At 40.8% G+C, this 288,358-nt stretch overlaps 1 protein-coding gene and 1 long non-coding RNA gene across 7 annotated transcripts; one reads left to right on the forward strand and one right to left on the reverse strand.

Moving 5' to 3' along the window:
• Window positions 1-22,714: 22,714 nt before the first annotated feature.
• On the reverse strand, window positions 22,715-25,565 carry HAND2 (heart and neural crest derivatives expressed 2). The gene is made up of 2 exons (XM_036854869.1): window positions 24,932-25,565; window positions 22,715-23,603 (listed from the first exon to the last, which is right to left on the reverse strand). Exons 1-2 carry the CDS (start codon window positions 25,484-25,486, stop codon window positions 23,505-23,507), a joined length of 654 nt encoding a protein of 217 aa, XP_036710764.1. The 5' UTR covers window positions 25,487-25,565; the 3' UTR covers window positions 22,715-23,504.
• A 965-nt stretch (window positions 25,566-26,530) lies between these two features.
• On the forward strand, window positions 26,531-176,064 carry LOC118896692. 6 transcript variants are annotated; one of them, XR_005020250.1, is made up of 7 exons: window positions 26,531-26,706; window positions 27,132-27,247; window positions 97,550-97,641; window positions 106,750-106,872; window positions 110,347-110,460; window positions 174,034-174,207; window positions 174,623-176,064. It is a non-coding gene; the product is annotated as an uncharacterized LOC118896692 (long non-coding RNA). The 6 variants fall into 6 exon arrangements; XR_005020252.1 differs by lacking the exons at window positions 174,034-174,207; window positions 174,623-176,064 and adding exons at window positions 97,064-97,162; window positions 111,122-111,457 and having other exon boundaries at window positions 97,554-97,641; XR_005020251.1 differs by lacking the exons at window positions 174,034-174,207; window positions 174,623-176,064 and adding an exon at window positions 122,227-122,587.
• The last annotated feature ends 112,294 nt before the right edge of the window (window positions 176,065-288,358 follow it).

Below are 288,358 nucleotides of genomic sequence, written 5' to 3' on the forward strand. Positions count from 1 at the left end.
CCCCATCAGCAGGAGGAACGCGGTTTTCCATAATTAGGGCCTGACCAGTATGGAAATACATGCAAGGTGTTTAATTTTCCTTAGTGAAAAAATTTTAAAAGGATCCTGGCGCGCAATGCAGGATTCCCTGGGAAGCAGCGCTCAGTTAGCGGGGCGCAGCACCCGCCAATCCTGAACACTTCTCTGCGTGGGCGAAGGTGGAGGAGGGGCTGAGGAGCCCAGGCCCACGCGGCTCCCTACGGCCCAAATCCCTGGGTTCTTCCAGGGCCAGTGCAGTTGTCGCCTCTTGGTCCCTGCGGCCGGCTGGCCCTCGCATCGTTCCCACTCCCAGGCCCCGTAGTCACGCACGTGGGGCCTGGCCCGCCCGGCAGGTGGATAGGAGCTCTTGCTCCACTGGCATCGTGAGTCCGGGTTTTTGCGCAGGTTCCGGCCGGCTTGGAGGGATCATCGTCCGGGGCGGTCTAATGTGGGCTTTCCAGACGTGCAGCGAGAGGGTTATAGAACAGGCTGGAGAGCAGTCGCAAGAAAGCAAGGATCAGACCTCGCCCGCCGGTCGGAGAATGTAAATTACGGGGCAAGGCGCTTGTGAGACCCAAGGGAAGGACTTGGAGACCCCAGAGTCGCGGGTCGGGGGAGGGAGGCCGTTGCTTAGGAAGCCACACCTCGCGGTGGGAAGAGGGGATGGCAGTTCCGTCACGTTTCCCGCGTTTCTAGGAAGAAAGTGCGGTGATTTCTCCGAAGATGAATAAATACACAGCCATGAGGATCACCAGGGCTAGGAGCCAGGAACTTTCAAACCCTTATTGGGCACATGTCCCCATTTTTCAAACGCAAAAGCAAACTCGGCGAGGCCAAGATGCTGGCTCGAGATCATAAAGCCAGTAAGTCCAGAAGCCAGGACCCAGCCCAGGTGCACCTGGCCCCGAAATGCATTAAGGCACTTGCCACTCAGCCTCTGGCAAGGGGCTCAAGCTGGATCGTCGCTACATTCCTAATTCTACAAGAGTCGCAGATCTGTCCGAACTCTTGAATGCTTTTGGGGGCGGGGGGGCGGTGTCATCCTTAGCAAAGGAGAGATTTACTTTAAACCTGCCTCTCGGAGGGAGTTGGGGGGGTAGTAAGTCTTCTTAAGTATGCCAGGGATGTCTTCTGTTTCCGCCGACCATAAGCACGGTGTGGTCGAACCGTTTCACGTAAGTGCCTTCCAGCCCCGCGCCACTGCACACTCAGCAGCTCACAGCCCGCCGCCGTCGTGCGCCGCTCCGCCGGCACGGAGCGATGCCGAAGCAGCAGCTGGGGACGTTGTCGCCGGCGCCAGCCCCACTCACAGCCACGGCGCAGAGCGCAGCTGCACTGGCGTGCTCGCTTGGAGCCATTTCTTTCTGGTCTTGGCTTAAGAAATCATCCTGATCATGAATAACTGTAATAAGATCACTCTGGCCCCAGTTGTCCGGAATGGTGAGCAGCCCAGAGGCTCCCCTGCGACGGCCGGCGCGGGACCCCTCCGGTACCTGGTCGGGGAGGGCCTCGCCTGGACCTGCCCGCACCCCCCGGGGCTTCCCCCACCACCAGGCCGGGCCCCCAGCTTTCCTACCACCGCCTGTGGGCAGAGCCCTCCAGGAGGCCAGCCCCGCTGGAAAGCGCCCTTCCCACGCAAAGAAGCCCAGAGATACTGAGCAAGGGAACTGCGCGCTAGAAACCGCGTGGAGAAACCCAGCGAAGTGGAGACAAACAAGCTTTAACTCGGGTTGTTGGAAACTCAGGCAGAATTCCGAAAGCCCTTCGATTTTTGTGCACAATTGTTTTCCTTTTTCTTTCCCTCTGTTACTACAGTTTCTGGTTCTTCTCATTTCCTTCTTGAATTTCTTGATTTTTAGAGTTTCCAGACGGCCAGAGTCCCTGACAGGCGAGGAGATTTCACTTCCGGGTCGCGGCATCCTGCTTGGAGACGGGAAGACCAAGTTCAACTCAAATTGGCAACCTAGTCCCGGTCTCTGCTCAGCCTCTTGGACTTGGGGTTCCTAAAGTTGAGTGTGGCCCACCAGCCACAAGTAGGGGCAGAAACTATAGCAGAGGATGATAGAGGAGAAATACACCAGCGCACTGCGGCTTTCTAACTTGTTTTGTACTTGTCTATCAGCCTTGTCACCAGAGTCAGATCATCAATCACTGTTTATTAAACAAAATGGTGGGCTAGAGGGGCTAGTTACTACTTGGCGTTTAGGAAATCATCATAGTCACTCCCTCTCCCCCACTCCCCCCATGACTGTAAAATGAATTAATACACCCTGCAGGGTTAAAAAATAAGGACCACTCATTTAGCTGCCTCCAAGCTTGGAACAGTGCTCCAGGGGAAATGATGGTCCAGAGCTCTTAGATTAACCAGAACTTCAGGAACTGCCCCAGAACTTCCCCTCCATGCCCAAAGGGAAGAGAGGGCTCAACAGGGATGCGTATGGCTGCAGGGACCCTTTAAAACAATTTGTCCTCAGTGCCACCTGGAGTCGCTACTCTGTGCAGCAGACTGCCCTAAAGAGAACGATGTGGGCTCCTGCTCCATCATTCTTCTTGCCCAGGCTCAGCACCAGGAGAGTAAAGAAAGAGGGAAAGGAGAAAGTAAATAGAGGATGGAGAGGATCTGGGCTGGGACTGTCTTTGTAGGAGAAGAGGAAACAGAAAAAAACGCTTGCCTAAGCAACTCCCAATCCACAGTTGCCTCCTGCCACAGGCCGCACACTCTCCTTCCTTGCCTTCTGGCTTTGCCTGTTCTCTCTCACTCTCTCATCCTACCTTCCACACAAATGCCTCAAATCCAAAATCTAGGCATTTTCTCAAGCAGTCACCAGACCGCCTCTCTGCAGACGAAAGGGGAGTCCAGGACACCACGAGGCAACTACTGAACGAGTGCTGGGAGGTGGAGGGACGCAAATAACAATGTTTGGGAGGTGGAGCTCCTGGGGTTTCGCTGCCAAAAGTTGACACGTGGGTTTCCAGAGCCCCACACTCAGTCCTTCCCCCAACCTAGGGGTGGGTGGTCCCTTTTGCTCACTGGACAGACTCTAACCTCTGGCCCTGACAAGTGGAGAAAGGGCAGAGGTGGCCCTTGGAAGTTAGGAACCGTGTTAATCCCTTCCCAGGCCTCCCCAGGCTGAAGGGGAGAGCTCTGGATTCAGTTGAGATATTAGCGGTAGAGCAGAAACAAGTCCAGTGAATTTGAGTTTAAATCTTCTCAATGCCAGTGTGGTGGGGCAAGAAAAGTGACACTGAGGGACACGTGTGGTGGACTCTGGGCTCCCCTGGCTGAGTAAGAGAGTCTGGTAACTTTGGCTTTCATGGATATTTTGGAGGAATAGGTATAAAGGCACTACAGCTTGTACAGTGCCCAAAGCTTCGAGTCCCTGCTCCCGAAGTTCCCATGGCCTCAATCACCCTCTAGGAGTGCATGTTAGAGGCTCATGGAAGGCAACTCAACTCCCTCTCAAGGTCACCAGGAGACCTGGCCCAGGCTGCAGGACCCCTCAGTGTGTCATCAGCTCCCAGGACATTGCTAGAAGCACAGAATGGTAGTGAGGGGGCCTGGAGTTTGTCTGCAGGCACAGATCTGTGGCTCTGGCCAGGGCCCTCCTCTCTGCACCTCAGCTTCCTTGCAGTCACACAGGGTTTGGAAATATTCCTCTTACAGTTTGTGAAGATTAAACAACATGCAGCCTGCAAAACGCTCCACACATAACAGGCTCTCCTTAGAAGTTAGTTCCTCCCCTCACCCCACCCACCCCATCTCCCCAGGTAGAGGGCAGGCGGATTTCATTACCCCCCTTGATGGAAGAACTGAGGTGGGGTCCTGGAGGAGCAGCAGAGAATCACTCTTACCTTCCCCTAACTTTTCAGATTGAAGCCCCAGGGCCACCGGCCTCAGTCCTGCTCAGGTGGCAAACCCGGGCCTCTCCCGGCTCCGCAGCGCCCTCTAGGAACCCAGGCTCAGGAGAGGCCCGGGACCACGGTCTCCACCGCACCAATGAGGGTCCAGTGCACTGAAACCGGACTCTGAGACCCCTTCAGCCCTTTGTCGGGGAGCGCGTGCCACTCCAGAGTCCACTCAACAGCCAAAGAGCTGGCGACTCCTGTTGCGGGGGAGCTGTGGCTCCCACGCCAGCCTGACTTGCTTTCTCCTCTGCTCTGAAGCTCTCCTGCCTGGGCGCTTGGCTCTAACTCCTCTACCCCGGGCCCCTCAGTGCCCAGATGCTACGCCTTGGGCCGGGTGCTCCTGCAGGGAAGGCGGGACTTACGATGCAGGCCAGGTCCTTCTTCTTGACTTGCTGGAGGCCCGGAGCAAGGCCTTGTTCACTGAAAAATCGCCCGTCTAGTCGCACATAATTTACCAAAAGTCGGGACAGTCCCCGCAGCCTTTTTGTTCCCACAACCGCTCCCTCCACCCCGCTGGAAGGCCAGGGTTAAGACCTCCTCCACACCTGTGCGCCCCTACTCAGGGGCCACCACCGGCACCGCCTTCCCGGGGTCTGGAGATAGATCCCAGAAGAGGAGAGAAGAAGGAAGCCAACGAGGCCTCACGCTGAGAGAGCCGGCATCGTTCCCATCACCAGGAGAAGCCCGATGAAGGCCGTGGTCCTGGGAGGCCTGGCTTGGTGCGTGGAAGTATTTAGCCGGCTCAGTGCTATCACTGCCTAACAGGGTGTGAAAAGTAATATGAATGTGAAATACTGTGGGAAAACGGAGAGTTTCCAAAGCAGGCAGCGAGGCCCTTCTGCGGCCTGGCCTGCAAGGCCCAGAGTCTCGGCTGCCACACACGTGGCGCCAGGAGGCACTGCTGCGGGCAGGGACCGCAAAGGGGACTTGGGGGGAGGGAGTAGGGACCGGAGCGGGGGTGGGGCGCGCATCGAGACGTCGGGAGGGGCCGGGGGAGGGCAAGCTGACAGCACCCCCGCGAAACCTGGGTAAAGCTCCCGGCTCCTGACTGCCCAGGTTGACACAGGACGGCTTCACTACCTCCGCCCTAAATGCACGGAGAAAGACTTGGAGTTTTCAAATAGATAACCATAGGTTAGGTTAGTAAACAAGATTTTACTGGTTTTATGAGACAACCTATCCATCCACTGGGTAGAGATGCCAGGAGGTATGCGGGTGCTTTCTGCAGGAGGTGAAAAGGCGAGGTCCTACTTGATGCAAATTTCTCCAATCGATTCCAGATCAAGAGCACATAAACCCGACCAGCGTTCCCACACGGTGCCCTGCAGACAAGGACCCGTCCTCGCGGTCTGACCATAAGCCCCACGCCCGACCCACAGAGGCCTTCGGACTCTCCCAGCTCACAGGCCTCCCCAATCCCTAACCGTCTGACGCCCGAACCACGGGCCGGCCTCACCCGGAGCCAGGCCACGGGCCGAGCCCCCGCGCGGCGTCGGCGCCCAGGCACCTTTTCCTCGGGCGAGGGCAGGGCCCTCCAGCAAGGCCTGGAGAAAGCCCGGGCCGGGATCTGCCTGCAGGGCCTAGAGCTACACCCCCTCCCCCCGCCCCGAGCCGGGCTCCGGACCGACGCAACGCGACCGGTCTGGCTGGAGCAGCATCGCGGCCCGGGAGGCCGAGGTGCGAAGGCTCCCTTTGGGCAGGTGCCCCTGCGTCGTCAGGCGCCTCGTCAGTTTGGAAACGCTCGTACCGCTCGCTCCTGTTTTCTGCTCTCGGGGCCGCGTGCCGGGCGAGACAGCCAGCCTCGCTCTGTCAACCTTTCCCGGACAGGACTGCAGCGGAGGCGCGGGGTGACGGCGCGGGCGGTGGCAGACGGTACAGGTTTGGAGACAGACCCGCAGCTCACTATTCTGAAGCACGAGGACTGAGCGTATTCACGAGGGGGTGGCCGCGGTCGCCCTGGTTAGCTCCTGCAAACAGCTCCACGCTCGGAGGGTAAACCCGAGCTCCAGGACCCGGCGCTGGCAGGGGCGCGGACGCAGGCGGAGGGGAGGTGGACGCGGGCGCGGGCGGACGGGTGCGCGCTGGAGGGCCAGGGGCGCGCTCACGCGGCGGGAGGGTGGGGCAGCTGGGCCGGGGCCGCGCCCCCGGGAACCCGGAGCTCGCTGGGTCCCAGCCTCCGGGTTCTGTCCTGTAAGCCCGAGCCTCGCGAGTCCCGCTCCGCGCGCTCCCTCCCGCGGCCGCGAAGCAGCGAGTGCGCGGCCGAGAGCGAGTCGAGTCCCGCGGCCCCGGCCTCCTCCCCGGTCTCCCCAAGCCTCCCGGCGCCGCGCCGCGGGCCTGCCTCCCCCGTGAGCTCACTTCCTCCCCGGCGGCCCCCGGAACCGCTCCTGGCCGGCGCGCGGGCCTGGGGCGCTGGGCCTGCTCCGAGCTCCTGGGCTCTGCTCGGGCCGAAGTCCGCGAGCTGCGAGCAGCTCGGCCGGGAGGAGAGGAGAAGTCGAAACTTCTGGAAAGAGAGGAAACGGCTTCATTCGTGGCCCAACTCAGAGCGCGGGCCGAGGCCGCCCGCTGCCCCTGACTCGGCCCGGAGGCCTGCGTCTCTCTACGTCCTTCTTTCTTTCTGTTTATTCTTTTCTTCTTTCTTCTCCGCCCCTGGTCACCTAGTTTCTCCTTTAGTTTTCACCTGTGTTTTAAAAATTCATATGCAGGCACGTTTAACAAGTAATTTCGCATGCTAAAGTCGGCAGCAGCGGAGGGAGAATTACAAATAGGCTTGGATTTACTTAGCTGGTAATTCTCCTCTCCTGCCTACTTAATTAAACGGAGATTCTAGTGGTGCTTCAGGGCCCGCAAGTGACTATGACAAGCATATTTTACCTTTACATTAAAATGCTGTCCCCGGGGCGTAATCCAAGACCGGGCTCCATTTATTCGGATTTCGGACCTGAGCTCTGAGCCCTGAACACTGCTCCCCAGCCCTGGAAGGATGGCTTGTGGGCACTGTTTAGTTTCCCTGCTGATTTTTCATTTTGTCCGGTTCTGTTTCTGAGGCTTTAGGAAGGACCGCGCATGGCTCCCAAGGACCCTCAGTATCCGACCGGACTGCCTCCAGCCTCAGACCCCACCGAGACCCACGTCCAGAGAATGAAAGAATATTTTTAAAAGCGTGAATGTGGGCAAAACCAAGAGCCACCTCTTGGTTCCACCACGCAGAGAGGAGCCCGAACAGAATCTTCAGCCGGGACAGCGGACCGCATCTGGCGGCGGTGCGGGTGGACTGTTTCCCTGTAGAATCCAGCAGCCCGGTTTCGTGTTTCGTGACCGCGCCATGTCTCTCCTCCCGCGCTCTCCTCTCCCCCACCTCGCCTTTCTCTGTCGCAGTGATCGACCAGCCTCCCTTCCTCTGCGATTCCCTACGAATCGTTACTAGTCCCCTGGCCCGACCACAGCCCTTCTCCGGCCCAGGCATGCAGCCGCCAGGAGCCCAGCACCCGCCTGACAACTTCCAGGCTCTAAGGGAATCGCATGTCCGTGTTGTCACCAGATCCACCAGCGCTTTTGATGAGAGCTGCTTCGCTTTTGGAAACATCACTCCCTCTTTTTTCCCAAGAGAGAAGAATTTCTTCTCCTGGACTGGCTTAAACACAGACACACACACACACAGACACAACACACAGACACACACACGACAAAGTATCTGTGTTGTGAAAACATCAGCCTCTAACAGCTGTCTTGGAGTCCAGTAAAGACTTTCAGGAAATACGAAGATAGGCCTCCAGTAACCCACCCCCAGATTATCATTTCTCTGGCAACCTTTCTTCCCGCCTGGTCCTCTACATCATTTTTCTTTTTTCTTCAAAACTTTTCCTACCGCCATCTCCTCCTTATTTATACCTTCATCTTTCTTAAAGGAGAGATCCCTGGAAATAACTATCTAAGGAGAGCAGAGGAATCCACCACCCCCAGTTTCACTCATTAGTGGCACATGCTGGCCAGGAACCAGGAGCATGTTTGAGTCTGAGTCTTCTCATCTGTAAAGAAGGGGTTAGAACTCCCAAGACCCATTTCCACTCTTAAATGCTATACTGTTAAGACAAAACTTTTCTTCTGTATTTCTGAACGATTGAAGATACATATATATATATATATATATATATATATATAATACACACACACACATATTCCAACAATGTCCTGTGTCAAGAAGACCAGGACATTTTAAACTTCTGCCAGTGCCCTCTTTGGCCTTCCCAGACCAGCCTTCCCTGCAGGCATGAAAAGAGCCTCAGGGTGGAGAACACCAGGGGTAGGTCTCCTGATCACAGCCGCCATCCAAGACCACTTATGGTCACATGACTCATTAGGACGCTTAATCCTCATCTGACCTGCTGATTCAAGCACCGCCAGTGAAACCTCATAAAACTGGTCAAGAGGCTGGCCAACATATGCACACATTAAATAGAGTTATGTGAGCCTTAGGATTCCAGTCTGATGAACAGCTCCAGAGCTGTAGAGGGCAGGGGTTTGGGGTCCTTTTCGCCTACCAATGCCCTTTGGTCCTACCAGGACATCATTTGAACTCAGTGGGTGATCTGAAAGCTACCCCCCTGCAGAAGGTGGCTTAACCACAGTAACTAAGGCTAAAACCTGCCAGTGGGTCCCTAAGAGGGACAGGCAGGAATCTGTTCAGAGGAGGAAAAGAGAATCAGCAGTGAGCTTTTATTGTTATTATTGCATCTAGTATTACTATGAGAGAGGGGCAGGGAGAATCCCAAAGTGAAAGAAGAGAGATTTTTGGCATTAATGGAAGGCGTGGATACTTAGCAAGCCTGTCCCTGAACACACACACACACACACACACACACTCACAGTAATAGCTATAAATGCTTTCAACCCCACTGACAAGGATAAGGGAAGGCATGGTGAGGAGGAGTGTGGGCTTGAGCCAATTTAGCAACTGCAATTCTGGCCAGGTACCAAGAAGTCACAGAACACCCCAGATAGCAGAACTGGCCCCATCTCTGGCAGGGGCCCCTATGCATGGCACTTTTCCTACAAGGCATGTCTTCTTCTCCATCTGCATCTGACTCCTAGATAGACGATGGTCAGGGTCAGTCACTGTTGGGCAGCAAGACCACTTGGCCTCTCTGAGAACTGCCCTGATAAAACTGATGTGACTGGAGGTGCCATCTGCTGTGTATAGGGAGCAATTAACCCTGGCTTTATTTCTGTCTCGTTGAATTGTAAAGGACAAAACGCCTGAGGTCTATCAAGTCTACATATACTAACTTATTACACTGCAGGATTTAGCTCAGCTGTTTTAAAACACAGGTGCATTTCCCAATCACTCCCCCGCCACCCTCCCCTGCATTTATAACCCATACAAAATATCTACAGGCTAGAACATGGCAAAACCTCTCTGAAAGTAGGAAGAAATTTATTTGTGATTTCCTTGGTGCGTAACAATTTAGTCCTTTTAAATTTGACTGGGGGTGTGTGTGTCACATTTGGGGACCCACCAAAAAAGGAGAAGCCACATTCCTACAGTTCTAAATTTGATAACCTCACTCTTTCTGCTTGCTTTTCTTCCTTTCCTTCTTCCCCTTTGCCTTACTCTTTGGATTCAGCAACAGAGAAAAGACAATCCAGTTTGGAGCCTTAGGGATCATTTGTTCTGCATGTGCCCCGTCTTCCCTTTCCCATCTATTTTAAAATTGCAATCGGGAGGCATCTCACACCCTAACCAGATTTGAGCCTCTTCAAGTTCTTCAAAGCTTCCAGGGATCTGCCCCCATCCCCCAATCCCTCCCGATCAGCAGAACAGATACAAATGGAGTAACTTGCAGCCTTCCAGATCCATAGCAATTCTATTCCTATTTGCTTTCTATGCATTAGGAAGCTCTGCAGGAATATGCAAGAAATTAATAACAATGAGAAAGAAACTGGACAGATAGAGAAAGGCTATTCACACAGACATTTTGTATATTTTCGAACCAGGAGAATGTACTGCGAATTCATGAGAAATCAACTGATCAGGATATATATGAGAGACATTAGGTGTTGAGTACACTTAGACATGATATCACACCTTGAGAAGGAGGATCTAGAGGCCATCTATGGAGAATATGGGATTGAAAAACATGTAATAAAACTTTCTCTTTTGCTCAATGGGTCACAGGTTGGAAATCTGACTAGAAAATAATATTTTAATGCAGAAATATAAAACTTTAGGCGAGGCAGAATGTACACTACTCCTCTCCTGTTCTCAGATGGGAATATTTGCCAATTGAAAGCCATTTGACCCTCCAGTTAAGCCAGGTTACTAGCAACACTGACTTGCAGGACTGGCCAAACCCTCAATCCTAGGTGGAAAGGCTGAGCTAGAACACAACTGAAGAAGAAAGATTGACGCTTCCTAATAGATGCTTGAAAATGGACAATTTCTTGTAAAGGAGGACAAGACCCTTCCCTAGAAATGGCTGCCTGTCAGCCTACTTCCGCCTTACCCCTCTCAGGGTGGGCTGAACGCTTCACCCTAGGACATCTGCCCATTTCCCTAGGCTTTAACCAGCTGCAAAAGTTCTTGTTAGGCAAATTCTACTCAGGAAGCCTAAATCAAAAAGAAAGTAAAAATTCCCTTAGTGATGTTAACTCAGAAACTAATGGATCAACTAAGCAGTGAGTTGAACAATCAACCCACTCCACCCCCAGATCATTAAATGGTCCCTGGATGCCAAAAAAAACCTTTAAGTTAGACTGCCTTGCTCTTTAAAAAATATGCAAATATGGATAAACAGCAAGATCCTACTGTATAGCACAGGGAACGCTATTCAATATCCTGTGATAAACCATAATGGAAAAGAATATGAAAAAGAATATATATGTATAACTGACTCACCTTGCTGTACAGCAGAAATTAACACAACATTGTAAATCAACTATACTTCAATAAAAAATTTTAAATATGCAAATAACTCCACGCCCACTGGGGACCCATCCCATCAGCTCACACTAGAGTTTACACCACCTGCAGTTTTTCTGGTGGCATTAACTCCCGCTAGTAAACAACTTAAACCATTCCTGTGGCAAAGGTCAATTGCAAAATGAAAGGGACTTTTAAAAACTTTTATGTAAAGGTATGGTATATGGAAAATCACAAGGGGGATTATCTTCGTTCTACCCACTCGTGTTAATAAACAATCCTCCCCCAAACACAAAATCGGACCCTCTTTTCCCCACGAAAACAGGTGGTTAACTATGTGATTTCTAAGGAGGAAGTCGGTTATATCGAAAAATGGGAGAGATTTCTGAAGAGGTACTAGGAAAAAGAGCAGGGCGATGTTTTTGAGACGCCCCAAAGGTGGTATTTGGGGGAAAAGGTAGGGCAGGAAGGAAGCGGAGGGAGTTGAAAGAGTCCTTGGTTTCCCCAGCTGTTTGCGGCCGTTGGAACATATGGAGCCAGGGTTTTCCAAAGATGACAAGGGATAGAAAGTACAATTCTCCCCCCTCCCCCTCCCCCCTCCCAGGCAGGCCTTCCCCCAAATGAAGATATAGCTTCAGGCTGGAGACTTTTCCTCCTTCCACAGGGAATGAGCCGAGGTCACTTGGAACAAAGTCTCAACATTTAGTTTAAAATAGCAGAGTGATTATGGAAGCAACAAAAGGAGTCAAGGTATTTGTGCTAAAAAAAAACCCTTCAATCTCAGGTCTGGCTGGCAGTGGGAATATCCAAACGGGTTCTTCATATTTCACGTTTTATAGACAGTCTTTTCCCTAAAGGATATACTTTCATTAGGTCATAAATGCACCAGCAGATGAGAGAGAGGCAGAAGGTGTGTGTGTGTGCGCGCGCGCGCGCGCGCGGATCAGCGGGGTCTTGGTAGGAGGCGGGGTCCCGGCGTGGGGCTCCGTGCCACGCGCTCCTGCGGGCGGAGGTCAGGGACCGCGAGTGGAAGCAGCCGTTGGAGACGCTTCCTCTCTGCTGCTTCGCTTTCTTAGTTCTTAGTTTCCGGTGGGTCCACCGAATCTTCTGACTGCCCAAGGTCCAAGCATTTACTCACCACAGGCCACAGAGGGGTGGGGGAAATGACGTGCCTTTTCAAGACAGTTTGTTAAAATTTTAACTCGGTGAAGTTTACTTGTTGGGGCCTCAGGGCCAGAGCCTAGGAGGGAGGTAAAGGGGTTTTCTGGCGACTTTCACTTCCCGCTGGACCGGGTTGGAGAGGCTTACCTCCCCCAGCACCCAAGGACTGAGACAAGGTGCCCTGCTCCAGACAGGAGAGGGCTCTGCAGACGGGAATCGCCCGTCGCCGACGGCCACTTCGGCTTCTTTCAGTCTATTTCTCCAAGTGAGTCGGAGCTACGCAACCAGCATCAGTTCACCGCCTATATCGAGTCCCGGAGAATTAAATCCGCAGCACTGATTTCACACTTAGAAGTTGGTACCAGTTTTGAAATTATTGTAAAATGCCACCTGGATGATATATCGTCTGTCTAGGCCAGATTAGCAAGCCACGAGCGCATACTCTGTTTAAATCACAGCCCGAAACGCGGAGAAAATGTTTCAATAGGGATCTACACGCAACAGAGGGAAACTGGAGCAATAATTATTTCCCTCTTTTTTTGATTTCCTGTTTCTAAAGAAAGCATTGGTATCAAGGACGAGTTAGGTAATGTGAACTAAAAGGCTAGCAGGTCGCTGTCGTTTAAGCCCAATCACAGTTCGTAGTTCAAGGAAAACTGCCTTTAATTGACACCGTGTATATATTCCTCTGCTACTCTCGGGCTCCCCAGGCAGGAACGCCCCCAAGAGTATTTATTTCTAGGGCTGGAAACAAAACAACTAACCCGGTCTGCTGCGTAAGAGAGCGTTCCAAGATGGACTGCCGGAGAAAGGCTTTTTGACCCCTGTGGAAATTAGTCATATTGACAGACGCCCGGGGAAGGTAAATTACCCCGCGCGCTGACGTTACGCAGAAGCGCGCCCGGTTGCGCCTCCGCCGCGGCGCCCGCCGGGCCAGAGGCTCTCAGTTGGTTTCTCCGGATTCCGACAAAGCCCCGCTCTGCTTCTCTGGGCCTGGGATTTCAACGTGAAGGCGATGGAGAGAGCGGTAAAAAGATGCTAGAGAGGGCAAGAGAAAACCAAAAAAAGTGGAGGGGAAGAGACAATGCTGTGCGCCCGCGGCACGGGCAAGCTGGATGGAGACCCGGAGAAAAGGAGCAGAGTCCGCAGGGGAGGGAGGGAGGGAGGAGGCGGGAGGGAGAGGGTCGCGCGGCTCCCGGCTCCCAGGTCCGCCACTTGGGAGGTCCCGGCCCCAGCGCAGGCCCGGCCAAACGTCCCCCCGGGAGGCTCGCGGATCGGGCGGGGTCGCAATTACACCTCGGCTCCAGGCGAGGACTTAAAAACCAAGTGGCTGGGGCTGCAGTCTGGAAACAAGGCCCTGCGGTCATCAGAGCGGCGGCGGGGGGGGGGGGGGCCGGGCCCCGTGCACTGAAAACTTTTACAGGGCATGTGGGTACAAGAAAAAACAAACCCCAAATAAACCACTTTTATCCAGCGTGGGCCGTGAAAATAAAAGCTGCCTTCTGAAGGGGGCGAGCGGGAGTTTTGAAATTCAGTGTGTGTTTTGCTCTTGTATAAAGAGTGTTGTGATTTTACCTGATAACCAGGGAGAATGGTAGGGGAAATAACTGAGAGATTTTTTTTTTTTTTCCGGGAGAGGGCTGTAATAGGGGTTCACAGGTTTCTCCCAAATCATATTGCGTCCCCGGACTGCAAACAACTGCATACATCCATATGGATGATTACACACAGTGTGGCGGGACCCTGCGAGACCGGGTTATTGTTGACATAAAATAGGATCTAGTGGTCCTACCTCTCTGCTTTCTCAGATTGAGTCTGCAGAGAGGGCAGAATGGAGAGCGTGAAAAGCGTGGCATCTGATTTTACCAGAGATTGGACCCGAAGGCTTGGCTACAGAAGGCCCGGGTCAGGGCTCAAAGACAAGGAGAAAGTCGCCCAGAGGTTGCCGGGCGGGCGCCCAGCTAAGCCCGAGCCGGGCCCTCGAGGTGCAGAGGGCGGTCCCTTCGGGGCAGGCCGGGGCTGGGGGTGGCCGCCAGCTCTCCCCGACCCCCAGCACCTTGGGCCTCGTGTCTGCGGTATTTTTAGCTCCTCTCTCGGTTCCATAGAGACTCTTTTGAAAGCCAAACTGAGGCTCTCCAAGCTGGGAGGGGTGGTGTGGGAGTTGGTGGAGGCGGCTGCATGGGTATTTTGATGGAGAGACCAGTGTCTTATCTTTAAATTAAAGCAAAACTCGTTCTCTCCAGGTCTCTGTTCTTCCTTCCTTTTTTCTCTTTCGCCGCCGGCCCAGTCCCGTGGGAACACGCCGAGTGCCCCAGTTCAGAGGATCGTGGGGTAGGGATGGGTGGGGTCTAGAAATCCGAGCAGAATCGGTTGCCGCGCGCGCCCCGCTCCGCCGTTCACCCCCCTCTCCAGGCCTAGGCACCCTCGGGAGGGGCCGGCACCGGGCTAGGAATCTCCATCGCCTCCGAGGAGGTAGCGACGGGGCTGTTTAATTTTTAAATAAAGGTTTAACGTAAGTCCAAATGTTTCTGCAATGGAGCTTCCAACCCGAAGCGTGTCCCGGAATGCGAAACTTGGGGCGCGGACCTGCAGCCGGCCGCTCTCAAGTGGGCGGATGTAGATTGCGTGGAAAGCTGGGACTCGCTGCGCCCCCTCTCACCTGCGAGATGCCCCAGTCCAGCTTCCGCCGCCGCATCTCCCCACGCCGCATCACGCGGAGCCCCGGAGGCTCGCGAGGCGGCCTGCACGCCCTTCCCGGTCCCGGAGGCAGCCCCCGCCCCCTTCCCGGGCTTGGCGCGGCCCCTGAAATTGCCGGGGCTGGCGGGACGGCGCTCCGCCGGGGAAAACGGGCAAGGCAAGCAGGGGGCCAGGCCGGGTGCTCTCCGCTTCCTCCTAAGGTTCAATCCTCGCGCCCCCCGCCCCCCAGCTTTCCCCGTGCCGTCCACCCCGGCTGCCTGGGGCGCTCCGAGTTGCCCCCAAGTTTCAGACGCCGCGCCCCTACCCACCGGATTGCCTTCGGGGCCCCTTGGTGCTGAGTCGACGGCGCGGCGCTGGGCCGGGCGAACAGGAACCACCAGGCTCGCCAGGTCTGCGCTCTTAGCAGCCGGGTAGCCCTTCGGGTCGAAGGTGCTCAGTGGAGAAGGAAGTGCAGAGAAAAAAGAAGCGTGGGGGGCGGGGAGCCTAAGCTACAGGCACGCACGCGAAACCAACTGTGGGGTTGGACTTTTTCAGTTTCACACGAAGCGACCTGGAGTATCTGGAGAAGGTTTTTGAAGACGTTTAGGAGGGAGGGTGAGTTTTCTGCTGAGAAACTCAATCTGCCATACAGTAGCGGCCCCATCTGGGATCTGTCACTGCTGACAGCACCACAGGGCACAGCCGTGATCTTCTGCACAGCCTGCACTCCCCGAAATACCCTCCTTAATCAAAGGATGTCTGCGCGCCGGGGCTCAGCTGACCGCGCCGGGAGCAGAGCGGCCGGCGAATTCCACCCGCCCCACCCCCGCCCGTCCCCTACCCACGGACAGAGCCCCGGCCCCTCTGTCTTCCCAGCACATTAATTAAAAGCGGAAAATAGACAGAGGCTGATGTCATTGCTCTCAGAAGATCATAAACGTAAAAGAGTCATCCTGTGAGAATCCCTGAAAATGACTTTAATGAATAATTTCAGAGACAGTTATGGCTTTGGGTGATTACTGAGGGAGAATATGAAAACCAGATTTGCAAAGGGAGGGCGATGGTCAGGCGGCTTGGCGGACACTTTCTCCCAGTAAAACCGCACCAGTTTTCCTTCGTCGCCAAGTTCTACTTACAGACTTAGCCTGCGTTTTCTTCTTCAAAAATAAAAGCAACAAACACACGGTTTTTGTTTCCTGCGTTTCTGCCTTATCCTAAAGACAAAATGTCAGCTCAAGGCAACAACAACTCACTTTAAATAGAAGGCAGTCATGCACTGGCCTAGTGGTCACTGGCTTCCATCTTTCCAGAAGGAGGTATTTACTGCCATCTTAATTTAGAATGATACCTTTTTTGGCCTCTTCTCTAGGCAATGTACTTAAGGAAGGTTGAAAACTCTCTCTGCCCGAGTAAGTGCACTGTTTGTTCTAAGTCCTTTCAGTGGGGGGGGGGGGGGGGCCAGCAAACAAGCAAGCAGCAAATGACCCCACGTCCTACAGAAAAATCTGCAGGTCTCCCTGACTCTTTAGTCCTTGCTCACCATTGAATTGAAAGATGATTTGGTGCTACATGGAATGACATTTTGAAACCCTCCATCTGGTCACAGGGAAATATCAGGTTGAGTCTGGTTGTTCAGGATTAGTTGTGCATTAAATATACTATTTGAGAAAATGGGGTTGTAAGTTGGGGTGGGGGGGGTCTGGTGAGTACCCTATGATCCTTTATATAAACGATTTAGCTGCCTGCAAGCCTGCCCTCTTTGCTTAGAAATATACACAGGGATTCTCTGGGCCTGTGGACCACATTGATTCATTCCATTTAATTCCAGTAAAAGTTCATTTATGCTAAGTGCAAGTGCATAGGAAGAACCAATGTGGTTTTGTTGTTGTTGTTGTTCGTTCTGTTTGTTTGTGAGTGGTCTGAATGACTCAGAAAACTGCCTATTTGCCTGAATGAACTCCACCATTAAGGCAGAACCTGGAGAAACCACTTACCAGCGCTATGGGAAACTACTTCTTGCAGCGATTACCTGCCCCTCCCCCCCTCTAGGAGCTCAGATAGGCCCCTCCTCCTCCAGTTATTATGGATTCAGTCTCTAAAAGCCTCATTCTCTATCCCCACCCCGCCCCCATATTTCCTCTCCCCTCCGCTGGGGATAGGGGTGTGTGGGAGGGGATGGGGGGCGCTAAGTTCTCTCAGTGTGATGCTTTCACCGACTTAGGAGGAGATGGTTCTCTTCCCTTCTAGATTACAAGAAGACACTTTGGAGGTTGCCGTATTGAGTGGCCTCAAACAATCGAGGAGGGGTGAACATTTGGGACATTTTCTCGACTGGATCCCCTGTTTATTTTAGATACTCTTGGCTGCCCAAATAGATCTTCTCATCACTACACTCAAATCATGGGCTATGACTTCTTTTCCCTCTAGCTAAATTATCTGTAGCTTCTGAGTAAACAATCAGCTCGGCCTTTGCAGCCTGTGCTGAAATAAATAGCAGCTTCTGGCTTTGCTTTGAATCCTTGCCGTTGCCCAGTTAAATCAAGGTGTGGGACTGATCCATGATATGGCCAATTCTCTCCCAGTAGAGACTATAAATAATGCAGGCCTCACCCTCCCCGGAGAGAGCCATCTCCATGCGGACCCGTCCATTGTTTCACATGGGCCTTTGCGAGAGTGCCAAGGTCGAGGGGCTGGCTGCAGTGGGTGTGTGTGGCCTCAGGAAGTGGTTCCGGAATCCCCTAGGGGAGTTTTGAAAACTGCAGACTTCAGGTCTCACCCCTGACTGGCTGAATCAGAATTTCGGGTGGAGGTGAGGGCTGAATTTATATCTTTCCCAGGTTCTTCGGGGGTTTTGGATCACTAGGTAAGTGTGGGAAGCTCCAACCTAAACGGTTCTGGAGTTGGATTCATCCCAAAGACCAGGCCAGCGCCCCAGGGCACCAGGGGGAGGTCAGGGGTGTCGTCCTCCCGCCCAGGAACTGCACAGATATACCCAGCCTCTGCTCTGGGCACTGAGATATAGTAGGGGACAAAGCTGCCGCCCGGCAACCTTGCCCTTGCAAGATGTCAGGGTTTGTGTCAAGCACAACTCCTGAGGGGGAGGGGGAGGCAGGAGAGGGTCCAGAGCCGCTGCTTCTCAGATCCTTTGGGCTGTAATAGCAGGTGCAAAGACGGAGGCGTGGGGAGACATCCTGTTCCATAACCAGCGTCTGCCCGCCCGCCCCGCTAGGCAGAAACTCCCACTATTTTGGCTCGAGGGCTGTAGGGGCCAAGCGGGTGCCAGTACCGGGAGAGCAGCCCTAAGAGACCCCTGGACCCCTAAGAGCCACCTCCTCCTGGCAGCCCGGCCTGCATGGGCATGGCTGCAGGGGCCGCAGCTGTTGGTGTAGGAGAGCAGCACCCTGGCCCAGGGATAGCAGAGGACCGCCGTCGGTCAGGGCCAGTCGCGGGAGCCTTTTCCAGGCCGGATGCACCAGATGCAGTGAGTTGGAAAACTTAAAGTGGGGAGGGGGCCCGTAGAGACGTTCCCCGGCCACACCTCACCTCCAACAAGGAAAACAAAACGTCTTCTGGACTAAAAATACATATTGAGAAAGTCCCCGCGCGCAGGCGGGCGGCGCGCTCCAGCTGCCGGCCTGGCCCGGGAGGACTTGGCCGCGCGGTCGCCGATTACACCCAGCTCGGCTGGGGTGGCTCCGAGCCGTCTGCCCTGACGTCAGCCAGGCTCCGGCCCCGCCGCGGCGAGATAGGCAGCGCGGCCGGGCGCGGGCGCGGCGCTAATCACTCCCAGATGGCCCTAATAGCGGAGATAAAGACGGACGGAGCGGCCGGGAATAAATTTGTAATCAGGGCCCTACCATCTGATCATCAAAGCGGCCCAACTGCCGGGAGAATTGGAAGGGAATGCGTGTGTAGGGGGGTCGGTTCTGGGGAGAGGCGGGGGGCGCGCTCCAGCAGGGAGCTGGCTTGGGCAGGATGGCGGGGACAGGAGAGGAGGCTCGTCGGTGCGCCTGTGACTCAGTGCCCCGCGCCCCTGGACCGCCCCCAGCCGACCGGCCGCCGCCGGGGAGCTGAGTCTGGCCGGGCGGCACCCGCGGACCCGCTGCGGGCAGTGCCTGCTCCCAGCCGTCCGCCCCCGAACGTGGGATGGGTTCCTCTCCTGGAGTTGCCCCTCTCCCCTCCTCTCTTGCCAAACAGTTAAACAACACTTGGTCCCCCATCCCCCTGGGGATGTAAACCCGACAGCACAACTGGGCTTCTGGGGAAGAGGGCTGCCGGGGCCTCGGGGCCGCTCCAGGGTCTCTGACTCCGAGGGATGCGCGGGCTCCCACAGGCCCGGGGACTCAGGCCCGGTCGAACGAAAGGGTCCCCTCAGGTCAACAGATCCGGAAGAGACAGGCGGCGCCTAGGGTCCAGATGCAGCCCTCCCGGGGGCACACGCCCCAAGCCTCCTCTCCTCATCGTCTCCGCTTGGCACCTACCACCATTCTGGTCTCCAATTCCAGGCGCGTGGGTGGGACTCGCGGGAAGGGAGCACGCAGGGCAGCCGTGGGGGAGAAAACCGCCGGCCACACGCGCAGCCGGAGACGCGCAGTTTCCTTAAAGCTACAGGAAGAGCGGAGCCGTTTCCTGCGCTCTGTAGAGCCGCTGTGCAAATGCAGTGCCGGCTGTTGTGGCATCCTGTGCCCAGGGTACGGGCCCCCGCACACACACCTGAGGCCCTCGCAGCCGGCTCGGGCTCTCGCTGCAAAACTAGTCTCGGAAGCAGCTCGCCAGGCCTCCTCCAGCTGCCTGTGGCTTTGCCTCGAGATCACTCTCACCCGCGGCCCCCCTTCCTGCGAAATCCGTGTGCATGCAATTCACTCCTTTTGCCACCTTAACAACGGGGTGTGGGCTACCAGCCCCGGACGGCGGCCAGCAGCGGCCCAGGTGAGGGGGCAGGGATGCAGCCGCCCTCCTGTCCCGACTCTTGCACACTTGGTTTCCAAGGGGCCCGAAGGTTGTCGTCCCTGGCGCCACTGCTGCACTCGCCTCACCGCGGAGACGACCAGGACGCCTGGTCCTGCCGCCCCTGAGGAGGGCAGCCTAGGTGAGAGGCCCACCTTTCCTAGATGCCCGGACCTACTGGCTAACCGACTGGGAGGATGGAGCTTCCCACCGTGCCCCCAGAGTGTGGCCCCGGGATTTAGAAGGCAAGAAGAACTCCAAGTGATCTTGCTGTCATCTCCTTGGCATGTCGACCTGAAAAAAAAAAGAAAAAGAAAAAAAGGAAAAAGAACAAAACAACTCTGAAAGCCACAGTAAGTGTCCTGCCTGGGGGGCGAAAAGTCCTGGAAAATTGGGGTTGGGACCAGGGAGTGCTCGGGTCTCCCTCTGTCGAGTTTCCCAAATTACTTCCCAAGAAGGTGAGAATGGGTCTGTTGGCGCGCGCGCGCGCGCGCACACACACACACACACACACACACACACACACACACAGACACACACGGCGGCGAGCCCTCGCCCCGCCGGTGCTCCAGGGTTATCAGGCTCTCGGCCCGCGCGGCGGTCTGGGGCCGGCCCCTGACAACCAGATCCACCATCAATTTACCTTCCGCCGCCCCAGCTTCCCATTTAGCTTTTAACGTCAAATCCTGCATTTTTGTCGGCTCCGGCCTGTCTAGAGAGCTTGTGATTTCGCTGCAGGAGTGATTGCTTTTAACAAAATGGCAGCAACCACATTATCCGAGCAATTAAAACAGAGGCCTTTTAGCCAGTCCCACAAGGCAGGAGCTTGGAAACTTTTTTTTTTTTTTTTAAGCAAAGAAGAAAGGGAGTTAAAAGAGAAAGAAACGTGTAGAAGAGAAAAGCATGGAAGCGTGGAAGAAACGCCTGCTTCGCCCACCACTCAGTGCCCTGGGACTTGACGACGTGGGGCGGGAGGTGGGGTGGCACTGCGCATTGGGAGGGTGGGGGCGTGCGGCGGCGGGAGTGACCGACAATCTGGGGTGTCTTGCTGTTGAAGCGTTCGGCCGGGTGGTGCGCTCGCCCGGTTAGGGGGTTCGGCCCCCTGGGGTGTCGGGTCTGCCGGATGTCTGGCCCGTTGAGGTGGCGGCTGGGTTGGAACGTCCAGGTGGTGGAGGTGTCGGGGCCTGGTGCTGCGGAGCCCGAGGAAGCGGCGCGGCGGGCGGGCAGGAGAGCGGGCGGGCAGCGCCGGGCCCAGGCCAGACAAAGAGGCCGGACCCGCGTTGCTGGAGCGCGGGTTTAAAAGCATGTGCAGCAGCCGGCGGCCTCGTAGCGACGGTGCTGCCAGGGTCTTCTGGCTCCCTTCTGCTGGTGTTTAACAAACCACAAAAAGTGTTAAAGCGGCAGCAATGCGTTAAGGCCCAGGTGGCGAGGAAGACCACAGCCAAGCCAGGCCCACACCAGCCAACACAGGCACGTGAAGACAACAGCTCTGGGGTTCCTGTTTTGAAAACCTCACCGCCTCCACCACCGTGCACTCCACTACCTCGGTAAACTCTATCCCTCCGCCCCTAGGATCTGGCATCTTTCTCTCGAACGGATTAAAGTAAAAGGCGGCTGGAGGCGGGAGAGGGAGGGAGCCCCTCGGTCAAACGGACAGGGATCCCGAGAGTCACAGAAAATCAAGGCGCGCCTCCCTCCGCCCCCCAGCGTTATAAACAAAGGCAAGTGTCTGTAAACACAGCCCCGCGCCCACCATGTCGGCCCAGCGCCGGCTGACCCGAGGGGAGAAAGTTCAGATCGCTTTGGCCGAGTTGTTCTAACCCCGCGCCCTCGAGTCGGCGGCCGCCCGCAGCAGAATCCCGCAGCGCCGCTCGCCCGCCTCCCGCCCGGCGCTTGCGAATTCGCCGGCTGCCGGCGGTGGGCTCAGAGGCGGCACCCGCCAGAGTGGGACCCCTGGGATGGCGGGGGAGGGTCCGTGCCCGAGGCCGAGGTGCGAATATCACCCCGAGGATGGGTTCCAAGGTGGAAACCCTCTGGCCAGCCTCCCTAGCCCCAGATCTGTACACGCGGCGTTTCCTGAAGCAAACCGCTTTTTAATAAGTTTCGCCCTTCTCCCTCCCCCCTCCGCACCCCCCATCCCTCCCTCAGCTCCCCCTCCCCGGCCTGCCGAGCCCTTTCCGGCACTCCAGCTTCTCCGACTCCTAGAGCAGAGATTCCGCTCTGGCCAAGCCCACGGGCAAAGGAAGCCTCGGAGACTTCCTTCCGGGATGTGCCTGGGCTCCCGGAGCCCGAACCTCCGACGGGGGTGGGGGGGAGTCCCGGCGGCTGAGAGCTGGGGACGGAGCCCCGGGCTGGCCTGGCCTGCGGCCGGGAGGACTTCAGACACCGCACAGTTAATATTGAGTTCCCTATAGCTCCTTGTAAATCTAGCGCCCGCTCCACGCCCCCCCCCCCCTTTAAATCCTCGGTCGCGTTCTTGACCTCTTACTTGACGTAGAATTCCTGGTTACCTAATCACGGACTTTTTTCCCCCGAAGGGCCTCCTCCTCCTCTCCCTCCCCGCTCAAACCAGTCCCCCCCTCCCCACCTAACCCCCCATCGAGACGACCAGCCAAAACCTCTTTTCCTTTCTCCTGGTCTTTTCTCCCGTTTCTTGGATGAAAGCCCTATATTTTGAATTAAAAACTCTAGACTAGTTCCTGCGGCTGCAATAACGTGTGGGTTTCTCCCCAAAACGCCCTCAACCGAAAATGGCTCCTCAAACAAAACCCGAAGCCCCCCCCCCACCCCCCCACCAATGGCATCTGGTTGATTTCAGGAAAAGGACACCTTTCCACCTTCTGAGCAAACCGCCCAGGCCTCTCTCCGGCCAGACCCTCCTTCCGCAGCCCACTCAGCGCTCTCCTGGGGGCCAGGGGCAGAGGGAAGGGAGGCAGCGCTCGATGGCGCCCAGGCCCTTTGGCAGGATTTTCACCAAGGACACTTCTCTTTAAAGGGCCTCCTCGCCAGCCCTGCGAGGCCAGGAGCTCAAGTTGATGACTGGTCCGAACCACTGACTCTATCAAACAAAGTTAGAGGCAATCATGATAATTTAGTTTACTTCTGAATATTTTAAATATAATGAAAACAAGTATAACAGTTTTGTTTTCAAAACTCTTTTGAGGTATCCACCATTAAAAGATTGGGGTTTTGTAAAAAAAAAAAACACACAGTGGTTTATTGAATACTTACAACGTTTACACCTTCAATATTAATTAAATTCCACTTAGTTTTAGAGGACGGAAGTGCACAAAACAAGTAGCTGTTGGAAACATCTTCACATAGGGAACCACCACAGATGAAACGGCAGCACTAGATACCGACCCCAACGGAAATGTTAGCGGCCCCGTTTTCTGCTTTGAAATAAAACTTTATAATCCCCAGGAATATTTATATCCAAAGGCCAAGTATTAAAGATACACTTCACATACACACTATTGTCCGCTGTCTTTATCTGGAAGGGGTTGGGGAGAGGGCACCGCTGGTGTCTACACAGCCAGGAGGAAACATTCACAAACAGAGAATCTACGAGACGCCGGGATCCCTTACCACGCGGGAGTGTCCTCTTCATATTAAAATATGGAATGCTTTTCTTCAAATATCCACTTTGTTTTTGGAGGGGAAGGTGGGGAGCGGATGCCTCGAAGGGGGGCAAAGAGAGGGAGGCACATTGCACATAAATAAACCGGATGATCCAAATGCAGGAAGTCCTCAGAGCGGAGCGCGCGGAGCTTGCCCGGAGTCCTGGGTCTGCATCCGGCTCCTGGGCCCGGCTCGCGCTCTCCTCCTCCTCCTCTTCTTCTTCTTCTCCTTCTCCTCCTCCTCTTCCTCCTTCTCCTCCTCACTGCTTGAGCTCCAGGGCCCAGACGTGCTGCGGCCAGCCCGTCCGGCCTTTGGTTTTCTTGTCGTTGCTACTTACTGTGCTTTTCAAGATTTCGTTCTGGGCAGAGGGGAGGCGAGGGGGAGAAAAGGAGAAAGAATCAGAGAGGAGACCCGGTTCCACGCCACCCCCGCGCTTTTCCCGGCCAGAGGAGAGAGAGAGCCAGCCAGGGATGGTGGGTAGGATGCTTTCAAGTCCCAGCCCCTGCAGAAGAGCTACGGAGGCCGGCCGCTGCCCTAGTTCCCGCCCGGGCCTCCAGACGCCGGCAGCGCTCAACTCCCGACCGGCAGGTTTATAAACAACCACCCGTTTTCAAGTCGTTTATGGAGGAACCGGGGGCCTTCTCTCTAACTCCAGATGTAGGGGCGCGAGCGGGGGTCATCGCAGCCCCAGCTCCGCGCTCTAAGGAAGATGGGGTGAGGTGCCCCTGCCTTGGCCTGGGCCTGTCCGCATGCAGCTCGGCCTCCGGCTCGTTTCGGCAGTGCCTCTCCTTCCAAGGCCTCTGAAATCCCCGGTTACCCGGGATCACTCGACTATGTAGCGACTAAAGCGCCATAGGCCCCAAAGAAGAAAACCTCGACAAATGGGATAATTTTCCAGGCCCTTCGTGGCAATAGCCCTGCTCTGAACACCACTACCCTCTGGGCAGCTGGTAGGAACTTGAAAAAACTAATTTTCAGTTATAATTTCGTGTTACTGTTAACAACAATTACAATGACCAAGATAATATTTACTATTTGTCTTAAAATGTACAGGCTCATGCAAACAAAACAAGAACTACCGTGAAGTATACTCATCTGGGAAGTCACATTTTAGCCTCAGTGCCAAAGAGAAACTGCATTTTGAAGTTAAAAGTACTAATTTTATGTTTACCTTGACGTCTTCCCGGCACAGAAATCAGAACAAGCATAAAATTCTTAGGATTAGTGGCTGCCTCATTCTCAAGAGGGAGAAATGCAATCACTAGTGAAATAATTGGGATCAAGCGCTTCTGAGTAACTTATTTTAGAAATATCTGAAAGCAAGATCGGATTGGAAGCCAAATGAAGGCTCTACTGGACAGGGAATGAGGGGTCCGGGCCAGTGCGATCGGGAGATCAAGCCGGACCCTGAGTCCGCGAGGCCCGCCCTGAGTGCCGGGGGGAGCGGCGATAACCCGCGGGTAAGATCACCAGCGCGAAGCATCCCTCTTAACCTCCTCCGCGTGCTGACACCCTCCCCCACCCCCTCCGCTTCTGCGGGAAACCATCCCGACCAGAACCTGGTGCAAGCAACCCTGGCTCAAGACGCAGCCAAAGAACGCGGAGTGCCATTGCTCAGCCCAGCTGTAAAGAGACCGGAATTCCCGGTCCCCCGTACCCCACTGCCCGCTGCCCCCTGGTACTGACCAGTTCCTTCTTCCTCTTCTCTTCTTTCACGTCTGTCTTCTTGATCTCCGCCTTGAAGGCCTCCGCCTCGCCGTTCTGGTCGTCCTTGGCCAGCAGGTCCATGAGGTAGGCGATGTAGCTGGTGGCCAGGCGCAGCGTCTTGATCTTGGAGAGTTTGGTGTCGGCGGGCACGTTGGGGATGCACTCGCGCAGCTCAGCGAAGGCGCTGTTGATGCTCTGAGTCCTGCGCCGCTCCTTGCGGTTGGCGGTGCCCCGGCGCTTCACCGGGCGCGGCCCCCCCAGGCCCGGGGGCCCGGCGCCCGGCGGCACCCCCCCGTAATGGGAGTGGTCCAGGCCGGCGGCGCCGCTGGCGTACTCGGGGCTGTAGGACAGGGCCATGCTGTAGTCGGGGGGCGACATCTCGGGGTGGCCGATGAGCCAGCCATGGAAGTAGGGGTTCTCCTCGTGGCTGCAGCGGCTGGCGGCGGCGGCGGCAGCGGCGGCGGCGGCGGCGGCGAACGGATAGCCCTCATGGTGCACCACCGGGTGGTGGGGGAAGCCCCCCACCAGACTCATCTCGCCCTCCGCGCCCCTCCACGCGCCCCAGCGTGCGCACAGTGCCGCCGCGCCCTCGGCCCGGGCCCCCGCTCCGGCGCTCGGCGGCCTCCCCCACCCCCCAGCCCCCAGCCCCCGGGCGCCCCGGCCGGCCCGGCAGCCGCAGAGGGGGCTGCTGCAGCCCGGGCCCCGGCCCCCCGCCTGGCCCGCGGGGCCCGCCTCAGCAGCGCCGCGGCCGCCGGCTCCCCATAGGGCGCGGCGAGGTGGTCCCGGCACCGTGCGCCCCTGGCCGCCGCCGCCGCCGCCGGCTCCCGCCTCGCTCCACGGCCCGCTCGCAGGCTTCTGCTTCCCGGGCGTCTGCGGGCAGGCACAGTCCTCTCGTGCTCATGCAAAGGTGCCCGGGCTCCGGCGGGGCTGCTCGGCGGAGTCGCCGGGCTCCGCGCCCCGGCCGCGCGCCCGGCGCCGCTGCTACTCGGAGTCCCGGGGCGAGTCCAAGCCGCGGCTGGAGGAGCCGGCGGGGTCGACTGCTCACTGTGAAGCTACCTCCATGCGACCCTCCCCTTCCCGCCCTTTCCCCTCCCCCCACCAGCCTGATCTGGGTTCTTGGGCGCTTATTGTTTTAATGAAATTTTTGGTTGTTGTTGTTTTGGTCCTTGAATGTGATTTTAGCTGCGAGTAACGTGTCCCGCGCTCCTCTCGGGCTCCCTCGGAGGGTTTTCAGAGAGGTCTCAGTGCATCCATTTTCTCAGATCCTCTCCTTCTTTCGGGGGGAAGGATCTAGGCCCTGCAGGCGCCCTGGAGCGCGAAGGCGGCGGCTGGGGCTCGGAGGGGTCTGCGCGGCGGCCTTGGGAGCTCCCGGGCGGCGGCGGCGGCGGTTCTCCGGGACTGGACACCGTGAGGGAAGCAAGAGGATTTTCCTAGCAGGATCTCCATGTACAGCTACATCTTTAGGGCCGCTCGGGTTAATATATGTCGTCAGAGGCTCCTCACGCCAATCCCGGGGCGGCGGGGGCGGCGCCTCGCGCTCTCTGCAATAAAACTTTTTGATGTTCTCCTTGCTAATTGCCGAGGTCCTCATCCAGGATTGGCTGCCCCTTCATAACCAGAAGATAATTAAAACGAGGGGGGGAGGGTTAAAAAAACTTTTTTATCAGCCGGAGGTTAATGCAAGTGTTTAACAGATGCTTCACTATTAAAATATTTTCCCCCCAAGTCGCAAATATTGAAGAATCTTAAACCAGGTACGGTATCACTCCGCTTTCTTTTCTGATTAAAAAAAAAAAAAAAACAAGGAAGCAGATATTTCTTTTCGAAGTGTTTTGTAGGTAACCGAGGCAAGAAAACCAGAAGGCAGCGGGCGCAGTTCCGTGCGGGGCCGGGAGCAGAGGCGGCGGGCGGTCCCCACGGAGGCGCGTCTCCAGCCCAGGCGGGCGCGGGGCGCGGGGCCCAGGGTGCGGGGCGCGGCGGGGCACGGCTGCGGCTTTGACCTGGGCACGGGCTGGAAACGCCCGCCTCGGCGTCGCTGGACTTACCCACCATCCCGTTACCCAGGCCAGGGACGTCTTGGGTAGCTCATGTTATTGTGGCTGCTTTTGGAGATCATGGTGGAGACCCCGGGACCGACGGCCAAGCCGATTGTAAATACTCTTACTTCCATGTTCTTCAGGGACACCAGCCCCAGCGAAGGAAGACCTTAAGCGATTTCAAAGCGCAGGCACATCGATTCCCCGAATTTGTTGTGTGGCCGGTATCGGTGTTCCCCTGGTTTAACTAGCCTGTCTGGTAAGTAACTGAATATTTTTTACAGCGTGTTCTGAGCTTATTTTCCAGTTTTTATGAACAAACATATAAATACATTTCTGCATTCCTGCCTCTGCCATAAAAGCGGGCATCTGTGGAAAGCAGGTTTAGTTATCGGAGGGGTACCATTAAACACCAGTTTAAGAGGCAGGCCGGGAGGACGGCTCGTGGATGTTTAGACTGCTGGCCTTGGTGATCTTGAACGCATTATAACGGAAAACGGATCTCCACTTGTAAGTCACCCGGCCGCAGGGCACCGGGGCCGCGGCGCCCCGAGCGGCGTGAGCCTCTCCAGAAAGCTCGCAAGAGGTTGAGGGGGGGCGGCGGTGGTGGACGGTGGCAGGAGCTGAAATGATCCCCGGGGCTTGGTCCTGAGCCGCCAGGGGAGGCTGATGGGTAGCTGAGGATTCCGCCCAAAGGGTCGGTGTGGAAAAGGGTGTCTACAGGAGCCTGCGGGCCGTAAATTAGAGGGAGCCCACGCGGAGTGTGCAGGGGCCCGCGCTGAGCCTGGGACTTGCCGCTGGGCCTGGCGAGGGTCGCCCAGGGGAGGCCAACTACGCTACCTTGGGCGTCGTCTCTGGCAGGCAGGCAGAGTCAGGCCCCAGGCCGCAAAGGGAGTCCCACCCAAAGGACTCAGCGAGCACAGTCCTTTCCTTGCCTGCTGCGTGCGTTTTGCGGGGCACACGGTTGGGGATGGAAGGCCAGGTCAGCACGAATAGAGGGCGGGGTTGGGGGGTACCCAACTCCTGAGCTGCCAGGGATTGGGGCGGCCGCCAGCCACTAACCCCAGAGCCCTGGGCAACAGCTTTGGGAAACATGTTTTAGGTTTTAGGTGGCCGGGCTGCAGGAGAGGGAAAGGAACCCAGAGAGGGTCGTAGAAATCCAGTCTGGGAGTCCTCATGACGGCCCATTCAGTCCCTTCAGCAAGGGGTCAGTTTCCCTGGATGCCCCCAGCAGAGGTGTTAAGGCAGAGGACAGGAGGTGGGGAGTAGCTGAAACCAGACTGGTTGGTAAGTGCCCTTTGGGCTCAGAACAAAATAGCCACCTAGAGCTTTGAACCCTCACCTTGGGTAGGTCTGCAGTTTTGAGCACAAGGAGAGTCTTTTAAAGACCTTGTTGTTCAAGGAAAGAATATAGGTAGTGTGGTCAGGGTTCTGTTTACATTTTCACCGGGGGAGGCCAACCCTGAATGTGTAAATACTGGTAGTTCGATCCTCTGACATTTGATACATTTTTAAAAAGTCTGTTTATAAAAACACATCTAGGCCTCAGGAGCAGGTAGACAAAGTACGATGATTGCACCCTGGCTGGGAACAGATAAAAATGCAGGGAAAGTAGATGCAAGCTGCTTTCAGGCCAGGGGGAGTTTGGGGAATTGAAAGGAGGAGGAAGAGGCCAGGGAGAGGGCTGCACCAGGGCACTGGGATGCAGTGTCCACCAGAGGCGAGGGGCCTCCGTGGTAAAGGCGTCAGAACTCGCCACTTGCAGCCTTTCTCCCACGCTCTTCTCATTGAAACAAAAAGAGGACGAACCCCTTCATGGTCCCAGAGAGCCCGGCAAGTGATAGAAGAGATGGACAGCACGGGACAGAAAAAAGTCGTAAAAGATGCTAATCTGAACATCCGTCCTCATTGACAGTGAGTGTCATTATCAGTTAATTAATGTGATCCGAGGGTCTAGGGGTTCATGAATCTCCGAAAGCCAAAATGCAGAGGCTACAGCCCTAGAAAGGGGGCTTGGAGGCAGGGGACAAATGGGAGAACTCTAGGGTCCCTAACTGGCTGAGTTCCACTCTGGATGCACAACCAGAGTCCACTTTTTTCTGTTAGCGCTCTCTTTGGGACATTTTGCTCCGGGTCCAGTGGGATGCTGGATTCGTCTGCTGCTTTGGAAAGCTGTGAGGCAAAGATGCCGTCTCAGGTTTGCCCCCCGTTTCGGTGGCCAGTGCCTTCTGGGGGGCTACTGATGGAGCCGGTGGTAGTGGTGGTGATGGAGGGGAAAGTGGGAAAGGAAAAGGAGGAGGGGGAAGTTCCTGGCTTAGTTATCAGCCCAGGGACCCCATCCTGGTCTGTTACTAGTGTGGCCTCTGGTGTGCTGCTCCCCAAAGGGCACACGTTCCGAGTACTCCAGGGCAGGTGAGACGATGCGGGCTGGGGGCCGCCTGGGGTGCCTGCAGGAGGAATCCTGCAAGGACGAGGGTGTGCTAACATCTTCCCCTTTTCTGAGGCCCTGAGCTGAGCTGCAACCAGTCTTACCTAGGCGGGGAGACTGCTTCACAGGAGGGGGGGCTGGGGATGAGGTCTGCGATCCTTGTAGCTGACGGTGTACCCACTGTGCTGCACGTTACATCTGACGTTGCAGCTAAGCAGACGGAACTGGGGTCCAACGTTTATTCTGGGCCCGTGTCTCCTGTCTCTTTTCCCTCACTCCTACCCCTTCCCCTGGAAGGGAGTCAAAGGGCACGCGAATGGCGGCACACTCCCTTGCAAACGTTCTGGTCTTGTGAGATATTACTTTTAAAATAAATCTGGTTTAAAGTAAATATTTTCTTAAAAACTTCAGTCTGTTTTTAGGGAAAATACAGATCTTTTCGAGGTATTTATTATTTCAAAGGCGAGGGCAGTTTGTATCTTGTGTTTTACTCATGAGAACTCAAAATAAACTGGACCTGAAAATAACCAGGCCAGAGGGCCATAAACACACATTTTATGTTTATGGGAATTATGGCTCAATTCCCTTCAGCGTCTTTCAAATTTCGTTTTCCCTTATTTTCTTAACCAACGTAGTAGAAGTGACTCTGGGCATTCCTTTAAATATCTATAATGCTCTTCTGGGAGGTGAACCCCAGAACGTGCTAAGAAGCCCAGAAAGAACATCAAACCCAGAAAGTGGCCGCAGAAGCAGTGTGTTCTTGAAGATGTCACCCCAGCCTCACCTGCTCCAAGGATGTGCTTCCTGTGACACCCTAATTGCTCCACGTTTCTGTCTGTCCAAGGGTGGGGTTGGTTCATTGTACCTGCTGGCCACTTAGCCCCAGAACCTCTAGGACAATCTAGAACCACGCATATTGTCTGAGTGGCAGCAAGAGTCTCCCTCTAACTGGGGTTTTGTAGTCCCTCCCTTTCTTGTGTACCTTTTGGCGAGTGACAGTGGCCCCAGAAACGTGGTGGTGCTCGAAGTACACATCTACAAAGCAGAATCAAGTTTGATCGGACTCACGTCTGTTTCAGAAACGAAGGGCAGGAAGAGCTGCCCTTGGCTCTTGGGAGGTTTCATTTCTCGTGAGCATTTTCTTGTTGGATTTTGGGGTGGGCCTGGGGTATTTGGTGAGTGAGCCCTTGTCCCTCCTCTTTCCCATCCGAACAGATCTGTGGCGACAGGGTGGGGAGGGGCTGATCCACATGCAGTGATGACTCTGGAGGGGCTGATTGCTCCGCGTTGATCAGGAAACAGTTAAGTCAGTGGAGAAAATTGGAACTTGCTGGGTGCTTGTAACCCCCCTGCATTTAGCCCTTCTCTCTCTCTTTCTCTCTTCTCTCCTCCCTTTCTACCTTCTTTTCCCTCTCTACCTCCTTCCCCCTTCTCTCCTTCCCTTGCTTCTAATTTGCCTTCCAGCAATACTTGGATTTACAGGGTTTTTGGTATCATAGAACCTGAAAGTGGTGAAGAATAAGACACTGGCTCATCCTTAAATAAAGTCCTTTAAGAAAAATATTTTTAAAAATGGAAATATGACTGACATATAACATTGTGTACAATAATTAAGGTGTACACTGTACAAGAAACATCTTAATGTCCACTATGATGGGTGGTGGGAATTTGCATTTTCTCCAAATAATCAATGACTAGATCTTCATATTAACTGGCAAATGTGCTGCTGCTCTGGAGGGTCTTTATTGATGAGGGGGAACCTTTGCCAGGTATCCACATTTGTCTGTAAAGCTAAAATCCGTACTCAGACTGAAGGGAACAAAAGATAATGCACATGAAGGGGCCTCACTCCGGGCGGCATGATGTATATATATATACATGGGAAGTGTTACTAATGTAATTATGTGGTCCTAAGAGGTATGATAAATCTGATCTTTGCTACTTTGTAGTAAAATATAGATGGAGTTTAGAGCAGAAGTGGCGGAAGAAAATACACCTCACAGGATTTATGTCAACTACTCATTCACATTCTTGTTTCAATCAAATCACCTACACACACAAGCAATATTTTCTTCCAAGCCGGGAGGAAAGCATTCAACATGCAGAAGAGGAAGTAATTGTAATTTTGCATACACGCTCTAAGGAAATGGTAAGGAATAGACTTCAACTAGTCTGCAATACAGTCTGCGGTTCAGAATAAAATATGAAAGCAAATGGCAGCTTAAAATGCGGGGCTTTGGACAAACCACTCAAGTGACTGAAGGGTCTGTTTGTGTCTGGAAGCCCCAGTGCCTTCCCAGTTCTAACTGCAGTGTGGCTCGCATTCCTGTTCTGAAGCCTCCTTTGCAAATTCACAGAGATAGATTTCTCTAGCCCTGGCAGTTGCTTCCAAACCCTTGCTAGTTTCTTCCGGGGCCTTTGCTTCTAGACGAGGGCTCGCCAGGATGGCTAGGTTTCAGGTTAACAAAAAGAAACCGTTTTATTGTCGATATTAATGGCAAACCTCGATGTTTACAAGGCTTGGGTTCAGCAGATCAAAAGCAGCTTGGCTTGACTTCTCAATATTCTCTGGAGCTTAGACAATTAACTGCAATTTTGCTCCTAACGAAACAACACAGAGAAGTTCGTTCCAGAAACGCTGAAGGTAGTCTTTCAGCAGAGATTTTTTTTTTAACCTGTGTACAACCTGTCAGAATCTAAAACATTTGTCCACTGAGGCTGAGCTGAGTTTTGAAGGAAACCTCCTTAAGAAAATGTGTTGGCAAAGTGTCTTCGTTTGCAACGCCACGAGCCTGTTCAGCCCTGCATTCCATGCTTGCCTCTCTGGATCCGGCAGACTGAGGTCTCCCTGGTAATTTGGGTACACCGAGTCTCCAGTTAATGACAGATAATCAGCCTTTGGGTCATTCGGTCATTCTCTTATTACAAACCCCTCCTGCTCTCTCTGATCTCCTTTCAAACTATATTTCACACAAACAAATAAAGCAAGACAGGGACAAGTTCTTAAAAGAGAGAGAGAAATATTAGAAACTCCCGATACAGAACGCTACACAAGGAAAGGCAAGCTAAAGGAGGATAGGAAAGGACATCTTATCCAAATGAACATGTTGTGTACAAAACATTAAAGGAAAAGGCTCTGGATTCTGTTAAAGTGACAGAAAATTAAAATAAAAATAATTGCAGGCAGAAAAGTTATAACATAAACAGAGAAGGCAGGATGCTTGCTGGAAATGCGCAGCACCAGGAGGCGAATTTGTTGTTACAGATTATATATCTGCAGTGTGATTGGAGAGGCGCGACTTTGTTTCATTTTCCAGGAGAGAATGGATTTCTTTTTAATACTTGTGTGAGTGCCCACTTAAGTTAACACAGGCCAAAACCTCGAGGAACAAAAAATGGAATTGCATTCTGCTTCTTGCAAAGCATCCAACTTCAAACGAAGGAATTGGTTGCATACAGAAAAAGCAGAATTCCATTCAGAACACATTGAGAGACTCCACTAGAAGCGGATGACTGATGCTTTTTTTGTTTTGCTGACAGAAGGCACAGATCATTCTTGGGGAAGTACCACCGAAGCCAGTTCTCCCTGCCCCCACAGCACCCGACCCAACCCCCCCCGGGGGTCTCCATTTGTCCAGTCTACCTTTGGCTGTGACTCCAGAAAGACAAACTTCTGATTGGCCAAGGTATATCTCTGACCACATCCCTCTGGGAAAAGCCTGGGAACGTGTAGCTCTAATAAGAGCCCTGGGGAGAGTGCCCCAGTGCCATTTTCCTGCCCCTGCCTGCCCTTAACCGTACCTTTTGGCCCAAGTCCAGGGCTCCTGAAAGGTCAAAGTCTAGCCGCTGGTGTCGTCTGCAAGCCCTAGGTTTTCAATCCTAAGAGAGACTGGAACTTATTGCTCAGGACTTGATCCATTCAAGTTCTCCAAGTCAGAGGGGCAGCTGGGGGATCAGCAGGTGACGATAAGTGTGACCCCTACATTGTCCTCAGCTGTGTGTCTGGCACCCCTCGACTTGACAGCGGAGCTGGCAAACAACCCATGTCTCTCCCATGTTAAAGAATCCACACTTCTTGGTTTCTTCTAGGCCCAGCGTAAATGCCACCTCCTCCAGGAAGCCTTTCCAGGTACGGCTTTCCTTCTCTCTGCTCCCGCAAATCAGGTCTCCCTTCTTCTGAACTCCGTTCTGATGCCCCCACCCCCACCCCCATCTTCTCTCCGGTAGATCTCTGGGCACACATCTTTCCCCTCCTGTGACTGTGGGTTCCCTGAGAGCCCACTCGAGGCACTGTACCCAGTAGGTGCTTAAACAACTTGCGTAAAGGATGACAGAGAAATCTGGTGAATTCCGCGTATCCCAGTTGCAATCGGATTGCAATTTTCTTTGTTTTGAAAGCGACCAAAGCTAGCGGCGGAGGCGGACGTCGTGCCGAAAGGCACAGACCTTCATCGCCAAGCCCTCGGGAGAAGCAGGGAAGGCTCCTCGGCTGGACCGCGCGTCCGAGGGCTCCGCATCGCCGGCGTGGGATGGAGAGTGGGGACCCATCCCGGCCTGGTCTCCCCTGGCCCCTCCGCCTCCTGAGCTGTGGAGCCAGAGCTGGCCGGGTGGACTCCGCGGACCGGTCTCTCTAAGCCTTGGTTTCCGCATCTGAGCAATGGGGTAGCCACGCCGGCCGCGAGGATGCGCACGAAAGATGAATGAGATCAAGGCGCGCGCGGGGCTGGACGCCGGACACACAGGCTGCGCGCAATAAATGTGTGTGTGCTTTCTCTTCCTTCCTCTTGCGTATCTCGCCTTCCCTTCCAGCCGCCGGGACCCCCAGCCCGACAACCAGGGCCGGGTCGCGCCGGAGGGCGCCACCGGGCCTCGGGGCCCCAGCCGCGCGGGCCGCGGGCGCCGGGGGGAGATGCGAGCGCGGGCGGAGTTTAGGCCGTGGCCGGCGGGAGGTCACTGCGCGGGGCGGGACGGGACGGACGCCTGCTCCCCCTTCTACCCCCGCTCGGCTCCGGGGCTTTTCGCCCGAGGCGGGCAGGAAGGGGTTAACGGCGCCCCTCCCCCCCCCCCCCGAGCTTCCCTCCCGAGGTCTCATTAGGGAACCCTCCCCGCTATTTTCAACATTTCCTCAATCAAGGGCCTTTAAATAGAGCTGCACAAACAAATTGGCGGCAAAAGCGTAGATCTTGTCACGATTGAGACCAATCCAATATTTCAGCCTTGTTTGCTTTGCAATTACGGGCAGGCTTGTGGCTTCGGTGCCACCGGGGCAAATCTGCCGCCGCCCGCTTTCTCTCCGCACCGGGCGGCGGAGGAAGGACCCGCGGAGCCGGCGCGGGGAGGGGCGGGGGCGGGCGGAGAGGAGGCGGGTAGGGGGCCGGGCCGGGGGCCTTTCCTGCACCCGGTGCGGAGGCGCGCGGAGCCGAGTTGAAGGGCTTCTCCTACCCGGCCGAGCGGCTGGGGCGCACCTAGTGGTAACGCACCGTGCAGCGCGCACGGGGAGTCCAGGGTGTGCCCTTGCCCAGCTTCCTTTCTCCCCTCTTCCGTTCCCCTCTCTTCTATCCCATCCCATTTTCCTCCAGTACTTCCAGGCGGTTCCTGGATTTCCCGCTGCCTCTCGCTGTTAAACCTACTGGCCGGCTCCGTACCGTTTTCCATGGCTGCTTATTCTTGTTTGACTTTTTGTACAAAGTCACTTTAACTCGGCTGCAGGAGGAGAAAGCTCCAAGGCCTCTGGCCCGGCTCCCGCGGCCGCCCAGTCCTCCTTGAACCTGCTCGTTCGGCCACTGCGGGCCAGCCTAGTTGGTCTCAGCAGAACAGTAGTTAACTCGAACCAGGTCTTAAGCCTTATATTTCACAGACAATTATATCTTGGCTGCTGTTTCACAAAATTGTAATATTTGCTTTATACCGAGGAGGATTTTTAAAGTCAAAAACAAATACTACATTTCAAAAAGAAAGTATGATAATAAATCTCTTTTTATGGATTCTCTCTGTATACGTGGAAACCACATGATTTAACTCCTCGACCCCCGCCCCTTCAGGCGCAGCTGAAGTTATACAGATACCGGCTTTTAATACACAGTCTCTGTGTCTGGGGGGAGGCACCTGCATTTGTCACGTTCAGTATAGTTTCCAAGATTTCCCACCCCACCCTGACCCGTGTAGCTGAGTGCAACAAGGATTATAATATAATTAGGTCTGAGATGTGAGGTCCATTTTCACACGAATTCAAGAAAGATGGGCAACACGGGTAATTAATCCACAGTTTCATATTATTTTCTAAATGACTACCCATTTTCCTCTCCTGTCCAGATGGGAAAGTTGAGGCAAAGAAATATTTTTATGAGACTCTGGGGGTGCATATTAAAATATGCTTCTAATGCATTAAGGACCTACATTTCTTTGCTGGTGGTTATAAAAGAAATCCATAGCTGTTCTTGCCAATTAGCAATCTCTTTTAGGCTTTTTTTTTTTTTTTTTTTTAATAATCCCACCGTCATTCTTCTAGATTGTCATGTTTTGGTTCTCAGTTTTATTTAAAGCAAACTTCAGAAATGATGGTTTCATGAAATTGTGCGATGACAAAGACACAGAATAATATTTCAAGTCCATGAGTCATGCACACCTATGTGTACCTCTCTTGCAGTTTTCTAGCTGATTGCTTTAGTATGTCTATAAGAAATACAAAGCAGTAGCTAGAAAGAATTCTCTCTTCACCAAAAGAATTGGTTTGACATATTATTCAGTGCACAAATTATATTACTTTCATGTGTGTTAATCTGTTTGGTATTAAAACTGCTAGAGTGTTTTAAGCATTAACATGTTTTACCACGCCACTTTCAAATTCGTGATCTCAAATAATTATAAAGGTTTTGATGTTAATCCCACGTTAAGTGAACAACTATGAAAATACCCTGAAAGCATTATTATGCTTATATAAATGCCAACAAACACAACTGTACGGGGAACACGATTACTTTTTATCTGACATTATCCTATAGGGATATACATTCATTTCTTTTTAAATCAGAGCAGTTTTCAATTACTTTTTAACAGATTTTTTTTCAACACAGCATTTTGCAATGCCTACAAACCACAGCAACTTTGTCCTGACAGATAGATATTTTTCCTTCATTGTTATTCATTAGCTTCTTTGCAAACTCACTATAATAGAATAATATAAAAAATATCAAAATATAGAAAACAATTATTAGACTCTACATATTTATTTCAGTAAGCTAATGTTATTAAAATTGAAAACATGTGCCTGGCATATAAATGTTTCTCTAAGAATTCTTTTTTGGATGCATAGTTATTATTTTTTAAACCAACTCAGATTTTCAAGTACTGATTCTTTCCCTCTAAACAGGCATTGCATTGTTTTAAACAGTAGCTCCTGGAACAGTACCACCCTTAGTATTTTAGACTTTCAAACGACAATTGGAATTGGATAAATACTTTCAGCTGGGAGCACTTTCCTAATACCTTTGTAGGTAATAGGAGTCACTACTTGTGCTGGGTGACAAACAGACAGTGAACTGGACATTCAGATTCTACCCTTTGTAGAACCTACCAGAAAATGGAGTTTTCCTATAAGATTGCTGTGGTCCATCTAAAAAAAATGCTGTGAAGATGTAAAATCAGAGAAAATGAGTGAGTGCTTTTTCTCATGACAGTTATGAAATGATGGCTTAAAGAGGGATGCAAAATTTGACACAGGAGGAATGCAGAAACATAAAATCTGAAAAAGAAAGTTTCCGCAGGCAGCATCTGGGTCTTTGTGTATAACAGGAGAGGCATGAGTTGGATCTGCAAAACCAAATAGATTGAGTTTGTTTGTTTCAATTCAGTGATTTTTAAAATAGATTTTTCACTGAGTGAAGAAGACCCATCAAGGAAATGTATACAAATTCTTGTATATAGAAAATACTAACTACCTTGATTTTTCATATTGGGTTAAAATATAAGGACCTTTAAGCTACTATACCACTGTTCTTTCTAAGTGAATGCATGTTGTCATAACTGGTGTCAAAAAGCATTGATTTTTTTTCAAATTGGTGTTAAACTGGAGTAATAAAGTATATCCATGAGAGGATTTCCATAAACTCCAACTTGTGGAGAAAACGGTGAAAAAACTTTTTCAGGAAGAAACCAGGCAACTTTAACTGTTATTAATCTGGGATAAATAAAGTGAGAAACTGCCTCCTTACATTCCTAGTCATTCTTTCTGCTTTTCCAAACATTGTTAAGTTCTCTGAATCTTGTGCTAGTCAAGTCAAGATGATGTTAGCAATAAAATTACAGAATCTAATCAAGTGGCTATTTTTGCTTTATTACAAATATAAATTATATGTGGGCTGTTGAAGTGCTTTTTCTTTGAAAGCTGAATTTTCCCTTTTTCAGATACAGTGATGTTTAATGAAGTGTTCATAAGAATAAATATGATGGTTCATCAAGGATAAAATAGCTATGTCAAAAAAGTGGCATTTGAGTCCACTTGGTGTGGGCTGTGCTTTGTAAATTATAGTGCTTTTAAAATCACAACCTAGGTATTTGTAATGAGAACATCTGAGAAGAGAACTCAAGTGACCTCAGTGTACACAGGCAAGAACATCTGAATATGAGGAAATAACTAGATCACACACTGAATTTTTCTCATTGCCTTGGATGCTAGGAGTTTTAAATTATAACCTCAGATACATCTGAACAAATAGTAAGCCAGACACATTTTATTGTATTATTGTTTATACCCTGCTTCATGTTAGAAATAATTTACAGCAGTTTTTTTTCAAGGATTGGTAAGATAAATTTTTCAAAATCTCTTTGTAAGAATAATTCCTGTAAGTATAATTGTAATTTATTTTGTTTATTACAAGATCAGTGATGTGCTCTGGTAAATATCTGATCCCAAGATGAAGCAACATCACATTTGGAATGAGACAAATTTGAGAAATTAATTTTGAGTACATTGTAAAGAAATCTTAGTACATACAAATAAAGCTATTATTATGCATGGAGAGTAGCATAACACAGTGATTAAGAGCAAGTCTCTGGAGTCGGAGGCACAATTTTGAATCTTGACTAGAGCAGCTATCAGCATGTGATCTTGGGAAAATTACTTAACCATCCTTAGCTTCAGTTACACTTCTGTACAAGGTGGATAATAATCGTCTTATCACAATGTCATGATGAACATGTGGTGAGATGATTCACATGAGGCTCTTAATTGAGGGTCTGGCATACAGTAAGTGCTTAATAAACACTAGCTCTTCTCTTTGGCATAGCTGTACAATGTTAAAGACTAGCATGCCAGGTACATTCCTGAAAGCTGCAGAATGTGGGGATGTTGACAGCCCATGGACTTCATAGAGATTTGTATCAGGAGATTGACTTCCAGACCTCAAGGTTGACAGGGTGAAGGAAAAGTCTTCTGTCTGTCTTTAGAGGCTCTAGAAAGGTATGGGGAGGTGGTCTTAGTGAGAGCAACCTGCTAAACTGGCAGAGGAAATCTACCTGCATGCCATCTTGGCCATGTGTGGTGGTCTGTTGGTGTCTAACACAAAGGTCTAAACTAAGAGAAATGACATCTGAAAGAAATAGGATACCCTAGGTCAATGGTCTCCTCATTGATTTAATTATGCACCCCAAGAGTAAAACATTTAAAGTATATTTATTGGCAAATTATATATCTGCACTACTTTACTGATATATTATGTACATTATATACCTTTGCAAAAGCGAAACTACAAAAGGGCAAGATAAAGAAAAATTAAACAATAGGTTTAAATATTTAAAGGTGAGATTCAGCCTTATCAGTTGTGGATGCAAATTCACACTTTAAGTAGCCTCTGGTCACTTAAAAATACTTTAGTTGACTTACTGTTGGATTCATGTTGTCTGTGTTTCTGCCTTGTTTCATGGCTTTAGGACTAAAGTGCTTAACTTGGAGCCAGCACAGTATCAATTCTGTCATTTTCATTTTGATGGTTTCTGCCTGTATTCTTTCAATTATCTTCAATACAAGGTTCTTTGCAGGAAACTTTTAAAGCCCTTTGTCCATTTGGTGAAGGTTAGTTTAGTTGCAACTGGATTATATAATCTGCTTCCACCTAACTGAACCAGATAAACCATAACACATCTCAGTCAAGCTCATCTCTGTGAGCTTGTGGTGGTGTTACTGAGTCCAAGATGGTATTGCTCACCGCACAACAGGCCAATAAATCAAGAGATGAGGCGTTGGGGCAAAGAATAGCGACTTTATTTGGAAAGCCAGCAGCCCAAGAAGATGCTGGACTAGTGTCCCAAAGAACCATCTTACCCAAGTTAGATTTCAGGCTTCTTTTACTAAAAGGGAAGGGGGGTGTGGCTGGTTGTTGCAGACTTCTTGGTGCCAGAATCCTTTGTTCTTGCAGCTTTCCTGTTAGGTGTGGTTACAATGTTTCAATAAACCTCCAACAAGACAAATGTTATTCTCTGTTCTGCAACTTTTTATCTCTATATGATTAGGAAAATGTTATACCTTTAAAGGTCAGAGCCTTGAGAATGGGCTATCCTGTATATTTCAGGCAACAGGTAACATTCTTTTGTGATTAACTTGTAGCAAAAGCAACAGAATACAAAGGTTAAAGTAAAAGAAACAGATCCAGTATGGAGTCAGATTTGTTCTTCCCTATTACAGTTGGGGGCACTGTTAGCCCCTCTGCCCTTCAGATCTCCCCGACTCCTGGGTGCCTGGGACAACTGTTGATGAAGACCAAGTGAGGGTGTTGGTGAACTCATTTCTAATTGTTTATCTAAAAACAAAAGAGAATTTGTACTCTGGTCTTCTTGCACCCCATTCTCTGGGGCGTCACCATCCTAGACTCAGAAGTCATTGTGGTTCCTGCCATTTTTCTACCTTGACATTCTATGGCAGAATGAATGAGACCCTTTGGCTCCCTGGACTTTGTTTTCTATAACTTGCCTTATTCTGCTAGCCATGTAGTTGTGTAGCTCTTCACTGTTTACAAGTTGCTTTCACATAGTTCTTTCATTTGAACTCAGCACCTCTGGAGGGCAGGTAAGGCAGGTCTGATTCTGTCCATTCTAAAGGTGAAGAGATGAACCATCAGTGGCGTTGACTGGAGATGTAAAATAATGGCCCAAGTTCACACAGTCAGTAGGCGGTAGATCTGGGTTTGAACTTGTTTCCTGAAAGCAGTATCATGCCGTTTCTGTTCCATCATCTTAACTGAGTTTTAAACTATATTCATATTCGCCTGAATTGAGGTGAGACAGAGCTATAAAACTGAACAGAAGCAGTGGTTCTAAGTGGTTCTGGGAACGGATTGAGAGGAAGCATGTTGGTTAGAATATATGAGAATCAAACGGAGTGATGTAGAGGAAAGGAATTAGCATTCATTGAACACTTATTTTATCCTATGCTCTATATACACATTATTACTTTAATATAGTTATTTACCTGGAAGGAGTAGTTTTTACATATCAGGAAATTGAGGTTCAGAGATGTTAAGTAATTTGTCTAAAGTACAGAGATTTTAAGTTGTAGAGTTTAAACCAAAGCAAGCTAATGTTTATATATATATAAATTATATACATATTTAATCGCTGTGTAGTGTTAAAAATAACAAAATATGTTAAATTTGGAAGCCTTGCTAGCAGTTTTTTGTCCTAAACTGGATTTCTGGCTTTGGCTAAAAATAAACCATGACAACACCACATGCTAATGAGGATGCAGAAAAAATGGGTCACTCATACACTGCTGGTGGGGAGAAAAATTGGACAGCCAGTCTGGAAGACAGTTTGGCAGTTTCTTAAAAAGTAAACGTGTAACTACCGTATGACTCAGCAGCTGCACTCCAGAGAATTTATCCTAGCTCAGTGAAGACTTAAGTTCACACAGAAACCTGTGCGTGAATGTTTATAGCAGCCTTATTCACAATAGCTCCAAACTGGACACAACTCAGATGTCCTTCAAAGGATACACAAACTGTTCACCATTTTGTTAAGTTAAGCATGTACTGTTAATTGTAGTACATCCATACCCTGGAATACTACTCAGCAATGAAAAGGAATAAATTATTGATAAGCTCCACAACCCAAATGAATCTCTGGGTGGAAAAGCCAACCCCAAATTGTTGTATGCCGTCTGGTTCCATTTATGTAACATTTTTAAATGGCAAAATTATAGAAATAGAAAAAAGATTAGTGGTGACTACGGGTTAAGGAGCCAAGAGGGTGGAGGGAAAGTGGGCGTGGCTATAAAAGGGCAACAGGAGGGATCCTGGTGATGGAAAAGTCCTGTGTCCTGACTGTATTGATGTCAGCATCATGATTGGGACATTGCACTATAATTTTGCAAGGTTAGGAAAAACTGGGTAAAGCGTGCATAGTATCTCTATCATTTCTCACAACTGCGTGAGAATCTACAAGTACCTCAACATAGAAAGCTTAATAAAAAAGTGGGCTGCCCTTCAGTGAATTCAATCCCATGCCTTCCAGATCACCTGCAGATTGAGGAAGGTTGAGATTATGAGTCGGAGGCGTGAACTTTAAGGATGATGATGTGATACCACACAAACTCTTCCAAATCTATTCCCTCCGATGATTTTTATTACTGATTGTAGTGCATTCTTACTGCTATTTTAGGGAAGCATAAAAATGCCACCTCTCTTTTCATAGGACTTCTGCTTTATAAACCGTGGTGTGTTTTTTTAATCCATCAGGATTTACACATTAGAAGAAGAAACGAGACCACATCGGATCTGATTGTCTCAATCTATTTTTAAGTGAATCAGAGAAGAGTTTTTATTACCCTTTTTTCCCTTTCCTACTTATTTTTCTTCTTTTTCCCTTCTTCTATTCAAATCCATATTTCCCAATATCGTACTATGTAATCTGAAACACAATGTGTGCATATTACAGATGGAATTAGTAATGTCCTTCCTAAAATGGGAAATATAAAGATATACTGAATCTCCGAGGGTAACTTACCATTTGCACTATGCCTGGATGTTGTTTCTTTTGGAGAGGAGTAGTGGAGATTATAAGTGTAATTAAAAAAAAAAAAATCTATTGATGATTTGTTGAGACAATAAAGTAACAGCAGTATTGCAGGGGGCTGGTCTCGCTTTCCCAGGCCACCAGAGCAGCCCCAGGGCCTCTGCTAACACCTGACAATGCCGGAGAGTGATTTAGTCACTGCAGAGGAGCTGCCTTCAATGACAAATAGGGGTTAAATTGTGAGAATTTCAGGACACATTTTGGGGAAGGATTAAATAAATCAGGGGACTTGCTGACAGCAAATAGTATCTTTGAGAGGCTGATTTGAAACACAGAATCAGAGAATTGAGATGAATCCCAGGTGGTCGTTGGGAGCTGGATAAAGTCCCAATGAGTTGGCTGACTTAAGTCTTGTCTTTGTCTCAGTGTCATTAAATAGTCTTTAAGTGATGCCTTATTAATTATCACCTTAAGAAGAGATGATGCACATACAGAGGTGGAGTTAAGGTATGTTAATCGAGGGAACGATATTTGTAGTTCATTTAAATGATTTCCCTCACGGTAGAGTTAAAAGGCCCTAGAACTGCCTCTTTATAATCTTTCCAATTCTATCACTGTTTGTGTTACTATAACACATCTTTTCCGAGGAACTTAAACGTACGTTCAATTTTTAACTGTCAGAATGAGAAAGAGTTTTTCATTCTGACAATGCATTTAAACATTTATTCTCTTCAATGGTGAATAATAAACTTTACTCAAGGATGCCACTGTTGGATGTTGAAATGAAGCCTTTTACCTCAACTAGCTCGCCGTGGAACGAGAGATGCCAAGGAAGGCGATTGGTAGCACACAGTCTGAAAAAAAAAGGGCATTTCCAGCTGCTTACTAGGAGGAAATGGCACGGTGGAAGGGGAAGAGGCTGTGAGACAGGTGAATACCAGGGAACAAAAATTCCTAGTTCCACATCTATTCAAGACACTTTAGAACGGCTGGGCTGCCTCACTTCATAGTTTTCCCAGACCAAATAGACAAAGGAAAAACAAACAAAAAAACCGAAAGCAAGCAAAATCCTGAAAACAACAACAGCACAACGAAAACTTTAATTCGAGCCAAAACAAAAATTGGGCTTTTATGAGGTTGACTTGAGGTCAGGAAAAGAATGATAAACTTTGGAGAGGAAGAAAGAAATCATCAAAGCCAAGAGAAGCTCAAAGTGGAGTTTAATAGCAGCTATCGTATTGCGCCCAAGCCTGGACCACTCCTGCTGCAGCTGTTTCATTTTAAGATGCTCCGGTTCCCGATCCCACTCACACAGCCCTCCACAGTGACCTGGGCGCACACACCCAGGCACCCGGGCCGTCCTAGATGACTGAAACCCCCCGGAGGATGACTGTAGAGGCAGTGTGAGTGGAAACAAGGAAACCCAATATAGCAGTTTACTGAATCACATCTGAGGCCTAAGCCCAGTGAACAATTAACAATATTGGGGATCTCCTGGTACCTGTCAAAATTGTAGTGATGGTATTTTGTGCAACTTATGCCCGTGTGAGGAAGTTATTTTTTCTGTTTAATATCAATGGACCTTGGGTAGTAACTTGGATACAACTTTAAAAAACTTACTTAAGGACAGAAGTGGTTATAAGCTTCTCACTCTGGAGGATCTCTTTATTTTTAAATTTTATTTATTTATTTATTTTTTTAACTTTTTATTTTATATTGGAGTATAGTTGATTAACAATGTGGCGTTAGTTTCAGGTGTACAGCAAAGTGATTCAGTTATACATATACATGCATCTTTCTTTTTCAAATTCTTTTCCCAATTAGGTTGTTACGGAATATTGAGCAGAGGATCTTTTTAAACACTGCAAGACATTAGGCCTTTTGCAGAGTTCATATTATTGAGGGGCAAGCTTTGTCTTCCTCTTCACAAAAGGAGGATGATTTGCTGTAGGTGTGACTGTTCCCACCGGGCAGTGAGCGCCTCCAGGACAGCATGAAGTCCTAGAAGTTGGGCAGGGCCACCCTACACCAGGAATTAGAGGTTCGGAATAATTAATAATAATAATGATAGAAAATATAGTAATACTATGTGCCAGGTCCTGTTCTAAGTGCGTTTCCCACATTAACTCATTTATTTTTCATAGTTACCCACTAAGGTACAGTCGTGACCCCTATTGTACAGCTGAGAAGCTGCAGCACCAAAGTGTTACAAGTCACACAGCTAGTGAGCTACAGGCAGGAGGGAAACCCACGCTTACCCACTGCCGTTCACTCAGGCGCTCAATAAAGAGCAGCTGATGTATGACAGGTACTGGGTTCTCTGCAGGCAAACTAGTGAATCCAGATGGATGTCTCTGCCTTCTTTGAGCTTATCACCTATTGGGCATAAAGGCTAATGACTTACTGTGTTGTGGGAAGTTATTAGGCCATGTTTGTATGGCATGGTGATTTTGATCTAAGCTCCTTAATACACACAGGGAGCCCAAGTCCTTCCTGCACAGCCACGGCTGTCTTCTTCCTTCCGCTCCCCACCGGAGTGGTTCCTTTCCCAGGAGTACGATGTGTGTCTCAGGCTAGGCGGTCAGGCTCCCCGCCGGGATATGACTGCACCGGTAACAGTGGCAGTAGGGGTAGGAGGTGGCAGCAGGGTGATCTTTGAATGCGTTGCTTTTCTTGTTTTTTTTTTTTTTTTTTGGCCATGCATGCCACACAGCTTGTGGGATCTTAGTTCCCCGACCAGGGATCGAACCCGGGCCACGGCAGTGAGAGCACCGAGCCCTAACCACTGGACAGCCAGGGAATTCCCTGAATGCATTGCTCTTAACTCAAAACTTTGTTTTGATGTATAGCCATACAGCTCTGGAATGTGACTCTGGGATCACCCACTCAGAGATGGCCCCTTGAGGGGGTTTTGAGAAACTCCAAGGGCTCTCTTTTATACAAAGGAAGGTCCAAGCTACTTTTTCTGAAGTATAGTCACATTTATTTTCTTGGACCTCTGCCTAAACAATTCTGTCTGGATCTTTTGGAAACCTTAAGATGATTCAAACTCCGAATTAAGCAGAATCAATTACAGGAGGTAGATCTGAGCCTAGTTTTTGAGACTTTTATCTTGAATTCCATCTGGAATCTGCTCCAGGATATAGGCCTTTGTGATTAGGGGTTGGGTTCCCAAGTTCAGGTGGATGGAATTTATTCATTCATTCTTCAGTCGATGTTTGAGTGCCTATTTTTTTTTAATTAATAGCTACTTTATTTACTTATTTATTTTTATTTTTGGCTGTGTTGGGTCTTCGTTTTGTGTGAGGGCTTTCTCTAGTTGCGCCAAGCGGGGGCCACTGTTCATCGCGGTGCGCGGGCCTCTCACTATCGCGGCCTCTCTTGTTGCGGGGCACAGGCTCCAGACGCGCAGGCTCAGTAGTTGTGGCTCACGGGCTTAGTTGCTCCGTGGCAGGTGGGATCTTCCCAGACCAGGGCTCGAACCCGTGTCCCCTGCATTGGCAGGTGGATTCTCAACCACTGTGCCACCAGGGAAGCCCTTGAGTGCCTATTTTAACAAGACCTAAAATAAATCAAACTTGAAGTCCGAGACTTCATTGGTTTTCTTAAAGATTCTAAAAACATAAATGCTATCTTTAGATTCACATGAGTATTTAGGATGAAAAGGAAATAAGTTGCAGATTGTTCCGAAAACAATGGTTGATCTGCTCTGGAGGAGAATCTTCAATTATAAAACATACTCATACATAGAAACACATTTGGTAGTGAGACAATATAATTTTATAATATAATCACTGCCACTGAGACCCAGCCTCTTCCAAATGTGTAAAATAAGAGTTTTAGTCACACTAATGAAAATGGGAGTGACATATGTGCATGGAGTAAGTCTTTGGTTGAAGGCCCAACTGATTAGGAGCTGTGTTCTGTGGTTTTTGCCACTTGTGTGTGATTAAACCCTACAGAATAGAGTCTGTCCCCATGCATGGCTTATGAAGAAAACTAGTAATGTGATATTGAATTAATGATCCAGCTTCTCAAAAGGAGAGACTATTGGCCTAACACCTTCCTAAGTTGGAGCTGTCAACATGTTTAGTTTGCTTCTAATGGGAGCGAGGCTGGAGAAAGGAAAAGCTTTGTAGGAAAGGTTATGTGATATTAATAAGAACCACATTCTGTTTGATGTTCTCTCAAATTGTATGTGCTTTATCTCACTAAAAATTGAACCGTTCAAAAATAATAAATCCTCCTTTTCTATGGCCCACAAATGATCAACATTTTGGATGATCCAAAAACTTTTGTCCCAAAGATATCTCCACTTCTAGCCCATCTTTATTTGCTGGTGCTGATTTACAGCTGAAAGCACCACTTCCTGTTTTTTCTAAGCATAAAAGTCATAATGTGTTTTACAAATACTCAAAAGAGCTTAAAATCCATGAAGCTCTGTATTTCTATTTTTTTTATTCTTCTATAAGAATGTATTCAAATTTGTTAAACAGATGGCTTTCTGTTTTTGAAAAAAAAAAAAACCTGCTAAAAGTATTCACCTCAAGATGGAGAGCTCGTAGGTTAAATTTCATTCTGGAGTGCACTTTTACAACCAAGTAATTAACCTTTCAATATGAGGGTATTTGAAGGAAACAAGAAAAATCTTAACAAGAGGATCTCACAAACATTGGTATGGAAGCCATCCCAGAGATGCTCCAGAAAGTTAATAATTAAAGACTTTAAAATAGTTTACAAACATTGTTTCATTTTCCAAGTTTTCCTGTTTTCTCTCTTTATTACAATAACCTTAAGAGATAAATATCAATACTCCAAGGAGTGCATAACAATAGAAATTGGCACAAAATTCTTAGTGGGAGGATGGAGGTGCTGACATTCATTGGTTTTAGTCAGTTACATTTTTTGGGTACTTACCATGTGTGGAAGTGTCTTCCATGCTTGTGAAGGGATACAGCACATTATAGCATGTAGAAGATGCTCTTTGAACCTACAATTTAGTGAGTCTGAGAAGAAATGGATTAAAGAAAAGTTAAAAGGACAAATAGAAAGGAATAATAAGTGGAGAGCTGAGGTAGTCCATGATTGTTGTCTGAGACATTTTGTTAATAACACTAAATTAAAAGAATGAGAGACCATTATGGGATGGAGTGGGCTGGAAAGAGCTCCTCTGCTTACAGCTTGCTCTCCACCTTGAGAGTCAGACCTATTTTGGAAAAGCAGAATTTGGGTACATGGGGGTGGGGTTGAGAGAATACTCTAGAAGGGAGAAGAGTTTCATTTTGGAGACAGAGAGATCTGAGTACAAATCTTGGTTCCAGGGGCTCCCCTGGGTGTCCAGTGGTTAAGACTCCCCGCTCCCAACGCAGCGGGCCCAGATGTGATCCCTGGTCAGGGAACTAGATCCCGCATGCTGCAACTAAGAGCCCACACAGGGCAACGAGGATCCTGTGTGCCACAATCAAGACCCAGCGCAGCCAAAATAAGTAAACAAACCAAACCAAAACAAAACAAATGTTCGTTCCATTGCTCTCCGGCTGTAGAGTCTCGGGAATTTACTCTACTTTTCTGAGTGCCTTGTGGAAAATGGGTATAGTAGTGACTGCTTAATTTTGTTTTAGAATTAAAGGAGATAACATATACAGAGTGATACATAGTAAGCACTCAACACACGCTAATATCCTTAGTTGGAGGGAACATCCTGAATAAGTATGGAGTGAGGAGAGAGCTGGCCATGTCCACGGGGCAATGAGAAAAAATGAGTAGGATTCTCACTGCCCCATGGAAAATGAGAATGGAGGGGAGGATTAAGTAAGAGCAGCAAAGTGAGACAAAGTGGAAAGATAAAATAGGATCAGAGATGTTCACTTGTCTCCTCAGTCAACATGGATTGAACTCCTTTTCTGTGGGAAGCCTTCTGCTAAGCATGGGGATGCAAAGAGGAAAAGACTGAGCCTGCATTTCTATGGGGCGTCAAACTAAGCAACTGGAACTTTATCTCGAGGGGAACTTTCAAGAGGGGAGGAGCTTGAACGTGGTAGTTTTGGATGGTAACTGGAATATATTTCTCGAGCCCCGAGATAATAAGTTCAATTGTTGTCTCCTAGTGGTTGGGGGTTAATGAGCCTGCAATCCCGTTGACCAGGGTCCTGTGATGGAGAGTCCATGCAGATGGATGAGGAGGAAGGGCCAAAGGGTGGAACTTCATCTCATCCCTTGAAATATAATCTTGGCACTGAAACTACTCATATTGCACTTGTGGTGAAGTTTCTCACCTAATCTGGGATTTTCCACACTCGGTGATTATTGCGTTGGGCCTGCAGTCATGAAGACCTTAGAGGTTGGCACCAGAGTCACTGTCTATTCAGGGCGAAGGACAACGTGAGAATGCAGACGTCGGTGACTTTCTCCATGATTCTGTGCTCTGTGAGCAGAACTCCCCTCCCTGTTGGTAGATCTCTGTAACCAGAGGCCCCGTGACGCACCAAACACACGATACTCAACCAAAAGTTGTAGATTGAGCACAGACATTTCTTCATGAAGCTTTGCCTGGATAAACAGCTTCTATGTCTTCTACTCACGAATTCTTGGCTCTTGTTCTTACCTCTGCTTCTGTCAACTACCATTTTTATCTCTCCTTCCCTTTTTAAAGCCCAAGGCTCAGGAGAACGCAGATCAAATGAGATGTAGAATCTATTACTTTCTGGGATCTCCTAATCCATCCTAGTTCACTACTATTTCAATGGCCATTGTCTTTATTTCAGGGTTGGTACCATATTGAGTTGTGGTATAGAACTGAAATATAATTCTTTTTAAGATGATCATGTTTTTGTTCTCAGCTTGGAAAATGCCACTGGGGTGTGGGTTACAAGACACACAGTTTATAGGAGGACAAGACACCCTCTTTTAATACCTAAACACCAGCATTATGTCCAGTATTGTGTATTATTTTATACCTGGCTTTGACACCCCTCTGCACAGACATCTATCAACCCAGCATTCAATCTACACGTTTTTTTGTGGCTGTTTAACTCAGGTGGTTAGGGCATTGAGCTAATGAGAACAAGGTCACAGGTTCAACCTTTGTGTGGGCCAGCAAGGTTTGCTTTGTTCAGTGGCCACAGACCTGGTCCAGCCAGCTGTCTAGCATGTGTCTGCCCCAGGTCATAAGAGGACATGGCAGGAGTGTGTGGATGGACAAGAGAAAATCCATCACCACCATTAGAGAAAGCCACGGCGAGCACGTGTCCTACTAATGGGGGTCAATAATGTCTCATTCAAATGAGGCTGACATTTTAATACCTCTGGCTGAGAGGGACTTTTGAACACCACGTTTAAACATTGTTGCTTTTTTGTGGGAATTCATCTCTCTAATATATGGAAGCCTAGCTGTATAAGACCTCAGATGATTACAGATTTCCAAATATAGTTGAATGACTTGAATATTTGAAAAGTTGGTTTAGTATGAAAAAAGAAATTTCAGTATGGCTGTTCAGTTATCTTCCTTTTTTCTTAAAATCTGTTCAAGCTGGTGAAATAAAAAATTAATTAGTTCTTCAGAGAGTTGTTGATAATCATTACCCTCATTTACGAATGAAGACATTTTAATTAAATCTTATAATTAGACCATTAAAATGTTAGCAAGAAGGAAGCACAATTAATTCTGTGTTATTCAACTCTTTGGCCATCACCCGGACCCCACAGTCCAGCTTTCATTTCTATGCAAATATGTTCCCCAAATTACTTCATTATTTAGCATCATGTCTTGTTAGATTTCAAACTGGATCCAAATCAACTCCATTCCAAAGTGTTCTGCCTTAGCTCTTTCCCTCAGTTGGGTCTTTGTGAGCATTGAAAAGACATTTGATGTAAAAGAGAGGAGAGCACAGTTTACAAAAGGGAAATCTGGCAATAGAGGATGGAGAGTGACATATTGGGAATTCTTTTAAAATCCATTTATTAAACAAACATTAGACCAATGATAATGGAGATACATATTAAATTTTTTTGAATAGATAATACATGCACAAGATTAAGAGTGAAAAATATAAAATGATAGATTGTGAAAAATTTTGCTCCCTTCTCCTGCCCTGCATGGACCCAAGGCTACCTCCCTCATAGAGCCATGTTTATTAGTTTCTTGTGTCTTGCCTGGAATTTCTTTATGCAGGTTTATCTGAAACGCTCCGCTCCTTGAATGCAAAAGTTAACACACTATAAACATTGTTCTTAATCTTGTTTTTGTCACTTAATAATGTATTTCAGATATCTTTCTATATGTGCAGAGTAGCCTCATTTTTTTTACGGGTGTGTACTATTCCACTGAATGATGTACTCTAATTTACTTATCCAGTCACCTATTGATGGATCTTGATAGAATTTCTAATATTTTCTATTACAAACAGCAATATAATAAATTACTTGGGGATGCATTACCTAGAAAGCATTCTCATTCCTTTTTTAAATATTTGCATATCATTCCATTGAAAGGATATATCATAATTTATTTATCTAGTCCTCTTTTGGTGGACATTGAGTTTCCAGTCTTTTATTTTTATAGACCATGTTGTAATAAATAACCTTGTATGTGCATTATCTTATATATGGGCAAGTAAATGTGTAGAATTAATGCCTAGAAGTCAGATTTTTAGTAAAAATGGAAATTTTAATAGAGTAAAAGTCATGAAAAATGTATCATCACATTATACAATTAAATATTTTCACTTATTGTCCTTTAGGCAGTGTTAGAGCCATACAACGTCTGAAATTAGAGAAGTCTGTGTAGCCTACTTAAGGGTATAGAAAATGACTTAACAGGAGAAGTGCGAGCCCATGATAACTGCATGAGTGAAATATTTGGTTGTGAATAATATTTTTCTGTTATGGATACTTTTCAGATACTATTAGCTGAGGAAGGTGCGGAAAAACCCTTCTGTCACTGAGTCCGAAATTTTATGAGAAAAAAAGTTAGTGCTAGTAATGATTAATGTTGGCAGGTACAATTTTAAAAATTTACTACATTTAGGTAATTTTATTTGATGCCTAATTAAGTGTGATATGATGAATTCTAACAATTATTTTTTTTTAATTTTTATTTATTATTTATTAATTATTTATTTTTTGCTGTGTTGGGTCTTCGTTTCTGTGCGAGGGCTTTCTCTAGTTGCGGCAAGCGGGGGCCACTCTTCATCGCGATGCGCAGGCCTCTCACTATCGCGGCCTCTCTTGTTGCGGAGCACAGGCTCCAGACGTGCAGGCTCAGTAGCTGTGGCCCACGGGCCCAGCCGCTCCGCGGCATGTGGGATCTTCCCAGACCAGGGCTCGAACCTGTGTCCCCTGCATTGGCAGGCAGATTCTCAACCACTGCGCCACCAGGGAAGCCCAACAATTATTTAAGATTAAGAAACAAGAAGCAGAAAAGAAGGTAGAATTTAGAGAATATGGCTAAAGAATGCTTTCCTCAGTAGTTGTCAACCTACATATCCTTGTAGTTAACATTGTTGTTAGACATTTCTTGCTCTCTGTCATCAATATGACTCTTCCCTTTAAAGAAAAGGGAATTTAAGTAAGTCATGGATGGAAGACTGGTTTAAGGTGGGACACATTAAGACCTGGGTTATTTTGGGACCATAGCAATGGGATTCACTATAGAGTATTCATTCATTCATAAATCCATTCATTCAGTTCATTGATTGATTCATTCCTTGTCAGATTCCATATTTACTTCGCTCCTGGTGTGCTAATCATTGTGCTAAAACTCTGGAATATATAAGAAGTACAAAGTATAGGTCATACCTTACAGTCCTGTAAGGGAATTAAGGAATGCACACGATACAATAAAAGGGTTCACGGTAAATACCTCAAGAATGATATAGGGACTTCCCTGGCAATCCAGTGGTTGGGACTCCGTGCTTCCAGTGCAGGGGCGCAGGTTCAATCCCTGGTCGGGGAACTAAGATGCCGTGTGCCGAGTGGTGGTGGCGTGGTAAAGAAAAAAACAAAAGAAAACAAAACAATGATATAAAGTGCTATGGTGGGGCTTTTCTGGTGGCACAGTGGTTAAGAACCTGCCTGCCAATGCAGGGGACACGGGTTCAAGCCCTGGCCCAGGAAGATCCCGCATGCCGCAGAACAGCTAAGCCTGTGAGCCACAACTACTGAAGCCCACGTTCCTAGAGCCCGCGATCCACAACTACTGAGCCCACGTGCCGCGACTACTGAAGCCCGCGCACAGCAACGAAGACCCAACACAACCAAAAACAAACAAACAAACAAACAAATAAATAATAAAAAATAAAGTGCTATGGTGGTTCCAAAGAGGAAGACATTACTTTCAATGGGCAAGAGATGGTGGCATTTGCCCTGGAGTACATGACAATTGGAGTAACAAAAACACAATGTAGTAGGTTTTACTGACAATGCAGTGACTTATTCAAAGTCTGCATTGACTGGAGAAATTGTCGGAAGCTGATGAACGGATTACTTCCCAGCTGCCCCCCTGGTTCCATGGGGTCCACTGGGTCTGGGTGGGCTGTTGGGCAGAGGATCTTGGCACTTCTCCAGACCCACATGAGGGGCAGACTGTGTCATCTGTTGCTCAAAGACCCAAAGGCTCTTTCTTTTATGGTTGATTGTATCCCGTCATTTTTAGCGTGTATTTTGGTGTGAGCTTAGCTACCATCTTCTCAGGATGTCCCAGCCTTAGCAAATTCACCATGTATCTGTGGCGTATTTGATAGATACAAGTAGAGGTAAGCAGCGTGGCTTCCTAGGCATTACCCTTGTGCAAGTTCTTTATCCATCCTTACCCCAGTTGCTAAGCCACACTGGCTGCATCTGGAGCAGTTTTTCCCAGCTTTGCCACAGAATAACTATGGAAAGGATCTTGAGGAATTTGGACCTAGGATGGGACATGGGAGGAAAGGGAAATCATTTTGAGTGGAAGAAACAGGACAAATGGTGGCAATAAATTGTTCCCTATCTGTGCTAATGCAGTAGCCCCTAGTCAACATGTAGCCTACTGAGCACTTGAATGGGGCTACTGCAAATGAGGAACTGAAATTTTTTATTGTGTTTCATTTCCGCTAATTTAAATTTGAATTTAAATGGCCACATAGTAACTAGTGCCTACTGTATTGGACAGCCCAGCTCTAAGCAATTCTTGGGACTTCTGAACATGTAGAACCATAGCATTTAAGAGCTAGGATAGACCTTAACGTTTACCTAGTCTGGCATTTTGATTTTACAAATGAGGGGGTTTGTTTTACAAATGGGGAAACTGAAGCCCAGAAGGTGGAATGCCTCATCCAAGGGTTTTGAACATGAGTATTGATGAGTGGAGTTGGAAGCTGGCCTTCTGATGCCCTGACTCCCAGTTTGGTGGACTTTTGACCCTACCATGTGGCGTCCCCAGGGCTGTAGCCACAGCCAGCTGAAGATGGTTGATTGGAAGATTAAAAAAGTGAAGTCAAGCTTAGTCCTTCAAATCAACCAGCCAAGAGATGCGTGCTGGACTTGGTGCCAGGTACTGAGATCAGGAGGGCATTTGTTGGAGGAGAGAGGTGCAAAATGGCATAAAGAACCCACAATCAAGTTGGGGAAACAGGACATTTTCTGAAATAGATATATTAGAATATATTCTAGTATAATATATATTTCCATGGACTTGACCTGTATTAAAGTCTCTAACACAGGAGGTAAAAGATGACATTAATGTCATTCAAACATAACAGTGGTTGATATGAAGCAAACTTCTGCTCCATGGTTGACTTTGCATTCTTGCATCCTGTATTAATTACACATGCTCATTTATCACCACAACCAGCTGTACTATTTCTGAAGTTTTAACATGTGAAAGGAAAGTGGTGTGCTTCAGGATTGTTTTCCTGTAGAATGGTGATGATATAGAATTAATTAGTATTAAAGCTATGTTGTTAGATCACAGAGGGGTAAATAGTCATGGAAGGCTGTCTATTAAAATCAGGAGAAAATTATTGGCTATTTTCTTTTAGGCATAGCTTGGAAATCAAATCCTCACTTGGCTTACTAAAGTCTGAACCTAGTATTGCATGACACCATTTCCAGAGATTTTTTTTTTTTCCATTGGTAGGCAAAACAAATGAGACCCAAGTGCTCACAGAACATTCCAAAGAGTCAACAGAGAGAAATGGAAAGTATTAGAAACATGATTGTCTTTGGAAAAGGAGACACAAATGTAAGTAAAATGGGGAATGAAAAATCATCTATTATCTAAAGTAGAAATCCACATTGTGGATGTTTCTTAACACTTTTTGTTTCTCTGATTTCATAAAGGTAATGTGTGCTTAATGTATTCAGCTAGGGAAATAAACAAAAGACAAAAAAAAAAAAGCAACTAAAACTCACTCAATCTCACTCAGAGAGAGCCCATGTTAATTTCTTTTTTCCCTTCTTTGCAAAACCTAGCTTGAAATATTTAGTTACTTAATATTGCAGAGAGTTTTGTATCATAATTTTTCACTTAACCTTAATTAAGTTTTGACTGGGGAAGTTTTTTGAGCGAAGAACTTCTGTTAGGGGAGCCCAGGCCGGTTGGGAAAGCCACGCAGTGTTTTCCACTTCTGCAGGTCTTTAAGGATGTTAATAAATTATGTCTTGTAATCAGTAGTTAATGACTTCCAAAAGTTTTCTTTGTTGCCGTGCCTTGGTAAGGGGGTAAAATAATCTGGCTTGGTACCTTATTCATTGACTAGCTGCTGATATGAACCATCCATCAATCTGTACCAAGTACTTGCTGTGCTTGGGTCCCCAGAGCTGCCAATTTAGGAAACACCGTCATCAGTTGGTGGGGGCCAGAAAGTCCCAATTGTCTCCTTGGCATATAGAGATCCGATTTGGTCTAGGGGCTTCCAAAGTGGACTTTTGAGAGCCCTCTTCTTTTTCCAATGAAACACATTTATGTAATCATGTTACATTTATAATGCGGACTTTTTCTATGCCATGTAAATGACTTCACATGCTGTTTTCTTCAGTCCTTGGAAGGGATCCCTGATTTGGCAATTTGTTAATTTTTTAGTGTCTGTTCTTGCTGCAAATGATCTATTAGAAATATTGCTAAAAATGTTTTTGGTCCAACTTGGGGAACCTAAAATGATACTTGGTACTTTACTAACCTTGAACTTTATAAATCAGTTTCTCATCCTCAGAGGAATTTTTTAAAAAAGATGTTGTTTCCTGCACAATTATTGCCTCCTTTGATCTCGCACTACATTTGGTCTTTCAGATAAGGGAGCCCAATAATTCCTCAGCTATAACTTTAGCAACACAGATAACTATCAAGCATCGTGTGACATGCAGTTCATTACTCAGTTGTGAATAACCAACCGTGGTCCTGTATTAAATGTTTTACAGCGCATCTCTTCATGGCTCACTGAGTTAGTATAACACTTAGGAATATCTTTGTGTCCAGGAGGGATAAAACAACTTATAAAATGGCATATGAGATTTAAATGGAAACATTTTAAGACATCTTAGAAGAAGATAATGCTATAGTGAGGTAAATCTCCATATGTAGCTTAGTTATTTTATTTTATTCTATCCAATAAAGGGGCCTCCTTTCTTTGATGTGTCTGGTAATTCTCATTATTGCCTTCCGGATAAAGTAGATGAATATGCAGAAGCAAGATGCAGTCTTCAGAACTCTCATGATCAGCATTTACTGATGTTCCATCATCCTTCTTTATCCATTTTATAATGTACCGTGGAGTTATTTGCAGGGCATAAAGACCTCTTTGGAATGTAATAGAAAACAAAAGATTGGTTCAAGATCTGATCACATACTTAAGGACAATCTTCCTACAGTTTTCAGTTCACCAAATAAAGAGTTGGCAGTCTGGAGAGGCCTGGAAGAGCAGTTTCCTAATTTTGAGTCTTTGGCGAGCTGGAATTCCACCTGCTAAAATGTAACAGTGTGGAGATTGTTATCCACTGGGTACATTTGCAACTTTCTGTTTGGTGCTCAATAAAGCAGACTGTATTACTGTGCTGGAAAAATTTAACTTGCTGCTCATTTGAGTACTAATCTATCAAAATATTTCCTGGACTTATTTTACAAACTAACAAAAGAGCTATTATACGTTTACCATCAGAAAGTTCTTAGTTCATATTGATATTTTTGATTCCTTAATTGAATGGTTTTCCTTCCTAGCTTAATGTAGACATTATTTTCAGATTATTAGTGAACTAAGAGAAGGTTAATTTGTAAGTTGAATTGGATTTTTGTTACAATCTGAAAAGCCTTTTTGTAACCCAAGAACATTTTTTTCCTGGGCTCTGATTCTCCCTACCACCACTCCCTCGGCACCCTTCTGCCCTCAAATGAGGCTCCCCCATTTCTTAATTTCTACTTCTCCTCAGTAAAGTGACTCCTCTGTCAGATAGTATGTACTCACTTTTCAGGACCAGTTGGTTCCTAAACATTCTAGGGGGGATGCAGATGTTTAATATGACAGCAAAGGAGGAAAAATGATGAGAGCATAAACTTTTCTGGCATAGATACCAGGGTAAAAGTCTGATTGCTTTACAATGTAAATTTGAACTCTAGCTCAAAAAGACTTTTATATTATTTTTTCTGAAAAATCACTTGAGATGATAAAATATGTAGTAAGTTTTTTTCTAATTTAGCACAAAAGCTTACGAAAAAATTTTTTCCCTATCATGTCTGGGGTTGTATTTTTTTCTTCTCCTGTGTAGAATTCTTTAGCAGAGTAGGTTCAAAGTTTGTTTAAACTTGGAGATGAATTTTTCAAAAAGGTGGACTTAAAACAAAAGTAGTATGGACTAATTCCTACCTTAAAAACACAAAAGAGTTGTTTTCAATTCTGCTGTCCTTTGTTCTTACTCAAATCCAATTTGTCGGTGTGTGTGTGTGCACGTAGGGTTTGTGTATATGCATGAACAATTAAAAACAAGACTTTAATTAAAGGAAGAAATTACCATAGTGAATAAGACTGTCTATACAAGCAAAATAGAGGGTTATTTAATAATTATCAGGTGAATTTGGACTATAAAAAATGACATGATGGTGGATCTTAGTACCAAATTCCAATTCCTTCAATAATAATTTTTGCAGTATGAAGGTAAGTCTTCACTTCATCAATGTAGATCCAACTTAAGGTGTTTGGGCACGGGGCACTGTAGTATTAGCAACCTGAACCTGCCTCGGCAAGGTTTTGTCAGAGTAAAAATCTGTATTTAATAATGACCTTTTCATAAGTTCCGCCTTTGCAACTGGCCATGTGGGACTGTTTGCTTCGCTGAGCTGTCAGTATGGCGAATGGAAAATAGCACCAGTTTTAGGATCAAAAGACCCCACTTCCGAATCTGATAGCTGCAGGACTTTGCAAAAATCATGAAGCTTCCCTGAGACACAATTTGTTTCCTCTATAAAAGGGGTCCACAATAGCACCTACCTTACAGGGCTGTTGTGAGGAAAAGAATTAGATATGTGAAAGTACCTGATAATGTCCCTTATCCATAGTCCCTGCTCAGTACATATTATGTTCCCACAATATGAAGGATTACTTACTACTGATTAAACGTTTAGCAATTTTTTTGCAAGGTGGCGTCAGTCAAAGTGTTTGGGGGTTACCTCATTAACAGTCATTGTATCCCAACGACAGGCATCCATGCTATTGTATATTTGTGACCTCTGATCATCCTCAAATGAGGAAAGGAGTGAGAGACAAGGGCACCTCTTTGCAAACTTGATGGAGAGACGCCTGGCTGCCCTGAGCGGTTTTCTTTCTGGAGAGCTTCATGCGCGTCGAATTCCTTGCCTTGCAGCGGTTATGTGCTCAGATAGTTTTCCTGTGTACCCTCTGGGGCCTCATGCAGACTTCCTCCCCCACTACACAGCCACACGCCTCAGCACAATCAGAAAGAAGCTCATTTCTTTGCTAAAATCACAGTAACCCTGCAAGAGCCGGGAGATGGGAAGTGCTGGGGGGAGAGACATGGCTCCTCCCTTGGTTCAGCTGGCCTGCATTTTCTCCCAGTCCCCGCAGAGAGCTTGGAGAGGCCCGTAGCATGGGCTCCATGACCTCCTCTGACATCCCGTGTCCTCTCTGTCGCAGGAAAGGCTCCAGCTTTTATTTGAAAATCGGCCCTGCAGTACGTCCAAGCTCTGAAGAGGAGAGAGCTGTCAGGGGTGGGCACTGTTCTCTCTTGGGGATTGCTCAGTCTTGAATGGCCTGCTCCCCCGCCCCCCAATCTGGGTGTCCTAGTGGAGACTGAGGCCTCACAGGCTACAGCCCCTGCAGCTGGATCACCCCTCTGTCCATGGTGGACGATACTTTAAGGGATGAAGCTTTGTGGCCCGGAGATCTTTTTGCCTTTGCCCTGTTTGCAAGCCACGCCACTTCCATGATTGCTAAGAGGGACTTATTTACAAAACAGAAATAGAGTCACAGATGTAGAAAATAAACCTATGGTTACCAGAGGGAAAACAGGGGTGGGGGGAGGGATAAATTGGGAGATTGGGATTGAAACATACACACTACTATGTACAAAATAGGTAACTAATAAGGACCTACTGTATAGCACAGGGAACTCTACTCAATACTCTGTAATGGTCTGTATGGGAAAAGAATCTAAAAAGAGTGGATAGATGTACATGTATAACAGATTCACTTTTGCTGTACACCTGAAACTAACACAATATTGTAAATCAACTAGACTCCGATAAAAATTTTTTAAAAAAAGAGGGAGGTGCCTGGACTCAGGTAACCATCGCCAAGTTTTGTGACCTTTAGTCTTATCTTTGTTATTTAAAGTAGGCATAACAATAGTACCTAACTGTTAAGTGAACTAAGATGCTGTGTCTATTGCCTTTGGCACATCGTAGGCGCTCCAATACATGTGTTTTACTTCAGATAGTCACAAAAATAAGTCCTGATTCAGATGTGAAGAGCTTCACAATCATGTACCTTCTCCTGGCCGCACACAGGTGCCTTGGTGCTGGTGGAGATGCAGGTTGAGCCCCTCCATCCTGGTTCCAGCGGCTCTGCTTTGGGCTCCCTGGGTCCTACCCTTGCTCCGTGGGTTTAAACCGCTGCTGGTTTGAACAAGTGCGGGGAGCCTGGCGGGGGGGGGAGTGGTGGAGAGTGGCAGGACTTTCTCCGTTGGTTTCTCAAGGAGCCATAACTCTTTCAGATTCACTGCTCACATATGGCTTCCAAGTAGCCCTGGCAGTTTCCATCCATGGTGCAGGCTGAGAAAGGTAGGGTCTGGAAATCTCATAAAAGCTGACTGAGTGGTAAAGGAAAATCAATCTTCTCCTGCTTTGGACCAAGTTGATGAGAATCATTCTCCCTGATTCTCCATAAATTGGAACAAGGCTTAGGACACTAATCCTACTGTAATACCATTTGAAGACGAACACTGACATTTGTGACATTTAAATAACAGTTCAGGTCTGCTATTAAACCAGGGCCTCCAACTGTTTAACCTTTGCCCTTGTGTACTATTACCCTTGGTCCAGTGCATGCAAATGTATTTATTAATGCATTTCAGCTTTCTGATGACACGTGCTTATTTCATTTTGCTGGCTACATTTTCAAACTTTTAAATGTGATACATTCCAAGGCTCTCTCTTAGATCATTTTTATAGAGTTAAAGCTAAATAAAAGTTGAGGCAATTATCCAGAAATCTTCCTGTGGGTGGAAGAAAGTGTATTTATGGAACTAAAAGTAGAGAAACCCCACGGCATCCTTTCATTCAACAAAATTTCACAAGTGCTTTTTTTTTTTTTAAAGATTTATTGATTGATTGATTGCTGTGTTGGGTCTTCGTTTCTGTGCGAGGGCTTTCTCTAGTTGCGGCGAGCGGGGGCCACTCTTCATCGCGGTGCGCGGGCCTGTCACTATCGCGGCCTCTCTTGTTGCGGAGCACAGGCTCCAGACGCGCAGGCTCAGTAGCTGTGGCTCACGGGCCTAGTTGCTCCGCGGCATGTGGGATCTTCTCAGACCAGGGCTCGAACCCGTGTCTCCTGCATTGGCAGGCAGATTCTCAACCACTGCGCCACCAGGGAAGCCTCTCACAGGTGCTTTTTATGTATCACGTACAGTGTTAGATCTAGTAGGAAGAAGATGTGCCTCTTGCCTTTAAAGAACTGTAGCTACGTGATTTGTGACCCTGCTCAAGGAGTTCTTCACCTTAACTTGTATGCATCTTACCTTAGTCTTTGCTTAATTGCACTGACAAAATCTCGACTGGTATCCAAAAAGCAGATTCTCATTTAGTTAAAATCACGTTAACTAATGAATTAGAGACTGGGGGACATGGATCTTTTTCACTTAGCTATGATATTTTTAAAAAGATAGTGTTGGTCTTAAAAATCAGGAATAACCTTCTCTTCATTCTTGGATATTTTTCTAAACAAGAGAAAACGCTTTCTGGTTTGTTCTTTCTCATCACACACCGTTTCCTGAGAGGTGACAAATCTGCTCCACGTCTCATGGAAAATCAGGGTCACTTTGCTACTAGGGTCACTTGGAAGCCTGAGATTCTAGTTTGGCTTTGTGTAAAGCTAGTCCCAGCCTGGTTGGCACCTGAGAGACCCAACCTGGATGACTGGTCCTGCCAGTTTCTAGCTGTGCGAAATTCAGCAAGATGCTTCACTTTACGGGCCTCGGTTTCCTCATCCATAAAATGGGCTAATTGTACTTCCCTTGCTGAGTTGTTGGGAGGATCAGAGAAAATAATTCTGGGAAGATAGACAACATAGAACCTGGCACACAGCGGCCCCTGTTCAGGTCCCCATGCTTTACACTGCCCCTACCCCACTTTATCCCTGCTCTAGCTCTGCCTCTGGTCACAGCTCAGCCTTTCCCTTCCAGGCCAGTGGTTCTAAACCAGGAGCAGTTCTGTCCAGAAGACACACTTAACGTCAGGAGACTGTTTTTGTTGTTACGATTTTAGGGGGAAATGCTACTTGCATCTAGTTGGGAGAGGCCCAGACATGCTGCTAGACATCGTATAATGCACAGGAGATCCTCTCCCTTCCCCCCAGCAAAGACCCATCCAGAGCAGTGGTCCTGAGGTTGAGAAACCCTGCTCTGGGTCCCTGGGACCCTGACATTCTCTCCCAAACAGCCCATTGCCAGGGTCTGTTCTTCTCATCACCTGGTCACATGTGAGTGGCTATTTGAGAGAGATGTGGGAAAACCTTGGGTGTGCGGAATGGGGTGTCCACATGCTTCTGTGAGGCCCCCCCCAGATGCCTGGGGTGGATGATAAGGCAGCGGCTCTCGGGCCAGCTCTCTTGCGTTCCAACGTGGATCTCACAGGAGGCTGAGGACCCTCCATTACAACTTGGCCTTCCAAGTCATTATGAAGGGACATCTGTCAAGGTCAAGTGATAAAATATATTTTATTGGACAGTTTGTAAGCTTGATGAATAACTTTAAATATTTAGACATACGACATGGGGACCTCTGTTTGCTTTCTTGCTCTGGGTCCCACAAAAGTTAGGGATGGGCGAGCCAGTTGGATTTCTAAGACTTCGTGCCCTTCCCTCTGCATGGCCGCGCTTCCTTGGTTCCCCCTTCAGAATTGGTTCTAAGAGCTTCCCTGTACTTGAGGCAGATGGTGAGCAGTGGCTCGGTTGCCGTGGGCTCAACACAAGTCTGTTTCGGTTGCTAGTTTGTTCCAGAATGGGTGATCTTTTCTGTAGTTGAAATATTTACGGTGACCATCCTCACGGTGACCTCTTTGCCTAAGGGCTTCACTTCAGCTCAGGCCTGGGCCGCTAGCAGTCATGTTTTTAGTACATCTGATGCAAGCAAGGCCTTCAGAATCTCTTCCAGGGAATCACTTTCTGTACAGTGTCAGTGCTGTAAACGTGAGAGCTGCCATGGGACAGCCATCTTTGACCACGAAGAAAGGTGGTAGGAGAGAAAGCAAGAGAGAGACAGAGACCTGCCTGGGTTCTCTATGGCTTTCCAGCCCTGCAAACGTCTCTGGGATCCATTAGATACCTCAGTTCCTTCCAAGAAATTCTTTTGATTGCTTAAGCTGGATTGAGTTAGTCTCTGTTATACACATAACCCATAACCACAATAAGACCCCATCTTTCAAGTCCCTCTTTCGGTACCTTGCCTCCAATCTCGGAGCTCTTCTTTTTATAATTTTTTATTTAAAAATTTTTTTAAAAATTGAAGTATAGCTGATTTACAATGTTGTGTTAATTACTGCTGTACAGAAAAGTGATTCAGTTTTACATATACATACATTCTTTTTTTTACATATTCTTTCCCATTGTGGTTTATCATGGGATATTGAATATAGTTGTGCTATACGGTAGGGCCTTGCTGTTTATCCATCCTATATAAAAGCTTACGTCTAATAACCCCAGCCTTCCTGTCTACCCCTTCCCCAACCCCCTCCCCCTTGGCAACCACAAGTCTGTTCTCTATGTCTGTGAGTCTGTTCTGCTTCGTAGATAATTTCATTTGAGTCATATTTTAGATTCCACACATAAGTGATATCATATGGTGTTTGTCTTTCTCTTTCTGACTTACTTAGTATGATAATCTCTAGGTCCATCCATGTTGCTGCAACTGGCATCATTTCATTCTTTTTTTGCAGCTGAGTAATATTCCATTGTATATATGTACCACACCTTCTTTTTTTTTTTTTTTTTTTTTTCTAGACATTGATTCTCTTTAATTTAGCTATACTCCAATTTAATACTTTAAGAGAAACCTTTACAGGTACTGAGAAAAGGCCATGTACCAGGATGTTCATTGCAACGTTGGAATAGCAGAAATTTAGAAGCGACATAAAGATTCATCAGTGGGGGAGGGTCAATACAACAGAACACTGTATGGTAGTTAAAATACATAAGTGAATCATGAGTGAACTGATGAGGATGAGTATAATTTTTGTGACTTTCTGTCTGAATTAAAAAAAAAAAAATCCCACAAGGACTCAGAGGCAAGGAATATACAAATCAATTTTCACTGCAAAGTAAAGGAGCTGTTACAGTGGAGGATTACTGGACTGAATGTCAATATTATGACATAGTATGAGTATGTTTCATGTTTGGTAATTGCAATAATTGTTGCTTTTGTTGTGGTCATCCATGTACAGTGCTTGGTGTCAGTCTATTTATCTCTTGTAAAAATAAAATGCAGTGTGTGTGTGTGAAAAAAAAAAAAAAAAAGAAATGCAAGAAAGCACTAAAAAAATTAACTTTCAAGGAAAACAAATATCAAATTTAAATGTATTAGCTTTAGTCAATGAAAGCCTCTGTGCTAAATACATACACCTGCTAAAAAGAATATTAATATTTGTATTCTTATGTGAGAATGACTACTTAGATATTAACTATGTTCTCTCTTGAGATTGAGGATAATTTTAGAAAATAAGATTCAACTACTATACTCAATCAAGCTAAATATTATAGATCACATATAAATACAAAAATAAAGAAAAGCATTTATGAAAAAAAAAAAATCAGTCTCTTTGCTTCCTCTGGAAATACAATAATCAATTTAATAGCATGGAAGGCTGAGCTGCTCTTTGGAAAAGATAACATGTTACAAATACAGTTGATACCCCTTCCCCAGTAGCTCACGCTTCTGCCCATGTTTCTATTCTTTTACTACATATTTATGTAACTATAAACAGGTGTACTATTTTTTTTTGTACCACACCTTCTTTATCCATGTTGACGGACACTTAGGTTGCTTCCGTGTCTTGGCTATTGTAAATAGTGCTGCAATGAACACTGGGGTGCATGTGTCTTTTTGAATTCTAGTTTTGTCCGAGCTGTCCTTGTTCTCAGCAGTGCAGTCGCTGGCTGTGCCGTGGACGGAGCCTGCAGCTAGCTGTCACACTTTGCCCATCAGCAGGACCCTTCCTGATCACTTGCAGGTGGGATCGACTCCTAGGAGCTGTCCCGCATCAGTGGGTAGGTTTGGTGTTGGGACCCGTCTCCTTTGAGTTGCAAGAAGCAGGACCGTTCAGGCCCTGTCCTTCAGTGTCATGTGCTTTTTCTCTAGAAATCTGCAGTTTACAACTGTGTCTACCTGCTTCTAGAGATACAGACAAAACTCCCCCAAATAGATAATTGCATTTGGGAAATTTTTGTAGAGCAGAGGAGGAATCAAATTTTCACCTGGACATGTACAGTTTATTAGATGTAATCCTGAATACATATCACTGCAGAAAAACTGACAGGAGAATATATAGCCGAGTATTCAGATGCTGCTGGTACAGCGCAGCCTAACTCAGAGGACACGGGTGGGGTTGTGAATCAGAGTATGTGTACATGTGAGTGAGTGTGGGTGGGTGTAAGTGTGTGAACCTGCTACTTTCCAAGATCTTCATGTGTGTTTTCTCATTGGATCCTCATTACAACCACATGTAGTAGGTCTTGTTATTTCCATTTTTACAAATTAAAAAACAGGAGCCCCTGTTCATGGTGAAGGTAGTTTGAATTCAGGTATGAGGGTAGTAGTAAGGAACTCTAGTTGGGAGATATGGAAACCAGTGGTTTTCTTGTATTCATTTATTTATTTTTTTGGCCTCTCCGCATGGCATGTGGGATCCTAGTTCCCCAACCAGGGATCAAACCTGTGCCCCCTCCATGGGAAGCACGGAGTCTTAACCACTGGACCGTCAGGGAAGCCCCCAGTGGTTTTCTTATAGAAGAGAATTGCTGGGAATGTCTGTTTTTATCTGTTTGCGTCATGCAAAAAATTAGGTTCTAAGAAGCCACTTAGAAATTTTTACGTTGCTTAGCTATTGTGGCCTGCAGACTCACCTGAGATGTTTCAGTTTCTTTTTCCTCTCTGTTTGTTCACCTGAGGATTTAACCCTACTTCCAAGAGATTCAGTTGATTCATTAATACAGCCAAACTTTTGGGCAAAGAAGTCCAAGTGGCTTTGAGACGTAGTGTAGTTAAGACAATTGATTGACTGGATTGCTTCCTCTCCCTCCTGTCTTTGCTGATATTTTCTTAGTTTCCCCTCTGTTGTTTGTCCTTCTTTTCCTTCTCATTTTTATCCAGGCTGCTCAATCAATGTCTATCGGTTTATATGGTTTTGTCTAAAGTTTTCTTTCTTTTTTATTGAAGTATAGTTGATTTACAATGTTGTGTTAATAAAGTTTTCTTATGTATAGACTCAGGATGGCTGTCTGGCTAATCTGATCATCTATACTAATATAATTAAGATGACTTAAAAAAAAAAAAAAAAGGCAAACTAATTCCAAAAGTCAATTCCTTAACCCCTTATACATTCTGTTTATGTTTTCAGTCTTAGCCTGGCCATAATTTTAAATTCAAGAATTGAACCTAATTATAGATCTATGTATAAAAAAGATGTTTAGAATAAGTTTGTCATAGTACAGAGGATTCTACGTCCACCGTTTTATGACTTAATTTTGTTTATTCCTAAAATATCCAGTCTAATGGACATATCCAAGATCATCTAAATAGGGAAGTTTTACCATGGTTGTTGACAAATTAGATTTCTTTTTCCAAAATTACCATGTGTTTTAATCAATAACTAGTAAGGTTTAAAGTCTTACACATTCTACTAGTTATGGAAGAAAAGTAAAGGACTAAAGACCCATGTCTTTTCTACTCACAGTAGAAAAAAATGATGAATCTTTTCATCACTCAGCATCATGGGATGCTCCAAATATATTGTGCTTTTTCCCCCTTGGAGTTATTTATTGGCCAGAGGGGAGGGTGGACAGAACTTCTTTTGAAGTTAAACATCTTGCCTGGATGAGCAGATATGTTGCATCAAATCACAGTAATAAAAAGACAAAATGCTTTATTAAATCTTCTTTATCACTATATTGTGCTCCAATAGAATGATCTAATTAAAGACACAGTGGAGCCTCTTTTCATGTGAAGAGGAGTTCAGAGGCTTTTGTTATTAAAAGGTTTGCACAGAAACAAATACATTGCTGTCTTGCTTCCAAGTTTCTCAGGGGTGCCTCCTTCCTGTTTTGCTCTAATAATTATGGATGTCTTGTCTGCCACTCTGAGGCTTGATACTAACTTGTCCTTTTCATCTTCAAAGTACCTGCAAGGCATTTACATGATTAATATTCATAATACCACTCTGAGGTAGGCACTGGAAGTGCTCTTCTTTTCTCAGATATGGAAACAAAAGAAAAGAATTGAGGGTGGTATTTATTTGATGCCGCTGATAAGCACTTTGCTTTCTGGTGCTGAGCTCCCAAATGTCCAAGCTGGTGCCTTTCCCTGACATCTCTGGCAGTTGCTGCCAATTCAGTCCACATAACGTGAGACTTCCTCGAGCCATCACACTAATGGCCATCATCGTCATGGGAAAAATGTACACAAATCAGGGAGAGCACGATTTGGGACTGCCCCTTGATTGGAGTCTCTCTAGGTCCTCTTGATTTAACGAGCATTCACGAGGTACTGAATGGCGTTTTAATTTAATTCCTGAATGATATCCTTCTTGCCTAAGAACTTCATTCAGGTTGGGCTACATTACAGATCAAAAACTAGCAGCTGCCTATAGCTAATCTTAATTGGCCGGCCACGTTGTTTCCTAATTTTCTTTTTGGATTTGCAATTCTTGTGATGAGCTTGGTGCTTCTTCGATCATCAGAGGCACCCTCCACTGCTTGACACAGTTGATTTTGTGTAATTTGTGTTACCTGCCTAACTGCTGAAGGCTTTTGAGTTTGCTGACGAAATAGAGAGGGAAGGATTATTTCTCCAAACCAAGGCAACTTTGGTAAATTGGCAAAATTGGTAAATTGTTGAATTTCTTTGACGTCATGTCACCCCTGCCCAAAAATGATCTCTCCCCTTTCCCTGTCAAATTCTTATGCATTTATTTCATTTAGCATTCTCAGAGGAAAGTAATCTAATAAAGGAATCCACACGGAATTGGGAATGGCTGGCCCCAGTATGATGGTTTCTTCCTCTACAGCTGCTGGGAGTTTAAAAGAAAACGCTAACCCCTCCCTCGTCTCTGGTATCTGCTAAGCCAATGGAATTTTTTTTCTTGGTGGGGGGGTTGGCTAATGGCATGATTGGAATCTCTCAAGTCACGTTATATAGTTGTGATGATTAGCTTTTACACTGCGTGCATAGCATATAAGGCAAGTCCCACCCCGAAGCCTATATTTCTATATTCAGATTTCTATGTCAGAATCTAGAAAACTGGAAGAAATCAACCAGTAAATGTTAAAAAGCAAGTCTGAAACATTGCCTGTTTCCTTAGGCTTCTCTCTGCATTAAAGAGAGGACAGGAAGAGAAAGTTCTGGGGTAGCAGCGCAAAGAGAGCTAGGCAGACCCTCTTACATTTCTGTTCCCATTCTGAATTTCATGCTGACCTGCCTGGCGCTCGGAGTTTCAGACGCAGATAGAGTGGAGATTTCCAGCCATGATGAATGATCTTGGACAGAGGCGCTGGTCGGGTAACAGCAAGTGTTAGTGAGAAACGTGAAGCATTCCGGTGGTGACTTATTCCAGGATGGACCTGCAGGCAGAAGCCGACTTCACCGCATCACTGCCCTGAGCCCTCTGAACCTTCCCTCTCCACTGGAACGTGCCCTTAGTTGAAGTAAGTCGACCTAAGTCCTCAAAGGCCCAGGCAGTGCAAAAACAAGTTGCTTTCTGAGCCATGTGCATCTCAGTTAATTCCTTTGGCCTTCCATTTATAATTTTTACAGGTTTTCAGCTTTAGTTTAACAGTAATTTGTGATCAAGGTTAAATTAGAGTTTGTTTTACTTTTGGTGACATTTTCACAACTAATTTGAACTTAGGTCCCCCGTTGGAGAAATATTTACAAAGAAATAACATCAAATTGCATGGAATAAATGCCATGCCATTTAACTATGTAAATAGCAGCTGAGATGTTTAATTGAAAATAAAACACTGGTAAAATGTAAACATCATTTTGCTCCAGTTGCTCTGAGCAGAGGCTTCAGTGGAAGCAGTGAACGCAGGAACTGAGGGCGGAAGTTAGAGTTGGTGACAGGGTCCACTAGGTCTAGTATGTCTGCAGATCTTTTCAGTAGTCACTGTGTCCTTCAAGGCTGTTCAGTCCACCTTTCAAAACACACTCATTCATTTTCTTTTTTCAAAAAAAACCCCAAAACACTAATTCAAAAAGATACATGCACCCCATTGTTTCTAGCAGCACTATTTACAATTGCCAAGACCTGGAAGCAAGCTAAGTGTCCATCAACAGACACTACCTTTGCACCCCAAGCAAAACCTTCCCAGGTCATATCTTGACAAGAGTAGTATTGGAGGAAGCATACATACTTGGTTACGGGATAGGGAATGCACAATTACCTTGGGGAGAGTTGTCTAAATATATCTACTTTTTGGACGAGGGGTCCTCTATTCGAGGTTTATAGGCTTTAATATGTGAGGATGAAATTGTAACACCTTGATCTAAAATTTAGTAGAGGTGGAGGATTATTTCAATGATCCCAACCGATTGCATATTTATCTTTAAATTACATTAATTGGAGAACTTCCATTACCTTTGTTGAAAAACTGATCCAAAGAGGTGTTATAACAATTATTAAGAGCACAGACTCTAGAGCCAGGCTTATTGGATTAGCTAGGAACCCCCAGCAAGTTACTTAACTGTTCTGTGTTCTCATCTGTAAAACAGGTATAAAAATAATACTTAGTTCATTGGGCCATTGTAAGGATTAAACGAGGTAACATATGACAAGTAAATAGAATAGTGCCTGGCACAGTTAGTGCTATATAAATGTAGTTATTCAGTTCATTAGTAAATATGCATTAAGAGCTTTTAATATTTAGCATTTACTCATCTGCATTAACTTTCTATGTTATTATTATCTTTTATGGGAAACTTTTTTTTTTTAAATTTTCCCACACTGTGGGGCATGCAGGATCTTAGTTCCCTGACCAGGGATCGAACCTGTGCCCCTGCATTAGTAGTGTGGAGTCTTTTTTTTTTTTTTTTAACATCTTTATTGGAGTATAATTGCTTTACAATGGTGTGTTAAGTAGCATGGAGTCTTAACCACTGGACCACTGGGGAAGTCCTGGGAAACTTTTTTTACTGATTTATTTTATTATTTTTTTTCCCAGCTTGATTGTGGTATGATTGAAAAAAATTATATATATTTAGGTTGTACAATGTGATTTCTAAAAAGATGTACAATGTGATGATTTAATATGCATATACATTGTAAAATGATGAGTACAATCAAGTTAATTAGCATATCTAGGATCTCACACACTTTTGTGTGTGTGTGGTAAGAAAATTTAAGATCTACTAATCTCTTAGCAACTTTTAAGTACACAATACAGTACTGTTAACTGTAATCACCACACTGTACATTAGGTCCCTAGAACTTAGTCCTCTTACAACTGAAAGTTTGTACCCTTGGACCAACACCTCCCTATTTCCCTGGCCTCTCAGGGAAACAATTCTTTAAGGGAATAAACCTGATTTCAAATTCTCACTGCTTCATTCCCTGAAGAGAGGGTCAGGTTTTGAAGAGTTAAAATCTGATGAAAATGTGCTCATATCTGGCAAAATTCTTAGTATGAACACTTTTTAAAAAAAATTTTAAAGGGCAGCATCTGGACTTCAGTAAGCAAATATGCAATAAAATATTATTTTGACCTTTTAAAAAGTTGATCTTTATTTTATTCAAATGGTAAAAATATCCTGAAGAGTAAAGTTCCATGTTGAATTGCATTTTGGCCATCATTTAGTGAAATATGTATGTGCAGACAATGCTTTTACATTTCATATTTTGTACCAAGAAAATTAGACTGAGAGAATCATATAAGCTGAGAGAATCATCTAAAGTAAAAAACCGAGAAAGATCAGACTTCGACTCACCAAACATGGGAACCCAATTTGAAAATACCCTTTTTAGTTGAGAAATGACTGAATCTTGTGTTCTAGCGTAAGGGTCAGAGAACTTAGGACAGGTTATTTTGCTCCCTGTTACAGCCATGTTTTTGTGATCGGAGTCAGGCAGAACCCGGGAACCATCTGATACCCGTACTGGCTGCAGCACAGACATCGGTGTGAGGACACATCTATTTTGTTTCCCGTTCGAGGCATTTAAGTTCCAAAGCTCAAAGTGGACTTTGCCAGAAATAGAAAATTATTCCCCCAGTTCAAAGGCTTTAAAAAAAAAACAAATGAAACTAGCACATTTATAGTAAAGCTTTGTCGTGTGTGTGTGTGTGTGTGTGTGTGTGTGTGTGTGTGTGTGTATGTGTGAGTCTGTCATCCAACTTCCCTTTTATTAGTCCCCTGTCCACTTTCCATGAAGCCTCTCTGTGTGGAGTCCCAGGTAGCCGCACAGCTGGTTAAGGGGGCCAGACTCTCTCTTCTCCCGTATGTAGCCATGTGATTTATTTTATTTGAAATTTTTTTCTAATCCATAGACTTTATTCAGATTCTTCCAATTGTCCTAGTAATAATTTTTTTTGCTAGTCATAAAATGAAGCCTGTATTCTTTGTATTGAAGCATAGCTGATTTACAATATTGTGTTAGTTTCAGGTGTACAGCAAACTGATTCAGTTATATATATATTTTTCAGATTATTTTCCATTATAGGTTACTACAAGATATTGAATATAGTTTCCTGTGCTATACTGTAAATTCTTGTTGCTTATCTATTTTATGTATAGGAGTTTGTTAATCCTGTACTCCTAATTTATCCCTCCCCCACCTTTGGTAACCATAAGCTTGTTTTCTATGTCTGTGAGTCTGTTTCTGTTTTGTATATTCATTTGTAATATTTTTTAGATTACACATATAAGTGATATATATTTGTCTTTCTCTGTCTTACTTCACTTAGTATGATATTCTCTAGGTCCATCCATGTTGCTGCAAATGGCAATATTTCATTCCTTTTTATGGCTGAGTAATATTACATTGTGTATTATACACGCACACACACACACACACACACACATCTTCTTTATCCATTCCTCTGTTGATGGACTCTTAGGTTGCTTCCATGTTTTGGCTATTGTAAATAGTGTGATGAACACTGGAGTAGCCAGGCAATATAGAATCGGGAATCACACGTTGTCTTCTGGGACTTTGGTTCTTGAGCAAGCAGTGTGCAGGCAGGGGGCAGATGTAGAGCATTCTGGAAGTGGAATTGGAACAGCCGGCTCGGCCAGACCCCTGCTCTGGTTCTGGATGCCCAGCTCTATCGGGCTTCTGGGTTCCTGACCATTTTCCCAGCCTGGCCCTCCAGCTTTCCACCAATTCTGCAAGCCTCTGTGTACTTCCGTTCAATCCCCTTCCTCACCTTTTTTTTGTCTTCCCTTAAGATAATCAGAGTAGGTTTCTATTTCTTGCAAACAAGAACTTTCATTGGTGCAACAATATTCAAAGCCTGCGTAGAAATAAATGTCAACGTTTTACACTGAATTATCAATGCAGCTGATGGTAACTTACCTTTCAGTAATGTTTCCTTCGAAGCAATTAGCTGTTGTGAAACTGTAGCAGTTATATGCTTTTGTAGGATTGCACAATGCGATTTTGCCCAAATGTATTATCTCTAACCAGCCAGTGAGAGTATACCTTTTAACTTGGTTCTGTAGTTCAGCCTCTTTGCTGCTATTTTGGAGATAAAATTTTGACATTATTGGAATGAGCTACACTAATGTCTTTGGGGAGGCAGGGGAGGGTCAATCAACAGACACATAATTGGTTTCAATACTGTGCTTTCCAGAAGCGCAGGGTCGGCTGCGGTGTTATTAGGTGAGATACTGTAGATAGTTTTACATGTCGGGAACGATTGACATGCATCCTGCAGGTCTGATTACCAGCATTAAGGAAGTTCTGCTCTACATAACCCCCAAAGCAAAGCCTCCCCCCAAAGCAAAGGAAAGTTAAAGGTCCCTGTTCTACCATTAAAAAGGGAGAGTAATGTGCCTTTTTTTGATTGACTATAAACTTTGACTCATGGGACTTTGTTCTTAAAGGTGAAAACAAACATGAATAGGAGACAAGTTGTTTTCCTTAAAAATCCTTAAACCCTTGGTTGAAACCATTTATCAGAACGTTTCTTAAAATAAAATCAGTACTGCCTTATGGTTATCACAGGAAAAAAAAAAACCAAGTGAAAAAGCCAAAGTGGACATTTTCCTTAAAAATCCAGCACAAATGAAATTTTATACTTCTAGGCCATTGCCCAGAAGAGTGATAAATGTGATATACGATATGTGAGACCGTTGTAGGAATGGCATAAGGAGTTGTATTTATAAAAGATTTTGAGTAATTAAATGATTGAGAGTGAATTTTTGAGACGTATCATAGATCCTTGAAATACAAAAGTAATTAGGTGATGCACACAGTGAATTAAAGGCATTACTAGTAATGTCCAGTAACACGCATATTCCCAGTGACACGTGAGCAGAGATGTGGTTGTCAAGTCGTAAACCTGGCCCTTTGCTCCCAGCTAACCAGCTAACGAACCTGAGGCCAAGTTACCTCGCATGTGAGGTAAAGGGCATGGACGCTGAGACCACAAGCTTCCTATCAGCTCTGAAATACCACTGTCCTAAAAGCATACGTTTAATCTTGTTATTATTATTTCTTTCGTTGTTTGATTACGTTTCTCTTCTCTCAGAACGAGGGCGAAAAGAAATAGAAATGCAGTGTCAAAGCAGACCGTTCTGATCCTAAACGCTGAGCCTCTGAGTGGATTCGGGGTGCAGGCCCCCCTAGTTCATGTCCTCCCAGCCAAGAAAGAGAGGTGGGCCCGGCACTGTTCCACTAGCGCCCAGCGCCCAGGGCAAAGGCCACGTCTCTGTACACCACAGGGAGATGCTGGTGTCACCACAGACAGTGCTGGATTGCAGGGGCGGTTTCTGCCTCTGTCACAAAGGGCCCCGTGGCTTTGGACAAATTATGTAGCCTCTGTGGGCCTCTTATCTTCAAAAGAGGACCTAGGACAGGCCTTCAGCATTCTTTCCAGCTCTTATATCCTTTGATTCAAAGAAAGCATTGTCTTGGGTATCAAGTAATGATCCGATCTGTCTACTAATTTGAGGTCAAGTTTTCTTTATTTTGCCTAAAATAGTATCATTCCAAGCTGCAAGGTAGAGATAGCTCCCAAATCGAGACTAACTTGGCCATTTAATTACAACAGGAAGATTTTGGACTTTTCCTGGAGCCAAGGAAATAAAAGAGCAGGGCACACCGTCAGGAGAGCCGTAAAGTTGTGGGAAGATGGAGAGATTAGACATTTTTCTATCGAAGGCAAGAAAGTTGTAAGAAGAAAGTGAAAGAGAGAGAGAGAGAGGGAGAGAGAGAGGGAGCGAGCCCCGGCAAAGGAGTGGGGGAGGAAAAAGGAAATACATAGAATAAGTGCAGCCCCTCTCGGGCTGCGGGTCTTTGAAGTGAGGCCAGAAGCACAGGACAGGACTGTGAGACCAGAGGTCGAGAGAGAAGGAGACGGAGACCCTTCGTTCAAAGGTTGATAGTTCTGTGTCAGGAGTACTTTATCAGAGTGAAATGCCCTGTGCGTTTTTAGATACTTTTTAGAGAAGTAAACCAGTTCTGGGGAAGTTTCCCAAGGTCTTTGTGAAAGAAGAGCTCTACGTTTAAAACCTAAAAGAAAGATATTCTGCAACTAGAGGCTCTGTTTTCACTGGAAATAACAATGCACTAGGAAAGGCCTGGTGTTTCCTATTTAAAAGGATCCAAAACAAACTGGTTTGATTTTTATTTTGGGTGAAAAGGGTGGGTGAGTGAAGCCACTGACAGTGATTTCCAGAGCCTTTCAATTGCTCCCCAGGATCTTCACGGTTTCTGCAAGTTCAGTGCCACGTAACGGGTAAATTATGAATGAGAAGAGGAATCTTTGCTCTCCGTAGGCATTCTGGTTCCTAAACGATGCCAGCCAAAGGTCAAAACCAAGGTGAATTCAAGTTTGCTTTGGCAAAACCTACTTTCTCCTTCAGATAGCTGAATTAGGTGATTGTGTAAAATTAGCAAAGGTTACTATGGAATCCTCTGGAAAGTTTCCTACAAGTGTAGGAGACCAGGGCCAGTGGTGTTTCCTTGAATGAGTTATCCAAAGTGCTTCAGATCACTCAGTTCCAGGGAGATATAGATTTTTTTTTTTTTTTTTTAAACAAGAAAGCCAAACATTTTCCTCTACATTTGGCGGGTTTCTTCACATGGAAGTGACGTGGTCCAGCTTTTTATGTGTCCCCCTCTCCTCTGATGTGCCGTCAGGCAGCTTCTCAGGTGATTAAGAGGGGCTCACAGGGAACTTCCACCTCTGACTGTTTAACTTACCAGCACATCTAAAAGCAAGGCTGATAAAATTCATAAATTTGTCGCATCTCTTGAGGTGGATGACACTCGTCAGGTCCGTTTCTAAAACGCTTTGGTTCTGTGCTTTCGTGAAGCCGGGTCACCGATGATATATGTAATGCAGAGCGATCAAGTCATAACTAACCTTTAAGTGTTTTCCTGAAGGTTAAGACCAGAGGATCTGAATAAAAAGTAGCAGGATCCTTGCTCTGGTCTTTTTCTGACATTTCCCAAATCCCCAAGGCTGAGGACACGATACAGGTTGGAGCACATAAACTGTTCCATACTCATGGCCCTCGCTGCACGCTCACAGGCAAGTTGGTTTCTGTGGGCAGGGAAAGGAATAAGCACATACTATGCGACTAATATTTGATGTGACTGTGGGTTTAATTTTAATAAGCTTATCAAAAACACTTAACTGCCAAGAAGACACAGATGTAATAAATTACATAATCACAAAATGCTGAGATGTAAATTTCTTTTGTTTGACGTATTTTAAAAAAACTCATTTTTCTAAGCTCTTGAGGTACAGTTGTTGTAAAACAACTCATTTAACACCAGCTCAGGATTATGAAAATTATTTAACCTGTGGAAAAGGATTACATTTCCTCCTCTTTTAATTGTTCATCAAAATTTCAGAGAGAATGCAATCTTTTCTTATACATGATGACAAGCAAACTCCGTGTTTCTTCTAGGGTGGATGGTTAGCTGTCCTTGTATAACTAAATATCATTTTCTGAAAAAGCAGGTCAAGTAATGTTAGACTTAGTAATAGCTGTGGGTACCTTGAGTACGTCTCAAATCAATAATGACAGAGGTAGCCTGATAGCAATTTATGAACCACAGTCCCCTTGGGAAACATATTTCAAACCATAACTTCATCTAAACTGTTTATCGGCTAAGCTTGCTCAAATGTATGAAGTGTCAAAAAGTTTCTTTGACATTAGGCTTGTTATCGGCCTTTGATTTATGTACCAAAGCAAAACGTAGTAAATAAAAAGATTGTTTGGTGGTTTGGTATTTTAAGGAAATGATTAGAAACATTTGCCAATGCTATTCATTTTATATGTTTTTATTTTTCCCTTTCCAAATTAAAAAAAAAGTGTTTCCGTCCAGTGAATGACTTCACAGTAATGGTACCTTAAACGATCATTATCGTAAGCAGAAAGGCCAGTGAACTTGCTATGAAATATTCAGAAAACTCTGAACTAAATGTGTAATATTCGTAGAAAGCATTTATCCCTCCCCTTGAATTTTGCGTACCCAGCAGTTCACAAAATGTCCCGTTTATAATTTGAGGCACATTTATGGTGGTAAATCTGACTTATTAAAAAAAAGGTCATCATATCTTAGTTGGTTTTTGTGGAAACTTCCACATGGAAAATACAAAGGACTATTCTCTTGAAAAGCATCCTTCAGGAAAATTCTTGGGTGTACACAAAGCATTTTTATTTGCTTAGGAGTGGAAATACCGACTTTTTAGCTTTTTTTGATGATGGAATATTATAGAGGTATAAAATGCATCAAAAGGCAAGCTGTAAGACAAATCCTTCGAACAATATTTCATTTAAATATTTTAGTCCAGTATTTTACACTTTCTTTCAATTTGAGGTTTTCCATTCTTATAATTACTTAGGCAGATTTTCATATTAGGCAACTCTATGGGCAGAATGTATATAAAAACTTAAATATAAAATTATAAAAGTTGACCAAGCATTCCAAAGGATTGCATTGTGAATTTTAAAAGATTAATTAAAAAAAAACTGGTATAAATGGAATTCACTCACACATTGAAGGGAAACAAGAGACCCAGTTCAGATGGACACATTTTAATGCAAGGATTGCTTAAATGAGGACTATTTCTGTTTCCAATATATCTTTTTCTGATTGGTTAAGTGATAAGTTGATGGGCACCGTAAAAAAAGTCACAAACGTGGGAGGACAAACGAGTACCCAGATACCTATGCCAGCATTGTTAACTTGTTAGTGAATCTGTTTCCTTGAAAACAGGATACAGTGAATCTGTGTATATTTAGTGGAAAGTGGCCACATTTACTGGAGAATTAGGAGAAAACACTCCCCGATGGAGTCAGAAGTTCTGATCTGCTATCCTTCAAAGAAAGGCTGTTTCCTAGGCTGGCCAATATTCCTATGGAGCAACCTATGCCTATTGATAAGTTATCGGATTCCTCTCCGGAATCAGTTTGTCAGGAAGGATACGGGGGACAGCAGGGGTGGGGGGCGGTGAGGGAATTTTGATAGTGGCTTTGTCTGATCGCCAAGGTAGGAAGGGGGTGGAGTATTGAGAAAGGAAGAATAAGAGAGGTAAAGATAGGAAGGAAAGCAGGGAGAGAAGGGGAAGGAATCCAGCAGAAACAAAGCAAAGCAAGCAGGGAGAGGATATCTAGAGAGAAAAAAAAATCTTTGTAAATGGATTCTCCTTCCAGACCTCCAGGCACTTTAGAACTGGGATTCCTAGCCTGGATTTCACAGACTTCCCTAAGTCTCTGAACCCACTGAAATTGTAGGCATATTTTGTGAGTATGTGTATGTGCATTTTTTTTCCTGGGGAAAGTGTCCTTTTCTTTGATCTGATCCTCCAAGGAGTTCCAAGACTCAATAAAACTTAAGAACTACTAGTTTAGTGGGATCACACACACACTGTAAAGACATGTGTCTTTTAAGGAGTCTTTGAATGCCTGGGATTGACTATAGATAGCCCAAGAATGTTTGTTTCTAGTATTAAAAGTTGTGTAGCCTGGGAAGATTATTCATTCTTCCAGAACTCTAGAATGCTAGCTATTCAGTCAAATGCCATTGATTGACTGTTTGCATTAAATGAAGTCAACATTTTCCCAGGGGTCCTGGGAGAGTGGAGAAAGAGTTTGGCTCAGAGAAAAGGGTGTTAATTTGGAGCCAGATGCTTCTGGGGACACAGGTACTCTCTGGAACGCTAACTGACAGTGTGAAACGGGACAGGTAACATCTCCTCCTTAACTCTGTATCCTTCCTGATAAATGAAGATGATGCTGATGACCTCAATAGGGCCGTTGTAGAGAGGAAACAAAATGCAACACTGGCTTACGTTGATTGGGTGCTTACTATCCTCCACGCACTACGAGAAACATTTTATATGCTTTATGCAATTTAATCTTCCCAACAATTTTATGAAGTTGCTATTATGTTCATTTTCTCTTTATAGATGGGGAAACTGAGGCATAGAAGTCAAGAAATTTGCTCAGGGTCATGAAAGAGAAATGATAGAGCCAGTATGTGAACACAGGCTCTGTGACTATAGCCTGTGCTCTTGAACCATCAGTCAGATTGAGGCAATGCACCAGGGGGTCTTAGCCTAGTGGTTGCTTAGTTGCTGCTGCTGATGGGAGAGGATCCTGGTCCTTCCTTGGATTGGTTACCGTGGCACAACTTGCACTGAAGCTGCTCCTATTCCTGAAACATGTATTGTTATCTTATTTCCCTCCGTGTTAAATGTTATTCTGTAATGTTCCTACTTGTTCTTCTCTACTCCCCTTCCAGATAACTTCCTGGGTTCTTGTGATTCTGTAATTCTAGGGGAGAAAGGATGACAAGAATCTTGATGTGAGTTTCAGAAGAAAACTAATTTTGCATCACCTACATAAAGTTGCTTCCTAGGAGCTCTGGGAGAAATTGCGTCTCCCCAGACACCTGGTTTTCTATCAGAATTAGATCCAATGCCTTGGAAGTATTATCTAGCAAGGTAGACCCCGTTTATTCAACACACCACAAAAACGCTGGAGATGTAATAGCTTTCTTTTTTAGTTAGCGCACTTCCCGTGGACAATTATACAATCTAAGTAGGCATTATATTATTTGCTACTTTACATTCAAAGGAAGTTCAGAATTTTTCCTCTTTTGGAATGTTTTCCTTTTCTCCTGAGAGATCTGGGTATTCATGAATGTGTTTAGTGTACTTAAATCCAAGAAAACCACATATAAAAATGTAAATTTCTTTTTCTTATCATCAAACTTCCTCTCTTTTTTGTTCTTTCTTAGTGCTGTTAATCAGCAAAATGGCCAATGTTGGTTTTTTTTTAAATAAATTTATTAATTTAATTTATTTATTTTTGGCTGCGTTGGGTCTTCGTGGCTGCATGAAGGTTTTCTCTAGTTGCAAGCGAGCAGGAGCTACTCTTCCTTGCGGTGCGCGGGCTTCTCGTTGTGGTGGCTTCTCTTTGTTGCGGAGCATGGGCTCTAGGCATGCGGGCTCAGTAGTTGCAGCGCGTGGGCTCAGTAGTTGTGGCTCGCAGGCTCTAGGGTGCAGGCTCAGTAGTTGTGGCGCACGGGCTTAGTTGCTCCGCGGCATGCGGGATCTTCCCAGACCAGGGATTGAACCCGTGTCCCCTGCATTGGCAGGCGGATTCCTAACCACTGCGCCACCAGGGAAGCCCCCTCAATGTTGGTTTTAAAAGCATCTTCTTATCCAGATTTTGGGAGGTTTGGAAAGATATGTGCCTGTTGAATTAGAGCTTTTTTTCCCTTCTGGGAGGAAGGACACGTGCAAAGCCTTAGCTTTTCTGTAGTGGCTCGTACGCCCGGTCTGGACTCCACGGGGAGGCCAGGGAACGGGATTCGGCCCTAGAGATAGCTTGTCAGTCATCATGAGGGGTGAGTCAGGGCATCACCTAAGTTGTCCCTTTGGGTCACATGGAAGAAACAATTTACTGGCATTGATGAGTGTGATTAACAATGAGATAGGATATAGTGCCCCCTCCACCCCCTGCCGGCTATGGATGTGTTTAAAAATATAACAGTTATCTTTTTTCTTGAATGATTAAAATGAAGCTCTGGGGAGGAAAAGGTGGTTTGGAAAATGTCTTAGTGGACTTTTCTATTTCTATGCTCTATTCTAAGGCTTAATTCCTCAGTTCCCTGTCTTATCCTCACTGTTCACTCAAGTAGTGATCTGAGTAATTTTATGTTCACTAAAGCTCAGATTTCCAGCCACATTGATTTAAAAAATCAAATAAATCTTTGTTTTCAACCGAGTAACTAAATGGATGAATTTTCAGCTCCATACTCTCAGAGCCTAAGTATCTGATAGGCATCCTCGGGGCTTTGAAATTAAGCCCCCTTTGCCTATTTCTTTTTCCAAATGTACTTTTCTTTCGTTTCCAAACATCACCTTTTAAACCCAAGGCAATCATGGTGCCTCGCTACCTTCCAAAGCTTTTTGGTCTTCAAGTTGGAAAGTAGATTAATTTTAGAAGAGGGGTCCCAACACCACTTTGCTCATAGATGAGCTCTTTATTTGTCAGGAGCAATGTTTTCGCAGTAGGTAGAGTAGGTCTTCCCCGTTGGAAACACGGCACGAAGAATCCTTTGCCGAGGTTCTGGAAAGGCTGGGGTGGGGTTTCCTGACCTACCCCTCCCTCAGCATCTTTGCCCACTCTCCCTTCTCCTCCTCAGAAGCAGGGTGCAGCGAAGGGCTGCACAACTGGTTTCCCTGGAGCCTGGTGGAACCCTAATTCCTTCCTGTCAGCACATCTCTAGGCCACTCTCAGAGTTAGGATAAGCACTGGATAAGCAGTTGAACTTCTGGGTAGTTTTCCAAATGAAATTCAACCTCTAGACCTTTTGGGGTTTACTGAGTCTTCCTTACTACCCTAAGATGAGTTTGGAATGAATTTTCACTTAATGGATTCTATTTGTGGGTAGGAGAGGCAATGATTGCGTTGCTCAGAGTCTCGAGTGTAACTTCAAATAAGGGAAAAGAACCCAGCAGGAATGTGAGAAGAGCTGAGATCCCAGGGAAGGTGTGCTTGAGGAGGTGCGGGGAGATTCTGATCACCTGTTGAATGGAGATACTGTATCTCACGTGACAGAGGTCACCTCCTGACAGGAGAGTTGTGTTTGAGTGGGGATTTAAAAAATAATATAGCTGATGAAGAAATATGAAAGACATTGCTTTGCAATATGGTGAAGTGACTATGGAATGTTCAGGATGAATGACTGAGTACTGATGAGCTGGGAGAAAGGCAAAAAAAAATTACAAGTAAAATTTGTAGGAATAGCGCCCTGAGTGAGTGGGACTATGCCTCCTGCAGGCTTGTTGCAAAGAATTTTCTTTGGGGAAAAAATCCCATTGAATCACGTGACTTGTGAATCTGGTTCTAGGTCTGTAAATGTAATAAGAATCGAAAGGGAACTATTTTAAAATACCAAGATATCTTTAAAAATTATCATTTTTTAGCGCACTATTGACAACTCATTAACATAGGTCATTACACTGCAGTTTGTCCAGGTTACTGCTTTTGTACAGGGGGCTAGAATGAGGGTGAAACCACTGTGTGCCCATGGCACGGCCCCATTTCACACCGTATGCTTCATTTGGCAAATGATCAGGCCCCAGATATGTGTGCAAACAGCCCCTCTCTCCATTGATTTATTTTGGTAATGTAAATAATGGAGAGAAAAACATTAAAATTTGGCAATAATAGTCCTTTGGACTAAGTCTGTTCTTTGAAGATGTCACTTGTTTCCCATAACAGAAAAATGTTATCACCAATACCTCCTTCAACAACAAACCATCATACAGGAATGGACCTTATACAATCAGTGGAGTTACCAAGAAGTGTAAGATTGAATCTTATCCTCAGGAAGGTTATGGTCTAGTCAGGAGTACAAGACAGGTAGATCATATGATGACATTAGATATGGTAGCAGAAGCTAAGGGCCAGATGTGTGATACTGATCAGTAGTGCTCCAGGAAGACCAGGTGGGATTGAGGGTAAGACAGGTGGATTAAACAATGGGACTTGAACCAAGGCTGGAATGGATGGTGGACCTGTCAGAGAGGTGGGGTGGAGGATTTAGGGAGTGGGGTAGATTTTATTTCTGTTTGCAATTATTAACTTCATTTCTTCCCTGAAATAGAATTTTACAGTTCTGCTAGTTGCAGTGTGATTTGTAATGTCTACTTGCAGGGGAAGTATAATTTCTTGGCCCCCTTAGGCTGGGCTTGCCTTAGTGACTTGCTTTGGCCAATGAAATAGGAGTGAATCCTGACATATGCCCCATCAGAGCCGCAGCTTTAGATGGGACTGTATATTTCCCTCTGTCCTCTTCTGGGAGCACAGTGTGTCCCAGAGAGTGGTAGCTTCTTGGGTGTGGATTCCAGAATGAAGTGACACATAGTTGGATCCTGGAGCAGGGGCTGAAGCTCACTAAAACCTACATGTCATGTGAATGAGAAATAAATATTTGTTGTTGTAATCCATTGGGAGTTTGGGGACTGTTTGTTACTGCAGCACAGCTGACCAGTATAGGGAAGGAATTCAACTGGAGCAACCATGTGGGGAAAGAAAGCTCCATGTGTGAGGGGCCGTGAAAAAATCTCATTTGGTCTAGTCCAGGGATTTGTGTAGGAGCAAAATTTCAAAAAAGAGGTGGGCCATACTATGGAAGCCTTGAATAGCAGATTAAGAACATTGACCTTCTTCTACAGGCTGTGGAAAAGCCCTGAAGATTTGGAGTTCAAGGGCACAGGAAGAAAGGGAGAATTTTAGGAATATTTGTCCAACAGCAGTGTCAGGATGAAATGGAAAGTGGGAAAGAAACCAGTTAGAAGCAGCATGTTCTCAAGCATGTGCTTTAAAAATGTTTCAAAGAAAAAACAATCATTTCTTTGGAAGAGGGTGGAGTTGATATCTCCACGTACGAGAGTGCAAAGAGAAAAATTGAACGGGCGAAACAACTTTAAGGTAAAAGCAATTGATGTGACAAGGATAGCACAAATGTTTTCCTTGGCCAGGGAAACAGAGCCACCTGCCATGACTTGTGGATGTCCTTTTTTGTCCCTTCTCTTTGTACATATATTCTGACTTACATGCAGCCTATTCCTTTGTCTGCAGATCCATAACTGTCGTTCAGCTCACTGCGGTGTGTATCCTGCGAAGTCAGGGAGTAGAGGAGAAGTAGCTAAGACACAGAAAACTCATAGACTTCTTGTAATCTGCCATCGTTATGTGTAAATCTATACAACTTCAGCATGAGGGACCTTGACCACACACAGGAACTGGGATGCAGGTTGACAGTAAGGGTGGCTATCTGTTACTCAACAGAAATATGATGTTTACCTGCTCCTGAGTTTGCTCTGTAATTCACCTGCTTTGGGTCCACCCATGAGTATCTTTCATTTCTAAGCAGGACAATTTAAAAAAAATTGAAGTATAGTTAATTTACAATGTTGTGTTAGTTTCAAGTGTACAGCAAAGTGCTTCATTTATACATATACATGCATTCTTTTTCAAATTCTTTTCCATTATAGGTTATTACAAGATATTGAATATAGTTCCCTGTGCTATACAGTAGGTTCTTGTTGTTTACTTGTATTATATATAGTAGTGTGTATCTGTTAATCCCAAACTCCTAATTTGTTCCCCCCTACTTTCCCCTTTGGTAACCATAAGTTTGTTTTCTATGTCTGTGAGTTTGTTTCTGTTTTGTAAATAAGTTCATTTGTACTATTTTTTAGATTCCACATATAAGTGATATCATATGATATTTGTCTTTCTCTGTCTGACTTACTTCACTTAGTATGATAATCTCTAGGTGCATCCATGTTGCTGAAAATGGCATTATTTCATTCTTTTTTATGGCTGAGTAATATTCCATTGTGTATATATATCTGTATCTATATCTATATCTATCTGTCTTACATCTTCTTTATCCATTCATCTGTCGATGGGTGTTTAGGTTGTTTCCATATCTTGGCTACTGTAAATAGTGTTGCTATGAACATAGGGGTGCATGTATCTTTTCGAATTATAGTTTTGTCTGGATATATGCCCAGGAGTGGGATTGCTGGATCATATGGTAGCTCCACTTTTAGTTTTTTAAGGAACCTCCATGCTGTTCTCCATAGTGGCTGCACCAATTTACATTCCCACCAACAGTGTAGGAGGGTTCCCTTTTCTCCACACCCTCTTCATCATTTGTTATTTTTAGACTTTTTAATCATGGCCATTCTGACTGGTGTGAGGTGATACCTCATTGTAGTTTTGATTTACACTTTTCTAATAATTAGTGATGTTGAGCATCTTTTCATGTGCCTGTAGGCCATCTGTAGGTATGACAATTTTAAAAAATGGATTCAATGAGCTGTCTTGTATTGTCCCAGGTGATGTGTCCTTGGATTGATGGGTTTATTGAGGGCAGACGCAGAGACTCTTGGTGAACAGCACAGAGCCGAGAAGGCCTTCTAAACTTTACAGTCCTCACCTGAATCCAGAAGTGAATCTGTTCCATTTCTAATGCCTCAACCGGGTTTTCTTAATTGCACGGAGGTGTTTTTCTTACCCTGATCACAGTGTTTGCCTCAAATCTCATAAAGCCCAGCGTGTTCTTGCTGCTCTGAAAGTCTCCTGCTTTGTGAACTATGAGGTTTAGTGCATTGGGACTATCTGTGCACATTGCATTCACTTAAAAAGGGAAAATCTTCTCAAACAGCTCCAGCTATAGAAATTCAATTTAGTTTATTTAGGAGGAAATGAGAAAACTTGCTTTGTAGGTGTGGAGTCTTACAATTGTTCTGACTGGTAAAAGTGTGCTTTGGGGGATGGTTGGAAGAGCATGGAATTGCTGCAGCCAAAATTATTTTTGTGAGCACATTTCCAAACACACGATCATGTTTTGATAAGAAAAATCTCTTTCTCCGAAAGTTCTCAGGGCCCACTTGTCAGCCCCTCACTCCCAATTCTGGAACCTGTGTCAGGCTGCTCTGTGGCTCGGTTCTTGGTGATATGTTTTCTATTTGAGTCAACTTGATGAGAGAAAAATTACTAAAAAGTGGGAATGAGCTGTGAGGTGAATAGGGTTTTTCTATCAAAGTGGAGGTATTTTTAAAAGCATTTATTATTTCAAACTAAAACATTTATAGAAAGCCATGAGTGTGAAGTGTATGGTTACCACTTGTGGATTGCCGTATTGAAAAATTCAAGCTCCTAGGAAATATTTACTGAGGCTCTGGCCAGCAAAAAGTTCGATCATGGGAATAATTTGGTCCAGAAGCCATGTCAGTTTAAAACAATCGTTTACTAACATGCTAGTAGCAGGCAATTAACTTTCATAAATGTTGCCATGATTGAGACATAATTTGGGGTCTTAGATGGAAACAGTTCTGTCATTAACGGAACAGAATTGAAATGCCGAATGTCTGTGCCTTACACATGATGTGTTTGTCAGAAGTGAGAAACTCACTCCTCCATTTTCCATATTTTATGGGCTCTGATGTAATACGGTTATTTTTTTCTGTGTTGAAAATGATGAATATCATTTTTGGCACGTTTGTTCCATAGTAAAAGACTATTTAGTTTAGAAGCTAAAAAAGTCTGGCTTTGACTGTGGATTAAAGAGATGTTGTAGAGCTAAATTCACTGTCTTAGGGAAGATCGGTTTTGTGTGGCATCTCTGGAAATTTGTTTGGAACTTAGAAAATTCTCTTGTCATGGGAATGCTGGAGATCTGAGGGAAATGTATTTAATCACGTTGGGTGAGAACGTCCCTTTTTGTGTGAGTTCTTAGTAAGCTCACAGTGTTTCTTCTCACTCAATTATGCATCATGGAGTTCATTCTGCAACAATGTATATGGGTGTTGTGGGATAAAAAGCCAGCTGCAAACTGTATTTATGGTATATGATTTTACATACACATAAAATTTTATGCATGTGCACGTGGGTGCTTGTGTATAAAAAGAAAGATGACTTGAAGGTTGTTAATACTGAACCCTGGGCGGTGGGTGTTGGGTGATTATTGTTTTCTTTGTACAGTTTTTAGAGTGCTCCATTTTCTTTTGTTATTATGAAACGTGCCATACATTTGAGGGAGGACATATGTCCAGTTTAAAGCAGTGTAATGAATAGCCACTGCCTGGGTGAGAAAACAGAATATTGCTTCATCTTAGAAGCCAAGACTTCCTTCTGTCCCCGCCTCTTTCATGGAGGTCATTGCTTGCCTGAATCTTGTGCTAATCATTTCTTTGTTTTTCTGTATGGTTTAGCCACCTATGAATGCCTCCTGAAGCCAGAAATTGGTTTTATTTTTGATTGTTTTGAACTTCAAATAAATGAAATCATACTGGGTATATTCTTCTGGGACTTTCCTTTTTTTTAGCTCTACGTTTTTGAGATTCATTCATGTTGATGTGTGCAGTTAATTATTCCTTTGTGAGTGGAAAATATCATTTCCTCACCAAAACATCACGGAAGTTATAGTTATTTTGAATAGCAAAACCTCATATTTATTTTTAAGAAATACATGTGCTGGAGGAACGCGGAAATAACTGTGTTTTTTTGGTTTTTTTTTTTGCCTGGGAGATTTGATCCCAGGATATCATCAGATACATACTTTTTTTTTTTTGGCTACTCCGTGCAGCATGTGGGATCGTAGTTTCCTGACCAGGGATCGAACCTGTGCCCCCTGCAGTGGAAGCTCGGAGTCCTAACCACTGGACCACCAGGGAAGTCCTGAAATAACCATGAGTTTGTGAAATGAAAACATTTTTTTTTCCAGTTCTCATATGTCCACATGTTGACGCTGTTGATAGCTGCCTACAGAATGTGATTTGGGGGATCCCTGGCTGTACACCAGAGCAGAGAAATACCTGCCTTTCTTGCCCTTGCTGGACAGCCACTGTGTCTGAGATTCAGCCATTAGTTATTCTTTCCTTGGGATTTTAGGCACTAGCTCCCCAAAGGAAAACTGTGTCATTTACAATCCAACATGAATTAGTTTAGCCAGTGATCAGCTTTAGTACTGATACTTGGAAAGCAATGAGCAGGTCTTGGGAGGCGGAGGAAAGGGACAGTTCTAGACCTTGAGATGTTTGGGGACGGGCTTCAGTGGGACATTTAAATGAAGAGCTCTGGGGCTCCCGAAGACAGAGGACAGGGTGAGGAGGCAACACCAGGTGTGGAGACACAGAGAGAGGAGGTAGGTAAAATTTTGCCCCCTTTATACATTTGCCGACTGTCGTGACAAGCACTTTCTGACGACTAGTTTCTGAGCGAGGCATCCTCAATTCCAAACGTAACTAAGACTCAGCCCCTGCTTTTAGAGGACCCTCAGTCTAACAGAGGAATCGGATACTCTAACAATCTTTGTACCGTGTTCTAGAAGGCTACTGAGAGAGCAAAGGGACAAGGACTGACCGCCGAGGGGCTTCCGTGAAGGGGCCGTGCCTATGCGGAGACTTGAAAGAGGATGGGTCTGCGGGACAAGGAAGGGAGGCGGTTCCATCCGCGGGAAGGACGTTTACCGAGGCACCGGGACATGAGAGCGCGGACTCCAGGGAACAGCTGATACTCATGGCCTGCCTGTGGGATCCGTCCTACATCACCTAGCGATGGCTCTAAAATCCGACCATGTCACCCTCCTATTTGACGTCGGCCCACGCCTCTCCAGACTGGCACGTGGCATCTTTGCGCTTGGCCTCAGCCCACGCCCCCCTACCATGCTTTTCACTTTATTTTCCTTAAATGACCCTCTGCCTCATACTTTTCTCACGTATAAAAATAGAGAGCTGCATCAGGCCCCCTTAACTCAATTTTCTGCCTTTTTCTACAGAGAGCCTGACAACGACCACCAGCACCTGCTAACTGGGGAATGAGTATTTCATCTCCGAAACAGATTTCTCTTTACTATTGCAGTTAAATTATACAGTTCCAGAAACATCCAGGTTCCTATGAATGTGGATGGACTGACTATCCCTGAAAGTCCAAATGCAGAAGTCTATGAGAACAGAACACCAATCAATCACTTGTCAAATCTTTGAATAGTTATTGTGATCAGGATACCGTATGACCATTATGCCATGTTATTAATCTACTGGAAAACAATTTGATCTTGCTTGTATAGTGAACCTATAATATACATGTTTGTTTATATTTATCTTAAATTTTATAATTCTTTCACAAGTGTTTAGAAACCAACTATTCAAGGACCATATACAAGGTATGGTTTTATTGTCCTTTGCTGCTTTTTCTTCTGTTTGGATAAAGTATAAATATGGTACAAGAATCATATCTTACCAAAGCAAACATATGTATCATAGTTTAAAAAAATGTTAAATTTGGGAACCATCAACCATAAATAAGAAAGCATCGAAACTGTAAGAAGCAAATAGATCTGTTATCTAGAAATGAATAGAACATGCTGTGCAACTCAAATTTGATTTAGCCAATAATTACTGGCCCCTCTTCTAGGCATTGTGGAGGACACTGTCACAATGGTGGTGATCATGATCGTTCCACGAAGCAATGCCTCTGCCCGTGGCAGCTCTAGGGTAGCACGACTCTATCAAGTCTACTGAAGAGTCAGAGAATGGAGAACTTCCCACCCCTTTCCTTACCGCCAACCTCCAAAAGCAAGCTTTCTATCATTTGACTCTGCTGAAGAGGAAATCCACGTAAAGCTCATCAGCCCTGTAATTAATCCAGAGCAGGTGGTGAAGAAGTGAAGCGGTGATGGACCCAGGCAGATTGAATTACAAATGCTGGAGTCTGCACTTCACTCCAGAAACTGATAGTGAATGTAAGGGGCCTTTTCCTCACGTGCTCAGGCTGAATGTTATCAGCACAGAATTTCTGATAGTGCAGAGAAAAACCCTACGAGATACTGCATGTGGCTCTCAGACCCGCTCCCTTCGCCATCCCTAAAGCCCCTCTCGGATCCCTCACTAAACGAAGGATGCTGAATTGCACCAAGATCGTGTTTTAGACCATCTCCCTGTTTCTTTCCAGGTCCCCTCTAGGATGTATTTATTCTGGGAGATATACAGGAATATCTCTACTGCTAGCATCTCCGTCCAAGCCACCACATAGTTCACCTGGTTGCTGCAATATTCTCCTAACTGGTTTTCCCACTTCTGTCCTTGACTCTCTTTCAGTCTGTTCTCAACACAGTGGCCAGAATGATCTATGAAAAGGTCACTCCTCTGCTAAAACCCTGTAAGGCAGTCTGCCTACGCTCCTCCCCCGCCCCGCCCCATCATCTCTCTCACTGAGTCTCCCTCCGCCCTCCTTTCTCACCATACATTCCCTGCATTGGCCTCCTTGCTGTTTCTCCAACAGATCGGGGACCCTGTCACCTCAGGGCGTTTGTACTTGCTGTTCCCTCTGCCTGGACCACTCTTCTTCCTGTATCTGACTTATTCCCTCACTGTCTTCAGGTCTGGACTCCAGTATTACATTCTCTATGAGGATTTCCCTGGCTGTTTTCTGTGAAATTGTAGCTCCCAGACGCTGTATTTCCTACTCTCCTTCCCTACTTCGTTTTTTTCTAGGTACTTATCATCATCTCATACATCATACATTTCACATTTTCACTTTGTCTTTCTTCTGTCTCCTCCAACTGGAATGTAAGGTCTGTTTTCACGTGACTGTGTTCCCAGTGCCCGAATGGTGCTGGCACAGAGTAAGCACTTGATGTACATATTTGTGGAGAAAATGAATGAACGGGTGTGTGAAAACACGGGCATACTCCTACCTTATATTGCTTTTATGAGAACACTCGAGTTCCAATCCAAATTTTAGTTAGAGCGACACTTAGTTCTCATTAAGTAAAAACATTTGCCCGTGGTGTTTCCTTTCTAGGTGCCAGTGTTTGAATTTTGTCTTTTCCAAGCTTAAAAGGATAACAGATTGAGTGCAAGTTTAATGATTTCTGACTGTCACTTGTAGAAAGGAGCCCCTTGAGTTAGAAAGTGAAAAACCTTTATGCTTTCCAGAAATATTCTCTTTGAGGAAAGGCCTCAGAAATAGCTTTCAAATATATCTTTGTGGGATCTACACATCCAAAGAGCAAAGAAATCTTTCAGCAGCAAGACTTATCATGAGATTAGGGCTACTTTTACATTTGAGGTGGGTGGTCACCTCAATGAGACCTCAATTGGTCTAAGCCTGTTCTTCATCTTTCTTTTTTAAAAAATTAATTAATTAATTATTTTATTTATTTTTGGCTGTGTTGGGTCTTCGTTTCCGTGCGAGGGCTTTCTCTAGTTGCGGCAAGCGGGGGCCACTCTTCATCGTGGTGCGCGGGCCTCTCACTATTGCAGCCTCTCTTGTTGCGGAGCACAGGCTCCAGACGCACAGGCTCAGTAATTGTGGCTCATGGGCCCAGTTGCTCCGCGGCACGTGGGATCTTCCCAGACCAGGGCTTGAACCTGTGTCCCCTGCATTGGCAGGGAGATTCTCAACTCCTGTTCTTCATCTTGATCTTCAGATATCTGAGAGAACATCTGGGTCAGGTCTATGTTGCTTATGCATTTCCTTTTTCTTCCTTGACTTAATCAGAGAGTAAGAACATCATCTTCTCTGCAGAAGGAAGATGGAGAGTCAACTGATCTGTCAGATACCTGTTTTTATAACATTTTATTGGAACACAGCCACATCCTTTTGGTTACGTGTTGTCTATGAATATTGTCTACACCTGCATTCATGCTACGATAGCAGAACTGAGTACTTTTAACAGTGGCTGTATGGCTTGTGAAGCTTAACTTATGTACTTCTGGCCCTGGATAGAAAATGTGTGGATCCCTGACATCAGGCTACAACCAATTCACATTGGGGAGGCCAGCCAAAGGCAGTTAGCCACGTGGAAGAGGAGAAAACAAAGGTTTGATAATCCACAGAGTGGCCACAGTCTTTAATTAATTAATAGGCAATTACATATTTTCTCAGTTTGTACAATTGCTTGATCCTGTTACATTATTTGTAAATATAAATTTTCTAAGCAGAACCATTTATTCTCATTGACATATTGAAATTCAGAACTATTTCGTTTTAATTATGGATTGGTTTTCAAGTCACGGTGACTTCTGCCACTAATTTGCAGTTCCTTTGCAGCTTTTCAGATCAAGTGCTATTGTATTATTAATTTAATTTAATTTATTTATTTGGCTGCGTTGAGTCTTCGTTGTTGCACGTGGGCTTTCTCTAGTTGCGGCGAGCAGGGGCTACGCTTCGTTGCGGTGCATGGGCTTCTCACTGTGGTGGCTTCTCTTGTTGTGGAGCACAGGCTCCAGGCGTGCGGGCTTCAGTAGTTGCAGCACGTGGACTCAGTAGTTGTGGCTCACGGGCTCTAGAGCGCAGGCTCAGTAGTTGTGGCACAGGGGCTTAGTTGCTCTGCAGCATGTGGGATCTTCCCAGACCAGGGCCCGAACCTGCGTCCCCTGCATTGGCAGGCGGATTCTTAACCACTGCGCCACCAGGGAAGCCCCAAGTGCTATTGTAGAATAAGCACCACTGCATTTTTATAACACACATTACACTATAATTTACCTGTTTTTTATATGTATCTTTTAATATATGATTGAAATTTGTTGCAGTGATTAGTTTTGACGAAATCATATCTCTTTAAACATAACTACTTCACAGTGGAAAAATAGGTAGCATCAATGTTGTAGTTAATTTGGTCATCCAGTCAGGTTTTATGAAAACAACTTGCTTCTTGGATTTTCTTAAAACACAGCACCTATACCTTTAATGTGTCTTATTTGTAGAATATCAAGATAGACTATATTGAAATGTCTATTGAGATGTGTGATAAATAATCAAAATTAAGTACTGTGTTGAATGTTCGAGAAACTTTCAGAATGTGTTACCTGCATTTGGGAATCTCCAGGAAGGCTCTACTTAGAAGATTTGTCATCTGTTTAAATTAGTGAAGTTGGTATAATAGAGACAAAGTGACAAACCCAGGCTTCCAATATTTATTGGGAAATACAAGGCCACGTCACATTTTTAGTATTCAATGCAACTTTAGTGGTCTGAAAAAGTTAGGTCTCTGTAAGCGTAACACAGTCAGATTTATGTAGGCACCTTGGAAAACAGAGGAGACTTCTGCCTATAACATAGGCTTAACTGTATAGCCATTAAATCACAAATAGAGACTGTATCTAGCACTGCATTGTTGCAGTACATTTTATCCTTAAATCATCAAGTATTAATAACAAAATTTACCACTTGTGGAGTCTCACGTGGCCAGGCCGGTTCTGTGTGCTTTCTGGGTATCCTGTCATGTGTGCTTTACAAGATCCTCCCAGCTCTATTTTGCTGATGAGGAAACTGAGGCTTAGAGAGTTTAAGTAACATGTCAGGAACACAGAGAGGAAGTAATGGCACCCAGTTTTGGCTGATCCAGTCTATGGGATTGGATCCTCTGCAGTGTACTACTACCCTCAGTAGGTGTAATCTTAGCTTATTGATTATGGGAAAAATCTTAAATGGATTCTCTCTTCACATCTGTTTTTATGTCTTGTACAAAATGGTTAAAAACAGAGTACTTTCCTACCTTCTATCACATCCCGCACCCTCAACCCTGCATCCCTTATATTTGCATACTCCATTACATTTTAGAGATCATTCTAAGTAAAATTAAAAAATGATTTTTTCAAAGTATTACAGTTATCCTTCTCTTCTTTATCCTTTTCCTAGGTTCTTAAATATGATGTAAATCTCACCTATCATTCCTGCCTCCAAAGGTACTTTCTCATTTAAAAAAAAAAAAAAAGAGAAACACAGAAATTCCAGTGTTATGGCAGACAGCTGGACTTTGTTGAGATGACTTAGGTCTGGAAGGTGTTCGTCCTACTGGACATTTCTGGAAACAAAGATTTTAGCTTGATTTATGGTGCTGAAATAATTATTGTTATTTTACGGACTCCACATACTTCCATTGGAAGAACAACATTTGGAAAGCATCTTCCAATCGTCCAGGCACCGTTCCTTGCCCTGAATTACTTCCATTTAATTAAACCAGGTGGTACTTTGTGTCAACAAATTTTAGATAATGCCTGTAAAGGGACTTGAAGGTGAAAAGTACAATTTAGCGGGACACGTTACTGATGTGATGCCATCAGCCCGGATAATGACAAGTAATTGAGAAGCCCCTTCTCTGTACACTTTTATGTACAAACAATCGTTGATGTCTAGATGTCTACGGCATCTAGACATGGTCTGGAGGGCATGCTGTCCCTCCACAATCATGGGAAACTTTGGGGAAGAAGCGAGGTTGTTTCACGCTGACCTCCTTTTTCCCTCCCCTGGCTCCTGGACTGTTTGCGGAATGAGTAGAAAATTATTTTGCAGCATCTAGAAGTCAAAGTGTGCAGTCACGTTGCCCTCTCAGGGCACATCTGACTGAATTTCCACTTCTTCCTTTGGAAGAATATGGAGAAAAGGAGGTGAAATTTTTCACAAGCAGTTAATATATTCAGCAAAGCTTGCATAATGATTTCAATCATTAATAAACGATTATTGACTAGTTCATAGTCTACCCCGTTCCAGAAAAGATTTGAGGTGATGCACATGAATGTGTAAAGTAAGGTTAAAAGTATGCATGGATACGAAGTCCAGACAGAGGAAATATAACATGGAGATCAAGGCTGGGGAGAATTAGAGCAGAACAACTCAGGCCAAAGTGAATAATGCCGAGTTGTGCTTGGCTCTGAACTTCCTGTGACTGACTTGGAAAGGGAATCATGACTAGTAAGGTCTAAATTTAATTCACCGAGAAGAAACTAGACAAACATTTCGGTGCCCTTTTCCCCATTATTTTGAGCAGTAAAAGTCACAGAGGGTCAAAGCTTTTGTAAGTCCCATCTTGTCCTGGTAGTCCTTTTTAGGGAAGTGAATTGATTCTTTCCTGCCACAGATAACGTAACTAAATGGATTATTCCATTCCATTAAATGGAACCTGGAAAAAAATTCCTCTCACAATGTAGTCAGTTTAGATCTGGGCTGGAATGAATGCACTTCTAGGATCTGGCTGGCTCGCTCTTAGTTCAGTTATAAGGGCCAACTCCAGTGATAGTGTTTAGAGCTCCAGGGAGCCAGACTCACATCTTTTTCTCTTTCCTCCTGAGTATGCCTGTTCCGAGGACTGTGGCCGCTGTCTCAGACCCCCCTGTTAGGAATTGTGAAGGGTCTGATGTTTTACCCTACTGGCAAGCAGACAAGTGAGCCTGACTTAGTTCATGACTCACGACAACAGCAGCAGCCGAAGTATCCCGAGCTCCAGTTCCCACCCGGCCACATAAAGAGGGCTACGGATGCCCGCGCAGTTCACGGGCTGCATTACAGGGAGGAACCCTGAGCTTAAGGAGCCCGGCTATTTCAATATTTTATCGTGGGCAGTAAGCATGCTGCTCCTTCGCCCCAGAGAAAGACATTTATCTCCGTCTTCCAAGGTTGTTAGTTATGCAAACACCCTCAGTTTGGAACAGTGGCAATTAGCGCCTCTGCTTCTAAGAAACGCAGAAATGTGACAGACCTGCTGTCTCGCAACAGTGGTGTCACGCCTTTATATCTACTCAAGTACTATCCGTCCCTGAAAATGAAAATTTTCACAACTACTTTTTTTTTTTTCCAGCCTTCTTGGTGCCTATATTTTATTTTTTAGAATTTTTATTGGAGTAGAGTTGATTTACAATATTGTGTTACTTTCTGCTGTACAGCAGAGTGAATCAGTTATACATACACATCTATCCACTCTTTTTTAGATTCTTTTCCCATATAGGCCAGTACAGAGTATTGACTAGAGTTCCCTGTGCTATGCAGTAGGTCCTTATATTAGTGATCTATTTTATACATAGCAGTGTGTGTATGTCAATCCCAATCTCCCAACTTATCCCTCCCCCCCCTTATCCCCTGGTAATCGTAAGTTTGTTTTCTACATCTGTGACTCTATTTCTGTTTTGTAGATAAGTTCATTTGTACCCTTGCATTTTAGAGAAATCTTCTCTCTCTCTGGATTTTCATTGTAACCTCTATCAAGATTTTGTTATTAGTCTTCTAATATATACTTCCCTGTTACTAATGGTTTCATATGAGTCAACATTTTTTTCTCAAGGAGGGTCTAGGGTATTTGAGGGCAGAAACCACTTTTGGAACTTATTTTGTACTACTATAGCACTCAGTATTGCAGATGGTATATATATATATATATATGAAATATGTGGCCCTTTCATATATATGAAAGGGCCACAGTTGGAAAGATTGTCCATGGTAACAAAATGAAAAATAATTGCCCATTCTTTCCAATTTGTCATGCTACAATGAGCAAAGAAACAGAATTCCTAACTAAGAATCTGAAAGTTTTTATGATTTCATAGCTGTAGCATGCCAAGATTCTACAGCCAAATCTTGGCTTGGCTTTACTGGAGTTTAATCGTGGTGTGTTGGTGACTCGTGTTGATTTATCTCTGATTAAACATAAGGGGTGGAAGGGACTCTCATGAGACAAGGGTGGCTCTACTTTTATCCAGAAGCTTTTTTGCCTAAATAGGGCCAGCAGTGTGAAGAAGACATGTGGCAGCACGGTGGAAGGCAAAATTGTGGGTGAGCACAATCGATGTCGATATGAATTAATCAAGCAACAAGTCCATGTTTGCTGAAAATTAGCTAGGTATCTGCACTGGGCGAGTCTTGTCAACCTGGCTTCTGGTACAGAAGCAGAGAATGAGACCAGCATGTGTACTTGAAGTAAGTCAGGAACCTAAGTAAATATTTTTCCTTTTTTTCTGCATATCTATAAAAAAGCAAAATATGTTTTAAAATGGAATTAGAAGGCCCATCTATAGAACATGATTTTATAGATGCGTGAGAGGCACTTTAGCCTAGTGGGCATCATAGGCTTTGGGGCTTGGTTAAAATCCGGACTGCACCACTTAAGCACTGAGTCAGGTTAAATTACATGAGTTTGCAGAGTTATCAGTAAATGTGGAAAATAAAGCCCACTTCTTGGAACATTTGAGAATTAAATGACATAATGGGTGTCAAGCACCCAGTGGATGTACATCTGGTACATACAGTTGGGCCCCAAAAGGGTACTTTTCATTATTATTAAACAATTGAGTCATAAGGAAGATTCGAGGCTGGAAAAGTGGGGAGGTGATTGAAGAAGAATTAAAAAGAGCAGAGTTGGCCGAGGGATGAATCGGCAGAGAACAGCAGATGTTTAGGGCAATGAAACAATTCTGTATGTACTATAATGGTGGATACATGTCATTGTACGTTTATCCAAACCCGTAGAATGTATAATACAAGGCCAAGAGTGGACCCTAATGTAAACGATGGACTCTGGGTGGTTATGATGTGTGTTGTAGGTTCATCAGTGGTAACAAATGTAGCCCTCGGGTGGGGGATGATGATGGGGGAGGCTGTGTGTGGCAGGGGGAGGGGGTTAGATGGAAAATCTCTGTACCTTCCACTCAATTTTGCTGTGAACCTAAAAGTGCTCTAAAAAATAAAATCTGTTAAAAAAAATCAGCCCTTAGAAGTGTCCCCCAAGTAGGGAGTGACCCAAGGGATATGGGACGATTTTAACTATGAGCCAGGTTACCCACCAGGACTCAGAAATGGAGGAAAAAAGATGACTACCCTTCAGTGGATTGTCCCGATTACTGATGGATTAAATGAAGAATCTCAATGTTCAGGGCCACGAAGAAAAAGCATTAAATTTTGTAACCCTATCAATCTTTGTAAATTTTCCACGCTAAAAGTGGACAACTTACATATAGAGGCTTTGCCTGAGTTTCAAGTTGACTTTTTGTATTTTTTACTTGCATTTTTAGATAGTCCCATTTTAAACCATAAAATCAAAATTATGATGTAGAGAGTAATAGTTTCTTTGTCAAAGTGAAATAAGGTAATTGGTAGTTTTCCAAGACGGTCTGAAGGGGGTGAGTTGTATTTATGTGATCGAAATCCATTGGTTAAATGCACAGGGATTAACATCTGTTAAAAGAATTGTGCTTGGCATGCAGGTGTTTCAATATTTGCATTTAGTATGTGTTTCAGAAACGGCCTCTGAGAAAAACATTTATATAACAATCTGGTGGTTTTATTGTCTAAATCTGTCAGGACAGTCATTTTGTTACCCAGACTTTGTGACCCTCTTGCAAGCTGTAAACTATTTAACGAAGTGAGTACATTGAGAAAGATGACAGACTTTCAAACTCGGGGGAAAGAGTCTTATATGAGAAGAATCAGCTTTTCCCCTGGAGACTGCGCCTAATATGTGAACAGCAAAAACAATTACATTGGTGATTTCAGGAAGTCCAATAAAGTTCATGGCACAGTCCTACTTTTGAAATATTACATCATTCAGCAAAAGCTTAGGCTCGTATATTAGCTGAAATGAACTAATCATGAATTAATTACCATCAGTTCGCTTTTGTGAATGGAGTGCAGAGGTAGGGCTCTGGTTTCAGTGCCTTCGGTGCCTTGCAGCTTAACTGTGCTGCTGTTTAAGTGTCCCTGTACCCACAGGTGAGGGCGCTCAGGGTGGATTCCATCCAGCAAACCTGAGGATCCCCTCTCATTGTGGGGACTGACATAACCATTCCCTAATCCACGTTGTTCAAATAAGTTGTGCTCTGGTCATTTGTTTTGTAGGTAAAGTGGGGGGGGGGGGGAGTAAATGCAGCGTTTCTCCAGGGATTTGTGGCCTAAAATTAGAAAGAAAACTAGGGAATCAGTTGATTTTGCACATTGCCAGATTATCCCTCGAGCTCATGAAAACTGGGTAAAAGCAGAATTATGAATGATTTCTACTTTATAAAAACCACACATGGCTATGATAGCACATGATGGCGCACTTTGGCTTCATTACTTTTCAAGTGCTTTAAATGTCTTTAGGGTATGTGGATAGCCAGTCAGAAATTAATGTTTTGTGTATAAATAGCAATTAGTTTTTGACGTTAGTATGTGCCGTGTGGCTTGTTCACCACAATGACTCTGCTTTTTGACTTCTAGATAGTTCCTGAATTAAGGCTATTTCAGGCCACTTTGGAAATTCACCCAGGAAGTTTCAGTTGAAGCAGATTTCAGATACCTCATGGCTTCAGGTAATTGACTCCATCAGCTGAGGGTGGGGATGTGTGTGGGATTGTAATTCGAGTTTTGTCTGATGGCTTCTGGAACAGTCTGCACTTTTCTGGGGTTGGAACAGCCATCTACTGTGTTTTCTTCACTGAACACACACTAGCACTTCTCCCGATTGCTGTAGCCAGTCCCGTAAGCTCTACCTTATCCATTTCTCCTCCTTTGGTGGTTTGCATGGACCAGAAAAATCTCCAGAATTTTTTGGGGGGAGACCTATGTTGATAGTCAACTTTTGATTTTGCCCATTATGGGTGTGAAAAATACTCTTATCATCTAAAAAAATGAGAGTACATTTTAACACCCCAAATTGAGAAAGATATAATGCATGAATGAAGAACAGCACTGTAAATTGAGTAAATTTAACTTCCGCAGATGTCGTTTCTTATTTTTCTCATTTGGGTGACCCTCTGGGAAGAGGGGATGGGAACCCTGGCCTGGCCTTTCTCTCAAGGTTATTGTGAAACTCACATGGAATAATGTATGCAAAAGTGTTTTTTGGGCCATAAAGCACAATGAAAGTGAGGTTGTTTTATTGCAAATTTATAGAAGATGATAATGAGGTGCTGGAACTCTCTGGATAGGCACAGCATCAGGAATCAAATGAGGAATCACCTCCTTGTTTTTCCGCTGAGCATGCAATGCCTTCTCTAGTCTCCAACGGGTAAAGGATGTAGCGGTTTTAATCGAGCTGGTTTAGACCTTTTCCTGAAGCGCCCTCCTACTGCTACTGGCTCCTTGAAGAAAGAAATTTTTTTTTTTTTTTTGGCCGCGCCTTGCGCTTGGGGGGATCTTAATTCCCCAACCAGGGATGGAACCCGTGTCCCCTGCAGTGGAAGCACAGAGCCTTAACCACTGCACTGCCAGGGAAGTCCCGTAGAAATGCTTCTTTTCTTCTCTGTGATGGCCCTTGAGAAAGGCCAAGAAATTTAATTGCTGAGACCCAGAGATGCTTTGGGGAGCACATGGAGAGGTGTGGTACCCAACTCCTTGCTTGGCATGTTGTACTGCTAGTAAAGCTCTACAGACCTTGGGATGTCCTTCCTGGATGTTGTCTGCCCTGCTTCTCTTGGACTCTGCATACACCTCCCTTTGCTCCTACTACATTCTATTTAATTATGTATTAATATGCCTCTTTCTTCTGGTATGTACCTCCTTCAGAACAGGTCTTTATCTTTCATTTTTATGTTCCCGTCACACAGTAGATTCTTATTAAATGTTGAACTCACCCAAACATGGGTCTTTTTTGTGACAGCCACATGACTCTGTTTACAAAATTAAACTGATGGCCCAAATCTTCCTGTCTTTTTTTATGAGGGTTGCTGATAAATCATATATTTCCTATTTCTTAGTTGCTTACTTTTTCCGGTGTCAAAAGCAAAACGTTATACAACTTTGTTTCATCTTGTTAGTCTGACTCTGTACTCAGGGTTTAATTTGAGGGCAAGTCTGATTTTTAATTTCTTACATGATTTTAAATCCGGGTAATACGTGTATAAGGAGTGCAGTTTAAAGGACACAGAAGTGTGTGCAGCATAAATGAAGTCTCCTTTTTCTCTGTGTCTCAGAGCCTGCCACCTCTCCTCTCTGGATGAAATTGTTACCTGTTTCTTGTATATTCTTCAGAAATAATTTACACGCACATTTTTAATATGTATACATTGTTCTACATGGTGCTGGATATAATACAGTTGATGAGTAATCTTATTTTTCCCTACACGAACTTATACATATTTCATGGGTCACACAAGGTCACATAACCAAATCACATTTAGTATATTTTATTTTATTCTTTAATTTTTTTTTAATTTTTTAGTTTTTATTTTATTTTTTGACATTTATTGAATAAATTTATTTGTAGCTTGAAATAACAAATTGTACTTGGGTGAATAAAAATATCTTTTGAAGTTTCATGCAGTGAAAATAATTTTGGTATTGCAGTTCTGAAACTCTCCAGTCCATTCCCCTCTTTCCCCATTATAGCCTTGATTTTAATATCTCTATTTTTGTTAAGCTGAGGTTTCTTAGTACCGTAACCGTAATGATATTACAGAATAGACTATGATATTTTGTGTTTTAACGTATTGTTTAGTGTCAATTTAGACTACCTTCAGCAATGTATGGGAGTGCCCATTGCCTTGTCACATTTAGTATATTTTAAATGGGAAAGAAAATAGGTATCAATTGGATTTCATATCTAAATTTTAACTTGACGTTTTGGACCCTTAAAAAAGACTGCAGGGCCATACATTTAAAAACTTTATTCATTGAATCTTGACTTCAATTTCTTTCGAAAGGATACAATAAGAATTGTAACTTGATGCTGAAAATCAACCTAATAACAAGTTTGACTCAGCAAGGCATCATGCATTTCCTTAGAGGATTTCTAAAAATATCCAGTTCAATTGGCTGATAGGTTGCTAATTGGGTAAAGCAGGTGAAATATATATGAGCTTCAGAAATGACCATCTTTAAGAAATTCTTGTATACCTTAGTGTACATGTAGGTGACGAGCAGTCATACTTTTCGGCTAGGATTGTGGGTGGTGATGAGTACCTGAGACACCCTTATTCTGGGTCTTCAGGACCTATTGAGGCTAAATCTGTTTCTATATTTCATTTTACCCATAGCATATTGTGAAATAAACAGCAAAAACAGATAAAAATAAACAACAGAAGCAATGACAAGAAAAAAAGTCATCACAAAGCAAAATGTAGCTTGAAATTTATTTACGGACATTGAGGAGAGAGTATCTTATAGACTTGCTTTACTGATGGTGTGGGATTTACAAACAGGCAATATAGAATGAGAACTGCTGAAACAGAAAAATCTCATTCCTTAAATCTGTCTCATACTGTCTGACTTTTATATTTCTATTAAAAGCATGATTATTTTTGTCGCCACCTCCCTACGCCCAAAGTCTTGGAATAATCTGTTATTCTTTTCCCTCTAATATTTTTAACCAATCACCCAATCTAGCTGCCTCTTATTGATCATCTAATATCTGCTAAAAACCTTATATGATCTAAGTCTCACAATATCCTGTCAAGTAATCATTATTATTCCCATTTTCCCAATGAGAAAACAGAAGCTCAAGCGAGTTAAATGAGGGACTCTGTGTCACTGAGTTTATAAGCAAAAGAGCCAGATTTCAGGGCCTGGTTTATTTGTCTCCCAAACCTATTTTTTCCAGTGATGGAAACTCTCCCTCTCAAGGAATACTGGTACTATCTATGGAGTTTACCTCCTAAATGTTATGATTCTGTTTAAGAATCAGGGACACAGATTTAGATTAATCATAATCCTTGGTTCAAGACACTTTCATTGCTGCTTCATTCATGGCCATCTTCTTTCTGTTTGGTGTTTCTGTTTTGATGTAATAATAATTAATAATAATAATAATGTGAACTCCTACCCAACCTGAGAGAGAGGACCTTGAGAATAACTTACACCTATTCAATAGCTCTCATATCAATCTTCTTTCAATTCCCTCTGCTACTCTGCTACTTAAAAGTCTAAATATCTCACTTTTGGGCTCTTTAAATTCCTCGTAATTGGCTTCTATCCAATGTTCTTTACTCCAGTTCACTCTCTCTGAACATCTCTTACAGACTGATATGATTTTATTTATTTATTTATTTGGCTGCACCAGGTCTTAGTTTTGGCACGTGGGATCTTTTAGTTGTGGCATGCGGGCTCTTAGTTGTGGCATGTGGGATCTAGTTCCCTGATCAGGGATTGAACCCAGGGCCCCCTGCATTGGGAGTGTGGAGTCTTAACCACTGGACCATCAGGGAAGTCTCCAGATTGATCTTATTAAAATACAACTCTCTTCACATCATTATCTTGTGCAGAATCTTTCCCTCTCCCCCCTGTAATTCTACGCTGGCCTTTGGAGACCTCTAGGATGTTACCTCGTCCTCCACTCTAGTTATATCTCACAGTCTAGATAAACCAAAGTGTTCATGCTTCTCAGACTGTCCCCCATGTTCTTATCCTTAGCACTGCAAGCCATTCTCTTTGCTTGTAAGTGTTCTCCTCCAATCTCTGACCATTCGGTCATCTCTTTCATGAGGTTTTCCTTGATTCTCCCAACCAGAAGGAACTCTGCACTCCACAAATCACTCATATATTAGTGTATATGCCATGGTTCTTATCACCTAACAACTCATGTTACAATAATTTATCTTCTTGTTTTATTTCCCTTAATAGATTGTAAGCCTCTTAGAGATAAGAATATTTTAAATTTAATTTCTGTACATCTCATCAGCATAGTCGTTTGCTTGTCTTTGCCCTTGTATGAGGGAAGGATGGGTGTCCATTAACCTCAGGTGTTCTCCAGCACCAACCAATTCCTTGTGCCCTTCCTGCTCAAAGTTGTTCTTCTCTTGTTTTCCATGACTCACGGCTTTCTCCGATCTGTGCATTGACTACGTGGGTGATGGGACGGCTTAGTGGGGGTAGGAGCAGGGGAGACGAGGGAGGGAGGACAGGCAGTACCCAGTGACTGGGGCTATGTCAGTTGTCTCCAGGGAAGTGAGTGTAAACACATGACAGGCGAGACTATGACAGTATCACTGCTCCTTATTTCAAGGGTAAGGAGTGACTGGAATGGATGTTAGATCAAGGAAAAGGAGGCGGACGGGGGCTTCGGTTTCACTCCCGCGTCCTCTGCTTCTTCTGGTGTGTCCTAGGTGATTAGTCATCCTTGCTACGTTGCAGAATCACACCTTGCCCATGAAGAGCATATTATAATTCACAGTATCCCTATTTTGAAGATTAGGAAAATAGATTGATGACATTTCTTTAATTCCTTTATTTACTGTTTAGGAAGTTCGTAGTACATCACTCTTAGCCTAAAAGAATGTAGGAACTTCTGGGAGACAGAACAGAGTCGATATTTTTATTTTATTTTTTATTTTTTTTATTTTTTTTATTTTTTTTATTTTTTATATTTTAAACAACCCAAATTTTATTTTATAAACCAATGACAGCTACTAGAAGATGCTTTAGATATTTTTATTTTTTAAAATTTTTATTTATTTACTTATTTTTCGTGTTTTTATTTCTATCTATCTATCTATTTATTTTTGGCTGTGTTGGGTCTTCATTGCTGTGCGTGGGCTTTCTCTAGTTGCGGCAAGCCGGGGTTACTCTTTGTCGTGGTGCGTGGGCTTCTCACTGCCGTGGCTTCTCTTGTTGTGGAGCACGGGCTCTAGGCGCGTGGGCTTCAGTAGTTGTAGCTTGCAGGCTCAGTAGTTGTGGCTCGCGGGCTCTAGAGCACAGGCTCAGTAGCTGTGGTGCACGGGCTTAGTTGCTCTGCGGCATGTGGGATCTTCCCGGACCAGGGCTCGAACCCGTGTCCCCTGCATTGGCAGGTGGATTCTTAACCACTGCACCATCAGGTTAGCCCGTATTTTTAAATACTATGTCTGAACTGGAGAATCAGCAGAGGGAACCACACTGTTTAGTGTGGTGCTGCCTTAACCACACACTATTAGACACTAACATGCATTTCCTAAGATTCTTTAACACTTATGTAAGATGTCCTCTTGCTTCTTTCAGGGGCTCCAAATGCCACTGGCTTCCTAGGCTACTGTTTGGGTCAGATCTCAATGTTTAGAGCAAAAGAGCCATGACAGACAAAAGATGCCTTGTTTAATCGTGTGAGCTCTAGTTTTCTAAGATCCATCTCAGTTATGTTGCTAAGCAGGAACAGTTCTCTCACACATTTATTTCCATGAAAATGCCACTAATGAAAACACTATAGAGTCATACTTCCACTGACCCTCCAATAATTCGTGTGACCCACCCTGTGGTGCTTTTCTTTTTTATTTTTATTTTTATTTTTATTTATTTATTTTTGGCTGCATTGGGTCTTCATTGCTGTGCGCAGGCTTTCTCTAGTTGCGCTGAGCCAGGGCTACTCTTCGTCGCGGTGCGTGGGCTTCTCATTGCGGTGGCTTCTCTTGTTGCGGAGCACGGGCTCTAGGCGCGCGGGCTCAGTAGTTGTGGCACACGGGCTTACTTGCTCTGTGGCATCTTCCTGGACCAGGGCTCGAACCTGTGTCCCCTGCATTGGGCAGGCGGACTCTTAAACCACTGCGCCACCAGAGAAGATCGCTCTGGTGCTTTTGTAGATTTACACCTCCATTGAAACATTGAAAACTTGAGAGAGAGAGAGAGAGAGAGAGAGAGGCGGGGGAGGGGGAGTGAAGGAGGGAGAGAGACTGAGACTATTTTTAGCTTGACTTCTAAGTCAGGGCAGAGAGGAAATAGTCACCAACGTTCATGACATTTATGTCTAGGTGATGAGGCCTGTCATGTTACTAAGTTGTTCAGGATTTCAGTGATATTTCTTTTAAAATATAACCTACAGATTGAATGTACTTAAGAAAAATTCCAGAAGAAAACTCATTTCCAAAGAGTTCTTTGGTTGTGGTGGTAATGCTGAGGAATGTGTGTTATTGATCTTGTAATAGAAATAATGACTTCAACCCAGGTTTTCTAAGAAAATGAATGACTGCCCCAGGTTAATGGCCTTGAGGCAATCTCCCAGTCAGCCCTCCATCCTCAGGAAATGCCCCAGGCCTTGATCATTATTGTGTAAATAATACAAAAGTGGGTATAGTTCTCTGGTCAGATGGGAAACATACACCCTTATTCTCTCCTGGATTCCCTTTATGACAATAAGAATAACACATTAGGGGAAAAATGCAACAGTTTTGCTACCAATGCAAATAAATAGTCTTGTTTAAACAAAATTATTAAACATAATATTAAGTAAACTTGAACTCTGTATGTTTGAGTGAGAAATAATGGAAAACTCCATGCTCAGAATTCTTCGACAGCTATAGTTACAGCTAAGTAGAGCCAAATATTGAATTGAGAATAACGCAATTACTGTCGTATAGATATTTCAAGTTAAAATCAGGGTTAAATTAGACACATAATTGACTGCTTTAATGGTTGCAACGAAAGACGGTACTGAATTTACTTTTAAAATTAGGACCTTATATTCTCATAAAAATATCTTACGTAACTGCGCTTGAAAAGTTTTCAAATAGATATTATGATGTATAGGGATAGTTTTCTTATCTTAAAATATCAAAGGATTTTTATGGTCTTTTCATGGGCTTATTTTGCATTCCAGGATCTTCAAGAAGGCAAATAGTAAAATGAAAAACACGTGCAGGAAATTAGGATTGCAGTTGCCTGGGCCGCTGAAGGGGTTGCTACTGAGGGGGAAAGGCCTCGGAGGGGATCTTCTTACGTTGAATGGAGATGTGCATGCATAACGTCGTCCCAAATCCCAAATCCAGGTGTAGAACTTGTACACTTTAAATATCTCACGATTTTATTTGTCAGTTATACCTTAATAAAACTGGAAAAAAGTAAATTTTTAAAAAATGCTCTTTCTTGCTGTGAGAGTTCTTCTAATATTTGGGGGATCAGCTCTTTTTCTAAATGATTATCCAGGTGGCACGACACTATTTATTAAAAAGTCCATCTTGTCCTCACATACGTGATATGCTACCTCAACTAGAATTGATGTTTCCATAGGCAGTTGGATTTATGTTGACACTTTCCTTTCTGTTGTATCAGTCTGCCTGTTTATTCGTCTGCCATGTTTTGATACAGAGAACTGCTAATCACTTCTCTCTTGGTTATTCTTTCTAAGGGGCTTATCAGTAATTTTGCATCTATTTGACATTTATACATGGGTTTTAGAGCCAACTTGCTTAATTCCAGGAAAAAAATAATCTCATTTATATATGTGTTTTTTTGGAAAAATCACATTACATTTCTATTACTTAGAAGGATACTTGGTATCTTTTTGTTGAGTCATCCTGATGAAAAGCAAGGGCTGTCTATTTGTTCGATGTCACTTTGTCTTTCAAGAGTGTTTGTATGTTCCTCATGTAGGTTTTGTACATTACTGTTAATGTACAAAATGTTTTTTAGTTTTTGTTGATGTTTTTCCTGTCCTTACATCTTCTGACTGGTTATTATTTATATACATTATGGCTATAGATTTTTGTATAATTTTGTATCTTTCTAACTTACTGAATTATTTTATTTATGATAGTTTTATCACTGATACCAATATTCCAAGAAAAGTATTATACCATGTGAAAATACTCTCTTCAATTATTTTCTCTTGTTTCATTGCATTAGCTAATAAATCCAATTCTGTTCTGAATAGTTCAATAGAATAGCAGGAATTCTTGCCTTGTTTTGGATCTTGGTGGAAATGCTTCTGGTGTTTACCTAGTAAGTCACTGACTGGTTTTAGAAATGAGGTAAATTTATTTGTATCAATTTGAAGAAAAATCCATGGTTTTCTATTTTACAACATGTTTTATCAGAAATGAGTTTTGAATTTTGTTGAATTTTTTTCAGTATCTATGTGAATAGTCAAATTTTCTAAAGATTTTTTAAAAATGGTGGTCATACTAATGGATTTCTTAATATTGAATCACTCTTACTTTCGTGTAGTAAGCTTTACTCGGTCAAGATATATTATTTCTTTAATATGCTATTGGAATCTATTTCCTAATATCTCATTTAAGATTTTTTTTTGTCCCAATATTTCAAAGTGAGATTGGTCTGTGTTTTTTCTTTACCATGCTATTTTATCAGGCTTATGTATCTATAGCATATTTCCTTTGTAATAAAATTTTTTAAAGTGTCTTGTCTATGCTTGGAAAAATTAAAGTAGCATTGGATTATCTAGTCTTTGAAGGTTTGTCTGAATTCCTCTGTGAAACCATCTGTACATGGTAATTTTTAAGGGCTAGTTCCCCATTTCTTCTATGAAATTGATCCAAGTTTGTTGTTTTTTTTTAAGAAATCTTTATACGGGTCTACAGTAAAAGAATAATGGCCCCTAAAGTGTCTCCATGACCCCAATTCCCCGGGACCGGTGACTATGTTATGTTGCATGGGAAAAGGGAGGGTGCAGTCTGATTAAGGGTAAGGACTTGAGATGGGAAGATTATCCTAGACTATTTAATCTTTTGAGACCTTAAAAATGCATAACTTTTTTTTTTTTTTTTTAATGGTGGTCAAAGAGATACATTGTGAGAGGACCTTGACCTGCACCCACTGTTGCTGGCTTTGAAGATTGAGTGAGGACCATCAGCCAAGGCTTCTGGTGGCTTCTAGTAGCATGGAACGACCCTCACTGACAGCTGGTAAGAAAATAGCCACAAGGAAACAAATCCTGGCAACACACGAATGAGTAGGAAACAAATTCTCTAGAACTTCCAGAAAAGGAAGCATACTGCTGACATCTTGATTTTGTTCAGGGAGACCGACATTGGATTTCTGACCTTCAGAAAATATAAAATAATAACTTGTGTCAAGCCACTAAGTTTGCCAAAGGAATAAATAAATAAATAGATTATTGCTTTAAAAAATTGTGCTAAGACACTAAGTTTGTGGTGACTTTTTATGGCAGCAATAGAAACATGTCAAATTTGATAAATGTATTTTATAGGAAAGGGACTATTTTAGCTAGGTTTTCAAATTTATTTTCATAGAATTATACAACATGGAATCATGATTTTCAAAGTTTTATCTATTTATTTCCCCTTGGTCATTTATTATTTTGTGTATTTGTACTTACTCTCTTTTTCTTCAATGAAGTTATAGCTAATTTTTGTTTATGGCTACTTTCAGGTAATCTGAATCAGCAGTCTTGGATGAGAAGGCTAAAGGCCGTATCTTACCTGATCTTTGCCACTAGACTGGCCCAATTAGCTCCGTGATGGTTTTGAGAAGACAGGGCCAATCTTACCTCCTGCTAAATCTGCCTCTTATAATCTCTTTTTTAAACAATTTTAAAATTTTTATTGGAGTATAGTTGATTTACAAATGTTGTGTTATTTTCAGGTATACAACAAAGTGAAGCAGTTATACTTATACGTATTCCACTCTTTTAGATTCTTTTCCCATATAGGCCATTACAGAATATTGGGTAGAGTTTCCTGTGCTATACAGTAGATCCTTAGTAGTTATCTATTTTATATATAGTAATGGCAGAAGAGGAGAATGTATAATGAGGCCAACTGTTGGCATATGCCATGTCCTTTATCTCATGATTGTTTTCTTATTTTTTCCATTAACACTAAGGATGTTTCTTTGCACTTAAATGCTTAAAAATTTCCGTACACTAAGTAGTATTTATATTGAGAGAAATTTATCTTTCTATAGTTGTTCTTTTTTTCCCTCCAATGAAATAGCCTTTCATCATGTATTTTATAGCTAATAATGATCATGGTTTTAAAAAAAAATCAGCCAGTGAGAGAGAAGGGAAATATCCCAGATTTCTGCACATTGAGAAAAAATGTCATTAACATTTTGATGACTATTCTTTCCTACAACCTTTTTAGAAACATACACTACCATTTTCTAAAGATTTTAATCAAAAGTGATCATATAATAATGCTGCCTTTACTGTATAAACTTTTAAAAAATGCAGTTTTCTTTTCGTTCATTGTCTTTTCTCTTCCCTCTAAGTAAATAACCCTAGGAATCAATGTTACCACTTTGGTACATTCCTTGGCTTACTTTAATTGATGGTCATATAATTATATTCATACATATATTTACATATATTCATACACATGTATAATTGTATGTATATGCAAATACTTGGGTATTGTTTGGTTTAGAAAAGTGGGATAATGTTATATATTATTACATATTGAATTATAATGCAATATACTATTACATGTATTTCTCTGCCTCTTAACTTTCTTACTTAACAGCATGTTGTAGAAATCTTTTCAGTCATTGATTTTAGAATGAAATTATTCTCTGTAATTGCTGCATGTGATCTCATGGTATATATATGGTTTTATCACAACTTATTCAAATTTTTACCCATTAATGGACATGCATTTTTTTCCCACATCTTTTGTCCCGGCCCTGGAAAATGGCATTAACCATTCTTATATACCAGTACTTTATTTCTACAGAATAGATCGCCAGTAACAGCGATGCTGATGCAAAGAGTGTGTGTGCTTTAAATTTTGCTTTTCCAACAGGCTGTAACAAGTCATACTTCCTTCGGCAGCATCTGACTGTGTCCTTTCCCACATCTCCGTCAGCAATAGGTGCTATCACTCTTTTAAACCTTACCAATATCATCTGTGAAGTGATATCTCATTGCTACTTTAACTTTTCATTTTACAGTCATTGAGATTGTGTCTGTGTTCTGTGTGTGTGTGTGTGTGTATGTGTGTGTGGTATTTTTTAGGCTATTTGAAAAATATTGCAAAACAAAACCCATGGATGTTAGTACTTCAGTGACACAGAGTACACTCTAAATTTGTCTACAGAAGGCCGTTTCAGCTGTTCAAAAGATAAAAAATTCTGCGTACAACTTTTCTTGTGATATGAAATAACCATTTCACTGCTCTTTTTCCTTTCAGAAGCAGTTTCAAAATTTAAATTGCCTAATTAACTGGTTGTTTTATATTATTTAAAACCCAGGAGATGACTAAATAACTAGTAAGCGTCTACTGCCAGGTAAAAATTTGCTATGCATCCCATTACTCCAAAAGTAACATTTGTCTATTTTTACAATGTTTAAAAATACTTGGGTTACTTTAATCTTAAACTTTTTGGCAGTCAATTTAGAAAAGGGTCGACTGCAAGCTCTTCAGACGCTCTGGCTGGGTCTTTTCAGGTAAATGTAATTACCCATCTCAGGAGGCTAAGATTCTAGTTCTGTAAGTTTGACATAGGTGAACTTACCTAAAGACTAAGAGAAATAATTTTGTCATAATTCAGACTAAGGGTAGTCTCTAGTATAAAAGACATTAAGTATTGAAACCATTGATTATGTTTAACATAATTGATTTTGCTAAACATTAAAACCAGTCTTCTCCAGTGTAAAAGTCTTGGGTTAGGTGTTTAAAAGAGAACAGTGGGTCAGCCTAGGGTTTTTCAATATGATTATTTGTGGATTTATTACATATGTGTTCTATCTATTTAAAATCTGAAATCTTAAAAAACTGTTTCTTTATGCCATTCTGCTAGTCCCCAAATATTACAGCTTGATTTACTTATGCCAGTCGCAACTTTTAAAACCTATTCAAGGGAATTCCTGGCGGTCCAGTGGCTAGGACTCTGCACTTTCATTGCCAGGGCCCAGTTCGACCCCTGGTCAGGGAACTAAGATCTCTCAAGCCGTGCCATGTGGCCAAAAAAAAAAAAAAAAAAAAAAGCCTATTCAAACGTCCCACTCATATTATAGGCACTGTGATTGCTCTTAGAAATTCAGAGTGCATGATTACTGTAGCTGTATGTAAATGACATACATGTTATGGATGCCAAATCTAATACATGTATTAGGTGTAGTAGATAATTTCCCCCTCGTGGTATCATGTTTCTCTTAACTCTTTAGGAGTCTGTGGGTTGCAATCTAAATGGTCTGAGTGCTAGGTCAATTTTTTAAATATAAAGCTGTAACAAAATTGTAGCTACTTTTTACTATGTGATCGAGACAGAACTGTGAAATCAGTTTGGCTGTTCTTGTGACATTTATAAACAAGCAAAAAAGTTAAACTGTCTATAAAGAAACTGCATTTGTAAGTGTTTATTATTAAATCCACCACTGCGTTGCTGACTAATAAAAATGGAAATGTGTGCTTTTATAGGTTTATAAAAAGGCAAGCATCGTTTCGTGAAAAATATCTTGCACCGATTGAATACAGGTGGCTGCTTGTTTGGACTTTGAAGATGTAAAGGCTTAGTATAGATGTCTGAAAAAGGTAATACAGCACAATAAAAAAAAATCTTCCTCTCTTTGCTCATCAATCCTTTGGGTATTCCATGTCAAATAAACGCTACAACAATTTATACTAAGAGTACACAGTGGAAGTGCCAGCCCTAACACTCCTTAGGACTGGATACCTGCCAGGTTTTTCACACCAATATTTAATGTGAACTAAAACGTCTTTTCCATTGGAAGTGTGAGAAGGAGCTTGCTTTCCTATATTTGGCTACACGCTTACATGAAGTATAAAGTCAAATGCCCGTGATGTTCTCTTTATTTCAACCATGATGAATTGTGTTCATTTGTTTAAGTGCATGTGGCAGCTTTAGTGTTCCAACTATAAATTTTGGTTAACTTCTATTGACATGCTGTATTAAACTTAAGAAAAACAAATTACACTTCACCCGTTTTAATTGACTAAATGTGTCAAAAACACAGTAAGTATAACACGAAAGGTCAGAGCCTTCGTCTACACTGTAATGGGTGTCATGGCAGGGATCCAACTTTTCTTGTACATTTCATTTTTCACCAAGTTTGAGGACGAGGCATACGTTTCACGTTCACTTCCACTTCTCATTTGTACTTCAAAGTTTATCACAGGCGGTGTGACTACCAAGAACACTTTTCTCTTGTGCTATTTAAAGTTCTCTTCACAGTGACGTGCCTGCCCAGAGAATACTGATGTTCTCCTGTAAACAAGGCCTCGAGAACGGACTGCGGCATTCTCAGGAACAAAATGCTGATTTATAGCACACCATAGATCAATGTAGCACTGCCTGGAAAAGACCTCGTTTACATATCTAGTCCGTGCTTCCACGATTGAACCAGCAACTGCGTGGCTAGGGGCCGGCTTAAACTTGGCACCCTGGATTCCCTTAGGATCTGATTAAAGTTGCCAGTTCTTTTGCTCTGCGTCCAGTGGTTTATAGGAATCTTTATTCCTCCATTAAAATTTATTAGCTTGATGCCCGATGATTACATAATATTCATGAAGCTCTCTCTCACCTGCTACCACCCACCTGTCCTATTTTTTCCAGAGTTACCTCTTGGTCTGGGATTTTTTTCATCCCCTTTCTCAAAATTAGCTCCTTTTCCAGGGTTCCAACATGAGTTTCCAGTGTGAATTTACGTCTGGAAAAACTCTCCATGGGGCAGGTGTTTGCAAAGTGTTACGTTTCGTATTGGGGAAGACAGGGATTCTAAAGTTTATGCCACTTTCACCACTGCTTGTAACAATCTCATTCCGTATGACATGCTTTACCAGCAAGAAACCACACGTTGTATGTTGGCACTAATGGGAGGCTGTCAGTATTTGTTCTGCTCTGATCCACATGGGATGGGAAGCCTAACAGTCATCCTTATGCAAGAAGCTCAGACACTGCCTGATGGGGCTTAATCAGGGCTTTCGATTCTCCTTAAAGGAAGGAAGAGACCACCCCCCGGGTATCACCACTACCGTGAAGATTCGATGAGAATGAGTCTGGTTCTAAAGACGGGCTGGCAGATTTTCTGTAAAGGGCCAAGAGGGAAAATTTCAGCCTCAAAGCCCAGATGGTCTCTGTCATAGCTACTCAGCTCCGCCATCCACAGAACAACCTTTGGTATTTTGTAAACGGATAAGCGTAGCTGTGTTTCCAATAAATATTTATGGACAATGAAATCTGAATATCATATACATTTCACGTGTCATCAACAGTCTTCTTCTGACTTTTTCCAAACATTTAAAAACATCAATACCATCCTTAGCTTGGGGGCCATACAAAAACAGATGGCAGGCTGCATTTGGCTTGAGGGGCCCTAGCGTGCCACCCCTGCTCTAAGCTAATACAATATTAATTCTAAAAGGCCCAAGACATTAGAGTAGGGAGCTTTCCCTTTTAAAATAGAGTTGCTCTAGTCATCTCTTACATACAAGAATCGTTTCCCTCCCTTCCCTCATTTTCGGTCAGATGTGAATATGGTGGCCTTTGGAGTTCTAATCCTGTGAGAATGGGGTGTAGCAAAGGTGGGTGATGCCGGGCCCGTATCTGCTCCCTCCTCGCCGTCCCCACTCCCGTCCTCTCTGCTGCTTGGTGCAGCAGGCCCGGCCTCTGTGTGAGGCTTTCTTTGGCTTCTGTGAGGTGCCTTTGGCCCGTGGGAGGTTGTGCTGGAAGTGCTGAGGCATTAAGGTCCCTTGGGAGGAGCCCTTGGCCAATGACTGAGAGAGTCGGAGGGTAAGTATCCCCGGTGTGGGTTGTCCCGAGGGATGGTCTGCATCGCCTCTCTGGTTCTCAGGGCGATGGGAGCCCCCGTTGCTAACAGCCGCAACCTGCTCAAGAACATAACCTTGATTGGCCTCCATCCTTTCTGTTTCATCCCGACTTCTCTCCTGGCGCTTCTCAGGACTCCCTCCCAAATAAACAACCTGCTTGCTAGAGTCTCAAAAGATGGCACATTCTTAAATTCAAAAACAGCCTTTTGTAAATAATGAAGGCCACCGGCCTAGGTTGTAAATCTTAAATCCTTGCTTTCTCTAGGCAGAGCCGGCCACCTGTCCTTCGATTATGGCGGGGACTTTTTCTCCTCTTTTGATTTTGGCCAAAGGGCAGAAATCAGAGCTACTTGGCCCTCTGAATGCTTGCTAACCAAAGAGCATTCTGAGAAGTGGTGTGACATTTCCACCCAGGTCACACAGGTTGTTGTGCCCCGTGTGCTGTGACACATGACACAAGAAAATAGGCCAGAGGGGACACTGTGTCCTCCACCTCCTCCCCCATACCAGCCTGTGACATGTCAAAGACTATCTCTATGACAGCTCACTTTCTCTTTTCTGTTGTGAAGTGTAGGACTGGGATGAAGAAAAAGGATACGGTCTCTTTGAACTCCAAATCCTTGATAACTTTTACTCCGCGTCTAGCCCATTACAGATTTTCTTACTGCCCTCTGCAACTCTGGCCCATCTGCTGACTTTTCTTCCAAAGCACCTCTGCTTTATGGTGCTAGAATAAACTATTCCAAAAAACAATTTTTAAATCTTTATTAAAACTCTTTAAGAAGTAGTTAAAAGTTTCCCCCCGATAACGCCCTCACTCTGGATCTTTCTTTCATTAGCAGGAAGCATGGATATGCTTTACTAACATCCCCTCTACTGGATCCTGTTTTTGAAAAGTACAACATATTTACTACTTATGGTGTAAGTGGAAAAGGAATAGGGGTGACCAGAAGCCTTTTTAAGGTAAAATTTTCTTGAGGAAGGAGAAATAAAGTGAATAAGTGCAAAGGAGAGACATTACGATTACATTTATAGCAGCAAAAGGGGGTGGTGAAGGATCTGAAATCATTAAATACAGAGTTGATAAGGTAGAAGGGTTATGTTTACCTAAAGCCAGAGACACAAAGAGAAGCAAATTTATATTTTCTCAAAAGTTTTTATTTTAATAGAAGGCCCTGCCAATACTTCAAGTTGAATGTCGGATTTTAAAGAATGTATGCTTGAATCATTTTCACCTTATTAACTTCTAATCCCTATGAACATTAAATCAATGTTTACTTGGACCGAAAATTTCTTAGGTACTTTGGCATAGAGAATGATGTGAAAGGCTAAGGTGAGAAAAAGGAAGACCAGGGATGGACCAGGAATTATACTTTTATAGGCTGTACTTACACAATTCAAAGTGAAATAGATGCATTCATACAGTTTAGAACTTGGCTTTGAGTCTACACTGAATATGGCCAGTTTAGTTCAGCAGGTGATCAAGATGATTCAGGACAGAAAAATACAGTTAAGAATAGTCCCATGTCTATGATGAGCTGTGTATTAGATGAAGTCTTCTCATTTAACATTGCTACAAATAAGAACTTGGAAGGATCGATCGATGGATTGTCTTCATTCGTGCTATGTATAGGCCCAGTGCTGGGTGTTAAAGTACTGTGGTTACTAAGATGTGGTCTCTGGCTTAAGCAGCCTCTGGTGATTTATGAGCAACACCAAAAATGGTGCAGGAAAGCCCAAGAAGTCCCTTGTGCTCTTTGATTGATTCCACTGCAATGTGGAAAACCTATGGTGTGGTCGTCGCTTTGCTTGGTCATAGATTCATATAGACTCCATCCATCCATTCACTCACTCACTCAATATTTTTGGATCACATACTATAAGCTAGATATTGTGCTAAGTGTTTCAAATGTCCGTGGGGAGTTACCCTCTTGTCTTTAGAACAAACCAACACTGAGATGTAAGGATACATTAGTAATCCTTGAGCTCCAGGAGTCATTAAAATTGAATTATGGCATTATTGAGTCTCGAAATAATCCATACATGAAAGTTAAATTATGGAAGATGACAGTCTTTGAGGACTGCTTCCTGACAACATATCACTACAGTCACATGAAGATGGGGGGTAATCTGAAGACAGGACATCCTCTATATTAGGTTCAAAGAATTAGTCACCAACTGTTGCTCTTCATAATCTATAACATCCATGCATCAAAATTCAGCAGTGGTTTTTCAAGTTTCCTACTGGTCATTTGAATAACCTTGCAGATAAAGTGTTTTACATTATGGATGGATGTCCACCACCTTAAGATCACTGCGCATCTCACTCGATTGTTCCTTGGGATGCCCAGCTGCACCTCATCATATATCACCACCTTTCAGCCGGCTCTGGTCACCCTATCTCACACTTCATCACATCCTGCATTCTTTGGGAACTCTCTGCTCTGTTAAGGAATCTGTCTCCATTGTTGCCTAATTCATTATTCCCAAACCAATTATAATTTAATCAGACTTTATTGGTGTCCAAATTAGTTCTTTTTACTGTATCAAACCAGGACTATTGCACATTATCAAAAAGCAATATTTTCTATGACCAAATGTGGTCAAGAAGTATTAAATGATACTACGTAGTTTCTGGGCTTTATTCCTCTCTATATTGATTCTATGAACTTGAGCAGGCAACTTACTATGGAGCCTTTGTTTCATTAAACAGAAAGAAGTTAAGATACTTGCTGACTGCCCTGTTGAGGTGTCCGCGTTATGAGTTGGTCATATTGCTTTTGGTGATGTTAACTTGAGCAGGTTATTACTTTGAGCACATTTCAGAGTAGTGAGTGTCATTTTTTGGGGGGTCACCTTCTTACCTTAAACAGCTACATAATTTCCTTCATTCTGATGACCAGTCCAGGCCGAGTGTGAACTAATCTGGATCATTTGAAAGACAACCTCTATACAAAATTAAAAGACCGGTTGTTACATGATTTACTGTTGATTTAAGTAGATTTTCCTGAGTGAATTATTCCTTCAAATTTTCAAGGCAAAGTTGCCAACATATATTTTATTATATGATGGAATTGGTCATAGCAAATGTAATATTTTTATTTACAATCATTTCACTTTTTCCATTCAGATTCTCATGTATTCTATACGTAATTTCTCACTCTTTGCTATTATAATGATCTCAAATTACCCAAATAGATTTTCCCATCACTCTGTGTGTCTTAATCTGTTCAGGCTGCAAAATACCACAGACTGCATGGCTTATAAACAACAGAAGTTTATTTCTCACAGTTCTGAAGGCTGGGAATTCCAAGATCAAGGTGCCAACATGGTTGTGTCCTAGTGGGAGCACTGTTGCTTGTTCATAGCTGGCCATCTTCCTGCTGTGTCCTCACATGATGGAAGGGTCAAGGGCGTTCACTGGAATCTTTTTCTTAAGGGCATTAATCCCATTCATGAGGGCTCCACCCTCATGACTTAAGCAGAGTCATGCTTAAGTCATCCTAATACCATCATCTTTGGGGGTTAGGATTTCAACGTATGAATATTGGGGGGACACAAGCCCTCTGACTATAACATCATGTCCACTGGAATCAAACGTTGTACATTTAGAAGTTCACCCTCCCCACAAGGTTACTGCAATTCAGTGTGTTTCAGTGGGGTTTGGTAGAGCCTTGGGGAGGCCAGCCAGCAATTTCAAGATCTAATGTGAAAGGATCATGATCTCTGATCATCTCATTTCAATAATTCTAGAAGTTGTATTTGTAGATATATGGTATGTCTCATTGGTGTGACTAGCTCATTATTCAATTAGCCTTAGTGAATATTGAATTTATACTATTAAAGCAGGAAAAACATGCTTATGGGGCATTTAAATTATCATTTGGAGAATTATTTATTACTTAGAACAATATTTCAGTTAAAAAAATCAAACTGCTGCAAATTTAGGACTACTGACTTTTACCAAGTCTTCCTTGTGTACCTCGTTATTGCCTAGGCTTAAAGCATGATATTAATCACATATGTTACAATTAAGCAGGCAGGTGTGTGTGATCAATTTTTAATTTTGTTTTTATTTTACTCTGTGGTGTGTGGAATTTAAGACTTTGTTTATTCAGAGGATGATGAGAAAACCCTGCCTTTGGGGTACTCCATAAAAATTTACAGAAACAATGCTTTTTTCTTTAGTCAAAACAATGCATTTCATTGACTTTAATGACTACTTGAAGTTGTAATTGGTTTGCCCTTTGAAGCACTGTGGTATTTGTTAGTGGTTTTTAACTTAAGAGATGCTGGTCGATATACAAATGGATTGATAAATCTTGACAGATGTTAGAAACGGGCATTTTCAATTTAATTTCAGGAATCTGAGAAAACAAATGTTAAAGTGCAAAATAAGAGGATATGATGTTATATAGTCAAGTATACACAAAATCATACTTAGATTTATCGGGTGTGACCCAGAATGAGAACTGTGTGAATTGTAAAGATTGAGACAGGCACTGTGGCACTGATATTTATAAGTAAGCAATGGAGGGTGCATCTAGAAGAATTTTGTGTAATCTCTGACTGCCAGTAGACATAAAACTTTATGATTGGATTCAGATGGAAAAGGCAAGATGACTTGACTGATGACTTTTAGAAGGTCCATAGCCAGTCTATGATAGCCCACTGCCTACCAAGAAGACCAAAATGTCACCTATACTTACTCCTTGCTCAGCAAGCATTTCTTGAGTCCCTTCACCATCATTCACAGGTGATGGAGATAGAAAGATAAATAAGACACTCTCTCCCCTCTAGAATGGGGCTATATGGAAATAATAATAGTAGTAGTAGTCAAAATAATAATCATCATTTATTGGACACCTAAAATATGCTCCCTACTTAAACGCAGTTATCCCTAACACTCTGATTCTGCAAAGCATCATTTGCTCCAATTTGTCAACAAAGAAACAACCCCGAAGTGGTTAATTAACTTGTCTGAGTCACAGAGAGCGAAAAGAGAATTTGGATTGGAACCTTGTTCAGATCCCAAGGTCTAAGGTCACCGTTTTGAAAATACATGGGTCAGATCATGTAAGTCATTTAGGACATTCCAAGTAATTTATATTTTATTCTGAAGGCTACTGAACACTGCTGATTTTAAACAGCCTATGGCATGCCAGGGTTTGGGCTTTAGAGAGAAACTTCTGACAAGGATGGAGAATGGGGTTGAGACTGGAGGTAAAAAGCCATGGCAGAAGTTAAAGTGGGAGAGGATGAAGTCCTAACTTAAGACATGGCAGTGAGAATGGAAAAGAAGTGGATGGATTCAAGGCATATGCCAGAGGGCGTGGGTGCAAGGATAAGGCAAGGATGACATCCAGAGGTCTAACTTGAGAAGCCAGTTAGGAGATGGTGCCATTTGGTGCCATTATCGGGATAAGAAATACAAAGAGAAGAGGGGGTGAGATTAGTTTAAAATACTGTATTGAAAAATCATACAAGCTTATTATAAAAATTAGAGCAGTACAAGAAGGCAAAAAAATGAAAGTTAGATGTTATGCCAAATCTTAGAACTCAGAAACACTCATTACTAGATAGATAAATTACAGGATTTACTCAACATGAGATCGATGATTCTTTCCTATAAGGGATATTAGTTCCTAAAATCTCCCTCTAAAGTTAAGACAAAAGATTCTGATACATGTCAAGAGTGATTCTGGTTTGGTGACTACACATTATATATCTAAACAGTATCCTAAAGATTCAAGTTCAGTTTTTAATGTGCTAAATTTGAGGTGTTTTGGGGACGTCCATACGGAACTGTCCTTCAGTCAGATGCATTTGTGGTCTTGGATCCACAGTGAGATCAGGGCTTGGATGTTATCATATAGGGGGAAGTTGAAACCCTGAAGACGTAACACTGGGTTAGCAGGTAGAATTGATGAGGGTTGAGGATACAGCCTTTGAGGGACTCAAATATTTAAGGAGTGGGAGATATAGGAGATGACTCTCCATCTCCATCCATTCCTTATGTAGAAGAAAAACAAAGAGATATGACATGATAAAAGCCAGTTGAGAAAAGAGTTTGAAAAAGTTGTCCATAGCATCAAATGTCACAGAACAATCGAGTAGGATAGAGTGGATAATTATCCAGGGCTATAGCAATTTGGGAACAGCATGAACGGCAATTTGGTCTCATTGAGAATGGTTTCTGTAAAGTGGCGGAGAAAGAAACCACATTACAGTGAGTGAAGAACTAAGTGGGCCGCAAAGACCACTGTTAAGAAAGTTGGTTGCAAAAGACAGGGGACGCTAGAGAGACTGCTCAAGAGATACACGGGGTGGAGAGAGGGCTTGTTTTTTCACATGGGAGAGGCTTGAATCCTATGGGGAGGGTAAAATCCAAAACAGAGGAAGAGGTTCAAGTATAGGCGAAAGCAGAGCTGATTCGTGGTGGAAGATGTGGATTGCCCCACTAGCTTTGGGCAGGAGGTGGGACATCTCATTCTCTGCGACAGAAAGGGTGTAGGCTGGAAGATATACCATATAGGAAAATAGTGCTTTAAGAAAGTTTTTCCTAAATAGCTTCTGTTTTCTATGTTAAGAGAAGGATAAGATAATCTACTGTAAATGAGAAAGATAGGGTTTGAAAAAGTTTGACAAGGAGTAAATGTAAGTGGTAAAAAAATTGTATGTGCTAACGGGAAAGGGAGCAGACCAGGGATATAGAAGGGACTGTTGCTTGTCCCCAAAGGCTTGATCAGAGTTGGTGCCAGATTTCATGGCTGTGTGATTGTCTTCACGGAACTTAGATGTAGAAGCAGAGTAGATCAATGGTTAGATTGACCCAAGGGTTTCCAGTCCTTATGCGTCAGAAGAGAGACTGACAAATTCAAGAGCCAGTAGATGCTAACCAAAGAATGTTTGAATATTTGAATAGACTGTGAGACTCGGGCTACATGGGGAGAGAAGGGGAGGAAGAAAAGGCAGGTTCTCTGAGATTGATGACAGGTATTGATAAAAGTAGGAGAGCGGGGAATCTGTAAAGAGAAAAAGTTGTGACTGGGATGTGGTGCGCTAGATGTAAGAGATGGAATACTTCCAGTGGAAATGAGAAATTTAAAACAGCCGGAAGCAATTTGCATATTTTTTCATGAGGGGAACAGGGTAACTGGGAATTCCATTGTTGTGGGCTCGAAATTGCAAACACAGCAGCTGTGGTAGAACCACATGTCTGTAGAGTGAAGACAACCTCTTTCTCCCCAGCTATCAAGTCTACAGAGAACAGTCCTTCTGGAGTTAGAGAGCTGGAGCTCCATTTGGGGTGATGGAGATGGAATGAAACCCTGTCATTCCAAATCTACTGCAGCTAATCTGAAAATCAACTTGTCTTTACTTTCAAACTAGAGTGAATTAGTTTTTTGCATCCTGCAACTTTACCGATTATCATACTAAGTGAAGTAAGCCAGGCAAAGAAAGACAAATATCATAAGACATGGCTTATACGTGGAATCTGAAAAAATGACGCCAATGAACTTATTTACGACACAGAAATAGACTCACAGATATAGAAAACAAACTTTTGGTACCAAAGGGGAAAGGGTGGGAGAGGGATAAATTAGGAGTTTGGGGTTAACATATACACACTACTGTATATAAAATAGATAACCAACAAGGACCTATTGTATAGCACAGGGAACTCTACTCAATATCTTGTAATAATCTATAAGGGAAAAGAATCTTGACGAGAATAGATATATATGTGTATAACTGAATCACTTTGCTGTACAACTGAAACTGACGCAACATTGTAAACCAACTATACTTCAATAAAAAAAATTAATTAAAAAACCCCACCAAACTAACGTGATTATGTGAAATGGTTGCTTTGGCCTCTTGTCACTCATGACCATGCTGTGACAGAACGCAGCACATTATACGGTGAGCACTGTAGCATCTGTCCCATTAGACTATGATTTCATCCGTGGCAGTGACTGCATCTTATTTATTTCTGAACTCCCAGTGCTTATCAGTGTCTGACATGTCGTAAGGATTCAGTAATGTTTATTTTCTCACATAGACAGAGATAATCAGGAAGACTTCATGAACTAAGTAGGTTTTAAGCAACTGGCTGTTCTTTTTTGTCACTGTTTTCCATATTTGACTTTCTCCCAAAGGATCAATATAGCACACAGTAGGTGCATAGTAAATATTTGCAATCAGTTGATTATAAAAGAGCATCCTGCCTTGATTGTAGAATTTTGGACATTGCTTTGTTGTTATTTCTGTAAACCTGCATCTGTGGAACTATTATATATTTACACAGATTCCATTTAGTTTTCTTAGTTCTGACCAAAAAACATGTTTTATTTCCAGAAAATATGCCTTTGAAATATGGCTTCTGCACCTTGTTGAAAGTATTTATCACACGATTCTGACTCTGATGGAATGATTTCAGTAGGAGTGGAATATCTCTGTACATTTATGGATCCTATGAGAGATCTAGGATGCTTGCAGACATTTAGAAGTTTACTGAGAACTCTTCTGAAAATGTTATACCCATTGATGCGAAGCTTGTCTACCTCACAAAAGTGGAAGGTTGAACCCCCAGTTTATTTTTATCTTTTTTTTTTTCCTTGACAAGTTCCATACCAGTCAAAATCATTGAATAATTACTCAGAGAGCTCAAGTGTGGTTTGGGTAAATTAACATGCCTGGGGGATCATTTGACTGACACAGGATGGAAAAAATTTTGCAATTTAAAAAAAGGTGGAAAAGCCATTTTAATTACAGGAATACTTGTGTACTGGCAACTGGAATGGCTAGTTCCTTTCAGGGGCACAAGCAAATGTCAGAACTTGGTAGAAAGTTTGGCTGGATCCTGTGCCATAGTCTTTGAGATTCTCTGCTCTGTTCTCAATTTTAGGGGGTGCTGCTCGTCTTGTCTTGGACCAAAGTGACCTTCTTTATTTTTACTGTTTGCTGAGAGCTCAGTATCTATCATCTATTTATCTATCATCTAGAGAAGTTTGAGGTATCCGGTCCCTAGATGTCTCATAAATATTTATAAAACTCCACTTAACACAGAAAGGGACCATGAGGGTGTGGAAGAGCATCAGCTGATTTAATTGTGATCCCGACTGAAAGTATTTCTATATTCAATGGCCATCACAAATAGCCACATGCTAATAATAACATCTTCAATCTTTTTTTAAAAAAATTAATTAATTAATTAATTTATGGCTATGTTGGGTCTTCATTTCTGTGCGAGGGCTATCTCTAGTTGTGGCAAGCGGGGGCCACGCTTCATTGCGGTGCGCGGGCCTCTCACTATTGCGGCCTCCCTTGCTGCGGACCACAGGCTCCAGACGCGCAGGCTCAGTAGTTGTGGCTCATGGGCCTAGTTGCTCCGTGGCATGTGGGATCTTCCCAGACCAGTGCTCGAACCCGTGTCCTCTGCATTAGCAGGCAGATTCTCAACCACTGCGCCACCAGGGAAGCCCTTCAATCTTTTTTTGACCACAGATTTTAAAACCCTAGTAAGGTAAGAGGCCTGATGTATTACTGTTCTACAGCAATTTCAAGATTTCTGGCACAGACTTAGTGATGAGACAATGCCCTGTGTGACAAACCAAGATAAATTGTTTCTTTGAAATCTGGCTCAAAACATCAGTGTTGGTTATTTGAAAATTTCATCAAATGCAGTTTAGATCACTTTAAACTTATAAACAGTACCCAGAAGGAATAGTCTCATGGAAAAGAAATATAAGCCTGTACCAATTTAATTAGCTGTTTTCACCATTGGCTTAAGAATCAACATTTACAGGTACAAATGAACTTATTTACAAAACAGAAATAAAATCACAGATGTAGAAAACAAACTTATGGTTACCATGGGGGAAAGGGCGGTGGGAGGGATAAATTGGAAGATTGGGATTGACATATACACACTGCTATGTATAAAATAGATAACTAATAAGGACCTACTGTATAGCACAGGGAACTCTTCTCAGTACTCTGTAATGACCTGTATGGGAAAAGAATCTAAAAAAGAGTGGATCTATGCATATGTATAACAGATTCACTTTGCTGTACACCTGAAACTAACACAACATTGTAAATCAACTCTACTCCAATAAAAATTAAAAAAATCAACATTTACATAGTGGGATATGTTTTTTTATAAAATGTCACAAAGTAAAATAATTATGTGTCAATTAATAGTCTCGATTTCTGAAACAACTGAATGTTTCCTTTTTCCAAGTTAAAGACTTTTCAAGAAAGATTTAAATAAGTATGCAATCCCAACCAGATGTTACTGTAATCCCTCTGAAAGAATAGTCAGTAACAATTTTTTTCATTCCTGATTGCTTGTCTTGTTGACAAGACTTTTCCGAATTCTTCTTGGATCCTAAGAAACAAAAAAGGGATTGGGGGGGGGGCATAAAATCTGTTACTTCCTGCTATTAAGTTAGACAGTTTGCTTTTGCTTTTTCAGATTTAGTTCATATACATTTTCCTAATGTGTCAGGAAAGCTGGGCTCACCTCATGGCTCTGGTTTCACCCCTAAGTGAGTGATTTTAGGGTCAATTTTTCCCATGTCTGCTCCTGGATTCTTATTTGAATCAAAACCAAGCTTTGACTTCACTTTTGGTGTTGCTGACTGCAAATTTCTAATAATCTACCTCTTCAACAAGTCTTCCCTTTTTCCTACACCTGTTGATGATATTCCCAAACATTGTTTTCTGTCCCCTCGACTTCTATTATAATGTATTTTTGTGCCATGTTCAAAGACGTCTTTCCAAAAAATAATCTTTTTTGCTACTGTTCTCCCAATCATAGCTCAAAATAATATTTCTTAATGGCTATAGGTGGCTAAGTCACAAACCAAACACGGTGTCTGGAGACAAATTTCCTAAAGTGAGCTGCTGTGTTAAGAGACCCATCACCTGTTGTCTCCCTAGGTGTTACGTGGTGACAGAGAGAACGATGAAAGAAACTAGCTGTTCATCTGTTGGAGCAGGAATTTAATAATTTCATCCTCCTCACAGCCCTGTGATTAAGGGTACCCTTATTTTTCTTACATTGTAGATGAGGAAACTGAGGTGTAAGAGGTTAAACAATGTTCCTCGGATCACACAGTGAGGAACTAGCAGATCGGGGGTTTGACCTTCGGTCGTTGCCATTTTGAGGACTGTCTGTACTCTTAACTACCACGTGCATCAACCCAACCAGCATTGAGAAACATTTTCAACAGATCATAAAAAGAACTTGTGTAATGGGAAAAGTCAAAGCTCAGCTTATGTGAATGTTGGGTGAATCCTCCTGTCTTATACAGTACTGTTCAACGATGCCCCAAACGCCTCCATTGTGTCCGGAGAGAAAAGTATGACCTCCCTGGAGTTAAACTCTGGGAAACCAATAAAAAGACTTGCAAGACATTGATTTATAAAGTGGAAGTTCAAGTTACTTCTGTAAAGAGAAATATATGTCTATAGGATTACAAATATTCATCATTTGGAGAGAGTTTTTTCTTTAGCAAGGATTCACTCAGGAAATCCATTTATATATTACAAAGCTTCTATAATCAGAAAAAAGAAACAATGTTCATAATGGATTTTTCTTTAAATACTGTAGCTGAATGATTGTTATGGGCTGACTTGTGTCCCCCCGCCCCCAGATTCCTGTGTAGAAGCCTAATCCCCCAGTACCTCAGAATGTGACTGTATTTGGAGATAGGCCCTTTAAAGAGGTAACGAAGGTGAATGAGGTCATATGGTAGGCACTAATCCAATAGGACTGGCCTCCTTATAAGAAGAAGAGATTAGGACACAGACACACGTGGAAAAGATGATGTGAGGACACAGGGAGAAGGTGGCCACGTGTAAGCCAAGGAGAGAGAGTCAAATTGCACGTAACTTGATCTGGCTCTTCCAGCCTCCAGATCCATGAGAAATAAATTTCTGTTGTTTAAGCCACTCAGTCTGTGGTGTTTTGTTATGACAGCTAATATGATTAAATTTTTTATTGTAGAATGATTTCCATCTTACTAAACAATATTGCAAAGTTAGAGTTTACCGTCTCTCAACAGCCCTGAGGATGTCCTGAATGACTTTTTTTTTTAAAGCTTAATTTATTCAATGATTTATGCTTGTGTGTATATCATAGGTATAGCTAGCTTATATATACAAGTGAGATGAATGACAGCAATGATACCAGGGATGGGAGCGAGGAATAAGGATTACTTTTTTTTTAAGATTTTAATTTAATTAATTTATTTGTTTTTGGCTGCATTGGGTCTTCGTTGCTGCGCACAGGCTTTCTCTAGTTGTGGCTAGTGGGGGCCGCTCTCTGTTGCGGTGCACGGGCTTCTCGCTGCAGTGGCTTCTCTTGTTGCAGATCACAGGCTTCAGTAGTTATGGCACATGGGCTCAGTAGTTGTGGCTTGTGGGCTCTAGAGCACAGGCTCAGTAGTTGTGGTGCACGGGCTTAATTGCTCAGTGGCATGTGGGATCTTCCCGGACCAGGGCTCGAACCCATGTCCCCTTCACAGGCAGGTGGATTCGTATCCACTGCACCACCAGGGAAGTCCCCTGAATGACTTTTAATCTACTTCCTAGATTCTGTAATTGCTTGTCTTTTACATTTTCGCTGGTAATAAATTATATTATTGCTTAATGATAGTGATTAGATTTGGTAAACACTCTAGGCCAGCACTGAACAGTTAAAATATAATGTGAACCATTAACGATCACAGTATTAAAGTTTCTAGTAGCCACATTAAAAAGTAAAAAGAGGCAGGTGAAGTTAATTTTTATATGACTGTATAGTCATATATGTTAAATCATATATATATTAATATTATATATGATATAGTCCAAATAGAATCCATTCAACATGCAGTCAGCATAAAACTATTATTATTTTCTTAAACAGTAATACAATATTCAAATTTATTCAGAACTTTTTCAAAGCATCACAAAAATATGTTCACCAAATCTCTACACAATATTTCTGTTTTCTGCCTGTTACATCTAAGGTCAATATTTTTCTTTTAAACTTTAGAAAAGTGTGCTTATTTTATTTTATTATTAGTTGTCCATTTTATACATATTAGTGTATATATGTCAATCCCAATCTCCCAATTCATCACACCACCACCACCATTAATAAAATTATTAATGAGACCTTTTACATTCGTTTTTTTTCCATCCTAAGTCTTCACACTCAGGGAGCTCCCTCACCTCCTCCCTCACCCAGAATTCCCTCACACGGACAAAAAAAGAAAAAAAAACACAACTCTTCAGATTTTACTCTTAGAGTGTAATAGGGTAGGCGGTCAGCAAGCAGCCTTTATTGGTCTTGCTCAGCCATTGGTCTGGCATCGTACTGGGCCCCGCCCCCTCCCATTCCTCTGTATAAAAGGAGCCCGAATTCAGAGTGAGGGAAGATGGTTCTTTGACACACCTGTCTGCCATCTTCTCAGTCTGCGGGCTTTCTGATTAAAGTCGTTCTTCCTTGCCCCAATGCCTCCTCTCCCGATTTATTGGCCTGCATTTGATGAGCAGAGTGAGCTTGGGCTCAGGGTCAAGAGCAGATCTCATTTTGGACCACATTTCAAATGCTCAGTAGTCAGTGTGGCTAGTGGATGGGACAGCTCTAGACCAACTGTTGAGAATTTCAGAGACACCTTTCTCCGAAAGCAGTGTATTATATTTGCACATCTTTTTAAGGCAGTGCTTCTGCAGGTGCCTGAGGTTACCTGTGGTATGTTGGGTTTTTTTCAGTTTCAATTTCAGAATGCGATGTGCTCTTACATGAGAGCATAAACTTGGAGTTCGGTGTACAGATTCCTACGGACAAAATGCAATAGGAGGAAGCCATCACCAAAGTTCCAATCAGGCTACGTTTTCCTAGGAGGGGTTACTGGAAACATTCCATTCCCTTCAGTAAATATTTATGAAATTGCCCACTACAAGCGAGGTATTAAGAGAGAAAATATGTGTAAGAGAGAAAACTCGTTAGTTTTCAAATTGAGTTATCTTAAATATTGAAACTCTGTAAATGGATTAAAGGGGAAAATGCTCCCATTTGTGGTTTTTTCCTCTGTTCTCTCATACACGATCTCATATATCTCTTCATAATCTTGGGAGCTTTATACAAATGAGTCAGCTGAAGCTTGGAGGTTTTAAATAAATTTTCCAAGATCACTTTGTTCACAACTGGTGATGTCGCTCATCCATATTTGATTTTAAAAGATTCGTGAGATGGCTAAATCTTATTCCAGTGCATGTTTTGTATTTGAGAAATTTCAAAGTAACGTGACGTGTGTATGAATTTTACAGAAACCATTAAGCCTAGCTCTCAAGGGCACGGATTTTGAAGTAGGCTGGACTCAAGTTCAAGTTCCTCCTCTTCCACTTAGAAGTTTTTTTATTTTTTAAACCTTATTTAAACCCCAGAAGCCTGTTTCCTCTTTTAGAAAATGGGCATTGTAATAGTTCCTATCTCGTAGGGTTGTATTAGGACTGAGTGAGCTAATGCAGGGAAAGTACACCGTGCCAGGCATGGGCTAATGACTCACCAAATGTTAGCTGCTTGTTCTTTTTTTTATCATAAGCAGTGACAGGCCTGGTACATGTTAACTCTTTCAATTTACAGGAATTTTCTCCACTACTCATATACATTATATATTTATATACAAAATTTGATTAAGCAGAGACGCCTGGAGTACTTTTCCATAATTAACCGCTCAAACCATCTTAGAGAATGAGAACAGCCCTCTGACGCAGACCTGACATTCACCAACAGCTGGTGCAGAGGACAGTGCTGATGTCCTTCTACCTACGAACTAAGAGTTTTATCCGACAGAGGTGGTGACCCTGATTTCTCTCTGAAAGATACCTGAATGCCAGCCAATGCTGCTTTAGGATCTGACACACCACCTGACCCATCTAAATGCAGATAGAGGAATAAGGTTTTTCAAAGGTCACATTGAAGCCATTCAAAGTGTTTTACGTGTTTTTGCTATGGCTGAAGATTGTATTAAGACAACTGTAACAAAAACAACAAAAATCGAAATGAACCGATGAACAAAAATAGAAAATGAAAGGGAAAAGAGAGCTTCTGTCCAGGATTGAAATTCTTCCACTCGTCAGTCTTAACCTTTTTGATAATTATATCATGTGTAGCAGCAAAGAAACAAAAGGGGATAAAGGTCTTAGGATTTATATTGATAAACTACGTGTGGTGCTCAAAAATGGCATGGAATATCTTGTTTAAGCTGTAAAAATATATTAGCGTGTCATGTTATCTTCATAAATTCTTCTCACACGTAGGGTGGGTGGAGTTCCCAAACCCCAAGGCACATCACCAATTTGGCTGGTCACTGCAATTCATCAATTGTTTTGTCACAAATTTGCAGGCATACAGTTGGGACTGAGGTATTATGATTCTAGAGGGTTTGATAATAGGTGAATTATTAGCTGTTGGGGACAGATTTGTTTCAGAGCCTTTCTGTGGCAGTCTCTCATATAGGAAGGCGATCATTCTCATGGAATTTGCTCCCTCAGACTTAAACAGATTCTGACTAGAGCTTGTAATTTTTTTCCCAGTAAAATTTCATTAGTGGTTAATCACGAAGGGTAGAGCTTTCCGGAAGTTCAGCAAGTGTGTTGAGAGTTCAAACATGTCAAATTTTAATCAGTCTCACGATGGAACAACCTTGGAGATTCTTTGTCACCATGTTTACACACACTTGTATTCCGTTCTTCCATGTATGATCACATGTTGAACTTGAGATTTGAACCTTTTTGGAAAACAAAAAGACTTTTAGAGCTTATTTCTTCTTAGGCTGAGCAATTTTACTTTTTGGTCTTTGAGTATTTCAACAGCATCTAACTTAGATAAGGATGCAAGAAGTTAAATGCTTTTTGTGGATGTTACAGATCAAGCCACATCAACCCAAAGTGTGCTTAAGCCTCTTCATTCCTTTCTAAAAGCTTCTCAAAGAAGCCACATGAGTCAGGGCAGATTAAGCAGTATCATCTCTACCTCCAAAGGTGTATACATTTGTGGGAAACTGAAAGGAGATAAGCCACAAAGGAATGTAATAAAGTTCTCAATAAATTCTCAAAGCTCCAAATTTCTATTTTAGAAGAGTTTCTTTATATTTAGGTAATTATTTTAGTTCATGCGTTGTCATCAACTCCAAACTTAGCTTGACTGCTAAAATATTATTAATTGCTCATATTTTTTTCAGTGGGGGTCGGAAGATATGCAAATAACGAAGGGTTTCCAAAAAAGTCAACACAAAATATAGTTAAATTGGAAGAATTAGATAATGAAACACATAATTTAAATTATGCTGAATCCAAAGTTTTGGCTAGGAATACAACGCTGTCAGACTTTTGTGCTGTTTTTCCTGTTTTACTGAAGACTGGGTTCACCTGAAAACCGCATCTATATTTTCCTAACTGGAGGACAGAAGGAGAATATCAGACGTGAATTAAAGAAGGAGAAATGGTCACCTGGGCAGCAGAAGTCCCAAGTGGCAGTTGCATCTACAGCAAACATTCTCGAATACTGAAGTAGATCTAGAATACTACTAAAGCGTTTTATCTTTTTGCTGTGTTGGAATATTTTTTTGGGTGAGGGGCATTTCTGTTTCAGCAAAGAATTATGAGGCTGAATTACTGGGAGTGCGATTTGGGGCCTGAAAGATATTTGATTATGCACTATTGAGGGCTAATAATTAAAATGAGGTATGAGTCACAGACACTATGTATTCAAAAGTTATGTGAATTATTTCTAAGTTATTTTGAACCCTTTTGTCAGCCCTATACCTCTCATGCCATTTTAGAGAGCCCTTGGCTGAGGGCAGACTCAGTCTTAGATTATCTTATTTAAAATGCATTATGAGGGACTTCCCTGGCGGTCCAGTGGTTAAGACTTTGCCTTCCAATGCAGGGGGTGCGGATTTGATCCCTGGTCGGGAGTTAAGATCCCACATGCCTCACGGCCAAAAAACCAAAACATAAAACAGAAGCAATATAGTAATGAATTCAATAAAGACTTTAAAAATGGTCCACATCAGGGGCTTCCCTGGTGGTGCAGTGGTTAAGAATCTGCCTGCCAATGCAGGGGACACAGGTTCGATCCCTGGTCCAGAAAGATCCCATATGCCGTGGAGCAAATAAGCCCATGTGCCATAACGACTGAGCCCACATGCCGCAACTACTGAAGTCCGTGTGCCTAGAGACCGTGCTCTGCAACAAGAGAAACCACTGCAATGAGAAGCCTGTGCACCACAACAAAGAGTAGACCCTGCTCGCCACAACTAGAGAAATCCTGCTCACAGCAGGGAACACCCAACACAGCCAAAATAAATAAATAAATAACTTAAAAAAATAATAATCAATAAAAGAAATGGTTCACATAAAAAAAAATCTTTAAAAAAAGTAAAATGCATTATGAGGGATACAAAAGAAATCTAAATTGTAGATTATATTCTGGAAACTTACAGACTATTTTGGGAAAGCAGCACTCACTCATAAGAGTAGAAAGAGGGAGAAGACCAGTGAGGGTTGAGGTGCTACAAAGTGACTGCACTTGGATGGCAATGAACAGGGAGGGTGATAATCCAGGCCTGCACGGGATGGTGGGGCAAGCTGACTAAATGTTGAGGTTGAGATGTATCTGGTATGAGGAACTGGAAGGCCTTCTCCCTCTTACCTATTTGTTTAACTCAGTTGCTCATTCAAAATGTGTGTTGGGCCTGGACAGTGGGCCGGGTGCCTTGGAAGGGAGCATAGCGCTGAGGACAGCAGGTGTGGTTGTTACCTCCAGAAAGTTTAGGGTCCAGCGGCTGCAGGCAGACATGTGGAAACAAACAAATGCATCTAACAGCAAACCGTGGTGAACAATAGTTAAGAAAAGCAAGATGCTGTGAGAAAGATTGTGGGTTGGGGAATGAAGGTCTGAAGAAGAGGCACTTAGGCTGAGATTTGTAGGATCTATTTATTAAGATATAAAGACACACTTCTTCCATGAGATTTGCTAGAATTAGATAGAATTCTCTACTGAATTGTTCTTATATAATCATGTGTGTGATAGATGAAATAAAGACATACTTAAGGCATGCTCATTTAATTCAGCAAGTGTATCAGTCAGGGGCCCAGCAAGAAACAGATGCTATGTGTAACATGGAGAACTTCAAGAGGGTTTGATACATTGTACAAAGCTGTGGGGAGGGATAATGCAGTACTCCCAGGACCATTCATAGCAGAGCCATCACAATCCCTAGACCCAAAGAGACAGGTGGGTGGCATGGTTACTAAGATCTTCAGGGAGAAAGCAGTAAGGAGAGGGGCAGTGACCTCGGTCGAGGGACACAGCAGCCTGAGGTGACCCCCCCCCCATCCCCAGTGCCCAATCCTTTTCCTTCTGCTCTCCTGGTAGGTCCCCTTCTGCTGGCCTCAACTAGAAGTCAGAAGACCATGACTTCCACACAGGTCGGCCTCCCAGTATAGAGATCAAGGTCCAGAAGGTGGAGCCTGGATCTGGTATGGTGGTGGTGGTGGTGGGGGGCACAGACAGAAGATAGCTCACACAGCAAGTCTACACAAAGAACCTCCTGTGGGCAAAGCTCAGAGGTGGGAATGCAGAAGAAATAGAAGCCCTGTGAAAAGATTTATGAAGATTTGTTCTGTTGTGAATTCATTTGTGGGGGGGTGTGGTGTGATTTATCAGAATCAAAAACACTGCTGTCTAGATACCATTACAGTAGACCTTTCTTGTATGATTTCTCCTGTGTGGAAATTCAGACTTCTCTCCTAGGGGCTGCGTTTCCTCCATAGTGTCTATCATAATATTATCCGAACCATGTTGGAAAGTTACGCTGCATGTGACACAATGTCCCGGGGAGTCTCACAACCCAGTCCCCTTGTAACCAGGGTCACGCAGGCACTTATAGCACATTCTTTTCTTTTTAAATTATTATTATTTATTTTTCTGTTTTAGCCGCGCCATGTGGGATCTTAGTTCCCCGACCAGGAATCGAACCCTGCATTGGAAGCTCGGAGTCTTAACCACTGGACCACCAGGGAAGTCCTACAGCGCATTCTTACAAGGTCACCTTTTCTGCTCTTTCTTGGGGAAGCTTTGCAGTTTTTTTTTTTTTTTTAGCAAGGCTAGGGATGTGGCAGAGCAAGGAGGCAGGAACTGAAACGTGCTGATAATAGCAGCTGACTTTGTACACGGAGATTCCTGGAAGAGGAAGGAAAGGCTGCATTCTCCAAGCAGCCCCAATTCCCTTTGCCACTTTGGTTTCAAACCCTGCAGGAAAAAGACAGCTCTGAAAATTGACAAGCCATCACTTGCTCATCATTACATGGTCACACGGGAAGCAGCGAGCACGCAAGCCTACGGGGTCACCGGTGGGTCTGGAAATCTTTGTAATTTTATAGGGAGGGTCACCACTGGCGGCAGGTGGCGTGATGGGACGCTGACAGTTTACTCCTTCACCAGGAAGGATGCTCAGCAGTTGTGTTAAATGATGATATACGTGTGTACAGGATACACTTTCGTTATAAAATTTTCCCCAAACGTGAGAATCTCAGTTAATTCTTGCCGTGGTCCTGCGGGTCAGGCTGGGCGGGTCCTGCTAAGTCCCATCTCGGATGAGAAATTGCGTCTCAGAGGCCGGCTGGCCCGTCAGCGTCATGCAGCTGAGAAGTGGCAGAGGTGCTGGAAACTAATTCCAATTTAAAAAAAAAAAAAATCACAGCAGTTTCCAGTGGAAGATTTCAAAGCAGAGAACATCTAGGACTCTCACTGTTCTCGGAAAATTCGAGAGTGTTGGGATAGTCAGGAGCTTTTCTTTTGTTTATAAATGTGTCCAGTGAAAAGAGAACTGTGGTTGGAAGGAAAATTCCACTCTGTTTGAACGGCTGTTCAAATAGCTCCTTCCTGGTTGTTTCTCTCTTGAGAACACCGGCAACTGGCCTGGAAGCTGTTTGAGGACAGTCTCAGGCCGTTTTCCCTCCTGCTGTCACAAGTGTTTACTCTCAGTACAGTGGAACTCATTCCAGTGCTTTGAACAGTTTTAGAAAGGCTCCTTTGGCTGCTAGACGGAGAAGAGACATTGGATGAGATGGAGGCAGGTGAGGCCACCTGGAAGGCTGGTGCCCTCACCTCAGTGAGGGAGGATGGTGTTTGGACCGAAGGGTAGCAGAGGGGGTGGTAAGAAGTATATTTTCGTATTTTGAAAGCACAGCCAGCAGGACTTCCTGACGGTTTAGACGTGGGTTGTGAGAAAAGAGAGGCAATCAAGACAAGTGTTTTGGCCTGAGGCTCTGAAGGGGAGGAGGGGCCACCAGCGAAGATGGGGAGGTGGGAGGAGAAGCCAATGTGGACGGATGGTCAAGAGTCCAGTTCTGGAAATGTGGAACTCGGCACGCCTGTTACACATTTGTATTAGTTGGTTTTCTTCCTCCCTCCCTCCCTTCCTTCCTTCCTTCTTTTTTTTCTTTCTTCATTTTCTCCATTTGTTCTTTTATAATGTCAAATTAAGGCAAGACATATCGAATTTCTATTTAATATAGTTTATTTCACTTTTCTAGCTTCCAAATAGTCACCTGCAAGAGGGGAAAAAAGAAATCAGAAACAAGTACTCTTACTATTTTTTAAAAATTTATTTATTTTTGGCTGGGGGGAGGGGCAATACAGGGGGAGGGGGTTAAGAGGTACAAACTACTATGTATAAAGTAAATAAGCTACAAGGATATATTATACAACATGGGGAATATAGCCCATATTTTATAATAACTATAAATGGAATATAACTTAAAAAAACTGTGAATCACTATATTGTACACTTGTAACTTATATAATATTGTACAACAACTATACTTCAATTAAAAAAAAAAAAGAAAAAAAAACAGGAAATACAACTCCATTATGGGCTGGCTTTTTTCTTCCTATTTGTGATGGTCTCCTCCCTAACTTCCCTATCTAAAGTCTTTTAAGATCCATCTCAAATTGCTACTCAGTGAAGCCAGCCTGAGAACTTCCACTCTCATCATAGTCTACTTCCTGGGCAGCCATGCACTTAATAGCTGTATCATTGATTTAGACACAATTATTGTGGAACTGATCACATGCAGCTTAGCACAGTGTTACATAGCTTTTAAAATTTTTCCGTGCATGTAATTCTTCGCTCTCCAGTAAGTTTCTAAGGTGTCTGACAGTAGATAGGTCGTGCCGTTTTGTTCTGGGTGCAATGTATTTTTTTGTTGAACGAAATAATTTATTCATTTATTCAAGCTCACTAAAAGCCAGGAGCTGTGCTGAGTATTGGCATACACCAAGCTTTATCTGTTATTTATTAATTCAACACATTTTTGAGTGTCTAACATCTGCCAGGTAATTGAGATACAGGAATAAAGAAAAATAAATTTCTAGTTTTGTGGACCTTACATCTTAGAAGTGGGGGCAGAGCATAAAGAATAACCAATATGTACATATTCTCAGGTACTGATAAGGGCTGTGAAGAAAATGAAACACAATGGGGTGATAGGGAGGGATGGAGGCTGAGTGTCGGGGTGTCTGGGGGAAGATGGTGAGGAAGGGTCTCTCTCAGCAGACGGAATTTGAGCAGAGGACTGAGTGAAGTGAGGGGCTGGGACAAACAAACATCTGCCTGGCGAGAGCTCCTGGCAGAGGGGAGGGCAGGTTCAAGTGCCCGCGATAGGGGTGCCCGTGGCATGTCTTGGCACAGTGAGAAGGTCACTGTAGCTAAGAGACCCTGAGTGATGGGGGATGGGGGGTGGGGGACTCCCAGGAAGTGAGGTCAGGGGGCAGGCAGGGACAGCTTATGGTGGGCTTTAAAGGATTTAATTCCACACAGGAAGGGAAGATGGTGGGAGGTTTTGAGACCACTGACATAGTCTGATTTATGATGAATGAGACGAATGAGAAGGATCCCGGAACTGTTCTAAGGAAACTGAAAATCTATTATTCAGAGTTCTACTATGCAAACATCCATAGCCATTTTTATTAAACTATGAAATAAAAAAAGGAAATTTACTAAAAATTAAAAAATTCTAACTATGTATATGGTATTAAGTAGGGTGTATATATAAGTGGGTAATTGTGGGAAGTAGCAATAGTAAATTTAAGTCGAAAATTATAGCCTCCAAAGTTATAAAGGTGAGGAATGTAGCATTTACAAACTGAAAACTCCAGTCCAAGAAATGCAACGTATTCATTTGAGAAATGAAAGGTGTGGTGATTTTTTTTTACTTCTATATTTGTACATCTCAAAATATCAAGGTATGATTTAAAAACTCTATGTAATAATATAAATTTCTATTAGTTGAGTTGTGGGACCCAAGGAATATTAATAAATATTTGCAGCACTTGTTTGCCTCAAATAAGGGCATAGTGATTAGTTAAGTGGATCTGAGGGGCTGTGAAATAGAAACAATTATATGATCTTAAGGTATTAAACAATCAAAACTATTTTTTTTTCTGCCCACAGATGAGATCTTAGCACTGTAATTAAGGCATCTGGGCTGTGATATTAATTTTGACACTGATGTGATAGGCTACTTGGAGCAAGAAGGAATAACGGAGGAAACAGCCAATGCTTATTGAGTGCTCTCTTTGTGCGGGAACTCTGTGAGCTACGTGCTTTGTGTGGGTGTTTTCTTGCCAGAGTTCTGAACCAAATGAGAGAGAAAACAAAACTGGTCACAGGGAGAGCCAAACATCACCTTTACGACAAATGAAGCTGTTACCAGACAACATGGCAACAACAGGCTTCAAGCAGCAAACCCTGGAATTAGATGGATTTCTGCATCGAGATTTTCCACGGAAGGGTAACCTAAGATGAGTATTTAGAGCAGGGCAGAAGTTGAGTGTTCCGTGGGCAGCTGATCCCAGGATAAAGGGAGAGAAATGATCTGTTCTACCTCCTCTTCCAAAGGGGGTACTCAGGGGTATTTGAGGATATCCTCTCTTCACTGAAATTACAGAAATAGACAAGAACTGTTCTTCCTGGTAATGAATGTATTAGCTCATTTAATTCTCACAGAAACCCTACAGAGTGGGTATTATCATAATTTTACTACACAGAAACAAAGGCACAGAGAGGTGAAGTAAATTGCCAAACGTCTCACAGCCCTGGCAATGATGGAAGCAGACTTGAACGCTGGCAGTTTGGTCCTAGAATTCTCACCAATCCTGCTTCTCTCATCGTTTTTAGCTGAGCTTTCTTATCTGAAAAATGAAGGGATTAGGCTAGAAACATCTCTGAGAATTCCTTTCAACCTTAAAATGCTTTAATATGCCTTTAGGTTTACTGCAGACATATCTGGGTGTGTGAACTATTTTAAACTCCTCAGGCAAGGGAGAATATGGAACAACATTATATACAACTTAGAATGTTATTCTGATGAAAAGTCTCAGTAGGTAATTGTAACCCAATTCTCTTTTCAATGTGGAAAACTTAACAGTTTAAAAAGGAGCAGACAGATGGAATTTTGCTAATGTGTCCAAGAAGGAAATATGATTTCACATGCATATTATATGCAAGTTTATGAATGCAGTCATAGTGTCTGGAACCGAGGTAGGAAACTGTGATGAAAATCAGTGAAGTAAAATATCAAAATAAAACATTGCATGACAACTCCTAATGGGGAGCAACGCTGGTGCCTTTAATAAAACTTGGGAGTATTAATGTGAGATGTAAGTGGCTGAAGGATTCTGAATTTCCCCGGCAATATTCATATGTCACAAAATGAATGTTAGCTGGCAACAATTCAAGAAGCGACACACTTAACATACCACCGTTGAGATGCCCACGTTATGATCACTCACGGTAAATTGTGACATTTAACTTTGTGTTAAATTAAGTAGACCCTTGTTTATAATTTCCTAAGAACTTGTTGAAAACAAAGATTTAGGATTATAATCTCAACTAAGGATGGAATGTGCGACTTAGGTAACAAGCTCACCTTTGTATATTTGAGAGGGTACAGGCATTATCAACATATTTCAATGTCTTCCTGGCAGCAGAGAATTTACTCCACATTTAAATCCACCCTGGGCATTTTGGAATAATGTTTTTGATTGAAGATTTTTAAAAAAATCACCTTGAATTAATAAGCTTCTAAAAATGGCTTCAAACCAATATAAGTTCTAATTATGTAATTAATAGTTCAAATAACTTCAATTTTGGTGTCAAATTAATTTGGTAGTTGGCAAGTGTCAGATACCTTTATTCAATGCAATACATTTAAATTCCAGCTGATGTGCTTTCTTCTCTTCTCTACCAAAAAAAAAAAAAAAATCAAAAGTATGGCATTTCCTTTACTAATTAAATAATATATCTTTGAAGAGTGTGACTTTAAAAAAAAAAAGCATTTTCTTTCTTCAGGGGTTGCTTTGGTATTATGTATAACTACAGTTATAATTCTCAGCTTATAGCTACTCTCCTCTTAATAGTATTATTTTCCAGAATTCTTCTGGCACCTCAGGGGTTCTTTCCAAAGAATTTTCTTTTCTTTTTGGTTAAAAAGAGGTTTTATTTGCCTGCTGGAACTTTATGTATACTTGCTCTTTCTCAAGTGTGTGTGTGTGTTTCGAAATTATGTCTTTACAACTATGGTATGAATAGTATGTTACGATTCTTGATTTCCATAAAGAGTCTAAGCATAAGAATGATTTTTTAATGATACAATTTAATCTACGTATACATTATAAATTACTTCTAATAATATGTTTACTTTATTGACTAACATCTCAGGATAGAGGACACGAATTAGTAAGGAGTAGAGCTGGCATATTAAAAAGAGAAATGAAAAATGCCTATACTCTGGAGCAGAGTGGTTTAATAAAACAAATAGAAAAAGGACCAGAATCTTTTTTCCTCAGTGCATATTACAAAGTGTAATAAAGTCTCTAATGTGTAGCATAGAGTAAACTAAAACTACGTTATTTGACTCCTAATAAACTATGTCGATGACTTGTTACAAACAAATGAATAGTAAAGAGTAAATATGAATGTATAAATACGTTGACACATAGTCAAAAAATTCTAATAATGTCCAGGGTGTAGTGACCACGGAGATGCCAGGGGAGGGGAGGCTGAGTAGTGAGGTCTCATCTGCTGCTTATTTTGAGAACAGGGACTTGGAGCGCTTGTGAAATATTCTCTTGTGATTCCTCCAGCTATAAATAGCTTGCTTTGGGTCTGATGGCGTCTAATCAGTGACTAATGATTGCCGACCAGGCCACAGTTAGCAACAGCAACAACAGTAGCATTTATGGGGCTTTAATCCTCATAACAACCCAGTGAAGTAAGGATTATAATTACCTTCATTTTACCCACAAGCAAGCCAACCTCAGAGAGTTTAGGTCACTTGCCAAAGACCATCAAGCAAGGCAAATATCACTGATATTTACTGTGATCCTGCGATGTTCTAGGCACTGGTCTTGAGGACAGAACAGAAGAAAAGGCAGCCTGTGCTCTCAATTCCTGTCTAGTCTCCTGGGGGAAACAGATGAACTCCCAGGCAACTACAGTGTAGAGAGCTAAGAGCTAATGCATGCAGTGCTGCAATGGTGTGCCGTGAGATACAGAACACATTCCTAGGGGGCCAGGGAGACTTCTGTAGGCAGAAAGTAACAGAGCATGATACGACACAGGAAACTACTGCTTTCTCTGCAAATGTACTGCCAGAATCCACCTTACATTTACTTTCAGGGCTGTGTTTAGGAGGGTACTTATCTATCGTGCCAAAGAAAATATATACTTGAGAAAAGCACTGAATAGTTTTGCCATAGCCAGTTGTTTATAAGATCAGATTACCATTTATACACTCTCAGCTTTAATATAAGACATTTTAGCTGCTGGAAAGTGTTTTGTCATTTAGAAGTGTTTCAACATTTAGAAGGTCAGCATTACATGTACTTTCCCGTCACATGGAATGATCACATGAATTTATAGCATCGGCAGAGCCATCTGTAGATCTGACCAGATTTATGAATGAAATGCATGACATTCTCGGTCATTCATTGAAGCTCTAGCAGTGGGAGTAAAATCCAGGATATTGTCTGCCCAGCATCTCTTTTCTAGGAACTTCCCCTTCCCCCAAGTCACCTGGTTGCTACGGGTGCCACCATGTTTGTAAATGTGACCATTGATTGGTTTAGGGTGGGAAGAAGAGTCCAGCTGGTCTAATCATATTATCCTACTATTTGGTCTCATGGATTAGGCTTGGTTAGTCAGAGTCTATCCTGTTTCCACCCCAGATGGGTGGACTGCAAGTCAGTTCTGACATCAACTACCTGGAGTTAACATCAGACTCCCCAGGTTAAGGGCTCTCACCTCAGACACCAGCTGCAGGTGGTCTACCCAGGTCACCTTCACTTCTGACTGACCTGCTATAAATTTGGGGGTTCCTATGATCCCCTCAGTTTCCATAATTTGACAGAAAATCTCTCAGAACTCAAGGAAGTGCTATACTCACGATTACAGTTCTATTATAAAGGACACACCTCAGGAACAGCCGAATGAAATGTTGCACAGGGCAAGGTCTGGGATGGTCTCAGACACAGAGCTCTATCCCTGAGGCGCTTCAGGGTACCTCACTCTCCTGGCACAGTGATGTGTTCACCAACCAGGAAGAGCCTTGGTATGCAGAGTTTTTGTTGGCATATCATTGAGTAGACACGATTGGTTGGCCGTGTGACTGTACTCAACCTGCAGCCCCTACCCTCGCCCTGGAGGTTCCAACCCTCTAGCCACATGCCTGGTCTTTCTGATGACCAGCTTCCTTCCTGAAGCTACCTGGGTACCAGCCACGGGTCACTTCATTAACATAACAAAGGGACTTACCGCTCAGAAAATTCCAATGGTGTTTGAATCTCTGAGCCAGGAACCAGAGACAAAGACCAGATATATTCTTTATTCTATCACAGAGTCCATCTTTGGAAATTCTTTTCCTAGAACTGAGTAAGAGAACTCATGTTTTTTAGATTTCAGTACCGTGATACGTAAAGCATGTTGACCACCATGTTTCCCACTAGAAAAACAGAAGCCAATGTGTAGAGAAAAAAGGAGAAATGAAGAAGATGCACAGAGAGGAGAAGAGAGGAATGGGGGAGAGAGTGAGCCCTTAGAGATTGGAGTCCCTTTTCCAACTCTTTCCTGTCCTTGCTTTCTGTGACATGTCACATTATCTTTACCAAATACCCTTTCCTTCTTCTGACTTCATCCAACTCTAGAAGAGTTTCTCAAACCACTAACTGAGCATCTATGGGTGGAGTGAGCAGGTGAACATTTATAATTAAATGACATTGAGCTACGGGTGGGATTTATATTCACTTACTATGTGCTGCTTAGAAGGTCCTTTCTTTGCCTTGGACAAATGCCCATCTTGTTACTCTTCAGAATGAGCAGGTGTCGGTGTTTGGGGAGAGTTGTCTACCCATGGTCAGATGGTTCCTTCCATGCTCTGAAGCAGGTCTCTGGCAGTAAAAACAGCTCTCTCTTTATAAGATGCTCCTGCAGCAGCTACAACAGAGTTGGAACCAGCAACTCAACTCTGGTTTTTGCTCTTGCTGACCTTCTCCTGTTGCCCTGGATACATACAGGTTCCTTGTGCGGTCCCACAGTTGTCACTTGGGAACCTTAAGTGTGGAAAACATTCAAGCTCTTAGGAAGACTAGAGAATGTATTATTTGACTCTGGGCTTTGCACTTCCTCCTAAAGTGTCCGTGAGAGTGTTATCAGTGTGTGGAACATATTTGCCTCGCCTGGGGGCTTTTGCATGTGCCAGTGTCTCTGCCTGGAACACTCCTCCCAGATCTGTCTGCGGGACCTGTGTCCCTCTCAGCACCGTCTTACGTTTTGCTTAAGTGCAAACTCCTTAGTGATGCCCCCCTGACTCCTGGTCAGTGTGGTTCCCACTCATCATTCTCTGTCCCTTTATCCTGCCTATTTCAGTTTTTAGCACTTAACTACTGGCATATTGAACATTTATTTGTTCACTTGTTTGTTGTCTGCTCCTTTAGAACATAAAATTTTATGAAAGAGGGACTTTGCCTATTTTGTTCATTGTTTTATCCCAGCACACAGAGGAGTGCCAGGTGCATTGTAGGCAGTAACAGAAATTTCTTGAATAAAAAGAGAAATGAAGAAATGCTTGTGCTGGTCGTCATCTTTTGAACACGCTTCCTACATTTGGGGGAACTTCCTGTCTTGGGAATCTTATCTCCTCAAAAAGGCTAGTCAGATACAGTACTGGATTTCCAGTCCTCCCTTGTAGCTGGGGCACCGATCAGATGTACCCACACGTTGCTCTGAATCAGAAGACAGCAACTTTTGGAGTATGTACCAGGAGAAACACGTGTGTGTGTGTGGTGTGTGTGTGTATGCGTGCATGTGTGTGTGTTGGACAAAAGCAACAGTGGTGGAGGTTCTAGCAGCCAAAACCCAATGTCAGTGCTGTGAGACGCAGCTTCTCTGCTTAGGGGTGTTGGGCAGTGGATTTTTCTACGGAATAGTCTGTTTGTGTTTGGAGGTTATACCTCACTGCATAGCCTCCAGGTTTTACTCTTTCCCCTGTAACAGAGTTTGTGAGCTTACAGTTACTTTTAAAAACAAATTCTTTTTTACTGTTTAAACTCGAGTTTGAGTTCTGTTGTCTGCAACTGAGAATCCTAACTGATTGACAGCCGGTTTGAATCTGGATAACACATCCAGAAGTCTACAGTTTTAAAAAGCAAGTTAGCAGTTTATAAGCTAGAATACTCTTTGGGTAGACCTCAGTGTTCATCCGTCAAGGGGTTTGCAATCTGTTTTGCATAGAAGTATGTTTTCAAGTGAAATTTTACAAGCGGATGAGCACCCAATATGTAAAACAGATAAAACTGAAGCTGCTCTGGTTAAAGGGTGTAGGTGTAAGAATCCTTGACCCCTCTTCTCTGAGTCCTTAAGGCTCCACAGGGCATGAGAATTCACAGACAATTTAACTGCCTCATTTTCTAGAAGAGGAAATGGGTACATAGTAAAGTGTAAAAGACACCGCTTTAGTGACAGAACAGTAGCTAGAACCTCAGTATTTCTACACCAGTCTAGATGTTTTGCACTACATTACACTGTAACCTCAAAATAAAACAGAAAAGTCATCAACCTCTTTAAAAGTTTTCTTCTGGGCATAGTTCAAGTAGCAGAAACAATATTTCAATTTAGGTTCTACAATTGATAAGTTTTAACAAACTCAATTCAAAACCTATTTCCAATAGAGAATTTGAGGGTACTTTAAAAGTTAACACGTTGTGTGGCTATTAACTTAAAAGTGGACATCATCTAATAAAACTTTTGCTTAAGGTAAAACTCTGTTTCAAGATTTCTCACCAGGATATGGTAATCTAAGTGCTATACCTTACACACTTAAAATTCAAAAGCATTGAAAGAACAAGTCAAAATAATATTAACACATATGTTAAGTCTGTCTAGATAAAAGTCCAGTAAAATCAAATCAGTGAAGCAGACATACGTTTTCCTATTTTGTCTCAGTGTGTGCATATGTGCATGTGTGTTTTCTATGGCTGGGCAGATGTAGCAAAACAAACTCTTTCAATTAGTGACATGAGTCCCTTCATTTATAAGGCAAATTCAATTAAATTGATATTAAGTAGGGGATCCTTTTGAGTTTGACCTAAATTTTCGGAACCTGAAACAACAAACCATTATATAGCAAATATCATTAAGTCCCCTGTTCTTGCAATCACAGTTCAAGCCATTGATAATTTTATTTGCTGTGGTTACCTGTCTCAGACTGAGCTCCTATGGAGAAACCAAAATTCACAGCAACTCATTATTGCCAACATCTTTGATTCTTTCTTTTATTTTTCTTTTGAAAATGATAGTGATGATTACTGCTTGGTGATTTGGAGGGCTGTTTGTTTATGACTCAGCCTCCAAAGGGTTATAATTTCCCATAAAATTGCTGTCCACACTAGGACCACAAAGCAACTCCCTTCTATCATGATTTTTTAACCGACTATTCCCTTTATAACCATTAAAATTTTGTTAAAGCTGTATCTTTTGTTAAAGGTGTATCTTGAGAGTCCTTACTTTAAAATTTTTAGGGGCTTTTGGTAAGTGAATAGAAGAAGTTATCCTCAAGTGAATTTTTATTTCATTTAGTTCCAAAAAAGAAATGAGGAACTCATCAGGGATTTAGGACAATTTCATGACCAGTGTGCATCATCGACTTTCTTGTTAGTGGTAGGAAGCTAGGTAAGTGACAATATGGGCTCAATACGTGGCATCTAAAGCTGCTTCTGGTGTTCCCAGGTCAAGATGCCTCCCCATGGCACCACTGCTGTCCACATCTGTCCCTCCCAAGGTCCCTGTGGCTGCCACCATTGGGCCCCAGGGCAGTGGTAGCACTGGATACGTGGAATTCTCAATGACCAAAGCTTTGCTGTGTTCCAGCACTCATGCTTTGTTCAGAATGCTCCCTTTCCCTGGAAAGTCAAGTTTTTCAGTAGATCTGATAGGGAATAACTGACAAGATGAAGTCTTTCTCAGGAGGTTTTCAGTCCCTCATGTAAAGAGACGAATATTTCTTGCATTAATATTTTTGACATTTATGACAAAATAACCAAGGACCACTATATTAAAACTGTAGTTATGTGACATTTGTACTGAATCAATAACTATGAAGTCCCATGAAGCCGTCATTGACCTTTCTGTTCTTTGACTCTAAAATGGCATTCAACTCTGCAATGTTTTCATATTTCAAAGTTGTAATGCTATATAAGCATTCATTCAGCCGTTTTTTAACCTATATTCATTGATCCTTAACCTGTGCTAGGTACTACCACTCAATGAGATTCAAACCTCCATCCTTGCCCAAAAGTATTTAATATTGATCTATATAAAGAATTGGTCTCCAGCCATGAATGGTAAATATGGTTTTAAAAATGTCACCAAGCCCTTGTCCTGACTCAGACATTTTTCAAGGTTAAAGCAAGTTGCTTGATCTCTTTCCCTGTATCTTGGAAATGCTTGTAGAAAAGGTTACCTTAGACAAGGCCAGAGGGGCCCCTGACCTGGGTTCACCCTTTAGAGAATCCTGTACATCATAAACACCACTCAGTTCCAGTGAAATGCTTTTCCACTTTTCTTGCCCTGTATCCATGAAACAAAAGGCTCCATTGTCCTAATGCCATGAAGGCTTGTGGATTTTATCACTGCCAATGTCAGAGACAGACACTGCTTTGGAAGCGTGGGAAAAGAATACTTAGGTGGAGCAAAATAAATGAATTTGCAAATCCTTTCTATCAGATAACATTAATACAACATTTTCTTGAGTTATAAAGTATTTGTTTTCCAGGAGTGCTGAGTGCCTATCTTACTTTCCTTTGTTTCTAAGGACTCAACTGTGTCCCTCCAAATTCATATGTTGAAGCCCTACCCAGCAATGTGACTGTATTTGGAGATGGGGCATTTAAGGAGGTAACTAAGGTTAAAAGAGGTCATATGTGTGGGCTCTGATCCGATAGGCCAACATCCTTATACCAAGAGATACCACAGTGGTCCCTCTCGCGTGTGCTCAGCAGAAAGACCATGCGAGAACTGCAGCAAGACGACAAATACTTCTATGATCTCACTTGCATTTGGAATCTAAAAATGTCAAACTCGTAGAACCGGATGGGTTGCCAGGGGCTGGGGGTTGGCAGGGGTTGAGAAAACTGCAAGATGTTGGTCAAAGGTTACAAACTTTCAGTTATAAGGTAAATAAATTCTGGGGATCTACTGTAGAGCCTGGTAATTATAGTTAATAATACAGTATCATATACTTGAAAGTTTCTAAGAAAGTAGATCTTGTGTTCTCACCACAAAACATTTAAAAAATAACTATGTGAGGCGGTGGATGTATTAATTACCTTGATTGTATTTTGATGGTAGTAATCATTTGACAATATATATGTATAGCAAATCATAATGTTGTATGCTTTAAAAAAAAATCACATTGTACATCCTCAATACATACAATTTTTATTTGTCAGTCATACCTCAATAAAGCTAGGAAAAAAAGTGAAAAAAAAAAAAGACATCTGTCGGCAGCAGGGAAGAGTCCTCTCCAGAAACCAAACCCTGCTGCACATTGATCTGGAACTTCCAGCATCCAGAACTGTGAGAAGTAGATTTCTATGGTTTAAGCCTCCTAGCCTGTGTTTTGCTATGGCAGCCTGAGCAGACTGATAACACGTGTGTTCTAATCCCTGGATCTGGAGATGGTCATAGATCAGTGAGGTGTGCACGACAATTGTACACAGTGGCTGAGTAGCATTTTGCAACGTCAACTAATTCCTAGTGCTTAAAAATATGTACATTTACATAAGTCTAGATGAAACGTGAAGCATGACACCGCTTCTTTTTTCCTCCTATTTTATTGATGTGTAATGGATAAATAAAATTGTATATGTTTAAAGTGTACCCTACCAAGTGTAAAATAGATAGCTAGTGGGAAGCAGCCGCATAGCACAGGGAGATCAGCTCGGTGCTTTGTGACCACCTAGAGGGGTGGGATAGGGAGGGTGGGAGGGAGACTCAAGAGGGAGGAGATATGGGGATATAGTTATATGTATAGCTGTTTCACTTTGTTATACAGTAGAAACTAGCACACCATTGTAAAGCAATTATACTGCAATAAAGATGTTAAAAAAATAATAGTGTACAATGTGATGATTTGATATATGTTTACATTGAGAAATGATGACTACAGCCAAGGTAACTCACACATCCATCACCTCACGTAGTTTCCTTATTTATTTACTTATTTGAGGAGCATGCTTGACATTTAATCTCTTAGCAAATTTCAAAAATATAATACGGTACGATTAACTATAATCACCATGCCGTACATTAGATCCTCAGAACTTATTTATCTTATAACTGAAATTTTGTCCCCTTTGACCTGTGTCCGCCAATTTCGCTGAACCCCCAGCCCCTGGCAACCACTATTCTCTTCTCTATTTCTGTGAATTCGACTTCTTGTTTTCTGATTCCACACAGAAGTGATAACATACAGTGTTTGTCTTTCTCATGACATTGATTCTTTACCTTGGCAACTGATGGACATTGAACATTTTGATTGTGAATGGTTTTATTTTTATAAAAACATTTAATGAGATCTAATTACATTTTCAAAAATTTAATTAAAATTTCAGTTTTATCTCTATCTTCTGATTTAAATTTTGCTATTGATTATAATTTTCATCTTGCTATTTAGTTTTAATATATTATTTTAAGTATTTTAGAGGAAAAATAAGAAACATGAAAAATAGTTTTACATTATTTACATTTGGAAATTTTTTACACTTTGAAAACAGTGTTTTATTTTTGAATCCTTTAGATCAGGGGTCAGCAAACTATGACCTATGGGTCGAATCTGATCTGTCTTTGTTTAATATAAAGTTTTGCTGGGCTACATCCATGCCCATATTTTTATGTATTGTCTATGGCAATAGCATGATGTTTTCATGCTACAACATCAGACTTGAGTAATTGCTACAGATACTGTATGGCCACAAAGCAAAAAAAAAGAATTACTATCTGGCCCTTTAAAAATAAAGTTTGCTGACGCCTGCTTTAGATCACTGAGAGTGTGTACAATTTGCATCATGATAAAAATATAAAATACAAAAGTAGATCTTAAAATAGGATAAAAACTAAAAAGCAATAAGAGAGAGAAAATTTTCAAATTAGTGCTTCAAATTTGAATAACTGGAAGCCAGGAAAGTGAGCAGACTTCTGTAGAGCATGGCCCACATAAAATTTGCAAGCAGGAAATTCTTTACTTAAAGAAGATTTAATGAAAATGAGCAAGGAAATTTTTCTCATCAAATCCACAACTGGAACTGTTCAGATACAACGGCTGCTGTGTCAGATTCTCATCAAACAAAGCTGTAACCACTGATCAAAACAATGAAAATGAAAGAGAAAATTATTCCTATCAAATTCATAATTCAGAGACAGCAAATATAACTCTGGCATGCTTGTTAAAAGTTGAAGAAAACTACATTCATAAAATCTGCAAATTGGGTAAGAAAGTCAAAACCTCTGGAACTTGACTCTGTTTATTGGATGACGATTCTGGAAAATGGCTGTCATATCCTGACACGAATGAAAATGTTTCTAGCAAAGCACAATCTGATTCAAATCAATGATTACAGTTTTCCATTGGATAAACATGGCAGAAAATTTATATTTCGTTTTTTTTATAGACTTTATTTTTTTAGAGCAGCTCTAGGTTCACAGCAAAATTGAAGTACAGAGATTTCCCATAGAGCACCTTGCCCTCACACATACACAGCTTCCCCCATCATTAACGTCCCTCACCTGAGCGCTACCTTTGTTATAAAAGATGAACCTACACTGACACATCATTATGGCCCCGAGTCCAGAGTTTACGTCAGGGTTCACGCTTGGTGCTGTACATTCTGTGGGTTTGGACTAATGTATAACGACACGTATCCATTATCATTGTATTGTACAGAGTAGCTTCACTGCTCTAAAAATCCTCTGTGCTCCATATATTTCACTTTGAACCCAAATTCTTTCAAACTGGGAAAGAAGCTGTTATATTCTAAATTCAAAGTATCTTGTTACTACTCTTACGTGCTTCTCAACCAATGTCCATAATTGGTTTTGGCCAATGAAGACACTTGTGACTGGACACGCATTCTTAATTAAAAGAACTTGAAATGTCATGTGCACATAAAATTAGCAAATATGAGAACAACAACAAAAAAGACAGAATAAATGACAAAGAGTTCATATTTTTCAACAAAGAAGTAAATATAGAACAGAATACACAACACTGTTATAATCCTCTTAAAAGAATATTAAAAGATGATATCATGTGTCCAATATAAGCACAATGATGCTTATTGCAGCTCTAACTTATTTTTACTTTTTTATTATTTTTAAAAATTTTATTTATTTTTGGCTGCCTTAGGTCTTCGTTGCTGTGTGCGGGCTTTCTCTAGTTGTGGCGAGCGGGGGCTACTCTTCCTTGTGGTGTATGTGCTTCTCATTGCGGTGGCTTCTCTTTGTTGCAGAGCATGGGCTCTAGGCTCGAGGGCTTCAGTAGTTGTGGCCCACGGGCTCAGTAGTTGTGGCTTGCAGGCTCTAGAGTGCAGGCTCAGTAGTTGTGGCGCACAGGCTTAGTTGCTCTGTGGCATGTGGGATCTTCCCAGACCAGGGCTCTAACCCAAATCCCCTGCATTGGCAGGCGGGTTCTTAACCACTGTGCCACCAGGGAAGTCCCTATACATATTTTTAAACATCTCAATTCTACTCTGTTAACAAATTTTAATTATACAATACAGTGTTATCAACTATTGTCACAGGTTATACATTGGATCCTTGGACTTTTTTCATTTTAGAGCTGAAAGTTTGTACTGTTTTTATCAACTTCTCCCTAATATTTCTACAAAACATGAAAACATGGAAAATTTTTGAACTTAGCAGAAATGATTTCCAAATTTGTTACTAGAATGACTAAGCATGTCATGTGAATAAAAAATGAAAAATATGATTTCTCTTTTGGATGGAGAATAAAATTAGATCACAAACTTATTGGATAAAAAAGTAAGAAGAAAGCCCATTAAAAAAGCAAATGTTACTCAGTTTAGCAGGATTTCAAAAATTATGTTGAGAAGTTCCTCAAATAAAGATCAAATTGTGATTTTAGTGGAAAATAAATTATGAATTTAATTTTCATGTTAAAAATTTTGTATGTTAATAATGTTAGTAAAAGATAATGACCAACAACACAAACAAGATGTGCTTGGCTGCTTCACTTTAAAAAGAATTAAAAAACTTAAAAAAAAAAAAACCTTGGAGAAAATGATTTTTCCAAATTGCAAGCAACTAATGTTAAGGATGCAACCAATGTGACATTTCATTAAAATAGAAGGAAATTATAACAAGAAATGAAAATATTTCATGACCATGCAGAAAAAGATTCATGTACAAATACTTCCAAAACTAATTTTCATAAAAAATATTTTCTGGCCATTAGAAAGCAAGTTACGGTCTCAGTTGAAGAGAGATTGGAACAAATGGAGTCACACGCTGCTATTTTCAGTTTTCTGGATCATATCCCAGCATTGATGATTTTTTTTTTTTTTTTTTTTTTAGCATTGATGATTTTAAAGAGAAGAGTCTAAGAGATATTCTATGACTCTTGATACTACTTTAAAATACTTTGAAAATCCAGTAAGAGTGATGGACATGTATATCTTGTAACTAAACTCTTTTATCATGTTTTTGTGATAATAGTTTATCAACCAGCATTCTAATGTTTGAACATGATTTATTAATTTTCTTTTTTAATTTTAATTAATTAATTTATTTATGGCTGTGTTGGGTCTTCGTTTCTGTGCGAGGGCTTTCTCTAGTTGTGGCAAGCGGGGGCCACTCTTCATCGCAGTGCGCAGGCCTCTCACTATCACGGCCTCTCTTGTTGCGGAGCACAGGCTCCAGACGTGCAGGCTCAGTAATTGTGGCTCACGGGCCCAGTTGCTCCGCAGCATATGGGATCTTCCCAGACCAGGGCTCGAACCCATGTCCCTTGCATTGGCAGGCAGATTCTCAACCACTGCGCCACCAGGGAAGCCCGATTTATTAATTTTCATACTCACTTCTGAATCTAAGTATTGCTTTAAATTTTGATGAAAAATTCCATTTGCTACTGTCTCAGAGCAAACGCTAATGAATAAAAAACGATTTAACAACTACAGGGACTCAAGAAAGGTCATGTGATTTGGCTGTCACTAGAGCCCAACCACGTGGAAACCATGACTAGAACAACATAATGAGTGAATCTGTAGAAAATTTATGAGATAAATATGTAATTTAAAAAATAAATGCTGGGGCTTCCCTATTGGCACAGTGGTTAAGAATCCGCCTGCCAAGGCAGAGGACACGGGTTCGAGCCCTGGTCCGGGAAGATCCCACATGCCTCAGAGCAACTAAGCCTGTGCACCACAACTACTGAGCCTGCGCTCTAGAGCCTGCGAGCCACAACTACTGAGCCCATGTGCCACAACTACTGAAGCCTGCACGCCTAGAGCCCGTGCTCCACAGCAAGAGAAGCCACCGCAATAAGAAGCCTGCACACCGCAACGAAGAGTAGCCCCCCCACTCACCACAACTAGAGAAAGCCTGCGCACAGCAACGAAAACCCAACACAGCCCAAAATAAATTAAGAAACTAAATTTTAAAAAAAAGAGCCCTCTTTAAAAAAAAAAAAATAAATAAAATAATAAATGCTGATATTTTTGTGTTTTATGACCCACCTAAACATTGCTGGCCCACCCACCGAACACCTAGATATGCACCATAAAATTTATTGATTTATTTTTATTTATTTTTTTAAATTAGTATACATATTTTTATTGGAGTATAGTTGCTTTACAATGTTGTGTTAGTTTCTGCTGTACAGGGAAGTGAATCAGCTATAGGTAAACATATTGCACAATAAAATTTAAATTCAGTTTTCTTTGAGATTTTGCCCAGTCTTATTAAAAACCACGGTTTTACATGTATTTTTTAATGTTGTTGTTAAGAAGATATACTTTTCTACATTTGTGACTCATTTCTGTTTTGTAAGTAAGTTCATTTGTACCATTTTTTAGATTCCACATATACTGTACCCCTGAAACTAACACAACATTGTAAAGCAACTATACTCCAATAAAAATTTAAAAAAAGAGAAGATATACTTGTTAAAGTAGGAGAATAGAATATATTAAATGTTTTATTTAACAGCTTGTTAGCTTGCTGTCAAACTTAAATATTTAGACATGTGATGTGTGGGCCCCCAAGGGTCCCCTCAGCTCTCAGGGTTGGGTTGGCAATGCTGGCCTCATCTTCAAGGCTTATCATGAGGAACTTGGATGAGAGGAAAGTGGCAGCTTGTTGATGATGGAGGAAGTGATGTGCCTTCTCCTGCTGTTCCTAGGAAGTGGGGTTACTTCTCCACACTCGAGTGTCTCACTATTTCCTTTCTACTTTAATGCTGTCTGCCTTCTTGACTGAAAAAGTGTGGGTTTTTTTTTCTGATTTTTATTGGAGTATAGTTGATTACAATGTTGTGTTAGTTTCTGCTGTACAGCAAAGTGATTCAGTTATACATACACATCTATCCACTCTTTTTTAGATTCTCATATAGGCCATTACAGAGTACTGAGTAGAGTTCCCTGTGCTATACAGTAGGTCCTTAGTAGTTACCTATTTTACATATAGTAGTGTGTATGTGTCAATCCCAATCTCCAATGTATCCCTCCCCCGCTTACCCCTGGTTAGGTAAGGGTTTTGGTCTTGAATGAACCCACCTTTGTAGAAAATCAAAAGAAATTTGCATGTGGATTTTTCCTCCATGCTTCCAGGGAGGGTAAATGCCTGACCATCTAGGAGAATCAGCCCCCGTCACCATCCAGACCTATTAAATTTAACAATTTATTGAAAAGAAGGCTATGCTGTTATATTTAAGCAGCTATTCCATATCTTACATGCCAAAGTTGTTAAAAATAACAAAAGACTATTATCTTGAATGTGACAAACCAAATTATGTCTTAAAATGTGATTAATTCCATGAGTTTGGACCTTTTAAGTCCATGTGGTAAGCAGTATTCCTTGGGAACTTTCTCCGCATGTGTCCAACGACGTAAACAAAAAGTTAAAATACAGCTTACACTCTCCCGGGCATTCATTAGCATAGCAAAGGAAGCAGGAACTAACCACATTTTACATAAAAAGACTTTAGCAATCTGTGTCTGCTTGCATTAGCATTATTCAATCTGCGGTGCCACTATAGAAATGATTTATTTATAGGCCTATCACCAAAATGTGTTCTTCATTAATTCATATTTTTCTCAGCCTCACATTACTTCTTGAACCCATCCAGGTGGTTTTTAAATGCTGAGGGTAATTTAAAACTGAGCAAAGTCACACACCCCTGTTTTTCAGGGCTTAAGAATTATTGAATGGAAACGTCCTTATGGCTCATTTGATATTTTGTCCATTTCTTTGCCTTTAATTAACCTGAAGAATACCACAAATGTGAGCTTGGCTGGACCGTGGGAGTTGAAATCCGCATTGGGAAGGGAATAAACCTTGAATGCCTTGCCAAAGATATTTAGAAGTGTATTTCTCTCAAGATTAAAGCTGAAAATCCAGAATAACTGCAGTTTATTCCAACAATACAGTTCGGTGAAACTGTGTTATATTGAACATTTCCTTCTATATGACATTCATTAAAATAGAAAAGGCCTCATCTAAAGCCTCGTAAAGTGACGTTTCCTCTATATAATATTTTCCTGTATGTAACATTCAAAAAGGGCCATGCCCTGGAAAACATTACAAAGGGCTTTTCCTGTAGAGTCTGTGCTTGTTGTTAAATTTATTTTGGGTTGCCCTTTCGGTTAGCATTTCATAGCTCTTCACAGATTCAGTCAATATATAATGGGGAAGAAAGCCCCACGGTTTGCCTTTAATTCTATTAATAGGAAGCAGCAGGAGAAAGTTGACATTCCTGGGTTGGAGGTTCTTGAGCACATTCTTTTCTTCTGATAACGCTTGTCACATCTTCCATTTTTTTTCCAGGGAAATGTGTTGCTTATGCTGTTCTCTGCAACTCATGGAATGTTTGGAAATGATCTGATCACCAGAAAATCTTGTTCGTAAAAAAAAAGTGACTCCCCTCCCTTCTGGAGAGCAACTTTACCCCTACGTGTGTTTCCATATTGCATTATACGAGCAAAGCCGCCATTTACAAAATGGTAACTGATTTGGGTTGCTATGGTATGATTTATCGATATCTGTTATTTTTCAGCCTAGCAAATGAGTCCATTAGATGACGAAAATGTTTTTCTACATCATCAGAGCCGAGCCCTTTGAAGTTTCTAGTAACATTATATACATATACTATAGTATATGTACATATATACAGCGAAATTTGTGCAGAGGTAACTTGTCCTCTACTACTCTAGTATTTTGTGGTTTGTTTTAAGCTGATGTTAACCCCAAAGTACTCATTTATTTGAAAATATGTTTTGAGTCCCTACTATGTGCTATGCTAGACCCAAGGCAGAAGAGTGACACGGATCTCATTTGCCTGAGTATTTGGACAGTTAACAGGGGCTTGCAATAGAACCTGAAGAGGGTCGACATCAGCAGAGGCACAGGTTGCTATGCAGACAAATAGCAGGGTGATCTGACCTCCTTTATGGGGGGATGGGTATGGTGGGTGGAGTTGAATCTGACACCTGAAGGATGGTAGGGACAAGCTAAGGGACGGGGAGGGTTGAAGGTTGGGAAGATTCTCAGACAGAGGGAACGGCACTTGCAAAGGCTCAGAGGCCAGAGAGAATGTTCAAGGAACCAACCGTTTGAGGCCAGGTGTGAGGGGGAAAGGGGCAAACACGATGCCAGGTTGTCTGTCTCTTCTCAGCATGTTTCAGGCAGAGCAAACGACCTCTACGGGGAGCTAAAGTAAACCACCGTAAAAAGGTACATCTGATAAGCCAATTATAGATTTCGAATTTAACTGCACCTCGCACATACAAATTGATTGCGTAGGCAACCTTGCCAGGCCTGAAATTTAGACTTGCTCAGGGCAAGAAGAGATTTTTCCACGGTTTCTAATTGATAATCTGGGTGCCAAGAGGAGTTTACTCCTGCTAAAGGTTGTACTATTGAGTCTTCTTGGGGCTATGCTGGCCTGGACACACATTTGGAAGCGGAAAAGGCGCCTTCAGGATAATAGCTCCAGGCCTGTCGCAGAATGCTTGTGTTTGCCTCCAGGCCCGGAGCGCAGGCGCTGCCCTGTGATCCCTGCTGGCCTCAGTCCCTCCTGCCAGGTGAGAGGGCTCCTACCAGCGGCTTCCTTAGTGAGGAGGGGAAGGGGGTCACCCAGAGATTCGGGGCTTCCTTCATCCCCAGGAAGCAGTGAGACAGAGAATAGAATCCATGTGCGTCCCCGTGTGCAGGTTTTATTTTTTCCCCTTTCTTGTAATTATTCATTATTTTTTTCAAAGTTAGCTATTTTTATTATGAAGCTTTTCTCTTTCAAAAATGACCTGTGATCTAAAAAGATGATACAAATGAACTTATTTACAAAGCAGAAACAGACTCACAGAGTTCGAAAACAAACTTATGGTTACCAAAGGGGAAAGGAGGGGAGGAGGGATAAATCAGGAGGTAGGGATTAATAGATACACATGACTTTATATAAAATAGATAATCAACAAGGACCTACTGTATAGCACAGGGAACTCTATTCAGTATTCTGTAATAACCTATATGGGAAAGAATCTGAAAAAGAATTGATATATGTATACGTATAACTGAATCACTTTGTTGTACACCTGAAACTAACACAACATTGTAAATCAACTATACCCCAATATAAAATAGAAATTAAATTTAAAAAATGACCTGTGATCATTTTTACCAGATGTCCCCTGTTGACATTAATTGCTTTTTTAGGTTCTCATCACAAGAAAAAATATTTGTAACTCTGAATTGTGATGGTTGTTAACAGGACTTATTGTGGTGACCATTTCACAATGTGTACAAATATTGAATCGTTTTGTTGTACACCTGAAACTAATATAATGTTATATGTCAATTATACCTCAATAAAAAATAGCAGTGATAAAAGCAAATGCTTTCCAAAAACTATGAACAGAAAACAAAAAACCATGTTCTTCTAAATGTCCCCCGTCTTTCTTCCCATAGGTACCACCATTAACAATTTTTTTGTGTATATACTTCTAGAACTTGTTCCTTTCTATGCCCAGGTAGTTCTGTGGTGGGTACTGTGATGGGCCCAGATGTCCCCTTCAGGACTGAAGGACTTATTCCCTCACTTGTGGCGGGGTGCATCTGGCAGACAGAGAGTAGATTGGTGGTTGCCAGAGGCGGGATTGGGGGCCAGGGAGCGGGGGAAATGGGTGAAGGGGGTCAAAAAGTACAAGCTTCCAGTTATAAGATAAATTAGTCCCGGGGATGTCACGTACAGCTTGGCGACTATGGTTAATAATACTGTATTGTAGATTGGGAAGTCGCTAAAGCGTAGGTCTTAAAATCTCTCATCACAAGAAAACACATTTGTAACTATGTCAGGTGATGGGTGTTACCTAGACATTGTGGCCATCATTTTGCAAGATATACATATAGCAAATCATTATGTTGTACCCCTGAAACTAAGGCAATGTTATATGTCAATTATATCTCAATGAAACTGGAAAAAAAAATTAAAAATGAACAGTAGGATGGCAGGAATCAGAAATGAAATTTTACAGCTTCTATTTTTCCTTTTAAGTTAAATGACTCAAAATGGATACGACATCAGCAACTTGATGAACTGCAGGTTGGGGATCCTTGCAGGATGGATTTCCAGGGAAGCTGGCTCTAAAGCAGAGAGTAGTCCTGCAGGGTATTTATTAAAGTGTGTCCTTCAGAGCAGAGCCTGTAGGAGGAGGGGAAGGAAGCAGACATGAGAGAGGACAAAGCTGGGCTGCAGTGAAGTTCAAAGGAAAGGCCTCAGCCGATCCCACGGGGAACCCTGGAGCTGTAATGCCCCACCGAGGTTGTCCCATGATGCTGGACCCTCACATCCTGGCATCAGATGCAGACCCCCTGGGAAGGGAACATGAACTTGGGCGAGCTGTCTCCTCTTTCTTTTAAGAGCAGAAAAGGAGAGAGGTCATTGCCACTCTGGTCAAAAGCCCCGGAGGTGGTAGCCGCGATGGCACTGCTCTGGTGTCCACAGTGGGCGTATCACTTAGGGCAGTGCCATTGGAGACACTGTGACAGAAAAGGCCGGCAAGGCTCCCTGGGGACAGCTGCTGGTGACTGTAGCCCAGCAAGGAGAGGCTGTGTTATCTCGCCCATCGTGACCTCCAGGCCTTCCTCTCAAGGAGCTTGCCAGGAGCTTCTGCTGGCAGGACAGAGGAGGGGATTGGTAACAAAAGCAGCAAACAGACAACGTCTGCTGGGAGCTTTCGGCTTCAACAGGCATTAACTCAATCCTTGCACCAAGTCTCAGAATAATAGTACTATTATTATCATCATATCCCAGATATGGAAACTGAGGCAAAAAGATGTTAAACTCATTCAAAGTCACAAAGCAAATATACAGCAGAGCTGGGATTTGAACACCTAAGTGCTCAGTGGCTTTATGCAAAAAGTCACTCTGGGGACATCATCCTTTGTATGGTTGGCTAAAGGGCTGAGCGTAAGAGAAATGACTGAAGATCACATTTTGATTGGACGGTCATGTCTGGCCATTGGGAATACATCTATGGCATAAGGCTAAGAATTTTATTGTTTCAAGGAAACAAAGGAATGGAGAAGGGGCTTTCTCTGTGAAAGCCCATGGTTTTCCTTTTATCATGTAATTTGGGCTGTGTGGATCTCAGAATGCATTCCAAGTAGTTTTGGATTTAGGGCTGACTTTGTCAGTGGGAATCATGTGCAAGGTCTGATGTGAGGGTTCTCTTGCCTCCAGAGGTTTCTACCCCTACCTGACAGTGCCTGAAATTCCAATATTAGGTACTCATTCCTTTGAATGTTGAAGAGTTTTTATTTTACAGGATGCTCTCTTGAAGTATACACGTCCCTTTTGAAGGATACATTTAAGTCCCTTGAAGGGATGTGGCAAATACATGTCACTATATCCTGAAGAGTGTTTCCACAGTATGGAGGGTTAAGGAAGGCAGGAAAGGGAAGAGAAATACAGAAAAGTGTTTCCCTAAGAGGGTGTCAGTGAAAAATTGCTTCTTCAAGTCCCTGAATTTATATGCGATAGCCTGATGACACATTCTCATAGAACTGTGATCAGTAATGTAAGTAAGTGTTACTGGGTGGGTTCTTTTATTCCAAATGATTCATTGTTTAGGATGGTGACTGGCTATTTCAAGAAAAGTTAATTATTTAAAAACATTGTTCACAATGGCTAGTATCTTCATACTTTTCTGAAACTGTCCTGTGTCCCAGATAATGGTGAAAAGAGAGCTTATTTGAACACTTATCAGGCAGCACATTAGATTACCATGGAGGATACAGTAAAACACCATAAGATAAAGTGTCTGTCTTTGAAACAATCAAACATCCCTTTAGATGTGGCGGTTGTGTTTGTAGGTCCACCGTGAAGACTGTTGATGTCTGATCGGTGCTGTATTTTCAGCAACATTTGATGGATCACCGAATTCATTATTTTCTATGACTCTGATTGTCAAGTTACAATTAAGAAAAAAAATCACAGTTAAGATCCGACAGCACAAATAAGTATAAACAAATCACACCCAACGTGTTAGGAGCTCATATTCTGGGATAATTGATTAAGATGTGCAAAGAAAATAATTATAAGAGAATCATGGCCTGGATAAAAATAATGTATCATAAAAATATAAGGCCCTGAGTATTTATGAATAATGCAAAAAAGTCTGTATTTTTGTATTGGCCTTTTGGGTTTTTCAAGAGGTGGTGAGAAATCACGAGACTGATAGCCGAGACCTTGAGTTTCCTCTTCTGTGAAAAATGTAGGCTAATCGTACCTTTTGTACACGTGTCGGAGTTATTGCGAGAATCAAAGGAGGTTGTGTGTGCCGGGCCTTCTAAGCTATCACGGGTGAGATGTCATCATGGCAAGTTTGCTCAGAAAAGGTGGGTGGGGAGACAGAGGTTTCATGTCCTCATCACCAATGTTCACGTGTCAGAAGACAGCGTGGTTAAGTGCACAAAGTGTGGGCTGTGTTGGAAAGTCACTTCATTGCAATGGGGACCTGCCTTTTTCCGTGCAGTGGATCCAAATGCTTATCCAGATTTTCAACCCTCCCCCACCCCAAAGTGTTAAGAACCACAGTCTGGGAGAAGGTATTTTCTGTATACTTTTCCAAATGATCTGAGAGTAGAAGAAACAGTTTCTTTATGGAAATTTCATCAATTAGAGTTGATGGAGCACAGACTAAGTACCAATGGGATGTAGCTCTGTTTAGAACACTGATCCTTCACCAGAATCTCATCCATCAGGGCTGCATACCTTAAGTTAACTGATTCACTTTAGATTTGACTTGCAATTTCAGATAATGCATTAATTGCATGTCATGGCATAAAGTATCCCAACAGTAATATTTGCATGGAATTTGGGTGTGTCTACATGGATCTTGGTGAAAAATTAATTCCATTTTCTTTGCATAATTATGATGGGGAAACAAAATATAAAGAATTAAAAGAGCAGATATTAAATATTAAATTTTAAAACACTTCCAAATAAAATATTTTCAAAAATTTTAATGAGAAAATTGAGCTTGCTTTTATTCATTAGGCTTAACGCTTGAAATGACTACGTGAAATTGATCAAAACTTGTAGATGACGATCTCTTCAATTTTTAGTATTTCTCGTGGATGAGAAGCTTATTTCAAAATAACTTTTGAAATGATTTATCAACCAATCAAAAATTTACGAGTTGAAATTATATTTTAAAGTGTCTAATAGATTTTGCTCTTTTCTTTTTTCCTATTGAAAATATCTAAGGCTCATGTGCATGGATTCTAAATCTAATGGGACTTTTTTGTTTTGCTTTTATTTTATTTTATTTTGGCCACGCCAGGCGGCATGTGCGATCTTAGTTCCCCGACCAGGGATCGAACCCGAGCCCACTGCAGTGGAAGCGCGGAGCTCTAACCACTGGACCGCCAGGGAATTCCCCCGGTGGAACATTTTCATACCAAGTATTTCAAACTAATGAAGCTCTAACTTTGGGAAAGTGTGTGCATCGTCAGAGTCGTCATCGTGCAGCCAGACTTGCACAGCCCTAAATGTGCATCAGTCAGCAATGGGCACAGGAATTCAATCCGTGTGAAGCTCAGCGTCAGGACCCCCACCTGTCCTGGAGCCTGCAGGAGCCCTGTCCTGCCTTCCTGGCCTGACATCTCCAGGGCCCATGCCGACTGGCTCCTGAGCCCCGTGCTGCTTCCCTGAGCCCTTCCACTTGGACAGAGGGATACGAGTTTCTCCGGCAGCTGCATGGCCCTTGTTCAGATGGCTGAAGTGGACATGCAGGTGGCAGAACACCCGAGGAAGGACAGGAAGTGCTGAGATGATGGTCATTCTCTGGCTGCCTCTGGGGACAAGTTGGGACCACGTAAGGTGCCAACCCTGGATGAGGCCCTTGATGCTGGAAACTGTGGCTTGGGGACTTTAAACACTCCAGGGGGTTCTGCTCCCCCAGGGTTGAGGGGACCAGTGTCTCCATTCAGGTCACACTAGCAGGAAAGCTCTGGACTGGGATTCTTTCAAACTTTGGTGTGCGTCAGAGTCACCTGAAAGTCTTGTGGGAGCACAGCTGCTGGGTCCCATCCGCAGTGTCTGGTCCAGTAGGTTTGGGGTGTAGCTTGAGAATCTACATTTCTTTTCTCTTTTTTTTTTTTTTTTTGGCCGCGCCATGTGGCTTGCGGGATCTTCGTTCCCTGACCGGGGATTGAACTTGCGCCCTCCGCAGTGAAAGCGCAAAGTCCTAACCACTGGACTGCCAGGGAAGTCCCAAGAATCTGCGTTTCTAAGATGCGTCCAGGTGATGTTGACACTGCTGGTGGGGAACCATACTTTGTGAACTACTGCTCTAGAGTATGGGATTTCTAACAGGATTTTATGTAATTCCCCACTTTTCTTCAATACATTTCTAGAATCCATCTTTTAAAACATCTATCCCTCTGTCTTTAAGAATATTTATAGTGTCCAAAAGTTTCTGGCCATTCACAGACTTTAAGATGTGCGGTTTTGAGAATCTGAGAGCAGCCCAAATAAAAGAATTCTTAATTTTGCCAAAACACAAAATTATGTTTCTTGTTAAATAACCACTGTGTGTATGAGCTGGCAGTCAGGAGCTGGTGAGTGATTCCTCAAAGGTCAGTGTCAAAACTCAAACCATCCTTGTGTGCTACTCAAGGCTATTGTACCCTTTAAGTGAATAATTACATATTCTCATGCCGGGGTCGCAAACTCAAATGCCTGAAGGATTCAGGGAAGCAGTTGCACATAAGTGGAGAGAGCCGGGTGGAGAATGTGGTGACCTGATGGGCTCGTGTCCATCCAAGGACAGAACCTTCCAGAGCTCTAGCTGACGGATGCCAGGTAGGAAGTTGGGGCTGCTTTGAAATCCGGATCTTTACATGAAATCTCTCCCTGCCTTTTCATGCCAGCCTCTAGAAGGCCCAGTAAAACACATTTGTAAGCCAATTCTAAATTTACTTTTACCATCCAAAAATACCCCACCATTTTAGCAACACTGAAGAGTTTGGAAACCTAGCTTTTATGAATGTCAAGGGCTCACAGTTCAACATTTTAAAAGAGTTTAGTTTAAATCTGTGTCTGCGCTTTACAGCAATTTTATTGTAATGAAGGAAAAGAAAGGTACTACGGACTTTCATTCTTGGGACAGGACGCTTCTCACAGGAAAACTCAAACGGACTTGAGAAAGGATGAATTCCATGCCACGAGTATGTGTTCTGGTGCCAAACAGAGACTGTATTCTCTGTGCTGTGCCTTATCATTATTCACATTCTTTTACTAGCCTGAAAATCGTTTTGGGAAACAAACCTCCGGTTGTTGAAAGCAGAGATAATTTTCCTAAAGTGAAACAATTTGCCATTCAAATGTTTTTATCCGAGGACCAAAGTTACCGTATGACAGCTGAGGTGTTTATGACCCACTTCCAGTTATCTGGGACCAGGCTGCTGGATTTTCATATTAATTCTCCTCTCCTTTGCTTACCCTTTGACTATTTTGTTGCTCGTGCCCCTGCCAATCGTAAGCCCGGCCGATGGAACGGTAGGATGTGGTTTTACTAGCAATTCTTTTAAGAGTTAGGTTGAGAGGCTCTTGGAATCGAAGCCTTAATTGGAAGTTAGGGTTTTGGCATTTTTAATTTGTACATTTTCCTGCCAATCCTGCTTTCACTGAAGTAGCTGGGGCTAACTAGGATTTGCGTTTCTTCTCTTTCCAAAACACCCAGGATTTTTGGTGTTTTGCCTTGAGAGGAAAAAATGTCAATCTTTTATAGGAAAAGGATAAACACCAGCCATCAGTGAGAGCTAAGTCAAGGGTCGGCGCATGGAAGAGCCAACCAGTGGCCTCCTTGATAAATCACCTCGCATCTCTGGGCCTAGAAAATGAATGGGCGGGATGGGCAAAATCAGTGATTTTCCCACTGTGCTCTGGGGAGCCGCAGGGTTTCTACCAGCTGCCTCGGAGGAGCCGGGGAAGAGGGGCATCACCTCTGCCACTTCATCGGGAGCAACTCTGCTTCTATCTGAATGAAAGTTTATGCTGCAGACAGTTTGAAAACCACAATTGTCAATAACCATTTTAGAACAATTCAAGAAGTCCTCTTCGCTCCTCACGGAACTGCCGTGCTCCCATCTTCCCGGGCCCTGTTTTTATGCCACATCCCCTGCAGGAATGCTCACCTCCCCTTTGGCTGACCAGCCAATCCCTATTCATTTTGAACGTTAGGTAAACATGCCTCGCGTCTTAAATACGCTTAGTTCTTTGAGAGCAGGAATTCCGTTTACACGACCCCAAAGGTCCTAAAGCACACAATAGAAACATACTCGTTGCTGCATTGAGATCTATTTTTATAGTTTAATCAATGAACAGATTGGTATTATTATTAGCCTACACACCCAGGTAGGCAAGAGACAATTTTATTTTCCTCTAATGCGTATACATTTCTATTTAGAGTCCCCGCTTCTGCCACGGTGACAGAAATTTAGCCTTAGTCATTCTGGGGTTCCTCCCCACCCAGGGCTGCATCTCAGTTCCTCGAGTTTACTTAGTGCTGACCGTGGGGAGGTGTGAGCGCTGTAGCCCCTGTACAGGTTTCAGGTTGTTACAGAGACAACCCCAGTTCCCACCCACGTGATCCTGTCACATGGTCTCCTCTTTTCTCTGGTCGTATTCACGTCTGTACCCCCCCTACCCCCAGAGATCATGTCTCTTCTCCCCTCAGGCCAGGCTTTGAAAATCAGGTTTTAGGTGGACTTCCTGGCAGTCCAGTGGTTAAGACTCGTGGTTCCGCTGCAGGGGGCATGGGTTTGATCCCTGATCCGGGAACTCAGATCCCAAAAGCTGCGTGATATGGCAAAAAAAAAAAAAAAAAAAAAAAAAAAAAAAAAAAAAAAAAGAAACCAAAAGAACAAACAAAAAATCATTAAAATCTTGTTTAAGGGAGAAGCACTGTTCCTTTAAACTGAAATTTTTGCCGTGGAAACTCCCCCAGTACTTGTCTTTCTGTCCCACCAGCACTTCAGCTCACACACCAAAACCATGAAGACTCCTCTGCTTCTGCTTTCAGCCCTGTGAGGCCTCCCACCCTAGTGACCAGCACACTATGTCCTGGATTCCTGAGTAAAGGATGGATGAGGTGTGGGTGGGGATAGAGAACAAGAAACATCCACCCAGAGCAAAAAACTAATTGGACCGCAAGCCTTGAGCTAAACAGCTTGCAAAAACTGTGATGGTCTTAGAGGCCAGGGTTTTATCTTAAATATCCAAATGAATTCTATAGTCATAAAACATTCATAAAACATACATACTCAATGTAAAAATGCTTCAAGATACTTTCAATAAAAAATTACACATGCCTACAATCTTGAAGCAAAAAGGAAGCATCTAGAAAGATGTTACATGTTGTGTTATGCATCCCAGGGTGCCCTAGCGCATTTCAGACAGAGATATGGGAGCAATCCCAAGAAAACCCCAGTCCAGTCCAGGTTACATGTGGCAATAGTGTTGGGAGGAAAGTGGTGAAATATGACACCAAACACATGAAAGAAAGGCCATGTTCGCCAGGAAGAGAATTAATAAACCATGAGACTAATTTTAGGAACGATATCAAAACCAAGATCATTCTTAGCTTCCAAAGATAAAAGAGAGGTACTCTTTTCATGTAACCTTTTATTTTCTCTCCTCTCCATGAAACATCTTTGCTGCAAGCTGTCGGCCAACCTTCTATTATAATGAAAGTTACTTTATTTACTCTTGCAGTAATATAAAAAAGCAAGCTTTTAGAAGAAAATTATACCTCCTGATTTTTAATACAGAATTGAAATGAGATGATATCAATGAAGGAATTAAAAGTATTCCTGATTTCAGAATACCCGGATATAATATTCACTTGCCTTGAAAATCACAGTGAAAGGGAAACATAAACGAGGAGAACGGGACACTTTAAAAAATAATTAAGGCCTTACTCTGACTTGATTGCCTTTATCTTAAAACCACGTTATTTTCTAGCAAAGGATAATCAGACTTGCTGCTAAAAATAATGTGAAGAGTCCACATTCCAGAGAGTTTGCCTAAGACAGTGAGGAAGTTCTATGGCTTCTGAGACTTGTAGGCAGAGGTAAACCTAAGAAAGCGGGATTTATGTAACAAATAGAAACCAGCCAGCACTTACGTGTGGATGAGAGAGAAGCAGCTCATTAGTAAGCCTGGAACGTCTGGTTTCAAAGGCACAGAGAAAACAGTGAGACCCATTGCCTTCAGAAGGCTCTGAACTACCAGAAATAGTGATTACTTGTGTCCCATCGTTCTGGAGCAAGTAGATGGCTTTCTGAAAAAAAACCAACCAAGTCTATTTCATAAGTCTTTTCGTGCTAAGATGGAAGAGGAAAATGCCTTCCCAGGGTGAGTACTTGTAGAGGGAAGGTGGAGGCCTGGAGCCAGTCAAGCATTGAGAAGGATGTGATGGGCGAAGACCCAGGTTCACTGACAGCTCCGTGGGACAAAACCTTCTCAGCCGCATTTCCATGAAGAAGACGAATATGAAAGAACCAAAGCATGGAGTTAAGCCTCTCTGTTTCAAAATAAAATGTTGAGTCTCCAAAAAGGCTAAAGTTTTCTTCTCTGAGTTGAGACAGACATTCACGTCACAGGCAGCCCAAAGTTCTCCTAGAGGCTTCTTAAACTGTATTTTGGTTAAGGACCAGCTCCAGCGATACTGGTGCTCAGGGCTTTTTGTTTGTTTGTTTGCTAGCAGTGAATGCACTTAGGTTTACGTCTCTGTCCTGACTCTCTCTGGGTGTGCTGTTGGCAGATGCTTCTACAGAGCGTGGAAGATGGAGGGCTGCCTTTACCAGTCAAATCTTTTCTAAACGAAACTGTGCCGAATTCAAACAACTCTCAGAGTTCAGGGCTCCACGAAGAGTTCTAGGTAGATATCAATCGTAAATGGGGAAAAGAGTGAAGAAAGGAGTAAAAGGAAAAAAAAAACCCCAGCTCTGAGGAGCTGGCATATTATCCCTTTGAATTAACCATAGCTAATAGAGCAGACAAATCAGTGTTTTCTCCCCACAGCTTGGGATCGCCTGCATCTTTCCTCATCATGATATTGTTTTGCAGTGAAGTAGTGTGACACGACACACTAGTTAAAAGCGACAACAGATAGGTTTTCCCAACTCTTCTCTTTATCACTGAATCATGGTAACCTGTGAGCTCAGCCTCAGTTGAACATTAGCCACAAGCGTTGGGGATCCTAACGATTACTTTGTAAAAGGGATTTAATAACATATTATCTAACTGAAGCCAGGTGACCGGACTGTACAATCACCCATGACCCCTTTTGGTACCAAAGGTCGGCATCTATTTTTTTCAAATGCTGTGATTAACTCTTTGGGAAGAAACTTAAACAAGAAAGGTCCTAGAAAGTAGTACATTCTTCTTAATACTTAAGGGTATGAAGCTAATGTAGGTTGCAGGGTCAGTGCAGGTGGAGGGGAGAACACATTTTTTCTTGTGTTCTAAGGGTTGGAGATACGGTGAACAAAACACAGAAACCTCGCTTTTACGGAGTGTACATCACACACACACATGCACACACACACACACGTATTAAATACTCCAGAGATAAATAAATCGAAATAAAGGAATAGAGAGTGATGGCAGGAGTGATATTTCAGATACAGTGTGTGTGTGGGGGTCTCTCTCAGGAGGTGACATTTGAGCAGAGACTTAGATGAAGGGGAGGGGGAGACCGTCAAGTTCTAGGAGAAGGATGTTCCAGGCTGGAGAACTGAGATGTACAAAACCCCTGAGAACCCCTGCTGGGCTGGGGGAGCGGAACCATTTACTGATCCGGGAAAGGCTGGAAGAGGAGCAGGGCAGGCCAGGATCCAGGAATCAGGAGTTCTGCTGTTAACATCTGACGTTTGAGAGGCCCCTGAGGCATCCAAGGGAAGGTGTTGAATAGGCAGCTGGAAATCTGAGTCTGGTATTTGGGGGAAAGGCTGAAGCTGGAGATAAAAATTAGGGCATCACTAATGTGGAGATCATACTTCAAGCCACAGGATTAGATGATTTGTTGGGAGTAAGGCAGAAAGAAAACAGTGGAGAGTCCAAGACTGGGTCCCCAGGGTCACCCACATCTGGAGGCAGAGAGACAAATGTGTGCAGAGAAGACACAGGTGAATGGCCTGCTTTCAGGTAGTAGGTCTGTATAATCCAGGGGAAATAGCTGGGATTTAATCGTGAGGATTTCATTAGCAGTAGTGAATTCAAAACCTCAGAAGCCCTTTACAGGGATTCCTTTTCAAATATATCAATCAAATGATAACCTCATTAAAAACAAATCCCAAGTGGTCCACTGACCTAGCATGATATGACATAGAGCTACCTCAGAGTTGGAAAGAACTTAGCAGTAGTCTGCAGAGTTGCAGGATAACATCAAGATGACACTAAAAGCACTTTTAATGTGAATATTAAAAGATTAATGTATACATGCAAGTAATAAAGTTGGGATCCACAATTTCCCTCCTTAGCCAGGTGAGTTAAGATCTCTTGAATTGTGTTTTTTAAAATTATTTTTATTTTTAAGCATATATTTTTAAAATTAATTAATTAATTAATTTTTGGCTGCGTTGGGTCTTTGTTGCTGTGCGTGGGCTTTCTCTAGTTGTGGCGAGCGGGGGGCTACTCTTCGTTGCGGTGCGCGGGCTTCTCATTGCGGTGGCTTCTCTTGTTGCGGGGCATGGGCTCTAGGTACTTGGGCTTCAGTAGTTGTGGCACGTGGGCTCAGTAGTTGTGACTCACAGACTCTAGACCACAGGCTCAGTAGTTGTGGCGCACGGGCTTCAGTAGTTGTGGCACACGGGTTCAGTAGTTGTGGCTCGTGGGCTCTAGAGCGCAGGCTCAGTAGTTGTGGCACACGGGCTTAGTTGCTCTGCGGCATGGGGATCCTCCCGGGCCAGGGATCGAATCCGTGTCCCCTGCATTGGCAGGCAGATTATTAGCCACTGCACCACCAGGGAAGTCCCTCTTGAATTGTGTTTTGTTCCCATATTTTAGGAGACATTAAAAAGAAATTTACTTAGAAAAATATTCTTTACCCCAGTAGAAACATAGCAAAGGATATATCCAGACCAATCACAAGGGAGAACAAAAGGAGTAATAAACTCCAGTAGTAATCAAGTAAAGACCAATTAAAATGAGAAACCAATTTTAATATTTTGGAGTGACAATGGTTTAAAAAGATAAGTGTATGTGCACTCACATACATTATTGGTGGGAATGTAACTTAGAACAACTTTTCTAGATTGAAATTCAGTAGTCTATTAAAAGCCTTAAAATACTTGTATTCTTTTTGAGAGTAATTCCGCTTCCAGGAATTTATCTTAAGAACGTATTTTGAGCTAGGTACTAAAAGTATTTATTGCAGCAATATTTGTAAAGATGAAAAATTAGAAATAGCCTAAGATTACAGTGGTAAGGGAATGGTTAAATAAATTATAGTATGTTCATATGATGTGATTTCTCTACATGTTTTGGAAGACTACTTCATGACATGGATAAATGTAAATCGTCTGCTACAAGAAAATAGCAGGTTACGGAATATTGCACACATTATGATATTAATTATATGTGTATGCACATGCATATACACAGGAAAAACCTGAAAAAACTTCTACCAAGACATTTATAGTGATTTTCTCTGAGTGATGAAATAGAGATGATTTTTAAATTCTCCAAATAACTTTTACATTTTATAAAGTTTCTACAATATTCATATATTACTCTTATATTTAGAACTTTAAAATTTATGAATATTTAGGAGGGAAAGATGCTCAGACACTTTTGCTTTCCTTTTAGTAACATATTACTATAAAATTAGTTCTCCTATTTACTGTTATTGGGCATTTGTAGTTTCAACCAAATAATTTTCATAAGTGAGTCATTTACACAGGGTTCTCTTTTCTTCTTTCAACTGGATGTCGTGACATTGACCCTGCCCGCTACTTGATGATAGCAATCTATCATTACTACATTACATCATAGTCACACTTTAGACCATAAGAAGAAAGTGAAAAATGGAAATAAGTTCAGTTAGCAGAGCTGAATTAGGTGATTCTAGATTCTTGCCATTGTATACATGCTAAACAGTATGGGACTGAATAACTATCTTGAATCAATTATTTTCTTCTTTCTATGTAGGTTCTAATCTGACAGTGCATTATAATGCCGGAGGATTTCTTAGGCCCGAAATTTCAATTCTGCAAACTCTCAACTTCAATCTGGAAATTGTTGTGGTAGGGAGGACACTAATTCCTAAGCTAGGAATTTCGATGGAGTAAAGTTCCATTCCTTGAATTAATGAATGGAAACCATTTGAGGAAGTCATGTGAAAAATATTGTAAAATTCATTATGGATATTGATGAGGGTGATGATCTATATAGAAGAGCTCAAACTTCTATGATAAAAATACGTATCTGTGTATGCGTGTTTGTTTAAAGTAGTTAACTGGCTAAGATGATTTTTTTTTTAGGTTTATAAATGGCATGTATGTAAAAGGACATTAAGTATCCTTTTTAAGACAGGATATTTCTGGCCTTAGAATAACTGTACAGAGACTCAGAAAAAAAATGTCAAAGTGGTAAAGTAATAGAAGCTACTCTATGTATAATTCAAGCAAAAAGAAAGCATCTTTTCCCAAATCACCACTAATGTACTGGTTTCCCTTGAATGACCCAGATAATTGCCATCATATTACATTTCATTTGGACTACAGAGACCTGACTTTTACATTTTGTCTTCTATGTAGAACACAGAGGGGGAATAAAAGCATATGCACCTCCCTTTACGGAATTTCCCAATGAAATTGCAAAGGAAGTAACTCACCCAAAAGTTGTAGCGTAAAGCAAAGACCTTAATTTCTGTCGGGCCTCTGAAAGAAGACTTAACTACATTGAAGGCAGGTTTTACTTTTTCTCTATTTACTGCCACACTATTTCCATCCATTTGGTGAGAGTCATCTGAGGGAAGCATTAGTGTTAATTAAACAAAAAGCAAAATATCTTTACAAGATTATAAATTAGTTTTAACACTTACCTGTTTTTAGAAGTTGCATTGCCAGGTCACTTTGATATTTCAGAAATTACTTCTCAAGTGTAAAAAAAGAATTTGAACCACACCATTGGTGTGATTTCAGAATGTTTTAGTGACTGAGGCTAAGGAAGAGTTATAAACTCTTTAAAGAGAATGCTGCAGCTTCAGACCTTGGAGGTGGGCTTGGTGCCGTGTACGTAACAAGAGTTATTACTCATGTCGGCTCTTCCAGGAAACACATGGGCCTTTTTTTGGCTGTCGTCACAACTGAATACTTGAATTACCCCTATCTGGTCTCTGATTGTTTACAATCTTCTCTTGAGGGTGCAGCACACTCCAATTGTACTTAAGACACATAAATCTCCCTTCAAAGTCTTGGGAGCCCTTGGGCTTCGGAGCCTAAAGTGCAACTGACACAGCGGCCTCTCAAATGTAGGTATTACACTTTGTTTAAATTATAGAACAATCTAGACTAAAGAATGAACTCTATGATAATTCAGCTAAAGAAAAGTATAACCACTGCTAAAAATAAACTGCTCGTAATCACCAGTGACCCTTATTTATTTGCGGCTTCCTTGAGGATACACTGGGGAGCAGTGATTTGCGACGCCACCCCATCGCCAGAAACAAACAGACAAAGCAAACTACAGATAGAACTTTACTTCTTAATCGCACTGGTTAATTGGAATTTTTCAGGTGGCTCCAACTTAGAGAAAAGTACAATTTGTGAGGTTCATGAAAGCTTACCCGCCTTGATTCAACCTTTAAATGCTTAAATTCCAACAGCTTCAAGTATTCCTTATTTCCGCCATGTATCTCCTCATTTCCCTAATGTATCATTTCCATCACAAAACTGCACATTTGGCATTTTTTTAAATCACAAATTATAATTCTGCACTAAAACTTGCAATAAATCAAACTGAGTTGAGCCCCATACATCTTTTGTTTGGCTGGAACTATTCTAGTGCTTAATGAAAGTTGCTTTGGCTGACGCCTTAGTGCCTTAATTTGTCTGGCCACAGTGGTTGGTTTCTGTCTTTTCCAGAAAATGGCTCTGTAGCCAGTGTTTTTTATTTATGTTGCTTCATAGCCATTGCATGCTTTGTTTTACTTGGAAGCTTATTTTCTTTTGGCTTTGCCTACCAGCAGATCATTTCTCACTTTCTGACTTTATCATCTTTATTATAACAATTTGGTGGTGGGGGGGGGATACATGTGTCTGTATACCATCATCAAAACACTTCTTTTAGTATTTGGATTAATGCCAAGACTTTTGATAGACATTTCAAAATGAAGCTAATACTTGAAAGAGCCTTTCACTTAGTTGATACAAATGTTACCTTTCGTATGAGTTAAGTGTGTCATGCTGAGTAATATGGTTAATTAACATCTGCAGATTCATGTCAAAAACTTACTGCTGTCTGAACTTTTCATTAGTCATTATTTCAAGAGAATTAGTGGCACCCTTGCACTCAAGACATAACTGCAGTAACAATTAATTCTGGTTTATTTTTTGCTGTGGTTGGCTAAATACTCGTTGTGTTGACACTTCTATTCCCAGCTTGTTGGCTTATGTATCTGAGCAAAGGTAGTTGTATGGGAGATGTCTGGGAGGGTATTAATGGCTGCTGAATTTAAGTGAAGACTATAATACAAAAACATAAGAAATAAAAAGACAACTTGTATACTGATTATCTTCTTTTTTCCCCCTTAACTTTAACAACACATTATCTTTTATATTTGGAATATAATTGAGGGGCAAGAAGCTACAAGAATTAGTAGAGAAATGCATGCTTAATAATTAATTTAGAATTAATAGAGAGATGCTTGCTCCCCGAGGCATTCACTTGGGACCTAAGAAAGGCTGTATTAAATCTAAAGCAAAACAGCTACTCTAGACTCCTCCTAACAAATCTTAAAAAGAACGTTTAACAAGATCAAATTGATCCTCAAGGAATTTAACTACCTGCCCAAACAAAGTACAATACTTTTTTTTTGGCTATAAGGCATGTGGAAGTTTCCCACCAGGGATTGAACCCGTGCCCCCTGCATTGGAAGCGCGGAGTCTTAACCACTGGACCACAAAGGAAGCATACAATACTTTTTATTTTTTAAATTTTTTAAATAAAAAAATTTTTGGCCACTCCTCATGGCATGCGGGATCTTAGTTCCCCAACCAGGGATCGAACCTGTGCCCCCTGCAGTGGAATCATGGAGTCCTAATCACTGGACTGCCAGGGAACTCCCAATACTTTTTAAAGGAAAACAACAGAATTCAGACACTTAATGTATTAGTCAAGATTCTCCAGAGAAACACAACCAATTAACCCACTTGACCTAGTTCACATTTATAAAAGATTACACCTAACGATGACAGAACACACATTCCTTTCAGATAAGTGTAGAATATTCATGAAGTTAGGCATATACTGGGTCAAAAAACAAATCTCAATAAACTTTGAAAGACTGAAATTTTATAGAGTTTATGATCATAATAGAACTAAACTAGAAATAAGTTACAGAAAGATATCTGGAAAATACAAAAATACATGGAAATTCAACAACATACTTTAAATAATCCATGGGTCAAAGAGGTGATCTCAAAGGGAATCAGAAAAATTTTTGAATTGAATGACAATGAAAACATCCTATATCAAATTAGTGGGATGCAGCTAAAATGGTGTTTAGAGGGAAATTTATAGCATTAAATGCTTGTGCTAGAAAAGAATACAGCTGTAAATCAATAATATAAGTTTTACTTTGAGAAACTAGGCCAGAGAAGAGAAAATTAAACCCACAAATTTTGCATACAATTTCAGGTGGTTTTTTTGAGTCCCATCATGCACTTTGGATTAAAATTCCCTGATCCTTAATGATATATCTTAGATTTGTATCCCATCCTAGACCTCTTTCTTGAGCCCCAGAATTTCATGTTTAAGTGCTTTCAGGACATCTACAGTTCAGTATTTCACAGACCCCTAAAAATCAAAAGTTACGAAAGGTAGTAAATTAACTCCTTCTCCCTCCCCCTTTCTTCCTCCCCCCCTGCCCACTCTTCCTTTTTCCTCTTCTAAACCTAAACCAACGAATGGTGCCACTACCCACTCAGCTGCCCATATATCAAAATCTTGGGTATCTTCCCCCTCCCTCACACATCTAATCAGTCATGAAATCCTGCTTATTGCTTATTATTATTATCAATCACCTAATACTAAATCCACCTAAAACTCCCTCAAATGCACACATTTTTCTCCCTTTCTGCTGCTACTGTCCCAGAGTGGGTCACCAACATTTCCTGGGTAGATTATATAATAGCTTCTTCCTAACTTACCTCCCCCGAAGTCTGTCCTACACATCCACTTTCACTAGGCAGTCAGGGGGATATTTCCAAAAGGCTAATGTCACACCCTGTTTATAACCTTTCACTAGCTCCGCTCTGTTCTTGGGTTTAATTCCAGTGTCTTCCACATGGATTATAAGATCCTTCATGATTGGGACCCTACTTATCCCAAGGACCTTTCTCTCTCCTCCTGTTCTGCTGTTAACTTCCTGTTCTACCCATGATGGACTTCTCCCTGTCCCCTCAGTTTCATGCTTGCTCTTTCTTCCAGGCCTTCAAAGATGCTGTTCCTTCTGTCTGGGATATTTTTCCTAACTTTTTCCCTTTGCACCCTTATGTCCAATGCTCTCCACATTTTATTAGATCATCCTTATTCATTCTTTAGACCTGTAGTCTCATGGTTATTTCTCTGTCAGGTCTTCCCTGATCTTCCTTTTACTGCCTTTCTGTCTTCGCCTCCAATGGATCAGTGTCCCTGCTGAGACTCTCATTACATTTTATCATCTGAACTGTAATTTCTTACTTGTGTATCTTCCCTACTAGACTGTGATATAATGTTTGTCCTTGTAGATACGATTGTGGTGCCTTCTTTTTGACAATCTATGGTCAGGCAGGAAGGATTCTGGAATTCTTAAAGTAGCTGGGAAAATATATGACAAAAATAGTGTAGTATAAAGTAAGACTGGTAGACATTCAATGAATACTTGTACAATTAATATCCTTTATCTGTGATTACATATTGTCATATGCCACTATCAAAACCTATGCTCTTACAGATTTTTTTCCTCTATTTTATTAACAAGGAAAATATAACTTTTTTGTTAATAAGTGTTGGTGCTGTGTTGGGTAGATTAAGAAGAACAATTAAATGTCCATTGAGTTTTCTCTCAATTTTCTGTATATTTTATTATATTTTTCTTTCACTGAGAGGATTCCAAGCATAGAGTTATGGATATTTGCTTGAGAATCTATGATGCAAAGACCTCAGCATCCCAACTAAATGAAAAATTGATGGGTTTCATCTGTGCTAAGTCATTTTGCCCGTCTTTCATTTTTTTGTATTATTAAATTGTAATTGCCCATTCTCTCCGGCCTCTTTACCAGGAACATTCAAATGGTCAGTACTAAAATTACACCATGCCATCACCAAATGTCCAGTACCAGATCCTTATTAGGCTAATAACAGATCCGTTAGAGATTAGAAGGGGTCAGTGTGCCCTTCTGGCATGGCTCTTGTACACTGTACTCTATGTAGTGGAAAAACAAAATCATTAAAATACAGTTATACACAATTAGTCATTAAACCATGTTGTAAACATTTGGCTCATTTAACTAGTCTTGGTTGGCTGGATTTGTTTGCCAAGTTACACTGATTAAAGTGGCAAAGAATTATGGGATGATCTAAAATAACCAATAGTTATGTGCTCATAATTTTAGTTTTCTTTATAATACGGTAGGAAGGAAATCAACAGTAAAATCAATGTGGTCAGCATTGATGAGCTGTATTATTGTATCAGCCTTAACCACAAATATAACACCCTTAGAAGTGTTCTGTTCGTCCATAACCGTCCAGCTCTAAGGAGGAAAAGAGGTGTCAGTCATATGGAAGACACGTGGCATCCAGGCATAATGATGTTTCACAGGTATTTAATTTCCCATACATATAGTATTCTAATAAGAGACTATTACCAACAGATTAAAGCTTTTATTTTTTAATAGATCTGAGCATTTTAGTCTGATGTGGCTTTTTTTTTTTGGTAGTTTTTTTGCTCATTTTGGTCAATGATCAGGTCATTGATGTTATTCACTCATTCATTTAATCCTTGAACTTTTATTTATTTAGTATACATCAGGGAAAGTGCGGTTGAGGCTCCAGAGATGAATAACACACAATGTATGAAGTCAAGGGGGTAGAGCTATAGGTTGAGGTGTGGTGCTCTTTGCATCTGTGTGTGTCTACGGGGCTCCCTTCTCTCTGAGAGGCTCCCTGGCCTCCATCTGAGGAGTCCCTTTGACCTGGTGTCTCTCTCTGGAGCCGTGCGGACATGGTAGGGGAATGCCCGAGGCAACTCTGGCTTCTCTGATTTGGATGCTTTTCCCTTTAAAGTATTCAGAGGATTTCATGCCTGGCTCTGGGTTATCATTTTTCCTCAAATAAATATTCTAATTACCCTTAGGTCTCTACTGATCTTTTACTTATTTTAGAAAGAAGCTTCACTGATGCATTACATTTGTTGCTATGTAATGGCAAGCAATACTGTCATTATGATTGCTACCATCTGTACAAAATGAGGAGAGGAAAAAACATACAATAGGGCTGAAGATTCAGAGCCTCTCCCCACAATCGACAAGGGCTCATATTGGGACATTGCCTCTAATTTGGTCCAACCCACATGCTAACAGGGTAGCTAGATTTCTCTGGGCTTTTAAAATTTTGTTTTGTTTTGTGACTTAAAGGTTTTTTGCTTTTCCTTCTGGGAATAGAAATATGTTTTCTTCCATTTTACAGGCAAACCACTTCAATAGAACGTGGCTGGCAGCCATGTGGTCATATATGAATCCAACAATTAATTTAGCAAAGAAAACTGCTTGTAACAAGTTTTGAATTTGCCATACCAGGTAGTACTTTGATGATAAATGAGGAGACGATTGCCAAGAAAGTGACAGTAACATTAATAAAAAGGTATGTTCCCTTTACTCGTTTAATGATAGTCAAATTGTTAGTTGCCACCTGTTTGAAGTGAAGTCCATGGCATTTGTAGGAGGTACTTAACACTTTTTACGTATAATTTTATAGCAAAAATATGGTGTTAATTTTCAAGCAGCTTACAGTCTAGTAAACTTTTGAATGAGGGCTTGTATTACCCTTATCTGGAACTTCTAGGTCTAGACTTTGGGTTGGCATGGCTTCTAGAACTGGCTTTATGACTGTATTTCACTACCAGTGATCTAGCCAAAGTTAGTAAGTGTGGAGTGGCTTAAAGATGGCAAAACAACACAAAGGAAAAGTCAAGTTAACTGAACACAGTAGAATCTCATAAAGGGTTATTAGGAATCTGGGGGAAGTAGCTCATACCAGTTTTTGTTCTATCTCACAGATCGTCTCCTCCCTGGATGGTTCCTGCAGCTCTGACGTTTGTAGAATCAAAGCTTTTGCCACCCAGTCGTCACTTCCCACACTCAGGGAGCACAGATGGTGCGCGGTTAAGCCCCTGTCCTTTTACAGTTCCTTGGCATCAGGAGTGGATAAAAGGGAAAGCAAAACTGTCAGGATACTGTGTGAATTTTGCTTACATTTTACTGAAAGATAACTGCTTAACCTCTGTCTAGGGAAATTAAATATTCCATAGCCTTGCATAGACATGTGAGGTGCATATTTATAGTTACATGAACACTATGATGAATATTTCCTCTGGAGAAATCTGCAACAGTCTGTTTATATTTAATTTTATCAGCTATTTTCGGTAAGGTTACTACTTACACAGTTAGATATTTATTGCATGTATCATAAAAATTTTGGTTGAATTTATGAACTGAAACGTGTGGTCAGGTTCCAAAATTATACTACAATTCAAATTAATAGGCTATTATAGATATGATGATGGTTGCAGAATTATCCACAATGCACCAACAGGTCTGACTTCTGGAAGGAGATATGAACATGTCCTTGAAATATTTTACAAGTAGGGATAAGAGGGAATCCTAGCCCTCCCCTTCATTATATGAGAATGGAATTAGCAAATAAAGGTTTTTTACCACTAAAATGTATATATAATGCTATTACATATTTCCAAGTATGAAGCATGACAGCCAACGGCAACCAGTAAAGTTGTACAAACATGAGGTCAGAGGAAAAAGATCAGAAATGTGTCCTAGCGTTGTTTCCTTTTGGTCCAGCTTTTACATGCACACGATTAATGCACAGGGGTCAAGTGCTAGATAGGGTTAAATAATGAGACTACCATTCTTTCAAAGCTGTTCTCCATGAATCTCTAGACTTTCAAACAGTTTGGCCTGGTGTGACTCTTTCAATATGCAGAAGTCATGACATGACCCAGGAAGTTTACCAAAACGTTTGTACTGTTTTATTTAGCCTGGTATCCAGTCTTCCAGGGCATTTACAAAACAGTATGAATTCCTTAGAGGATACCCAAAAGGAACTATTTACATCAAGAGAGAGAAGCTTAGGAAAATTTTAGAAAAGGATTAAAATATGCAGTAAACATTAATTTCTCTGCAAAAACCTGTTTTTTACACTAATTATTTCATCTAACTTTGAATTTGAATTCAGACTTGGGGGCAAATAGTCAGATTTTATACTTCAAAACATAATCACTTTTTATGGCTACAGGAGAATTATTGTAACGGGAAGAATTTCTGATATGGAAGAAAATCACATGGTATTGTAATAGTCTTATTCTGATTTAACAGAGATACCCAAATTTAGACTCTGTTCTTGACTTGTACTTGGTTCAAACTCTTTAATTCTTTTATGACTATCTTCATGTATAAAATGGAAAAAGCAATAATTTCAACTTGTCTTTTGGAGCTTTTGTGAAAATTAATAAAATAAAAAGTAGAAAAATCAATCTTGGTTAATATTTGTTTTGAGAGGCTAACAGAACAATGTGATACCAACATTGTATCTAGTTGCAGCCCAAATTCTTCAGAAAGCAGTAGCTAATTTTCAGTGATACTCCTGGACTTGTCACATCTTGGTAGGAATTTATATTGAAATGGGTTAGAAGAATAAACTTCAAAAGGATGAAGAAACATCCTTCACATGCCATCAGAGTGTTCTGTTTAAAATGCAAAGTTTACCATTTTACTTCGGCGTTAAAAATTCTTGAATTTTGAATCTTAATATGATGGAGAAATCTTTATGATTTCTCCATCATATTAAAGACAAACATAGTATTACATGATGCAGTTTTGATTATCCTTTTTCAGCTTTGGTTACCATCATCCCATTATGTACCCTGTACTTCACTTATACCAAACTTCATAGAGCTCCCTGAAAGCACCAAGCTCTCCCAAGCTTTCCTGTCTTCGTATATGTTGTTCCCTCTGCCATACCCTCCCCTCCGTCCATCACCAACCACGTGAACTTCTTTTCACCTTTCAAAGCTCAGCTTATATCACTTCCTCCTTGTACCTATTCCTGACCTTCCTACTGCCTGAAAGAAGGCCATATTTGTCTTATGTCTGTCTCCCAAATACTGTGGGCTCCTGAAGTATAGATTACCTATTCTATATACATTTGTGTCTCTAGAGCCTAGCTCAGTGTTGCTGATTGAACAAATAAATAAAAGGATGAAACCTTGGTATGGATTATGCAGTGTCACTCTGGAAGCATCTGAAGTTAGGGACTCATAATAAATTAAACCACTCCACTCTTCTAAGGGTTGGAATCAGTTGAGAGATGGATTGAAAGATGGAGCCGAGAATCAGGCACTTGAAGATCAAAGTGATGGCTTTGTTGCTGACAAAGGCTGGGTTCCGTGGTTTAGGTATGTGGTAATACTGGTTTTCCTAGTAGAACTCAAGATTAGACACAATACTTTCTCAGTCAAGGCAGCTCTGGACAACCACTGACCACCTTTGTATTGACCACCAACTTTACAGCATGACCAGCAGTAGAACAGAACACATGCATATGGTCAGATCTCAAAGAGGAAGAGGCGGAGAGCTGATTCAGACCTGCCTACTTTTTGTTCCAAAGCCATCAATCAGTTAAGTCAACCTCTCTTCCTTGGGAAAGAATTAGTGAAGGGGCAGAGCAGCCCAAAGTGTTGCTTGAATGAATGTCCTTCTACATGGGAACATGAAATCAGGGGAAAGTAAGCTTCCCTTATTTACCTTCTCCTAATGCTACTAAGGCTGTCTTTCTGCATATCCTTTCTCTGTTAATGGCATTACTCTTCCTCAGCGATTCACATATAAGTAGAGACACTATTCTAGTCTATAGCTCACATCCCCCAAAGAGTAATTGACGATGATCTCCAGACTATATTCTCTGTCCTATAATTAATTGCTGGTATCTTTTAATTTTTTAAATATAAAAGAAATACCTGATTACTTTGAAAATTACAACAGATTTAGATATATAAAAATAAGCCTCCTTAAAAGTATCTTAATCTTCCAGCCTTTTTCCCTGTCTGGAGATAACTATTATTCATATATGTGTCTCCAGACATTTTTCTAGACATTTATTCATGCTTAGACATAAAGGTTTTTAAAAACCACAAATAATAATAACTGATAGACATCTTCTTATGTCATATTTTGTTTACGTAATTCTTTTTAACATTCTATGAATGAATGTTTCATAATTTATTTCAGCGCTCCCCTCTTGCTGGATAGTTAGGTTGTTTCCAATTTTTTTACTACTACAAAGAATAAAGTTTCTATACACCCATCTGCCTTATTGTTCCTGTAAGAGAGATTCCTATAAGTAAAACTGTTGAGTCAAGAATCTTGTGCATTATAATTTCGACAGACATTTCCACATTGTGCTTTAAAAGTCTATACTAACAATATATTAAGTTTCCATTTCCCAAAATGTATGGACCCTGGATATTATCAGTCCTTGGAGTTTTTACCAGTTGAGCAGGTAAAACATCTTCTCATTTTAATTCCATTTGCTTTATTATTTATGAAGTTGTACATGATTTTGCAAGGTTATTAGTCTTCAGTACTTCCTCTTCTGCCAGTTCATGATTTTTGCCCATTTTTCTTTAGTTTAACTTTTTCATATATTATGAATTTTAATTCTGTTTCTGCTAAATATGTTGCAAATATTTTCTTACAGAAGTGGCTTTCTCTTCACTTTGCATTATAGTTAACCTTTTACTGACAGATTTTATTGCCAACATTTTCATAGACTAAATTCCTTTATAATCATCACTCTCTTTTGGGAATTTCTATTTTGTTCCCCTGATCTATTTATCTATTCTTCATACTGTTTCAATTCTATAGCAGCAGTACTTAATAACAATAATCTCTAATATTTATTGAAACTTTAATAAGCACCTGGCATCATTGTACTAATCTTCACAACTACCATATGTGGTAATTAACATTATTATCACCATTCTACATATTAGGGAACTGAGGTCCAAGTAGGCTAAGTAACTTGCCCAGGGTTACGAGCTAGTAAACAGCTGAGAATTGCCTATCCATGGTCAATTTTTTTGTTTTGTTTTGTCTGCATTGGGTCTTCATTGCTGTGTGTGGGCTTTCTCTAGTTGCAGTGAACAGGGGCTACTCTTCATTGCAGTGTATGGGCTTCTCATTGCGGTGGCTTCTCTTGTTGCAGAGCACGGGCTCTGGGCACGCGGACTTCAGTAGTTGTGTCTCGCGGGTTCTAGAGCGCAGGCAGTAGTTGTGGAGCATGGGCTTAGTTGCTCCGTGGCATGTGGGATCTTCCTGGACCAGGGCTCGAGTCCCTGTCCCCTGCATTGGCAGGTGGATTCTTAAGCACTGCACCACCAGGGAAGTCCCAGTCAGTGTTCTTAAACACTATACCATGAGCACTTTCATAGGTAAATAGAATGCATTGACAATTGGTATTGCAAGTTGTTCCTCAATGCTGTTGTATTTTACAATTTTTTTATGAGTTTACTCTAATGGGTAAATTTTATAATCACCTTGTCAGTTTCCATAAAAAGTTCTGTTGAGTTTTCAATAATAATTTTTTTGAAAGTTTAGATTACCTTGAGAAAGAAATGTCATTGTCATGGGCTGAATTGTGCCCCCCACTCCCCACCAAATCATATCCTGAAGTCCAACCCCTAGTACCTCAGAATGTGACTGTATTTGGAGACAGAGCCTTTAAAGAGGTGATTAAGTTAAATGAGATCATTTTGGGGGCACTGATCTAACATAAATGGTGAGATTTTGAAACAAGCAGATTCAGAGGGAAGAACACATGAAGACCAAGGAGAGAGGCCTCAGAAGAAACTAACCTTGCTGACACCTTGATTTTGGATTTCTATCCTCATAACTGTGAGAAAATAAATTTCTGTTGTTTAGCTGCCCAGTCTGCAGTACTTTGTTCAGTCACATAATCATGTCATAATTTATTGTCTTCTCATCTAGTGGGGTGTTATGACTTTTAATTTATTCAGTCCTTTTAAAGATTCTTCAGTTAGATATACATGTTTTCTTCAAGACTACATGAACTTTTTTGTTAGTCTTGTCCCTATTCATTTTATTGCTTTCTGTTACTCTAGAAAATTGGATATTTCTTCCATTATATTTCTAATTGATTATTAATTGTTATATATTTATATTTTACCTGGCTACCTTACTGGACTCTTTTATTAGTTTTAGTAATTTTTCAGTTGTCCTTGTGTCTTAAGGCAGACAAACGTATACTATGCAAAGAACGGCAGCTTTGTTTTGATTCTTGATTTCCAACGTGTACAGTTCACTTTTCTTGTTTTATTGCATTGGCTGGAATGTTTCAAAATAAGCTTGAATAATAGTGATGATAGTGAGTGTCCTTGTCTAGCTCCTGATTTCATTTGGCAATCCTTAATTATTATATTTATCACAGGTTTTTATATAACGTTTAAGTTATAACTTTTCTAGGCGTCTTATTCTCTCCCTTTATCAACAAAAGTAATTACAGGACATGCTTTACCAGAAATTTTCAAAATAAACCTATGGGTTTTCTCCTTTTATATGTTAATATGGTGAATTGAATGAATAGATTTATAAATTTAAACCATCTTTAAATTCTAAGAATAAACCTGTGTGTTTATTGAGCATTCTTCTTGTAATTTACTGGGAGATTTGAATTATTAATATTTTACTCATGAATTTTTCAGAAAATGTGTGTATGGATAAACTTTCCAAGTCATTGTAGGACTGAAGATTAATTTGCCTAGATTAATAGATGTGAATATTTATTTATTTATTTATTATCAGTAAAGTTCTTTTAAGTTTACTAGTTGCCTTAATTTAATCAACTAATACTTCATTTCTTCTTAGTAAGCAATACGTTCATGACCTTCTTAGAATATTAGTGTAATATACTCAAAGGGGAAAAACTGGGGTTTTAGAAGTAGTTGGAAATGCTAAGACAGAGTTCATAAAATTCATTAAAATTACCATAGATGTGAATAATAATTTAATTTGATATAGAATTCTAGGCTCAAAATAACTTTGAAGACATTGGTCCAGTATAGTCTGGTATTCAGTATTGTAGAAAAGGAATTAGAGGCCAGTCTAATCCTCTCAGATTAGAAAAAACTCACAATTTGATGTGAATCACAGCAAAAATGGATTAGTGTGGAAGCTTTTAGACTTTATATGAGCTATTTTGTTGTGCCTTACTTTTATACCCTATATGGTTTTCACTGTAATACATCCCTGCTAGGTAGGATGAAGTGAGAAAATTAATGTTTCATCGTTTTATTCAGTTAGCATAATCTAATGAAAGAGCACTAAACTTGGAAAGAATAAGAAATTCTTACTAGTGAATAGGAAGCAGATTAAAGATTGTACCACTTTGTCAATGCAGAAGTGAGGCCAGAATCCAGGTCTCTTAATTATGAGATGTATGAGATTCCTGTTAGGAAGTTTGCTGGAGCAAAGAAAAATTGGAACTTTTACTCAAATGATAAAAGGGCCCTGGCAACCGCTAATCACTAGAGGAAAAGCCAACCTGAAATGCACAGGTACTTTGACCTTTGCTCGTTCTGACTATGGCTTGGTTAGATTTGGAACTTTCAACCTTTAAAAATATTTACCCCCTTTTTAATCATTGTCTACATATGTTTAAACAGTATTTGTATACATAAGACTCTGGAATCTCTATTATTTCCTGGGGATATTTAAAGTACTGATTTACACTAGAAACTCAGTTTTCCCGTATTTGTTGCCTGTATTCATTTTATCAATCTGGGAGTTATCTGTTGGACATGAATCTACTAAACTTGTGACAGAGATTACACCCACAGAATTTTTATTTATGAATAATTGGCTCCTGGATTTGTGAAACAGAACATGAATCTGATGGTCTTATTACAAGTTGCCCTGCAGGTTTTCATGAAAAAGAAACATGACAGTTTAAAGAGATAATACCTGTTTGATGAAACTGGTCATTTTGAAACCATATCTCTCATTGGCCATCCTGTTTCAGCTGTTATCATGTTAAATAATCTTGCATGTCCATGTGAGAGTCTTGGGAAGAAAAATACAATTCCAAGTAAAATAGAGAGTGCTCATCATTAGTTCTGTAAGGAAGTTAAAGTGACTACTTTAAAGGATTGAAATACATAATGTAGAAGAAAAGATCTGACTTTGAAACTTTAGTGTAATGAATAACAGAGTGTATAGCATCAGATAGAAATATTAACCCAGAAAAATGGCATATAAGTTTTGTTATGCACTAAATCTATTTATTGAGTAATCTAGAGCTATACACCGGTTGACTCACATACACACTGAATGAGGTGATTTAGGAATAAGGTGAATCATCATTTTTAGTTTGGGAAAAACCTTTTTCCAATGGAGGCAGGTATTTTCAGAATTCATTGAAGTATATTATAGTTCTGCTATTACTGGGTGATCAAGTGCAAGTAGGCACAATATGATGTTTCGATAGCTGCTCAAAGTTAACAGTGACTCCTTTGTGATCAGCTAAGGTTATTTTTAGACCTAATTCTAGATAACTCAGAGAAGTGCAATTCTGTATTCCACATGGCAATGGCAGCAAAATTTGTCTTCGAAGACGTTGCAGGCCATTATGCAGGATTCCTTGTAAACCCCTTTCCCCATTTAAAAACCACTGAGAACACAACCTCAAAGCAAAGGGAGGTCCATGGTATTTTCATTAGGAAGATCACACCTTATTCTTTTAGGAATTCTCTGTCTCTTGGTATAACTTGCTTGCCTACTAGTTTGTGGAGGGAAACATCTTCCAATCCTGAAGAAGCTTGAAGCTCCGGTGTAATTAACCACCTCCATCTCATACACTGGCTTCTGTCCTTACTGAAACCACCCTACGTGTGAGCTTTTGGAACATTCCTGGGAGAACTCTGTATTTATTTAACTTGAAGGCAAAACAGCAACATGCTAAATAATGTGGTTAAAGTTGTTAAAAGCCAAAATAAACACTTATAATTATCTCAAGAAAAACGGTGTCAGGCCAATGCAGTCTCTATAAAGTGGACTCCGCTTGCGTCTTTCAGGCCCTGCTGCACAATAGATCATAGTTAAAGGTCTGTTAACAGACCTCTGACGGCTGAGCGGGGTAGCTTGTGGTTTCCTTCGAAGCCTATTGGCATAATGTGAATTTATGTGTGAGGTGCAAATTGGCAGTTGCCATCTATTGGTGCTTTTGGCAGAACAGAAATCATACCGTAGGGCTACCAGCAGGAAGTGCATTGCTTTGAAATTACCCAGCAGGGTTTCTACTTGCTGCTCTTGCTGCTTCTGAGACAGAGGGCTTCCATCGTCTGGCCATGATTAAAATCAAAGTGGAGGCTTCTTTGCTGGGTGCCAGTAAACTTAGGTGAAAAACAGAAACAATCTGGAGTTTAATTATTTTAAAATGCAATGTAGTCAAGAAACAAAGATGAAAGCATTTTTGACTAATCTACCCCAATTATTTCACATAAACGGATTTGCTAAAAAAGAGACCCATAGAGAGAGAGATTGCCTTTACCAGAGACTTCATAACCTAACTCATAGCCATAAAATACATCTATGCCACGTATGCCGTCTCATGAAACTCATAGAGAAAAGTGTCCAAACATTATACTTTGGGGTGAATAGAGAAAACCAGATGTGCCTTTACCTTATTCCCAACTCAAGATGCTACATTTATATGAAATAAGCATGGAATAAAATGTATTGGCTAATTACTTACTACCTTAAAATAATCCATCTGAGGGAGTATCTCTGTGCTATAATTAAGATGGGTGTAATTCCATAGTAGGCTGGACAGATAATTCCCATTACGCCTGTAGTTCCCAAAGCTGGCAGGTTCTGGATTTCTTCTTTTCAGCTTCTCTTTTTTTCCCACGAAGAGTACAAAAGCACTAGTCATGAGTTCAGAGTTTGCTGTCTCTAATAATCCACTGGGAGAACATTTAACTCAATTTTGAACAATAAAGAGGGAATGCAAACTTGCTATTACATTGAATCGACCAGCTCTCAAAAAGAAATAGTGGTTGGAATCAAGGGTTAATGTGTAGGTTCTTTGCAGAATACCCACGCATAAGTACTGGGAGTTCATGCTTTCAGTTAACAAATATTTACTGAGTACCTGCTATGTGGTAGACACTCTGATTGGGACTGGGAACAAGCCTGAAGCTAGAGAATTAAGTAGTTATTTACATCTGTCACTCTGGAGACGGAGTGCCAAGCAAAGGAAGTATAGTGTGCCAAGGAGTACACAGTGGGGACACCTACCCTGCAGCTGGGACTCTACCACAAGGAGAGGCGTGGAGGTTACATTTCTGCCACAAACGTCACATACTTTAGAAAGACATATAAGAAGAGGAAAAACATCATTTCGATTGCAAGGTTAGAAACGGCTTTAGAAAAATGGGACATGCAGGTCTGTTCTCTTCCTTTAAAAGTTTTCTTCAGCGAACTCCACTCTATCATGATACTTCAAATCATCTGGCCACAACGGAGAGCAGGTGTGTAGAACCTCTCCAAATCCTACAGCCCAAATGCCGAAGGCCTGTATCTTATCTGATGACATTGCTCAAGGTCAAGGCTCTTGAGCTACCACACCTGCTGAGGCAGGGGGGGAAATCCAGATTTTAAACCTTCTTCCACTTTAATTACAGTATAAGAAAGAGAGAAATCATAATAGCATAGTTATGTTAAAGGGCATTTATGAGGGGGGAGGGATAAATTAGGAATTTGAGAATAACATATACACACTACTATATATAAAATAGATAACCAACCAGGACCTACTATATAGCACAGGGAACTCTACTCAATATCTTGTAATAACCTATATGGGAAAAGAATTTGAAAAAGAATAGATACACATATATGTATAACTGAATCACTTTGCTGTACACCTGAAACTAACATGACATTGTGAAGCAACTATACTTCAATAAAAAATAAATAAATTTTTGAAAAGTCATTTTACTAATATGAAAAAAAGAGCATTTATGCGTATATTTTGCACCTATCTAAATTTAGAACCTGGCAGTTATAACTTGGTTTCGTTTGACAGATAGGAGCACAGAAGACTCAGGCTGCCTCTGGGTTTGAGAAATTAACACAGAATTTGATGGCTTTACATGAAAATCTGCTTACAAAAACTAGCTCCCACTGGTGGAAGTATCTTTCTGTTAAGTACGCGAAGTTGCTGGAAGCTTTTGTCTCTCTCAAATGCTCCTCCTGATCAGATTTTCATTCTGTTCCCAAACCAACCTTTAATTCAATAAGCATAGTCCTTTCATTCAGGAAGAATTTCCATGACATTGTGTTGAATCAAATGTACACGTTCAGTATCCATCCCAGCAGCACCACCTATTGTTATGTTGTAGCCCTTGTACTAAACTTCCCAAGCATCTACTTTGTTTATTCCTCTAGTATTTCTGTTTGGCATCCAATATACTACACATTTTGCAGGTTGTAAGGGTTAAGCATGAGGATTGTGGTGACGTTTCTAAAGTTATAAATCGGTTCTGTACAGAAAATACATTTTGTAGTACTTCAGACTTTCATTTTAATTGGTGAAAAGAAACTGAATGGAGAGGCTATATGCTTATAAAAATATTTATGGATAGTAGAATAAGGTTTGGTAAATCAGATCCAATTTGTATCTGTATGTTTTGAAAGTTACTACTATCATATATTATTTATCAAATATAAGTGACCGTTTTTCCCAAAGGGGTTTAAAAGCACTTGTAAAAAACAAATATTATTATTTGCATTTACAGGTCAAAACAAACTCAGGAAGCAGCAAATGGGCTGCTATGGAATTTTGCAGCATTCTTCCCAGAAGAGACAGAGGTAGGATTGGAAATTTTACGTAGTCTTTATTTGATATTTATATATACATATATGAATGTGAGTCATAAACTATGTTTGCTGTAAGCCGTGTTGATTCAAACCGTGTAAACCATGAAAAGGATGTTAGGAAGAAAACAATAGGTAACATAGAGAGTACTTTCCTACACACTGTATCATTTAATCTTCCCCACAACTCCCTGGGGTGAGTGAGGTGGCCTTGAGTCCTTGCCCTCTTCTTCTCCTGCTATCTCCACTCTTTTCGAAATTTCATCCACTCTATAGATTCAATTACCATCTCTACGTCGATGGTTTCAAAATTTCTATTTATGTCCCTTACATTTCTCCCAACCTCTCGGGAAAAAAAAGGTCTATATTTGGAAGTTCCACAAATATCTAAAACTCACCGTAGACTTATCATCCTTCTTGCCAGATCTCCTCATCTTCCTTATTCTCCGTCCCAGTTAACGCCCGACCACCTGTCTCGTCCTCCAGCCGGAACCTGGAAGTTATCTTAGGCCCCTCCTTCCTGTTCATCCCCTTCACTCAATTAGTCATGACAATGACATCTCCTCAATATCTCTGAATTCTCCCATCTTTAGTTCAGGCCTTATCATTTCTCACCTGGTTCATTACAATAACTCTTCTGCTTCAAATTGGATTTTCTCTGCTTGCAGAGAAATGGTTCTAAAACTCAGGACTCAATGAATGGTTTCTCATTGCTTTTAGGATGAAGTCCAAATTTTTACACAAATAATATGATGCCATTTAAAAAACAGGACCCATGACTAAGTTTCCAGTTTTTTATCCTACTGTTGAATGATGAGACGTTCAACCACATGAGATCTTTAGCAATCACAAGGGACCTGCCCTAGGGGTGCCTCCCTATTTGGAAATCCAGTAATAGAATTCATCATATTATTAGAACTAAGGATCAAAATCATATGATCATCTACAGCGATGCTTAAATGACATTTGAAAAATTCAACACCCATTCAGGTTAAAAAGTAATAAATTAGAAATTGACAGCTGCTCTAATATGATAATGTATATAATACTCATCTTAACTAATGAAGTGACCATCTTACCTAATGAAGAACATAATTGGAGGAATTCTTACTAAAGTCAAGACGAAGAAAAGACACTGAGTATCTCTACTACTATTTAACTTTGGGAGTATCAGCCAGTGTCATGAGATATGAGAAACTGGAGGCATTAAGAGTTGGAAACAAAGAGGTTAAGCCATCTCTATTGCTATTTGATTCCAAATTGGAAATAAATAAGGTGCAGAACAGCATGTAGAGTGACTATCCTTTGTTTAAGAAAGGCTGAGGGGGTGATAAGACTATATACATGTATCTTTTCAAATTAGTGTTTTGAACATTGCATCCTTTAAGCCAACAAATATTTTTTAAAGGTTTTTAATTCAATGCAGAATAAGAGATTAGGTAATACTATAATTGTAATCTGGAGTATTATTTGATGTACTAGTTTAGCATCACATAAAACCATCTTCAAGAGCTGTATTTCATTACTTATTTAATTCTACTTATGCCAGGAATCTTTCAAGAAAATGCCCTATCTGGAAATTTTCATGGCTGAGGATTTTTGATAAGATTCTAAAAATTCAACATTCAGTCATTGAGCGTTTGGCCACAACATGGAATAAGTATGCCTCTAATTTTCAGAAATAAAGGAAAACTCAAACTTAAAAAAGACTACATACCATTTTCTCATATTTTCAAAAGAAGTAATACAAGAATAAACTCAAAGTCAATAAAAGTGGTTACCCATAGAGTGAGGGAAAGGAATAGGGTGGAGGCAACTTTGGAGCTATATAAATATTTTACATAATTGAAAAATCAAAATGAATTCATGAAGGAAAAAGAACCTGTTGTCTTGAAGAAAGGGTGCTGTAGAGTGGAGACCGTTCTGAGGGGCGTGCAGTCCTGGCTGGGCTGTACCTCTGCGGGTGCAACGAGGCTGGTTCTGGGAGTTCTGGGGAAAGGCTGGAACCAGGTGCCAGCGTGGAGGTGGGTGTCCTGAGGCCACAGAGGGCAGACAGGATGTTTGCTTTTTTACTTTAAATATTTATTTATTTATTTCCGTGTTTATTTATTTATTTGGCTGCAACAGGTCTTCAGTTGTGGCACGCGAGATCTTTGTTGTGGCATGCGGGATCTTCTGTTGTGGCTCGTGGGCTTTTCTCTAGTTGTGGCATGCGGGATCCAGAGCACACGGGCTCAGCAGTTGCGGCACATGGGCTTAGTTGCCCTGCAGCGTGTGGGATCTTAGTTCCCTGACCAGGGATTGAACCCGAGTCCCCTGCCTTGGAAGTGGGATTCTTAAGCACTGGGCCACCAAGGAAGTCCCAGGGAGACAGGGTGTAAACAGAAACAACTCTCTCCTCTGTTCTCTCTCTCCCTCTCTGTCCTTGTCTCTCTCCCTATTGGCAGAGCCTTAAGAAGCCTATGGCAAAGTAGAAATTTAATCTGCAGGGTCCCAGACTCAGCATCACAAAGCAGAGGGAGGTTTTGGGGGTGAGGACAATACCTTAGTAGTTGATATTGCTGGGAAAATTGGGACCAAGAGTTTCCTTAGCATGGGGAGAATTTACAAGGGCCCAAATGACCCTGTAATACAAGGTCGTCTGCATACCAACAGGGGCTGACACATTAGGCAAAAATTGATTTCAAATAAGATATTGCAGGTGAAATGGTTGAGAATTAGAAAGTGCCCAGCAAATACACAAGATTAGTGTGTTATTGTTGGTGTGATAATTTCATTCTTAACTGTCATGGGTGTTAATAAAACAAAGTGTATAAAGTCCAAGGTAATCACAAGATAAATTGTGAAAGATGTCTAGCAGCTTTAGAAACAGAAATAATCATTTGTTATTACTTGTCTCTAATTGAGCTGATTTTATTTTACTTTGGAAGTTAGGTGAGTTGCAAGCTTTCCAACGGACACCCATTGTAATTAGCTTTTCTGTAATAACTTACACAGAGTTTTGTGGATCCTTACAAAAATCTGAATCAAATTTTTTTCTAGTGATGTGTCTATATGTTATACACTGACTACATAAGGGCACTGAATTACTGTACTATAATTACATGGATGATCATATTAATGTGTATCTCTGTAGTGCAACAATTTTTGTGTTTGTTCATTCATCAAGGATAACCATGACTAATGCAATTATAGCTTCGTTTTAAACTCATTATTCATGGTCATCAGTTAAGAGATAAGAATGGAATTATGTTGATAAGTTTATAAACTAATGGCTGGAGGCCAATCAGATTGCTTCATGCTCTTAAATTATTTTATGATGATGTTACTTATGGTAACATGTGGATTTGAAGCAAAGCTTTTGGGATTTGAGCAACACTTAAAGAGCTGTAAGTCATTTTTCATTTTTGTTCTCTCATATAGATACAGAAAAGGTACATTAAAATTATTTCGTGAGTTTAATTAACACCATTATAGATACTGCAAATACTTGTAAACTGAGAATAATCTGCAAAAAGAAGAAAATAATTCTGATGCTTTGTGCAAAAAATAGCATAACAAAATATAGCAAAGAAGTATGTGATAATTGGTAAGTCAGAACATTAGGAAAAGATTTTGGGAAACATTTATTTGTTTGGAGAACCAAAATAGTTGTAACTGGGCCAGATGACGTACTTAGTTTCTAAGAGAAACATAAACTTATGCGGAATAAAAAGTTGCAAGTGGTCAATAGAATTTAAAAAGTACTGAAATCATCCAAGAACAAGGTAGGCCTTGGTATAGGACAACAGTCTCTAATTCAGGTGTTACTGATTTGCAAAGGAATGGATCATTTCTAATTGGAAACTAAAATCAATTGAACATTAAAATAATTTTAATCAAAAACTCATCACGTGTCTGTATCATTGTTTTTCTACCTGTAGAATATAGTTACAAGCCACAACTTTTCCAACTTAGTAAATATTTATTGAGCATCTATTTAATGTGCAAGATCGTTAGGCATCCCAGTAGGGGCGAAAGGTAGAAAGATATTGTTAAGGAGTTTGTAATCTGGCAATGTGAGTAAGAGAAAAGTGTACACATTTTGAGAGCAAAGGGTAAAGTGCAAATGCTGTAAGAACGATACAAACACAATGTGTGGAAGGTTGGTGGAAGGAAAGAGCATCTCCAGTTGGAAAGATGAGAAAAAGCTTAATGAAGGAGAGAATATGTGAGATGAACCATGAAGAATAAAAAGAACTTCCACTGGTTGATAACAGAGATATGTAAAAAAACACAAGCAGTGTTGATTTTGTGCTAGGTACTGTCTTAAGCATTTCATATGTTACCGTGTCATTTAATCCTCAAACAACCACAGGAATGGTGCTCCTGTGACCACTATTCCCAAATAAGGAAGCTTAGAGTGGTTAGTGGGTCTCATGGTATGTGGGGATCCAGAGTTTGGACTTGGATTCATCTAGCTCCAGAACCCAAACCTTAGTCACTATGTTATACTGCCTTGTAATGAGGAGTTGTCTATGAAGGTGAAAACTGAAAAACCTACAGCTCCATAACATTCGTGTTTTAGTAAAATGATGCTTGAGAAGTTGACGTTGACCAGTAAGAATGTGACAAAAATGTATGTTATCATATTCAGTTGAGAAAGTAAATACAAAACTGTGCATGTGCTTTGTTTATAACAATGCCAGCATATAGGAGACTCAGTAAATGATTGTTGAGTGTATTAATGAATAATGTAGAAAATGTGCATGCACATGGGCAAAGATCGAGAGAGCAATACATAAAATGATTAGTTGTAACAGGATTCTGGCCTTTTCCTCTTTCAAAGTCATCTTTAATCAGTATATTTTCAGCTCTTCCAGGTTTGAGTACAAGCCAGCTGCCTATTTCGTTTTCATTAACAGAAGACTAATTCTTCAGCCCTAAAGAATAAGTGCATCAATCTGTGATATCAATAATCAATGGAGAATTCTTTTTCAGGATATTTGTTAACATACACAATCTTTCTGAATATTTTTTTATTTTTTCACCTTTTAATTTTTTCCGTAGTGAGGGATATAAATCCAGATAAAATGATGCATAGATAATTTAGACATGCATGACAGAGACCAGATGAGGCAGCGAGAGTTTGCATGTTGACTAATTTCTTTAATTTCCCCAAATTGAAGTCTTATTAATCATTTGCTAGTTCCATGAAATGCTACATTCTTCAAAAAATGCCTCATGATAAAAACAAGAGAAAAGATAAATGAAAATGGTCAAAGTATTCAATAACATGTTGATGTAGTAAAATTTAAAAATAGAGCTTAGCATATTGTGGGATTTTGCCTTTAACTAGACTAAAATACATTTTGTTGAGTCAGAAGAAACTATTAAATACCATATACAAATTGCTTTATACTTATTTGATTAGGAAACAGCATTTACATATGTGTATGTACACATGCATTATTTACCAGTGAAACTGATTAACTCGTCTGAAGCACGATTTTTTTTTCATTAAAAAAAAGGGGCTTCTGGTAGCAACATAAGCTACATCTAAATGTGCTAAGTTGCCCATTTACCATGAAGCTGTCAGGTTTGAGTGGGTCCCAGAGCAAGAAAAGGCTCTGCAGATGGTCCAAGCTGAAGCAGAAGAAATTCTGCTACTTGGGCTTCATGACTGGGAAGATCCAATGGCACACAGAACGTCTGTGGAAAAATAGAGATGTTGTATGCAGCCCCTGGCCACCCCCAAGAGAAGACTCTTAGGGTTTGGGAAACAAATCCTTTCCCTCTTTGAGAAATAGCTACTGCTCCCAACTTGCTACTGGCCTCTGGTAGACACAGAACCTGACTAAGATGCACCAAATGAACATTTGACCTGAACTGCCTTTTTAATCCAAAACTTCGTAAAGCTGGGTTTGCTCAGAAGCAGTCCATCATCCAGCGACAGTGGTACCTAAGAGATGGGATTCAGGAAGTTACTGAAGGCGCATGTACACACATTGTGCCTACTTTGTGCCTTGGCTTATCTTGGCATCTGCTTCGGCTGCTCTAATCTCTTACCCTCAATCCACCCCGGGTTCCTTGAGGAGTTTCCTTTGATCAGTTGTCTGAAAAGGCAAAAATTCAGGTGTGGCCCATAGGTGGTTTTGCCTGACATGCTGGTTCCAGCTAGAATTGGACCAGTGCCACGTTACAGCCTTCCTCCGAGGTGGCCCAGGACCTCGGGGAGGGAAAAATCTCCCCAGTAGGAAAAAAATCCGCAAACAGCGCGTCTGATTATCTGCTTTGCTTGGAAGGAGAAAGGGCCAGAGATATAAACTTGGAGGAATTCGTGAGTAGTGGCTAACAGGTTGGCCGGAAGTTCAGGAGGACTATGAGAGACGGGTGAAACGAGGACCTGGGACAGGATGTGTCCGTGGGCTCCGTGATCCGCAGACGGGACCGCTTCAGTGTCACCCAGCCTCTCCTCCCCAGCTCAGAGCTGCTCCCTGGGCTCGTGAACAAAGGGACAGCGATGAAATGATTCCAGTAACACGGGCTCCCCCTCACCCAAGCTGATCTGATTACTGCCAATTGAGGTGTTCAACCTAGTCGTCCTCTTCAGATCTAGTGAAGACCCTGAGAGAGGGACAGCGATTGGTGGAACGCTGGGGAGGCAAGCAGGCGTCCACTGAGCCCTCAGCAAAGTCTCTTTCCCCGCAGGGACTAGCCGGCTACCCCAGGGAAGCAGGTAATTTCGGCACCCCTCCATCATGAAGGAGCTGTGATTTATCATCACTGGAATCGACTCTCACTCTGTGTGTTGACTTGGCTTCCTCGCCCATACCTCTTCTGCAAGCCCTGCCATTCACAGACTTGGTCTTGATAGCCATCAAGTATCCTGTACAACATTCTTTACGAGTAAAGAACTCCTTTTTTTTTTTTGGCAAATGAATTATAACAATGGGCGTATGCCTCTACTCTTCACTGGTTTTACCCTGAATCCCCTCACCCTTGGCCCATCAAATGCCTTCCAAAATAAGTGCAGTGGAGGTTTCCAACATCCTTATGCTGTTAGACTTACAGCTTTGTTATCCAAAGGAGTAATAGTGTAGGAATGAAATCATTAATTTGATCTTTATTATTTAGTGGAACGACTGGTAAGTAGTTATTTCCATTTCCATTTGCCTTTTTATTTTTCTCTTGAAGTTATCCTCTTAAAATGAGATACAAAAATCCAGCATTAACTTAGTCAGTGTTTATTATTATTTTAAGGATTGTTTTAATGTGGTGTTCAACATGAGAATATTATATAAACCAGCATCAAGTGATTTTCGCTGACATTTATGAATGAGGTTAGTACTTTAATCAAATAAGGATATTAAGAGCTGGACTTAAAATCCCATTTAGATTCTGATTTTGTTTAGTATAATTTTTCAAGCCAAATAACTTCATGTATTTTTAAGGATTCTAAGTCAACAACCAGATATTAAAGTCGGAAACTTTTTCAAATGCCTTGTCAAAAGTCTTTAAGGTTATTTATGGAAATATTTAGTAATGTAATTTTAGGACTTCGGTAAATTTTGTATTGCTTTGATTACACTTAAAAAAGACTTAGTGTCAAAACATAACTAGCTAAAAATTTAAGCAAAAGCATACTTTGAGTAAGGGAGAGAACTTATATTACAATAGCTGAGAATTTTTGGGGAGACATCTTCTGTAAAAAACACATAGATCATTCGAGAGCAGCGTCGGCAAGATAAAGACATACTATTAATATAAACACTTAAATGTTCTGATCTAAACGTCGTACGCTCAGGATAAAATTAGAGTCAAAAGTTAAACAAAATATAGCAAGTAACTTAAAAAATATGTAACCTAGAGGTTAACATAAGCTATTCTGAAATGAACATATGAAATGCACAGAATGCATAGCGCTAAAGGTGAGTGTTATAGGCATTTAAAAAATTTATTTTGCTTCACTCGAGGGGGGGAAAAATGTAGTTCAGTATAATCTTTTCCATAATAGGAAATAAAGCTTTAAGGTAAAAAGTGTAGTGACTCTGATGCAGAAAACTTACACCTGTACCTTTTCATCTTCTGAGTTAACAATATATAACCCGGCAAAAAAGCTGCTTGTGCTTTGTCATTGATCAAATCAGGACAATTTTCCTGGCATGGAAAGCATAGTAATGAATGCTAAAACTCTCAGCACTCCAGGTACTGGAAGCCAGGAGCATTCGTTTCAAGTCCCAATGCTGCCAGTAACCATGTGACTTTGAGGAAATAGTCACCTTCCTGAGCCTTAGTTTCCTTGTATGTGAGGTAGGAATGCTGACTTGTGCCCTGACTCCCTGAATTATGAGAATCAAATAACTCTGGCACACACTGGTGAAACGAATAAATGAATGAAGATATATAAATGCATTTTGTACATTACAAAGCCCTAAATGCAAGTGAATTGTCAACTGTTGTATTTCTCAAGCTTACGATCTGATCTAAGAAACATTTTTTTAAAATTGAAGGAAGAACGCCTGGTTAAAATATTTCGCTCTTTGGATGCAGGTTGTTTCATCCATCAGTGAATGCAGCAGCAGTGGGTTAGGCTGGTTGTCACCTACGGGGTGACATTTGATGAGTGTACTTCATTTTCTTTTTCCTAAAAAAGTATAGTAGTACCTCGTGACCAAAGCTTCAAGATTGGATAGGCATTGCTTGGCTTTTCTGTTAGCTAGATGTGTGGCCTTGAATGAGCCACTTCAATGTGCTGGATTTTAGTTCCCTTCTTGGTAAAATAAAGGCGTAATAATACCCGTCTTTTCCATCTCATCGCTGTCTAATATAGGGGCTGTTGAGGAAAGAAAGGACCACACATGGTATTGGGGAGCATGGGGGTAGAATCTGCCCAGGCTCAAGGGTTTGGCAACCTGGGGAGCTCCCGATAATTCCAGGGCAGAGACATGTGGATGGGAGACGATGTGGGGTCCCCAGCGTACAGGTTGTAGTAAATCATGGGGGAGATTTGAGGAGCAGGCAGAGAGCCGGACTCTGGGGGAATATGAACACCGATATTTACCTCCTATCTCCAATAGGTAGGATGCAAAGTACTTTTGATTACCTCTTACTTACTGAATTATTCTGATGAAATAAATCAGCTTCTTCCTTTGGGGAGGAGGTATTTTAGGACTTCAGTAAAATTAGATGCAGGCACGGAATAATCTCACAGTCCTGCCTTTCAGTTCAAGTACGAATGGGCCCCATGGTGAGAGAAAACCCCCAAATTCCAGGGGTGGAAAAGAGAGTTGGATTTCCCCTGTCTGGGACCCAATAGGATAGGTCTAGCGGCTGGGGGAGAGGAAGGGGTTTAGTAAGGACTTCAATTATATACTACGGGTGGGAGGGTTTGGTAGTCAATATCAGAAATGATTCTAAGCGTGCAAGGGTAGGTATGTATTTCTGGTGCTCCCCCACGTTATTTTATTTTTTAAAATTTATTTATTTATTTATTTATTGACGTGTAGCTGATCCACAATATCGTGCTAGTTTCAGGTGTACAGCAAAGTGATTTGGAGATATATATATATATATATATAATTTTTTTATTCTTTTCCATTATAGATTATTATAAGATATAGAACATAGTTCCCTGTGCTATACAACAAATCCTTGCTGTCTATCCATTTATTTATTTATTTATTTATATTTTAAAATTAATTATTTATCTTTGGCTGCATTGGGTCTTCGCCACTGTGCGTGGGCTCCCTCCAGTTGAGAGCGCAGGCTCAGTAGTTGTGGCGCACGGGCTTCGTTGCTCCGTGGCATCTGGGATCCTCCCGGACCAGGGCTCGAACCCCTGTTTCCTGCATTGGCAGGCAGACTCTTAACCACTGAAACACCAGGGAAGCCCTATCCATTTTATATATGGTAGTGTGTATCTGTCAATCCCGTACTCTTAATTTATGCCCCCCCACCCACTTTGGCAACCATAAGTTTGTTTTCTGTGTCTGTGAGTCTGTCTCTGTTTTGTAAATAAGTTCATTTGTACTATTTTTCAGATTCCGCATATAAGTGATATCATACGATATTTGTCTTTGTCTGACAGACTTCAGTGCTTCCCCCCTTAAAACCGAAAGGAGATGCATGTAAGCCAATTATCAGAGACTTTTCCTGTCAGCCTGCAAGCACACACTCGGAGTCTAGAATGAAAGCAAAGCACACCTTTGGGTTCCAGCTGAGCCTTCCAATCACCCAAGGCCCAGTGGGTCTTGGGCCTTTGGGCTTAGTTCCTTTTTTACTGGATTTGGACTTCTCAACAGACCTGAGGCCTCTCCAGACCCCATGTCATAATCTCTGATGTGCTCTGTAGGGGAACCTGTTCGCTTTGGACCCTCCCTCTCTTCATCTTCTTCTTCGTTACAGAGATTTAGGCTCTTCATATCTTTTTGTTCCCTCACTTGTCCTTCCTGGATCCTATGGCATTTACTTGGCTGACTTCAAGTTTTGGTTTTGGTCGGTTTTGTTTGGTATCACTGCCAGGAGGGACAGGGGTGAGGTAGGTGACCAACTGACCCTGATCGTCCTGCCCTGATGAGCTCCTGGCCTGTGAGATTTTCACCTTTCAAACCAAGAAAGTCCCAGGCAAACCGGGAGCAGTTGGTCACCCTGGGATCTAGGAGCGAGGACAGAAAGAGGAAATGCAGTATTCTGCAGTCAGCGTGGAATACTTGCATTAAAAACCAATCCTTTTACACTGAAAAGATTAACCTTCTCTTAGTGTATTTCCTGTGACCTTCAAGGAAACTGTTTGCCTTGAGAAATACATGTGTCTTAAATGAATATGTGCGTAATAAACCCCTCTCAGCTGAAACCAGCTCGAGCAGACTTGATTCTCACAACCACACCCTCCGCTTTCTTTCTCCAGGCACAGTGACGGTGCAGGCAGGCATTGGTGTGTGACCCAGCTCTGCTACTGAGGATTATCTCGTGGAAATTTGGCTTGAGCTCCTAAGATGTTTGTTTGTTTGTGATCTGTGTCAGACTGCAGAGACAACTTAAACTCAAGACTCACCAGTGGATACACGTCTCCCTTGAGAATGAAACCAGCAAAGAAGTAGGCAGAGTTGCAGGGCACAGAAAGGGACTGAAGGCTTCTCACCTGGTTGGAACGTCGGGGTCTGGTCACACCTGAAATGACCTTGCAGTTACAGGCGTGATAATACTCTCTATTTTGTTCCAAAGGGTTGGAGTTGTGTTTGTGTCACTAGGTACCTAAAGAATACTGAATAACTCAACATGATACAACGAAATTTAAATTTATAAACAGATAAATTTGGAGTACTATGGCCATAAGGTGGTTCACTTCATTAAATACTCAGTTTGCATTTAATGTATAATTCAATTTTAAAATGTTTGATGGGCATGTATACTTTCAGGAACACACATAATGCTTAAGGTGAAGGAAGATGGGTAGAGCTCTTTCTCTTAGCCTGACTCTGTTGTTTAACTAGCATGTTGCCTTGGGCAAGTTACTTAACCTCCCTGTGACTCATTTGCGCCATCCAAGAAATGTAGATAATAATAGTAACTAACTCTTAGAGAAATTGTGTGTAGATGGTGAAGCAGCTAGAACAGTGGTCTGGCACTTGAATGAGAGTTGGCTCTTATTGATAAGAAATAAATGGTTGTTAATTCATCCCTTTTTCTATCACGTTTACAATTAATATAATAGTTTTGAGGCAGTTTTTAAAATCTTTTGTAAAAATATTTTTATTGGAGTGTAGTTGATTTACAAGGTTGTGTTAGCTTCAGGTGTACAGCAAAGTGAATCAGTTATACATACACATACATCCACTCTTTTTTAGATTCTTTCCCCACAGAAGTCATCATTAGGCAATTTAGATAAGAACATGCAGCATCACACATACGTAAGCAAATACATCAACCACTCAAGCATTAAAAGAGGTAGAAGCAATTATGTAAATAAGTAGACAGAGGAAAAAGGCTGAAGATTTAATAATAGGCCAAAGAGAAAACGTTATTTTTACAAGTCCAGGTTATGGCAATTTTTTTGCTCATTGAAAAATTTTACTTATTATATCAATTTTCCAGAAAAAGATAAATACATGACGCAGACATAGGTTTCAGAGAGTTGGTTTGAAAAAGTCTTTGTTAGGGTGAATGCTGCTGCTTTGATAATAATAAACAATCGCATAGGGGCTTCCCTGGTGGTGCAGTGGTTGAGAACCTGCCTGCCAATGCAGGGGACACGGGTTCGAGCCCTGGTCTGGGAGGATCCCACGTGCCGTGGAGCAACTAGGCCCGTGAGCCACAATTACTGAGCCTGCGCGTCTGGAGCCTGTGCTCTGCAACAAGAGAGGCCGCGATAATGAGAGGCCCGCGCACCGCGATGAAGAGTGGCCCCCACTTGCCGCAACTAGAGAAAGCCCTTGCACAGAAACGAAGACCCAACACAGCCATAAATAAATAAATAAATAAATAAAATTTTAAAAAAAATGCTTAATAAAAATCTAATGAATTTAAAAAAAAAAAAACAATCGCATAATAAATAGTCTCATAATTAGCACGATACTTCGCCGCCTCTGCTTTGTAAAAGGAAACAAAAGGCTAGAACTGGGTCATATCTCCAATGTGAAATATAGGGCATTTCAATTAAGATTCAAGTTGACTTTTTAAAGTGTTATTCAAGTCAAATGCTACCCGATGTCAATTGCTTCCAGCTGCCGAATGAGTTTGTAAAGTTATAGGGCGTTTCAACAGCACGGCCTGCAACGCGCCTTAATCTCGAGTTACAACAGCACGACTTGCAACGCGCCTTAATCTCACGTTTAAAACGTAGAAGATAAATCACAAAGTGCATAAAAGTGTATCACAATCATAATATGTGATAAATAAAGAATAACAGTTATAAGTAATAAGTCCCTATTCCCCCCCCCCGTCTTCTTGCAGGAATATGCGTGGAACAAAGGCTACAACGTGTGTGTAAACTTTCAGAGGCAAATTACCAGTTACTTCCAATGTTAATCTTCTCTTACCCCTTTCCATTTTTTCAGTGGACAATTTTGCATATATTTAGGATGTGTTGACTGCTTTTTATTTTTTTCTACAGGTCATTTTCTTGGAAAAAGAATGGGGAAATTGTATTTCAAACCAAGACATGTCGTGACAGTTTAATTCATGCTCTTGCCATTTCAGTGGAATCTCTCTGAATCTTCTGCATATGAATGAGAAAAAAAATAGTAGAACCGTTCAGTGGTCAGACATTACTCTTACTGCCTCATTCTGTAAATTCTTCAAGTCAAAATGAAAATTAAATGGCATTTTGAAACAAGTGTACACATATGAGAGTATCTTCCAGAATTCAGTGGTCTAAGACTGGATTAGAAAGAAAGAAGGTTCATTGCCGGCCAGGCGCTTATTCCCTATTTTTCACTTCTGTTTGTAATTCCTGTCATCTTTGTTTCTTATGCTTTGGCTAAAAAGGGCGAGTCATATTTATTGGAACTGGGTTTCAATAAACATTATGCATTATGGTGAACCAGAGAGTGATTTATTGATAATTTGTCACTTATATTTATGAAAATGTAGACCCCAGAGGTGCAGAGCTGGTAAATCATATTCTACAGCTTGAACGTGTTGGTTTCCCCCCCTACCCGCCCCATTTACTGCCAAAAGCACACCATCCACGCTGACTGCCCCATACAACTCAGGTCCTGGTCATTACGCACTTACACAAAACAAGAAAGAACAACTGTGAGATATTTACTTTTTTGCTTCAATATGTTTTCAGTTTAATTCTCAAGTCGAAGAAATAATAAATTGATAAAATGTAATTAGATGTGAGATTACAATTTAATGAGGCCAGAGAAGGGGCAAGAATGTAAATGGAACAGTAGATCGTGTGGATTTTTTTTTTTTTTTTAGTTTGTTTATTATGTTACAGCTGTAAAGAACTTTCGCACCGTTTCCAGATGCAGGCAGCTGTTAGTCCTTCCGGGAAGGAAACAAAGGTTCAGAGTTCATTTTGATCCACTTGTTCCGGACTAGTGGTATTTAAGACGACACTTGGCGGGGTTGCAGCCTCCAGCCGGACCCGAGGTTGTCAGGATGGGCTTCGCTCCTCTCATCTGGAAACTTCTCCAGCCACAGGAGGCCCAGTTTTCCTAATATGTTTATCTCCCATGGTGATGTCAGCAGAACTCAGCAAATCTAATATTCATGCTCAAGCAGATTTGCTGGTGCTCTTTCCTTATAAGAATAGGCCCTATATCACTCTTGCAGCTGCTTCCTCCAGATATGTGGACGCCCTTTGTGTTTCATGTTCTCTCAGACAGGGCTTGGGCAAGGAACAAAGCACCTACCTATCTGGCTGCAACCTGTTTTTCTGGGGTTTTTTTTGTTTTGTTTTTTATTCACAAAAATCTAATTCCAGTGTTTTTTCTGTTCTGTTTTCTACAGATGTGACTATAACCATGTCTTTTTCCATTTGGCCAAATCTTTTGAACATAAAATATTTACAGCAGGAAAATAGCACATCTTTTTTTTCTTTTTTGGAAGAATAATTGAAAGAAATAAAGAAGATTTCTGAACACAATGTAGGCAGAAAAATATTTCTTAAGTGTAATGCTCTATGTCTAAGGAATCAAACTCATGAAACTGTATATATGTTCCACACAGAAGTCTACAAAATCATGTTATGTGAACTGTTGTATAATATCTCAAGTTTTCATTATATGGTAACTAATCACTGGTTTTCAGGTTCACAGTGCTTTTTATGATTTGGTGGCAAATATATAATGAAAAGATGGAGAAACAAGCATAATTAGCTGCAGATTTCTCTTACACTTATGCAAATCTTTATTTCTTTAATGAAGAAATACTGATTGCATTTGAAATCTGCAACTACATGCGTCAAGATAGTTGGACGCTTACTAAGTGAAAGATGGGGAACTTATGTCTCCTCGTGAATTTAAGGTAATTTATTCCCACACGTCTTATTTACATATGAGCAGGTACATGTTAAAACTATTTCTAAATGAGTCTCAGTTTCAGTTATTTTTAAGCATGACAGTGTTGTAGCAACCTTAGGGGCTATCTTTGATACATAACTAATTTTATATAACTAAGTTATATATAATTTCATATAACTTTGTAATTTTAAATGGTAAAATTACATGTATTTGTGTTGTGTCACAGGATTGCTTATTTTTTTAGCTTTTGAGAAACATAAATGTTGATTATATAATACTTAAAGTGCTAATTCCGCACCCAAATCACTCTCTTTTTCAAAGCCATCATCAAATATGCCTCTTTTGCTAGATTTGCAGTCAAAGCATAGTCTCAAATTGTAGGTGAAAGACAAGGCCCTTTTAGTTTGTGTTAAGGACTAGTTAAAAATACAGTATAGACGCTGTACACAAACTTATACAGTGCTGTAGGGCAATTATATCTCAATAAAACTGGAAGAAAAAACAGGATTGATGTTACAAGCATTTGTTTTATGGTAGTTTGAGCAAAAGTTTAATTGTATACGTACTGATCTTATATGCAAAGATCTCCAAGTGTAAATTCTCATACAATTTGGCCCTATAAAATTCTTCGTGTCCTCATTTTATAAATTTGTAAATTGATATTTGAAGATTTAGTATACACTGACCCAGGTCACGTTGCAGCCACAGATAAGAGTAGTTTTATATCAATTATTTTTTTGATATAAATTTATATGCTAAAAAGTTAGATTTTAAGACTGCCCACTTAAAAAAATTCCTGCAAAGAATGGAACATAAGATTGGTTTTCAAGTCAAAGGGACTGTCACCTTAATTTATCTTAACCAGAAGAGTTTGACAAAGAATACATTGGGGGCTTCCCTGGTGGCGCAGTGGTTGGGAATCTGCCTGCCAATGCAGGAGACACGGGTTTGAGCCCTGGTCTGGGAGGATCCCACATGCCGCGGAGCAACTGGGCCCGTGAGTCACAATTACTGAGCCTGCGCGTCTGGAGCCTGTGCTCCGCAACAAGAGAGGCCGCGATGGTGAGAGGCCCGCGCACCGCGATGAAGAGTGGTCCCCGCTCGCCGCAACTAGAGAAAGCCCTCGCACAGAAACGAAGACCCAACACAGCCATAAATAAATAAATAAATAAATAAAAGAACGTGAATTTCTTTAAAAAAAAAAAAAAGAATACATTGGAAAAGAAAGCTAATAAAGGACAATATCAGAAACCACCAAAGATATCTATTTGAAGTTATATTTTTAACTCTTATGTTTATAAATTCTAATCACATAGAATGTAAAACCAGAAGATTTGGAAAATACTTTCATTCGCTGTTATTTGAAATGTGGAATTTTTTATTTATTTATTTATTTATTTATTTATTTATTTATTTTTGGCCGTGCTGGGTCTTTGTTTCTGTGCGAGGGCTTTCTCTAGTTGTGGCGAGCGGGGGCCACTCTTCATCGCGGTGCGCGGGCCTCTCACCATCGCGGCCTCTCTTGTTGCGGAGCACAGGCTCCAGACGCGCAGGCTCAGTAGTTGTGGCTCACGGGCCCAGTTGCTCTGCGGCATGTGGGATCTTCCCAGACCAGGGCTCGAACCCGTGTCCCCTGCATTGGCAGGCAGACTCTCAACCACTGCGCCACCAGGGAAGCCCTGAAATGTGGAATTTTTTTACGTGAAGGTAAGGTGTATGGCAGAAGGGATCCTGCAGGTGTACTGAGGTCCCTGATCAGCTGACTTCAGTAAATCAGAAAGGAGGCTGTCTTGTGTGCGCCTGACCGCAGATGAGCCTAGAAGGGGCGGTGCCCCCCCTGAAGGCAGGCGACGGACAGAGGGCCTACGGAGCAGGCTACCTAGCAAGGACTGGACGAAGCCTCTAGATGCTGAGATCATTCCCAGCCAAGAGCTGGCAAGAAACCAAGGCCTCAGTCCAATAGCCACAGGATCAGCATCCTGACTGCAGGAGGACTCTGGGCTCCAGGTGAGAACCCAGAAGCGGCTGAGACCCTGAGCAGCGAGGCCAGCCACACCAGCCACGCCCGGACTGCTGACCTGCAGGGCCGCCGGTGAGATACAAGGTGACTGTTTCGGGCTGCCTAGTGTGTGTGATTTACTGCGCACCGGAGAAAACGAATAAAGCTATCGACTGGCAAAGCCAAGGTTCTAACTCAAGTCTGTCCAACACCAGAGCCTCTCAGCGGTTCTTCACGTGGACACGTATTATTGTACTGCACTGCACGCTCATTCTCTGCATAGTTCTTGTTCTAAATCATCTTTGACTCTGGGTTCCAGATTAAAGGTAGGCAAAAATACCATGCAAAGAGAGTTTGCTGGGCTTTGAGTTCCTGGTCCAGGCTGATGCGATGAGGAAGAGCAGGACTGGAGAATTTGTGGATATCCCCATCCTTGGTGTCAACTGAATGACGCTAATAGCAGTCTTAACACCTTATGCTAAAGTCACTGCATCTGTAGAATCATGTGTGAACATAGCTGATGGCACCAGCTTTGGTTTGTCATTGAACATGTCACCCTGTGTTTCTTTATAAAATATGGGATTAGTCAGACCTAATTTTATCCCTACCAGACCAAATAAAGATTCCATAAGAGAGAACGAATTGAAATACAAGCAAGACAGCTGAGGTTCTGAAGTGCTGCACCAGGACTCAGTTGTATGGGGTCATGAGATAAAATCCAGTGTGGGTTTCAGGGCTCCGAGGGCATCAGGGACTTGCTCTTTGCCTAACCATTTGTAGCAAGACAAGTTCTCTGGTCCATGTGGCAGAGGGCCAGGAGAGCAGGCATGACTGCATCAGGGTGTTCAGACATAGGAGTCAGATGAAGATTTCCATATGCCCCCGTGAGATGTGAGAAAAGCCCATGGTTTTACATTCCCAAGAGAAACACATACAGCCCTGAGACAGACCTCAGGTGATATTTGGAGACTGGGCTGGGTTTGTGTGAATCAGGAATTGGAAACCAGATGAGAGTGAGGTGCCTTTGCAGGTATCAGCACGAACAGATGAGGTACAGACAACAGACCTTCTGCCCCTCTCCCCCACAAATGACACACCTCTGACACTTGGGGGGGCCCTGGAGCTTAGGTACAATTCTAGGAATTGGGTGAAAGGGAGTGAGTCACCCTGAAATAACTATATATATAATTATAATTATATATGTGCTATTTATATTTATATAAAACTATAATATATAAAATACCATATATAATATATATTATAGCTTTATAATAATAACTATATTTTAGGGTTATATGTAACTATATGTTTTCCTCCATCCAGTGGGACTGGAGCTTAAAATAGAAATTATGTCTTGTGAAACAACAATAAAGAAAATTCTACTTCCTGAAAACCTAGGTTTGGGACCTATATATGTGTAACTATCCCATTTCATTAATGACAATGAATTGGTGTCAGCAACATCATATTAATCGCCAACACCGTGCGTATTGGAAACTGGAACCCACCGAGGCTGTGATCTGTCCAAGGTCATATAATAAATTAGTGGCTAGCACCTCACTAGACTCTAGACTTTCACCTGGTCTTTGTTAGTGCTTGTGTTGGAATAACACTTTCCTCTGATATCTAGAAAACTGAAGGCTCAGCCCCACTTTTATCTCAGGTTTGCGGAATGTCATTCCTGGTTTATACGTCTCCCGATGCCACTTAACTCTAGGGAAACCTGTGGCTGAAGAGTAATGGATGAACAGTTGGTATCGCAAAGTTTTGAGGGGGTAGTGTCCTGAAAATAAATGCTCATGACCTGATGCTTATAAAAATTGGTGAACCCTGGGCAGGGATCGGAAGAGTCTTGGAGAAAGATGGTTGAAATATGTTTAATTTCAGTAGAAAAGCCAATCTGCAAAAATATACTAGTTCCTGAAGTCTTAAGCATTTCATGACCAGCTGCGAGCAGAGGTTCATTCCAACATCCCTGTCCCAGAGCCTGGGATGTTAAAATACCATTTAGATCCTTGAAGTAAGCTGATATTTTCACCTTATAAAAATACCTCTGCCTGTTCACCTGAGAAGAAAAAAAAAAAAAGTGACATTTTCTGGTGACTTTCTTGAAGAATCCCGGTACTCATTTTCAAAAGGGAGAAATGGAAAAGTCTTCATTTCCAGCTGCTTGGAGATGGGAGGGAAGGAATTAGTATCTGCAATTCTTACAACGGTCTGTTGTTTTCAGAAAAGTGTAAAACACTATGTGTACACGTAGGTACAGAGGAACAGGCATGGTAACATTCTTTGACAATAACTTGAAAGTCTTTTTAAAAAAAATTTTGATTCTCGTTCTGCCTGCAGGATATCCGAAGGCAAAGATTTCGGCAGGAGTTGGATTCATTCTCGGATGTCAATGAACTACCCTGAACTTCCTCTCTGTACGTTCTCTGCTTTTAAATCCAGGGAAAGCTGTCAGCTTTTAAGCGTGTATATGGGACATCCCTATTTTGTCACTGCTGGAAGTTACCAAAGCCCTGCCATCTAATTTGCTGGTTTTTTTTTTTTTCTCCTCTGTTGAAATTAGTATTTGAAATTTGAAAGCCCCGCATTAGCACCGAACATTGGAAACATTTTATGGCCCTTCAGCGGTTCTGTAGTGCCAGCTTGTTTTCCATCCCCTCCGCGTCTCAGGATGCTAAGTGCCCAGGGACGGCCCGTAGAGGTTTCACCATAATCCACCTTTATCCATTAACAGACACTCAATCACTAAAGTGCTTACTAGACTAAACATATTTATCCAACCGAATCACACTTTACAATGCAAATCTGCCAATCAGACCCCAGCTATTAACAAGAATCTGCTTTAAGGGGATTTTGGTGTTTGTGCTGTGAAGAGCCCGCTTACCTACAACAAACCACTAAACCAAATTAACGTAGCTGTATCCTCATAAAAGAAACCAGATATCCTGTTGTGAAAATGGAGAGCTTGGTGGGACAGACCTCCTTTGATGGCTTCGCGGTGTGGCAGACAGGGCTTCAGACTTCCAATCTGGCCACCAAGTCATTACGAACCTCCACTGTTCAGCTCTCGATAACTTTAAAAGCAAAATAAAAATGCAGCGTCCAGGTAACTCCGTTAAGTCGTCAACGTCCTCAGTTACTATTATAATTGCCGTAAGTGCTGTAATTGTTGGATAAGGCTCCTTAATTCTAATTGCTCCTTCAACCAAGATCATGTTGTAAAAGTGCTTGCATTAGCCAAAAATAGAATCCAAAAGACACAAATGTGGTAGTAATAATAATTCTTTTTATTAGCCTGGCAGAGAGGAAGAGAACAGAGCTTTAAAAACTTCAAAGTTCTGACCAAAAAAAAAAAAAAAAAATCAGAATTGGAGGGACTCATATATTCTTTGCCCCATTATTAGAGCAATACTTACTAAGTGTCATCACCACAAGCTAAGGGTTTGACAACACTTTTTTTCTAGTCTGCGGGAAAGTTATGCCATCTGTGTTGCCACACTGATTTAAGATTTCTGTCACAAGCTACATGACACAGCCTTGAATGCCCTCACTCAGAACTCTTAATTGCCCCAGACTTATTGGTATTATACCTCTTTTAAATACCAATATTTTAAGGCAGCTTTGACACTTGGTAGGGTTTGAGGTAATTTTTTCCCCCACTTAGCTAGCAAGAGAAGAAAGGTAGAATTTACTCAGAGTTAAGCTACCGACACAAAGTAAATAGGAATTCGTAAAATAATAGGCCATTATACTGCACAGAAAAAGTGTACTACTGTATCTCAACTCCACACCTCTGGTACGAAAATGAAATATGAATTTCCAGTCTCTACTGTTTATCAAAAATAACGAGCACTTTCTTATTTTAGTCGACTTTATAGGCACTTCTGGGGAAAATATTATGTGCAGCTAGAGCCAGCTTCGTTTTGGAGGGCACTCTTCACTCTGGAATCATTTCCAAAGTGAATAAACCACAGTGTGCATTTTCCCAAAGATCAGCCGAAGAAAGACTTCAAGCCAAAATAAAAATTAAATTGTCATGCAGCAAAATGTCAGCAGTTTGCTAGAAATATTTCAGAAGCATGGGTATGTTCCTGAAATAGGAATAATAAATATAAACTCTTGTTTCTATATGTGTTTAATCTTTGTCTCCCCCTCTCATCTCTCATAGTGTAGGAATGAATTACAAAAGAGCTGCCAGATGAATCATGACATATTTTGAGGTCAGGTTTTTGCTGTAAAATGTGTGAAAAATAGTCTTGATGACCTACTTAGTTAAAAAAATGAAATAAGAAAAAACACTAATGTTTTTGTACATGTGTTAAGAAGTGCAATTCTTCTGACATTTGAAGTAATAATGTGAATATCCTATAGTTATGTAAATATCCCATTCACGTCAATGTGCACCAAATAATGTTCTTATAAAATTACCTGCCTTATGTTTATGATAATAATCTGGGATTTAGATCTGGACATGATAAATGTTATGTTTATGGCAAGCATGGAGTAGTGAAAATACTGAGTAAAATATTGAAGAACAATATTGGAAAGTTTAGCTCTTGGCCTTGAAACCGTTTTTTTCCAATTTAGCTATCACAGAGGACAGCATTTATAAGCATAATTATAATGTTGCTGTTTTTTCTTCCCTGATGGCTTTTTAATTTCAGTTTTCGATGGGAATATTCATTAGTTTTTTGATGGGAATATTAACCATTCACTATTTCATGCTGGATTTTGAAACTGCATTTTTCTGGCAACAATATGTATCTATCATCCCAGAGAAGTATGGATAATGTATAGTCAGTAAAAACATTTAACGATATGGGTGCTGTGTTGGAAAGATAGAAGAAGCAGGAAACACCCTCCAGTTTAGAGGGGCTCATGAGATAGAATTATGAAGAATTTTATAAAATATCTCCAAGAAATATACAACAGTGTCTGCAGGATTCCTCTAAAGGAAAAAGGAGATAAAGAGAGAAGGTTTCCAGCATTGGATTGTAAATTCTTCCTGAGGATGACTGTCATTTTCATTTCTTAATACCGATTAGAGCCTGACATTGTACAGGTAGGAGATCAATAAATGTGTGTTGTCTTAATGAATAAAAGGATTCCAACAACAGATTTTGGGGGAGCGAGACTCATGGAACAAGAAGGTAGCTGTTCCCCCCAGGCCATGGAAAGGTGAAGGCGGCCGGGAGAAGCAAAGGGGCTGGTGGAGGAGGGGCACCTTTGAATTCTACATGTCCTCTTGGGCTTTACCCCAAGGCAAGGCAGACAAATAGCACATTTTCACAGATCCAAACTTCAGAACGCATCACTGTTTTGAAACATCAAAGACTCTGCACTAGCGTCCCTTTGTGGTACAGAAAGCAGGACCACCTCTTACAATCAACCTGGGAAGAGATGTAGTTTTTATTTAGCTCACTTCCTGGTTGGTAAAGGAGTTTCTTCTGCAGCCTCCCGGCCACAGATCTAAGGAGAAACTCACTTGTTACTGTAGAAGAAAGTTCAGATGTAAGGTCTTGTTTTATTATCTCACAAGGGAAGATAAACATCTTGGAAGAAGATGCCCAGGATCTGGGATGAGAGTCCCTTGAGGAAACCACTCACCACTGCGATCATGTGTACTTATATGGCCTCATGAGTTCTTTGTGTCTAAGTAGAACATTATTGTCACCCACCCAACCCCCTGCAAATGGAACTATCTGTAGTAGACTTTTAAAAACTGTTTTAACTAATTGTTTTTCCTGTCTCCTAGTAGTTCAGAAGATTCTTTCCATATCCGCCTGTTTCCATCAGTACCACCTTAGACCCACATTGAAATAGCTAGATCGTTTAGTGCTCACAGCCTCGGGGATGTGACAGAGCAAAAATCTTTTTGCTTTTAGTTTACAAAAGTCAAAGCCAGAGGGAGAAGAGAGAAGGTATGAGGGGTAGTCAAAAACTTAGAGATTTGGGGAATGAGGGATTTTATTGTCACACCAGAAAACATTTCCCTGGATGGAGTGTGGGAGGAGAGGAGGAAGAGAAGTGCTGAGAGAGAGCTTGGTGAGTCCTGGGAGAGGAGCCCGGACCAGATCTAGTTAGATCCGTAAGGATTTGTAAACACGCCAGATATATCTGTGAGTTTTGTGAGCAAAGGGGACGCAGAGCTCCTGAAGGCAGCAGGACCCCAGAGCAGGAAAGGCTGCCCAGTGGGTCTGGGAGACACGTACAGACAGCCTCCCAGAGATTCCCGAGGGGCAGGCTGACCAACATGGCAGCACATGGTGACGGACCCCAGGGACAGAAATGTCGTGTGGAAAGGGATGGCGGCCACCTGAGTGCCTGAGTGACTGATGAATGAAGACCAGCTGGGACATGCCGCAGTGGATATCTGACAGCAAAGCGCCCATGGCACCCCCTTCCCAGGTCTTGGTTGGCACCATGGACTCACCTAGACCTTGACCATAACAACAATGGGTGATGATCCCAATTAACTGAGATTTGGGTTATGCCACCAAGGTAGAGTGGGGAAGCAAAATCTAAACGGTGCTGAGTTACGGAATGGAAAACTGTCAGAATGTTCTACTGCTTGTCAACGGTCAATTTGTAGACTGTAATGGACACCAGCTACATATCATTAGTGTTTCTAAAACTGTGAAACTGGCAAAACAAAGAAAAAATACTCAGCCCCTCCCCCCCAAAAAAACCCAAATGGATCTAGAAATGCAAATGGGTGTGAGAATAGAGTGAATGTTCTCTGTTTCCTCTTCCCCCACCAACTGGCACATGAATACCGGTTCCGCTCCACACAGATGACAACTGTTGATGAGTATTTTTCAACCTTTTAGAGCCCATTAGATCATAACAGGCATCTTCATTTGAGGTTGAAAACACAGAAGAAAAGAAAATTCTACTTTCACGAGGTTAATTTTTATATTAAGATTTTATCCTTATTTTAAACAAACTATGAAGCCTACAGAGTTTGCCCATCATGACTGGCCTCGGCAAAGAGACAACGTCTTTGCAGAACCCTGACCAGAAGTGATGTGGATTTTTTGTTTGAGCATGACCCAAGCAGCTCCAATGACGCATGAAGTGACAGAAATCTCAGGAGAAGGCCCAGGTTAGGTTCATTCAACAAGGGGCCATTCAGGGTTGGCCGATGGCTGAGAAGCCATGGTAAGGTAAAAGAAACCATGGGCTCTGGTTCCAAAGACAGTCACAAGCAAACTGGAATCCCAGCATGGACAGCGTTTCTCCCAGCTGCCTAGATTTTGTCTTTTCTTGGAAGAACTCGCTAGACCTTTAATCCTTGGATTGTGGTGGAGTTTGAAAATGAGGAAAAGGGAACATGAGGCTGTAAATGGATTCTGTTTACGGTTATTGCATTTAAAGGATTTTTCATTCATTTTCTCTTGGAGAAATAGTACTTCTATCAGTGTAGATATCAATTTTGAAGGAATTCTGCAAATTGCAAATATATGGCAGGTAAATTACTTGTAATAGATTTCACAATTAATAATAATAATTTTCATTTATAAAATAAGAATTTTTGAAAATGATTGGATCACCGAAAATGGAGGGCCTCCTGCCTTTATTATAGGCTTTATCTTCTATTATCACCCAAGGCACTAACATTAAATAAAATTATAAATTTAATTCTTTAGTTGCACTAGACACATTTCAAGTGCTTAAAAGCCATGTCTGGCCGGAGGTTACTATTTGGATAATTCACATAGAGAACATTTCCTTCATCACAGAAAGTGCTATTGGCCAGTGCTGCTGTAGAGCTAACAGTCGTGTTATCAGGAGGAGAGAAAATCTGAAATATTACTGCCACAGTTTCATTCTTTATCTACTGTGTAAACACAAAACTTCTGTTTAGAGCATGTTTATAGTAACACCATGGCTAATATCCTACTAATTCCAGTTCTCACTGACTGGCTGACTGACCAACTGAATGAATTTTTCCTGATTTTAATGTAATATGAGATGAACAACTAAAGTAAAATAATGGTTTATTCTACTGATTGGAGGTTAATGAGTGTTCTTTACATGAAAATTAAAATACCGATGACATGATTATTCTTATCTCAATCTTAGCCTACAGATACAAACCACATCGCTAAGGAAGAAAACACACCATTTGGTTAATTCTGCGCCAAAATATTTGCTGTTTGGTTGTTTTAGCATTTATTTCTTCAGTGCTTAAAAAGAATTGGTGGAGACAACATCACAAATATTTATGTATATTCAGTGCAGTGCAAGCGTCTTACACATTTTAGAATTAATCCTGAATGCCCTTGTGTACTCATATGACGAACCCTGAGGGCAAACTTGTTTGGAGTTTTCACATTGAGTTAGATGAGGGAATCAGTTCATTTGAAAGACTAATCTTTAGGTCCGTAATCTCTACCTTTTCCTGTGTTTATCTTTGAAATCCAGTTTTGTTGAGAATTGTGGAATAATGGTTTACACTAAGGAAGTGAGTCAGTGTCACCATGAAGTAAGAGGATTAAATTCGGGGAACAGTAATGCCCAGTAGGGTTCTATGTTGTAGAAATGGGTGGTAGGCAGGGAGACTAAGCAGATTGTTCTGGAGGAAACACGTATGGATCCTGGGAATCCAAAAATACTCTTAAATTGAAGGTGACTCCTTGAAGATGGTTGAAAAAAATAAGATGCAATTTTTCAGTGACATAAGAATCCATATGTAAGGTGATACCCATGTGTATCCCTCTACTTAAGCACGTAGAGGATTTTTATTTATAAAGAAGATTTTGTTAGGTCTTGTATCTACTTCTAAGTCAGATCTTTTTGAAAGGAATAGTTTGTCATTCCTTTGAGTGAGTGATGAATGAAGTTTTCACTTTTTGGATTAAATGTACTTTCATCACTTTGGATTTTTAAAACATATATTCAAAATACAGGAAGCAGCATTTAAATTGGTACCAGTGTGCTGGTGGTTTCTCCACACACACAAAAGAAGTCTAGCCACATATATACCTAATTCCAGAAAAGATGAGAAGAAACTTTGGGTATCACAAACGGAATATGTAGCTGTTGGCTTTGCTACTTTTTTTTCATTCTTCAGTAATAGAGATGAAGGCAAAAGATAGCAGTTTTTGAACATTACTATTTTGAACACAAAACATATGTGCTATTTTATAAATCCTTAAAACCCTTTCAATGCTTGGGAGCTTTCTTATGAGGTTCTCACTGCATTTGGAATCAAGAAATATTTATTAAGTTCCCACTTTGTGGAGAGCAGTGTGTTGGTTCTTTTGGGGGATAATGAAAAAATACGACATAATCCCTGCTGTAGGGGGGGTTTGGAAAGCAGTGGAGAGAGAAAACTCTCAAACTCTCAAAGCAAACAGAGGAAGGAGTAATGCAAGATAGCTTATTTTAATGGTATAGACATTAAACATAATGAGGCCTAGAGGAAAGGGCAGGTTCCCTGGAGGAAACGGGACTGAAGTTAGGTTTTGATGGATGGATGAGGGTTGGAAAGCAAGATGGGCAAAGGAGATGCCTTTGAGGTAGAGGAGCTATAGGTGGGGTTTTGGAGACCCGAAGAGCATGCAGCGTTGTTGGGGCAGCTCTTGATGCAGCTGGAAAACAATTTTGAAGACTGGAGTGTCTGAGGTTGTGTGATGAAAGTGAAGCTTCCTATTATAGTCAGGCTTTGTGTCTGAGCCCCTTGAGGGACCATGGAAACCACCAGCGATTCTGACCGCCGTTAAAGAACAAGAGGGGACGGTCTCTGCGTTCTGGGCTCTCCTCGAAGCTAATATTTCATCAATAAAGAAGTGAGTAGCCAACTCTTCAACACTTCTTTTACCTAAAGGTGATTGAATTTCCTCTATTAGTCTGCCGTCCACGTTTAAATGAAACACAGTATTTTGAAATTTTTACTTATGGTTAAAAAGTTTCTCAGTGGTTTGGAAACTTGGGTAGTCCTAAATTTCTCTCAGATTTCCCCTCCTTATTAGTTTGTATAAATATTGATTCACCCTAGCAATGAGTTATGGGTAGGAGGGATTTTGCTCCTCTTTTGTGCTATAGAACACAGCATTCCAGAAAAACCTCATTTCCGTTGATGAATGGCTATTGGCATACAGAAATCTGGCATGTGGTTGAGGAGAAGGGATACAGCTGACATGAGAAAAGCTGGAGAAGGAGACCATAATCCCCCTTCAAATTCACTGCTTATTAGAGGAGCTAAAATGATTAAGCAGCTGGAGGTTTTGATGTATGAGGAAAGATTAAAAGAATTACATGTGTGTAAGTTGGCCGTAGAGCTAAGGGGTATGTGCATGTGTGTGGGGTGGACCCTGATAGCTGTTTGCAGATAATTGAAAGTATAAGCTCCACAGAGGGAGAGGGATTGTAGAGGTGGTCTTTAGGGGATTATCTAAGGGCAATGAATGAACTGAAGAAAAGGGGGGAAAATGGCTTCATCAGGAGGACTTTCCTAATGGGTGAGACTTAAGAGGCCATAAAAGAATCTCCCACAAGGGGTGGTGAAATTCCCATCCCTTGAGTCATCTGGAGGAGGCCTATAAAGTGTTGGAAGCACACCATGCTGCCCTGTGGGGGACAGACTTAGTAAGCAAGACCATCCTTTGTCTTGATGTTTTACAGCTCAATTTCGAGGATGAATCAATTGGTAAACAGTAAATCTGGAAACTCCCCAGGAACGGAGTCTGTCTCATCTCACTGATAATTTTCTCCAAGTAAAAGAGACATGTCCCACACCTCTTCCTCCCCTGATTTCCACACATTGTCCTTGACATTATATCATTTCTTAAGGGACATAATGGTCCAATGGTAGAGGGATTGCAAGACGGAAAGTGTAGGCAGCATGTAATTCATATGAACGAACCCTCCCTGCACTGCAATCTCTTCCCCTGAACACGCCTGCCATCTGTTATGTTAGGAGGATGTGCTGTATTGTGTTCCTCATGGTTCCTCAGTGTTAATGAGCGTTTGGACCACACTACTCCTGGAAATGAAATTGGTCAAGGCTAGCTTTTCTCCAGTACCATGACAAGGCAGAAATTCTTTCTGGTGACTTTTGTAATGAAAACCAGAGTATGTCTATTTTTACAATTTGCACAAACTGAAAGAGGTAGGATCTCAGAGCTCTTCATTTCAATGCAAATGGAAAAAGAAAGAAAGAAAGAAAGAAAGAAAGAAAGAAAGAAAGAAAGAAAGAAAGAAAGAAAGAAAGAAAGAAAGAAAGAAAAAGAAAGAAAGGAAGAAAGAAAGGAAGAAAGAAAGAAAGAAAGAAAGAAAGAAAGAAAGAAAGAAAGGAAGGAAGAAAGAAAGAAATCCCATAACCTTGTAGGATAATATGCTTCAACCTCATAGTTTGCCTCTCAGGTTTTTCCCCTGTGGGAGGAATAATACATGATTCTCACACGAAGATTTACATCCAAGTTTTTCTGCACAGTGTTATTTATACAACTAATAACTAGAAATAACCTAAATATTAATAGTAGGTTAAAAAGTTTTTATGTCTTTATGATAAATTGTCACAGCTGCAAAATTCATGGTTTTGAAGAATACATAATAATATGAGAAAATGCACATGATGTGTTGGAAGAAGTAAGCAAGACATACAAATACAGGGACATTTAAAATGTATTTAGATAAGAAGATGGGTGGATAAATGGAGAGACATTTATATCAGCCTTGTTATCTCTGAGCGGTGGGATTATGAATGATGTTAATTTTCTTCTTCATACTCTTTCATGTGTTTTGCAATGAATACATATTACTTATCACACTGTGATTTAAACAGATTTTTACATTTGAAAGTAAAAGAAATTTTTTTAAAAACACGGGTATTTGGATAAGAATATTTTGCATTAAGCAATAGACTAATCAGAGCTCAGAGTGGACTTTTCTGCATAAAAAAATAGATTAGGTGGAAAAAATTGTGGTACTTCTGTACAATTTAGAAAGAGAAAACTTAAATTTTGTATTTTTTATCCAAAATATTTTTATAAGCTGAAACAAACAGAAAGTTGAGCATTGGTTTATGTCAGCATTTCACAAACTCCTCCCAAGTAACCTAGTGTATCAAAATATTTTATTATGTTTACTTCCAAAAACCTTTCATTGGGGTACAACGTCAGACATTTTATTTATTTTTAATTTTTTTTAAATTTTGAACTCTTCAAGTTTAATTCCACCAAAATTACATCACAGAATTGGGACATAATGAAGTATTTCTAATGAAAGGAATAAACAGAACTTGCCTAAGCACTGGTTCATATTTGTGACATGTTATGTACACACCAGGCCTGGAATTTCACCACTCCTGTCAATAGAAATTCACAAAGCTCAATACGCTGTACATTTTAAAAAGTACTAACAAAGATAAACATGTTTCTGTTCTTCTGGACTTACTAGAATCTTTATATAGTGATATGTATTTCTGGATATATGTATATCCAGATAGATATTACGACATCATTTTCTACAGTAAATCAATAGAGGAATTACTATGAAATGTAGCATAAAACGTTTTCTGTTATTATCTTTAGTATTAAGTTTTCTCCTATTAGCTTTATTATTTAGCATTGTTGTAGAATATCAGAATTATGAAAAAATTAAAATTATGAGAATCAGAAAGAAAAAAATGATCAAATGAAAGCAATTAAAACTATAAAGAATTCATGAGACCATCACAAGTAAAAAATACAAGATTTCATTCATTCATTTTACAAATATTTATTGTGTGCCTTTGATGGCTCTGGTGCTCTTCTAGAGACAATGAATAAAAAAGGACAAAGATCCCTGACACTGTGAGGTTTTCATTACGGCAAACTTTAAATCTTCCATGACACACTAAATATTGTGAAAGTAATCTTTATGTGAAGTTTTGCGCTTGTTTGTTTTTCCCTGGAAGTAGAAGCACTGAACTAAAGAAGTTATACTTTAGAGATCCCTGACAGATATTGTTAAAATGGTCTAAATGATTTGATGTTTTTCTCTATTAGTGTAAATTATTGTCTTAGCATCTTTTATTAATTTATCTTTAATTTATTCATCAGTCTGATATGCCACATTCAATGGCATACAAAATATATTATATATACATATATGCATATATATTCTATTTTATTAATCTACCTATTCTACTTTCCATATGAAGAAGCAGGGGACAGACGTATTAATTAACTTTCCCAACCATTAGAACAAAAATATGAATTGTCTAAATTATTTGAAGACATATATTCAAAACAAAATAAAACAAATAAAGCAGACTATATAGTAAATAAAGAAAGCAGTGAAATTTGAAGCATAACAGAACATGTGATGGCAGGGACAAGACCAAAAAATTTATTGATAAATATGAATGGGCTAAGTGAACCCACAAAAAGAAAAGACTCTGATTGAATCACAAAGCAACACACAACTAGTAATTGCTACTACATGAGATATGTCTTTAAAAAATAATTTAGTAATGTTGAAACTAAAAGCATAGGAAAAGACACAGCATATACACACTACTATATATAAAATAGATAACCAACAGGGACTTACAGTACAGTACTGGGAACTCTACTCAATATTTTGTAATAGCCTATAAGGGAAAAGAATCTGAAAAAGAATATACATATAGATATATAACTGAATATAAAACTGAATATAACTTTATATATATATATATATATATATATATATATATATATATATATAAAGTATATATATAACTGAATCACTGTGCTGTACACCTGAAACTAACACAACATTGTAATTCAAGTATACTTCAATAAAAAAAAGAAAATACAAACAAAAAGTGAAAGGGTTGTCATCCTCACTAAAGACTGGAGTGAAATAAGATGAAAATGTTACATGAGATAAGCAGGATAATTTATTAATTATCATACACCAAGTTATTTTTTTTGAAAGTTCCTTTTTTTTTGGTTATAAATTTATTTATTTATTTATTTTTGGCTGCATTGGGTCTTCGTTGCTGCGCGCGGGCTTTCTCTAGTTGTGGCGAGCAGAGGCTACTCTTCATTGCAGTGCGGGGGCTTCTCATTGCAGTGGCTTCTCTTGTTGTGGAGCATGGGCTCTAGGGGGGCGGGCTTCAGTAGTTGTGGCACGCGGGCTCAGTAGTTGTGGCTCATGGGCTTTAGAGCACAGGCTCAGTAGTTATGGTGCACGGGCTTAGTTGCTCCGCAGCATGTGGGATCTTCCCGGACCAGGGCTCGAACTGGGTCTCCTGCATTGGCAGGCAGATTCTTAACCACTGCGTCACCAGGGAAGTCCTACCGAGTTACTTTAACTTAGACAAGTTTATTAATGTTTTCGTCCCCCTGCTTCTTCACATGGAAAGTAGAATAGGCAGATTAAGAAAATAAACTGGGCAGCCAGCCCTGAGACCAAGCAATCTTGCTTTCTAGCACCACTCCTTACCTGGATCAAAAGTCAGTGCATGGATTTTCCCTCCTTCTCTGACTCAAGAATGTATATATGGCAGACTTTCCTGACAGTGTAATGCCATTGAAGGTAGAAGTTACATCCAAGGGCAACAGAGTCAGTAACTTACAATTGAACCATCGGTAGTTCCACCCTTAAAAATTCTTTAGCCATTAAGAAATTTCACGCCCCTCTTCACAGGGACCTAGCTATCACGTTTCTTGTCTTCTTGTTCTTTCTTTTCTCCTTCAGGCTGGTCAGAGACCTTGACAGTTATTCCCTCTGTATTGGTTAAGTATGTGGTTCTCTTTTCTCACTTCCAACCCACAATGGTCATGCTCTGAGGTCATCCTACAACCAGAAATGCTGATCAAGGTGCTGCTTTGTCAATGGAGGGCATTTTCTTTTCTAACAGGGATTCTGACATCAGTTGTTAAGTTACCTTTTCTTTTTCTTCTTCTCATTGCACACTTTTTGTTCCATAGTTGAGTTTTTTTCCCCTTAGCTTTACTGAGGTATATTTGAAAATAAAATTATATATATTTAAAGTGTACAATGTAATGATTTGATCTATGCATACAATGTGAAATGATCACTACAATCAAGTTAATTAACACATCCATCACCTCACATAGTTACCATTTTGTGTGTGATGAGAATGATTAAGATCTACTCTCCTGCCAAATTTCTAGTGTATAATAGAGTATTATTAACTATAGTCACCATGCTGTACATTAGATCTCCAGTGCTTATCTATCTTATAACTGAAAATTTTACCCTTTGGCCAACCTCTCCCCATTTCCCTCACCCCTCAGTCCCTGGCAACCACTTTTCTACTTTGTTTCTATGAGCTTGACTTTTTTTTTTTTTTTTAAGATTCCACATATATGTGAGATCATACAGTATTTGTCTTTCTCTATTTAACCTATTTTACTTAGCATAATGTCCTCCAGATTCAGCCATGTTTTTGCAAATGGCAGGATTTCCTCCTTTTTAAAGGCTGAATAATATTCCACTGTGTTTATCATCTCTATCATCTCCCACATTTTCTTTATACATTCATCTGTTGGTGGACATTTAGGTTGTTTCTGAGTCTTGGCTGTTGTGAATATGCTGCAATGAACACCAGAATGCAGATATCTCTTTGAGATACTTAGTTTCCTTTGAATATATACCCAGCAGTGGGATTGCTGGACTGTACGTAGTTCTACTTTAAATTTTATGAAAAAAATTAAAATTATAGTTGAGTTTTGATGGATCACTGTAAATTATGTCAAATAATTTCATTCTCTCTTTTGCTTTTTAACTAATACACATTAGCTGATCTTGTCCATGTTTAAAATTTTGATACTTTGTTCATTGTAAGGTTTTTTGCACTCATTTTGATTTCTAAAAATATTACTTATAAAGATTATTTCTCTTATTTATTGAGTCTTTTTGGCACCCTCTTGAACTTTGCGGCCAAGGCAAAAGCCTCACTTACTTAATCCTGGTCCTGGCCCTGCCCATTTGTCAGAACTAGCTATTGGGAAATCCCAAGAGAAAGCAAAGTCATAGCAAAGGGTTTAGCAACACTTTTCCGATAGACGTAATTAATTTTCTCCCCATTTTTCCCTCATAGAGCTAAGATAGCTTGCCAGTTTTTTTTTATTATCATTTTCAAGTCATCTTAGATAACAGTTGGAATGCAGTCCACTTCTTGATTTATTTGCCCATGTGTCAAGCACACTAGCAATGCTTGTTGACCAACAAGACGAACTTCTGCTCATGGTTTAAATCTGTTGCAGTTTATTTGAGAGAGTTTCTGGAATTTGGGAGACCACATAGCTCTGAAAAAAATCAAATAAGTTGGTGCAGAATCTATTGGTAAATCCTCAAATTACAAAACACATAGTCATTTTTATGTTTTCATAAATTATCCTTCCCATCCTTCCCAGAAAAATGCTCTCCTATTTTATGTAAATGAGCAAATGATAGCTTTTGTTAGAGAAGAGTTTTGGACGTCTGAAAATATTGAATTATTTAGTATCAAGGGGGGGCAAGAGAGGAGGGCAGTTGTGAATAGTTTTGGAGGGGCCAGACCCTTGGGTCTGTCATTTTAAAATTGTGAATATTTACATATATTCTTCTGGATTTGAAGAAAAAATTCTTATGAAAATAGTGTAATTAAGCTTTTGGAGGAATTGGGGCATCAGATCTAAGAGACAGGCAGAGCAGGAAGAATGTAGATAGAGCTGAAGGCCAGTCTGAGGTCCAAGGGTAGGAGATTTGGGGACTCTGTTTTCTATGTTGAGTCATATATTTAAAAGAAAGACAGGGAGCTTTTGGTAAAAGAAGTTCAAGACAAAATATTTTTGTTGCCTCTCTGCACCCAGTAACTGCAGCTTATGGGTGACCAGGATGGCAGAGAGCCCAGCTCTGCTCAAGCAGTTCTTGGTTCACCTCCAAGTGACCATTGGTGAACAGGGTCTCCTCACTGTGTTACTAATTAACCCTGGCAGACCTTCAGCGTTTTCATTACCTTGGCAGAACGTGGGTTTCTTCCTCAGTGTGCTGTGCTAGCCTCTGGGACCACACTTATCTCTACGCCAGCTCCCCTCTGAAGGCATGAAAAACCATGACATTCCACCCTGCTGCTAACTGCCGATGTCGAGACAGACCTGGGAACAGGGACGCCTCATTTAGGTGTCATTTGTTTTCTTTAAAAAGTGCTATCCAAGGTCCTGTTTTTACTTCCTGTTCTGAAATAATTATCAGAGTTCCTTGTTTCAGTTGATCCAATTGATTTGGGAATAGAAAAATCATAGGCTAATGTACCATGATTTCTGCCTTGTTAATTACCCGAAGAAATTAGATTTGTGGTTTGTAATTAACACAGGATCAAATGATGAGAATCACAGCATGTTTAATTGTATGATTCAGCCCCCACATGTACACATGATCGTCTTTATAACATCCCTGGACATCTTGCCATTCAAAATCTGCATGAATTCTTTTCATATAGTCAATTTCATCTTTGGGAAAGAAGCTTGGTTCAAAGACCAAACAGAAGCTTTTGAGCTGTATAACTCAACCTACAAGTTAGAGTTGATATTTAGGAACCATATTGTTTTGGGGTAGGAACTTAGCTCCCCAAACCTCAGTTTCCCATCTATGAAGCAAAATTTACATACCTACTTCAAAGGACTGTTATGATACTACCGGAAAATAGTGTGTATGATGTGCGATTTCAGTCTAGAAGTCACTAAACTGAGGTCACATTTCTCTTTTCTGTACAGATTGCAATAGTTTGAGTTGAACTTCTACTTCATAGCAAGCGGTTTGTCTTTTACCATGTTATCTCATGTTTTTATCATGAATATGTTGGGGAATCCAGTAGGTCTGGGTGTTTCACAGACCCAATCTAAGACTTGTTTTCCGGGGTTCTGCTCTGCTTCTCCCTTGAGCCTTTCCTGCTATTTCAAGGAATCACACTGGCTTCCCTCTGGCTGCTGTTCTGTCTCATATGTGGTATCACCACCCACACGGGATACATGCAGACATGACAAAGGCAGGATGAGGCTACAACTTGCAACAGGACGTTATTAGAGGCTTGGGGAAATGCAAGGAAATTCCAGCAATAAAAAATCTGAAACTGACTACTAAAGGTGGATGTTCTCAGATACGGGAATGAGACTGAGTCCCATTACAGGGCTCCCCTACTGCAGCGTTTTTACTGAGTTCCTGGCTTGCCTCACTGGGGCAGACCTCCAGCTTCTGCCTCTGTTCCCAGCCTATTGCCATGTCACAGCAAACACCTTACCCTCCCAGCAGGGCAGCCCTGGTGTGATTTCACCTACTTCAAATTCAGTCCCTTAACTCTTTGTGACCTTGAGATGGAAAAACATTTTCTTTCTACCTCCACCTCCAAGTCCTCAGCTCTGCTCCAGAATTTAACTGTACCCAGGAAGATGGGCCATGGCAACTTCTACGACATCTGTGGAAAATTTTCTTTCGTACCTCCCCACAATATAGGGTATGTTCAACCATAAGATTTCTAGCAGAGTATAACAATCTAACATCAGTGTTTTCCCCAAAGTTGCCAGCCTTTCCTCCAACTCAAGGTAAACACCAGGCCTATATTTTTTCCTGCTAATTTTATACACACACACACACACACACACACACACACACACACTGCTATCGACTGAAAGTTTATATTCCCAGAAAATTCTTATGTTGAAACCTAACCCTCTGAATGGTGATTGAGTCATGAGAGCAGAGATTAGTGCCCTTGTAAAAGAGACCCCAGAGAGCAAACTAGCCCCTTCCTCCATCTGAGGACAGAGAGAGAAGACAGCCGTGTCTGAACCAGGAAGCGGGCTCTCACCAAACACCGAATTTACTGGTGCCTTGATCTTGGACTTTCAGCCTCCAGAACTTTGAGAAAGAAATTTGTTTTGTTTACAAACCACGCAGTCTATAGTATTCCATTATAGCAGCCCGAAGAGACTAAGACAGAATGTATAGACACACATATACAAATACAGACATAGATACCAAGACACATATGAAACAGTGTAGGGAATTCTATCAAGACGCATATGAATCAGTACACATCTTTCTCCATCAGTATTTGTCAGACAGGACACTTTAGGGAAAAATTTCTTTAAAATAATAGTAGTAATCTGAGTTTAAGGGGACAACCATAGTATGATCATAGTTGTTTTTTTTTTTTTTTTTTTTCTGCTGCTTACAGAGGAATTAGCTAGCACTAAGTAAATTGTCAACTTTTCCCTGTTATATAGACTAGTTTAGCTTCTAAGGTAATGCATTGTCCCAGATCTTTTTTTTTTCCAGAAGACAATTTTTACTTAGCTTTTGTGCATATAAAATTTATTTATATGTGTCAGTTTACCTAGAAAAAAGGAACAGTTTCATCTTTTTATTTAAAATAATGTCTGTTTCTCACAACAGAGAATGCAGCTTGAAACTTATAATTGAGTTTTTCAATTCTCTTCCATCAGCTGTTCAGAACCATTGAGTGACACAAGAACCAACTTGTCATATATTTAAACTTCTTGCTGCACACTGGGTGTTCAATAATATCGGTTTCCCTTTCTGATCTTTAAAAACTTTTCCTTCAGCTGTGTCAAATTTAATTCTCTTGAATTTTCATTCATAGATTCCAATTCTGTACCTTGGGAAGCTGTACGATTTCATACACTTTAAATTGCAGCTCTGCACAATATTTGGTTTTTGCAGCTGGCAAAGGGCAGCACAGATTTAACCCTGTGTCTTAGTGAGTGTTGAGGCACAAAGTGTGCCAGAGGAAATCACATGCACACACACACACACACAGACACCTACTTTCCAGGCATGAAATAAAGCACGAGGCTTTTTTATATGCCTATTTTCCTTGGATTGGGAAAGGAAACAAGGAATTTTGGTAATCAATGCTGCTGACTAGTTTTTTGGAAAGGGAAGGTCTATAATTCATGGTTAAAACTTTAGTGCATAAGGTATTATATTTTATCATTTAGAAAACTGGACCAATCGAAGGCAAGATGATTTTCGTTATATCTCTGACTTTCCTCTTCATAAAGTCTTTCTCTGTCAGTATTTGTCAGACAGAGGGGGGCTCTCATGCAGTGGGCCTTCCCCAGGAGTCATGTTTAGGTTAACGATGGAATTTTGTCTTTAGTATCTCATCACCTTACTTAACAAAATATCACTTTTTCAGAGTCCTATGAGCCATTTCTCCATCCATCCATCCATTTGATTATTCACTATCTGGTCAACTCTTTGAATGGCTCAGTGACTTACTCTATTATTCCTCTTTAAAAATAATATGTGTATGTGTGTGTGTGTGTGTGTGTGTGTGTGTGTGTGGCTTAGAACTGGAATTGGTCTCTACAAGGATTCTCCTTTATTGTATTCTGTTAAACAGTTGCCTTGTTCACTTTCAAGTATTTCTTGAATAAAGACATAAATAGCCAATTGTCAAATTTTAGAAAAACTGCAAGCTATGAGACATAGCAAATACAATAGATGTTATTTTTGTTATTTAAAATAATTTCCACAAGTTGGAATTAATAGATTAATACAGGCAAGATAAAATTTAATATAAGTCTACATGAAAAAAATGTAGATATATATTTATGGGTAAAGGGTCAGTTGTACAGGTATAAGCTGGAGCAATATGACTAAACATCAGAACCTATAAAAGATATTTCAGAATTTTTATTGATGTGTGTTTCATTCTATAATGAGGCTTCAAAAAATTATGCCATTTTAGTCTGCATTACTAGAAACATTAATATCTGGAGAAAGGGAGGTTATCGCATGCTTCTATATTCTCCTTAGAGAAGATTTGGAGTGCTGTGCTCCCTTCTGGGTAGTTTTCTCTGCTGGGACATTGACAAACTGGGTATGCCCAGAGCAGAGCGGATAGGACAGTATAATCACAGAATCACTAATACAGGTGACATGGTGGGAGGTACTGGGTGTGTTTAGCTGGGAAAAGGGTAGACTTGCAGAGAAATGATCATTACTTTTGAGTATGTAAAATTTATCTGAATACAGCAGTATGAAGAAAATCTTAGTCTCTTCAAATCTGCATTTGAAATACTGTTTTGCTATTTAGTAACATTCTATCAAGCAGGTTAGCCCTTTATATCATCTAGAAAATATGGGGCTGTTGCAATATTGCTTCTCAGTTTAGTTGTGAAGATTAAATGATGAAATCTATGTGAAGTGCCTGTTGTCACTCCTGGCCCATAATAAGACCTCAATAAATGGTAATGATTATTCTGGCTAATATTTTCAGATGGCAGGAGGAGATCAAAGGTAGGAGATTACAATGAGACTGATCTTAATAAATATAAGAATACAAAAATGAGTATAAGAAAGAAGTTTCTAAAAGTTGGAGCTAATAATAAATAGTGGGTTCTCTATTACTGGGAGTGTGGAAGACAAGATTGTATAACTACTTATTCAATAAGTGATAACTGGATTATATGAACACTCTGGTCCTCTTCAGTTATAAGTTTCTACGAAAGTCTTAGAAGCAGGATGTTTAGAAGCAAAAGAAATTATGGTTGTGCACAATAATGAGAATAAACTTCCTGGATTATATGATTTGACAAAGTTATCACTTAAAATTTCTTCTGCTCCAAGTCTGACTGGGCTTCAGCATTTTCAGAGGACATGGCTTCAACAAAGTCTTACTTGGCTATGAATTTTTGTTGTTGTTGTTCTTTGTGATGATATTCAACAAATATTTAAGACATTTCAAAATAAAGTTTTTGGTTGAGGAAAATCTAAATTTGGAAAAGTTACAAAGTGTTCAAACCAAGAATTCTTCTATCAAAATAAGTACACATTGTTGGATTTCAGGAAAGGACAGACTGGAGTCAATTTTGCTGATTTCAGGCTTCTAATGGCATAAATATTGACACAGTAGAGATATATAGACATTGGCAATGAAAGTGAATGCAAATTTTCATTATTTTTCTTTTCTCAGACATTTTCTAATGATAAAGACAGTTGTAAATTATTACAAAGAAGAGTATAGTAAAAAAAAATTCAGCAACAACAATGATGTGTGTTGTCATACTACAATTGATTAGGTGAAACATTATTGGATTTAAGAACAAATTTTTAAATCAAATGTGTTATCTATTATATGTAGTAGGCAATTAGTTAAAAAATGATTTGTGTGTATGTCTCAGAGTCCTTGCATCTGTCCACAATGAGATCAGAAGAACTACCCCCAAGACTTGTTGATTGTGTACCACCTTTTCACATCATGTGATCATAGAAACTCTGGGCCAGGGGTGTGAGAAATGGTTTTAGAAAGTTACCCTTGCTGGTGTACCTGTAGGTAAGTCTACGCTTTCTGCCATTCCTGGTTTGATTTCTTTATAAATTTATTTTATAATTTTTCAGGAAATACATTTATAGTAGACAATTCAATAAAATGAACAAAGACAGGAAAACAGTTCACTTAGTTGCTTTAATGACCAAATAATGAACTACAATTGCAGCCAAATTTCAAAAGTCTTTTATAGGGAAACATGAAAATTATTAACAAAGTGCAAAGTAAAATGTTCATCTTGTTTTTCTTAATGAATATGTGAGACACATGTCTTTAAAATCACCGTAAAAGAAACAAGAGAGTATAAGCAACTGAAGGTTGGTTGAGAAGACTTTTTCCTGTGGTCAATGATCTGCTCCTTGGGAACATTTTGGTTATTTTCCCACACACGCTCCTTGATCACAAACAAAAGAACACAAAAGAAAAAAACCACTTAAATTTTGCGATTAGATAGAGACTTTTCCTGAAAGGTTGCTTTTCTTTAAAAAAAAAAAAAAACAAAAACAAACTAGCAATGATTACGATAATTTCGGATAGTTTTAACTATATATTTCCTTCCATCAGTCCCTATCTCTAGAGATCTGCTTAATTTATAGTGGAACCTAAGTGAACTTGCAGATACATTGCAACTAGAAACTTTCACTTACACTCCTATCATTTTCACCCAGAAAACATAAGAAACTAGAACTTTTCCTGCTTCCTGCTTTAAACTCATTACATTTAAAAGGCACCTTGGTCTTCAGCACAAAGGGAGTGTTAAATTCATGTTTTCACATGTATGCATTCTATAAGCGTGTTTAAAGATACATATTTGATATATTACTGTTGCTTTTATATAAACATAAGATCCAATTACCTCATATATTATACTCTGTTATATTTACTGTCCTTGAACTCTTCCTCTAAAAATTTTAAACTACTCAGGGTGCCCATCCTCTAGGTCTATTAATATTTTATTATGTCAGATGGACAATGATAAAAATAAAACCAACATCTATATACTAATGCAAATTCCAGCTTTCTTCCCATTTAGCATCAAACTTAAAAGCTCAAAGTGCATAACTTTAAATTTATACAATAAACGTCATTATTCACAAAATTTGAACATAATGAACAGTAAAAATCCCAAAGTAAATATCCAACCCAAACACTCTCACTAGAGCAGACCAATTATATATATATATATATATATATATATCTCACATATATACATATATATAAACTTAATTGCATCATGCCCCCAAAATATTTAGTGAGTAAAGTAGGAGGGTTCAGGTAAAGTCTTCCAGATACCTTATTTACATCAGCTCATAGGACTTCTTATTTTGCTTAGAATTCAAGTTATTGAGTTACACAATAGGAATCATAGACTTATAGGACAATAAACATAGCCACAGGTTACATAGTACTCAATGGTGAAAAGCTGAAAGCTTTTCCTCTAAGACCAGGAATAAGACAAAGGTGCCCACTCTTGCCCTTTTATTAACGTAGTATTGGAACTTCTAGCCACAGAGTCAGACAAGAAAAAATATAACAGGCATACAAATAGGATAAAAAAGTAAAACTGTCACTATTTGCAGGTGACATGACACTATATATTAAAAACCCTAAATACTCCATCAAAAAACTATTAGAACTAATAAATTAATTCAGTAAAGTTTCAGGATACAAAATCAAAATAAAGAAATTTGTTATGTTTCTTTACACTAACAACAAACAATTGGAAAGAGAAATTAAAAAAAAAATCCTATTTACTATTGCATCAAAAAGAATAAAATACCTAGGAATAAATTTAACCAATGAAGTGAAAGACCTGTACTCTGAAAACTATAAGACATTAATAAAAAAATTGAAGACAACACAAATAAATGCAAAGATATACCACACTCAAGGATTGGAAGATTTAATATTATTAAAATGCCCATACTACTCAAAGCAATCTACAGATTAAATGCAATCTCTATCAAAATACCAATGGTGTTTTTCACAGAACTGGACAAATAATTTTAAAATTTGTATGGAACCACAAAATACACCCAATAGCCAAAGCAATCTTAAAGAACAAAGCTGGAGTTATTATGCTCTCTGTGTTCAAACTATACTTCAAAGTTATAATAATCAAAATTGCATGGTGTTGGCACAAAAACAGACATGTAGGTCAATAGAACATAATAGAGAGCCCATTAATAAATCTATGCTTACATACTCAATTTACTACGATAGAGCCAAGAATATACAGTGGGGAAAAGACAGTCTACATAAACGGTGATGGGAAAACTGGACAGCTACCTGCAAAAGAATGAAACTAGACCCCTTTCCTACACCATATACAAAAACAAACTTAACACGGATTAAAGACTTAAATGTAAGACCTGAAACCATAAAACTCCTAGAAGAAAACACAAGCAGTTTGCTCTCTGACCTTGGTCTTAGTAGTATCTTTTTGGATCTGTCTCTGCAGGCAAAGGCAACAAAAGCAAAAACAAACAATTAAGACTACCTCAAATTAAAATGCTTTTGCACAGCAAAGGAAACCATCAATAAAACAAAAAGGCAACCTACTGAGTGGGAGAAGATGTTTGTAAATGATATTGCCAATAAGGGGTTCTTATTCAAAACATATAAAGAACTCATGCAACACGAAAGCAAAAACCAAACAATCTGATTAAAAAAATGATCAGAGGAACTGAGTAGACTTTTTTCCTAAGAAGACATACAGATGGCCAACAAACACATGAAAAGATGCTCAACATGGTTAAACATCAGGGAAGTGTAAATTAAAACCACAATGAGATATCACCTCACACCTGTCAGAATGGCCATCATCAAAAAATCTACAAACAATAAATGCTGGAGAGGATGTGGAGAAAAGGGAACCCTCTTGCACTGTTGGTGGGAATGTAAATTGGTGCAGCCACTATGGAGAACAGTATGGGTTTTCCTTAAAAAATTAAAAATAGAACTACCATACAATCCAGCAATTACATTTCTGGGTGTTTATCCAAAGAAAACAAAAACACTAAAAATTCATAAAATGGTGAAGGTGATATATATGCACCCCTATGTTCATCACACATTGTTTACAATAGCCAAGATATGGAAGCAACTTAAGTGTCCATCAATAGATGAACGTATAAAGAAGATGTGATATATATATATACCATTTATATATATACCATTTATATGCACCACATACTATATATATGATGGAATATTACTCAGCACTATAAAAGAATGAAATCTTGCTATTTATGGCAACATGGATGGACCTAGAAGATATCATACTAAGTGACATAACTCAGACAAAGACAAATACCATATGATTTCACTTATATGTGGAATCTAAAAAACAAAATAAGCCAATAAAAGAAAACAGGAAGGGACTCATAGATACCGAGAATAAACTGGAGGTTGCCAGAAGGTAAGGAGGTGGGAGGTTGGGGGAAATAGGTGAAGGGGATTAAGAGATAGAAACTTCCAGGTATAAAATAAATAATCTAATGTACAGCATAGAGAATATAGTCAATAATACAGCAATATTTTTGTATAGTGATGGATGGTTACTAGACTTATCATGGTGATCAATTTGTAATGTATGTAAATGTTGAATTACTATGTTGTATACCTGAAACCAATATAATATTGGTTGTCAACTATACTTCGATAAAACAATATTAAAAAAAGTTACAAGTATTGATATCAGTACAAAAAATAATGTCATAAATAATGAAATGTGTTGGTCTCTGTGTATTTAAGAACATCTAGAAAGTACAAACTGTTTCTGCTTATCACAAGAACAACTTATTAAATATTACATTCATAAAAAGAGCAATAGCCTTGCCAATCAGTATAAATATATGTAATCTGTGTAAGGTTAAGATAGTCCTTAATTGTTTATAAAGACAACATTTCAATGATTGATTAGATTTTAATTAACATTAAGCGTTCTTTTAAATTAACAGTTTGCTTCAGTTTCTCAGTGATTCAACAGAGACTGTTAATATTGGTTTATTTTGATTTAAATATGCCGAAATACCTCATATTCTCAATAGCCATGATTACAGAGAAGAGTTCTTTTTTTTTTCTATTTAAAAATATTTTTGGCTTGGCTTAAAATATTACATACCCATGTTTTGTATAAGGATAATTTCAATACTAGTGCCTAAACCTGTAAGCTTTCTATTAAATCTTGGTAATTTTTTAAAAGTATAAGAGCTTAGAAATGGTATTGTATGATAATGTATTTGTAGTGTTGACCTTAAAAATAAAAGAGCCGTTATTACACCAGCAAAATGAGCTTAATTAGGAATATCAGAGAATCGCAATTCGTGACAAACAAACTATGATGACGCACAGGCAAGTCCGAAGAACAACGGAGGTGAGGTGTTTGCTTGTAGAGAAAAGTGGAAGTTTGGGGGTTCTGAGTCCGGGGTGGTGATGGCTTCTCATTGAGTTGACTGCGGCCAGGCAAGGAGAAATTCTTCCTTCTGCTGGGGCCTGAATGGAAGTGCGAGAGAGCGCCCCCTTCAGGGATTCCATTTTAAATGAGGTTTCCTTTATTTTCACAGTAGACAGCAAACATAATTATTCTGCTTACAAAAATGAAAGCATACTATGATGTTACATATGCCGACAGAGAATGCTAATTTGATTCATACTTTTTTTGTTTAAATGTGTCAAATTTTGGAGTTTCTAATAGTAAAAAATATTTGCCAGCCAAGCCTTTCATTAATAAGACTTCAGACCCCTTAAGCTTATAACATTGAAGAACCAAACTTAAAATTTACTTATTGGACTTCTTTTCTGAATAGGATTGTAGTATTATGGTTTAAAATAGCAGACATCCAAAATGAAAATCTTTTCAAGTTTCACTCTGAGGAATTTTGGATTTTATATAGATGTTGCCTTTTCTTTGCCCACATGTATAAATTTTAGGAGAAAAGGATGCTGAATTTGTGTGCGTGTCTGTATATAATGATGTCATTATAGCCTATTATACTCCAATAAAGATGTTAAAAAATATATATATAATAAAAAATAGTCAAATATGTGGAATTTTAAGTAATCCTATAAGAATACAGAGAACTAAAGCTTCTTTGCCTTTTTGAGGCAATGTGCACATGTAACCTGTAAAATGAGCATTTGAGAACCGATTTCCTTTTCTCTCTCTCTCTCTTACTTCCTCCTTCACTCCCTTCCTTCTTATCTTTTTTCTTCCTTCCTTTTCTCTTTCTTCCCCACCCCGGCTGTCCCCCACGACTGCATTCTGTAATTGTTGATAGAGCTGGTCATGTACAAGATCTAATTTATAAATTTAGATTGTCCCAAACACACATTAATTATTTTTTAACTTAATTTTTTTTATGGATAGGAACATAATTCTTTTCCTATGCATAAAACAGGAATCAAATTGACAAAGACATCTTGGTTGACAGCTATAGTTTCTCTTTCTACTGGCCATCAGAAAAATCACTTAACACTAAACAAAGTCTTTGAGATCCATGTGTGAAATATGTAATCTCAAATAGTAGGCCCTTTTCCAATTATGAAAATATACTGGCCTGTGTCTTTTTTTAAGAATGAAAATACAAAGTTAAAAAGACATAGGTCGTTAAATTTAGATAATGTTATCAATGTAGGCCACGGAACTAAATTCTTCAGGAAAAAAACTAAAGGAGTCTATTTCAGCTACTGTGCAATTGCCGGTTTGCCATTTCCCACACTGCTCTCAAGCTGAGGGCACGTGGATTTTAACAAATTTCTACCTTCCTCAGGAATTTTTCAGGCTTTAAAATTTTTTTTTTTTAAGTATAGTTGATTTACAGTGTTGTGTTAGATTCAAGTGTACAGCAAAGTGATTCAGTTATGCATGTATATATATTCTTTTCCATTATAGATTATTACAAGATACTGAATATAGTTCCCTGTGCTATACAGTAGGTCCTTGCTTTTTATCTATTTTATATATAGTAGTGTGTATCTCTTAATCCCAATTATCATGCAAGTGAATTAGGTCAGACAAAGATAAATATCATATGCTATCACTTCTTTTTTTTTAATCACTTCTTTGTGGAATCTAAAAAATGGTACAAATGAATTTATTTACAAAACAGAAAGAGACTCACAGACATAGAACACAAACTTTATCAAAGGGGAAAGTGGGGTGCTGGGGTGTTGGGGGAGGGATAAATTAGGAGTTTGGGATTAACAGACTTTTATTTTAAGAACATTTAAAAGCCACGATTTTATTTAATTATTTAAGGACAGATCTCCGTCAGGATTCAGTAACGTTACTAAGAAATATTTATCATTTTTTTCAGATGAATGAAATAATTTTAATTCAAATCAAAGTCATCTAGGCTAAAAGCGGGGAGCTTTTCCGCATAAGGTAAGGTCAGTGGAAACAAAGGCTTGTGGGTCTTATTAAGCCTGCATTAAGCCACTGTAAAGGGTTTCCTTGGCTTCAAATGTAAATGCTATGCGGTCTACAGAGAAACGCCGCAATGGCTTCCTCGTGTTTCCTACTTGTTAAGTGATCAGACTCACAGTTATGATGTACCCACTTCAAAGCCATAGTCTGAGTACCAAGTAATAAAACTAGTTTTGTTAAAGTATTTTTTTTTAAAATTCTGAGGTTAAATCGAAAAGAAAGGCTATATTCAATATGAATTGTTCTCTTTTACGAAACAACGTAACGAAGCTGGGATATTTTTCTTGTTTCTACAATTTCAGGGAAATGACAAAGCAGGGATTTCAGAAGTTCTGAGGATATATTTTGATATTTTAATAGGCCTCTTGCCAGGTATGATTAGACACTCAATAAATAATTGACTTGAATTGTTTGGGTGTTTTCATCGGGGAGCACATAATATCGATTCCTTTTTGTTTTTACTTTAGGAAAATTCCTGGAAAGTCTTCATTAAGTAGAAAACAAAACAAACCATGAGACCCACAAGGAATAAATAACAAAATTGACTTTGGGGCTATGGAGTTTGACTTTGCAGCTTGTACTCGAAGCCTCTATAACAAAACCTCTCCGCTAATGTGAAGCAGCTGTGGCAATTGCACAAAATGGTCCAAACTGTTGAAAAGCCATTAAGAGTCTGATGTATGTAGAATAAAAAGGTTCATTCAGCTTTTTAAAAGGTTTCCCAATATGGAGTGTTATTTTATTTTATAACCACGTCTTAGTCATATTAAGTTTAAACGCCACAGAAAATTTTAATGACCATGTGACTGGCTTTTTGGGTGAAATAGCAAGAATTCTTTAACATGCCTAAAATTCTTTTAGGAGAAAAATGGTACAAATCTATTAGGGACACTGTACAAGTTCCCACTATGAAGTGTATGTTTAGAAAATTGAGTATCACATAGAGGATGATTTACCATTTGTTTGTAGGGGAACCTAAATAAATTAGAGTTAATTTCTTTAATCCTAAGGCATAGAGAGGCTTTTGGAAATAATGAAAGCCACTTGCTTTCCCAGCCCTTTCATAAGTCTGAGCCTCATGTATTGACTGTACATTTTAAAATTGATTTTTAATAGATTGTATGATTTTGTGACACACGTTTTGAATCTTTTCCTAAGGATGTATGAAAGATTATACCTTCTGTTTCTCCCGTTTTTCCTCTGAAGGTGATAGCTATATGATGTTTTTTATGCATTCATCTGCTTTATTTATCTTGATTTTTAGGAGGTCTATCTCTGTGCCCTTCAAGTTCTACCTGAAACTAACACAACGTTGTAAATCAACTATACTTCAATAAAAAATTATTTCTAAGAGAAACGAGGCATTAGTTTATTACTGTAGTCAGTAGTCTACTTGATATGAGTTCAATGTTTTCAGTAGATTATAACTGTACAGCTACAAGAGCTGTAAATGTGTTCCTTCGAAATCCGCTGGGAATTTTCCTGGGTTATTCTGCTGTATACACTGATATACACGCTATGAAGATGCATTCAGCTGGACCGCAGTCACCAAGCCCAGAGAAGCCCTGTGAGTGCTGAGGCCACACACCAGCGACAGGGCAGTTCCGACCTGCTGAACTTCATCGCTCTGCTATGTTCCCCTAAGACCAGTCGCGGTAGAAACCCTGATTCACAGGGAAAACGACTGGTCATCTTCCAAGACATAAACAAGCCCAAGAATTGGGAGCCTAGGGTTTGGTTTGTTGGCTCGAACGTTGGAGTCCTTTGATTCTCTGAGAGCTCCATCGGCCCTGCTCTGTTCGGGGCATTTTGCTAGATGCTGTGAGGAAGATAACATTGCCTTTGACTTCAGAGGGCTTTCCTCTTGTTGGAAAGGAGAGATGTATATACTTTTCTTTATTGCGAGGCAGTGTTGTGATAGCAGTGTTCTCCTGGTGCATGGCGCTGGCACTCAACGCTATGAGAGTGGGGTAAGTGCCCATGGGCAGCAGAGGTTTTCCAAATGCCTCACTGGGCAGGTGAGATTTGAGTAAGACTAGTGGTGGGGGATGGCACCATCTCCATGGGGTGGATGTGGCATATTTCAAGACAGAAGAGTCAACCAGAGTAACAAAAACTAGTGCATTCTAGTGCACTAGAATAGTGACAGGGAAGTTTGGAGAAGTCAGTAGAAGTCATATTCTAGTCTCTTAATAAATATTCATTGACCAACAATCCAGATAAGCTATAAAATCCTTGCTTATCTATTTTCCAAAACTCACCAGAGAGCTGAGGATGCAGAGAAGCTGAAGTAAAGTAAATTCTAGAGAGTCACAACACCTTCCTAAGAGAGAAGAGGCCCGTGGTTATTTTCAGAAGCAAATACACCATTGACTGGGGTAAGTAGAAATGAGTCCAACACTGAATGGACTTTTATTAGCCACCTGTGGGCTGGTGTGATGGATTAGAACTCCAGAGAGCCTTGTCACAAAATGATTCCACATCCCCCTGCCATCTCTTTCCCCCAGGGCTTTTGCTGAGTGCCAAAGATTGGGACAGGGCCCAGGGCTGAAAGGATGTCCCACCCTGCCCCTGTCTGGTACACCAGACTTTCTCGAGTCAATAGCAGTAGCCCACTGAAGGCTGGCACAAAGCAGCCGGATGGAGATGAACGTCACACAGTTTGGAAAGCTGAGAACTGAGCCATAAAGCAAAGGGAGGTCTCAGTGTCTCCCTGGTGCTCACACCAGGTCCTGCGGAAGAGATGAAACCAGTGGTAAACTGGACCTGAGGCTACCACAGATTCCAGAACCATCTCAACAACAGATTAGAGTGACTTGGTCCCGCCTACCCCATACCATAGCAGAGGCCTGGTTAAAAGAAAAATGGGCATTGCCCTTTTCTGGGGGTAAAGATTATTATTGACTTCAGTCTCCTTTTTTCTTTTAGCCAAAATGTCCTGCATACAATAAGATTAAGATGAGACGCTTTTGGTTTGCTTTTTACTTGCCTACAGCTATTTTTTTCCAGTTGTTAAATTACCCTTTTTGCACACAAACACACACACACACACACACACACACACACGTTGAAATTAAGGAATCTTTTTTAATCTTTTGTATTCCACAGCCACCAGTATTGTCAGCGGGTAGAGAGCAAAATTACATAAAATAATTCAATCATTTAGTTGACCAACAGCTTAATATTTCTAGGTACTATGAAAATGACAAAGATGAATAAGACAGCATACTGCCTTCAAGATGCTTGTGATCTACGAATTGATTGATTGACATCTGTGATAGACGGAGAACCAAGACACAACTAACCTTTGACAAAGTCGTGGCATTTGTCTTCTTACATTCCAGTGTGATTTTCTTTGATTAGATTCAATTAGATCATGCACATGAAGTAGTTAGCTGAGTGCTTGACACATAGTAATCCCTCGATCACTGTTATTTATTTATTATTTGAATCATTATCATTATTATAAAATTAAAGTATAGAGATGCTCCGAAGTTCTTTGATAAATTTCACACTACCATTTTCATTACTCTCTAAAATGGCAAGTGAGGGACCCTGAAACTTAAGCTTTTGGATTCATGGTAAATTGGCTTTCACTCCATCCGTATTTAAAAGTGTTTTCAGAAATAAGACAATCAAATTTGTTTGCTCTATCAAAAATTTACTGTTGTTTCAGTGCCACTTTCCTGCTTTCTGTCCCATCATCCCATCTTATGAGGTGAGAAATGTGAGAGATACAGCTTCTACTGATTATAATTATGTTAGGTTCATTGGAAACAAAGGTAGAATAAAGGAAATAGAAAGTAACAAAACTTAAATTTCTTTTGGGATAGTAATATAATTTCTATAGGTCTACCATCAGATCCCCTTTCAGTTTGCCTCCTTGTAAAAATTCTATTGAAAGAGTCAAGCACCTATTTTCTTGGTTGCATCTGCAAGTGTGTGGGTATAAAATATACTCCAGGTTTTTTCGATCATAACTCTTGTGCAATATCATCAGTATCTCACATAGGGTGGAAATGGGGCCATATAGAATATAAGCGACTTGATCATAGCCTTAAGAAATTCCATGGATTTTTAAATCCCACAAAATATGTTGAACAGCTACTATCAGGCACTGTGTCTTCCTGAGTCACTAAACTAGCTCTCGCTTTCTTCTGTTCTTTTACCTTCTATTACTTCTCCACATCTTTCACCCTCCTTCCTGCCCTCTTTTGTTTGTCTTTAACACGGTCCCTCACGGATTCCTCTGGCAGTGTTAGCTTTTCTCCTCTGATATACTAGTTTCTAGGTGATAAGTTGAGCATTGCGTTCTTAAACATCTAAGGATAGCTTTAATTGATTTAACCACTTGACTTTAAGCCACAGTTCAATTTTCAACTGATATGATGGCACCTTTTATAAGGGAAGAAAATAGGAGACCTATAAGTCAACTGGGAGATAGGGTAAGTGCCTCTATCCGACATCTTGATTAATATGAATGAAGTCAAGCCTGGTTTAGTAGTTCATAGGTTCACATCAGCCATGATAACAGTAGCCATTAGTGATGACACTGAAGGGTCCAGCCTCTAACTAGGATTTCCTTTGAAGTTCAAAGGACCTAGCTACCAAGTTCAACTCCAAGATAGGATGGGAAATAGAACATAGAAAACGCTGAAAACATCAAATGAATATAATTTACTTTTTCATCATCATACTTCCTAAAGCTCTCAGGTCATTTTCATGAGTTATGTAATTATGATATAGTGTGACTATTAAATAAAAGCCACCAATTTTATTTTCAGAAAAGAGATCCTAGTACATGTTGAGAAGATACTTCTCTGTAGTGCAAAAAGAAAAGGGATAATTCATATCTTCCTGGAACAGAGTATATAACAAGTTCCATGTAGCTGCTTTGTGAATTTCTCAGTGATCATGGAAGGACCACATATAGGAACATTACAGTCTAATTGTTAGGTTTTAACGTGTCCAGGGCACAGTTGCTTTTCCATTAGTCTGCACGGTTTCTCATGCAGGGGTCTTGAATCATCTGTATCAGGAACACCTGGGGAAATTATTAAACAATGACATCCCACCCCAGATCTACCGAACCAGAATCTCTGGAGACAAAGCCTGGGATTCTGCATTTAATATCTACTCTTATAACCACTAAGTCTGTTATTTTATTTTTTGGCCGCGCTGTACGGCGTGCGGGATCTTAGTTCCCCGACCAGGGATGGAACCCAAGCCCCCTGCAGTGGAAGCCCGGAGTCTTAACCAATGGACTGCCAGGGATGTCCCTCTCAGTGCCTTCTAAGCACACAGTTTTTCAATGGAGTATTTATGAAACTTACTTTCTCAGTCCTTTGAACTTAAGGGAAAACTGGGATTTTTCTCTTTAAGCAAAGGAGACATTAGTGAAGTTAAACTTTGGTAGTCCTACATCTTCCAATAAAATGCTTATCACAGTCATGGTGTTATCAAATCACAAGAAAGGAGAGTCATAGAATTGCACCTTTCCCCCCCAAAACTCAGTCAGTTCTGAGAAGATCTGGTGGGTTGCTTGTAGCATAACATAACTGAGGTCATTCGAGGTGGCATTCTGAGCTCTGTCATCCACAATCCTCACCATGGGAGCAGGTTTGGTGGCAAATGTCATGGTTAGAAGTCTACTTAAACCGTAATAAACCTCCCACTGGAGAGATGGTGGTGCTTACTCCTGTCCGGGGAGACTAAGTCATTCGACTACGCTGGCCCTGTGTAATATGTGTCCAAACAGGAATGTAACTGAGCTTCTGGTCCTAACTTGGTCAAGAGGTGCTATTAAGGCCGGTGGAAGGCGGCTGGATTTGGAGTCTGGTAACATGGTAGCCTGAGTCATCCCTACTTTTGTAACCTCCATTTACATTCTTTGAGCCTGTGCTCAGGCATTCCACTTGTTTGCGGATCTATTTTTATCTCATATGAACTTGACAGTAACTCTCTTGGGCTCCCCTCGCACCAGAGACTGGAGCTTGATTCCGTGCTCAGACCGTGTATTAATCCAGTTGCTTCCTCACAGACCTTGCGCCCATGTTCCCATGGAAGCAACAGAGAGCCCTGCAGCATGGTTTAGACAACCTATGAGGCCAATTTCTAGGCCTGTGGCAGCAACCTGCCTTCTGGAAGGAAGTCTTTTTTTGTCAGGGTCTGAATTTCAGGTTGGCTGTTAGTATTGTCTCTTTATCTTTTTCCAGAAATATTGGGGGTGGTAGAGATTCATACTGGAATCTAGAAGGTGTTTAATCCTTTTGCCCACATGGACTGCTTTTAAATGTTCCTAACAATGATCTTATGGATATAAGAGCAAGGGCATGGGAACAAGGGTGTCTTGGTCTGTATATACAAAGAAGATATGATTATATATACATATATATGGAATATTACTCAGCCATAAAAAAGAATGAAATAATGCCATTTGCAGCAACATGGATGGACCTAGAGATTATCAAAATAAGTGAAGTAAGTCAGACAGAAAAAGACAAATATATGATATCACATGTGGAATCTAAAAAGCAATACAAATGAACTTATTTACAAAACAGAAATATCTCACAGACATAGAAAACAAGCTTACGGTTATCAAAGGGGAAGTGGGGGAGGGATAAATTAGGAGTGTGGGATTAACAGATACACACTACTGTATATAAAATAGATAAACAACAGAGAGCTACTGTATAGCACAGGGAACTATATTCAAGATCTTATAATAACCTATAACATAAAAGAATCTGGAAAAGAATATATGTGTATACACACACACACATATATACTATAACAGAATCACTTTGCTGTACACCTGAGACTAACACAACATTGTAAATTAACTATAATTTAAAAGATGGTCAATACAAAAATACACACACACAGAAGACCAGGATGGTCTAAGGACAGGGGTCCCATAGGATTGGATGGTCAGTGAAGGCCTCTTTAAGGAGGTGACTTAAACTGAACCAGAGTGACAAAGAAGGGCCAGGCCCTTGAGGTTTAGAGATGGGGTCCCAGACAGAGGATCTGCTGAGGCAGATGCCTGTGGCAGGAACAGACTTGTCCTGTCTGAGAGACATTGAGGTCAGTGCAACTGAAGTCAAGCCACAGGGGAGAGGGGAATGAGGTGCAGCTAGAGGTCTGGGTTCTAGGTGAATCATTTGCATTATTTTCTAAGAACAATTGGAAAGCCATTGAAGAATGCTGAGTAGTGCTTTGATGACTTCAAATCCACTTGTTCATGACAAGGAGGAAATTGTGAGTGAAGTTGTTTTGATCTAAGAATGAAATTATTTTTATAAGTAAAGTTGTTTGGATATAAAAGTGAAATTGATGTGTCAGGATATAGTCATCAACATCTGGTGTTGCTGATAAGCTGTAAATACCCAGAGTTTGTGACGGCTATCCCAGAGTGTTTGATCTGGGCAAGGTGATGTTTTGCTGCTATAAATAGCTTGCTGAAGACCTAGGGACATTAGCTCCTGCCTGGGCAAGGCGAATATTTGCTCTGCAGTGGTGAACACTGAGCAGTGGCCTCTTGCCCACAACACGGGCAGCCTGGTTCCCTAGCAACAAGGGACTTATTTTTTGTAATGGTAGCTGGACGTCAGCTCTGGGTTGGGTAAGCCGTCTCCCCGGAGAACCAACTGGTACAAAGGTACACCTCAACTAAATATGGACATTCTTCCTTTCATCTCCCTTTGCCTGGAACAATAGTGTAATTAATCTGTCATTGGTTCGGACTGTGTCATTTCTTTACTGGCTCATTAAGGGACATTATCCTGTACGCTATTGGCTTGTGAAATTATTATAATTCCCGCAGTGAACCGTGTTCAACAAAATATTGGCAAAGACAGTCCCAGTCTCTGAGCATAACTTGCCCCAAAACAACACAAAGAGCTTTAAGAATTTAGGTCATGTATTTTTGGCAGGAGTACCTTACACCTGACGTAGCATAAGAAGTAAGTTTTTTTGCTTTCCCTTCTCATTTTATTTTCTCTGCTTTTCTCTTTCTGTATTAATAATAGAGAAGTCATATAGAAATGATAAGGTGTATATATATATATATCACTTTCTCTTTTTACTACCCTTCAACCTACGCTTAGTCTCAATCCCCAGGCATCCGCTTCTCTATTAAGTGAGTTCCTTAGGAGGAAACTCGCCTCAGTATCATTTTGGTTAGGCTTTCCCTGGTCTTTTTAAGTATAATTAAAATCACTTATATATGCATTTATCATGGCATTTATTATACTGTGTTGTTAGAATTGTTTTACTTGCGTCTCCTTCACTGGTCATGATTTCTTCCTCCCCTGAACACAACGAGTTTGTACTTTATAAGGATTTATGTTATTTGCTTAGGTCCCATGAATAGAACACAATTCCTGGCACATAGTGTACATATGGTAAGTGTTTGCTGGATGAGTGTTAACAGGTCAGTTGACTTGCAAGTGAGTAGCCGAGCTGGGAGTAAAACCAAAGTCTTGATCTACAGACTGAATTCCTGGGCAAAAGCATGGAGTCTGCCTTAGTTATTGGAAATCTGTCAATTTATGAACACTGTACGTGTGCTGACTTATTCCTGATATAAGTTCCTGAACAAAATCTGTTTTCACTGCTTTAACTACTGTCTGGCCCTGGTGTTCAGTGTGTGTGTACTTATTGAAAAGCCTCATTAATTCATGCCAATTCTGTGCAAAGGAGTCTACATTAATTAAAAAAAAACCTCACAAAATACTTTGTTGGTAAAGGTCCTTGAAGCCTTATTTTAATGACTAGATAAGGCTGCCTTGTATCTTTTTTGTAAAGTTTCTTCCTGAGACCTTTCTTTTCTAATAACTGACAAAAGCTATGAAGGCTTAGCTAAGAAAGGTCAACATCAGGAAAGTGCCTGTTGAAATTCTTCTACAAATGTTAATATAATCAACATACATTTTTGGGTGAGGTATTTTCTTTCTAGAAGTTTATGGTATGCACCAGGATTTAATCGCTCAGAGATATTAATCGAGGGCAGCACAGTGGAGAATATAGTTTTATGGGTAAAACATTGAACATTTTTTTGTTAATATTTCTTTTTAATCCGAAGACAGCCTTTCTACTGCTTATGAACATGATATTAATCCTGCTTTTCTTAAATTCATTTCCTAAATCATATTTTCTTTTAATATAATTGAAAATTTTAATATTATTATGAACATGGTTTCTCTGATCCCTCAGTCAAAATGAGAAAATTTCTAATTTTAATTTTTAAGTGAACTTTGTGAGATTTTAGCTGCATCAACTTAAATAACAATCAAGTGCTTGCTTCTGGAAAAAAGAAACATTGAGCATAATTTAGGTGATTTATTCAACTTCAGGTAATGGAGGAAACCAACTTTACTTTTATGTAATACTTCCATATTTTCTTGGTAGAGCTCCCTAGAGGAAAGCTCACTTTAATGTTCATAAGTCTAACTAATATCTGTTAGTTACAGTAAAAATGAAAAGTTGACGCATTTTATGTTTTTTTTTCCGATAACTCACTTAATTAGAAGTGTAAAGTTTATTATATTTTTATTGGATGATTTTAATTCTTAAAAGGAGAATTCTAAACAATGATGATAAAATGATTCTTTTCATGGAGAGATTTTTTTTTTTTTTAAAAGGGGACTTTTGTAGGGAAAGATCACACACTTCCTTGTGTTCTACAGCCAGCATCCTGTGTGTTATTTAGAGGTCCTTTATCATGGAGGGTGGTCCAGTAGGAATTTACCAGAGGGAAAAAAAGGAGTGTACAAAAATTTAATTATTATTTGACCTCAAATAATTATATGCCACTTAACTAATTAAAGAGCAAATTAACAATGTACCACTAATGGGCAGTCTGTTCCTTGCATGACTCACTCATCTTTCACAAAGAATAAGTGATTTGTATTAGAAATGAGTTGTGAAGGATGTTTTTGGGGATAACTATTGCTGTCATTGCTATGGTAAATCACAGGCTCAACCTCTGGACAAAAAGAGACTGGCTTATCAGAGCCAGGGAAACAGAAGCCCCAGCCTGATAGCTCTGACTCAAGGCCTTGTTTCAAAGCTATGACTCAGTGCAACGCGGCCAGGCAGCCCTGGCCTTCTCTGTTCCTTCCAAGCCAGCCATTCACGCGCTAATGTGCAGGTTGCGTGCCTCACGCCGATTATTTCTGTGAAGTCCTTCAGAGTCAGCCTTATTTTCTCGCAAGCATTCATCTTCATTTTCAAGTGAGTGAAGGCGGGGTTTCAGTGGTAGCACTGTCCGCAGAGCAGAGCGAGCAGTTCAGTCAAAACAACAGCTGAAGAAACTGCTAGAAGAATGTTCACAGTAACAGAGAGGCTTTTCGTATTTCAGTGTGGGGTGTAGGTACGTTGGCGGTGAGTGTGCTTGTGAAGCTTGTGCAGATCATTCCTATGGTGAGAATCAGAATATCTGCAAGTGTCAGCAGGGATCTCCTCGTTTACTTGTGTTGTCATTGAATGGATCTTTTTATGTTCATTATTTCCCTCCTTATAACTTTTTATGACTTCTTTTATTTATTCCATCCCTTCTTGGGACTAAACTACAAAGATTTATTTTTTATTGCTTCTTTATTTAATCACCTATATTTTCATGTAATTGGTTGAGCAAAGGACAACGACCTAGTGACCCAGCATAAGTAAGACTACGTGTCCATCAGCAACAGCCCAAGTGCGATAATAGACAGCAATTGTCAGTGTGCAGACACACAGGGGTTCGGGCTCCAGGGAAAGACCTCAGCCTTGGTACTCAGGACCGGTCTATTACCACCAGGCTTAGAAAGAGGCTAAATCAGAAATCCAGATTTTTGTGTGAATTCAACTGACACTGTGCTGGTCAACAGTTTCCCAAATTGTTTCTGGCCCTGGGGCTGCCAACAACACGTGCAACTTCTGATGTGAACTAGAAGTTTCTGCTGGCATCCTCTATTTCACCTTAACTTACTGAGAAATGATCCTCATTTTCTGTTACCTCCAGCCAGTGGAGAGTTTCACAATAAACCAGTTGAAATTTGAGTCGAGTGATTACAAGTAATTTGATATAAAATAATTATTGTTGCTATTTAATAGGTGAGAAAGGAGATGCTTAGAGAAATTACAGTGATTTGCCCCAACAGTACAAAGCTGATAGAACTTGTACCTTCTAAATACAAATCTTGTGTTCTTTCCAGTCTTTCTGTGCGATGGACTGAATTGTGTCCCCTTCCCTCCCCTAATTCATACAGTGTGCCCTAACCCCTAATATGACTGTTTCTGGAGATAGGGCTTTTAAAGAGGTGACTAAGGTTAAATAAGGTCATACGGGTGGGGCCCTACTCTGATAGGACCGGTGTCCTTATAAGATGTGGAAGAGATACCAGGGGCATATATACATGGAGAAACAGCCGTGTGAGGACCCAGGGAGAAGACAGCCCAGGAGAGAGGCTTCAGGAGAAACCAACTCTGGAGGCACCTGGATCTTGGACTTCTGGACTTTGGGAAAATAAATTTATGTTAAGTTAAAAAAAGAAGAGGCAACAACAGCCTCCTCTACTCAAATGACCAGACATGGATTGCTTTACATTTTTTGATCCAAGTATACTTCATTTGTCTATGATGTTAAGTTCAAAATATTTGAAAGAAAATAAACTGATTCTTATTAACATTTGGATGTCTGGTCTCATGTAGCATGTAATGGGGATGTAATTATATTTGCTGAATGAAAAACGCTGCTAAATAGTTTAATGTTTGGAAATAACAGTTTGATGAAAACATTTCTCTTTTCTTTTGAATGACAAACAATGAGTAGATATAGATATAAATCTTCAAAAAGTCATGAGAAAAATGCAATATTTTTCTTAAAAAATAATAATTTGTTGACACAAACCTCCATTTTTTCCTACTTAAAATGTGTGAAGAAAGGTTTTTATTTAGACTTAGTATTATATTAAATTTCACCCAAAAATTATACTTTTTCCATTCCTATATGTTTTTATATAATTTCTAATTATATATTTTGACTTAGTTGTGAAAATGTTACTAAAAAATGCTAAAAAATCTAGAACATGGCATTATAAGAATAAAATTATAATTAAATATCAACATTTAAAAGTCTCCCTAGTATGGCTATACAGTATTAAAAACAATGAAACTATTACATATATATAAGTTATTTGGAAAAATAATTAGCTAACATTCTCCAAAGTATAAAATACAGAAAACAGAATAATATATATTATTTGGAATGAATAGTTAAGAAAAAGTTATTTTGATTAGAAATTGAATTTTAATGATGGATATCTTCCAAATTTTTCAGAATGAGGAAACTGAGTAACACAGTTGAAAATTATCTCATCTTAAAAAAATTTTCAGGCATGGATGTAGGTGAGGTGGTTGTATTACTCTATAATGTGAGGGGAAAAATAAGGATTAAGAAATTAAAATATGTCTTTAATATAGTACTCAAGTAGAAATGGACCATTTTCAAATATAAAAATAATCAGTTATTTAGAAGAGTGATGTGTATTTGTTACCTGAAAATAAACATTTCTATAAAATTATATTTAACAGTGAATAAGGGACATTCATTCTCATGACATCCAAATACAGACTGTGTTTACTGTATGTATATAAATGACATAGAGAAACTGGAAAGAGGGGGGAAAAGGAAGAAAATGCTTTAATTTATAGCAGATGTTTAAATGCACCTTGGGATACATTCCTTATGGACATACACAATTAATCCTTCAGAGACTGCAGCTCACATCATGCTTGCCTTACCTGTTCACTGGTTTACACCTGCACGTTAGCAGTGCACCTGGCTGAAATGTGAGTGACTCCCAACATCAGCTTCTTAAATTTTTTTCTATAAATTTTCCTCTTTAAAAGGTAGCAAAGTAAATTCAGAAACAAAGAAATGCACCTACATAAACAAGGAGATCCCTGAAAAGCATAAGCCGCCACTGGACTCAACCAGAAGGCACAGGTGGAATGAGAGTTTAAGGGACTTTAGAGCACTATGAATATTTTTCATGGCGTCACAATTACAGAAACACCTGGTTCTGCAAATGGGTTGGTCCATTGAGAAAATTTTCCACAGTGTTCAATGAGCCTCCGAGTAGGTTTAACGCCTACAACTCTACATAGAAGATTACGTAGATTTCAGCTACATGCTCCAATGAAGTTAAAAATATCCTGGCCAAAGGTCTTCTTGGTAACTATTGTTCTGTCCACAGTAAATAAATCTTTATTATGAACTTTTACTTTGCATGTTAGTAGCAAAACTTAAAATACTGTGAAACTTGCCTGATTTGGAGAACATATTGGGATTTAAATCAACTGGTTCTAATTTGGTGTGAAGACCTAAGACATCATTAGGCAAAATAGTAAGCACTATACCTGCTAAACAATAACTTCCCTTTCTGTTCCCCACTGCAGCCTGCCACCAGTCCCCAAAAACCACCTCTATACTTTCTGTACTTATGATTTTGATTATTCTAAGTACCTAGAATAAGTGAAACCATATAGTACTTGCCTTTTTGTGACTAGCTTATTCCACTTAGCATAATGACCTCAAGGTTCATTTATGTTGTCGTATATTACAGAATTTCCTTCCTTTTTGAAGGCTGAATAATATTCCACTGTAGGTATATACCACATTTTGTTTATCTGTTCACCATCGTTGGTCACTTGGATTGCCTCCATGTTTTAGTTATTGTGAAAAAATGCTGCTATGAATATGGGTGTACAAATACCTCCTCGAGGCCCTGCTTTCAATTCTTTTGGGTGTATACCCAGAAGTGGAATTGCTGAATCATACTATAATCCTATTTTTAATTTTTTGAAAAATTTCCATACTGTTTTCCACAGTAGCTGTACCATTTTACATTCCTACAGTGCACAAGGGTTCCAATTTCTTCACATCCTTGTCAACACTTGGTATTTTCTGTCTTTTGATAGTCGTCATCCTAAGATTGGGTATAAGGTGGCATCTCATTGTACTTTTGATTTGCATTTCCCTAATGATTAGTGATGTTGAGCACCTTTTCATATGCTTATTGGTCATTCATATATTTTTTTTAGAGAAATGTCTATTCAAGTCCTTGCCCATTTTTAAATCAGGCTGTATGGAGTTTTGTTGTTGAATTTTAGGAGTTCTTTATATATTCTGGATATTCATCCCTTTTCAGATATATGCTTTTCAAATATTTCCTCTCATTCTGTGTGTTGCCTTTTTACTCTGTGGACAGTGTCTTTTGATGAACAAAATTTTTTATGGAAATCCAATTTGTCCATTTTTTCTTTCACTATCTGTGCCTTTGGTGTCATATCCAAGAAATCATTGCCAATGATTTGAGAAGCTCTTCCCCTATGTTTCCTTCTAAGAATTTTATTGTTTTAAGTCTTCATTTAGGTCCTTGATCCACTTTGAGTTAATTTTTGTGTATGGTGTTAGATAGTGGTCCAACTTTGTTTCTTCTTCCTGTGGATATCCAGTTTTCCCAGCACCATTGTTGGGAAAGACTGTCCTTTTTGTATTAAATGGTATTGGCACCCTTATCAAAAGTCATTTGACCATATATGTGAGGGTGTATTTCTGGACTTTCTATTCTATTCCATTGGTCCATATGTCTGTCTTTATGCCAATACCACACTGTTTTGATTACTGTAAATTTGTAGTCAGTTTTTAAATGAGAAAGTGTGAGTCCTCCAGTTTTGTTCTTTTTCAAGATTGTTTTGGCTACTCAGGGTCCCTTGAAATTCCACATGAATTTTTGGGTGGGTTTTTCTATTTCTACAGAAAAAAAATGTCATTGAGATTTTAATAGGGATTGCATTGGGAAGAATCTATAGATTGCTTTGGGTAGTAATAACATTTTAACAATATTAGGTCTTCCAATCCATAAACGTGGGATGGGTTTCCATTTATTTATGTCTTCTTTAATTTCTTTCAGCTATATTTCATAGTTTTCAATATACAAGCCTTTCACCTCCTTGGTTAAGTCCTAAGTATTTTATTATTTTTGATGATATTGTAAATGGAATTATTTTTGTAATTTCCTTTTCAGGTTGTTCATTGTTTGTGTATAAAAATGCAACTGATTTTTGTGTGTTGATTTTGTATCTTGCTACTTTGCTAAATTCATTAGTTCTAATAGCTTTTTTGTGGAGTCTTTAGGATTTTTTACATATAAGATCATATTATCTACAAACAAAGATAATTTTACTTCTTCCTTTACAATTTGGATGTCTTTTATTTCTTTTTCTCGCCTAATTGTTCTGGCTAGAACTTCCAGTACTATGTTGAATAGAAGTGGTGAAAGTAGGCATTTTTGCCCTGTTCCTGATCTTAAAAGAAAAGCTTTCAGTATTTCACCATTGAGTATATTGTTTACTGTGGGTTCAAATTATTTTTGTTAGAGTTTGTGGTTTGTCTTTCTAAATTTCTTTAGGTTCAGCCATTTTGTTTCTGTGTGGAATGTCTCTTCTAAGCGTCACATAGCTAGAGTTTTTTCTTTTTTTTTTGATCAAATCTTTAAATAGTATATAGTCTGATTATTTTATTATGATAGCTAAAATAATTATGTCTGATTTTATTATTATTATTATTTATCTTATTTCATTTTCCCCATTATCTATATTCTATTTAGTTTAATAATCTTTCTTTATTCTGCCTTCTCCTCTCTAATGGGTTGAAAGCTACATAGTTTTCCCCCAGTGGTCATAACTCACCTGTTTGGTGTGAATACTTGACTTACAAAAGTCTAATATTAATTACTATTTTTATCTTCCTTAAAACTATGGAAGAACTCTACAATGTTTTAATTATTATCACCTCCCCTATCTCACATATTACTGCTTTACAGTATTTTAATTGACTCTATTTTTATAACAAATAAATTAGTTATTATTTTATGACATTCTTGCTTACTTAGATTTACCCATATATTTAATAATTTCCTTGTGTACCCTTGTTTGTTGCATTCCATCTTTCTTATGAACTCAGTTTCCTTATTCATCAAGTATGAACTTTCTTTCAGTGAGGATTTGTGAAGAATAAACTTAATTTGTATTTCACAGAAAATGAGTTTATTTTACCCTTATTTTTGAGTAATAGCTTAGTATATAGTTTATAATAGTTTTGTATATCCTTGGATATCAGTTATTTTATCAGAATTTTGAGGATTACTCCATTGTCTCATGGCCTATTATTGCTATTGAAAATCTATTATTAAAAGTAACCTGTCTTTTCTCTTTAATTACACTTAATAGTTTTTTCTTGTTTTGTGTATTCTATAGTTTTTCTCTCATATATGGAGGTTTGGTTTTTTCTTTCTTATGTTCTCCACTTTCTCTTTTAGTCACTTAATTTTACTTTTTTTATAGCCCCTATTAGGTTGTTCTATTATTTGAGGTTTTTGAGAATCTAATTTGGGTGTTCAATTTTCTATTGATTCTTTTTTAAATTTTCTTATTTTATATTGGAGCATAGTTGATTAACAATATTTTATTAGTTTCAGGTGTACAGCAAAGTGATTCAGTTATACATATGCATAAAGCTATTCTTTTTCAAGTTCTTTTCCCATATAGGTTACTACAAAATATTGAACAGAGTTCCCTGTGCTATACAGTAGGTCGTTGCTGGTTATCTATTTTAAATATAGCAGTGTGTATATTCTTATTCATGGTGGGTTGTTTCCTATGTGTTTTAAATTTTGATTTGTGAACTCCTGTTGAAAAGTTTTTGTCTATGCATCTTAGATGTAAGATGTGTCCTTCCACAGCATTTTAAAAAAGTTTCTGCTCAGTTTCCTGTGAATATCACTGGCCCAGGAACAATTTCTATATTAATTTATCAGCTGGAGTGTTCTAGGATTCTGATGAAAGTAAATCTAAAACCTCAAATATGCATGAGGTATAAACTATGGTTACACATTTTCAAGGGGAACTTTTTTATTTATTTATTATTTATTTATTTTTGGCTGCGTTTGGTTTTCGTTGCCATGTGCAGGCTTTCTCTAGTTGCAGCGAGTGGGGGCTATTCTTCGTTGCGGTGAACGGGCTTCTCATTGCAGTGGTTTCTCATTGCGGAGCGTGGGCTCTAAGCATGCAGGCTTCAGTAGTTGAGGCATGTGGGCTCAGTAGTTGTGGCACATGAGCTCAGTAGTTGTGGCTCGCGGGCTCTAGAGTGCAGGCTCAGTAGTTGTGGCGCACTGGCTTAGTTGCTCCGGGGCATGTGGGATCTTCCTGGACCAGGGCTCGAACCGGTGTCCCCTGCATTGGCAGGTGGATTCGTAACCACTGTGCCACCAGGAAAGTCCCAAGGGAAACTTTTTTTTCCCACTCAGAGCACAGGTGGAGACAGGTTTTCTTCTTTATCTTCCTAGATGGGACAGACTGTTTTCTAGCCTCCCCCTTCATGGAGGGAGCAGTCTTCCAAGCGTCTCAGTTCAGTGAAGGAATTGTCGTTCGTATGTTCATCTCCTCTACTTTCTTTCCTTTCTTTGGGTTGTCCTATTAGCATAAGTGCCATTTTTTTCTATGAGACAGCCATTTTCCAGGAGATTCCTGGTTTTTAAACCCTCTGTGTTACTGACACAAAAATAATTTTAGAAGGTTACAAAAGCCCTTAAAGAAGGTTTACTTTATCTTACTCAATTACTTTACATATTCGAAGTGGGAGAGCTTTAGTTCTCCATATAGCTTGAACCAGGATTTGAGAACTAATTTTTAAACTTTCTTTTTTGGTAGGAGAATCTTTCTAAACATAATGTCAATATATTATCCAAAATTACATTGTATAAAACAGAAGAAAAGAGAAAGTGCTTAGGTCAAAGTGGATACAGAGTAGAACATCTTCCTTTTTGCCCCTCTGTGACTCCTGGGGTAGCTCAAAGGAGCATTAAGGCTTCAAGGCACAACCTTTACAACCCTCTCTAGTGAGATAAATTTATTTTCATAGCCTCTTGACATAAGCCTGGTGTCACAGAAAATGCAATGGAATTTGAATCAGGTGACCTTGATTAAAGCCCCAACTTCACTGTTAGTTAGCAGTATGACCTTGTGTAAACCACTCAACATCTCTGGGACTCAGTTTCCCCATTTTTAGAAACAAAGACCGCTGGACCAAATGATCGCTAAACAGCTTTTCTGCTGAAATATTGTAGGATTATAATGCTCAACCAAAAGTGCTCCCAGCACAATATTCTGGAGATACTAGGAATAAGAATGTCATTATAGAACTAAATTAATTGAACTCAATACTCTGCTATGTGTACTCTTGGGATTATTTAGCAATTCAGTTATTATATGTAGCTTGCTCACAAGATATATTTTAAAATATTTGAATTTAGACTTTGGCTGAACAGTTAGAAATTGAATTCAAATTATAGCTATATTTGAATGTTTATCACTAAAAATAGCTTAAATGATAAAACAGTTCTGTACACAGCCAACTTTAAGTCTAATGTAGGTGGAAAAGGAATAATTAGTAAAGATGAGTTTTGAAAAGATGTTTATAAACGAAATTCCTCATCAGTCTCATTCATCTTTCAACCACCACAATTGGTCACAGTATTTAACATCTAAGAAAAAGTCTTCAAAACATAAATTTCTTTTTAGTAACTATGACAACATTCAAAACAAAGAGAATTTTAAGAGGGCTCTATTTTTTCTCCTTATTTACTTTTTGGCAATAATTATTTCTGCTTCGGAAAGAAGTTCATTTAAATTTATTGCGCTTCTTGACTTAGAGATTAGTACATACCACAAATTAGCTCTGTTTTAGCTTTAGGATAAAACTAACAGCAGTAGAAAGAGACCTGAAAGCGTTGGTGTGATATTGTGTTAAATGATATTTTACAAGCTTTAACTTAAAGTGTCAGGTACATCATTATATAGTTTTCTTTCCATTGCACTTTAAAGTTTCATTTTAATGATCAAATACAGAATAAGACATATTCTTTGTAAAATAGGTCAGACTTGGACTTGAAGTTGGTGACCTTACTGTATTAAAAACTGAATCTGAGGGACTTCCCTGGTGGTCCAGTGGTTAAGACTCTGCGCTCCCAATGCAGGGGGCCCGGGTTTGATCCCTGATCAGGGAACTAGATCCCACATGCCACAACTAAGAGCCTGCCTGCCGCAACTAAGACCCGGTGAAGCCAAAATAAATAAATAAATAAATAATTTTAAGAAATTGAATTTGAAATATTTTAGTATGGTAGATTATTCTAGGGAGGTACAGATTGAGAAAATGCACTTTTACCCAAAATTTTGGAAGTCGTTTCTTACCCTTTTTCTGTGATTTGATTTTCAAATTGAATTTAGGTTTGCAAATTTGAATGATAATATTTTATCCCACACTGGACTTCTACTTAAAGCCAACTCACTTAACATGGTGTTTGGCAGCAAAAAGAAAAATCAATAAAAATAAAAATGCAACCTATGGAATAAGAGAAAATATTTGCAAACCATCTATCTGATAAAGAGTTAAAATCCAAAATATGTAAGGAACTCACACAACTCAACAGCAAAGAAACAAACAATCCAACTTAAAAATGGGGAGAGGACCCGAATAGACATTTTTTCAAACGAAGACATAGAGATGGCCAACAGGTACTTGAAAAGGCACTCAGCATCACTAATCATCAGGGAAATGCAAATCAAAACCACAACGAGATATCACCTCACACCTATTGGAATAGCTATTATCAAAAAGACATGAAAGAACAAGTGCTGGGGAGGATGTGGAGAAAAGAGAACCCTCTTGCACTGTTGGTGGGAATGTAAATTGGAGCAGCCACTATGGAAAACAGTATGGAAGTTTCTCAAAAAGTTAAAAATGGAACTACCATAGGACCTAGTAATCCCACTTCTGGGTATATATCCAAAGAAAATAAAAATCAGGATCTTGAAAAGATACCTGCACTCCATGTTCACTGCAGCAGTATTCATAATAATCCAGAAATGGAAAAAACCTAATTGTCTGTCTATGAATGAATGGATAAAGAAGATGTGATACATCCAGGAAAGAAGGACATCCATCCTGCCATTTGCAAAAACATGGAAGGAACTTGAAGGTGTTATGCCAAGTGAATTAAGTCAGAGAGAGAAAGACGAATACTGTATGATATCTCTTATATGTAAAAAAGCTGAACTCATAGAAACAGGGAGTAGAATGGTGGTTGCCAGGGTCTGGCGGATGAGGAAATGAGGAGATGCTGGTCAACGGGTACAGATTTCCAGTTAAAAGATAAATAATTCCTGGGAATGTAATGTACAGCACGATGACTATAGTTAACACTGCTGTATTATAGTCTTGAAAGCTGCTATCAGAGTAGATCTTAAAAGTTCTCATGACACACACAAAAAGGTAATTATGTGAGATGATAAAAGTGTTAACGAACTCTATTGTGGTCATCATTTTGCAATATGTCAGAGTATCAAATCCCCACGATATTCACCTTAAACTCACGCGTTATACGTCAACTATATCTCAATAAACCTGGGAAAAACATGCCACTTGCTCACCTAGTTGAGAAAAAAGTTGTTGGTTGGAATTCAGCTGGGTAATGATTAATCATTCATATGTTTATATTTTACTAAATCAGGAGAGAAAATGACCCTATATTCACATGTAAAAATTTAGGATGGTGGGTAAGGCCTATTTTATAAATCAGGAAATAATGTCTGCATGTAGTCACTGGATTCTCAGGGGAATTAGAATAAAGAGATCCCTCCATAAGAGTTAAAACCTCTCAGGCAGAAAGGATAAATAATTTTTCAAATAGGTCATTTTTTAATCCCGGAGAATGTTGAGTTAACAAACAACACGTACTTGTTCCCTCTCCCATTACTGTTAAGGACCCATAGGATAAAAACCCCCAAAACCACAAGAAAGCACCTCATGGTTTTGCTTGTATTTTGTTATAAAAATAAAAGAGATTGAATTAAAATTCTCACAACATTTCTTACAGACATATAAATGAGCAAATGATAGCTGTTTTACATAATTCTTTGGAATACTCTAGTTTTAAAATAATTTTTTGCAGGAAAAATAACAGGAAGACCTATGTGGCAATCTCCTTAATAGGTCCTGAGTCACACTATAAAGATAAGTTGCTTGTTTTTCATGGACTTTTCCAGTTCTTAGTGGCAGATCTTTCTTATCGGGTAGTATTAAGTAGTTACATTTAGATACACATCATGCTTCTGGTATTCAATGAAACTTAGAATCTTTAAAAGTACTAGACAACAGAAAAATACTTGGTAGTTAAGCCAGTTAAATCTTTTACAAATCAGAAATGTTTTATGGGTTTCTTTAAAACTTCTTCTTTCAGTTGACACCATTTTCATTGAAATGCCCAAATGATGAAATTAAACCTTTTTGGTCGTTGTAATGGTATAAATCTGCAAAGAGTTTCTTCAGTCAGCTTATCTTGAATGCATTCTTTGCTATTGTTACAGAACATAACTTTCCTTTTAGGGACAGAATTTTATAAGAAATTCTCAGTGGTATTACTCATAATAAATATACTTCACGTGCATGAATAATGTTTAGAATCTGTCAAACGCCACCAAGACATTTTAAAACCTAAATTTCCCATAAGGCCAAAGAGAGGTGTGTATATGAAAATACAGGTTAAATTCTTGATCTATAGAGTCACTTAGTTTCAAACATCCTATTAACTGGAGGGAGTTTGTAGAGGTACGTGACTTCATTAAAATGCTGCACGATGAACACTCTTCCTGGCTTTTCTATCTTCTCTGGCTCACAACTGGTTCGTTTCACACCAGGATTCACTCTATGGGAAACACCTTACACAGCGACTGACTACACAGGACTGACAAGTCCTGGTTTGGATAGGTGTTTCCACTTACCAGGGTTTGACCATAAGAAACGTTAAAAAATTGAAGGTTAAAAAATTGTGAAATGTCAGCAAATTCATATTTTTTCATCTAATACTTGTATGACCCTGGGGAAGTTACTGAATTTCTTTAGGATTGAAAATTCTCATTTATAACATGGAGAAGATAAAGTTTACCTCATAAAATCACTACAAGAATTAAATGTAATACCAATGTTTTCTTAGGTCTGTCTCCCAAAGCAATAGAAATAAAAACAAAAATAAACAAGTGGGACTTAGTCAAACTTACAAGCTTTTGCACAGCAAAGAAAACCATAAACAAACAACAAAAAGACAACCTAGGGAATGGGAGAAATATTTGCAAATGATGAGACCGACAAAGGCTTAATCTCCAAAATATACAAACAGCTCATACAACTCAACAACAAAAAAACAAACCACCTAATTGAAAAATGTGCAGAAGACCTTAATAGACATTTCTCCAAAGAAGATATACAGATGGCCAGTAGGCACATGAAAAGATGCTCAACATCATTAATTATTAGAGAAATGCAAATCAAAACTACAATGAAGTACCACCTCACTCTGGTCAGAATGGCCATCATTAAAAAGTCTACAAATAACAAATGCTGGAGAGGGTGTGGAGAAAAGGGAACCCTCCTACACTGCTGGTGGGAATGTAAGTTGGTGCAGCCACTATGGACAACGGCATGGAAGATCCTTGATAAACTAAAAATAGAACTACCATATGATCCAGCAATCCCACTCCTGGGCATATATCTGGAGAAAACTCTATTTCAAAAAGATACTGGGGGGGCTTCCCTGGTGGCGCAGTGGTTGAGAATCTTCCTGCCAATGCAGGGGACACGGGTTCGAGCCCTGGTCTGGGAAGATCCCACATGCCGCGGAGCGACTAGGCCTGTGAACCACAACTACTGAGCCTGCGCGTCTGGAGCCTGTGCTCCGCAACAAGAGAGGCCGCGATGGTGAGAGGCCCGCAGACCGCAGTGAAGTGTGGCCCCCACTTGCCACAACTAGAGAAAGCCCTCGCACAGAAACGAAGACCCAACACAGCCATAAATAAATAAATAAATAACTTAAAAAAAAAAAAGATACATGTACCCCTCTGTTCATAGCAGCGCTGTTCACAATAGCCAAAACATGGAAACAACCTAAATGTCCATCAACAGATGACTGGATAAAGACGATGTGGTACATATATACCATGGAATGTTACTCAGCCATAAAAAAAGAACGAAATAATGCCATTTGCAGCAACATGGATGCAACTAGAGATTAACATACTAAGTGAAGTAAGTCAGAAAGAGAAAGACAAATACCATATGACATCACTTATATGTGAGAATATAAGATATGGCACAAATGAATCTATCTACAAAACAGAAACAGACTCACAGACATAGAGATCAGACTTGTGGTTGCCAAGGGGGAGGGAGGGAGGGAGAGGGATGGACTGGGAATTTGGGGTTAGCAGATACAAACTATTACATTTAGAATGGATAAACAAGGTCCTACTGTATGCACAGGGAACTATATCCAATCTTCTGAGATAAACCATCATGGAAAAGAATATAAAAAAAAGAATATATATGTGTATAACTGAGCACTTTGCTGTACAGCAGAAATTAGCACAACATTGTAAATCAACTATACGTCAATAAAAAAAGAATTAAATGTAATGATGCACATAAGGTAATTTGCTAGTGTTTAGTCTACAGTAGTTCTTTTGGTGAAAGGTTAACTATTGTTATAGCAACCCTCCTGCTACCGTGGCAGTAGAGCAGGAGTTTAAGGAAGTATTATTACAAATAAAGTCCATGTTCGTGAGGGTTCCCTTATGAAACAACCCAAAAAACCCACATTCCCTTTAGTGTGTGATACCCAGGTTTCTAGTTTTCATTGGAAGAGTACGGGTAAGTTCACACTTGCTGACTTAACAGAATGGCCCCCCCAACTCCATGCAGGGGCTTCCACTGGGGTCACATTCACTGTCTTTTGTTCTAGTTTGAGAGAGTTCAAGACATTGATGCGAAGATATCTAATCCGGGAATCTTATTATTGGTGTTTTTCCTTTAAATTCTTATTCATCTCGTATTCATTCAATTCTTCCACTTTATAGGTTCTTCTCAAGACCCTTGATGTGCCTGAAGTGCTCAGACTAACACATTTCTGTGAAAGGGTCTCCATTTGTCAGGATGCTCTGATCACACACTTCTTGTCCTCACCTCCCATGGCTTGGTCGCCCCTATTTCCTCCCCACTCGAGTTTCCACCAGGATCCTCTGGATGAGCTCGGGTATTGCAGAGGACACCTTGTTACCTGCCAGCCCCTCCTGCCTCTGATTCTCCGTAGGGATATAAGAATACCAGCTGTACCTCACAAAGTCCAGAAATGTAATACCGATGACTCCTAACATACATATTAAATGTGGGCAGTTTCCAGCGTGAAACAGAAGTACCCAGCACATTCTAAACATTTTAGCCTTTTTCCTCCTCTACCAGAAGGAAATCAAAGTTTAGGGAAGTTACGTAATTTGCGTAATATGTCACAGCTAAATACGAAACTGGTTTTAGAACATAAGTCTAGTCTTACGTCAAAGCCTTGTTTGGGTTACATTTCCCTCCTACGTTCTCCTATAAAACTTAGCAATCATTACTTTGTGTGATAATGAGCCATGCACTTTCTGCCTCTTTCCAAACTGAGGGCATGTGAAGGGAGAGGATGTATTTTTGTCCTCTTTTAAGTCCAACGCCAGGAATTGCTTGATGAATAAGGGGAAGAGGAAACTTTCCTCGTATTCCTGTCACTTGAGACTTTGAGGCAGCTTCAGTATTTTTGATTTTCACTTTTTCCCTGGCTACAGCTTTTGGCAACTCTCAATTAAAATCTCAGCATCTTCCAAAGATCTTGTGGGCCCCACTCCTCATCCGTGCCATCATCTCTTACATTTTGGTTGGAACCATCCCTCCTACTGGGGAGCCCCAAGTTTCCATTTGCTTGGTCTGGATTGCGCCAGGAGTGAAAAGGAGCAGAAAATGGAAAGAGAACACACGTAATCTGCGCTAGCAGAGAAATATTGTTATAACTGACATACCGCTGGCGAGTGCAACCTTTCACCTTCTTACATGAGAGAGAAAAGCCTTCTTTTCAAAGTCTCGGCAGATTTCACCACCGAGACGTAAGACAAGTGAAGTGTCAGCTTGGTTCAAGTTTGCCCTGATGTTCAATATCTGTGGGAGATGTACGGATTTATTTCAGGTTCAAATGAATTTACCATTTTTAAAATAATTGTGTTCCTGTAGGCTTAAAGTTCAGTAAGTTGGTGTAGCTCATTTTCATTTTCGTATTGTGCTTCTATAGAAGTCCTTGGTTACTACTGAGTGATTGGCTGTTATGTTGAAGGTACCACATGTTCACACTCCTATCTTTCTCACTACCGCTTTGTAGGAAATCCAGGTGCCAAATAGATCTTTATTATTATGGTTATCATCACGATTTACTCAAGAAATGTTTATTGACTGCTGACTATTGGCCCGGTTATGGAGGAGACATACAATCAGTAAATAAATATTAGTATGTCAGGGGGTGATAAATTCTATGAAGAAAAATAAAGTAGAGCAAGGTGAGAGAATGTGAGGTAGTAGAAGGTTGTAGCCATTTTACATGGGATGGTGAGATTTGGCTTCTTTTGGTGAGATCACACTTGAGAAGAGACCTGAAGAAAGTAAGCCAAGTGGTCCTCTGGAGGAAGAGCATGCCAGGCAGAGAGAAGAGTAAGTGCAAAGGCCCTGGGGGAGATCAGATGATGTGTTTAAGGAGTAGCAAAGTGGCTGGACGAGAATGAGCCCGAGTTGATGGAGATGATGTCAGAGAGCCGACGGGGACCTTATGAAGGTCTTTGACTTTTACTTAAATGGTGGAGTAGTGACACGACCTTCTCGAAAGGAGAATGAAGAGAAAGGTGTTGGGATCAGGAAGTCCAGGCCAGAGGCTACTGAAAATAATCCAGATGGGAGACAGTGGGGGCTGAGGTCACAGTGGCAGCAGCAGAGGTGGTAAGAAGCAGTCAGACTCTGGATGGATTTGGAAGATAGAGCCAACCGAGTTGATTGATGTATTGGGGAGGGGAGTCCAGGCTAATCCCCTGGCCTCGGGCCTGAGTAGCTGGAAGAGGAGGGTTGCTATGGACTGAGACGGGGGGCACTGTATGAGGAGGAGGCTTCGTGGTGAGAAGGGGGACAGCACCATAAAAAATGCAATGCATTTTTCATTGTAAAATTTAAACAAATCTAGCCGGCTTTAATTTTGGCATCCGTCTTACATGAATCCGCTGAGAATTTCTTTGGAGAGACAGATCCTTCTCTTTAAGGCAATGAATAAGATTTTTATTCATCATAACTTAAAGGGACAATAAACCGAAGTTGGTCATGATAAAACACAAAATCTCTACCGTCAGTCTGTGTATACAACTGTCTCATGGATTTCACCTCCTTGAGTAACAGGGGTGATTTTGTGGTGTGTGAAGCCAGAGAGCATATGGTTAATGTAAATAGTGAACTAGCTATCTGGGATTTTAAAAGTCTGGGCTTAGATTAAATTAATGGGAAATATTTATGGAGAACCCAAGTAGTAACGCATGGGTGATGTCGACTGGGAACTAAAAAGTGTGGCCCCGACGTCCATGGAGATTGTTGGGTCCTGGCTGCTGTGGGGACTCATGAATATTTGGGTGGTTTTCCTGTGTGTATAAAGAGGAGGCCATGCATGGATGGTCAAGAAACCCCTTCTTCAAGTGCACAGAGATACTTACTGAGCGTGAATGGCCACCTTTTCCTCTCTGCATGTGCAACTGACAATTGTGTGTGTTGGTTTACTTTTCATATATTGGTTTGAAATCTACTTTCTTAACAATTAAACTATCCCTCTTATTCAATCAAAACAATACAGAAACTCGAATCTATCATGATGTTTACCCAGAATAGTAGGCGATAAAACCCCACGATTAATAATCCTCTCAGGAATAGCCATGGTAGCTCCCCAGACACACTTGCCAAGGGTCCCTGCACTTTCCTAACAAGTGCCTTTTCATCAACCAAACACCACAAAAGCCTAAGTTAGGAAGTGGAGTCCTAGGAATAACAGACATCTATAAAGAGGTGAGACTCTGACCGGCAGCCTCAACAGAGCAATCTTGTTTCTAAACATAGAAGCAATTTTCGGGCCTCTTTCAGGGCAAGGAGACAATTATTGCCAAAACAAATAGGGCAGTGTGTCTATACCTCAGGCGCTGAGTGGACGCCGTCTGGGCAGGGCCTCCAGCTGGGGAGGCTGTACATCAGCTCAGCTGGACCACACTGGGCTGAGGACCACTCTTGATTGTCTTTGAACAGTTTAAGCACGTCTCCTTAATTGATGGATTAGCTGAATACAGAATACGAGACACAAGAGGATTGCTGATGCATTTTGCACCCATTTGCTTAACAACAAAAATGTACTGTCTTCATGAGGGATGGGAGGCTTTCATCAAGAATGTTAATAATTTTTGAAACTTTAGGATAATTTTCAAGTTGTCTCAGAATTCTGTGTATGCCCCGAAACTATCCCTTCCAATTTATCTTGAGTGTCAGGGCAGGAATGTTATGGATTAATGTTCTTCTCTTCAGTTACGTTAGGATTCTATGCAGGTTTCCATAAATAGCTTTATTGAGCTTCCAAATTTTTGCTCAGTAATGATTACTTCTGGTCACTCTTTTAGACCCCGTGCCACCCACTTACATCAATGGGTTTGCTTGGATTCCACCCCCCACCCTACCTCTGATTTAACTCCGGGACCATGGTCTTCATCTCCACCCACCCCTGTGGTTGGGGCTGGATATCCAGATTGTGTGAATCTGTATAGAACTGTAAATAACGCCATAACGAACATCTTCATATGTACACATTTGAATATATTTTGTATTATTTACTTAGTTTAGATCCTCAGAAGTGGAATTATTATGGGAGTTTGTACCAATTTATACCATCAACAAAATGTACATGTACTTGTTTCTGTATACTTTTACTTTTATTTTCTAACTTAACATTAAGACTTTCAGCACCTACAGATACGTCATTCTTCTTTAAGACTGTTATGAGTTCTTCATCTTATTGTAAATTCTCTTCTTCATTATTCAGCTATAAATGCCTTGTGAGGTGTAGTGTGATTCTTCCTACATGTTGTATCTGCTATTTCAGATCAAAAACTCAGGTATATAAAAAATTAACTTTATTTTTTCTACAAGAGAACCGCACACTCCAACTATTTAACCTCATGGCAGAAAGTAAATCTTGATCAACTCAAAGTAAATTCAGTACATTCTGGTTTTTTTTTTTTTCCCCCAGTAAGTTCAGTTCAGTCTTGAGTTCATCCTACCTTGCCTTCTAGGGCTGCTCTGCAGAGCAGTATTAAGTCTTCCTGGCCTCAGTGCATCATGTCACCACTGCTTTCACCCCACGATAAGCATGGATTTGGTGGTTCTTACAACTTGTGTCCAGCCCCACTATCTTGGCTTCTTCTGGAAAGTTAAGCACAGGTCTCCCCAATGCTCAGATCTCTCAGACCCTTCTCATCATCTTACTATTTTGTTTCCAACTGAACTTCTCCTCAACCTCATCCAGGGAAATTCTCTCTCCTAAGGCATGGGGACAAATCCAGCTTAGTCAATAATCTTCTAAATCCCCAGAGTTTCCATAAAGTCTAGAAACTTAGGCAACTTCTGCATAATATCATTAAGGACATTTCCAATCTGCAAAAATATAATATAATATTATCTACATTTCCAGACATGTAGGCGCCGTGTATTACATATGATAAGAACTCAGCTTTTGAAGCTCTAAAGTAAAGAATCAGCTTGTTTTGTTCTTTACATCCTACTGGGTTCTCTTCCTTAAGCTACCAAGGGGAAATACTCTGGCCTTCTGGATTGGAGTCGGGGGTGGGTGGGGTGTTGGGAGAACACACAAATTAATACTTTCCACTGTTATTCAATTAACCACATTCATTCTTTACCCATGTTCATGAGAAATGGCCAGCAGAACAATTTCAAGATATGCCTTTGCAATTGAACACATAGGATAGAACAAGCTAATAAGTCTAGGGTGTTGATAAGAAATCTGTGGGTAGTTCCCTCCAGTTCTTTCTCTAATTCCACGGTCAACCTATTTGAGGTATGATGCGGGTGCTTTTGTTTCTTTGGTGGCTAGGACAGTGCGCCTGCCACCTAATATATTCTCAATAAATGTCTGATAAAGAAATAAATGATAGGGATGCCACAGTGGGCACTATTAGGCAAGCGGGGTCCCCTAGGCAGAGGCAAATCTAACGTCTGTTTGCAGACAAGATCTAGGTAAGCATAGTTGTTATGCAGCCCAGATTTATATGCTAAAGAGCCAAGATCATGGCTATGGAAATTATGGCAATGGTCACCCAGAATAGGGAGATGACAATAAAAATTAGAGACTGACCAGAAGGCAGAACACAACCAAACCTGGCTGAACACCAGGGCTGTGAGTGGTAAGTGCATGTATCCTTTTTCTGTGTTGGTGGTCTTCAGGACAGCTAAAAGGAGAATGGCAGACCTGACCTATTCTCTCCCATTTTCTGGAACACTGTGTGCTCTTTTGGGGCCCACTCCATGGTTATGCTCACAAATTTATCACATCCTTTCTGCTATGTCCCTGTAGCTCCTCTGACAATGAAGAATAAGGATGCTCCAATTAAGTGACTCTCCTATAATTTCTCATAAATGAAGTAAAATCTGGAGCAAATGAAAGGAAATTCAGCTACAAAATGGAAAGTATGTCATCTTTGAATTCTTCGAACCATGTATTCTTTCTAGTCAAGTGGCTGTACATTCAACCCTTTTTTCCTTCTCCTTTCATAAGTGGGTAAAATTCATTTTCATTCCACATGTGATTTGTCACCTAAACAGCTCCTGGGAAGGTGATTTCTGAAGTTAGAAAAGTTTGTTTACTTTTATGCTGATATTGGTTCAGTATTTCCTTCCCAGTTTTGTTTATGTTGTTTGTTAGAAATTTACTTAGCAAACTCCGCTTTTGTGGAAGTTTCACAGACTTTGGCTCAGCCTGTGAATATGCATTTACTGACTTGAAAAGATTCCAATCTTTTTACTAAGGCTCACAAAATGTATTTAAGTTTATATTTTAGGTCCCTATTTTCACTTTCTTGTCAACGCTTCTCTACTTAAATAGGAAGGTGCTTTGACTCTAGCAAAACCAATATGGACTAATCTGATATGTACTATTTCTGACTTATAAAATACTCAGAAATTTATTTCATGTTTTTCTTAACATTGCATTTGTATTAAACCTGTTTTGTTTGTTTGTTTTGTACAAACAAAAAGATTCTATACTGAAATATATATAAAATGTTACTCAGAAGGCATAATATTTTAGAAGATTTAGTTAGTTTACTATAAATCAGAAAGTATACAGATTTAACCTATTCCATTGTCTACCTCCCTTATCAAGAAATATGCTAAACATAATGTTACAGTTTTTCTATGTCAGCAAGAAGGTAGTCAACTTTGAGGAGAATATAGTCTTTAATTTTGTCAAGGGAATGATTAAAAGAAGCAAAAAGAAAGATATGTTGGTATTCTTGTGAATTGCCAGGAACATCTTTATCCTGAGTTCAGAAATGATCTTTTTATAATTTAAAGTTAGCTTTTCAAGTTAATTTTCAAGTGAGTATATTTAAATTAAAAACTAAAAAAAAAAAAAAAATCCCAGAACAAACAAAAACATGAGCTTAATCTCATCTCCTGTACTCATTGATGTGGACTGTGGTTGAAAAAAAAATTTTACAAGAAAACTGCTTAATTTTATCAATATAGGCACTGCTCTCATGCTATCATTACTGAAGAAAACATTCTGATGTAATAGCTGTTGTGATTCAAATGAAATTACATACCTCTGTGTAATTCCACATGGCCACAAATTTGTGTGCTTCAGCTAGTATGGACTAATAAAATTCTTTCTGGAAGTGTGTTTCTGTCTAGTGTCCTTTTTCATGATTTCCATCTCTAGGTATTATAGGGAAATATTTGGGATTTGAGAGTGAGAGAGATTTGGGGGGAGAGAGTTGCAACTTAGCTTCTGATTTCTTGATTACTCTGCTTGATAATCTCCTGATTTCCTTACTCTCTTTCTCTGTTTTCTGGTTTAGGAAACTCAACTCTGTTTTTGGCACTGGCCTTTTATCTTCCTTGGTTAATTTAATTTTAACAATATCTGTAACTCTTTTTCTATCAGTAAGTGGACCTTGTGATCTCTGAGTCTCTTGTCTGCTTCTGACCTTTGATACTTGATGTAGTTGTAGTATTTTCTATGAGCTATTTATTCAACTATTTGATTTTTGCTGTTTTCATCATTTTTGTGTGAATTTCATTCTGATTAATGAATGTTAACCTAATCTTACATTTTCCATATGTCCCTGGCCACTTGCTTACTTCACTTAAAAAATATATTTCATTTATTTTGCATCTAGTAATAAATACATAATAAATAAATAAATACATGTAGCATAATAAGCATACAAATGATGAATATAGTTTTGACTCAGTTTGTCTATTTATTAGGAAAAGAACATAAAAATATTAGAAACAGCATTGGGGAGGATAGGGAAGGGTCTTGAGTTGGGGGTAAAGTAGGAAGCAGGATTGTTTTTAATATGTTATTGTACACACAGAGATTTTCTTTGCTATTCCTTTCTCATCTTTATTCACATTGGTTTTATTTGTATCAAAAGAGATAGGCACAACATTGTAAATCAACTATACTTCAATAAAAAAAATAAGATTAAAAAAAAAGAACCATCAACAATGTGTAAAAGAAAAAGAATAACTGGCATAGGTAATAATTGAGTGCTTGAAGATGGTAAAGGAGGAACACATTCCTAAGGTCTCTGTGTCCCTCAGAGGTAGAGCGCTGATTGCTAGGATTCCCTGTGACCGACCCCTAAGCAGGCGTGGCCTGTGGTCAGAGGAAAGGACAGAACAAAGGGTCAAGACACAGGAGGTGTTCTGGAGAGAAGGGAGGAACTTGAGGTTGAGATCAGTCACCGACGGCCAATGATCTGATCAACCGTGACTACATCCATAAAATCTCCTAAACGATAGAGTTAGGCGAGCTTCCAAGTTAGTGAACAGACTCACATACCTCACTGACCCCAGGGTCCTAAGACAGAGGCTCCTGTGCTCAGGACCCTTCTGGACCAGACCGCATGCACCTCTTCATCTGGCTGTGAATGTGTACCCTTCATAATAAACGGTAAGAGTAAGTATAACACCTTCTTGAGTTCTACTGTGCTCTGAGCAGGGAGGGTCCTGGGAACACTTGATTAGCAATCGGCCCAACATAAGTGTGGGTAGACTGAGGACCCCATTTGCAGCTGGCATCAGAAGTGGGGGCAGTCTTGTGGGACAGAGACCTCGATCTGCGGAATAACTCTGAATAGTTTGTGTAAGAATTGAATTGAGTTGTTGGGGGACCCCCACTCCCCGCCAGAAAAAAAAAAGACACGGGAGGTGTGGGTGCCTCTATGGAGCTGGCTGTGCTCAAGACTATCAGAGAAGAGCTCTTCATTTGTTCTCTCATGGAGTCCCTTGTGGGCATCAGATTAGAAGGCAAAGGAATTTTTTTAAAACCCCCGAGGCAGGGAAGAAAACTTCACTGAGAGATAAAACATCTTTAATGAAAAACAAATCAACTTAAGTTTTTGGGAAACTCTAATATTTTAAGGTGAGTTTCAGACATCACTTTGGAGCCCCATTAATTGATTCCACAACCAAACACTTTATTGAGCAAGTGTTATGTATCAGGCACTGGGGTAGGAGTTTGCAAGGGTTTGCACTGCTGTACTAAGCCAGACAGTGGGGTGTTGGTAAGAGTGTCTAATACACCAAGGGTGACAGGGAATAATCATTAAATGAATAGATAGGAACATATTTATCAGTAAACCTGATTCAGAGATGTCTCTCACCATCTCTCTCCTCCTTTCTTCTTGAAAGGTTTACTGGCATTTTTAGTACCTTCAGGGTCCGCAGAACTTTCCCTTTGGCATTTGCTGGGCAGGGGTCATCACGCACGTGATTGGGATATTTGTAAGGTCTCCATATGGAAGTGTTCCCTCCGGTGGGTGCAGCCCTCTACATCTTTGGTTTGAGCGCTTTTGCTTTTATATTTTTATACTCAAATCATTTTCTAAAGTATGTAGGCTAATTTAATTTTTGTTTTTAATTGACTCTGTAAATATTTATCAGGTGCCTCCTGTGAGCCAGACTCTATGCAAGATTCTCGGGAACCAACAGTGAAGGGGACCATGGTGTCATCCCTCACTGGATGCTGGGGATCTCAAGGTCAAGTCAAGAGGGGCAGGTGAATCACATGAAGGAGGGGAACCTTGAAAGCAGGAGAGCTCTTTGTCTATTTCCCTTCCTGCTACTTGCACAGAAGGTACATAGAAGGTGCATGACAGGCCGCTCATTAATTGCTGTACAGTACATGCTTGTTGAATAAAGGGAAAAAACCCAATAGGGTTATATAAGAACACATTTAAAGAATGAAGGGGAAGAGGAAAAAGAAGAGGATGAGGAGGAGAAAGAACACAACTTGACCCAGGAGTTGTTTTTTTCCACTGGAAGGTTTACAAAAGGCTTCCCTGAACGAGTGACACTCCAGCTGAGATCTGACATATGGACAGGAGATGGTGGCAGTGGGGAAGAATAATGTTCCAAACAGAGAGGGTAGCTCGTTTAAATGTCCTGTGGCTTCAAGGGGTTGGGCTGTGAGGGTGTTTGATGAGGCTCTAGAGATGGACGGGACCCAGGCCATATCAGACCTTGATGGTTGCACGTAAGGACTTTACCTGTCTCCTATAAGCCGTGAGAATAAGACCAAGCCTCCATTTCCTTTAGAAATTCAACACTCTGGTTGCCAGTTATTGGGGTATAATATATTGTTTATTTCCTAACATTCACATTTACTAAAGAATGTGAATACTGGTACATATTGTGGACACTTCAGCTTGTAGAAAATTTTCTCAGCTGTCCAATATTTGAAAATAGATATTGTAATAGAAGGAACACATGAAAGACTGTGGAATCTAAATGCTTTTACTATTAACATAAAAATATTTATTAGCATCTGATAGAAAAGCATAAGAAGTCTGCATTCCTCTGCTATGGACAGAATGTTTTTGCCCTCCCAAAGTTCATATGTTGAAACCCTAATGCCCCATGTGAGGGTGTTTGGAGATGGGGCTTTGGGCGGCTAACAGATCATGTGGGTGGAGCCCTCATGCTGGGATTAGTGCCCTTATAAGAAGAGCTAAGAGAGAGGTTGTTTCCTTTCTCTCTGCTCTCTCCCACGTGAGGATACAATGAGAAGACAGCAGTTTGCAAACCAGAAGACTGCTATCACCAGGAACCAGATCAGTCACCACTTTGATCTTGGCCTTCCCAGCCTCCAGAATTGTGTGGGGGTTTTTTTTTTTAAATTTTTATTGGGGTATAGTTGATTTAAAATGTTGTGTTAGTTTCAGGTATACAGCAAAGTGAATCTGTTATACATATACATATATCCACTCTTTTTTACATTCTTTTCCCATATAGGCCATCACAGAGTATTGAGTAGAGCTCCCTGTGCTATACAGTAGGTCCTTATTAGTTATCTATTTTATATATAGTAGTGTGTATATGTCAATCCCAATCTTCCAGTTTATCCCTCCCCCCCACCCCCCAGTAACCATAAGTGTATTTTCTACATAAGTGTATTTTCTACATCTGTAACTCTATTTCTGTTTTGTTTTGTAGCTAAGTTCATTTGTAGCCTTTTTTTTTTTTTATAATTGAGAATATTCTTTTTATTTATTTATTTATTTATTTATTTATCCATGGCTGTGTTGGGTCTTCGTTTCTGCGCGAGGGCCTTCTCCAGTTGCGGCAAGTGGGGGCCACTCTTCATCGCGGTGCGCGGGCCTCTCACTATCGTGGCCTCTCTTGTTGCGGAGCACAGGCTCCAGACGCGCAGGCTCAGCAATTGTGGCTCACGGGCCCAGTCGCTCCGCGGCATGTGGGATCCTCCCAGACCAGGGCTCGAGCCCGTGTCCCCCGCATCGGCAGGCAGACTCTCAACCACTGCGCCACCAGGGAAGCCCTGTAGCCTTTTTTAAGATTCCATATATAAGCAATATCATATGATATTTGTCTTTCTGTGTCTGACTTACTTCACTCAGTATAACAATCTCTAGGTCCATCCATGTTGCTGCAAATGGCATTATTTCATTCTTTTTTATGGCTGAGTAATATTCCATTGTATATATGTATCACATCTTCTTCATCCATTCCTCTGTTGATGGACATTTAGGTTGCTTCCATGTCCCGGCTATTGTAAATAGAGCTGCAATGAACGTTGGGGTGCATGTATCTTTTTGATATATGGTTTTCTCTGGATATATGCTCAGGAGTGGGATTGCTTGCTCATATGGTAGTTCTATTTTAGTTTTTTAAGGACCCTCCATACTGTTCTCCATAGTGGCTGTACCAGTTTACATTCCCATCAACAGTGTAGCAGGGTTCCCTTTTCTCCACATCCCCTCCAGCATTTGTTGTTTGTAGACTTTTTGATGATGGCTATTCTAACTCATGTGAGGTGGTACCTCACTGTAGTTTTGATTTGCATTTCTCTAATAATTAGTGATATTGAGCATCTTTTCACGTGCTTTTTAACCATCTGTATGTCTTCTTTGGAGAAATGTCTATTTAGATTTTTCCATCCATTTTTTGATTGGGTTGTTTGGGGTTTTTTTTGATATTGAGCTGCATGAGCTGTTTGTATATTTTGGAGATTAATCCCTGTCCATTGCTTCGGTTGCACACAGAATTGTTGAAAAATAAATTTCTGTTGTTTAAGTCACTCAGTCTCTGGTAATTTGTTATAAAAGCCAGAACAGACTAAGACACCTCTTTCCACATATTTTAAAAATTACCATATATATTACATATAGAGGGACTCATTTACAATGATAGGTATATATTTTTGGAATGCTGCAAATACTGGAATGCATTTTTCAGACACCATTTTTTGCTTCAACCATCCTTCCAACCTCCCCCATGAAAACATGATCAGCCTTGTAGGTGACTGCTGCTCTCAGCTCCCCAGTCTGCTGTCACCTGGGCTGTTATGTATGCTGTGCCCTTGCTGTCCTTGCCACGTTTCCTGGCCAACTCCTGGGCGTCCCCCCCAGGCAGTCCCCCTACCTAACCAGAAGTTCCCCTCTTTGGCAACTGTCCCACACTCTGGAATGGCCCCATATCCCAATCCTAAAGCAGCTCGAGTCGGGCATCCCTCTTTCCCTTCCCTGCCCTTCTGACTAATCTGTAGGTCCCTGGAGAACAGAGAAGCTCAGAACTCTGTTCTGTCACTTAACTCTGTGATTTGGGGCATGTTTTAAAACCTCTTCTAGCCTCTGTTTCCTTATCTGTAAAATGATAACAACAACAAAATGCTTCGATAGGACATCCATATGCCGGCCATTGTGTCTGTTTCTAACAACATCCTTCCCAGGCAGATGCTGATGTCATTTCCATTTTCAGGATGGGAAAACTTGCATCCTGAGAGGAGAATTAATCTGGCCAAGGCTGCATAGCTAATAACTGGTAGTGGTAGGCGAGGCAGCTGACAGTAGAGTCTGGTTGCTAGCAGCTCTACGTTACACTCATTAGCCTTCCTTACTGATTCTTGTGAGCGTTAAATGAGATGATTTTTTGTGAAAAGTTAAACACCGTGCCAGGCACATAATCAACTCTCAGTAACTATTATTTGTACTATTTGCATCTGTAATTTTCAATTATATTTGATTTCTCCTATGTTCAGATGAAAAAAAAATAGCATTTTCTAAAATTTGTAAGAAGCTTTTGGTCTGATCTGTGCTTTTTGTTCTTGTTTCAGTCTTTTAACCTTAATGCCATGTCCAGAATTACTGTGTTTTGTCTTGTTTTTCTGCACAGCCTGGCACTACTTTTATGACTGAAGACCACATTCTGTGTAAGGCTAAGTTTCCTTTTGAATGGATTACAACAAGTGGAACTGACTTTTCCAATTACCTATTCAATTGACCTGGTACAAAGAAGGTTAAAGTTCCCACCTAATATATGATCATTAAAGCGTTTCATGGACCTTTTCAGACAAAGCAGTCTGGGAAACTCTGAGACAACATCATTTTTGGTGCCAGACTGATAAGGCATTTAGCATTTGTCAGTTACAGGAGAGAGAGATGTTGATATATTAATTAGATGTAATACCTCTCTTTGGGTAAAATGTGAAGAATTTCCTTTTTTTTTTTTCTTAAAGAAACATGTCAGATAATAAAAGGTAAATATAGAGTGGCCTAGATAATGTAAAGAACCCTTTAAATTATACCAGAGCTTTAAAATCTACACATACAAATATTTGGGATTCATGCACTGAAAAATATTTTTCATCATCACATTGTTAATTTCGTGGTTGATAATTTCCGAAGGATGATTTCCAATGCTTGGTACCAGCAAAAGTAAATTAAGAAAAGAAGTTTTGGGCAAAAGAAAAAAAAATCACTTAGGTAGAAAAAATGAATTTCTCAAGCACCACACGCCTCTTCAACTTTGTAAACATTTTTTTTTTTTTTGCCAATTTCCGAAATGTCGCAAAAACAAACAGTGAGTAAATCCAATAATTGTCCTCCAAGATTTTAGTCTTAGTTGAAATCAATCATGTAGGCCATTTATCTCCTCCTTTTCTTTCCCTCCCCCACCGTCAGACCGGTGTGGGCTGGTGACTTGAATGGCATTCACCCACATGTGTTTCAGTTTGGGGATCCTTAACCATAATTGATGAAGGATTATTTTTCTTTTTCTTTAAGAACAGATACACAGCATGCTTTAGGAACTGGGGACCACAACAATTTATGTGAAAAGGACTCTAAATTCCACCTTTTAAATATTTTACACATTTTTAGAACATTGAGTCCTATGTGCCAGTATTCAGGGAGAAAAAAAAATGTCAGCGTTGCATATTTCAGATAAGCGTTTGACTATAATATTCTAGTATGTCAATTCATTTTTGTCAGATTTAGAGAGCTAGCACTTATTGTAAAAATAACATACATGTTATATTTATTATACTATACTATATTATATTATAATAATATTTATACTAAAACCCTTAGGAAGTTTTTCTATTCCTTACGCTTTGGTGTAAACCAAACTGGATTTGGTTTCTTAATTTATTTCCTTTTATGGAAATAAAAAGTAAATTTGTTTTTGTTTGTGTGTCTGGTTTTTGCTACAGAGTATCTGATTTCAGTATATATTGATGGTGGAAGTTTAGGTTTAATTCCAGCAATTCAAAGTAGCCATTGTAATCAATCTCTTTCTCTCTGTCTCTGTCTCTGTCTCTGCCTCTCTGTCTACCAGAGAAAAAACTGAGGTATAGAGCATTTAGGAAAGCATCGAAGAGCACATGTCTAGAACTGGCAGAATCAGGGTAAAACCCAAATTTCCTTCCTTTGATAAGCGCTGTATTTTAACCGTATTCTAAAAAACTTGAACTCAGGAAGAAAATACAGATCATGGCATTTTCTTTGTATTCTATAGTCTTCATTTAAAACACATCGTTTTGGGTGCCTTTGTTAGTTACAGGAGGTAGATTCATGTCCGTACATTAATTAGATGTAATATTTAATTATATCACAGGTCATATCCTTATTTCCCTTCATTTCAGAGGGCAAAATCTCTCCTTCTAACCTTAGATACAGGGCTTGGAAATGAGGGGCAAAATACCTTGGAATATTGTCTTCAACTTTGATTAAAGTTTGCAGATCTCAGGGTATCACCTGTCATACTGCCATGAAATATTTTATGAAAACAGTCTCATAATACATATGTGGTAATGTTAGCTTTGCCAGCATGATAGGGTGCAAACACTTGCAGGAAGTGCCTGTGTGCTAAACTAGCTGTGAGTCATGAATCCTCCTAACTCTTGATCTCATCTGGACTTGTCTTATCAACCAGTGGGGAGCAGAGATTGTGAGCGCTCCCTTCCCCCCCTCCCCCCATGCACGTTTAGATACACAGGGTCAGCTCTCTTGGCGCTGCTGATGCCTGAGATAAGTGTCGAGGGTTAAAGCTTGTGACTAAATATCTGGGGGGAAAAACACCGTAATGCGTTACACCCAACATGTATTTCCAGTGACATCAAGATGCTCGGTTTGGGTTATCAACCTTGTTGCTAGTGTAGCTTGGATTTGCGCAAGAGACTTAGTCACATTATGTTCTTATTCTAACAAGAATATTTTAAGTCTAATATCCTAATTCTCAGAACACTTGAAAGAAATTCTGAAGCAGATCAAACGACTCAGGACATTATCTTTAATGCCACAATGCACCGCCTTTCCAACGGTTTCAGTATTAGGAGTTGGCACCCAGCCTCAGACTTTGGAGATTGATGTTAAATCATCAGCTCTTTGTAAACTATGCTGAAAAAGATCTCTAGCTTTACTGTACACGTTTACAATGTTTTTCTTTTTGCCAATTGGAGGAGACACCGGAGCTTAGTATCCACTCATGCACAGGTTTTATAGGATGTCAGACAAAATGATTTTTTATTGAGGAAGGGTCAAACAAGTTGTGTTTTTTGTTGTGTCACACTATACAATTTGAGGGCCGTGTTATAAAAATTGGGGGCTCCAGCAAGAAGCCAAAGTCTCAGAATGGTGATTTAAGACTACATTATCCTGTTTCTAATTCCTCCTCTTTCTTCCTGCGGAAATGTAATTGCAGAAGCTTGGAAGAAGGGGTTGAAGCGTGGGTTTCTATATCTGCCTTGAAGAGAGTCGTAAAGTCTGTTTTATGAGTCTCTCTCCAGCCTCGCTCTACTTTTCCAAATTAAAGGAGACAATATGACAATCTCACCAAGCTCTGATCTTACATCTTAATTTGCAGACTCAGCAGCAATATCAGTATCTGGTCTAAGGGGCTCAGAGAAAACCATGCTGAAATTAATGGCTTATCTATAGAAATTCAGTAAAACGTCCTCTGTATTAAAGTAGAAGCCAGTATTTTTTTAAAAAAAGAACCTCCCCATCATAAAATTGATGTATTCTGATGTATTCTAATTTTTTTTTTTTTTTTTTTTTTTTTATTTATTTATGGCTGTGTTGAGTCTTCGTTTCTGTGTGAGGGCTTTCTCTAGTTGTGGCGAGCGGGGGCCACTCTTCATCGCGGTGCGCGGGCCTCTCACTATCGCGGCCTCTCTTGTTGCGGAGCACAGGCTCCAGACGCGCAGGCTCAGTAATTGTGGCTCACGGGCCTATTTGCTCCGCGGCATGTGGGATCTTCCCAGACCAGGGCTCGAACCCGCGTCCCCTGCATTGGCAGGCAGACTCCCAACCACTGCGCCACCAGGGAAGCCCCCTATTCTGATGTATTCTGATGTAAAATTGATGTATTCTGTCAGTCTCTTAGTTTTGACAAAGGTACCTTGTGAATGTAAGATGTCAACAATAGAAAGAATTGGGTGACAGGAATTCTCTGCATTATCCTTACAACTTTTCTGTGAATCCAAAATGATTCTACAGTAAATTGATGTGCTCATTTCGAAGCCATCATACTTGTCCTAATATATTTGTGACATCATAGCCTAAAGAGTGGGAAGCTAATTTGAAGTGCACTATTTCTGCTTCAGATTTAACAGAGAGTTTTCATAGTGCGGGGTTTTGCCCATTTCTGTGATTTTAAGAACTGAGGGCATTTTGTTTCTTAGCGTATGTCATATAAAAGGACTGTGTGAACCTGTCTGAAAAATATTCACCAACCGTTTGTTTAGAATCAGGTCAAACAGACCCATAACATCTTACACGAAGTCCCTTTACCTGTACAGCCTTTGTCAGAAAACTGTAAATAAACCTTGACTGACAGTGTCCCTTGATTGCGGCCTCAAAGACCACCCACTTCTGGGGGCGAGAGGCTAATTCTGACTCCCCATCAGGCCCATTGTAGACCTTAGGAAAACAAGTATTTCACTTCAATCTTCTCAAACTTGGACAGACCTCGTTAGGAGCTGTGGTTCTAGCATTTGGAGCAGAGACAAGATCAAGCCTTAGTAACTATTTAAACAGAAGAAAGATTAGAGTTTACAGTTTATCTTATTGAGAAAACCTTCAGTGAGGGAAAAAAATGTGTGTGAGCTTTAACTACAACGATTCTATGTGTAATGAGATGCCATTGATCATCTGGAGAGAAAAGTAATATGCTTTGACATATAAATCTGTACACAGTGCTTCTGTAATCTAAATCTATTCCCTTGCTGCAGAGAAACATTGCTAATGAAAGCCAAAAAATACATTAACCTGCAAAAAGAAAAATTTATTGACATGACTTTGCAAATCACAGTTAATTGAGTCACAAACAAAACATCAAATAAAGGAAATAATGTGGTAATTGGGGACCTTGTTCTGCATAATACACTTGTTGGCATACATTATAGGTTTGCTATCTTCTAAGAGTATTAAATCATTGTACAAAAACATTGCCAAGAAAACTCTTCATTTCCTTTTGGTGACTTCTTACTGCCCTCAGTGGAAGTTTAATAGAAAAGGAAGGACATGATGTAGCTTTAATGACAGGAAACCCATGGCCTTCCAAATGAATAAATTCCATCACTGGCTGACACAAAGTGTGCTAATTATTTCCTTTGATAAATTAAAAGCTGTAAAAGTCCAGAGTATATAAACATGTGGTTTACAGTTATAATCAACCTGTCTGCATTATTGAAAGTTCATATTATCCTCATTATTTAATAAGCATTACATTTATTTTTTTATTCCAGAAAAATTGTATTGAAAACGTGTTAAACTTTTATTGACTGGAGAGATAACTAAAGAAACTAACTAACCTTCATATTTATGACTCGCCAGATGCTAAAATCAAATATTGATCTATTCCTCTAATACCAAACTCTGAGAGTGAAGATGGTTTATGTTTGTGAAAAGATGAAACAAACAAAATCAAGTAAGAACCAATCAGGTCCAAAATGTGGAGAGGAATTAGACTATTATACTTGATTTTATTATTTTATTTTAAGCATCAGCTAAATTGTTTGGGAGTGAAATAGAGCAATTCTTTTATTGAGCAACATTTATTATGCACCTCTGTATGCTCTGTATAAATTAATTTATTCATTCCGCAAGTATTTATTTAACACATCCCATGTGTTCTGTGGATACCATAGTAGCCAATACAGGTTCTCATTCTCCACGTCAGGGAGCTTGCAGTCTAGTAGCGGAGCTAGTAATGCAGTGATTATACAGTTGTAAACCTGGAAATGTGATAAGGAGGTTTGCAGTTTCCTGAAAGCCTCCTGACCATGGGGAGAGCTGTCCTTGTCACAGAGGTTAGATCTTCCCAGCGAACGGGGGATCCCATTGGAAGGTGAACAGTGAGCTGAAGGGGACGCGGAGAACTCCAGGCAGAGACGTGGCATATGTGAAGGTTTGTAGTAGGACAGAGAGAAGGCTCAGTGACATCAGGTCAGGACGTGAGGGGGTTCAGAGTCCAGCTCACCCGCACCTCCCCAGCGCCCTTGTGTTCCCTTTCCTCAAGGTGAGTGCAGACAGCACCAGGGCACGTGGATTGTTGGGTCGAGTGGGGGCTGTATCTCAGCCCCATCACCACGTTGTTGAATGCCCAACGCAGGCATGGCCTGCCCAACACGTATGGCAGCCCTGGGGAAGTGAGGTAAGATAATGCAACGGTGGAAAGACAGGTGGAGGTCAGGTGATGAAAGATGCTATACACTGAATCTGTGTCTGTGTCCCCCCCCCCCCCCAAATTCATAGGTTGAAACCTAATCCCCAATGTGATGGTGTCAGAAGGTGGGGCCTTTGGGAGGTGATTAGATCCTGGGGGTAGCGCCCCCATAAATGGGATTAGTGCTCCTGTAAAAGAGGCCCCAGAGAGCTCTTTTGCCCTTTCTATCACGTAAGGACACAGCAAGAGGAGACGTTGTGAACAAGGAAGTAGATTCTCACCAGACACGTAATCAGCCAGCACCTTGATCTTGGACTTTCCAACCTCCACAATTGTGAGAAATAAATTTCTGTTGTTTATAAATGACCCAGTCTATGGTGTTCTGTTATAGCAGCCCGAAAGGACTAAAGCATAAGACCTTGCCCTTTGTAGCAATAAAAAAGAGTGGCTTCTCCTATGCTTATTCATATTAAATAAACCAATTTTTCAACTTCAATTTTGCACAATTTCCAACATTTCTCAAGTTCTAACTCTCAGCAGCTCTTCAACTAAGCTGAACAAAACACCTTGTTATACTCATCCTGGTTTTTGCTTCGTCTTGTCTTCACATTCAGGAATGATATCTGTTGCGTTCTCAACCACTTATTCTAGCCCTCTTTAGACTGGCTAAAATAAAAGACACTTCATGTAATCTAGCAGACATATGTGAGCTTCTATTAAGACTTCACGATCCCTTACAGAAAGGTAGTGTGGTTCTGCTAGAATTTAAAGGATATTATAATAATGCCTTACAAAAGAGCTATGAAGTAAATAGATGATTTCATTCATTCATTCATTCACCTTTTTTTAATTCTTAAAAGTTCATCCTAGATTCACTTTTACCAGGAGCTGTGAGAGAGGCTAGGAGACCAAAAGAATGAGTCTTGGCAGCTATTCTCAAGGTACTCACTCAGCCTGGGGAGATGGTCACTGAAAACAAGTAACTAAGAGATCACAGAATAGTAGATCAGTAGAACTCTGACAGTTCCTAACTCAGCCGGTGAGGGAAGGCATTCTGGACAGAGGCTGCAAGGAACTAGCCTAGCAAAGAAAGGGGGAAGAGCCCTCCAGACCCAGAGGGCAACAGGAACAAAATCAGGGGATGAGAAAAGCGTGCTTCAAGGAAGAGACAAGCAAGAACTGAGACGGGGTGGTAGGAAGGGCCAGATCAAGGGGAAGCTTGAGTGGTAAGGAGCTTGGACTTAATTTTTGAGAGATGGGGAACAATTGAAGAATCTTGCTGCTTCTCATGGGATCCATCCAAGGAGTCCATATCGGAGTTTAAGGCTTCTAATCAGATACAATTCTTTACAACTGCACCATGCATCCTGTAGGAGTTTCGCAAGTGTTTTTCAGAATGGCACAATCTGGAATAGAGTGGGAAGGCTGTTTAGTATAACTCAGAGTAGTAGCTCAGATTGACATTTCAGATGTATCACTGGGATGTCTGGATGGAAGAAAAGTTTGAGAGGATCCCAACTCTACACACATACCAGTGAGGAAACTGTTGCAACTGTTCAGGTGAGAAAGAATGAGAACCTCAATTAAGACTCTTGGTGCTGAGAGAAGACAAAAACTTATGAGGCACCTCACACCAGTCAGAATGGCCATCATTAAGAAGTCTACAAATAAAAAATGCTGGAGGGGGTGTGGAGAAAAAGGAACCCACTGTTGGTAGGAATGTAAATTGGTTCAACCACTATGGAGAACAGTATGAAGGGTCCTTGAAAAACTAAAAAATAAGTTACTATATGATCCAGCAATCCCACTCCTGGGCATATATCTGGAGAAAACTCTAATTCAAAAAGATACATGCACCCCAAAGTTCATAACAGCACTATTCGCAATAGCCAAGACATGGAAGCAGCCTAAATGTCCATCAAATATATATATGCAATGGAATACTACTCAGCCATAAAAAAGAATGAAATGTTGCCATTTGCAGCAACATGGATGGACCTAGAGATGATCATATTAAGTGAAGAGAATCAGACAAAGACAAATACCATATGATATAATTTGTACATGGAATCTAAAAAACTGATGCAAATGAATTTATTTACAAAAACAGAAACAGACTCACAGACATAGAAAACAAACTTATGGTTACCAAAGGGGATAGTGGGGGAGGGGAGAGATAAATTAGGAGTTTGGGATTAACAGATACACACTCTTATATATAAACTAGATAATCAACAAGGACCTACTGTCTAGCACAGGAAACTATATTTAATATCTTGTAATAACCTATAATGGAAAAGAATCTGAAAAAGATTCATATATATATATATGAATCTTTATATATATATATAACTGAATCACTTTTCTTTACACTTGAAACTAACACAACATTGTAAATTAACTATACTCCAATAAAAAAAACTCAAAACAAATGTAAGAGGAATTTAGGAGATAATAAAAACCAGGCTTCATGTTTACTGCTTAACTGAGTGTTTGGAGTAAAAGGTGGGAGACAGATCAAGGATCACTCTCAGGCATCTAGCTTGGATAACAGAATAGAGTACGGTGGAAAAACAGAAAATATAAAGATATTGAAAGCACCAAAACATTCATAAATTGAATTGGGAAAAAAAATTATGTGCCACAGGAAATTTTAACAAACGTAGACCTCATTACCAGCCACGTGGAATAGCATTTACTGGCACAATTGTCCACGACACTATTAACAAAAGGTCTGTCTTTGGCAAAATGATGCCGTTCCAATGATGCTCGGACAGGCAGCTTCTTGGTCTTGTCCAAGACAAATCCTTCTTGTGGCAGATTCAGTGCATTTTCTCCTATTCTAACCGTACGTTCCTTCTTGTCATTTCGGATACTTATCAATCACACCTCACCCCCGCATCTCTGTTTTCCCTTCCCAGTTCTAAATAAACCTAATCCTTTTAACTTCCACTCAGAGACTTTATTTTGCAAACAATGAATCATTTTGCTCCTTCGCTTTGGGATTCCATCCAGGGAGTCCATTCCTCATTTTTAAGACCTCAAATCAGACACATTTTTCTACATTTCTATGCCTTGCCTCAAAGAGGTGTTTGATAAGTCTTTTCAAAATGATAAAGTCCTGAAGATGGTGGGAAGATGGTCTAGGAACTCCCACAAGCTAGAATCCTATTTATTCCAGTTTATTATCAACACATTTTTAAACACTAACATGGCATTGATGACTCATATACAATCCTCTATAATCCCATCTTCTGTTTATGTTGTCTTTGCCGGTAACCAGGTCTTTATCATCAATTCTGTGCAGTTTGTTTCCTCCCTTTTACTTGTCCTGATTAAATTTTTATTCTCATTATTTCTGCCTATTTTTCAAGGTCATTGAAAGTTGTAATTATCTACTCCAAGTGGCTAAGCTTCCCACTCAATTTGGTGCCACTGGTAATTTAATGAGCTCCTCCCAAATTCATCTGCCATTAAAGATGTTATTAAATAGTTCGGATCCAGGGTGATCCCTTTGAAAAAAACATTCATGCCCTCCAGGCTGGTATTGCATTGTCGATAACTGACTCTTCTTGAATATTTTTCTAACATGTTTGTGCTCTTATCTAGTTGCAAAACAACTTAAATAATAGTTAATAAAATAACATATGTCTGTGTAGTATTATACTTTACAGAATCCTCCCCTCCCCCCCACCAGATTACTTAATTTGCTGCTTAAATAACTCTACAAGATGGGAAGAAGAAGGGTTATCTTCTTAACCTAGTCAAAGGCTTGAGAAACTTCTAAGGTACCTATTTCAAAGGCTTGGAAACTGAGGTTCAGGTTAGTGTCAAGTTCTCTCAACGAGCAATTAGTAGAACAAGCTCTTTAATGCATATTTTCTGACTTCAAAGCTGATGTCCTTCCTACTCTACCATGATGAACCACTCTGTTTATATATTAATATGTGGCTTAATATTACATGAAGAACCTTGATTAAAAAGTTCTCATAATTCTATCCCAATGTTGATCTTGCCATTCTTTTAATACCTAAGGCATAATTGGTCTGTACAACACTATTCAATTCAATGTGTACTCATATGGGACCCAGAACCACAAAGGTTGTAAAAAAATTATAGGGTGCTATCTAGCACCTAGTTAGTGGTATTTTGAATTTTTCTGTTTATTGCTTTAAGAAAAATGGCTCACTCCTTGAGGACAGATTCTATGTAGTGTGCATAGGCAACCTCAGCCATATCTAGCAAGTTCCGGGCAAATAGTATGAATTTTTCAAATACTTGCTGGCTTACTTTGCTGGCTGAACTCCATATTAACTGAATCCCTACTATGTGTCCAGTGCTGTGCTAGGTATAATGCAGGTTGCATGACTTTGTCTCTTGCAAAGGGAACATTAATGAACAAGGCATATTGGGTGGATACTTAGGACACCCCTTGACTAGACTAGACTCTTGACCCTTGACTGAAGTCCAGGCTTTGAGCTGAGGAGGAGGAGGAGGAGGAGGAGGAGGAGGTAAGCTTGGAAAGATTAAGTTGTTCTATATTATAGAAAACCTTGAAATCAAGCAAAAGAGGCTAGACAATGTGGTAAACAGGAAGTATCCTTTCAATATCAAATAAATTCATTACCAAGGATGAGAAGTAGTGTTAAGATTAGGTCATCAATTGTTTTTAACATATGGTAATGTGAGTACTCCATATTATTTGAGAAATAATAAAATAAAGAAAGAAGCTCTTCTTACCTCCTTGAAGTGGATTGTTTTCCTTCGTGTTACTTTTGCTCCCCTATCTAGATGCTTTATCTAGCACATTCTTGGCACCCTTCTCCTCTTCCTCAGAAGTCAGTCCTAGTTCTTTTGCTTCTGTCTTTCACACATTTATTGCTTCTGGAGCAAATAAAGTGTTTCAGCCATCATTTGTGTTTGCAAATGACTGTTAAACCCATCATGAAGAATGCTGCTCATTTTGTCCTCGAACCAATCAGCTCATCCAATCATTTGACATGAACGTAGAGGGCAAATTACACAGAAGGAACCTGGGTTGTGTAAGTAACGTAAAGAATAAAATGAGATAGTTGAGGGCACTGAGAACTTCTAAGCTAGTCATGCAATAAAGTGTGATACATCCCAAGTCTTTTGTATATCCCCCAATTTAAGAATACCACTTTTGCATATTGTTTACTCCATAAAGTAAAATACCATTTAAAATATTTAAATATCTCATTACTGTATTCATGGTACCTGCTACAGTTACTATTTTCATGATTCATGTGGGTGCTGGGGGGTTGTCTAGGTTCCCTCAATGGTAAATGTGTTTTCTATACTTAATATCCTGTGATAAACCATAATGGAAAAGAATATGAAAAAGAATGTATATATAAGTATAACTGAATCACTTTGCCGTACAGCAGAAATTAATACAACATTGCAAATCAACTATATTTCGTTAAAATAAATTTTTTAAAATGGTAAATGTGTTTTCAAATGGATTTCTCGTTTTAAAGAACTTACAAATGACCATACGCCATTCAACTTTTGCTATCACTAAATGCAGTCAAACCCATAAAGGTCAAATCTGAGAACATTTAGGTCTACTGAAATGAGAAATAAAGTTATATTTTTAGAAAGTGGCCCAAATAAAAAGAGTTCTAAAATGCAGTCCAAGAAATTTGGATCTGATGGGTTAAATGATGGGGAGTTATGGTTTGAGCAGGAATAAGACATAATCAATATGACAGGCAATTGCAGGCTAAATGCTATTAAAGTCACAGATTAGAGTCAGGAGGAGCAGGGAGAAGACCACCACAGTGATTTAGGTATGACGCGGTTAGCATAGCTGCTAGAATGGTAGCAATGAAAACAGAAATGCAAAGACGAAAGAGTTTCCGTGCTGGTTCTCCAAGGGCTTACAGACCAGTGGGAGAGACAAACATGTAAACAAACTAGCACAACAGGGAAAGAGGTGAAGGATCAGAGATATAAACCAGGACCCATGGGAACACCCAAGGGCTCAAAGGGCCTTAGAGCAGGACACAGGAGGGAGAACCTTCAGAGCAGAAGATGGAGTGCATTGATGGTACCCAAGGCGAGACCAAGGTCCTGATGGGACTGGTGCTTTCTGCTAAGGAGCTTGTTCTATAAAGCAAGCCATTTCAAATATTAGTGTGATATACTCCTATGTGTAATTTTAAAAGTTCACACTGGAAGTAGTTTGGAGCATGGATGGAGGAAAACATCAACACATCTAAAGATAAGTATACTAGTGTGGTGAGAATAGCCTTGGTTGTTGTTTGGGGTAAATAAATGTTTTTACGGAAGAGTTCTGAGAACAGTCTCTGGTATGTAGTAAGCTCTTAATGAATGTGGCTTCCAGAATTACTACGATGAACATTATGTTACTCCTATTTGAATGATTGCAATGGTCTTAGTGAGATATGAGAAATCATTAGAACATGTACTAGAGGTCCGGAGGTGAAAATGAAGAGGAAAGCTCAGATTCTCAAACTATCAGCAGGTAGGAAAGGCTAGAATGAGGATGGTTCTGTTTTGATGACCAGGTAAGGTAGACGGAGAGGTCAGGGATATACTCTGAGACTTTGAATCACGGCCTATTAGGAGACTGTGAAATCAATCTAGAGGGTTATGAGTGGCCTTATGAAAACCAAGATAGAATAGAATTGAAAAGTTCACACAGAGATATTACCTTGCAAAACTTTAATGTGGATGGTACTTGTGAGAACATTGTTGGTGGGTCTAACGTGTATCCAGGCACATCTAGGAAGTAAGCACAGGTCGGAATGAGTCTGGAGGATCACAGGCCTCCAGCTGCAAGGCTGTCAGCCCAGGTTCCCTGCGAGCAGGCTGATTTCCAGGAGGGCCTGGGGCCCAGGAGCTGAGAAAAAGTGTGCTTTCCTCCTTCTTTCAAATCTGCATATTAGATGAGAGATCAGTTCTCTTCATGGATTAGAAGTATGAAGAAAGGATAGAATTTTTTTTTTTCAAGAAAACTCATCCACAGGGTAACAAGAGGAATTAGGAGTGTGTTCCCCTCTAATACATGATTTATCTTCCTCTAGTTTTTGATGAGGTTATTATTGTAATTTTTATTTGTAGATTGGCACTACGATGGACTTAAAATGGCAGTTCTGTGGATTCAGAAATGCAGCCCAACCTCACTCTTCTAAGATCTCTGAAGAATTTTTGCTTCATAGGGAAATAGTATTTTGCTTAAGTGTAAGAACAACAGAGCGTATGCATGTCTTGGCTTTCCTATTGCTAAAGATAATGGTCAGAACAGCATTTTACTGTTCTGAAGCCGAAGACTAGTCTAAGACTCGGAGGGTGAAACCTGAACATAATTTTATTGTAAAAATAATTTATAACTATATCGCGAATGTATCTCCAAATATGAACCTACAGCATGAGTGCAGATTCCAACTGAGGAGAGTCCAAACCCCCAAGCTGATGAGCCATTAGGGTACCGGAGTCGGGGGCTGGGGGTAGAGCGTGAAACTGGTCCACTGGACCAGAAGATTTCCGGTTTCCTAAGCTGTAAGGAGCTCTCGGATTCTTTGGAGCCTCCTCCATCCTCCTAAGATGCAAATACAACCACTTTTGATACTTATTAATGCTTTCTTTGAGGTGTCTCTTGATTCTGTCTCATTCTTCCAGTCCATGATGCCGTGAGGCATAGGCACAATTCCCTGTGCTGGATTATTATTGTCTGCAACTCTGCCTTCTCCAGAAAGTCCTTCCCTGGACCCATGGACCATCTTCTCAAGGGAATGCTTCAGTGGGATTTCTTGCCTTGCTCAAAACTCCCTTTTTTTTTTTGGCTGCACCCTGCGGCATGCGGGATCTTAGTTCCCTGACCAGGGATCCACCCCGTGCCCCCTGCAATGGAAGCTCAGAGTTCTACCTATTGGACTGCCAGGGAAGTCCCCTCAAAACTCCTTTTTGGGACAATTAGGTATCCATATAAGAAAAAAAAAACAAAAAGGGAAGGGAGTGGAGTCCTTTCATACATAATTCCATATAGAATTAAAATCCAAATGTGTGTGGCAAAAGAATAAATAGTTTAGAAGGTGATTCAGGAGAACATCTTCATTAAATGGAGGGTTACCAAGGGTTTTTTAGACAAACACAGGAAGCACTGACAACAAAGAAAGAGATAGATAGCTCTGACTAATTTAACATTAGAAATTTATGTTAAGATTAAAATTAAGTTTTATCAAAAGACACCATATAAAAAATGAAAAGACAGCCTTCAGAACAGAAGAAAGCATTTGCAATGAGTAATCAACAAAACTCTAGTATCCAGAAATGTTTAAAGAACTCCTACAAAACAATATGAAAAAACACACAACCCAACAGAAAATAAACAGGCTAAAGAACAGGAACTTGGGGGATTTCCCTGGTGGGCCAATGCAGGGGATGCGGGTTCGATCCCTGGTAGGGGAACTAAGATGCCACATGCCTGGGGGAAACTAAACCCAACTAGAGAGAAGCCCACAATGAAGACCCAGCACAGCCTATATATCTATATATATATATATAAATGAACAGGCACTTTACAAGAGAAGAAGAAGAAAAAAACCTCCTTGATGAATTTTGATTTTCTGCATCTCAAATCCCAAATTCGTCCTTCAAGTTCCTTCCGAAGCTTTCCCCTCTAAAGCCTTACTTACAACCACTTTCCTGAGACCTCCAGTATAGCCAAACTTATTGTCTCTCAGGGAAACCTTGTCTTTTCCTCCCTTCAGGCTTTTAAAAGCTGATACATAAGCTGCAGCTCCTGGAATACCTCCCTGGCTGCAACCACAGATACACGCTAAATCTCCCCTGGTCCGAGGGAGGACCTACATTCATTTATTTCTTGTAAAATCCCTTGTGATCCTTGTATTCTTCCTTTACATCATTTTTTTCCTTTCTCTGTTCTTTTCCTTTCCCTCAACCAGACATCTAAGCTCTTTGAGGTCAGACAGCATGTCTTCCTTCCTTTAAAATCAGCACATTTTAGGACGTACTTTTGCATAGAGTAGTTACTTTTGATTGATGATCGTGTAAAAAGAATGTCTTTTCTGGATATTTTCTTGGTGTCAATGAGGTCAACATAATAGCATCTGTAATCACTCTGAAGTTTTGCCCTTCAGCTCATTTGGTTTGAGAAAATGTTTTCCTGAAATAAAAGTAATTTCTTTCTCATTTTTTCCATAGTGAATATCATCCCCATCCATCTCCACTTTCCCTTCTCACGTCAAAGGATCCACACAATGTTGCGATCCCATCTCCTTAGTATTTCCTGGGTCTATCTTAGATCTCAGATCCCACGTCCTGTGCATCCCATGGCCACTGCCTGGGTTTGGGTCCCCGTGATTCCACCTGGAACTTTTAGTACAGTCTTTCTTGCTGCTGAGCTGTCATTCACACGGCTGTGGGAATGAGTTCCCACAAAGCCCAGTTGGAAAGGTTTTCCTTCCAGGATCAAACATAAACTTCTCCAGGGAGGCAGCAGCACAGTGTCCAGGTGTGTGCACAGCCCAGGGCTTGAATCCTGGCCATGACACTCACCCTTGAGTGGGAATAGGAAGAAAAGAAGACAAAGGATGAATGTGAAAAACCTCCAATGAAATAACCACTCAAGGACCGCAAGAGCAGAAGAATAATCAACAACGGCTTTGGGCTTTTGGTTTGAAAATGGTATGAACGTTGAGACAACAACAGGAAATTTATAGTAACAAGTGGACAAATTGTTCTACTTGCTCAATGAATATTCATCTGGTACCTTTGATCCTTAGAATGTTCCTACTAAATTGATAGCATTTTATAGGCTTTGTTAATGTTATTTTGGGCAAATTACCCAATCTGTGCCTCAGTTTCCTCATCTATAAAATGTGGACGATAGCACTTGTTCCATAGGGTTATGACAGACATTAAGTAAGATGAGAAGTTATAATCTTAGAACGGCACCTGGCACAGAGTTTGGGCTTGGAAAATGTCAACTATTATGATGACCGTGGTGGTGGCCTACAAAATGTTTGACCATTCGGGTCCCCTCTCCCATCATGCCCAATTAATCACACTCCTTACATCTACTCTCTCACGAGAGATGTTCTCATTGTTCCGTTTCTGCAAATAAAAAGTAAGCACCCTTCTCATTCTTCAAAACTGGTTCTCAATTCCCCCTCATATTTCCTTGTTACTCCAGGCTGTGTGAATGGTTCCCACTTCCAGGGTCCCCACAATTTTAATACCATTTCTGGAGCACCTGTAATATTGTAATAATATAATTAGGCTATTGTATGTTATGGTATTTAAAACAAGGAATTTTTAAATTAATTTTTATTGGAGTATGTTTGCTTTACAATGTTGTGTTAGTTTCTGCTGTACAGCAAAGTGAATCAGTTTTACGTATACATATATCCCCTGTTTTTTGGATTTCCATCCCATTTAGGTCACCCCAGAGCACTGAGTAGAGTTCCCTGTGTTACACAGTAGGTTCTCATTAGTTACCTATTTTATACATAGTAGTGTATATATGTCAGTCCCAATCTCCTAATTCATCCCACTCTCCCCTTCCCCTTTGGTATCCATACATTTGTTCTCTACATCTGTGTCTCTATTTCTGCTTGGCAAATAAGATCATCTATACCATTTTTCTAGATTCCACATATATGCGTTAATACACATCATTTGTTTTTCTCTTTCTGACTTACTTCACTCTGTATGGCAGTTTCTAGGTCCATCCACATCTCTACAAATGACTCAGTTTTGTTCCTTTTTATGGCTGAGTAATATCCCGTTATATATATATGTACCACATCTTCTTCATCAACACGTGGAATTTCTTGATTGCAGCGAAAATGCCTGTTAGAAAATAAGGCTTATTGTTATTTTCTGACTGTAAAAGCTGTTCATTGTAAAAAATTGGGGGAAAAAAGTTAAAAATTGAAAAAAGTGTCAACTGTAATGTGAGCAGCTAAAGAAAACCCCAGTTTATAGTTGATATGTTTACCTAAGGTATCTTAAAGCATTTTTAAAGCTATACTGGGGTTGTCTCACATTTACTGTTTTGATTTCTGTTTTTTCTTGTTTTTGTTTTTTTTTGCCTTATCATTTAAGGGCCTATATCTTAATTATTTTGAGGTAGCCACACTATCAGTCATGAAATCTCCTGTGTTTTCCTTTTCTCATCCTTATCCCTTCTTTCCCTCATTTAAAGAGGGACTCAAAGAGGCTATATTAAATAAATGTGTGTTTCATGAATTACAGTTTATTTAATCTCTACAGCGTTAAATGTTATACTTTCTTTCTAAGAAATGAAACAACTCATTTTCTTCACCTCACTGATATTTCAAATTTTACCTTGTTATCATTCATGGGTTTTGCTTCAAAGGTTTGAAAATAGTTAAGTTGTGAAAAATTAAGTTGGGGTGGTAATGTCTCCATGTGCTTATTTCCAGTCATCTTTCTTTGTTGTTAAAAAATAGAGCATTATAGAGATGGGACAGAAAGTAGTACATTTGTTCTTGGGCACAGGACAAATTGATGTCTGGAACTTGCCCTTATATGGCCGATTCACTTTGTTATACAGCAGAAACTAACACAACACGGTAAAGCAATTATACTCCAATAAAAGATGTAAAAACAAAAAATTAAAAAAAAAAAGAACCATAAAATGGCTGCATTTAACGTTAACTATGTCCCAGTAGAGTTGAATTCGAAGAGAGTCTCACATTTAAAAATTTCCTTTAACTTTGGCTCTGCTTGGGAGTTTAGCTATATCTCCGAGTTGTGCTCTGATAAACATTCTCCCATTCTTCCTTCCAGATGAGAAGAAATGAGCACCAAGTTTTTTTTTTGTTTTTTGTTTTAATATTCATGAAAGTAAGGGTACAATTCTTGCCTCCATCTAACAAGTTTGTTTCTAGGTTTCTGGTTAGTGAAAGGCAGATCTGGAGGACACAAGAGAAATCATGGAGGCAGGTTTCATAAAGCACCCTTTAGAGAGAGAAAAAAACATTTTCCAGCTTTTCAAGGCCTTGAAAACACTAGTGTGAAAACACTAGATCTTGCATAATATATTATTGTTAAAAAATTATGGGGTTATGGGGGATCTTTTTTTTTTTTTTTTTTTTTTGGTCTATATGTGTTTTAGCAACCTACAGGCATTGGTTGCGTTAATTATTTGGGAGTCTTTTGCTTTTGGCTAGTGGAATGGTAAAAAGATTTATTCAACATTTTCTAATTTCCTAATGTCACAGCTGAGGTGAACTGTGAAAAACTGCAAATATAACAGCTTCTGAAGGAGTATCTCTTTTGTGTAGGATCTGCTAAGTTAGAGAGGCCTCATGGGGCCAAGACAATTATCCACACTCATCTGAAGTTTGGCGCTGTCATGAATGGTAGGCGTAGGGCCATTATGTGAAGATATGTTTCCCCCTCAATCAACGTGGGGACAACAGGGTAGAATAGAGATGGAACAGCCTCCCTGTGGCTCTCTGAGTCATCTAAGCATAGTTCTTACATGATTATTTAATGCAGAGATGTTGTTCATGCTGTTTGGTGAAGGATTTCAACGTTTTTACCATCAAGTTGCTCTTCAAATATTTAACATTTTTAGAAAAATAAGCTCTGCTCTGAAAATGGGCAAGTAGTACCTCAGTGTAAGAATAGCTCATTTCATGGGCAGAAGGAAAGAAGAAGACATGTATGGGTCTATAAAAGAATGAATTCTCTTTTAAGTATCTCTCCTTGTTCAAGGAGGATTTCTCCATTAAAACCAAACAGGGCAAGTATTAGAACTTTAGACTTACATGCACTAATCACAAAAGGAGGTGAAACACAGTAAAATTTAACCAGTGTTTGTCCGTTAGGGACCAAATTGAATTAGTTTATTTGAAGAAAATACTTTTATAGTGATTTTACTAAATGACTCCTAATTCTTTGCCAAAGGGATGCACCTAGAGAAATTTGAAAAAGACAAGAAGAAATATAAACAAATGATAAATTCAGGGCAAGACCTTTTCTCTAGACGCCTTGTTTTGCTGTGACTGTGTTTCATTTCTTTTTACTGCACTTTTAAGAAAAGAGTGTTTGGCAGTGAGTTAGAGGGTTATACACCTCTTCTTCAGGGAGAACCAGGAAAAGGAATTATGATGTGTGCCATATTGTAAAGGAAACATTTGCTTAGAAACTTGTAGCTGACATTTTTATGCAAGATCTAGTGTTTTCAAGGCCTCAAAAAGCTGGAAAATGTTTTCAGAGTGTGAGGAGGAACTCACATTAAAATGGACCATACTTACTGGTCTCTGATTAAAAATGGCATGTTTTGGTTTTTCCTCCCACTAGGTGCTGCTTGACCATGAGCATCATATGATTAACATTGTTGCAGAGCTGGATTCCCCCTCAATGTACTGTGGTGTTTGGACACATATGTCCAAGCCAAAAGGTTTTCTCCTTTTTCTAGAACTTTTGTAAAAAGTTTCTGATAGTATTTTAATAAAATATGAAGAAATGGTTAAGTTCTTAGAGAGTTCTGTTTTAATTTCATTAGCTCATCAATTGAAGTATTTAAAAATTTTGTGTTCTTTCTTGTTCATGAAAGCATCATATTTTTCTTGACAAGTCCAATGCTTCAGGTAAGGACCTCTGTAAAACTGTCTTCATGTGTTCCACTACCAGGTTTTGCCCCTGCCTGCAGGCAAAGTGTTCTGTGGGTAAATATGACTCTCTTTGCTTCTCCTCATCCCGGTTTTTCAGAGGTGTACAAGCAAAGGATGCAGAGCTGGGGGCCCTCAGCTGGGGCTCATTCCTGCTCCTTTGAAGGGTGTCTTTTGATGTCAGGATCCAGCATCTATGGAGTTGGAGACAAAGTGGAAAACCTCACATGCTCCACAAACTGTTTAAAATTTTTATGAATATATAAGTTTTAAGAGAGTCAGTATAGCACAGATCCCGACATAATCAGTAATGGTCATTAATGAAATGAACTAATAAATATTATAAAGTAAGTTTTCATTTCATTTAAGATTTTTTTTAAGATCCCCCATTTTCTTGTCACCAATCATCAAGTGCTCTAGGGGATAACAGATCCTTCATTGAATGTTAACTCCACAAAAGCAGGGATTATTTTCTATTTTGCTGAAACAGAGAGATCCCTGGACAATTATTTAGAATACATATACCTAGGCTCTAACCCAAACTGTTGAGTAAGAATTTCCAGGGTTGGTTAAGTAGTCTTCTGTGTTTTTAATAAACACTCTAGTTGCTTCTTATGATCAGGTATATTTGGGAAACGCTGAACAATACAAAGCATACAGACCAAGCTCGGAAGAATTCCAGTGTTTCAAGGGGTGGGGAGGAGAGAGGGGCAGGGATGTGGATACCAGGAAGGAAGATGGGAGAACACAGGGAAC

The sequence above is a fragment of the Balaenoptera musculus genome, chromosome 6, assembly GCF_009873245.2.
Source record: "Balaenoptera musculus isolate JJ_BM4_2016_0621 chromosome 6, mBalMus1.pri.v3, whole genome shotgun sequence".
NCBI classification, from domain to species: domain Eukaryota; kingdom Metazoa; phylum Chordata; class Mammalia; order Artiodactyla; family Balaenopteridae; genus Balaenoptera; species Balaenoptera musculus.

Bases quoted from the DNA above. Each gene is read 5' to 3' on its own strand.
- HAND2 (XM_036854869.1), bottom strand. From the start codon at position 25,486: ATGAGTCTGGTGGGGGGCTTCCCCCACCACCCGGTGGTGCACCATGAG. The intron at 23,604-24,931 runs GTCAGTACCAGG...CCCTCTGCCCAG, and splicing joins AGAAGAGGAAGAAGGAACTG to AACGAAATCTTGAAAAGCAC.